The following is a 288,358-nucleotide window of genomic DNA, read 5'->3' on the forward strand; positions in this document are numbered from 1 at the left end:
CAGTGGAGACAGTGGGCATTTTGTCTTACTCCAGAGTTTAGAGGAAATACTCTCAAATTCTTTCCACTTAGTATAGTGTTGACCACAGGTTTATCGTCTATAATCTTTATTATGTTGAAGTATGTTCTGTCTATATGTGTTCGGGAGAGAAACAGGTGGGCTGGAGAGTAGCAACCAAAATTAAGTATTGTGAAAAATGTCATAAGGAAACCTGTTCCTTTGTATGCAGATCGAAAATTTAAATTAAATTAAAAAAATAATTAGCAGTCCTGGCATTTTATCATCTAGGCCATTTTCATATTTAATTAAAACGGTCTGTCCCATGGAGCCAAATTAATTTCTTTGAATAACAAAATTATAAGGGTTCTAAATCCAGGAAAGGCAGTCTTCTCTAAAGTGCAGAGGGCCCAGGGCCATCTCCAAGGTTACAAAATACATCAGAGGCAGAACGGGATGTTCTGATGAAGGAGAAGGCTAACTATTAAGTAATTCTGGAGCAGGTAAACCCAAGTTGGAGGAAGTAGAAGAGCATAGACTGCAATACTAGATCTCTGCTTCTGAGTAATACATCATTATAAACAATACATCGTTTCAAACAATTTCCATGTAACAGTCACAGTACTTACTGCAGGTTGTAAGTTTGATGTGCCATGGCTACACTTTCTGACCAGGGATCCAAGGTTGTCTGGAGGTTCTAAAGTCTTTGAAAGTGGATGGGGGAAGAGGGGAGATGCGTTATGGGTATATACCAGTGGAGTGTTCTCTGCCCCAAACCATTCAGGCTGGGGGCAGATTTCAGTGCCTTACGATTGTAGAACTGAGGTCCCTCTTCCCTCTTGATAGTCAGTCAGAACTGCTCCCAGCAACTCAAGGCCACCCACATTTCTTGGTCTATGGTCTTTTCCATCTTCAAGCCAGCCACGATGATAATGCTTCCTGGTTTAAATGGCTGACTTACTCTGTATTTGAGCTCTAGAATCAGATTAGAGGGACACCTGTGATTCAGGAAATACCTACCCATTTAATTTCCCACTCTAATGTCAATTGTCTTGAGATTTTAATTAGATACAACAAAATTCCTGCACACCACACCTTGGTTAATACTGAGTTATATGACTGGAAGAAGATGCGTGCACCTTGGGAGACCAATACCTTGGGGCCTCCTTGGAGTACCACCTATCACACCTACAGAGAGAAGCAGAATCCAGTCCACAGCACAGAGCCATCCAGCTCTCTTGAGGAAAGAACAGTACAATGGAACATTGGCTTTAACCATCTGACCCTCCTGTTTTATCTTCAGTATGATATGGAAAGCAAGTTCTAGTTCCTTCTCCGCATTTTCTGTCAGTACCTAACTCAATTATCTCAGGCTGCCCTAACAACATGAAATTGTCCCTCAGTAGCCTCAGAAATTGGTGCCAGGACCCCTGTGGATCCCAACAGCCAGAAACATTGGCATCTATTATATAAGATGGCATTTTTTTCCCATATACCCCATATGCAACTTCCTACAGAAGTTAAATAATCTCTAGATAATGGATTTAATTTAATTTAACATAAATTGTTGCTCTCTATTGTGCATGAACTGGTAGAAAGGAGTCTTTACCTGTTCAGTTGGGATACAGTGTTTTTACATGTGCTAATCCTAGTTAGTTGAATCCATGAATGGGGAGGCCACACGTGCAAATGGCTAGCTGTGACAAAGACTGCATGGATGAAATGACAGACATGTATTCCTTACTACTTCAGAGACAGCAAGGGGAGCAGTCATCATGGTCATGACTTCATCTCCCAAAGGCCTCATCTTCAAATACCATGCTACTAGAGTTAGGGCCTCAGTATAGGAAGGCACACAATTCAGTCCATAATAATTTAAAACTCCAGTAACAAAAATGCACTCTTCATCCCAAGAACAATCAGCATGCTAAGAGCAAAGATGTTACCCCAATTGGAAAAACAACCGAAGTTCCTTCTCCTCTCTTTTCCCTGCCCCCAAGCCACGCTATTGTCCATAAACAGTGCTCGCAGAGTTTTCCGATACGTGTTTCTCAATTTAATTCATAAATGAACGCTCCCAAAAGGAGGTTCCTGGTGCCTCAGTCTCAAGCATCGTCTTCTAGTTAGGATTGCCCTTAATCCAGTCCTCCAAGATGAAGTTGCCCACACTGACATCCCTCAGGTCCTGACGTGTCCAATTAGCCATAAGAGAGCTTGAAAATTACAGCACCTTTCACACCATGACTCTGTGTATTAGTTCCCTCTTGCTGCTGTAACAAATTAACACAAGCTCCGTGGCTTGAGCTGGTAGGGCTCCATTCTTTGTGAAGTCTCTGGTCCTTTCTTCCTTGCCTTCCCAGCGTGAGATGCTGTCTATCTCCATCCTTGCCTGGTGGTTCACTCTGTCTTCTGTTCCCATTACCATGTGGCTCTTTCTGACCGCCATGTTTCTCAATTAGAAGGATTCTGTGGTTTGCACCCGGCTCACCTGGTAATGTGGAATGATCCTCCCAATGAACAATCCTTTCTGTAACCTCATCTGCCTTTGAAGGTAACTATTAATGGGGGGAGGGAGGAGGGATGTGGGAGGACATTCTACTACTACTCACCCATCTTAGTTGTTTTTCAGATCACTGGGATAAAATACCTAACAGGAATAACTTAAGGAGGGAGGATTTATTTGAGCTTGAAGTATCAGAGGGATTTTAGTACATCCAGGGAAGGAGGGCATGGGGGCAGGAATAGCTCCATTTGTGGGAATGGGAGCATGCAGGGACCAGGAAATAAAGAAGGCAGGGTAAAACTAGAAGTAGTTATAATATTCACAGGCCTATGCTAGTGACCTGCTTCTGCCAACTAGGCCCTATGCCCCCAGGTTTCTACAACCTCCCAAAGGGGCACCAGCAGCAGAGGGCCAAGTATAAAAAGCCATGAATCTATGTGGGACATTTTAGACTCAAACCATAGCATTGTGCTCCTGGGCCTCAAAACCTCATGGCCATCTCATAAAGTAAAAATGAATTTGGTCTGTTTTCAAGCATCCCATAGTCCAATAGTCCCAACACTGTTCAGAGTCCTAATCCAAAGGTCTCTTCTGAAGCTCAGGGTTAAACATTTAATTGCAAACCCCTTTTTTTAAAAAAATTAAACCAAGTTGTATACTTTCAAAATATAATGAGATCAAGTAAATATCCTCATTCTAAAAGGAAGGAATCAGAGTGATTCCCTTGACAAAACAAGACCAAAACCCAGTAGAGCAAGCATAACATCCTAAAAATCATGCCCAATATCTAGGACACATGGAGTCGAATGTGAACTCCAACCATCTTGGGAAGCTCTGACCCTCCCAATTGTAGCACACATGGGACTTCTCTTGGGCCAGCTCCACTCAGTGCTTGCATTCTTGCTTATCCAACATCCCACATCCCTGGCATCTCCTAAATCCTGGGGTCCCTACTCCTTACAACTCCACGATTCAGCCTCTCAGCGCCTCCCTTCAGGAACCTGGCCCCGAGAAACATTCCCGGCGTCACCAGCTTTTTCTAAAACCCGTGTGCAAGCCTCCATGATCTTGTCACTCTTACTTCCTGAATACCTGCAAAAACAACCTCGTAGAGATGAAACCAAGTTCTGATGCCGGCTCAAGAAGTCACCAGGCTTCCTTGGACCAGCGTCTGAGAACCTGCCTGGCCAACCCTAGGAAAGCATTTCTTTGTTGCCCATTTTCAGCGAGATGTCTTGGAGGAAAGATATCTCTTTTTAGCCACTGTCTCTATCTTCAGGCTCTCTTCTATATGAATGTTTTTCTTTCCATCAAGTAATGGTTCTAGTCTCACGTTGCCAAATGAATACTCTTTGATAGCGTTAGTATTTTTTTTTTTTTTTTTTTTTTTTTGGTTTTTTGAGACAGGGTTTCTCTGTGTAGCTTTGCATCTTTCCTGGAACTCACTTGGTAGCCCAGGCTGGCCTCGAACTCACAGAGATCCGCCTGGCTCTGCCTCCCGAGTGCTGGGATTAAAGGCATGCGCCACCACCGCCCGGCCTGGCGTTAGTATTTTTTAACGATTATAGCTTCTTTGGCTGCACTTGTTTTGTCCACAACCTTAAACAAGATCGTATTTCTCTCCCCCGCCCCAAAAAAAAGCTGTACATTTTTTGTATATTTCTGCTCCCATTCCTGCTCTGCCATCACTGTAAATCTGACTAAGAAGAGCAATTAACAACCAGGTCGCCACAGCCTGCATGATACACTAGGGTGCAACTTCCCCAGCCAAATAAATTACTCCTTACTATTCTACTCAGGAACACTCAGAATTTCAGGACACAGGCTGAACATAACTAGATCTTTTACCTGGATGAGACATGACCGGTCTCTAATCCAATTCCCAACAAAGCCCCCACACCTTAGGAAACCTCATGAGCAGTTTCCATCTGCACTTCTATTGGTTTTCTGGTATTCTGAATTTCTGTCAGAGCGCCCGTTCATCCCTATTTACAGAGTAGAGTCAGCCTAAACCATAGGAGACAGCCTTCACTAGCTGGACAGTCAACAAAGATTAGTCTCTCAAACTTATAAATAACTTCAAAAGTTAAAAACAAAAAAAAGAAAGAAAATCAAGCAATCAATAGATGGGCTAATGCTCTGAACAGACAAAACAATGAAAGAAAAGTAAAGCAAAGCAAAATGGCTTTCAAATTCCGTCCCATCCCAGTCAGAATCGCTGTCACCAAGAAAACGAGCGACCACAAAGCAGCAAAGATGTAAGCAAAGAGGCACCTGGGTCATGGGCATGTAAACTGGTCCAGCCACTATGGAAACCAGTGTGGGTTCCTTCCTAAAAACACTAAAAGCAGACCTACCGCAGGCCCAGCTGTACCACTCCTGGGAACACACCCTAAGGATACTTGCACATCCATGTTTATCACTGCACCGTTCACAACAGTCAAGACATAGAGCCAGGCTAGATGTCCATCAACAGATGAATGAAGAAGATGTGGTGCATATGCACAATGGAATCTGATTCGGCTGTAACATAGAATCATAGAATCATTACATTTGAAAGAGAAATGGATGGAACCAGAGATCATCTTGTTAAGCAAAGTATGGCCGACTAGGATGAATGGTATGCCTTCTCTCATATGTAGAATTGGGGTTCAAATAACATACAAATGCATGCACAGACACAGGACAATAAAGAAGGGGGACTGGGAAAAAGGGGAGAAGGGAGGAGAAGAAGAAAACACTTGAAGTGAGCAAAGTGTCCAGCTAGAGGGACAGAGGAAGGACAGGGGAGGACTGTAAGATGAGAATGCCATGTATGTCTGAAAAGGTAGCCATGAGGCCCATTTCACCATGCGCTAGCCAAAAAGTGAATAGAAAGCTCTGCCTATAGCATTTCAGAGCCTACAGCTCCAAAGTTCTGCCACATTTCTCCCACAAACCAGCTCCAAAGGCCTGTGATTTACACGTCACTACAGGGACTCTACTTCTCCGTACCAATCTTCAGTATCGATCTGTTTTCAAAGCTCTGTGACAAAATACCGAACAGACACAACTCGAGGGAAGAAAGCCCTGTTTGGGCTCATGGATTCAGAGATTTGGTTCCTTGTGGTGAGGGGAAGGTGCTGCCTGGAGCAGCTCTACCTGTGGCAGTAGGAAGGCACAGTGGCATCTTCGTCACAGGAAGTAGAGAAAGCAAGTTAGAACCCAAATAAGGAATAGCCTTTAAAAGCCCTCGAAATGACCTATTACTACAAGCTAGGCATGACATCTCAAAGATTCTACAATCTCCCAAAATAGTACTACCAGCTGGGTACCAAGTTTAAACACGGGCCTCTAGGGGACATTTTAACTTAAATCATAGCACAATTGCTCTCTTTTATTTCTTCCATGTGTGCATGTTGTGTGCACACACTTGTCTGTGTAGATATGCACACACATGAAGGCCAGAGGTTGATGTCTGGCTTTATCTGTCTCTGAGATGCAGGGTCTCTCTCTGAACCCAGAGCTGTGCCGGAGAAGATCAAGTACAGGGACCCTCTTGTCTCTGTTCCTCCACAGAGCTGGGGTGGCAGGCACACTCCAACAACCATTCACAGCTTTTTCACTCAGTTCTGGGGATTTGAACTCAGGTTCTCATGCTTGCATGGGGAGGTCTCTTAACCAAGGGTTCATCTCCATAGACCCTTACTCCTTTTCTTCTTTTCCCATTATAATAACTTTTGTGTCTAGTTTGAGTTATCATCTGGATCAATTCCAGGTTGTGATAGTGTGTGACTATTCTGCATATATACACAGCAAGCGAAAGGAGACAGTCTCTTCCATCGCTCTCCAGTCCATCCTTCCTTGCACTCTTGCCGTGTCTCCCAAGGTACCATCATATCCAGACACAATTTCCCCTAAAGAGAACTGTGCATATTTTTACTTGTAAATTCATTTTGAGTTCAGGATAACTGTGAACCTCCAAGTGGTTGACTATTGCTAAGAAAAATAAAACCCAATTGCCATCCATTATGTTACATCTTGTGTGCACATTTTATCTGAGTGCTTCACAATTATTGTTTATTAACCATTTAATCTTGCTCGCATTATCCCATTGATATATTTTGCTCAGGAAATTGAGTGCCTCAGGTGAAGACAAAATCCATTATGATTAAACAGAAATTTTCTCTCCCGTCACAAGCTTTTCCCCTTAGTGCTGAGGTTTTCAGAAAAGAGTTCAAGTTGACAGCAGACAGTTAGGTGTGTTTGCTTTGGGAACTAAGGAGTCCATTCGAGTGGTTCACCCAGAACAAAAGAACCATAGTCTTCAGAAAGGAGTTCTGACACTCCGTTGAGCTAGATGACTGCTGGCACTTTTTAAATGATAGGTTTTCCAACTCTGCCCATCAAGGCTTCAAAAATCCTAGGGTTGAATTTCAACCAAAGCACCCTGTAGTAGGCATAAAATAGGTGTGTGGAGTTTGATTTTGATTAAGCCTCTGTCCTCATTGTCACCTGTGAATAAGCCCTCTCCTGGGTGGCCAGATGAATGGCCAGAAAGCAAAGGCCAGTTTTCAGGTGCTGCATTCTAGCAAAAGCAATCTACCCCCAAAGCTTCCAGAAGGCTGTTATTGGGAAAGCAAAATTGCACTGTGAGAGGTCAGGGGCTCCTATTCACCTCTCTGTGGCCACATGAAGAGACTTTCTCTTTGGTGGGACCATAATATAGTATAGAGCAGCGGGATCACACTTTTGGTACCACCAGTTGAAATCAATTTTAGAAAATAAATCGCCAGTTCACTCTGCCCATTTTAAGAGTCCCGCAAATACTTTTAGGAAATGTCAGGCTGAAATGTTTAACTAACCCCACTAATTGCCTCTACCATCCCTAAACCAACTAGAACTGATTTGTCACCCATAATATATATATATAACCCTCACTCACCTCTCCAGACTTTCAGAGAATGAACTCGGTAAGATGTCGAAAATGTTACTTCACACAGACAGAATGAAGCACTAATTGGGGCATGCCATTCATGTCACTTCCCAGAGTGGACTGCTGTTCATTTTGGTCCCATCAACCTGAGAAGATAATGAAGGCTGTTGCCTAGATTTTTGGTACAAAGGTCACCTAGACCAAAAAAAGAAAGAAAAGACAGAAAGGAAGGAAGGAAGTGGATCTCAGTGCCCTATGCTTGACAACACCGTGAGGATTTGCTGGGCTGTTTCCTTGACCTCTGCAAAGACGAGTCCTTTGTTCTGGAAATCTCATATTCAAACAGGAGACAAATGACTTCAGATTTCACTCACAACTGCCTGCCTTCTGCCTGTCAGCCCACTACAGAGAAGCAGATGGGGGGTGGGATTGTATCTCAGACTGTTAACTTCCAATGTGGTCCAAGACCCAAAAGCTAAGTGAGAAAATGATGATTGGGAAATTAGAGTTCAAGACAAACCCAGGTGTGTGTGTGTGTGTGTGTGTGTGTGTGTGTGTGTGTGCGCGCACACACACGCACGTGCTTGTATGCACACTTTCACATGTGTGAGTTCATGTGGGTTTTAAGAATCATTCTTACAGGGCTGGAGAGATGGTGCAGTGGTTAAAAGCACTGACTGCTTTTCCCGAGGACCCAGTTCCAAGCCCCAACACCCACATAGTGGGTCACATCCTGCTGCTGCCATGATCACAGGGGACCCAAGGCCTTCTTCTGGGCTCCAATGGCACAGCGTGCACATGGTGCACATGCAGGCAAAACACCCTTACACATAAAAAATAAATTAGAATTTTTTGAAAGAACCATTCCTGCTACATATGACAAAAAACAAACAAACACATCTCTAAGACTGGGAAAGCTGTTCAATAGTTTAAACACTTGCCATGCAAACATGAGGTCCAGAGTTCAGATCCCCCAAACTTCCATAGATGTTGGGAGAGTGTGGTGGCCCACCTGTAATTCCAGTACTGAAGAAATAGAGACAGGAGACTCGTAAAGTTTGCTTCAAATTCAATTGAGAACTCCTGCCTCAGTGAATAAAGGTGGAAAGCAATTGAATAGATTCCTGAGTTTAACATTAGATCTATACACACACACACACACACACACACACACACACACACACACACACGCACATGCACCCCACACATGTGCATCAACCCACATCAAACACACATACAAATGCACATACCTCACACATACATAAGGGGAGGAATATTAAAATTTCACACTTATCAATCCAAGTCTCCAACTGCTATGGGCAGCCTTGCACACAGCCTCTCTCTAAGTAGCTGATCTGAAAATCCTCCCGCACTGGTGCTGCATGCTGCTGTCCTTGTTTTTTTTCCCCATGGTATCTATTTCCTGTTATTTGGGTCTGGGGATTTTTACAGGGGTCTGCTTGGCTGCATTTTAGTGCACAGTGCTTTCAGAATGCTTACTGAGGGGCACTTTTGTCTTCAAACACATGTCTTCTATTAGCAAATACCACTTGAGCTTATAGCCCAGCAAACACACCCAGAATGGTGATGTTTATTTCCAGTCTCACTTATATAAAAGTAACACAGGAATGCAGTAAGAAAAACAGCCAAGAGTATGAAGAATACAATGGAAAGGAGTTTCTTACTTGCTTACCATCAATGCCTTGCCTAAGAAATGCCTTAACTGCTTCCAGTTTTAATCCGTATGCTTGTTACTTTTAAAATATTAAATAATAAAGCATAGGAGATTTCCGAATGTATCAAATTTATATTTAGCCTATTGTCTCCCAGAAATGAAAGATGAGGATTTAATTAACTTATTCAGCCATTCTCTCCTCTCCACCTCCTCTTCCTTTTATTTGATGTATTATCATTTTTATTTCTTTGCTTGTTTATCTTTAATTACTTTAAATAATATACTTATGCCTCACTGTCTTATTGTAGCAGGTTCAATTTTCTTGAGCCATGTTCTTGGAAGTAAAAAGGATTAACTTCCTTTATTTTCTGTAACGAAAAGACCACATTTCATTCGCTGGCAGAAACCTTAATCATCACCAATCCCGGGCAAACTGGATCATTTTACGTCTGAACTCTGCAAAGTCATACTTAATTCCCCTTTCCCCTCTCACTTTCCCTGGGCAGGCAGGCTGTCTTGGAGACTCACAAGAGTTGAAGCGCTGGAGTGGACAGGCTCTTAGGACATGCCTGACCTTTGTCCTAGATAGCATCTTCCAGGGTCATCAGCATTTCTGTTGATGCCCACAGTGCTAATACGGCGCTGTCATGAACGCTGCCTGTCCATCCATTTGTGCAGTGACATTTATGTTGTGTCCTGGTAAGAGCCCCCCCCCTTTAGGAGCTGGAGAAATGGCTTCATTGGCAAAGTGCTTGTGGCACAAGCGTCAGCACCTGAGTTCAGATCCCCAGTGCCCAAGTAAGACACCAGATGTGGCAGCCCACTCTCGTAATCCCAGTGCTAGGAGGTCCCTGGCACTCACTGGCTTGCCAGTGCATCTAACTGGTGAACTGTAGGTTCAAGCAGAGACACTGTCTCAAAAAAATTAAGGTGGGAAAACATAAAGAAAAACACGTGGCCTCAACCTCTGCCTCCACATGTTCACACGCAGGCAAGTGAACCCTCAAAAACTGGTAACACACACACACATACACAAGATCCCCTTTAAATTTACTAGACCTTCAATGACCCTATTCTAATGCATGAACCATGTTTTGATTCCTTTCCTGTGGCTACAGAGACAAAAACGTGAGCAGAACTGTTTCAGGCCCTCTGCCTTGGGGGGCCACAATTCCCATTTGCCACCCACGGCACCATTTTGTTGGGAGGTGAGGACCTATCTGTGAGGCTGCCTTCCAGAAAGGAGCACGCTGCCTCTTAGTACACTTCCCTTTTTCAAACCTACCCCTTCCACTTCAGGATTGGGGTGGAACCAGGGCAGAGTTCAGGGAGATTCCCAAGCACTTACTGTGCCTCTCATGCCCCAACTTTCTGACCTCTCTCTTCACTTTGGACAAATCCTACCTTTGTGCACTGATTTTTTTTTTTCTCCATGACACTTTTTTTCTTTTGCAAAATCGAAAGGCTATATGAGTTTTAAGACAATAAGTTTCAGGAGCACATTCAGAAATTCAAAAGCCAAGAATGTTACTGATGCATGTAGTTATATCTGCCCTCCTCTATAGAGTAAACCCAGAATGCCTTAACCTAACATTCTGTGTTTAAGAGAACACACGCTTAAGATTGTAAAACAAATGCTCAGGTAGGTAGGGAGTTCCAAGCTATTACCATAGGCAGATGCTAATAACAGACATCAGTACCTCTTATCCTACTCTACCAAGCCAGGCTATTAAGGATCGCTTGCAATCCTTCCTCCCTTAAATTATTAATTGTTATGGGAATTCTGACGCCCAGCCCGCTGGCCAATTGTAAGAAGCAGCTTGGCCCAATGAGAGGGGTGTTCTCTGCAGAGATGTGACCCCATAAGAAACCGGGGCGAGGCGTGGGAAGGCAAGGCGCTCTCTCTTGGATGATGAGGAGCTGGCAACAATGTGGAGAATGTGTGGCTTGGAGCTTCCTCATCCTCTTGGGAATGAAGAGATAGGGGCAGCTGGACCCATGGCGGTGTGGCAGCTTCATTCTGTATCGTGAGTATAGTGCACTGATTCTGCCTTTTAATAAACTCTGACTTGATCCGCGGATTTCCTTCTATAATCAATCAGTTACCATTCAGCCTTAAAATGATGCCCTAACCAAATATAAATTTAATACTTAAATACTAGTAAGTCCAGAAACAGACGATCCTGAACTAATACAGTGGATAATAACATGACTGAAAAGCCTACATCCTATCTCCACCCCACGACATCATCCTCAGCATGTGGGCTTGTGATCCCGTGTTTGTTAGATGGCTGTGATTTCAGGGATGCATCTGTTGAGAAGAGCAGGAAGGGCGGGCGCCAGCTGTTTGTTTCCTTCACCAACAGTGCAAGTATCTTCATATAGGGGCTCTCTGTCACACATTTCTGTCCGCCTCTCACTGGTCGGAACTGTGACAGACAGCTGCCGTTGGCTGTGTAAGCAACTGGTTACTGTTCACTTTTATCACCTCTGTGGTAAAGTCGGGTAACGGAGAACCAGGTTGACAGGTCTGAGTGAAGGAGGTTGGACACATGCATTGAGTAAGCAAGTTAAGTGTGTCTACCAAAAGTCCTCACTGTTCGCGTGCACTAGAGCAACTTGCTTCGCTGCTCCACCAGCGAGAGAGACAACACGCGATCTCATTCAGCTGCTGTACTAAGCTTCAAGTCCACGCTCTCTAAGGAGTGGTCCAGTCTCTCTGCCAGGGATGCATGGTGCTTCTTGGGGTTAGAGAAGATCATCTATGGCCAAGGAAAAAACACATCTGTCTTGGTTACGGTTACTATTGCTGTGATGAAACACCATGACCAAAAGCAAGTTGGGGAGAAAGAGGTTTATTTGGCTTTTATTTCCACATTGTAGTCCATCATGAAGGAAGCTGGGGCAGGAACCTGGAGGCAGGAGCTGATGCAGAGGCCTCATGGAGGGGTGCTGCTTACTGGCTGCCTCACCATGACGGCTTTCTTTTGGAACCCAGACCACCAGCCCATAGATGACACCACCCACAGTAGGCTAGGCCCTCCCCACATTGATCACAAGTTAAGAAAATGCCTTACTGCTGGAGCTTATGGAGACATTTTCTCAATGGAGGTTCTCTGCTTTCAGGTAACTCTAGCTTGTGTCAAATTGAGATAAGACTAGCCAGGACAGCATCTAACACACAGTGGAGAAGAAACAGAATAACCTGAAAAATAAAACTTGTAAAAGGCAAGCCAAAGCAAGAAAGATACCTATTCATTTGAGAGGTGACAGAAGGCAACGACCAGAGAGGCCGCTGTTCCATGTATGTATTAAATCACAAAGTCACACCGTAGCAAGGAAGGCTGTCGGCTCCTCTGTCTGCACGGAGCTCTTAAGAGCTCATGCTTCTGACTTTTTTTTTTTTTTTTTGCTAGGAAACTTGCTCTAGATCATTGCCTCCAGTAGCCCATTTCAGACTGGTCATGGGTTACCCCTCCAGAATAAGTAACACCATGGATGGAGAATTACTGCTGAGAGGTGGTTCTCAAAGAGGAGCTATGTTTCCCTAGCCCATCCACTGGGGGACATGTGATAATGTCTAGACACAGTTTTTGGTGGTTACAACAAGGTAGATTGTAGTGGGTAGCCATTCCAGCTTTGTTCTGGAAGTTCCAACCCCCATTGAGACTTCGGCAACTGTCACGCCTACAAGGCGGGGCCAAGAGAGGCGCCTGGGGACCCGAGATCCGGATCGGCGAACACTCTCTTGGTTCCAGGACCCTGGATGGTTGAGGTGGACAAAGCAGAGCTCCAGAGAACACCGCTGGACTGTGATACACCTTCCCCAGACCCCGCGACCTACCTATCCCTTAATTTGTAAGTTATGCCATTAAATAAATCTCCTTTTAACTACGTGGAGTAGCCTAAATAAGTTCATCAATATCTGGCGCTCACATGGGGCAAATCCCAAAAGCCTGGGTGGCTCCTGCCCTCAGCCCCCTCCCTGGCTAGCGGGCACCTAAACCCGCCTGCAAAGTTCCATATAACCAGGGAACACCCACACGGTTCCATTCCCGAAAAAGGGAGCAGCTAGTCCGGTCTCAGCTCCCTAGCTTAGCCCCGAGACCAGCGAAAGAGGCACCCCCCAGCTTCCTGAGTGCACGCACGCCAGCTGCGGCTCGGCTCCGCCATCTTGACTCCAGCGAGCTGCAGTCAGCCAAGATCACCAGCAGGACCTGCTTTGGAGCTGTACCATCGCCACCTGCTGGCTGAAAAGTGCTACTACACCCCCCCAAACCACAAAAGGTAAGTAAAAGTACCTGATAATTTTACACCTTAAAATTGACTGACAAATTTTGAGTAATTCTTGTAATATGGCTGACAACATTACCTCACAAGAATTTGAAAACCTTTTTGCCTGTATGATGAATAACATCTTCCTGGAAATATACGACCTTCCTAAGGCATATCTGGCCTGTACCATTTTGGCATTCATCGTAATAATTCACACAGTGTTCAAACACTGGTTTAAAAACAAGAACAAAGATGAGTCATTATTGGGACTGATACAGGCTTTAAGAGAGAGCAATGCAGGCTTACAGAAAAAGATTCTCTCTCTGGAATCTGCTAACCAGGATTTACAGGTTTTCAAAAATAACAATGAAGGCTTACAGAAAAAGATTCTCTCTCTGGAATCTGCTTTAATGGATAGCAATGAGACCTTAGAGAAAAAGATTCTCTCTCTGGAATCTGCTAACCAGGATTTACAGGCTTTCAAAGATAGCAATGAAGACTTACAGAAAAAGATTCTATCTCTGGAATCTGTTTTAATGGATAGCAATGAGACCTTAGAGAAAAAGATTCTCTCTCTGGAATCTGCTAACCAGGATTTACAGGCTTTCAAAACTAACAATGAAGGCTTCCAGAAAAAGATTCTTTCTCTGGAATCTGCTAACCAGGATTTACAGGCTTTCAAAACTAACAATGAAGGCTTCCAGAAAAAGATTCTTTCTCTGGAATCTGCTAACCAGGATTTACAGGCTTTCAAAACTAACAATGAAGGCTTACAGAAAAAGATTCTATCTCTGGAATCTGCTTTAATGGATAGCAATGAGACCTTAGAGAAAAAGATTCTTTCTCTGGAATCTGCTAATCAGGATTTACCAAACAGGCTTGTACCAAAAATTGATCTTATTGATAATAAATGTGAATATTTAATGGACAGAACACTAACTCTCCAGACACTATATAAGGAAGAAAGATTATCATTAATTGATAAGATAAGGTCCATGGAATCATGTGTTTCTGAGGAACATAAAAACTTCTATGATTCCATGAGAAATCTAGAGTCCCTTGCCAGAGAGGAGGTTCACTCCCTAGAACAGACCCTAGGTGCTCGTTTGCAGGCCTTAGAAGAAACTCTCAGTAAACATGACAAGGGACCTAATAAGCAGAAGGGCAAGACCATAGAGGTTGTAACATCTCCAAATGGCTCTCACACAATGGCTTATCCTGTTATCATCCATGAGAAGCCAGCGGATGACACACACCCCGAGCCATATAATACATACACATTACAACCAATTTCAACAAGGGACTTTAAAAATATAAAGGAAGCAGTAGTTACGTATGGGATACACTCCACATACGTAAAACAATTGTTAAATTTGTGGTCTACCTCACATAGAATCATCCCAGATGACTGGCATCAGTTAATTTCAGCTGTTCTAGAATATAGTCAGCAGCTACAGTGGAAAAGCTGGTTGAGAGAAGAGGCAAAAAATTTAAAACAACAAGGTAAACTCAGAGGTTTTGTGATCTCCCAAGATCAAATACTTGGTGAGGGATGTTTTGCTGACAGGAATGTACAAGCCATTTATGATGAACATACAATATCTCTATGCCGTACAGCAGCTCTAAATGCTTGGGAAAAAATTCCAGAACCTGGAAAACCAACTGAGGTATACACAAAGATATTTCAGGGACCGCATGAACCCTTCACTGATTTTTTACAAAGACTGAACACAGCTATAACAAGAGCTGTATCAGATAAAGAATTAAGAAAAGTATTAATTGAGTCCTTGGCGTTCGACAATGCTAATGCAGAATGCAGAAGAATACTTACACCATTAAAGATCAGATCAGCTCCTTTGGAAGAATGGATTCAGTATACTAATGGTGTTGAGTCTCGTAACTACAGTAATGAAGCTTGGATAGGAGAGACAAATCCCAGAGGTGAAAGAAGGCCCCGTGTTACCAAATGTTTTAAATGTGGTACACCAGGTCATATAAGTAAAAACTGTACGTGGGGTACTCCTAGGAGTAATACTCCTTTTAGGAATAGCCTAAACAGGAGACCCCAACCACCTCCCGGATTATGTAGAAGGTGTGGCAAAGGCCGACATTGGACCAGTGAGTGCAGATCAAAAATAGATATACAAGGTAACCCTTTACTGGCGGGAAACGCCTCAGGGGGCCTCTTGCAGGCCCCCAAATCAAATGTAGTACGAACATTCCCAGCCACTGTGGAAGAAATTCCTCTCCAGGACAACTGAATAAACCACTGCCTAATGTAAAAACCGATACTGCAATGGATGATAAAACAGCTCTGATGGATGGATCACAGTTTACAAAGAACACTATAAAACAAATATTTTGGCAGACTTCCATAAATGATCAAAGACCAAAGCTTAGAATTCGAATTAATGGCCTGGTTATGGAGGGACTGGTAGACACAGGTGCAGATGTGACTATAATTACACCAAAATCACGGCGTCCGAATTGGCCTCTTCAAGAGGTAGATGTCCAACTTTTAGGGATTGGCACCCTATCTCAGATAAAACAGAGTTCGAGATGGGTTGAATGCATAGGGCCAGAAGGACAGAGAGGAAGACTGAAGCCATATGTAGCAAATGTAGCAGTAAATCTTTGGGGCCGAGATCTGTTACAACAGTGGAATACCCAGATTAAAATTCCTACACTTTCAGAAAAAGAATACAGACCAATGCATGTTTCTAGGAATAATATCATCGCATGCTATAAAAATCAGGCACCAACCATTCAGGCTGTTCACAAACAGAGCACAACTGCTGTTGAACTCTCAGAAGTACCAACTGCCTTACCTTTAAAATGGCTAACTAATAAACCTGTCTGGGTTGGACAATGGCCTTTGACAAAAGAGAAGCTACAAGCTTTAGAACAGCTGGTTCAAGAGCAGTTAAATGCTCAACACATTGAAGAATCTACCAGCCCTTGGAATTCTCCTGTATTTGTTATTAAAAAAAAGTCTGGTAATTGGAGAATGCTGACAGATCTGAGAGCTATTAATAAAGTAATTCAGCCAATGGGCTCCCTACAGACTGGGATGCCCTTGCCCTCTCTGCTACCTAAAGAATGGCCTATAATAGTTATTGACTTAAAAGACTGTTTCTTTACCATACCCTTACAAGAAAATGATAGAGAAAAATTTGCCTTCACAGTACCTAATTATAACGATTCTCAGCCAGTCAAGAGATATCAATGGAAGGTCCTCCCACAGGGAATGTTAAACAGCCCTACTTTGTGCCAATACTTTGTGCAGAAACCATTGGAGATAATTCGTGTAAAGTTTCCACAATCCATAATTTATCACTATATGGATGATATCCTATTAGCTGATCCAAAGTTAGATACATTAGAAAGCATGTTTGAAGAAGTAAAAAAAGTTTTGCCTCACTGGGGACTGCAAATTGCTCCTGAAAAAATACAAAGAGGAGATTCTATTAACTACTTAGGATATAAGATAGAGCTACAAAAAATTAGACCCCAAAAGGTACAGCTAAGGAGAGATCGATTGAAGACTCTTAATGATTTTCAAAAGTTATTAGGAAGCATTTCCAACTTACTGGGTATCACGGGAATACCCAAAGATGGACTACAAAATTTGGCTAATACTCTAGAAGGGGACAAAGAATTAAATAGTCCAAGAGAATTATCAGCCGAAGCTGAGAAGGAATTGGCTCTAGTAGAAAAGACAATTCGAGAAGCACATGTGGATCGTGTGGATCCAGAACTTAAATGCATTCTTGTCATATTCCCCTCCAGACATTCCCCAACAGGTATTTTGATGCAGAGGGAAGATATTATATTGGAATGGATATTCCTACCACGTAAACCAAATAAGAAATTAAAGACTTATATAGAAAAGATCTCTGATTTGATTCAAAAAGGTAAACTAAGACTTCGCCAGTTGACAGGAATGGACCCAGCAGAAATTGTAGTACCTTTAACTAATGAAGAAATTTCATCACTATGGAAAGATAATGAATACTGGCAGAGAGCCTGCAGTAACTTTTTGGGAGAGATTAACAACCACTATCCCAAAAGCAAGAGAATAGAATTTATAAAGAAAACCGAATGGGTCCTTCCTCACATTGTACGACAAAAGCCAATTTCTGGAGTCCTCACATTCTATACTGATGCAAATAAATCAGGGAAAGCAGGATATAAATCAGGAGACTTAAGTAAAGTGGTACAAAGTCCATACAGCTCTGTACAAAAGGCAGAACTGTATGCCATTCTTATGGTACTGATGGACTTCACAGAACCCCTCAATATAGTCACTGACTCTCAATATGCAGAGAGAGTTGTTTTACATATTGAAACTGCTGAATTTATTCCTGATAATACAGAATTAACTTCATTATTCATACAATTGCAGGAAATCATCAGAAAAAGGGAACATCCTATATATATATAAAACACATATCAGATCCCATACAGGTCTGCCAGGACCTCTAGCACAAGGTAATGATGAGATTGATCAGTTACTAATAGGTAATGTGCTAGAAGCTTCAGAATTTCATAAGAAATACCATGCAAATAGCAAAGGTTTGAAGAAGGATTTCTCCATCACTTGGCAACAGGCTAAGGATATTGTGAAAAAATGTCCTACTTGTTCCATCTATAACCAACTTCCATTACCTGCAGGGAGCAATCCAAAAGGTATACAAAGAAATGAAATTTGGCAGATGGATGTGTTTCATTTTGCAGAATTTGGAAGATTAAAGTATGTACATCATACCATTGACACCTATTCAGGATTTCAATGGGCAACTCCTATGAGTTCTGAAAAGGCTGATTCTGTGATTACACACCTATTAGAAGTTATGGCCATCATGGGGATACCTGTACAAATTAAGACAGACAATGCTCCAGCATATGTCTCCAATAAAATGAGACAATTCTTTGCTTATTACAATATAAAGCATGTTACAGGTATACCACACAATCCCACAGGCCAAGCAGTCATAGAAAGATCCAATCGAACTTTAAAGGATATGCTAAATAAACAGCAACAGGTAACAGTGACTCCTAGAAATAGATTGCATAGTGCTTTATTAACCTTGAATTTTCTCAATGCTGATGAGAAAGGAACAACAGCTGCAGAGAGACATTGGACGACAGACAAAACTCCCGAGCTAAACCAACCGGTTTATTTCAAGGATGTGCTGACCTCAGAATGGAAACCTGGATGTGTTCTACGTTGGGGAAGGGGTTTTGCCTTTGTTTCTGCAGGAGAAGAAAAGCTATGGATGCCAACAAAATTAATAAAAATTCGATTTGAATAGGAAAAACCCCTTGATGAGGTGAAGTAAAAGATCATCCACCAATGTGACATCTCTACAAGTTGTAAGAAAAATGTAACAATCAAGGTTGGGGTAGGGTTCTGTTTTTGTCCTTCCAGGATAATGGAAATACCCATCTTCCAAAAATCATAAGGCCTTGGATATCCGGATGTTTACAGCAGAAAGAAAGAATCTATTGGTACCAATCTACACACGGTAAAATCTCACTGTCTAACATCTATCTCTCTATCAATATAGAAAAGTTGTGGTTCCAATTCAATTATAAGCCAAGCTGGCTTTGGAGATGGAATTGGCTCACTCCTTCTCTAAACCCAAGCACATTGCTAAAAGAAAAGTTTGAGAGATTCTTCAGTACCATATCAGAAGAGCCCTCTGGTGTGGGACAGAAGGAAACCAATAAAAAGGGACCATTGTCTTCTAGATTCTAATTCTCTCCATGCTTACTCTTGATTTCTCAGAATCCTTTCTTACATGCTATGTCCTCTTTAAATCCAAATCTTCCATTTTGATAACAAATAAGTTTTTCTAATAGCAATCTCAGAAGTCTCCAGAAGGAAGATGGGGCCCCAACAACAACTCTACCCAATCCAGAATGATGCCATGGTAATCATCATCATACTACACTTCTTACCAGAATTTCAGACAATCTTATCCATTACTCTAAGACTTGCTGCAGAACCTACAGTTAGTCTAACTGAAATTTAACTATCTGCGCTTTCTCACAGTACCCAACAGAGATAACATTACCCCCTAAACAGCAGGAAGCAATTCTAAGAAAACGACGCCCCTTCTCCCTTAGGTTTCATAATTCTCAGGGTTATGGATGATGGTTATAGGGTTAGGGGTGGAAGGAAATATTAAACTCAGTACTCTTAAAAAAAAAGGAAAAGAAGAAATGGAATGGATAGGTATAAGACATTATGGTAGATTATTGTGTATACTAGTAAACAAATTTAGTAAAATAGCAGCCTTAAATAATTTGCACTGTAATTTGCACTGTTATGGATTCTTATATGTTGATACAAATGTAAACTATTTTTATATTCCTGTTTAAGATAATTTGTATATTGATACAAATACAGAACTATACTTGGTATAATGTACATATATTTCTACTCTTATTTGAAATATTTGTATATTGATACAAATGTAAATTTATATCTGTCATACTTTATGTATGTTCTACTTCTGTTTAGGATATTCGGTATATTGATATATATTTAAGATTATTGTCATATTGCATATCCCACTACATACTCCTACCTCTGTTATAAATATTGATATATATTTAAGATTATTGTCATATTGTATATCACACTATACACTCCTACCTCTGTTATAACATCGTGTGTATTGTCACAATTTTGAAGTCATCGTTCTTTACCATACACTTGCTTATAGACTGTCTACCTTGTTTACGTGAAGCCTTAGTCCTTAGGTTATTTCGGTAGATAAGACTTGTAGATTTATAGTCACCTATGCTTGTCATCTCTATAGTTACGTTAGTCAGGTTATACAGATTTACAGATACATAGGTCAGATGGACAGGTAATCTTCAAACACTTCATAGACCTAGAGAATATGGCATTTAAATAACTTAGAATTCTGTTGATGTGAGACACAATTGCTCCTGGCTGCACCAATTTGATCCCGAGAGAATGTTGGGCTTCTAGACATTTCCATTTGGAAGTTTGTCTTCTTGGCACAAAATGGCCTACTGGGCAAAGAACTGCCCTTGCCTCGACAGCTGACAGTACAAATGCAATGCTATCCTTTCTGGACAAGCGGGACACAAGGAAAGCGACCACTGTACTCTGCCAAGACAGGGTAAGATGGTCTTTCAGAATTCCTGCTTCGGAAAATGGTCTGTCAGATACTTTAGGCCTGTAGCCAATTTGAATGCACCAACAATGCTGAGAAACATTAGGTGATTGTCCAGGCTGCCAGCTGTCTCGGTCTACTCTCGCAAGATTCCCGAAAGTTGCTTGCATCCATCTACCATTTCTCAGGTACCATTATATTCCTTCTCAGGTCTTTGATGGGATTGAAGACTAGCAGTTATAGTTACAACTTAGTAGATAGAACATATTAAGTATTAGATTCAGGTTCTTTAGGATAGGACACCTTTTGGAATGATCTTTGTAACATGCCATTTACCTATGCTCTATACTTCTCTGGATTTTAATATGTGTTTCTTGCTTGATATTGTTTGCATTGGTTGTAGTTCCATCTTATCTAGGTCATTATCCCTCATTATTCCTGGATAATATTTGATAACCATTCCTTTGTATATAGTCTTGTATTAGGTTAGAACTTTCTTATTTAGACAAAAAGGGGGAGATGTAGTGGGTAGCCATTCCAGCTTTGTTCTGGAAGTTCCAACCCCCATTGAGACTAGGCAACTGTCACGCCTACAAGGCGGGGCCAAGAGAGGCGCCTGGGGACCCGAGATCTGGATCGGCGAACACTCTCTTGGTTCCAGGACCCTGGATGGTTGAGGTGGACAAAGCAGAGCTCCAGAGAACACCGCTGGACTGTGATACACCTTCCCCAGACCCCGCGACCTACCTATCCCTTAATTTGTAAGTTACGCCATTAAATAAATCTCCTTTTAACTACGTGGAGTGGCCTAAATAAGTTCACCAGTGGTACCTAGTGGGCAGAAGCCAGAGATGCTACTGTAATCAAGAGATAATTCCCTCAAAACGGAGAAGTACCTGGTCCAATATGTCAATCATAAAAAGAGGCTGAGCAACCCTGCCTTAAGTTAATCATAATAATCTCATGCCCCTATGTTTATATATTACATGTGTAATACATATGCATGCTATATATGTGTACAGTACTCCCCTGGTGTACTTCTGTTTCTATTTGAAATCTGAGGGGGAAAAAACACCACTAATGTGGTAAGGATAGTGGACCAGAAAGATGAAAGCCGGAAGTCTTCCCATGTAAGAACTCTCCTATCCCCAGATGTTTCCTCCTATGAGAAAACAAATGTCCAACTTGCTCAAGTCCATGTTATTTTTGTTTTGTTTGTTTGTTTTCAAAACAGGGTTTCTCTGTGTAGTTTTGGTGCCTGTCCTGGAGCTTGCTCTGTAGACCAGGCTGGCCTCGAACTCAGAGATCCATCTGGCTCTGCCTCCCAAGTGCTGGGATCAAAGGCATGCGCCACCATCACCACCCAGCCAAGTCCATGTTATTGATATTCTCTGTTCCTTGCAGCTGAGTGTATCTTAGTTGATACGGCTGACCCTATTCCCACTTTTCCATGTGACTGACGTCTGCCCTTTGAGGAGAGTCCTTCCTATTTTATCTCATGACTGACGATGTTCTTTCGTATTTAACAGCAAAACCCAGGGTGATAAGTAAGGCTCCCCTCTACTGTTGTGTAGGTACCCAAAAAAGGTCCTCCTGAGAGAATTCTGGATGGGAATGTCAACACAGTTTTGCTTTATAATGTTTCCTTTAGAAGACTTTAGAGCAGTGATTCTCAACCTTCCTAAGACTGTGACCTTTTAATACAGTTTCTCATGGTGTGGTGACCCCCCCCCCCTGTAGCTAGAGTTTTCCTGCCTGACCCACAGTCAGGGCAAATCTCTCTCACCTGCCAGTCCCACAGCCTCTCAGACCCGACCAAGTAAACACAGAGACTTATATTGGTTACAAACTGTATGGCCGTGGCAGGCTTCTTGCTAACTGTTCTTATAGCTTAAATTAATCCATTTCCTTTAATCTATACCTTGCCACATGGCTCGTGGCTTACCAGCATCTTCACATGCTGTTTGTCATCGTGGCGGCTGGCAGTGTCTCTCCGACTCAGCCTTCCACTTCCTAGCTTTATTCTCCTCCTTGTCCCGCCTACACTTCCTGCCTAGCCAATGGCCAATCAGTGTTTTATTTATTGACTAATTAGCAACACATTTGCCATACAGAACATTCCACAGCACCCCCCCAGCATAAAATTATTTTCATTACTACTCCATAACTATAATTTTGCTACTGTTATGAATCATAATGTAAATATCTGATATGAAGGATATCTGATATGCGACCTTTATGAAAGGGCCATTCAACTCCAAGGGGGCCGAAACCCATAGGTCAAGAACCGCTGCTTTAGCAGGAAGTACCTATGCAGCTACAGGTCTAACATGAACACTAACTCACAGCTGGAAGCTTTACTATTTCTTTTCTGGGCTTACATTTGTTTTGGAAAACAGCCCTCTGTTTTTATAAAGTGGTTAAACAGTTGTGGCTCCCTTGCTTTGGCTTATGGGTAAGACCAAACTTCTTGTTCTGCATACAGAGCTGTTGGTCCCACCCAAGTAGCTTCTCCTTTTGTTTATCTTGAGTTAGTGGCCCTTGTCATAAAACCACTAGTGCCATTATGAAGGTCCCACCTTCTTGACTTTATCCAATCCTAACTACTTTTCAGGGTCTCACCCTCAAATACCATTAACTTGAACTTGAGAATTGGGTTTCTAACCCTTGAACTTTGGGGGCAGCACAGTCCAACCACAGCACCTTTGGATCTCCGGTGGGTTTGAAGGGTTATTAAAAAGCAAATGTATGCTCAAACTGCCATTTTCAAATTAAAATATGTTTGTTTGTTTGTTTGTTTGTTTGTTTTGAGTTCAGGTCTCACTATGCAGACCAGCTGGCCCCAAACTCATAGAAATCCACCTGCCTCTGCCACCCCAATACTAGGATTAAAGACTTGTGGCACCACACTCATCTCAAAGCATGTGCTTTTGAGGGCTTATTCTATTAGACTCTGTAAGCCATTTCTCTGAGAAGACACCACATATTAACTAGTAATATTCAATTTAAGGAGAGGGATGCAAAATCAAAATCAAAGATTCAACTTAACAGTGTTCTAGATGTTTGACAGTATGGATTGGGGGCATTTGGTGACATCTGTCTTATTTCATGGCTTTGGAAAGAATTTGGAAATGGTTTTGCCAGGAAAGCTCAGATAAACTCAAGAAGGAAAACCCAAGCCATATAACAAGAATGATCATAATATTTTAAATTAATCTCAAAAGGCTAATCCCTCGATGTGGTATCTTTTTAGCTTTTAATCCAGTAATAGACTTTCCTGTTTGCCTATAAAATAGCACTTGAACGTGCAGAGGAGGGATGGAATTAAAGATGTCTATGGAATTTACAAATCCAGCCCTTCTGGTTGGAGCAGAGTTTGACAAGTGGATCCTCTGAAAGCTTTCCCCTTCATTAGCAATGTTACTAAAGCAGCCCGAACAGCAAGACTGATTTTAGAGAAAACTAATCTCTAAATTTGAATTCTCATGATACTTAGAGAGAAGAGATGTAAGAACTTTCTGAATAATTACATTTGTTCCCAGAACTGTAATCTGTGTAGTACCCCAGCCTCCAATCTTCTCTTCACAAACGTAGCTAGGAAGGAGATTGGGAGTTGGATGAAGATCCTGGGGCACAGCAGTCAGAGAATGTCACAGGCTCTGCAGCAAAACTCCATAAGACACTTCAGCAGACAAGCAGGGCAGTGCCTGGAACTGTGTGAGTTGCTTTGCTGCTTGATCTAGTGAGGTACTTGAGACCCAAACAAGGACTTGCAAGGTCCAGCAGATGCTTGCCTCAATCTCATCCTAACTGTATAGTGAGGCTTGGAGTCATCCTCTGCTGATCCAGCCTCTGGGTGGGGACTTAAGGTCCCTACTTCTTTCAATAGGAGCCTAAGAAGTAACTTATCCCAGCAGCCTTGGCCATGACTGTTCTACAATCCATGGCAGCTGCCTTCTGCAGAAACCCAACATTTCTGCTCACTGCTATGTTTCAAACCTTGCATCAAACCTGCCCAACATAGGGCCATTTCATGTTCACTTTCTGACTTCCGTAAATGCCTCCATTCATAGCAAGTAGAGTTTTAACAAAACTCCTGTGAGGATTGGGGAAATGCAATGCTAAGTAAAGATTTTATTTTTATATATAACCAGCTTCTTAGAGTGTTTCCAATGTGAACTATTTTAAAGCTCTCCAGGCAAGAGAGCAACTGCTCATTTGCAAGGTTGTGCCGGGCACTTATTTCCCTATAGTCACTTGATGGTACATATTTATCTTATTACTCCTTAATGGATAATAAGACATATCTAAAGAGAACAGACCACATAGCGGGAAATCCTGCATGCGGTTGTCACAGAGCAACCTGGGTGGAAAATAACTGGCTATTAGTGAAATGCTAAACTGGAAAATAAGCACCTAAACACCACGCTTGTCCTGTAACAGAGAACAACACTAACCCTTTTCAGACTAATCCATCTAAAACCACAAAGGTATTCAGAACAAGGACGGTGACCGCTAGAGTTTGTAAGATTGTCTGCCTTTAGCTAGGTGAAGAGATTTCCACAAAGGCTGCCATTTCTTGGGTTGTTTTGTTTTGTTTGTTTGTTGGGGTTTTTTTCTTTTTGTTTATCTGTTGGATGGTTGGAAGATCAACACTGTGAGTTAACTTTTTTACAACCAAGATTGTTTTTCAAAAATACTGGGTGTTTCTGTGTGTATGTATACCTGTGTATGTGGCTCTGTCGCCTTTTACATCTGAGTTTCTTTATCTGCCTCTCTGTCTTTCTCTGTATGTGGGGTATGTGTGTGAGTGTGCCTGTACTCTCTGCCAAGGAAAGAGCTGGCTGAAGTTCACGACCCTGCTTACGCATGGTCAAGACGGCAATAGCACATTCCTGGAAGGTCTTTGCTAACGATTGCTTTGGTTGCCTTTTCACACCCGTGATTCAAACTGTGCAGTCAGCTAAAATGGATAACAAGTGACCTGGTGCAAATTACAGGAATTTGCAGGACAAGCTCCAGAAAGCACTCAGCCAAATGTCCGTGTACTTCTATTAGACAAGCCGCGGAATTCTTCTGGGAACAGGCCAGAGGCCCCTCTGACAGTGAGCATCTCTGATTCAGGGCATCTTTAAGCATCGTGAAGGAAAGTGAGAGCATTACTTGAGAAGTGAGTCACTTCCAGGGCTGAAGAGTGGTTGTTTTTAATTTATCTATCGACCTTCAGTCATGATGAGTAATAATCCTACGGAAGAACCAGTTCTCCACTAGAATGTCAATAACCGAAGCAGAGTGAGTGGTTTGTGGGTTTCCTCACAGGACTCGAGAACACCAGATTGCAAATGGCAAACTAAAACTGCCCACAGCACTTTCACAATCCTGATGGTACAGGCTTTGTGTAATGCTCTGCTTTTCTCTGGTAAGCACACTGAAATACAGCTCGCAGACATGTTGTTGATTTGTAAGACAAGGAAGACTGACTGTCTCTGACTGCATTCCATCTTCCATAATTGAATGTCTGCTTCTGTTAAACACAGCAAAGGGCAGGAGGAAACTGGAGTTTCCTGAACATTCAGCTGTGCCCCCATCTGATGGCCAAGCCTTTACGAATTTTATCACGTTTAATTCCTATGCCACACTGGGAGATAGTTAGTATTACTACTTCAATTTTATGAAAAACATTAAAAAAGTTTTCCAAAGTCACAATACTAATAGATTTTGTATAATCTACCCAGCTCCAAAGACCACACTCCTTCCATGACCTTACTTTCCTGAACCAATTCATAGTATTATCTAAACCATGAGACATGGCGACTTTTCTTCTATACCCTCCTTCAAGATGAAGCCTCCCCTGATTGTTCGTTTGCAGACTACTGTGTGTTACATCAAGCCACGAACAATAAAAAAGAAAGAAAGAAAAACCCAAGCCATTGTCTTGCTTCTTTGGTATTGTAGATTGAATTTAAGATGAGTTCCCACTCTACTTCTGAGATAACCTGAAGTAATTTACAAGCTGAAGCACCATGTAAAAACATGACATTTACATCAGAAATAGAACTGTGCCCATCAAAAGGACCTAATCCATTCCCTCAGTCATCAGCAAATAGGTATTAGTCAGGCCCTTCTCTAGGAGTCATCACAGGACCAAGATGAACTCAATATTACACATAAATAAATTCTAAGTAATTCACAGGCAATTAGGGAAAAGCCGAAACGTGTTCTATTATAAAATTTGAATTTTATAATAAGTTAAAGCCATAAATTTCACATGAAAAATGGAAGATTTATTCAACAAAAAAAAATCAACTAGATTAGTCATGTGGATCTTTCTAGAAAGGGCACTGAGTAAACCCTGCAGAGAAAATCAAAACTGCCATTTTGAAAAGTACAAGGCTCGCTGTTCAAATGGGCGATTCTCCTATCGATCTTCCATATACTTAAGCTTTATAGGAATTAAAGTCTTGGTCATCAAACATCATGGATCAATATCTGGCACACAAAAGCATTTCAGAACCATCTGACAGTACTACAAGTTTCCAGTCTCTACGCTACACTGGAAAAATACCTTTACACAGGAAACTTGTTTCTCAAAAATGAACTCAATGGAAGATGGTACCAGTCATGTGCTTCCTTAAAACGCTACAGCCTGCTTGCAAAAGTCAGACACAGATTAGGTTTAAAATATTCAACATGAAACACATGTGCTAGATTTTGTTTGGTAATTACCCAGTGCCTCAGATAAGAGGGGTCCTGCTACTTCCTCCCAGCACCATACACTGGAGCCTGATTGGAACTGAGAAGGGACGGGACGTAAGGAGCAGTTCCTCGCCAAAGTGCAAGGAAATACTGCACTCTAACAGTAATGCCGTGGTAAGATGTGCTCTGTGGCCCTACCCGGAAATGTCCGTCTCATGATTCTTCTTAAAATACAGTCATCACACTGAAAGCCTCTTCCACTTGATATTCTGCACGCATGTGACATTTTTGACAGCCCCACTATTCCTTCGATGTTGTCGTCCCTGCTTTTAGGGTATGAGTGCTCCTCCGGTGATTACCCACTTTCCTCCTGGGCCACTCCTCTCTCTCTCTCTCTCTCTCTCTCTCTCTCTCTCTCTCTCTCTCTCTCTCTCCCCGCCCCCCCCCCCGGCTTCTCTCAGCAATGTACCTGGGCTTTTAACACACCAGGGCCCCCACCGAAAGGACACATTTGACCCTGTGCTCGGCTCCATCTGCACTCTTCTGAGGAAACAATCATTCCCACTGTCTCCACTGTCACCGAAATTTCCCTATGAACACTCTTTCACAGACCCAGGGCTCAAGCCTGTCACCTGAGCTTTCCAGTGGCTTGATAGATTTTTACCATCTCTCTCATCAACGTCTCAAATACGCCCTGACAGAAACAAAATCCCTTTTTCTTGCCCTGTGCCTCACCTTACACACGGTGGCCCCCAAAGCAGCACCACTATTTTCCTTCCTGTGCAGATAAATGATTTGATTGCCACATGCTGTTAGCTTTAAGTCACAGCTTCCAGGGAGGTATTTTAACCCTACTTCAGCGGAGAACCTTTTTTTTTTTTTTTTTTATGATGCGTTATTCCGAAATTTAAGTTTTTCAGTTAATTGGAAAGTGAGGCAGGCACATTTGTTTCTCATATTTACATGGCTGCTAGTCAAATAAAAAGTGAAAGTAAACCAAAAGTTTGAAATCAGATGAAATGAATGATTAGGGAAGAGATATCATGTGTCAAAATGGGGAAGGCAGGGGTCTTAGTTAGGGTTTCTATGGCTGTGAAGAGACACATGATCACAGCAACTCATATAGGAAAACATTTAATTGTGGTGGCTTACAGTTCAGAGGTTTAGTCGTTCTCATCATGGTGGGAAGCAAGGCAGCATGCAGGCAGACATGGTGCTGGATAAGCAGCTGAGAGTTCTTACATCTTGACTCACAGGCAACAGGAAATGGTCTCACTGGGTGTGGCTTGAGCATATATGAGCTCTCAAAGCCTGCCTCCACATTTCCCTTAACAAGATCATACCTACTCCAACAAGACCACACCTCCTAATAGTATCACTCCCTTTGGGAGCCATTTTCTTTCAAATCACCACAGAAGGGGAAAGAGGCAAAGATTTGGAATGATACTAAGAAGGTGTGTGTATATTGGTTAAAAAAAAAATAAGGAAGACTTTAAATGCATTAATGTTTCTTCTGTTTATGAACTGCCATGGTTTAGCAAATGTCAATGACAAGAAAAGCCCGTGTGTTGTAGATGGGGGAGTCTTTATTCCAGAAGATAGTGTGAGTGTTTCTGTGCAGAACCATGCTTCTCCTTTGGAAATATGTGCTCAGCCAGGGCTACACTCCTAGCCTTTCAGCCACCATGCAACACCATGCAGACTCCTGGCATATAGGGAAAAGTATGTGCCCACCAGAGAGGAGCCTGGGAAAGAAACTAACACAAGAAACTAACACAAGAAGGGGGTAAGGAGGGCAGAGGCACACAGAAGGAGGGCAAAACTGACATGGTATTGTCTTTGAGTGAATATCTAAGAACTAACGGTGTGGCTGTGTAACACACTACTCTATCAACACCACTGAGCCCTAAAGCCCTCTTTTGAATTCATTCCCCCTCCCCCAGTCACTGTTGTAAGTAGAGGGAGAAACTGTTTCCCCAATGACTACTGCCAGATGGCTTTCATATCAAGTGTCTGTTTCCCTTGGTTCCAATTAGTTCAAATGCAAATTATTTAAAGTTTATGATTGGAGGTTAGACTTTGAAGCATCACAAATGAGTGTGACATCGAATGACACTGGGTTGAGAAACTCTAGTATAAATATCATCTATCAAATTCCCATTGTTTCTCACCAGGATAAAAATGGGTGGTAGTGGTGGTGATGTTGGAGTAGTGAAGGGTCGTTCTAGAAAGAAGTGAGTGAAAGAGCAGAACCAGTCTCAGGCAGCCAACTGGGAAAGTTGAAGGTATGTGACCCTATGACCTCTTAGTCGGTGACCAGAATGGCCATCTGCTAACGCATCTTGGCTAATGAAATGGGAACTAAGCGTAGTGACTGGCGTAGGGAGCACGGCGTTCACAGTAACAACAGATGAGGAAAAGCTGGTTTCTGTTGAGTTTGAGGCTACACAAGTTCCAGACCTCCAGAAAAAAAGTTCCCATGCACAATGGAGATGTCAAGAGTTGCCAAGACGTGGTGTGTTCTTGCTGCTGGGACTGACGGGGTATGGCTTGCTGTCTATGGCTGTACCGGGTCATGGTTATCCTTCCAATATTCTTAGCCAAACAGCTCAATGTCTCTCACCTTCCAAAGTAGAAATACCTCTCCTTTCCACATATTTTTTAGGGGGTCAGGGTCTTACTATGTATCCCAGGCTGTCCTGAAACTTACTATGTAGACCAGGCTGGCCTTGAACTCACAGAGATCCACCTGCCTGTGCCTCCCAAGCACTGGGATTAAAGGTGTGTGCCATGACGCCCAGCCCCTCTCCACATTGTCTAAGGCAAGTTTTAATGACTGTACCTGCTCATTAAGCTGTGTGACCTCAATTTCTGATTTCTAAATCTTTATCAGAACTTGATGTTGAGGCACTGGACAAAACACAGTTTATGATCATCTCATTTAACTGCATCTGCTGTGAGGATTCTGTCTGATGTGTCTCTTAGATAGGCTGAAAATCTGTTTAGCAGGTATGTTGGTTTGAATGAGAATTGCCACCCTAGGCTCATATTTCCTTCCGTACTTGGTCCGTGGTTGACCTGTTTGGAAAGAATTAGGAGGCGTAGCTTTGTTGGAGGAGGTATGTCACTTGGGTCAAGATTTGAGGTTTCAAAATCCTGTGCCATTCCCAGTTAGCTCTCTCTGCCTGAGTTCCCAGCAAACTCTCCTATCAGCTGCCTTGTATCTCTTCATAGCAATAGAAAGGTCAGTAAGACAGAAGTTGGTGTCTGAGAGTGGGATATTGCCGTGATGGGACTGATCATGCTGGGTTTTTGTTGTTGTTGTTTGTCTGTTTTTTAAGTAATGTGGAAGACTTTAGAACTCTGGATTGGGAAAATGGCTAAATGTTGTTAAGTGGGGCGTAGTGAGCTCTTCCAGTAGGAGCTTGGAAGACAATAGTGCTAGGAGCAGTGGAGGCCCAGCTCAAGAGTTTTCAGAGGGGAAAATATCAGCTGCTGGGCTAGAGACCGTTCTTGCGACAATTTGGCAAAGAATGCGGCTGCTTTCTGCCTTTGTCCTAAGAATCTGCTTAAGGCAAAACTGAAAAGTTTTAGACTAATTCCATTGACAGAGGCGATTTCAGGACAGTCCAGTAGTGACTCTGCCATGTTGTTATCAGTAATCACTCTTATGCAGGTCCACAACGAAAAAGAACAAGCAGGACAGAAACCACAAACAACGATCAGTGTGAGGATAAGAAGAGCACCAGGGGACATACTGTCGGAGACGCGCTTGTGCTGAAAGAGCCAAGGGGAGGGAGGCCTGGCGTCCTTGTCATGCCTCAGCAGGATGGTACTCCTTCCCACTGTCGTTAGCACTGAAGACTTTCTTAAAACCCTGAATAAAATCCAGGGGATTTTGTTGGGGCTGGAGAGGTGGCTGGCCCAGTGGTTGAAAGCACTTGCTGCTCTTGCAAAGGGCACAGGTTCTATTCCCAGCACCCACACGGTGGCTCACAACCATCCATAACTCCAGCTCCAGGGGATCCAATGTTCTCTCTGGACCCCTGTGAGTAGCAGGCACCAGGCACCATGTAGTGCACATACATACAAACATATATACATACATACATGGGGGCAAAATATTCATATACATAAAATAGATATCAATATTTTTAAAAAAAAATTCAAGCTGTCTTGGAAATACCTTTTACTAGCTTCTCCACTGGCATTATCTAGTGAACATTCATTCACATAAACAATGATTGCCAACATTTAAAAACTTTTATATATATAATATATATATATTGCCAACATATAAAAATTTATATATATATATAAACTTGTGGTTGTTGGAATAAGAATGGCCCCCATAGGCTCATATAGTTGAATGTTTAGTCACCAGGGAGTAGAACTCTGATAGGATTAGACCTTGTTGGAGGAAATGTGTCACTTGGGGTGGGCTTTGAAGTTTCAAAAGCCCGAGCCAGGGCCAATGTCACCCTCCCTCTCTCTGACTGTGGATCAGAATGTAGCTCTCAGCTATTGTTCAAATGTCTGCCTGCATACTTCGATGCTCCCTGCCGTGATGATAATGAACTAAACCTTGGAAACTGTAAGCAAGCCCCCAATGCTTTCTTTTCTAGAGTTGACGTGGGTACGTTGTCTCTTCACAGCCATAGAACACTGACTAAGACAATACCCATGCTCCAAGTTTGCTTGCAACGTTACTCTCTTCAAACTCATACGGACTAGAAAAGCATGTCCATGATCTGGTAATAAGCCACTCCTAAACAAAACAGGCCCACTTTGTGAAGTTTAGCGATACTATATCATCAGCCCACACAGTGATGCCACACTTGCCCACAGTCTCCTGGGTTATCCGGGTAGAACACACACTGACTGAATTCCCCAACTGCAGGAAGGCTCCCTCCTCACTGTGTCTTTCTGGAAAGGAATGACAATCCCATTATCCCAGATGATGTCAGTGTTGTTCTTGACATTTGGGAACAGAGGTGCAGGTTTGCCCAGCCCTGGCCCACTCCAAGAGAAAGAACAAATCACAGAGGACTGGCTGGGGTGAAGGGTGCCTGTGTCTTCCCCCTTACTGCCTCACCTTCTCACACAGACCCTGCCTGTGAAGGTCTTTGAAAATCTAAATAAAGGCATGTGTCCTTGCGGTAGGCATGAGCCTTTCAGATCTCCCAGCTGTATGCTTGGAAATAGAGCTGCTGCGTTTGCACAGAGCCTGTGCTCCTAACAGCCTGCTCCCAATAACTGCTACAGGGAGCAGGCATCAGCACAGGCGCTCCTAAGAGACCGGGGGTGCGACGATGGGTATTCTGGCTGAAGACTGTCGTGTGAATGTCTCCTCCCAAACTCATGGTGAGATGTAACCACCACTGTGTTAAGAGGAAGACTCTTTGAGAGATGACGAAGTCATGAGAATTGATGCCTCCATTGCAGTGTTCATAGAGGTGGGGCACTGATATGAGAGATGACTTTGACCCAAGTTTCCTCTTCATCTTGCAAATGCTTCTTGCCTTTCTAAAACATTGTGTCACAACCCAAATGCCCTTGCCTGCTGAGGTCAAGTTCCTGGACTTTGCAAGTCTTTAGAACCAGACCAGATAAAACTTTATTGTTCGTGAATTATCCAGTCTGTGGTGTTCTGTTATTATAGCGGAAGATGTACTAAGACACTAGAAGACTCTGTAATGGCTTTACTGAACGTCTCTTACGTGGACAGCACTCTAAAAGGGACCCACCAGAACCACCTTCCACCCTGCCTTCATTTCTTCCCTTCCATTCTCCCTCCCTCCATTCCTTTCCTCTTTCCTTCCCTCTCTTAGAGGGCACTTTTAGTTGTCTTCTCATTATCTCTTTCAGGTGGTTCCTGTAAGAAATTTCTTGAGCCAGGCTGGGGAGATGGCTCAGCGGTTAAGACCACTGGCTGTTCTTCAAGAGGTCCTGAGTTCAATTCCCAGCAACCATTTAGTGGCTCACACTCATCCTCAGTAATGAGATCTGGTGCCCTCTTCTGGCCTGCAGGCAGACATACAGGCAGACATACAAGCAGAGCACTGTATGCATAATAAATAAATAGATAGATAGATAGATAGATAGATAGATAGATAGATAGATAGATAGATAGACAGATAAATAAATCTTTACAAAAAGAAATTTCTTGAATTTTAATCCATTTTCTTACTGATGTAGGTTGTTATTGTTTGAATATAAAAGGCTCCCCATAAATGTAGGGTTTTTTTATATTTGATTTCCAGTTGGCATTGCTGTGTTTGGAGGTCACAAACATTAAGAACCAGGGCCCATCTAGAAGTAGGTCACTGGAAGTAGACAGTATTCTTGACTGCTTCCTGCCTGCCATGATAGGAACAGCTGTCTTCTGCCACATTCTCTCATTGCTATGCTTTTCTGCTAAGGTATCCAGATCCAAGCAACCATGGATTGACTCCTCTGAGGCCATGAGCCCAAAGGAATCTTTCCTTCCTTGTTTCTGTCAGGCATTTTGGTCACCATGATGCTAAATTGCCTAGTTCACTGGCTGAATCTGATCCTCAGGTAAACTTACACTAGTTGTCCCCAACATTGGACAAACTGTCTTCAAGACTTACACAACTTGGCTGGGCAGTGGTGGCACACGCCTTTCATCCCAGCACTTGGGAGGCAGAGCCAGGTGGATCTCTGTGAGTTCGAGGACAGCCTGGTCTACAGAGCGAGATCCAGGACAGGCACCAAAACTACACAGAGATACCCTGTCTCAAAAGAACAAAAAAAAAAAAAAAAGACTTAACACACATCACAGTCCATCTACAGGCCTTGTGGTGATTGCTGGCATCATGGTGAGAAGCCTGCCCTACAATCTGGCCCTCATTGCCCACCGCCACCATCATCTTGCTTCTCTGTAGGCTTTGCCTCATCTTTCACTTGGGACTCAATGCTCCTCTTATCTATCTTTCTCCCTGCAAAGGTCTACTATCCAATCTAGTCCTTATATAGCTTCCAGAAATAGGCATCACCACCCTGTTCACACCACCAACTATTTGCCATCGTGTAAAGGTCGGCCTATTGCTCAAGGATGCTTCAGGGATGCCCAGACATTTTTCTTCCCAAACTCATTCCCTTCCTCAGCCACAGGGGCTGTCTTGACATACTGCATGTTGCCCCCCCCATCTTAATAAAAACCAATTCTGCTAGCTAACAGCCATCTCCCTTTGGTGGCAGGGTGTTTTTGTTTGTTTGTTTGTTTGTTTGTTTGTTTGTTTAGCATGTACAAGGCCCTAGGTTTGATCCCTAGTGCTACTTTTTTTAAAATGGGCATAACCTAGAGTGGGTTGTCAGCTTTAGAAATCAAAAGTAAATTTTACCATTAGCTAAGTTCATGAATATGACTTTAAAAAAATGATTGTTTACTACTCTATGAAAAGAGATTCTTGTAATAAGGACAAGACTACATGGAGCACCTATAATCAGTATTTCAGAAAATCCCAAAGGAATGTTAGTTTAAAACCAAAAGAATATTTGGTGGGTATAGAAAGAAAATAATTAGATTAATTGAATCTCTAATAACATCATTTATTAATTCACTTACTCATCTAATTGGGTGTCTCTCCAGGTTCTCTGATGCAGGCCTCTGCCCAAGCCATGTCTTTGGCCAGGGAAAGCAGATTATTAATGAGCTGTATAAAACCCCCTCTTCTTTGATTAAGCTTGATAGAGACAGCACAATCCCATTTGTTAAGAATGTAAGATTAACTAACCTTGCTTTTCCCGATTATTTTCTTTACATGTTATATGTTTATATATTCCATCTCATTAGAGTACGGTCTCCTGGGCCAGAGGTCTAGCTCATTAATTAATATGCTCTTGCATGTCTATTCCTGACCGGTGATATATTGGCATCCATACAAGAACTGCCCTTCCTTTCAGCTCTTCCCAGACTAGAAATTGTGGCTTCCTCACTATCCTCCTTCTTCCACTTGCCCCCTTGTAGAGAGAGAGGTCCGATCCTAACAATCCCGCTATACTTGAACCAAGAAGGCATCCTACTCAACTTGGCACAGTGTACCTAATGCCCACACATCTGCTTCTCCGAAGTTGCCCCATACGTCAAGACTCAAATAAGACCCGAGTTCCTCCATGTCGTCATTTCCAGTCCCCCCACCCACCTGAGAATCCTTCCTGTGTAGAACTCCCATCCGGAGTGCCATGAAGCTGTCTCTTTGCCGGCGCTGTCTGCGCATCTATTTAACCTTATAGTCAGGTGAATATTGAGTCTCATCAGCACTTTTTAAAGCAAGGGTTTTTGCATTAAACATTAACAGTAGAGATTAGCTTTATATACTTGGTACCTTCCCCAGTAGCCCCTTGACAGGGCCATCTGTCATCATAATCTTCGCTCCTGTTAGAAGAGCCCTCCCGTGGTTCTCACTCACTGTGGGCCTTTCTGCCAGAGTCCAGCAGTAAATCCTGTTGGTTCTCGAACCCCCTGCCTCCTGTCTGACACTTGTATTGCTCACATCCTCTGGTAGTCCTTGACTTCTTGGCAGCTCTACGGACCTGTATAACCATATAATCACCATGGAGCTCCTTGACCTCCAACCTAGCAACTTTAACCCTAGCCTTACCATCTTCTCTCTAGCAATATCTCTACTCAAAATAAAACTCACATTATCTCCTCAGTCTCAGCTGGAAAAGTGTTATCTTGGAGATCCCAGAAGCATAATGATATTGCCTATTGAATATGAAGTCACTGGGTCCTCCTCCAATCAGACAAATTATCCCGACACCCTGTCCCACTCGCCTTTACTCTCTCTGTCTCATGTATCTTAGACTGACTTCAAACTTGCAAAGTAATTAAGAATGATGACTTGAACTTTTGATTCTCCTTCCTGTATCTCCCAAGTTCTAGGATTACAGGCAAGTGGCACCTGTTTTTGTACAATGCTGGGGATGAAACCCAAGGCTTCCTATATTCCAGGCAAACACTCTGCCAACTGAGGTACATCTCCAGCCCTCAGCTCCATTTTCTTACAGAAGTGGGATCTGTGGAAAGACTTCTGAATTCTGGCTCCCAGCACCTGAGGATCATGTCAGTACTGTGACAGCAAGAATCTTCTAAGGTCAAGTCCATGGAGTTCAGATCAAGGATGTCCTGGTCACAGGTCCAGACTATAATAAGATGCAAACAGAATCATGGCATTTTCAAGGAATGAGTGCTCTGCCATTCAGGACTAGGAGAGACTCCTATGGCCCTGACTGCCACATATCCATCCTCTGAAAGAGGCTGAAACCTGCATTATTGGGTTTGGAAGTCCATGTCACTTACCTCCTGCTTCTATCAACTCTAGCAGCCACATATGAGGTCCTGGGTGTTGTGGTGTGGATATGGTTTGTCCCCTAGAGACTCACATAGTGGAAGCTTGATCTTCATGTGCCTTGTAGTATGTCGATGAGACGTTTTTAAGAGGTGGGTGCTGTGGGATGGTCTGTATGTCAAATGTGTTGTTGATTGGTCAATAAATAAATCACTGATTGGTCAGTGGCCAGGCAGGAAGTATAGGCGGGACTAACAGAGAGGAGAATTGAGAGAACAGGAAGCTGGGTGAAGGGACACTGCCAGCCGCCATCAGGACAAGGAAGATGTAAAGTACCAGTAAGCCACAAGCCACGTGGCAAGGTATAGATGAATAGAAATGGATTAATTTAAGCTGTAAGAACAGTTAGCAAGAAGCCTGCCATGGCCATACAGTTTGTAACTAATATAAATCTCTGTGTTTACTTGATTGGGTCTGAATGGCTGTGGGACTGGCAGGTGAGAGAGATTTGCCCTGACCGTGGGCCAGGCAGGAAAACTCTAGCTACAGGTGGGGCTTAGTAGAAGGTAATTAGGCCATTGGGAGATGCCACGCTCCCAAACAGATTAGTACTGTCTCCACGGAGTGAATCATGCCTGGTAGGAATGAATTGGTATTTGTGAGAGTAAGTTGCTGCAAAAGAGTAAGCCTGGTACCTCCCTGGTTCATGCTTCCTCGATCACATACATGTTCCTCTGCATTCTGCTGAGCTGGCCGCTTCTGCTTCTCCACCGTGTCGTGACTACAGCAAGAGGTTTGTCAGGCCACCAGTGCCATGCTGATGGCACCTTGTCGCTTCCATAATCATAAACTAAATAATCCTCTTTTCTTGATATATTATTCTGCATCAGCCTTTTGTGTTATAACAACACTAAACTGACTAATACAATGGGCAAGCAGAAGATAAATGAACTCAAAGATGGAGGCAGAAAGGGATGAGAACGCTGTGTAAATCCTGTTGTGAATGAAGAGGAATACAATGGGAGCTTGTTCACTAGAGCCTCACATAGCTCAGAGAACACTGTCAATCAATCAAGTCGGCCCTCTACACAGTTCTTTCTGAACCCGCTGTCATTGACTCAACAGAAATAGGCCCTGGTTGAGGTGCAGCTGTGGGTCAATCTCCCAGAATGCATCTCTCCTCTTTGCTAAGACCAGCTGAAACTCAAAGATGAAGCTTTCAATACGGTAGTCTGCAAAGATGTTCTTGCCTTTTGCATGGGTCTCTGCTACAGCAGATTTGCTTTCTCAGCCCTTATAAATTCTAGTAGGCAGGGTATGACCCCCTGCTATGGGATTTACCAGCTACTCTTTCTCTCCACTAGTCAGATGAGCCTTGGGGGAGAATTTGACATTCATCAAGCACAAAAATCTTAGGATCATAGACGTGAATAGGTGAATAGATGATATGGTCACCTGTGATGCCACTGAAATGGTATCCTGCTATCCCTGACAATCCTTGACAACAGAATTCATGGTTTTGAAAGTCTGCTATTTCACTTGAAGCATGACAAAGTGTTAAAAACCAAAACAACAACAACAAACAAACAAACAAACAAACAAAACTTTCCTGGAGTCTCAGAGCAGTAAGAGACAAAGTTGATGCTTACCTTGGTTATTAGGTATATGACCCCTCTGCAATATCACCGCCATAAAGGCCAATAACCTTTTTGTTGTTGTTATTTTAAGTCAATTTTAATAAAACCTTCCAGACAGAGCATCCATTTCCACATATCTTGAAATAAAGAACAGGAAAACTTATCAACACACCTTCACTCCTATTCTTTAGTCACTGAACAAAAACAGTGGTTCTCTTCCAGCCGTGGCTGTCATGCTTTTACCCCGATTTAATTCACACATCTTCATAACTGAACTCCTGTCCTCCAGGCCTTCACAAGGAGTGAAGGCAAAGAGGAGACAGAGAAACCTTAGTCTGCCTGTATTGTTTCTTCTGTTGTTGCAGTCGGTGTGTATTTGGGACAAGATTGCCCTGCGTAGCCCAGGCAGGCCTCGAACTCCTGAGGGCTGGGATCCCAGGCACACACTGCCAACATTCCCTGCACCGATTCCTTTTCACTGACTTGTTTCCCCAGAAATATATGCAAATGCATAAAGCTGGGCTTGCAGATTGCCATAGAATCTCTGGTTTCCAGCCATTATCCATGGTGCTCTGACTTCTGGGTTTGCTGTTTCAAGGCTGTTCTTGCATGAAAACATGAATGTGGATCCTGACATTCCTTGGTTCTTTCCTGCTATCCTCCTTGATGGAAATCCTAGTGCCAGTGCTTCATACCAGTCATGTGTGCAAGCCAGTCTCTCTCTCTCTCTCTCTCTCTCTCTCTCTCTCTCTCTCTCTCTCTCTCTCTCTCTCTCTCTCTCCCTCCCTCCCTCTTTCCCTCCCTCCCTCCCTATTTTCAGTCTGCCTTAAATACAAACCTGTTTTTCTTCAAATGGCAACATCAACTTCCCCTGCTAAAATATTATTTGATTTTGAGCTTACAAATACATTCTGTGATCAAATTTAAAATGTACCATGTGTGCCCTGGAAAACAGTATTTAGTCAGTTCTTGATTCAGAATTGTTATCATGAACGTACAACATTTGAGTTTTATGAAACAATACAGTTCCAAGTCTAGAATTTGAATAACTCCAGACGCCTGGCTCCAAACAAAATGTCTCCAGCTATCTTGAGACATTCTCTTTATTTATTTGTTTTAGCCCGTGCTTGCCATCCAAAGAGCAGGAGAAACTTGACTCCAACGCTTGTAGAAAGGCCTGGTCAAGAAGAGTCAGCAAGTCTGCTACCGGAGCTAAGGGCTATTTCTGTGGCGGCCTTTCTCGAGTGGAGTCGTTACCACTTAACTTCTGTGTCAGGGCTACATTTTGCAGAATGGAAGATACCAAATGGGGTAAGTGGGAAGCTATACTCTTTAGTAAGCCTACAACATCTCCAGGGACAAAAAGAGCTTTCCTTTACTGACAACAGCCATGACTCCTAAAAGCCACCATCTCCTTGAGACCTTTCTTTTGAAGGACACTCACATTTCCAGTGATCTAGTGATTGATACCTTGGCAGAACAAAAATAACACAAATGAAAAGGACAAGGACACCACGTACAGCCATGACTACTTCACTCTGAAGGAGATTTCTGCCAGCGGATTGGAAACGGCTTCTGTAGCCCAGCGTCTCTGTGTATGTGTGCAGCACCGTATAGTCTGGGTCTGTGACGCTAGGTCTGGGAAATTCCCCTTACACTTCTTTTTGCTTTTGCTTATTTTCCTGCTTTGTGTTCATCACTGTCCCTGTCCTCCAATGTTTTCCATTCCAATTAGAGGCCAGGATTCCACTTAGGGCTCCCTAGTGATCTCTGTGGCTTCATGTGTAAAATACTAGGACTAAAGTTAACTGTCCTCATAGCCAGCCATTTGAGGCCCAAATTCCTCCAAATCAAACCTTCCTGATGCACAGACCCTCAGTTAATTGATTACAAGACCAAACTAAAATCATTTTTGGCAGATGTTGTCCAAAATGCAATTAATTAGTACCCAATTATCTCATTTAAACAGATAAATTTATTTAGAGACCAGAGTATATCTTTCAATTAATTCACACAGTCAATATCAAATGACTCTGATAAAAACTGTGCTATTCGTGAGAATATTACTCAGGCTTTATATGGTCATTGAGCAGAACTACTAACAAGTGCTCTCATAGTTTACAGGCCAGAGCTTCTCATGCTCTATGATGTAAAAGCTTCAAGGCTCAATCAATCATTTCTTCAAGTACTAGACAAACCGCAGAATTATTTCCTAAGGATGAGCCCAGCTTTCTGTACCTTGGCCCATGCAGTGGTCAAATGACTATCATTCCAAGTAGGCAGCTACTCACATTGTATTAAATAGAATTCAGTTGCCATCAGTCTGGGTTTGTCCCCCCGCAAAGAACAAAGTTCCATCGTCAATTGACACATTCTCTCTTAAATATAAGACTCTGTCTGAAAACCGTTAACATCAAACTGTCAACCGGCCAATGCTTGTCAAAATCTCAGGTTAAAAAAAAAAAAGGGTGATGTTGATGGATAGCTACTTAAAAATATATGTAATGTTTTTACATGTGCTCCGGTGGTGCGTAAAGCCTACTGCTTGTTCAAACTCAACATCAGATACACAGAGCTGGACCAATTGCGGTTTCCCTCCCCATCCCCCCCCCCCACACACACATTACACTGCAGGGGTAAGGCCTAGACTTTGATCAAGAGACACTAGAAGAAAAGCCCGGGACATCAGATGGCACATTTACTTTTGGAATGTGGCCTGAAGGCATTGCTTCCTTGGTCACTCAATGTGTCCCCAACAACCCGACTGGACGATGCACTTTGGAACCCATGCAAACATAACCTATAGCCATCCAGAGAGACACGATGGTGCCACTTACTGTGGGCTGCAATAATGGGCAAGTTCCTCCAGTCCAGCAGCCATATGATGATCCCTGGTGGAGCTCCTTAACGCAGTACTTAATGGAACTATTAAAAAGACCAGGGGGGAACAATATACTTTATACCAGGCGGTAAACACAAATGTCACTTCGTTATGATGACTTGTAACTCTGGACAACAGAGTTGTGGGGTCCGTTACCAGATCCAAATCACAGGCTGGTGGAACTCTGGGGAGAGGTTGTTTTCGTCCCCTCTTGCCTTGTTCCACTCCCGCTAACAAGTGTGTTCCACACTGTCCTTACCCCACTCGTGTCCGACTTGGGATGTTTTGGTAAAGAGCACTACCCCGAAGATTCGGCTGCGCCCTTGTTCAAGTTCACTGCACAGGCAGCCTTCAGCCACGCTGCACCCCTGCATGCAGACATCATCACAAGTTGGAGGGCAAAGGCTGCCTCTCTTCGCTCAGTGGCTCCAAGCCACGCCTGCCATGAAGGCTGACTCTGCTTATTCATATCAGAGATACCGGCAGACTTGAATTCCGCTCCTTTTGCACTGAAAACCAACACACCTCTCAGCACTGAGGCAGTCCCGGGCTCACTCAACAGTGAACAGCTCAGCAAGGCCCCAGCAAAACAGCTCTCCTCAAGGCTTTGGCTCGGAACCCCTGACCTTGTCTCAGACCACTGTGTGATCTCAGGCGAGGAAGGTAACTTGGCTGTGTTCTGACATCTAGAAAGAACACTAACGGTGGTAAAGCTGTAGGAAAGACTCCGAAAGTCTGTTTGTAGGAAGCGGGAGGGGAGGACGGGGAGAAGAGGTGGAAAGGCAGATATGCATTCTTTCAATAAAGAATGAAAAGCCACACCTTTCTTTTTTTTTTTTTTCCTTTGCCTCTCAGCACACTTGGAGACACATTTGCTATTCGGTTTGAATGGGAAAGTAGACACAATCTTCTTGCCAATAATTTGGAATGTTTGTTTCTCCGGCATCTTTTGTGCCTACTTTCACCTCTTCTTGTATCCTCATTTTTACATTGTATTTATAGTTCATTATCCTGTGTGGACTTTTTCTTATGTGGGTTTTGGGCTTTGCCTGAGGTTTGAAGAATGTCTCAAATCTTTTATGGAATGAGATGTGGTAGGTACAAATGTGTGCAATTGGAGATGCTGTCCTGAGCCTTTTTATGATACACTATAACAATATAATCTTATAACGTTATCTTGTCTTCCTTAATACTCCCAGTGACCCTGTGAGACAGACATTATGAACTCCATTCCTAAGATAAGACAACCCAGCTTCGTGAACAGCCTTCCCCCATGGCCAGAATTTGATATGCACGTCCTCTCTTGAATCCCAATCCAAAGCTTTTCCTTCTCTAACTGACTTGGCCTCTCCAGAGTCATTAGCCATGCAGGCTTGCTACTGGCCTGACAAATAACACCAGTGACAAGAGCCTATCTGTACCATTCACCTGCTACGTGGCAGGCATTTTATATGTACTGTCTTATTTAGTGCTCCCCATAAGCCAATGATGTGGTGACTACATTACCCTTTATAAGCCATCCGCTATACAGAGGCAAGTGCCCCACAGGCACACGTAAGAGAGAACTAGGGATTTGAACCCAGATTAGTGCAACTCCCAAGTTCTTGCTCTCCGCCGGCACCCAGCAAGGGCATCGGCTCTGTCATCAAGTGACACTTCCTGAGGGTAGTGTTCAAAAACCTTTGGGTTTGTGTGATGTCACTGTGTGGCCTCGATTGAAGCAGACAGTAGCAGCAGGCTGTCCCCACTTCCCTGACCTCTTCCCAGAAGGAAAGCTACCCCAAGCGGGCAGCGGGATCGCCTTCGCCACTAACCCGCTGTGGTTCATTAAAGCCTCAGGCCTTTATGATCCCCTTCGGGTCTGTGCGAAAGGGTCACAATCCCAGGCTTTGTGTCCCAATTCATGTTTCCCTTTATGTTCAACCTGAGCTCTGTGATTTTCTTAACATTCTCTTTGCTGCCTGCTTTAAGATTTGGACATAGGTGAGACTACCAAAACTCACATAGCAGTGCCGGCCATTTAAAAGCATCCAAAGACTGCTTGGGGGAAGTCTAATTATTGCCTTGAAGTCTATTCTTTTTATCTTTGAGATTTATTCGGCTTTTAGACCCTTTTACCTTAAGATATGCTTTTAGGTTACAACAAACAAGGCTGTCTATTTCTGAAAATATTCAAACAAGGACTTCCATTTCTTTTTCATCTTTGTATGCGCACCAATTCTTTTCATGTTAACGGGACCGCAGGATTGCTGCTTTCTGGGTTGGCCATCGACTTTGTTGGTCAAGACTCAGAGTCTCTTTGTTACTTTCCCTAGCTCCTGACAGCCTGCGTTCCCTCCCGGTGACTGACCTCAGGCAGTAACACCATGACTTCTCGAAGCCTTGGTTTTGTTTGTGTTCTCTTTATTCATAAAAATGAAGAAAAACATTATTCTATCTCTCGGGTTGTTCTGAAGATTCAATGAGGCAACGTGTGTTAAATGCTTTGAAAACCATACACTGTCATGAAAACTCAGACTTGCCCCCCCATCCCCCGTGGTCCCTGGTGCCAACTTCAGATAAAGGGCATGGGTTTAAGGAACGTGCCGTGTAAATTACAAAGGCGTCTGGGCCTGCAGCCTCATTATCTGGAAGAAAAGCAGACAGTTCTGTAAGTCCGTCCTGTTGTCTGCCCATCAGGGATCATGGACTGATCCTGCATCTGAGGCTTTGATGACCGGCATTTTTATCCAGTCATAGCACGTCTGCAGAGGTGAGAAAGAACCGCAGTACGCTTTGAATGCGGCTTGCTTCCTGGTGGTATTTTTCAATCTCAAAGCAGAGGTCAGGAAGCTATGGCCCATGGACGGAATCTAGCCTTATCATCTGCTTGTTATCATCCCAAGCCAAGAATGTTTGCTACCTTCTAAGAGTTGAAAAGCAATCAAAATAATACTTTTAATATGTGAAAGTTATATAGAATTCTAATGCCAATGTCTATAAAATTTTTATCATGGCCTATCTGGGCTTTCAAAGTCAGCTGAGTCCTGTCTTCAAGCAGTCATTCAGCACCTGCATATAAAGCCTTCTAAGTCCTCAATGTGAGGCTGCCATGCTGCCTAAGGAGTTTAATCGGTGTTGAGAACTTAACAGAGAGATGATGATCTAAACACAAAGAAGGCTTCGGCTTGGGGAATGGATAGAGCAGAGGGGTCCATTTTGGGGGTTCCATCAGGATGGGAATGGGCAAAAGGGGAAAAGTGATAGGGATGGGAAATACAAAATGTCGGGGGTGGAAGAATATAATTTCTCTGGGCACCGTGACCCAGATACAACTAGACCTGTGCAGTGGCCATTCTCTTTAGGGCCATTCTGGTCATTGATGTCAACACTTACCTTTATTCTTGCTGTTTGTATGATTGAGCAATCAATAGTTTTCTGATGCGATCTCCAGAGAGTCAGGAGGGATACAGCGCTGTGTGTGGGGGGGGGATGCACTTTATGATCCTTAACCTTCGATTAGGCTTTGCTCCACCCCACACTTGTGCTTCATGGTGCTCATGCTCCAGTGCTCCCAGCTCTGAGAACCAGCAGGCTCTGGCAGCCTCCGGCTCTCACACCTTCCCTCTAGGTTTTTTTGGTTTCTCTCCCTTTTGCATGATTTTGTTTTGCGTGGGCCAAATTCACACCCCCACCATTACTACCTAACTATGCCTTGCAATTGGCCTCCTAGGAGAGAGGGGTCATAAATAATATATGAGGTTTCCCGGACCCTGCAAACATTGGGGAGTGAACTGGTGCTTTGAAAGCCTTTGTTAGTGGTTTGGGAGTATTGGCAAGTCCTTCTGTCTGTTGATGGATTTCTTACCTATAAGAATGAAAGCGAGGCCGAGAAAAATAGATTCCTATGAGAAATCAAAGTCAAAGAATAATTTCCTTGGCAACTGCCAGGACCCAGGTACAAGGAGTTGACTCAGAAGTAAATGACTGTACCAGCCCAGAAAACAAAAACGAAACCCAAAACAACCCCCACGAGTGCTGTGGCTGTGGTTTGCACGTCAAGGTTGTCCAGTCATTGTTGGGGTTTAACCTCGTCTGCAGTTTACATTTGCTGTTGGTTATACTGTATTTAGGCATCTATTCAGTTTCTCAATGTGGCCAAGCCCAGCGATGACCCAAAAGACTAAAGTAGAAGGGTCGACAGATCAGCACTCTCTCGGCAGCTGATGGCCAGGATGAGTTCCAAGGAGCAACTTTTGGATTAGGGCAGACCCATTCTCGCGGATCCTAGGAGAGCCAGTCAGAGGAAGTGGCCAACAATCACAGGTGGAGAGATCCAAGGACACAATACCACTGAGGGCTTTCTAACAAGTGCCCTTTCTGGGGAATGTTCCATTTTTAAGCAAATGAAAGCTTATTTTTGCCACCAAGTCCTTTAAGCAGAACTGACTTCTCAGTGGGTAAAATAACACTGATTAGCACAGCACTCCAGAGAGGCCTCCAGGGTCGGATTTCACATCCCCTTTGGACTTTGTCTGCAGGCAGTTAAGCATTCAGGAGAAAATCCCTTCTCTTTATGTAGCTTCTTTAACTGCATCATTTGTGAGACAATTTTTAAGAGTCAAATACAACAGACTGCCACGCTGGTATTCCTCTTATCGGAGACTCTAGAAGTTCCCAGCTGATCTTTTCATATGGCTGATTTTTCCACACCCCCGAGTCACTACCATTCAATTAAAAAATAAACAAAAAAAAAAAAAAAAAAAAAGAGGGAGAAGGGGGGAAAAGGTCCCTTGTGTTACTCAGCAAGACTTAGGTGATTTGTAAGTTTCTAAAAATCCTTCCAGCCCTGCTTATTTTGACAAAACTACTTAACACTTCAAGCAATGAACTACAGGGCATAAAAGTATAATCTGCAGAGAAAACCTTAATCCTCTGTAGTAACCCATTAGAATCTCCTCAAGCACATTTCCATGTGGAGGCCTGGAGAATTAAGTCAATTGTTTGATCTCAGAAGAAAGGCAATTAGGGCTCGCTCTTGATCTTTCCAGCTGAATTCCAGTCAGGGGCAGCCACTGTTCTGCACAGCTGCACGAGACCCCTATTATTGCAATAACAGAGGTGAGCACTGGACCCGCCACCATTACGTCTCCCTGCATTTTCATTAGGACGTGTTTTATCGGAGAGTTTCAAATCATGACGGGCTAATATGCAGCATACAAATGATTAGCTAGCCAGATTTAAAAAAAAAAAAAAAAAAAAACAACAAAACACTTCATTTAAAACTTTCTCCTAATATGAAGTGAAAGAACTTTCATGGAGTCATGGCACAGTTGGCTCCACTTACCATGGGATTACTGGCACAAATGGGGGGGGGTTCTCTTCAAAGGGATGTCTCTGAGCCCCAGATTTGTGAGTCAGCAGTAAGAATCTATCCGGGGTGGCAGCAAGGGAAAACGGTCTGGGGTTTGATTTAGAATTAAACTCAGAACAGTTCCCAAAGTACTAAACAGCAACAGTTTGGTGACAATTTAGTTAGAAATAAAAGCAAGATGTGTTATACAAGATGATGTAAGATTAAATAAAGGTGGAGCATATTGGAGAGGGAGCTGAGGCTGAAGATAACGGGCGTTGGTGGGAAAAGCCTGTCCCAAGCCTCCAGTTCCCGCTGTCGCCAAACACTAAGCTTCCATTACTGGTTTCTGAGGCCCTTACTGTCTTAGAGCTCCCAGAGCTGACATCTGATTTGTCCACTTCCTGGGAGCTTCTGCCTTGGAAAAGAAGACAAGCCAAGGCAGGCAAAAGGCACTCTCCCTCTGCCTGGATTCCACGGGAGCTCCTGGGGTTCAGTCTGAAAATCTAGTTCCTGCTGGATCCAAGTTCAGGAGATCCTGAGAGGGCAGGCCCAGTCCAGTGGACTCCAGTGGGTCATTCGCCTCACCTCAGTCTCAAGAGGTCCTTCAGGAAGATGGTGTAAAGGAAGCTGCATTATTGCTGGAGGTAGCTGAGGCTCGTGGGAGAACAGCCAAGAGGAGCCCAGCTGAGTTTATTCATTGAACAGTGATGAGAGCCCACAAGGAGCAGAGTGGAGTGCTAGAAGCCATTGCTTCCAAGGTAGATTCATGGTGGTCCTGCTCATCAGGAGCTGTGGACCAGTGAGGGAAGGTGGGTAAGCCAAGGGATAATGACAATAAAGATTTGGGCCATCCCTTTAATCCTGGCACCTGGCAGAGGCAGTTGGATCTCTTAAGTTCCAGGACATCCAGGGCATCCAGTAAGATGGGGGTGGGGGAGAGAAGAGAGGGAGGGAGACACACACACATGCGCACACACACACACACACAGAATGAGTAGGGATGAGAATAGAATGGACCAGGAAGAGCCTAATGGACACTTCATTTGAGGCCCAGGAAATGGCTGACTGGAGTTAGTAGCCGAGCTGAGGCCAAAGGTAAGAAACGATTAGTAAAGAGATGACCTTCTTAGGGCAGTCAAGGCCCTGGAGGGAAGAGAAGAGATAATGCTGTAGGTTGGACACTCTGTAGGTAGGATTGTGTAAAAGGCTGACGCCCCTTGCTCACATCCAATTCCCATGCCACTGTAAGAAACTTTTATTCTAGAGGCCATAAGGGAGCCCATGAGATATCAAATTACCACAAACTTTGCATCTTAAAACACCGGTAGCTTTCCTATCTGACATAAAATTAACCATCCCAATCATCTATAGCCAAAAAGAATTGAATAAATGGCACTACTGAAGTAATAATTGGGGAAGGAGTGTCTTTAAAATACACATTTGTCAAACATTTCCAACCACCCTCTAAAACCAAGGCTTCAGACCCAACCTAGAGTACACAGGGAAGAAGCGACTGATGTTGCAGGAAACCAACGTGTTACGACCCAGATATGGAACACCGTGTGTTGACGTGGTTTCTTCAGCTGGTCAGGAAAAAAAGGGGATAGAGGACTCCTCTAGGTCAAAAGTCCCTTAAGAGTCAAATGTACACACGTCATGAGCCTTATCTAAATCATTCCTTGAACCAGCCAACTGCACACGTGCAGATAGACTGGTTATTACATGTTTTTAAAAACGTGTTGGCAATTTTACGGTGTCATAATACTATTTTGGTTAAATAAAATGTTTGACTTGAAAAAAGTCTTTTTGTCCAGCAGATAAGAGTCCACGTAGTGGGACAGGCCATCCCTCCTGATCTGACTGAACCCCAACCTTCTGAAAGGAACAGGTCATTCTCGCCTGGTCCTGTGTGGCCCCCGACACACACTGGCATTTCCTCTCCTAAACAGTGAGCCCCCTCAGGACAAGGGCTTGCCCTCTAACCTTCATGCCCGGGATGTGGTATATGCTACAAATGCTAGTAAACCTTCAATGCAGTGTGCTCTGAAAAGCCCTAGTTTGTAAGTAGGACTGCTTCACGGCTGTCAATCTTAACATCTCTTAATCTGTACACAGGGGAAGTTCTGAGTCCTAAGTAAGCGTCAGTGCGAGAAGCCTGTGAGCGAACAAGTTCTTTCCATACGGCTGGGCTGATGAACACTTAATTGCATCTAAGTGCTGATGCATTACTCAAGGCAACATTAGGTGCAGGAGTGGACAAGTCCCAAGTTTCAGCTGTGGTACACAGACAAATGTTTCTCACATAGTCCGCACATTCGGCATCTCCTGCTCACTACCCCAGACTTATAAACCCAACTGCAAACTCCAGGCTGGGCTGCATTCCCTCCATCCCCTCCCAGTCTCTCGGAGTTGAGTCCCTTCATATCTATACACAGCATCATTTAATCGTCCTCTCAACCACACCCAAGCTTCATCTCTATACACAGCATCATTTAATCATCCTCTCAACCACCCCCAAGCAACCTTCCGATTCAGTGACCAACAAGACTTACATTCAGTTGAGTTCCGGCACGAACTTAGCCCTCAGCAGAACTGGAAGCATGACACTGGGTTGGGTTGGAGAGAAGGCAGGGCTGGAGTCTGTGGTCACGGTAGCCAGTCTGCTCTGATGTGCCCACAAGCCCCCATGACAAGAGCTATGCTGGAATTTTAGACCTCACTTCTCCCATATTCAAGACCCTTCACTTTAGGAAGCAGAAAAGGGCCAGAGGACAAGTCCCAATAGAGATTTTTGACTCACACACTGAATTTGGCATTATTTTGGAACATTGAAGATTCATGAAAATGCTTATTTAAAATTTAAAAAATAAATAAATAAAAGGACCGGCTGCAGGACGACCAAGGTCCATCCCTGGAGCCATGTGGTGGAGAGCTGTCTTAACCCAAACATGTGTCATAGGCCACCACTGCCACCACCGTCACGGCCACCCAGGAGTCCCGCATTCCTCACTTCCTGTCCTGCTGTCCACTGAATATGTAACTTAAACACAATGCTCAGGCGTGACTGCACCAGTGGCCTGGGAGACGTGCTGTAACAACTAGCTCAAGGTGAGCTCCTCTCCCTCCCCAGTGCTGGCCTGCCATCCTGTCCTCAGCCTCTCTGGTAGGGGAGACACCAGGACGACCTTTCCTGCAGGCACAAGCCCGAGGGAGGCCACCCCTCCGCTCTGGAGGGCACAAAGCAAGAACATGTGATAGACTTTTTACAACCTACACATCTTCCAGTGTCTCAGCTAAAGATGATACATCCACTCAGCCATCAACAACAACATGTGTTCAATACCCCAAGCCAGATCGTTTCAAACAGGCAATGGAAACCAACTACACAGCATCCCATGGACTAAATGCTTGAGTGAGCTGTACCCGTGAACATTCACAGGTCTGACAGGATAGACAAATTCTGTGCGTGATGGAACCATGAGGGGTTTACTTTCTTGCTTGTGCTTTCTAATATTTTTCAAAGGAACAATTCTTTCTACTGCTAAAATACATTTGAGAACGTTCAGTAAGGTATCATTGTATAGCTGGGAAACATTTCCAGGTCCCCCAACAGTTCTCTTCTGTCCTTGTCTTAGTTCAATGATATCCTTAAACCAGCCTCCCTGCTTTACTTGTCCCTTGTATACTGGGGTGTCCTTGTGTTAGCACACAAACTCCCTGAGGTGGCGGTGTGGTCTGTTTCATTCACTGTTGTATCCTCAGAGCCTGGAACAGTACCTGATACATAGTAAGCATTTGCTCTATGATATCTGTTGAAATAATGAATAAAACACATTTGTGTTACAAGAAAGTTTTTCTTTTATTAATAAGAAACCCTTGATGTTCAGTGTAAAATAACTGTTTAAAAAAAAATGTTGTCTTTTTACTAGGGGACCATTAGAGAAGCTGATAAAAGCTATGGAAACTTCTCTTCGTGACTCTTAGCCCTTCTTACCCCCACTCCACACACATAAAATTAAATGCAGCTTCAGGAGACTCTGAGACTATAAACTTCGGCAGGGACTACAAACCCCGGGGCGAGAGCAGCTGTTTAAAAGATGTTCTGACATAGCACGAGTTCTTCCCTCCTCGGATGACTCAGAGAATGTGTGTGGCTCACTGGAGCCCTTCTTTCTGCAGCTCCATTAACTGGTTAGACGTTGAACGGGTTTCTTCCACACCACACTCACTGCCTGCGATGGGTTAGCTTCTTATCTGCTCCTGAGTACTAGAGACACATCCAGAGGAAAGCTGAAAAATTGGATCAACAATGCAGATTGCAAAAAAGGAGATTTGTCACCACAGTCAGTAGTGACAAATACCAAAACTCTCTGGTAAAGTGAGCTTGCTCCTCGTCAGCCGATAGTCTGAAGTCACAATCTGAAACAGAAAACAACAACTAGTCCATAGAACATGGTTTCCTGAATTTTAATCTTTTAAAAGCAAAATAAAGGGACTAATGCAACCCACTAAATAGAAATCAAATACTCTGTAATAAAGACCATCCAGCTGGAAACAGAACATCTAATCAATGAAACAACAATCGCAGTTTGACTTGGAGTTTTATTTCAATGGGCACACTTCATTCATTGAAGGGAAACTAGGCTAGGTCTCGATGGGCAGCAGTCACAGTCATTAGGCAAGTAAATGCACCAGCACTCCCGTGCTCTCCTTTACTTCTTTGTGTCTTCAGCCTCATCTGGCTCTCTCTCTTGATGCTCTCTTTCCCATCTCATTTCTTTTAACTCTTGTCTGTATTTCCGTTCAATGAAGCGCTTCTGATGGGCCATCTGGGGGAAGTTATCTGACACAAGGAGATATGTTTAGTACTTAATAAAGGATATCCACGAGTGCAAAGGATGGCGGCAGACACACACGCACACAGACAAACACACGCTCACCACACATACAACATTGTGTTTTCTAAAATACAGGCTAAGAGTGATCTTTTTTACTCTTCTGTTATTCATAAATACACTGGAAGTCTGGATTGACATCTCTGCCTCTAATTTCAATATCGGATATAAAACCGAGTAAAGGCACCAAAGCACACAGCAAGTTAAAATAGAGACTTAAGATTCTGGAGTGTTTCCAAATAGGCAGGAGCTCTAAGCAGCATTCTCTATGAGTGACTTCAGGGAGACAGGAAGAGTGAAGGAATGTAGGGTCTTATAGTTTGGACAGGCTCAAACTAAAAGTTCCCTGCAAGCAATGCTATCATACCCTTATTTACCAAGAAGGAAAGTTTCTCGGAAGAGCAAACCCACGTGAGAGGGACAAAAGGAGGCCACATTCCGTCACTGTGTCCGGGGAGCAAGTCTATCTTTAGAGGACCATCAAAGGCCGGAGCTGTACTCGCAAAGGTAACGCATGTGGAGAACTCTGATTTGATAAAAGGAGAACTGTCACTCAGTGGTACAGTCGAGCTATATTTAGTCTGAGATCTGACCTCACGCAACAGCAAAGACACAATGAAAATTTGGATGAAGATTTAGCAATTCCACAATTCTCTTGCTCCATGATGCACACACAGTGTTGTGCACCAACGAGGTGAGAAATCAAGCACAGAGTGAGAAACCGTCATGGCGTGTACCTGACCAGTGACACACACTCAGACAAAGGTCACAAAGGACACATGCTGGCGGGCAACACATGGAAAAAGAACACAGCTCTGTCTGTTTTTCACACACAAGGAGTTGGAGGTGAGGGGATGTGGCTTGCCCAGGAAAGCAAGTCTGTTTACTTGTTTGCTGGAGGGCGGAGCATAATGAAGTGTGTCTGTCTATATGCAACATGCTCCTAAATTCTTTTTTATCTCTTTTCTACACCGTGTCCCATCTTCACTACAGGTTGGAGAAGGCAGGGGCAGGGTAGAAAAGCACTTGGAAGACAAACAGCGAATCATAAAGTCCTCGTGTATCTGAGAGCGAGTGATTAACAAGACCAGGACACCATCACTTGAGAACTAAGACAGGAATACTGTCCCATTCTATCAGGAATACTGAGCCCTTACACACTGAATACATTTTGACTTCCAATACTGTAAGTAGTTAAAAAAATAAATGGTTTTCAAACTCTGAAAAGTTTCTGCTAAATAAGCCCTGTTTCTTCAGTAGACTCTACTGTGAAAATGAGTTTGGACCAAAGTCTTACTGTTCATATCTAACCATGAACAAGCAAGCTTTCAGAATGTATCCCCAGCGCTTTGTTTAGAATAGCTTTACTACATGTATGTAGTAACATATATGTTTTGTACGTGTGTGTACACATACACGACATAAACAGTGACAATCTTTCCACGCTCCATCCCTACACTGGTATGTGTCTATGGATACATATTTTCCTTTGTATCTCTGTTATCAGTCTTCAACAGCATTATTTCAATAGCTACAAAAATATCACACTTGGATATTTAGGAATCGGTAAACTGTTGCCAACAGGCCAAACACAGCTCTCAATCAGTTTCTGTAACTAAAACAGACACAGACGTCTGATACCACCAGTACCTGTGTATCACCATGTCAGAATTTAGTAACTGAGACAGATTATGACCTGTGAAACCTAAATACATGCAGCTGGTCCTTTACAGAAAATGTTTGCCAACCCTTAAGAGATACCATTTATTGATAAGCTTGCTTACTGTTTAATGTGCAGTTTCATTTTATTTAAATGGTTTGCTATTATAAATCAAGTTGTCACAATTGCCGTGGTATGTGAGCTATAGTTCAGAATCTAAGTATTTCCTTAGGTTGGATTCCTAGAAACAGAATCAGAACCAAAATGTGAGAACTTCTTTAAGGACCTGACATAATGCCAAATTACCTTCCAGTATTTAAGTAATCCACTCCTATAGTACTTTTGGGGATTAGTAATTTTTCCAGTACCATCTTATAGCTGAATATAAGCATCAGAAGCTGGGAGTGGAGGGGTGCGGGGGACTCTGTTGTTTTAACTAGAAAATAGAATCCCACTCTACTTCAATAAACGATGGTGCATTTATACAAACAATCAATGAAAACAGTCTCAAGAAAAAAAAAAGTCAATGTAAAACTCTCAGTGCGGATTCCACCAATGCTAGACCCTGGCAGCCCTGGCTTCTGACCCTCAACAGTAAGCCGTTGTCTGCTGATTTCCTCCAACCTTTCCCAGAACCTCACTCAAGCCTGAGAACCCTGGGCCACTTCACTTGGAGCTCGAGTGCTCACTCTCTCCCACTCCTATAGCTGGTTCTGGAGGCACGGGCATGCTGTGCCCACGGGCCCTTCTGTGCGGCACAGTAGGCCTCAGAGGACAGTGTCCCGACTCATGCCTTCAATTTACAAGACTAGGCAGCTCTCTCTATGGTCTGTTAGGCAACTGGAGTTTCTTCAAAACGGGCATTCCACTCTGGAGACAATCTATATCCCCAGAACTAAATACACTACAATATAGACATTTATTGTAGACACTGAACACACACACAAAGTAGCCACCAATCATGAGAAAAATCATCAATAAAATATAGCACACCCACAGCAGAAAATAGTCTGCAACTATTAAGAAAGACTGAATTGGCGCCACGCTATATTTTATGACTCACAGGGCTGCCCATGATATACTGGACAAAAGTGAGATATCTTATTATATACATACATTAGCATGTAAATGTATGCAGAAGTATGTAGTTACCATCCAATTCAAATAAGACAATGGTTAAAAAACTAAACAGAAAAAAAAAATCTCCCCGTGTATATGTTTATGTCTACATAAGATTTTTTTTTTTTTTGGGGGGGGGTTCCCAGACAAGGCTTCTCTGTGTAGACAAGACTAGCCTTGAACTCAGAGATTCACAGGCCTCTGCCTACTGAGTACTGGGATTAAAGGCGTGCACCACCAAGCCCACTTACATACTATTGTTTTATTTCATTTGTTTTGTTTTGCTTTGAAGCAAGGTCTCATGTGGCCCAGCCTCACCTTGACCACACAATATAGCTTCAGGTCACCTCAAACTCGTGATCTCCTGAATCTACCTCCCAAGAGCTGGAAAGACAGGCCGTGTGTCGCCATGCCTGGCTTATATGACTATAAAGTATGGGGAAATATGGTCAGAAACAACATGCCACTCACAGAGGTTCCTATGCTGAGAGTAGAGCTCTATTAAAGAAGGAAAATGAAAACTAAACCCACTTAGGAATGCCTTTGAAACATTACGTGTGCTTTACACATAGCACACCTTCTACTGTACTCTGTACGGAGGATAATTATGAACAAAATAAGATCACAGTTGATCAGAACTTAACCATTCCTCTACTTCCTCATTTTCCTTCCACAAAACACTCATTACATTATGAAGGTATAATTATAGAAAAGAGATAGGCTTACATTTCTCAAGTGCGTCCATTGCTGCTCCCATTTCTGCCTGCTGAATACTGTTGAATAAAATGGTGAGGTAGACTTTAAAGGTTTGCTTCTCTAAAAACACAAATTACAGCTACGAATTATTAACACTGATTTTCGTATCTCGTGCATAAAATGCCACGTGATTACTTCCATCACACATGGAATTGCATGCCTGGGAATATACACAAGAGCACGCAGGAAAGCCTTTGATTGCACAAGTCTCTTTAAGGTATTTGTTCCACACTTCTAACACTGCAGCGGAATATCTCCCATTTATATTAGGTCTGAAGTATTTCTTAAGTCTGAAAACACCCCGTGTAAAGTTTAAACATGAAAGGATCAAATGTGTACAGAGAGAAACAGGCAAGGCACAGATTAGAGGGTTCAAAGAAAGGAGATAATAAATATAATTCTTTTTCCTAAAAAATGGTAAGAATGTCCACAAAGCTCAAGTGATAGGAAATGAAATGTCTAACTGCTGTGCCATGCACACCATGACACACCTTATATATCTGAACTCTGCAGAGGCTGCCACTGGGCAGAACTGACCAGTGTAGCAACTGACAGAGTTTCCTCCCCACGGCCAAGGCCCTTTGTGTAAGGGCATGCAGGGCCCAAGGCTGATTACCAGGCTTCACAGCTGGCTTAGAGGAGACATTAGTCCTCGGGATTCATGTCGCTCTAACTGCAGACACTCCACATTCTAATTCTGCAATACAGACTACAGAGCTCTGAAATACCAGGTAGGGACTTCCCTGACCACAGACACACACTCAATGAAACGAACACCTCCCTCTCATACCTTGGGCCTTTCCCACAGCCTATCCTTTCTCCTTTGAAGTAAACAGCCACAGTGTAGGTTCTAGCATGGGATGGCCCCACTGTCTGCAGAGTCCTGAAAGGAAAGAACATCAATTATGACAAAACGCTCAATTATTTGATATTATATAACTGACAAAATAACAAAACAAATAAAAAACCTTATTCTGGTTGCAGAGAGGGGGGAACATAAAAATAACAAGAAATATGGAAAAAGGAAGTGGTTCAATCTTTGATTTGCTATATAGAGAGTTTTGAAATAGAAAATCTGAAAAAAATATCTGCATTGCCGTTTATTTTTCTCAAATAGGAATAGTATCTGAGGGCTCATAGTCAAGTAATGTAATATGTAATACTTTAAAACAACTTCTAAGTGTGGATATTTGAGTATAACATAATTAACAAACTTTTACATGAAGAATTGAGGGCTTTAGTTATTTTACAATGTTTATCACAGCTAAAAGCAATAAATGGGTAATAACGCCTCAAGTCACACCTCAATGGTTTCATACCCTTTATGGATTCTTTCTAATGTCTAGTGTTTTATCAAAGAGATCAGAAAACATATTTAATTTCTGAAACATCTGCGATCATTTCAGAGATATGCTATAATGGCAAGTATATAACACAATCACTAAAAAACAAAGCTCCAGGTACTCCTGATTTAATGACAAGGTGCAGATTTCAAATGTAAAAAAACTGATAACTCATGGAAAAAGGAAATTAAAAGTAGCCAAGAATGATAATGGAATGAACACAGTAATCATGTAACTATGTAAAACAAGCCCATCATCTTGATAACAAGAACAAAGTCATCATCTTGTGGGAAGACGTATATGGGCAGAGAGCACAGCAATTTCCTTTGTGTTTACACATTCAAGGGGTGTGCATTGTGGCTTCTTAAAGGCAGTTTTAGTTTATTGGTTTTTTGTTTTTTTTTTTTTAAGATTTATTTATTTTACTTTATGTGTATGAGTATTTTGCCTGCATGCACATATATGTGCACCACATGCATACCTGGTGCCATGGATCCCCTGGAACTGGAGTTACAGACAGTTGTGAGCTGCCATGTGAATTGAACCCTGGGAATTGAACCCGGGTCCTCTGGAAGAGCAGCCAGTGCTCCGAACCACTGAGCCATCTTTCCAGTCTCCATTAAAGGTAGTTCTGACTAAAGCAATCATGCCTGTGCTGTAAGACAGGCACCATCTTTATCACTGACCCTCAGTTATCACTTCGATGGAGAGAGTCTTTGAGACACTCATATCACATAGGGTATTCATTATGCTTATCAGACAGATTAATAAGCTACTTCTAAATATTTACGGGTTTTCCCCAACAACAACAACAACAACAAACTGTTTCATACTGACAGCCACTTGAACAATTTAGAGTAGCTGGCCACAGGGTGACTAGTCTTCTGGCCTCTGTTTTACTGGCTGCACAAAAGCTCAGAAACTGTTGTGACTATTGTTTTAATGGTGTGAAGTCTGAAAAGTCCAAAAGGAGGGGCTCTCAGAAGGAACACACTTGTGTACACATGGGTATGCTTAGAACCTTGTGTTCCCAAAGGCATGGAGCAAACAGTACTGAAACTAGATTATTTTTAATTAATAAAGAATGTGTGTGTGTGTGTGTGTGTGTGTGTGTGTGTGTGTGTGTGAACACAGTTTAAAAATGAGGTCACGTAAGAATTCTGAATGTTTGTGAGAAAACTCCAAGAAAACAAGACAAGGGTCTTTGTGACCTCGGTTTCTACAAAGCACAGAAATGTTCTTGGAGTGTTTATGTGTTCCTCCCAAGTGTAGTGCATGGGCCTGAGTTCACTTCAGCTGTCACTCATGTGCCTCTATGGAAAAACATGTTTCTGTCATGTGCATGTGTGGCTTGTCCTTGAGACTGAGCACCTTACTCATGTGATTCTTCATATCTATCCCTCAGAGTATAAACTGCCTGATGCTCTGAATAAAGCTGGCTACTGCATGAGATGTTAGTCGGCTCACTTTAGCCCCTCACTCTCCAGGTTCAAACCGCCAACTAGAGCAGTAAGCATATGCAGGTCCCCACCAAGGCCAGAGGAGCATCTGATCCCGGGAGCTGGGTTACAGATGGTTGTGAGCCCTCCCAATGTGGGTCCTGGGAACTGAACTCAGGTCCCTCTGCAAGAGCAGCAAGTGTTCTTAACTGCCGAGGATTCCTCAGCCCAATGAAACTAGACTTTAAAGCATCCCTAAATCACGTATCAACATACCCTGGGAGACAGCCATGTACGCTAATGATTCCTTTCTTTGCAATTCCCATCTAAAGCCCTTCTCAATCCACATGTGAACATCACAAGATACGAGTCGAATCCGTTCTCATCAGTACTGGTGTTATGTGATATAGTGAACCGTTACTCACGCACGTTGCTTCTGAATGTCTTCTGGCTACATTCAAAAGTGGAAGGCAACTTTTGACTCGGATTCCAGGAAGACCAAGCACTTGAGTAACAAAGTAGCAGCAGCAGTAAACACTTGTTCCCTTTCTGCCCGGCAGGGGAGACACGACAGAGGCCAACAGAGACTCAAGGGAGACAGTCTTAAATAAGAGACGGAGGCCAACGGCTTCCCTGGTACTCAGGGAGAGCACAAAGCCGCACTCAAATATTGCTACAAACAATACACAGCTCCCCACCCCTACAAGAAATCAGACACATAAAAAACTGTACAAAAAACTACTTCACCTGGGGGCTTGACAGGTAAGCTCAGGGGTTAAGAGTACTTGTTGCTCCTGAAGAGGGTCCAAGTTCAATTCCCAGCACCCAAATGCAGCTCATTAGCATCTGTAACTCTAGTTCCTTTCTGACCTCCACAGCACCAACCACTCATCATGTGGTGCACATACATATATGCAGGCAAAGCATACATACACATACAAAAAAATACACTTAAAAAATCAACAAGTACTGCATCTGAATTGCAGTACCTTGATCTCATAGCCTTAGTAGATCTTCCTGCCAGGCAGGCAGGAGGTCAGAGAGATTTGTACCTGGGAGAAAGCAGGGACAATCAAGATGCACCCACTTATAGCTACGACAGAGCACTTCAGGGCTTAGCCAGTGTCTCCTGAAGTCTCTCGTCCCCACCATCCACGCGTTTTCCATCTAAGCCCACGAACGAACGAGCCACTGAGAACACCCACTGAGAACACTGCGGCCAGTGGCCGGCAGCCGGCGTGCAGGAAGCACTTACTTGTACAAGGGAATGTCCGGCTCCTTCCCCTCGGTCCTCAGCGTCAGGCAACACTGCTGCAGCTGTGATTTGGGGTCATTCCAGTCCTGGTTCAAAATGAACTCCTGTGGGATCAGACAGAGCGCTGAGTGCTGTGCTTCAGACCACCGGAAACAGCGCGCACAGCGACGACAGCGCCGGAGCTCACCTTCAGCCGCGGAAAGAAGCAGACGTTCATGAAAGTATGGACGTATTCCAAGTCCTTGTCAATGTACAGAGCTGCAATAAATGCTGAAAAACAGAACGCGGAGTAAGCAGTGCCCTGCTATTCGCCAGAAACAGCAGAGCTGAACTTCCTTCATTTTTGTTAATCTTAGTATTTAATTACATGTATATGTGTGTCAACATGGGCGAATGGAACAGAACTCAGGTCCTCCACAAGGGCCGTATATGCTCATTGAGACATCTCCCGGCCCTTAGGGCTGAGCAGTATTTTCACAAGGTTTTTGACTTCTAGACACTTTTTTTAAAAGCATAATTATTCCTTTTTTCTTCAAATAAAACTGTACCCTTTATCACTAATACCAGAAGCACCAACGTAGATGCGTGGTTAGGATGCAAAATCACAGAACACAGAGACTGGATTGCAGTTAGCTAGGGACTAAGTGAACAGTCTAAACCCTCCTACTGCTGCGACCCTTAATACAGTAGTTTCTCATGTTGAGGTGACCCCATACCATAAAAATATTTTCACTGCTACTGTTACAAATTGTAATATAAATATCTGTGTTTTCCAAGAGTCTTATGTGACGCCTGTGAAAGGGTTGTTTCCCCCCAAAGGGTCATGACCCACAGGTTGAGAACCACTAAGGCTATACCAAATGCTACAGTGCAGACTAGGACTGGTATCTGGGAAAATAACCAAGTTAACACCAAAGAATCAAAACTCGAGCTGCAGATCAGATGATGCCGGAATAAGCACATCTTTGGACCCGCCGCGCCCAACAGCAATCTTGAGACCACTGGTGTACCAGTTCCAGGTTAAAGTTCATAAACAGGAAAAGAAATGAGAAATTTAAAGATTTTACCTGTCCAAATTAAGAACAACTCAATGACAACACAATAATCTATGTAACTGAATTAATAAGGGACAATTCCAAAGATGAGTTCATTTAAAAGAATTTTAACTAAGTAGACAAATGGTGCATTTATTTACGAGACTGAAAGTATCTTTCATTGAGCTAAAATAAAAACTCCAGTGCCACTGATCACTCAGCTGAGTCTCACTTCTCTTTAGTGTCTTGATTAGATAGTCTGTGCTTCGTACACCAGCTGGTTTGCACAGCAGACTTTAGGATTTACATATAATTCCAATTCTGAAAATACTATAATATAAAGAGCTCTAAGGTCCAGAGAATAGTCTAGTTCTTTTGAAGTAATATTAGAAATAATAAAATTATGTGTATAATCCCTTAATTAGCTATAATGGAATTAATTATAATGCTTCTAGACCATATCAGAAAACACAAAAGATGGGGTCTGTTCAGAGTTTTGTACTCACTCAAAAGATATAGTTGGTAATTTCAGTATTTAGTGAATAAGTTATCCTATCACCTGTGTCCCTTTATGAAGGATGCTGGGTAGCAAAAACAAACAAACAAAAGAAAACCACTACTGTGATTCACAGTAACAAATCTTCACATCGTATTACTGCTTCTCACAAAGGGATTTGATGACTGAGAGTTAAGATGGTGGGAGGAACAGCCACCTCTGAATATAAGTTGAACAAAAAAATACATTATTCACGTCTTAGTGAAAAGCAAAAATAAATAAAAAGTGAAAACAAAAGAGGTTTCTTAGACAGATGTGGTCACCCATGCCTATAATACCAGCACTTGGGAGGTAGAGGCAGGAGCACCCAAGAGGTCAAGTCTACCTTTGACTACACAGGAATTTCTAGGCTAACCTAGAATATACAGAACTTGGTTGAAAAGAACTAGAAAAAGAGAGAAAAGAGGTTCTTTAGCCAGAACATCATCATCATGATCATGAGAATAAGCTCTAGTCAGTTCAACTTGAACCTTGAACGTGCTGGTTAAAAGCTTTACACTGTAGGGAGCACTCACATTCCAAAAGGTCTGCCAGTGTCTTGGTTCTCAGGGCCACGGGTCTCTTGGTTTTGTCATTGGTGATGGCATACTCTTGCATCCCCAGCTCCTCTGCCACCTTGGCTTGAGTTCTGTTATTCACTAAAGAACTTCGCAACAACTGGTCAAAAGGAATTGGGGCACAGTTAGACACCACTGCAGTCTGGTCTCTCCTTTGTTCCTGTGTTGAACCCAACCACCTGGACAGCATGTCATGAAGGGATATCAGATAAGTTAAGATCTAGGTCCTCTATCCTCGGGTGACTACAACATACTCCAAATGCTTCTACTGTCTCCTCAGTAACTCACCCTGCTCTACCACTTCGACTTAAGCCAACAGTCACATACTCAATCACTTAATTAATAGCAGTGAGAAGACTTTGGGAGAGAGGTACACAGCAGTATGACTAAAATACGACTACTAACAAGTTCAAAGCTACCAAACTGGGAAGCATTGAAACTTTAAAAAATCATGTTAATTAAATATAATTTACATCCAATAAAATATACCCCTTTGTGTACAGTTACATTAATTTTAAAAACCTTACCCACTTTTACCATCCCAAACAAATTTCCCATACCCTGAAATAATCAGTCATAGCCAAAAATTATAGGGGCACATCCACCAAACAAACCTGTTTTTAAAGTTGTTTTAAATCTAAAAGAAGCATCATATTTCATGACACAGATCCTAATTTTGATACTACATGACTTAAGGAAGAGATGTTTCAATATTATTGAATCACCTATTTATATCATTATTATTTTAAAGATCTATATTATGTACCCTGTTATCTCAGTCTTTTCATACTCACTTTATCTTTAACCAAATTTAAATACCATTTTTAAGATTTATTTTTAAGATTTATTTACTGTGTATTTTCATGTGTGCATACATGTGCACTACAAGTGCACAGATGCCTGTGGAGACCATAGGATGCTGGAATTGCTGGAGGGGGCAGCTGTATGCCTCCCCACATGGTTATTAGTAACAGAACTCAGATCCTCTACAAGAGCAGCGAGCTCTTTAAACCACTGAGCCATCACTCTAGCCCCAATTTCAAAATTATTTATGTATTTTAACCTCAGGAATTCAAAACAGAAATGTCTCCTAGGAATTCAAGATTACTAAGAGGCCTCCAAGGATTATTTGAGACACTGCCTGAAAATTACACAACTGATCCATTCCAAGTGTCCATAACAAGCCCAATTTAAGCATTTAACATGCATAGGAGAGAGATGGGAAGGGAGACTGGGGGAGCAGGCAGATGACAAGATGGGAACTCACCAAACTTGAAAGAATTGACATAAGTATCCCCAGTTCCGAAGACTCGGGGGAACACTGCACCTAAATCTCTAACTTTCCTTACCAGAAGCACTCACAAACTGTTGGTTCCTGAACACAGGGTCAGGAGGAAGCAGCCATGAGTCACGCGAGCATCACACCCGCCACTGGTCCATAGTGCACTGTGTTTATCAGATGCAAGTTTTATGTTCTATGGCTCCACGGTGTCAACAAAGCTTATGAAAATCAAGATTTATTCTCAGTGCTTGATATTGAATCCTTGACAATAGATAAATAAGGAACAATATGTTCTTAATTTGTCTGGCAATGATTCATGAAGCAGAAATACAACTTGATCTTCATAAGCCATGGCCGTTATTGAATTTGAGACTTAACTCTTCGCCTGTCTCTGCTCCACTTCCTTCCTATTCCTCCTCAACTACACTGTTTCTTTGGAACACTAGTTCTTTAAAACTAATTATATATACGTTGTGCTGTACAATTAATGTATACTAATAAAAAGACAAAAATTAAAACCCACAAAAGAGCTTAAAATTGAAAAGGCCAAATCCAATCCAACTTACAGAGTACCTGAGCTGAAAGTGCTACCTCTTTCGAGCTGAAGCAGATGATACAGGGATAGGAAACTTATTCGGGGAATAGGGTTATGTTGAGCAAGTTGAACCCACGCTTTGGGTAAGAAGGGAAATTCCACAGGCTGTGTATATGGCCTGTTCATGCCCCAGGATCAATGCCCCCATGTGAACAAGAACACATACAAGTGATGACACATGGCTGGCTGTGGTGGTCTGAATAGGAATAGCCCCCACAGACTCATGTGTTTGAGCGCTTGGCCAATTGGGAGTGGCACATTAGGAGGTGTGGTCTTGTTGGAGTAGGTATGGCCTTGTTGGAAGAAGTGTGTCACTGTGGAGGTAGGCTTTGAAGACTCATATGCTCAAGCCAGACCTAGTGACACAGTCTTCTGCTGCTGCCTGCAGATCAAGATGTAGAACTCTCAGCTCCTTCTCCAGCACCATATCTGCCTGCATGCCACCATGCTTCTCACCATCATGGTAATGGACTAAACTTCTCAAACTGTAAGCCGCTCTAATGAAATGTTTTCCTTTCTAAGAGTTGCCGTGGTTATGGTGTCTCTTCACAGCAATAGAAACTCTGACTAACACATTAGCTATCAGGCCCCAGCTGCCACTTCCAGGGTCACTGACCCTCCTTCGGTACTATGGAGTAACGCTGTCTGACAGAGAAAGAAAGCAGTGGGGATGAAAACAGGGAATGCTTTCAGCTTTACTTTACGACAAGCCCTGGTAGGGCTTAAAGCAGCAAGGTAGCTAACAGTAACTGAGATCTGTGAAGTTCATGTTAAAAATTCAGAGTATGAACTAATAATCAATGAGGAAAGGGGGACCAGTAATTAACCTTATTTTTGTAGTCCATTTACATTTGGAACATGAAGTAAAATGAGGTAAGACTTTGATCTCGAAGCATGAAAGCCCAAATGGAGGAGCATTAAAGTGACAATTTCTGTCTTTGTCCTCCAGTGACTTCAACTTCAGAATAAATCTGCTTTGCCAAATCATGGGTAGAGTGAGGATGGACAACAGAAGCAAAACCTGTGACCATGTGAGGTCAGCATGGCAGCAGTGGAGGCTGAGGATGCAGCAGGATCAACAGCATCCTTCTCAAGTGCTTCCGCATGGACCTACTCCTAAGAAAGCCACACACAGGTCAGCCACAACAGTCACCACCATGCTTCCAGAGACCCGAACACAGACTCAGGAGCACACAGCTGCTCCTCTCGACCAAGCTTTCCAGAGAAGCTGACCTGGGTAACTCCTCTCAAGAGCCTTCTACCCAACTGAGGGTAGATTGAGGTCTAAGATGCTTCTCAGGTATTGGTACCCACATTTCTCCCAAACACCAAGGAATCAGAATTTTGAACTCTGAGCTTGGCATGCTTGCCCTCTGGGAAAAAAAAAGTTCATATAGATTCTGATGAACATAGAACTAAAAAAGAGTGAGGTAGTTAATGGGAAAATGGCTGGGAGGGTTTTCTATGAAAATGAACCACAGCGGCAAAAGTAGAAACCATGACACAGCAAGGTGACCATCGAGGGAGCTAGAAGAAAAATCAGAGCCAAGTGAGGGAGAGCTGGTACAGGCAAGGCCACAGGAGATGGAAGAAAGTCCAAATGTCCCTGCAGAGGATAAGGAGCACCTAAAGGGGCTAGCTAGCGCAAGGCAAGATGCTGATACTGTAATTACTGTTTTCTACAGAGGCATGATCTACTTTTTAGTTTTAGGAGAAATCTAGGTGCTATCCACAGCAGCATCAGTATTAGGTAAGGTTTGCTCACTCTTCAGTAATAGGGAAATGATTCTAGAAAGTTCTAGAGTCCCTGTAGATTTATTTTAATACAAAACCTTCTGGATACCCACTTCCTTAAAGCCTTCAAGATCCTCCCTTCTACCAAATACTTACCTATCCCTACCAACTTTTTCTTTTACACTAGCCCTCCTCAAAGTTTAATTTTAAACCAAAAACAACAAATAAAAGTACAGTTAATGCCTTTGAAAACCTGACGAAGGTACTGCTGATCCCTTAATGCCAGCCAAGGGCCAATAAATATTCTAAACCTCAGATTCTGGTTTTGAGAATTCAGGGTGTTCCTACAATCTCAGCATAGACGTCTCCCACACTTACTTTAAACTTAAACTTCCATAAGGACAAGATTTATTGGTTTCCTTCAACTTCCCTAGTCAATGGGTTCTAGGAGGAAACCACAGCCTAGGACATAGGCAACCCAAGAGGGCCACCTAGTGTAAGGCAAGTAGACTGGGATCTATTATTTTAAGGGCTTTAACAGTGGACTGAAAGCAAAGTCTACAATTAAAATTGACAGTTACCTGCCACACAGGTCTTTTCTACCAAGAGGGGTAGCTAGACGGCCTCCCTTTCCCATGGTAATTAAAGAAAAGGTACACAAACGACAGCCGGCAGAATGCAGGTCAGACGTGAGGAGCCAAACGATGTCAGTGATAGAGAAATCCTCTGTCAGGAGGATGAAATCCATCTTTTCGGAGCTCTGTTGGCTGGGGTACCTGCCTGCCTGGATGATTTATACTCTGCTATCAGGAGGCAGCAGGGCAGGATGAGATCACCACTTCTCAAGCTTTTTGTTTGCAATCCCTGCTCTCTCTCCTATTACCTGCATCACGCCTCTAAAATCAAGCAAAACACTTGCACAAGTTCATCTTGCTAGTGCAGTCACCATCGGACACAGTGCCTGGCACACGGCAGCCATGGAATGAGCAGCCCTTGTTAGCTCCACAGCGGAACACCGTGCTAAGTAGGAAGGGCGCACGTTTGCAAGTGTGTGGGACAGGCATTCGGGCCCGAGTAAGGTTTTCCTTCTGGTGCTCTCTAGTCACGCTGCCCCTACCAGGTAGGCTTACCCTAGAGAACAAAAACCTGAGTGTCTAGATAGAAGATCTCCCCTAGACGTCCCAATTCAAACTCCATTAAGCTAAGGCTTACTGTGTATTAACTGTATATGATCTACATTCCTTCCCGAGCGGACTCTTTAAGTACTCACTCACAGGGCAAGACAACCTGCAAAACTTGGAAAATATAATTACATTTGTCCTGTTGTCTTTATTCTTTGTAAAACAAGTGTGTACCCAACTGGCTCCACGGTCAGACTTTCCAATGCGATTTATTGCCACTCAGTGCCTTTAATCACAAGAAGGAACAACTGCTACCCTTCCAATGCAATTCCAGTAACCTGCACACACATTTAAAAGTCAGTTTCCAGTTCATCCTTTGAACGTAAAGTAACATGCATTTCTCTACAAAACCACTCCCTCTGCCTGTGTGTGACTCACCCTTCTGCAAACTGTCCCTCTTTGACTTCTTTACCAAGTCTGTATTGAGAACCTAACCTATCTTAGGTACCGCAGGGCTAGAGAGGAAATCAAGCATCTCTTATGGAACTTCTAGTCTAGTGGAGTAGGCAAGCTGAAATAAACACTAGAATAGAAAGAAACGCAGACTTTAGACGGGTGCAGTGGGGGGTCAGGGAAGCTTCTCCTACACTCAGAAGTCAGGTCAGAACTGCCAAGTGAGGGGATACTAGACGATACTAGGCAGAATAAAGGACCAATGCAGAACAGTTTCCAGCCAGAGAAGCAGCATGTGCTAAGGCAATGGCAGAAGAGGCCTGGACCAAGCAGGCTGGCGCAGAGTGGAGGAGCACGTGACAGTCTGAAGAGGTGTAGGCAAGACCACTAAAGGTCTGGCTTGTTCTCTAGTCACTGTCCAAACAAGACTTAAAGATGGTTACTCTGGGCTGTGAAGAGCATTCATTCAAAGCCTACTTTTCTGAGTACCTATATAATAGGAATTTCCCAATGAACCAAAATTCAGAATAGAAAAGACACAATGTTCTCAGTGTATACTCTGATGGGAGAAGACTAGAATAACACATACCTAGTCCCACGGAGAAAATGGGGATGAAGCTCCAATCAAAGGGAGTGAAGCTAGGGACCAGAGGAAGGGACTGTCTGTTTAAGCAGAGTAGGCTAACTAACTAAACAGAGCTAAAGAGGATGAGGAATTTGGCTACGGGGATTACCTAGAGAGGACTATCATAGCGCAGGCGAAGTCCCCACTCTTGTAGGCCCATGTCAAGAGGCTGGGAGGAGACTAAACAGCATTTTCTTTTACCCTGAAGGTGGAAAGAATGCAAGGTCTGATGTAAAGGAGACTTGTTACCTGGTTGCCCTTTCAAAATGGTCTGTCTAGGGGTGCAGCTCGGCGCTAAGAGTGCCTGCCTCACATGGACAAACCTTGGGGTTCAGTATCCAACATGGAGGAAAAGAATCCCTCTACATACTGCACGGAAGACAGACTGGAGAGGAAAGGGCCAGGTAGACGGAACAGCCTGGCTGTGGCCAGACAGCGTCAGCAGTGGGGCTGCTGTCAGACTCGGAACTGACTGAGAAGTTCAAGTCCACAGGTACCTGAAGTTGGGGAGGTCTAAGACCAGGCAAAGACAAGGCTGACCCTAAGGCCTCTGGCAACTGAACTAATGGAATCATCTATATTAGCATGAAGAACACTGAGCGAGAAAGAAGCAGGACTGAGGCGCAAACTGTTTTCTTTAGACACGAAAGTCTGAGGTGCCTGTTAGAAATCCAGTTAAAGGCTTGCATGTTTATATATCTGGATATCTGAGTATCACTATATCCCACAGCTATGAGTCCAGTGTGAGGAGGAAAGAAAGGCTTTGGACATAAATCAGGAAGTAGCATACGGATGTTTTCAAAATCACAAGACAGACAGGATGAGGTCATGTATGGGGCAGAAGTCGAAGGAAGCGGGGAGGTCTGACAACTGAGAACAGGGACAATTTTGATGCTAGCAAATTGAGGATAAATGGCTGGTTGGTGTGGTCACAGGAGAGCTGTCGTAAAAGGAGTCTTCTGGATGACACACATAAAATGGATTGCATCGGGGTACAAAGTGATAGAAGACAAATGACTTGAAGCCATCCTGAGATCAGGGCCTCTGAAAGATTCAGCTTGAAACTGTCCATCTCTTAGGCAGAGTACAAAAGTGCCCTCAAAAATACCAGGCAAGCTTTTCAAGAGTAGCAGGTAGTTCAGAAGAAATGTGGGGACTTGGGGAGCCCACTCCTCTTGCAGAAGGATGCTCTACTACCCTGCACTTTGTATGACCAGAACCATAAGCCTCCCATCCTTTATAATTTTATAAAAGTTATTGCTTCTAATTGGATCCCCTGACAATCACATTCTTCCTGTAACATTTTGATAGCTATGAAGAACACATTTTAGTGATCCAGGTGATCAGGACTGGGAGGGTAGCTATGGGGATGGAGATTAGGACACATTCCAGAAATACAGAATAACACTGTTAGAACTTGGGAGGAGGGGAAGAGAAAGGGAGGAGACAAAGATGACTTCCAGGTTTCTGACACACAGAACCAGATAGCTGATGTTGTCATTAACCCATTACTCAGGAAGCTTCAAGAAGACTGAGGTGGAAGAATATTACATTTCATTTTAGCACCTGGAACTAGAGCTTTGGACAGAAGGGAGCCTGAAGAGATCAGTTGCGAGCTTCCTGCCAATAAGATGAAACTGCTGATACACACGGAATAGACTGTCTGAGAGACAATATATTAGAAGAAGACATGCTCTAGTAGTGACCTCTTAGATGCTGACATATTTGCTAGCTATAAAGAAAAGCTGAACATGCAAAGGAGTCAAAGACACAGTAGCTAAGAAAAGAGGTACAGGAAGGTCCAGAATACAGAGTGATAGAAGCCAATGGAGATGCCGTTTCAAGGAAGGGAAAAATCACGTCAGTGTTTAATTGTGCTTATGACAGATCATCTTTGTCTTGCCAACAGATCTGCTGGTGCTATTCATTCTTCCAAACCATTCTGTAAACAATACAGTATAAAACCATTGTACCATAGTTTTATCATTTGCTAACACCAGTCTAATAAAAACTCAATTTGAAGACAGCAAGGCTGAGAAACTCATCTTGTATAAAGCTGCTTCTGGAGCAAGGTGTGCTAGACCACACCCATGATACCAACATTTGGGAGACTCAGGCAAGAAAACTGCCATGAGTTTGAAACCAGCCTGGACTACAGAACAAAACATCTCAAATAACAAACCAAAATCAATTATACTCTGTGATGGTTTAAAAGAAATGGTCCCCAAAGGGAGTGGCACTAATGGGACATGTGGTCTTGTTGAAGTGAGCATGGCCTTGTTGGAGGAAGTATGTCACTGTGGGGGTGGGCTTTGAGGTCTCCTATGCTCAAGATACCACTCAGCGTCTCAGTTCATTTCTGTTGCGTGCACAAGATGTTCAGCTACCTCTCCAGCACCATGTCTGCCTGCATGCCACCATGATGATAATGGACTGAACCTCTGCACTGTAAGCCACCCAGTGAAATGTTTTCCTTTATAAGAGTTGCTGTGGTCATGGTGTCTCTTCGCAGCAACAGAAACCCTAACAAAGACCCACTCCTAGCATTGAAGGGATTGTGGGAAAGCAGCCAGGCCCTGAAATCTCCAGCACTGCCCTGGGTTTGCTCACAGGCAGGACCAGGTCTCCCTGCGCTTTAGTTCATTGCTGCCTAGTGCTGGAGTTAGTGAGCGGCAGCGCATCTGAGGAAAGGCCCCATCCCCATAAGGTCTTAGAATCCATAGTTAATTCTGGAAGAACACCAGGGGAAGGAGGAGGCCCACTTGAACCACATATTCTCCTCAGAGTCCTTAAGACAGTTACTTCAAGCTATTTGGTATGGTTTGACTACTTCTCAGATAAACAAGATACTTCTGACATCTATGAGTTTCTTCTCTAAAGGAGAAAAAGGAACATGCAATATACTGTTTTCATAAGCAATATGTGAGACACTAGCTCTCAAAAAGATTCATATTTTCTAAGAATTCAATTATCAACTCAACAAAGAAACTCCTGTCTTTCTCAAGGCAGTTAATTTTAAATGGCAATCAAGCTGTTCACTGTAAAGTGAGAGGTACTATTGATTCCTGAGCACTTAGCCCAGCACATGCAGCACATGGTGTAAGACAGAAGCACAGCACTCAGTGAGTGAGTGAAGACTGAGCTGAGAAATGCCGCTGCAATTCCCATCTAAACCCCATGTTCTCTCTACATCCAATACTTAGGTCTCACACAGACTACTGATAGGTCTCACAGTTGCGGAACTAAGATTTGATTCTATCCAAAGAAAACCACACATAGCAATCTAAAAAGTATGAACGAACTGCCATTAGCTTCAACACAATAGAAATTACACTGAAGAACAGCTAGTGCAGCACTATTTTCCTCCTGACAGAGCCCCAGCCTTCCCGACGCCCAGTTCTCAAGGGGCTTCTCGGGGCTTATTCTGAGTCCTCCGACATCAGTGACTGTGGACCGGCTTTTTCACCTGTATATTACTGGGAGGTGTCACAGCAACAACTGTATGCAGCAAATGAAAGTTCATAAACTTTGGCTAAGGGAAACAAGTGGAAGGAACAGTGACCGTTTTACTCTGGGTCTGAATCTAACCTCGTCTCTGTACTTCCCTTCTCATGCTGCCACAGGGCCACACGAGTCCCTGCTGCCTCAGTCCAGGTTTTTCATGCATGCCCTTGTTTCTCTGGACTCAGTGTGAAGGAAGCCACTGCAGAGAAATCAACTCTTACCAAATTCACAATGGCTAAATCCTACCCATCTTTGAAGGTCCAACATCACCATGCCCACGAAGCCTTCCCTGCACTTTGTAATGAGAAGAATCTTTTCCTGACCGTATAAGTCCAGCAACTGGCCTGTGTCTCTATAATACCTGACACATTCAACCTTGCAATGAGTTATACTCACTCACATTTTATAATGTGAGCATGTGTGTGCATGTGTGTATATATATAAACATACATATGTATACACACACACACACACACACACACATACACATACACACACACACACACACACACACACACACACACACACACACACGCCCGTGCGTAATTTATACGGCGGAGTATTTTTTGTAATTACTTTATTCCCCTGTCTGTCTTTTATTCCCCTCAGGATGAAAGAAAAATGACTATCACAGTCACCGAGAACTAAGTCACAGGTTAAACAAGTGTGTATTGCACCTCCCATTTCTTGCTCTCCATTATCCTGCAAAGTCATGAGAGGGGAAACTGAAGACAGACTCACTGTTAAGTGTCCTTCATGATGATCGGGGAAGTGAATGAACAAGTACTCGGTGGCTACCAGCTGCATTATGGAGTCACCTAGAAATTCCATCCTCTGATTGTGGCCTCTGGAAAAGGACACATCACTGTAAGCTAACCAATAAGCATTTGTTGATTTTAAAACAATAATTTTTAAGATTACAACTTAAAAATTAAAATTGGTTCATTTTGTTTTAAAGCATAAAACTAAATATAATACCCTGATACACTCAACTGAGGAAAATTAATTTTTAAAAAATATTTTTATTTTAATTGCGTATGTGTGGTGTTTGTGTTTGTGATAGGTATGTGCACGTAAGACCAGAAGAAGGTGTTAGAGCACCTGGAGCTGTAGCCGTCAATGATTATAAGCACCTGACATGGGTACAGGAACCAAACTCAGGTCTCTGAAAGAGCAGTACACACTTTAACTCCTTCACTAATCTGCCCAGCTCGACAGTGAATACTTGAAGGATTAAATGACTACTAAATTAAGATTAGTCCTATCAACTGAAAAGTACAGTAAAATATGGAAAAAACTCTCATAAGAAAGAAAAGAGCCTCTAATTTTTTTCTAAAGCTATTAAATATGTAAGTTATTTATTCAACTCTGGAATTTAATTTACAAATGTTTATAAAAGCTATTAGAGTCTTTAATTTTATAGTCTAAAGAGAGTTGGGAATTTTTCACTCAAGAGAAGGGAAAAAAAACATTGTATTATATAACGCTGCATATATACTCACACCTACAATCTTGCTACTTACTTTTTTTTCTGTGCTGAGGACTGAACTCAGGATTTTAATCTCTAGCAAAGTTTTTCTTATTTTTAATTTCAATAGTCTCAACAAATCAATTATCTAAAGTAGGAGTTGGAAAGTCAGATCCAGTGACAGCAGCTTTTACTAGAGAGCAGTCACATTTATTTTTCTTAATCTATGGTTGGTTCTAAGGTATTATGGCAAGTGACAAATAAACCACATGGTCTACAAAGCTGATAATATTTAATACATATTTCTGTATGGGCAAAGGTTTGAACTCCCTCAGATCTCATAAACTTCGTGAAGACAGCAAGATGCTTGTGAACAGACCCGAAGGCATGGGAAGAGAGAACAACCCCCGTCCACTGTCTAGACGCTGTCTGTCTAGCCCCGTGACTCTCCTCTGAAGGGCAGGAGGGTTTGGAACTCCCTCCTCTAAATGGTCAAGTAGGGCTCCATGGGTCCTCTGAACTCACAGGGTCAGGTGGTTAAATCCCACAGTTCTCAACGTGAATGCCCTTGCCAGGAGTCGGACATGAGTAAAAATGACTCCAATTGCTTCTTCAAACTCTGTAAGTTTCTGTAGAACTGGAGAAGTTTCAATAAGCTGTCGATCCGTATTTGGCTCTTGTAGCTATAGGAAAATAGAAATAAAATAAAAATCACATGTAGGTTTTGTTACAAGAGTAATTATCAATTGCAGGACACTGCTCTGTAAAATTCCATCTCCCGTGGGCAGAAATTTCTGAAATGCCAAATAAAAAGTGAAAGCCTCTTCCTCACTCTTAGAATAGCAAACAAACCTAATATTTAAAGAAGGCTCAAATAATATTTTCCAATCTTCATTCAAATTTCAAGGCCAAGTTCTGTACACAGATAGTTCAAAATCCCTGGTATTAGACTAACTCTCTAAGGAAGATGCAAGCTGAAGAACAGCTGCCGTGTGTGTGTGTGTGTGTGTGTGTGTGTGTGTGTGTGTGTGTGTGTGTGTGTAGGAAGTATGTGCCAGGGAGCAGTGACTCTTACTCCACTCGATCTAGCCAAAAGGTCAAGAAGCAACAGTTCTCTACCCTCACGAAGCCCCTGCAGGACTTGGTAAAGGCAGATGGCTGGGCCCTGCCCATAGCGTAGAAACATTCCAGGGTTTTCCACATCTAGAGTGGATGCTAGGAATTTGCCCTTCTGACAAGTTTCTAGGTGATGGAATGCTGCTGTCTGGGAACTGCCCTTTAAGAGTCTGATTTTAGAGTAAATGGACTACTGTGCATCTACTAGAGACCAAACTGTTTGGGCAAATGAGCATCACTAAAACTGAATTCAGATTCCAGCAGATATTATTATTCCACTAGACAGGTGTTACTCCATGTAACAAAGAGCCTTTAACACCTGGCAAGGAGAAAATATAAGAAGTATAAATAAAATTAACATTTTCAACAACATTGGGCAACCTTATTTTTTAATAGAATATTTTTAAAGCACTCTGAGTTGCCATCTACTATTATAAAACCTCCCATGAACATCTGATTACTAGTAATTATTATTTATGTTAAATACATATTCACATATAAGATGTGTGACTAGGTGAAATACATATACACATACCCTAAACTAAAGCAGCAAGAAAAACAAAGAACAGAAACTTTGAAAGTGAACCGAGGAAAAGCATGCACCTTGTTTCAGATCCTTTAAATTTCTAAATCAGTGTGCAGTAAATTGTATGCAATCTGAATCAATATCTAAGGCCCAAATTAGGTTATAACTTAGCAATATTAATTGAGTATGTGTTCTACTTTTTAACTATGCCTAAGATCACCTCTAACATCATTTTCCCTACACTAGCAGGCGCGAGGGTATGTAAGAGTTAACCTAGCACATTTGCATCTGTTGGGACAGGGCTATACCCCCACAGCAGCTCTTTCTGTCTTGTGAGGAACATGACTCCCATGACTTCCAGATCACATGAGCACACACAACACCTGGGTACATTTACTATTTATTTCCAACATTTCCTATACTGGCACCCAACATAAAGTCTTAATTCCAGGGAAGAGAATCAAAGGATAAAGGTGTGTATGTGGCTGGGGGGGTTGGGGGGGGGGGGAAGTGTGCACAGGACAAAAGTAAGAGAAAGCCATGGAGTTTCTAAGGCTCACTGCAGACAAGAAGGCCATACTCACTTGGAGTGGGTGGAGAGGATAATGGAGCCAGACTTCTCGAAGATCCTGGAAAATGAAATGATGCCTTTAGTGCTCAAGGGAGTCATTTAACACACTCCAGAGTACTAAATAAAATGTCATTATTTGAAATACTGAACTATTTCAGATGCTGACTCCACTTACTGCAAATTCAATAGTGCTAGCAAACTAATTTTTTAAAAGTGTATTCACCACTCAAACTGACTGTAGTGACTCTCATTAGCCTATTAAGCTGGGGAGGAAGAGAGCCTTTTAAAACTAACTTCCACATTTGCTGAACCTACTACGCTGGATCAAACTACTCTTGTATTTATACTTTGCATCTGCATGCCCCAGACCTGGGTATCCGTTACAGCTTGTGTGAAACTCCCCTCACATCTCTCTTATTTCACTTCAGGGTCGTGAGCTCATTTCAGAGGATGCAGAAACACCCCGCGTCTAGTTCCTAAGTCCCCACAACTATGAGACCATGCTTTAACATGGCTCACACAAATGTTTGTTTGAAATATGATAATAAATAAACTTTATGGAACATCCTGTTAAATTATCTCATTGGCTGAGTGAAATCCAGGAGCAGTTCTAAATTCCAATTTCCTTGGGATTAAAGGGTTTTTCCTCCAGGTTCAGGGAGCCTCAACCTAGATCTACTCTCAGGCCTTGGCATTAGACTTTTTTAAAAAAGTGAGAAAAATAACCTGAAGAGAAATATTTTTCCAAAGTTTGTCTTTTGGCCGGGTATAGGAAAATTAGGATCCTTTGTGACACATAAGGTCATAAAACGAAATGAATCCCATGTTTCTGAACAACTTACTTCTTAACAACACACAGAGGTTCTCAGACAATGTTTAAAGACAGGGTTTAAATATCAAACTCATTTCTAAAGGCACATGAAAGGACTACTGTTAGCCAAATCAACCACCAATCCCTTTTATTCCCCAGAGTGAATTATACTGAATGCCATCCCTCCTCACACTTCCTGGTGTTCTCTCCATGTCTGGTTCTTTCTCCTCCCACAACAAAAAGAATGCTTCCAAATCGGCTCCTGTCTCCTGTGGAGTATGTCGTCATTTTTACAGATCCTCATTCCTGTTTCAGTTTGGATTATTTTATTCCGCTACAATGACCTCTCATCTAAGTCACAATTTCGAATGCCTTATGGCATTGACCTCATATGCACTCAGACAGTAACTCTTCACGTTTCACATTAAGCTAGGGAGTGTGGTGTCAGGAAGAGCTGCAGTCTGGTGGGGCACCTAGGTTTCATTCTGATCCCACACTGGAATTTACTTATTCTCTCCAAACCTAGAGGTATAAGCCTCAGGTATAAGCCAAAGAGAATCCTAGTCCCTGTGTCAAAGTGTTCCCTGATATCTCAATGAGTAATGCAGTGAAGGGGCGAAGCCCGGTGTGGGTCAAAGCAAACAGAAGCCCGGTGTGGGTCAAAGCAAACAGCAACACCAATAACAATGGACCAACAGCATTCACAAAGCAGCCCTCTCCTCCAACCGTGCCCAAGTTCTCCAGAACCCAAGAGTCACACAGACATTCGAATTCGTTTTCCTCCTTGCTGCTTCATGGTTTTCTCTTATAAAAAAAAAAAAAAAAGGTATGATTTCTCCTTGGATGGTCATGGCCACCCACTTGGTGTAAATACATGCCACCTTACAACCAGACATTTCATTCACATCCATCTCCTTTTACTTATCCTAGTGCAGTGTCAGAGAAAATACACTAGGAAGATCTAGACCAGGGTCCTAGCAATACCGTTAATTAGCTCCAGGACTATGACATGCTTCTAGAAAAGACTCAAGATTGACTGGGTCATTACCACAGCATATTGATATTAAAAACCTATTATGTATTAGGTTACTAAGATAAATAGGATACAACTCTGTCCTCAAAGGGGCCTAATGAGGAAGAACGAAAGTAAATAAACAGAGCTTAGGTACCTGCAGTAGGTCCCTTAACAGAGAAAAATCATTCTCAGCTACGCCACAGCTGCCTCTTTCTCAGATGAAATCTCATATGGAAAGAAATGGCTGTAGTTGAGATAGACTCACGGACGGACGGCAGACTCTTACACCAGGATGGGAGGGAGTGGGCACCAGAGGGAAAGCCACGTCGCTCTGCCTGGGGCTGTTAGGAAACTCTTCAAAGAAGACTGGAAGAACATGAAAAATCTAGGAAACAGCAGAGGGTGAGAACCGAAAGCCAGCCATATACAAGCACAAAAGGGAAACGTCTAAGGAATGGCGTACAGCGTGGGCGAGAGGAGACTAAAACAGGTCGAACAGGTGAGGACAACATCAGATCTCTGTGCCCATCGTTAATCCCAGCACTCAGGAGACAGAGTAAGTGGATCTGAGTTCGAGGACACCTGGCCTACAGAGTGAGCTTCCAGGGCTATACAGTGAGGTCGTGTCTAAACAACACCAAAACCTACCCAGACCTTCTATGCTCTGTTGTATAGACTAGTAATCAAGTATCTTAAACTAGAAAGGCCCGTCGTCACTCACTCACACAACAACTCTTGGCATAACGAAAGACTGACGCAGTGAGGGACAGCAGACGGCTAAACAAGGGAGGGATTCGAGGCCTTAAGAATGCAGGCCAGTTTCAAGAGAAGCAATCCAAGACTCACTTGAGTCAACCAACAGGGATGAAAATTTAAAACTGAACGGATACATGGAGAAAAAAAGCTTCGAAACAGGAAAGATTCTAAGGTTTCTGATTTAAAGATAGAGACTAAAGGCGATGGGGCCAAACTAAACATGTTAAAATGGCAAGTCTGTGGGAGACCCCACACCAGGCCACTCAGAAGCAATTTAAAGAGACACAGTTTCAATTTCCAGAGGGCAGGAGAAAGGCCTGGGTCAGAGATGCTGGGGACAGATATACAAAGAGAAAAGACGGGTGAAGGTAGGGAAGGTTATGTAACACCTCTCCACTGTTTTAAGAGGGCCAGTGGGGTGATGAAACCCAAGCTTTCCACGCAGGAAAACTCACTGGGTAAGCCTGCATGGCTATACAAACAAATACTGTTGCAGAAAGTGAAAAATCAGTTGAGGGAGAGAAGACAGCCAGCCCTGCTGTTGAGAGGGCTGCAGGGGGAGCACAGACGACGTCAACAGGGACTCTGACAGAAAGCAAGGCTTCCTTCTCAGCCAGCAGCAGGAGAAACCCGAAAGGACCCTCTGCGGAGAACCTTCCTCCTTCTGGACAACACTGCGCTTTCGCCTGCTCCATGGTGCCCGGTCCCCTGAATAACTATTGGGGACACAGTCAGTTGCTAAACCTCACCAGAGCACCCCATTTCAAACCAAACCGTTCTCTTAATTTGGTCTCATGCCCGGCAGCCAACCAAGAACCTCAGTATTCAGCACCAGCCCTGGCCTTAAATGACGCCTCTCTCCTAGCTGTGTGGGCACTCTTGAGTCACAGAGTTCATCAACCTGCGTTAGCTGTCTGCAGTTCTTTCCTGGCTGTTCGTCTGACTACATTTTCATAACATTACACACACACACCACACACCACACACACACACACACACACACAGGTTTGTCAACGTTTCACTCATTTAATAACTAGCAGATTCAAGCCAATGTGGAAACACCACTCAAGTTAAAAGGCCCAAGCTTGTTTACACGAAAATTCTGAAGCAGAAAGTTGTGTATTACTGGGCCTTGCTCAGTTTTACAAGAGACACCAAAATGAATTCTGAGCCTCAGCCCTTCCATTTGTAAGATAATGTTTGGGCTCTGTTTTTCCATTTACACACTTCTTCATTTCACCCGTTTAGCAAATATTAAATGCTGGGCAGGTCAGCATTGCACTAGGTGCTGGAAACACAAGATAAGCTTACTAAGTAGACAAATGGGACAGAGCAGTTGAAAGGGGAAAAACGTCTAAACACAAGCGGATCCAATTAAGAACACAAGACGCAAACATGCCGGGAAGGAGCGCAGGAGCAGGAGCAGGAGCAGGAGCAGGTTCAGCCAGGCCAGCGGAGCAGGGGATGAGCAGAGGGAAGGGAGACACTGGAGGAGGAAGGCGGGAAAAGCTGGCTGAAACTGCCAACAAAAGAAAAAGGCCAGAACTATGATATTTTAAAATCTGAGGAAAAAGTCCTAAAATACATGCCATCTGCTACAGACGTAAATCAAGACACACAGTTGTTTGTGCATGTAGGACAAAATGGGGGACTATGGACCATCTGCAGATAATTCTTCTAATACAAGCAAATACACAAATAGAGAAATCATCACACATCTAGGAAAATAAACTTAATTCTTGGACATAACAGTGAGGTCACATTTTTAAAAGCACTGACTTTTGACGACACCAAGTAATGCAGTCATGACACCTGACAGGCATGTAAGATGAGGTCTCACGAGGACTTACAACACTGGCATCCTGTGTTCCCCATCCTCCACAAGAGCTATTTCAATTATGATGACATTTCAATTCGGAATATCGAGCTGCCTTTCTCTCTTAACGTTAAATTGACTTGTTTTGGTAGAGAAAGCATTTAGGATGCTCTAGACATGCAAGAGTAAAAGGGTATCCCTGACAATATTAATAGCTTAAAACATTAGTAACAGAAACTATTTTAGAATTAAAAAAACAAACACTACAATTTGCTTTAAAAAGTTCTCCTAGATGATTTATTCATAGACCCATCAGAAACTCCTGTCTAAAAAAACATTCATTTTTCTAGTCTACATAATTTAGGAGAAAAAAAATCCAACAAAGCAAAAACAAACCATGAACAGACTAGTATCTTGAACTAAGCCTCCATGAGGCCAGTACCCATTTGTTAAAAAGTGTAAAATCATAATTAACTTAGAGAAATGACACAACACAACCACCCCTACTGTATGTGTAATGCATACGTAATCTAGAAGTGACCACAAAGAAAAGAGATCAGGTGAAAGAGAAATCCCTGGGAAAAAATACCACCAAACTCTCACATCTGCCAGAGTTGAATAGGATGATATTAATGTACTCAACATCTGTGGCCTACGAGGGCTGGCATGTAGCTTCTTTCTCCTACAGTCTTTTAAAGAACAAAGCTTCTGCTCTGATAGACGGCTGAGGGAAGAAGATGACTGAGCATAAATACCGGGTCATTAAAGAGTAAGCGTCCAAATAACTGTCTGGCTTCCTCCAGGCTGCCCTCCAAGTAAACAGCTCCTAGATGGAAGGAAGCAAATGCCAAAAGGAAGGCCGTGTTAATATTCAGAGAAAATTACACAGCTCTAAAAAGTCAACAGGCAAGTCAAAACCAGCCCAGGAATAAGGAGAGATCGTTTTAAAGGGAACACTTCCCTGCTCTGAGCTATGCATCTGTGCTAAAATTCAGACTGAAATATAGTTAACTCGCTAAAATTTGTAAGCAAAAGAGGCGAGACATGAATTCTCATGGAGATGCAGCATATACCCTATGAAGGGGACAATACCTAACTATACTAAAGAAAACACTTCAATTCAGTTTCTGTTTATATAGTGCATGTTTTAAAACAAACATATGCACGACTCTAAGAAAAAAATAGATAAAGCCAGAGTCTAGACCAACGAAAATAAAAATCAGGATATGCTATACTTTTAATTTGAAATAATTAAGCACTGTAAATGCACTTAGCATTAATCATAAGCTGTTAGTGCTATACTAACATTTTAACTTGGTAGCAAAATATACGAGTAGAAAAGTCGTATTTTCTTACAATCAAAATTTTATATCTGTCTTCAGAATGGCCACATTTCCACATACAATGTTAAAGTGCTAAGATGTTTTTGATCAGTATTACTAACTGTATCAATAGCTGTAGCAAAATGGACAGCACAACAGCTACAGTATAGGGCCTAGCAGGCACCAGGCTAGCTACTCCACATTCCTCTTTGTCCCTTCATGGGGCAGCTCAGGAAAGTGTCAGAAGGTTCGTGTGGTTCAGGCTCTTCGCTGACTGGTGGGAAGGCTCAGCTATGTGGAACTCAACTCTGGACCGGGGGCTGGCAGGCCTGGAATGATTCCTTCAAGAACTCCTTGAGGAAGTGACACTGTCACCATCTCTGACAGGGAAAATGAAGATCAGAGATTGGATTGTCTACCAAAGACACATATCGGACAACTGAGGGAATAAGGAACCGAATCATGTCTGCTCAACCCCGACGCCAAACCGCCACACTGTAGATAGTATGTGGAAAAGGCCCAATAATTCCACGTGGTAAACTCCCTGGAAATGGACCTATTTATGAAAAACAGACACTGCTGGGAAAGAGTGGATAACTATGAACATTCTCTTTCCACTATCACCAATGTGAAACTGTAATAGAAACTTCTGTGTTCATTTTCAAAGGAAGAGGGCAAAAAGAAACGCAAAGGATTTTGAGAAATAAAATGTACTTAATTGTTTACTTAAAAATTAAGAAACTGTCCATCAACTATAACATTTTATTGTAAAGTATATTTCAATTACCAGCTAATTAATTCTCCACTAATTTTCCAACTAATTTACCAACAGATAACCATATGCTGCAGTTATAAAGCCTGGGTAAGAAGTGCCTGTATCAGTCTTGCTTTGCAAAAACCAACAACAGTTACATAGATTCAAGACCTAAGAATTAAAAAGGTTTTGTTTTCAAGATACTGAAATCAGAAAATTTTGTAAATAATTTAAAATACATTCAAAAACCACACTGGGATCTTACTAGAAATTTAGTTCCTGTCTCCTCGCGTGTGTACGTATGTCGAAGCTAGAAAGCAAGCCTTGTCCATATTAATTCAGTTCAATTCCGGAAACACTAAGCATGACATCAGAGACGAAGCATGCAGTAACTAGAAAGTATGATTGATTCGTGGAGACACTACAATAACTACAGCACAGTGTGGTGGGTATTCACGTGCGTTAGGAACAAGTCACTCTACTGTAAGCTTCTCCACTGAACTTCATGCACTCTCCAACAAGCTCAACACATGCAAGGAGCAGATTTTCAACAGAAATTACCTATCAATGCTTCAAAACAATTGGCCATCGCATGCCGGAGGTCCGATTCTCTACACAGGTCAGGCCCATGGGCATACAGCATAAATCGATCCAGTTCAAGTTTCTGCAAAATCCAAAATGATAAAAAGTCAGACAATTTTGCCAAAATAACTCTGCATCTCACGGGGAAAGGAGCAACGGTAAATGCACTGTTCATGCAAGTTTATCAAGTGATTCATTAGAAATCCACACAGTTCAGTCCTGACCAGCTGAAGCATTCCCCAGATTCCAAGAGTCAGAGTTGGGGTCAGAAATCACTGAGATCTGACTTTTCAAATCCAAGTGCAAACCAAGTATGAGACTACACTAAAAAAGATTCTGCTACAAGAACATGGACGTCTGGGTTCACCTAGAAGATGCAAACCTAACCCAAAGGTCTAACCAAGAGTCTTGACTCTCTAGATTCCAGAAATACGTGACACAGATATGTCTGTACCACACAGAACAGGTGAGGATTTCAAAAATACTTTCAGCTCTAAATATTTAACTGGGTGAGGCTTCAAAGAGCTCTGTGTTTTGCATGTATGTCTCCTTTCAAAGGCTCCCACGCCCATCTCTCTTGGGCCCACTGAGACTTGCCATGTAACCACAGGATTAATCTTAAAATTAAGGATTAATTTGAGAATATCATCTGTACTTAATAGTATTTTATTTTTTGGATGTGGCCTTAGAAAATGTGTGGCCCAGTACTAGGAATAGCACTTATTAATCCACTAGTGTCTACTTCCTTTACATTTGGTGACAATTTATGCCCTTATGTGATTTCTCTTCTTAGAGGGGTGTTTAACGTTTTTTAGAGACTGAGTCTCACTGTATGGCTAGGCTGGCTTAGTTCTCTTCACCTTCCAATTCAGACTCTGGCTTCTACCACCAAGTCTAGCTCCTTTACATGGTTTTCCACATCTACTCACTTCATATCCTAATACACAATATAAGACCTTTTTAAGCTAGACCCAAATGAATGAAAACTTCCTTAAAAATTCCTGAGACTGAAGTAATTATTTTTCATAAAAGGAAAAAGATACAAATTGTGGTGATTTGAATAAAAATGGCCCCCAGAGGTCCATAGGGAGAGGCACTATTAGGAGATGTGGTCTTGTTGAAGTAGGTGTGGCCTTGTTAGAGGAAGCTTGTCACTGGGGGTGGTGTGCTGCAGGCCGCAGGAATATATCATAAGAATTCAGCTGGTTATGGCAAAGTCACTACCTGGAGGAATCAGGGAATTCCTCCAGAGGAAGCCAAATCCCAAGGAGTTTTTGGTGTTACTTGGCTTGTTATATATCAGCTGTATTCTGTTATAAAAATCATGTGTGCCTTCATAGTTTTCCCAATTGATTTTTCCCTAAGAAGAGCTAACAATGTGCACTGATCACTCTCTAGACATACACATTCCAGGCATTTGGAGAACAGCCTCAGGAAAGGCTTTCTCTGGAATCAGATATCTCCCCTAGCCATTTTCAAGGACTAAAGGAGACACCACCCAGGTGGTCACCCAACTTCCGAGGACTAACAGTGATAACCACCCACAGGCGAGTCTCCTGACTTAAGGTAAATTCCACAAGGAGACACCGCCCAGGTGGTCGCCCAATTTCTGAGAACTAACAGTGATAACAGCCGACATACAAGTCTCCCGACTTAAGGTAAATTCCACAAGGAGACACCGCCTAGGAGAGGTGGACGTTAAGTAATAGCTTTACACAGTTTAGCTCGGACCCTCCCTTTTATATACCGGGACTTCCAGGGCAGAGGGGGGGAGAAGAAAAAAGAAAATGGAAGAACTAGACGGGTAAGAACTTGAGAGGAACAAACTGAGATGGGGAAGAACTAGATTGAAGGGCTAGAAGAGAGTACTAGAGGAATGAGATGGAAGATGAGGAAGAGCCAGATGGGGAAGAACAAGATGAGGAAGAACGAGATGAGGAGAGAGGAGGAGATGGGAGAAAAGATGATATGGGAAGGAACAAGATGGATGAGAACCTAGAAGGGGCAGAACAAGATGAAGGAATTAAGATAGAACCCAGAGGGGACTGCAGACAAGTGTAGAGAAAAATCAGGCAAAAAAAGGCCTAAATACGAGAGCAGAATATAAGCTTGTAACTGACTCAGAAGAATAAAGTGTATGGACTAAGGAGTTTCGTGTACATAGATTCATTTCTTTTCATCAAAGATTAATTATCAGCTGGTTGTAGATTCTTCCCGGACCCTGGGAGGGGACTATCAAGGGGCTGGACCCCCATAGTCCCTGATAGTGGTGGGCTTTGAGGTCTCAGATGCTCAAGCCATGCCCAGTGTGGCTTTTTCTTCCTGCAGAACCAGATGTAGAACTCTCAGCTCCTTCTCCAGCACCATGTCTGTCTGTACGCCACCATGTCCCACCATGACAAAGATGGGCTTAACCTCTGAAATTGTAAGCCAACCCCAATTAAATGTTTTCCTTTATAAGAGTTACTATGGTCATGGTGTCTCATCACAGCAAGAGAATCCCTAAGACATAAATATTACATAAACATATAATAAATCTGTTTCCATTTCCATAAAATTAAATTTAAAAATACTTACTAAACAAAAGTATGAAACATAATATGGAATAAGATACAAGCTACTGAACAACCTAACACAGTTGGACTCTCATCAGTTTTTGGATTAAAGACATTCGGATTGTATGTCTCACTCTCTATGTCAAACATCCATATACATTTATATTGGAAACACTGCTAAGAATCTAGTATAAAATATAGTCAAATGAGTTTCAACTACCACAAATATAACAGCAGAAAGTTCCTTTAAAAAACAACACACACAAAAAAAGCCTTGATCCCAAAGTGCCAGAGTTTATACCAGAAAATGTAAACTTCATCTGTTTCACAGCCTCACTGGGAAAATACAATTGCTTGCTATGTCTGGAGTCCTGCTTGAGAGCAGACTGCAAACTGCATATTTATGTTATAAACAATTATTCTGGAGTGCTGAGAATTTCCAACTCCTCATACCCCCCACTCTCTTACCCTTATTTTTCTATGTAGGTGTTGGCAGAACTCTTAAAGGAGAGTGAGTGCAGGAATCCAAGCATCTGATTCACAGCCCTGTCGGTAGTTCTCTAGCTCCTTATTGCCCAAGAGTTTCAGGGCCACTGCTTTAGGAAAGGTTGGGACCTCATGGCCTTCTGCTGGAAATGAATGCTACAGGGAAGCTAGGTGATGGGGGACCAGTCATCTAATTTCAGTCTGAGGAACTTTGTAAGAAAATATTCATTTAACATGTCTGCTTCTACAAAGATTTATATTTAATTATATATTAGCATAAGAAATAAGTAACTTCAGATATCAAAGCAAGGAGCCAGGCTTGGCTATAGACACCATATTTCCAGTACTTGGAATCCTAGTGAGAGAACTGTGCTAGGGTGGGTTTGGTGAAATAAAAGGCCATATAGAAATCCCCAGTGGGAGACACTGGCCAGCCGGTCATCTCTCGTGGACGGATAGGATCTCTGTATCGGATCCAATGTGTTAATAATGCCTGCTCTCAGGCTATGGCAATTTCCTACACCCGGTAAATGTCCTCCCCACTGTCATCCCTCTAAGTTTCTGAAGGACAGTTGGGCAATTTCACTATGCCCCAAACCGAAAAGAAAACAAGGACAGATGATGTACTTCCAATCACATGAATATAAACTACCAGGAAGCAGCTGACAAACCAACTAACCACCGAAGCAGTTTTATACGGCACTTGGATATCACTCACTGGAAGGCGCTGAAATCGTGGTTGTTTACCTGGTTGCTTATAGCTTTTCATTAGGCATTCTTCTCATTTGCATTCTCAAATGCCTCCCACCGTAAACTACGACGATGGAACTACACAAAGTAAAATAATGCTTTCTTGCCAACACAAAAACCAGAGGCTAAAGTTTGCTACATTTTTAATATTAGCATCCCGACAAGATCAAATCAACAAGCCAGTCACAAAACTAGTCTTTTTTCCAACTCTTACATCGAAATGAAAGGGTAGGGGAAGAAACTACTGGAGGCAAAACAAAGGAAAGCTTTTCCCGGAGACACTGCCGTCTAGGGACTCAAGAGCCTCCGTTCTTTCTGCTGTTTCGTAAACACAAAGGCTATAAAATGTGAGAATTTATCATAAGAACGAGGATGAACAACACTCAAAGTAACTAGCTGCCACAAATTTATGACACGTCTGTGTGATTTCTATGAACAAGGATCATGAAACCCACTTTAAATAGACTCATGAAAACTCATGACCTCATTTAGTTCTCATGACCAGCATGTGTGGTGGGAGCTAATGTGGTTCCCACCTTAGAAATGAGAGAGCTGAGGTTCGGCAGAGAGAACTACTCATCTATTGCCACCCAGTACGGAAGAAAAGGGATGGACAGAACCCTAAGGGGCCAGCCCAAAGTGTCCATGTTCCTATCTGTTATGTGCTACTGTAAAACATCACATGGAAAGAGAAACACCAGACCAGACCAGGGGAATAAAGTCCTAGCCCGAGTCTGAATTAAGTAGAGGTCCCGGTAGCCACTGAGCTAGGTCAGTGAGGCCAGCACACAGCCTAAATCTTAAATATTACTAGCGGGATTTAGGATTTGGAGATTCCCAAAGGCCTAACAAGTATCCTGTAAGATGTGAACTGCCTGAAGTATTCTGTTCAGAGCTATAATTCCGCCTGCTAACACAAATTAATAACAAATGTAATACAGGAACGGTACACAAATACATACACTAGTTCATCTCTTTTGCAAAGCTCTCATGTTACTTTCTCCCAAATGTTTAGCCTGTTCTCGTACATCTGTCAATTTCTTCCTCATCTGTTTCCAAGTGACCTCACTGTGGAGTTCATTAGCTGCTGGTGAAAACCACCAAGGTAACAGACCAAAACAAACAAATAACCCCCCACCATGGTCTGGTCCATAAAACATGATTCCCCAATACACTCTCAAGCATTACTCATTCAGCTGCAGAATTGTGTGGACTTGGGAAGAGAATGTCCGACTCCACACAACAGCTTCGGGTGTCTCCCATACCTTTGCAAGCATGGCCAGATGCTGGTTCTGAACGATGGCAGTCCGGTAGGTCGCCAAGCCTCCTTCTTCCAGACTAGGAAACAAGTAGTACAGGTGGACACTGTGGGGGGCAGGGAGGAGAGAACACAAGAGAGCATATAAACATGCATCACAACACTGTCTGCGGCCCTGCAACACAGAGACAGAGGTGGCACCAGGTCTGCAACAGATGCCAGCTGCACTGACCAACCTAAAGGGGAAATTATGTACGAACGCACTAAAGTCCAAAGAGCAACACGTACTCATATGTCCATATATACTTCTGCTAAAAGATTTCTCTGGAGGCAGACATATGACACACATCTGTAATACTAGCATGCCAGAGACGCAGACAAGAGAATCACCACAAGTTCAAAGCCAGCCTGGTATATATGGCGAATTCTAGGCCAGTCAGGGATAGCCAGTAGTAATACCATGGCTCAAAAAGCAAAAAAACAAAACAAAAAAAGATTTCTCTGAAATCTGATAACAATACAATCTGTCACACTGTTTGTGACTAACAGAAGCACACACCTGAAAGTCCAAACTTAGGACGTTAACCAACGCTTTACACTGGGTAGGATTATGGGTGGCCCCTGAAGACAACTCTGGAAAACCCCAGTAGCAATGTTGTGATATAGTGCCCCAAATCCCAGCAGCCAGGAACAGAGCAGCGACAGTGACAGGTCCTATGCAATGATGAGTGAAGGGAACTCGTGGGCACAAAGTGACAAGGTAGAGGGTCACAGAATCGATATGGATCACAGTGCTCTGCTCTGTTCTGTGGCACCCCACTTCATCAGAGCTGCTGTCCACCGGGACAGCTAAGCTCATTAGTCTTGGAGCATTAGGAAATGGCCCCCTCTCTTTGTGTCTTTCTTTTGGAAAGCACTGACCTAAAGAGAATAAAATAGTTCAAGACAGTTCCAAGGGAGGCTTGTGTCATCTCCCTAAGGGAGAGATTGTGAGCATGGAAAGACAAAATGCACTTCCTCCAATCAAAGATCTTAGAAGAACCTTGGAACATTTTTGGACAGGACACACAGTCAGTCTCTCTCTCTCTCTCTCTCTCTCTCTCTCTCTCTCTCTCTCTCTCTCTCACTCACTCACTCACTCACACACACCTAGTCACTAAAATTACTTGTAAGCTTTACTTCCCTCAAGATTAGAAAGACAGAACAGGATCAAAGGCAAATCCTGGAAGATGAAATGACGTTTTAAAATATCATCCCTTCCCTTTCAAATGGAATATAAGCTCTGGAACACTAGTCTAGGACCGGCTGAAATCCTGTGGCTGTAAGCAACTTTAACACATGCTTGACAGGCCAGAGACACCGGCCTTTCATCTTGTAATCTCACTCATTACAGCAGCAGCAAGAGCTGTTGTCAGAGCAGGAGCCACAGACATGTGGCTTTGAAGCCTTTCAGAAGAGAAAAGACACAGTTGTCCAATGCCTTGCTTGGCTAATTACAAAGGAGGTAACATAATAAGCATGCAACTTATCAAATATAATTACTGGTGGGGGGCTGCATGGGGGAAGACCTCCTTACCTGGTCAGAAACTCAACAACCGCATCTCCCAGGAACTCCAGCCTTTCATTGTGATTAATCCTGCAATGAAAATGTAAAAGAGCATTTAAATAGCACATTTAGGGCTAGCAAAACGGTGCAACAGGTAAAGAAAGACATTGTCAGGACGCCTGATCACCGGAGTATGAATCCCAGGGCCTACATGATAGACAGAGAGAATGACTCCAACAAACTGTCCACTGATCTCCATACATGTGCCACGGGCAGGTGGGTGTGCACCACATGAGAAATGTAATTTTTAAAAGCTTTTATTTAAAAAAGAAAAAAGAGCACATTTACTTCCCCATCTCTTCAAAAAAGGAAACAGTAGAGTCAGTTCACTGAGTAGTCCAACCTTTATAGCCGTGTCTCTCACACTCCAGGGCAATGGCTATCCTATCTTATCCTGAAGGCATCCAGGCCCCACCTAGGAGGAAGGTATGGTGGTCTGAGTGAGAATGGCCCACATAGGCTCCGATAGTTGAATGCTTAGTCACCAGGGAGTGGCACTGTTTGAAAGGATTGTAAGGATTAGGAGGTGCTGCCTTGTTGAAGTAGTGTGTGTCTAGGGGTGGGCTCTGAGCTTTCAAAAGCCAATGCCAGGCACAGTCTCTCTCTGCTGACAGATCAGGATGTAGTGCTTAGCTCTTGTTCCAGCACCTGCCTGCATGCCCCTATGCTCCCAACCATGATGACAATGAACTAAACCTCTGAAACTGTAAGGAAGCCCCCAATTAAATGCTTTCTTTTCTGAGAGTTGCCTTGGTCGTGGTGTCTCTTGACAGCAACAGAACCGTCACCAAGAGAGAAGTGGAGAATGGGTTTCATCTCATTATACTATATGGCTCCAACTTTCAGGCCCAAAGCTTCCCCTGGACATAAGACTTCAAAGCTTCCCAATAAGCCAGGTGCTCTCACACTGACTATGGTGTCTCCACTCTGCTCTCAGGTGAGCCAAAGAAAGAGGAATGTGTTCTAGAAGAGCCCCCGAGACAGCATCTCACCACCTCACCTCCAAACTCACCTTCCCATCTAGTCCTTGAAGACAGGCCTAACCTATCTCCCACCTCATTAACTGCTGCTACCCTCTCACCTGTGTGCTGGCCTCCTGTTCCAAACCACTAAATATTCTCAGAAAGGGCACTTCCCAGAACACAGAACAGGCAGTTACTGCCCCTCTTTCAGCCAGGCTTTCTCCCTCCCAAGAACTTTCTACTCTCTGCTCCTCTACACTCAGATACACTGAAAAACCACTTTCTCCCTCAAGGTTCAGGAAAAGCTCTAGGAAATCCTGTCTGATGATGCCCCTCATCAATGTAAATACTCTCCTCCCCAGTATATAGGTATGGTGATATTTTATTTGTATTAAAATGTTATTTGTATGTTAATAAATAAAGTTGTCCGGGGGTCAGAGCTATCAGCAAGCCATAGGAAAGCAGGGCAGTGGTGGCGTACGCTTGTAATCCCAGCACTTGGTAGGCAGAGCTGGGTAAGTCTCTGTGTGTTCAGGGATACAGCCAGTATTGGATACACATGCCTTTAATTTCAATACCAATCACAGAAAACCTGGACGTCTATACAGACAGGCTGTGACGAGGCGGTCATGTGGTTGGGTTTACAACCAATGAGAAGGCAGAACAGGAACTCTATATAAAGACTTTAACACAGGGGTAGCTCTGGTTCGGAGAGGTAGGACCATGGCAGGAGGAAGGGTAAGGTTTTAGCTCTTAGCTCTGACCTCTTGGCTTTCTTCTTTGCATTGGTTCTGTGTTACTTATTTAATAAGACGGTTGGTTACATCTACATATAGGCCATACTTTATTGATATGATGAAGCAACATCTATAAAGAAGTCACCCTGAAACCTGATCTCAATTGATGGCTCATATTTGCATGAAAAGGCTATTCAGTTGGGGTTGTAGCTCAGTGGTGGAGCACCTGCCTCGCATGTGAGGCCCTCAGTTCAATCCTCAGTAGTAGTTCTCCAAAAGAAAACTCCTTCAGGAGTTAGCAGCCAATAGTGGGGATAAAGAAAGTGCCGAGGCTGAGGAACTCTTGATCCCGCTGATTGCTTCACGTGTACACACATACACATATTACACGTACATACACATATAAAGCAGTCGGCCCCATTTCTGATTCTTACAGTTTTAAATATCTTACAGACCACTTTGGGTTGGGTTGCTGTCGTTTTTACTACTCTATTAGCTAAGAGTGACTAGGAAGGGTGTATGTTTCTAATTGAGCCAAGCATGGTGGTACAAGTCTGTAATCCCAGCACTCAGGAGGCTGAGGCAGAAGGGCTCTGAGTTCAAGGCCAACCTGGACACTTAGTTTAGGGCAGACTCTGTCTGAAAAAATACAAACAACAAACAAAAACTACTGACTTCCAAAAGTGCCTGCCATTTCTCTTAGAGAAAACATCAAGGAATAAAGACATTATTTAAAGGTAGGATGAAACAGCCCTGAAATCCTTGTGTGTGTGTGTGTGTGTGTGTGTGTGTGTGTGTTTTAAACTAGTCAGCTGTTGTTCTAAGAAACAGAACTGCCAGGTATAAAGGCTCACCCCTGTAATCCCAGCACTCAGAAAGTGGAGGCAGGCAGAATGCCATGAAGTTCAAGGCCATCCTGAGCCGGAGAACAACACCTTGTCTGTTTCTATCTGCCCCTGCATTTGCCTCTCTCTTCCCACACACACTCAAATTAAAAAAGGAATGGAAAGGTTTTTTAAAAGAAAAAGAAATTACACTAGTCTGTTTTGTGAGCCATGAAAATAAAATTCCATTTTCTTAGACAGAGATTCTTTTCCCCCTAACAATTAAAAGTATTACACAGTGAAAACTATTTACTGTGAAAACACGGAACCCTGTTAGGAGTTTGGGGGAAGGGGTAAAAAGACAAACTATATCTGAACTGTAGCTTTATTAGAGAATAATAAGACACCTAGTCAAAGAACAGGAACTGCTAAGTCATATGTGACTTTAAATGACATCTTACTGGCATAAATTTTACCTTAATTTCTTTTATAATCTTTAATAGAGACAATGACTATGTCTAGTATTTTAATTACCAGAAATTAGACTGGTTAAAATTCAAGATCAACAATTCTAAAAAGGGTTGTTCAATATTGAATTTACCATTCATTAAAAAAAATTGCCCATATCTGGCTTTGGTTTTCTATTTCCACATTATGACTCAACTTTGACAATAAACCATAAACCAAAATTGTGACTATTATGCTGGTCAGTTCCTAACCCAACAGTTTCTCTAGAAAGTGGACAGACAGAGTGTGGTAGTTTGAATGAGAATGGCCCCACAGACTCATAGATTTGAACAACTGGTCCCCAGCTGGGGGAACTATCTGGACAGTATGAGGAGGTGTGGCCTTGTTGGAAGACATGTGTCACTGAGGGTAGGCTTTGGGCTTTCAAAAGCCCACACCATTTCAGTGAGGCCTCTCTGCTTCCTACCTGTGGAAATGATGCAAGCTCTCAGCTCCTACTCTAGCACCACCCTGGCTTCCACGCTCCTACCAAACCACCAGAGATTGACCTTCTAGAACCATGAGCCTCAAGTCAAATGCTTTCTTTCCTAAGTTGCCTTGGTCATGGTGTTTTGACACAGTGGTAGAACAGTAACTAAAAAAACAGATAAGCCACCAGAGCTCACAGCAATGGCAAATGTTCTGACCCTCCCAATGTTCATGCCTCACTCATCTTTACCAATAAAGCGAGACCCAGGGTGAGGGGTCTGCTGAGTAGTAAACATTGTCTGATTTTGAGAACTGAATTAACAGAGCTATCATGAAATTAATTGTCACATTTATACCTCAAATTTCATCTAATTCAATGCACCTTATAAAAGACATAATCTCTCTCTACCAGTGAAGAGTCTAAGGTGCCATTTATTCCATGCAAAGCCATCCCAGGGTAAACACACAACTTTTCTCACGTGTATGTTTCATGTCTCAAGCAGTGACTGGTAGGGCAGATCTATAGGGTTCTTGAAGGTCAGGGGAAACTCCTACCCGACTCAGGGACGTCTCTCACTGTATGTAGCTGGACTTGAGGGAAGGAGAAGAGAGGCCACAGCCTCATCAGATCTCAGGCCCAGCATGCATCATGTGAACAATGCTGGGCAGAGAGTAATGAAGAAGACACTGACCTTTGGCCTAGACAGACAGACACACACACACACACACACACACACACACACACACACACACACATGCACACGGGAATGCGCATCTGCACACACATGTAAACACACCGATGCACATATACCACACACAACAACAGTAATTACTGTCAACAGTAATTCTTTGTTTGAATGCTTATTTACTGAAGTGTCTTCTCTGTGAAAGGAAAAGGAGAGAAAAGAGCAGGATCACAGACCTTCAAACCCCTCACTGTCTAATAAAGAAAATTAGCACTGCCGCATGATCATAATACGCGAAAGAAAAGGACACGCGTTGTGGAAAATACACCAGCAGGATTTCACAAGGCCAGCTGGGCATTCCAGAAGCAAATGTAAAATGACAACTGGCTTGTAAGGAAGGAAGCAGGAATGCTTCACAACTCAGAAAGCCTGTGGCTCTCCACATGAAGAAGTCATGCCTGTCAACACAGTCCAGGGCCAGGTCACGTGGGCTGGGACTGCCCGGCGGTGGCTCAGCCTTTGCTTAGTTGGTGGAAGCTTTGCAGCAGACAACAGCTAAGATCTCAAACCGAGGCATCGGAGGTAGTAAGATGTCTAGTGCAACAGCAGCTCCAGGAAAACAGGCAGAAAGTGGCTGGCCACTCATAATGGTACTGCAGGTGGGTGCTGAGGGTTCAGGGCACCCCAAGGAAAGCTTTGTCAGCAACCTGGTGGACCAAAGTTCCGGCTTGGGTGCCTCCCTTCTTCTCCCCTTGATCAGTATTAGAGACATCTCTACAGAGTCCCTTGCTTGAGACCCAACCACCAATGTGCAGACTCCTGGGAAGTACGCTTCAAAGATAAGCAAATGCTCCCGAGAAGCCGAGGTGACTGCATCCCATTTACAACAGCAACAAGAAACAAACACGGGAGAGGGCAAACAGTTGAAAGTCAACTCAATTATTCAAGTGCACAGTACAAAACTGACCTATAATCCCGAAACAACGGCCTCATCCATCCCGAGCCCCTTGGCAGTTGCTGTGTTTCCCTTTTGATCTGCACGAAAGCACTTAACGGAGTCGCTCCTACATAATTCAGGTTTCCAGCAGTCTCATCCTACCCCAGGCAATCGTGCCTCCCTAAGAGTGGGGGTTTTGTGGTACTTGATTTCGGATCCCCTAAAATACCTGCAAACTGCCTCAAACTAAAAGACTCTGGATAAATGTCCGCTGATTTCAATGTGTGTGAAGTTCTTAAGTCGGGCTTCGGCAGCTTGCACAGCTGCAGACGCACACAGAGTCACACGGCTGAGGCCAGGAGGCCCTTGCAGATCAGACACGTGAGGTCAACTCTACATCTACAAAAACCACATAGTCTCGGCAAAAGGAAAAGAGTATGTTAGCATTCTGCCAGCTTCCTCCGGGTTCCTGCTGCAATCAGCCACCTAACTACGTTTGCTACCTCGGTTTTAGATCTCAGCTGCTGTCTGCTCTGAAGCTTCAAAACAGTAAATTCAGAAAGGACGTGATTCTGAGGTGTCACTCTTTTTGCCGCGGTTCAAATTCTCCCCACTCCCACTCCCACCCCCACCCCTGGTCAACCCTTCCCTCCCTCCACTCTAGTTCACATCCGCACACAAACTCCCACTCCTAGACTCTCTGGAAATGGAATCCAGTGTTAGGAATGCTGGGCATGAACTCCCAGACAGCTACATCCCCACAAAATCCATCTCTTTTAATAGAAGAGGAGGAGGAAGAGGATGACAAAGTCCTCTTGAGATTTGACCAATGAGCGCCATCAAAAGATGTAGTTTACATACCAACAACTGTGGTGGGAGTGATGTGCTTTGTTAGGGAATTGTGTAGGGGTCCTTGTTGTGGAATATTAGCTTAAGATGTGTTACATTCGTTTATGGTGGGGAATATTTGTTTAATGATGCAAAGATGTTTTGCATTCTTTTGTGTTGCATTTGTTTAACTCTGTGAAGCTGTGTTACTTTGCCTATCTAAAACACCTGATTGGTCTGGTAAAGAGCTGAATGGCCAATAGCTAGGCAGGAGAAAGGACAGGAGGGGCTGGCAGGCAGAGAGAATAAATAGGAGAAGAGAAGGGAGGAGCAAGAAAAGGAGGAGAAGGAGAGACTCAGCAAGTAAAGGTACTGGCTGCCAAGCTTCATGATCTGAGCTGGATCCCTGGAGCCACATGGTGGAAGGAAAAGCAGCCGCCCCCTGTTAGTTCTCTCACCTCCAGACACACCACAGTATGTGTGCCCTGCCCCCCAAACGAAAATGTGATAAAACTATGAAAGAACTGGTCATGTGGATTCCATGATATAAGGTAAAATGGAACCAAGCATTGTTCTGCCGTGGTTTTTACTTCAAGTTCCTGCCAGATCCCCACCCCGACTTCCTTCGATGATGGACTGTAACTTGTAAGCTGAAACAAATCCTTTGTTCCCCAATTGCTTTTGGTCAGACTATCATCATCATCATCATCATCATCATCATCACAGCAAAAGAGATGAAACTGAAACACAAGATTTTCAAGCAATCATATTAATGTTTTTAAAAATCTTTGGATCCCGGAACATTTAGACTTGGGAATAGAGCTACTCAAAGTGATCAAGTCAATGCGATAGTCTAAAATGTTAGACGATTCAAACTCTGCAGTGTTCCTAAATACCTGTGGTCCCAAGCATTTCAGAGAAGAACCATCGAGCTGTAGGAAGGACAGAAAGGGAGCTGTGGAGGAAGGCGGCTCAGAAGCTACTGCCTTAGCCTCGTCCCCCTCCTCCACTTGAACCTAGACAGCGGGAGTGACAGCCAGCACCGTTCCCACTCCCCACTTGGAAAGGAAGCTTCCCTCAAGCAATCTCCACAACTGGCTTTCAGAATACAGTCTGCTCTACTTCACACACAAAATAATCCTCCTGCTAACCCTTGGCACATCAGCCAACCGGACGGGATTCTGTTCCGTTTTTGAGGGGTGCGCAGCACACACCTGTGAGAGGCAATCTGAGGGAAGGAGGGTTTACTGTGAACAGACACAGGGCATCATAGTGTAGAAGGCACACCATCAGGAGTGCAGTCTGCCACATTGTGTCTGCCACCAGCTGGGGACCAAGTGTTCACACACACGAACCTATGGGGGACACTTCACATTTAAGATGTAACATGATGTGGAGCTAATACAGACCCAGCCCACTTCCCAAATTCTTCAAGGACTCAAAGCCAAACGAAAATGAAGCCAAACCTTTTGTGAAATCAAGAAATAAGGAAAATCAAACTGTGGCCAATATTACCATAATACACCAAATAAAAAAAATCATAGAAAAAAAAATAAACTATACAGCAGTATCTCCAAACTTCCTCCAAAGCTACCAATCAAAACAGCGTGGTGCTGCCACAAGGGCAGACCCAGATCCACAGAGTAAAAGGTGAGTCCCAGTACAAGCCCTCACATTTTCATCAGGGCATTGGGAGACTCTTCAACAAATGGTGTTGAACAACTAGATACTACAGAAAAATACAGTGGGGTGGCCTCTACATCACACCACATCCCAAGTCAACTCAGAGTGGACTTAAAAACCTACACAAATGAGATAAAGCTACAAAGATCTTTGTTATTTTACACTTGGGAATGGCTTTCTAGGCATAATCCCCAAATCACAATGGAAACAACAAAGGATAAACTGGACTTCACTAAGATTTCTTTGTCTCCAAGGACTCAGAATAAAAGGCAATCGTTAGAATGAGAAAAGACTGTAAATCATGGATCTGATAAGAGACTCATCCAGAATGTAGAAAATTTGTATTAATTAATAAAAAATAACTCGACAAGATATGAGAGAGATCAACAGATATGAGAGAGATATGAACAGATATCTTTCCAAATGGCCAATAAGCACATGAACAGATACTAAACATCATGACACATGAGGGAAATAAGATATTTCATACCAACTAGGATGGCTAGGATCAGAAAGATGAGTAAGTAGACAACTACTTAAAAATAGGGACAGGGCTGGGGCTCAGTGGAAAGATAGCTTGCTGTGAAAACACAAAGACCCGAGTTCAAATCCCCAGCACCCATGTAAAAAGGTGGGCACAGCTGCATATACTTAACTCCAGTACTGATGGAGACAAGAAGGTTCTGGAGCTTGCCGGTAGGTCAGCTTAGTGACAATGGCAATCTTCTGATTCAGCTGGAGATCCTGTCTTAATGCAGCACGGCAGAAAGCAGTAGGGGAGATACTCACGTCCTCTACTGGCCTTTTGTGCACACAAGAGTATGTGTGCACTATACCACACATACAGCAGTATTTTTAAATTAAATGTTTCTTAAGAGGTATAGAACACTTATGCACTGCTGTTATAAATATAAAATGGTGTAATCACTTGGAAAAAAAATACCAGTTCCCTGAAAGATAAAATAGTTACTACATGACGTCAAAATTCCATTCTTGGATAAATATCAAGAAAAGTCAAAGCATATGTCCACAAGCCCATCAACTGAGTGAATAAGCGAAATGTGTTAGATTCACACAATGGGCTATTGTTTAGCAATGAGCCGAAATAAGGAGCGTTTGCTATAGACAAACCATGTCAAGAGAAGTAAGCCACAGAAGACGAAGTAAAAGCCACAGACGAGAAGCTGCTCACACGAACTGTTCAGAAAGGCGTTAACTACAAGTAGTAAGGGCAGGTGGCGGGTGTTTAGGGTCGGGTAGGCTGAGGGATACCGGAACTACTCACGGGCACAGGTATTTGTTTTGATATGGTGTAAATGTCTTGAAACTAGACAGCCGCAGTTGAAGAATTTTATGAATAGACTCTCCAAACCATTTGTAGTGTACACGTGAAGTGAGTAAATTACAGAATATGCACATTATTTCTCATAAATCTGCTTTTTAAAAATTTACCTTGAAGGAGTTGGATCATCTTGGCCGAGGCGTGACATAATATTTATTAGGGTGTTAATTCCTATTGAAAAACCACAAAGATACAAATAAATAAGAAGTATTTTATGACACATAGAAAAGAATTTTTCTCACCCCAATTTGACTATAAAAAGTTTAACATCTACATGCAAGTATTTAAAATATTTGATAGAAGAATACATTTTTTCTAAAATAGTCATCCATCTTTATTAGAATGTTCTACCCAGAGTGAATGCTAGTTAGTATGTGTGAGAAGCTCTAGAGAGGGAGGGGACTAAGGAGCCACCAGGGAACTGGACCACGGATGGGGACGGGATTCGAGTTTTAGGAAGAAGCACAGACTAAACAAAGGGAGAGCAGCGTCTTGGTTCATCCAAACAAACCTTTTTTCCGCATGTGCATGTGGTGAACTTTTCTGTCTCCGTATTTGGGCTGTCGAATTCCACAGTTAGACAAAGAATTCCTGGCGTGATCGGGATTCATTCCGAAGTTTAAATGGTGACTCGGATGAGTCATGGCCAGCTATGGTTTGAATGAAATAAGCTTGAAACACTCAGCACACAGGCACCACCTTTATAATGCTCCCACAACACATTTAAGGGACCCCAGCTCCTTCAGAATCAAATTTCAGAACTGTGCTGCAAGCTCTTTTGAAAACAACCCCAAATCCCACCCTTTTCAGGGGAGGATTAGAGTCCTGGAACCTAGAAAGAAGAGCCATAAACAAGGGAACGCTGAAAGAGGTACTGACTGCTGACAGATAAAGATGGTAGATTGGTCTACTTTTGTAGAAAGGCCTCAAAAAACTGAGAGAGAAAGGGTGCAAGATGAACTCTTCCAACCTGACTGTGGGAGTCTGCAGATCTGTAGTGGCAATTCTTACCTGTAGCAGACAACGGTCTTGGAAAGTGTATCCTATCAACTTGTCCAAGTGCATTAAGCATTGATGGTATCGGATGTGATGGGTCAGAACAGGCAGCATCATTGCATGCTGGGAAAAAAAAATATTTCAATATATTTAACTCTATAGAAACATTTTGTTTATTCTACAATAAATAAGAACTATCTCCTCACTCCAAATTCTATCTCATAAAGTCCTGAAGCAGTTTACTGGCTAGGTGGCAGCGTGGAGAACTATCTACCGGGAGCAGTAAGTATATTATAGTTTCTAAGTCTCTGGAATCAGAATGCCTGGATCTGGTTCTACCACTCACTCACTGTGTGACCTGGGGCTATTTTAGTCTGCCTGTCTCCCTACCTGTAAAATGAGGATATTAAATGTAGCTAACCTCAAGGACAGTTAAATGGATAAAAAGTAAGTGTAAAACTCTCTTGTTTTCTCTCCCTTTCTCCGTGTGTGCGTGCATGCGTGCGTGCAATGTGAAGGCACAAGATCAATTCGGGTGTCTTCCTCTATCGCTCTCCTCATTTTCAGACGGGTCTCTCACTGAATAGAGTTCACTTTTTGGCTAGATCACCCAGCCAACAAGTCTCAGGGATCTGCCTGTCCCCACCATCCCCTGAGGTTACAGGAATATGCCACCCCACCCAGCTTTTACTGATGGGTGCTGGGAAACTGAACTCAGGACCTTCTGCTTGTACACTATTTTACACCCTGGGCCATCTCTCCAGCCTGCATTTATTTATTTATTTTTCAAATCCAAGGCTTTGCTATAGAGCTTAGGCTAACTTGGACGTCGCTATGTAGGATGGCCTTGAATTCACAATCCTCCTGCCTCAAGCTTCTAATGCTAGGATTATGGGCATCTTATAAGAAATAGCTCTGGGTCTATGAGTATTCAGCAGAACAGCCTCAAGTAAGCCTTTCTATGCCTCCTTGTCTCTAATTTCAGGGGAATACATGAAGACACATTTGTACATTTTCAGGTCAAGACATTTTGGAGCCTCAAAAAAAAAAAGGAATTTTCTCCAGAAAAATTTCCATATGCAAAATCCATACGCTATTTTTAATGTGTTCACAAATCCCTAAACCTCACCATTATCTTTTAAGAATATCTTAGCACAAGATCTACCACAGCCACACTAGATCTAACATTCACTGATCACACACCCCAAGACAGCCTTCATGAAAGCGCTATACAGTCAAGGCACCTGAGGACTCAGAACTTAAAGCTTTGCTTCAATCACTCTTTATCTGGCTAAAGATTCCTTATTGGGAGATGATTTCATGAAAGGCGTATCTTTTTCTTTTCTTGAATAATGTTTCTGGAATCATTTTTATTCACCAGAAGCTGGAGAGGGGTACAGCCCATAGAATGATTGACATATGCTTTTCATTCTGCTCTCTGAAGTATTTTAAGCTGGCATTATTAAAAATACACATAAAAACGGGTCTACGTGAAGCTACAGACATCAGTCTTATGTTATTCACTTAAAAAGAAACACTAGTTCTGCCAATAGGATCTAAGCTACAGAAAGTCTTGCTTGCCAGTGCAATTGAGTAAAGCATCTACCAAGTACCTATGTGTGCACGGCCTCCCTGTGCTGTGGAAAATAAAAAAGATGAACACCAAGGTTTTCAACAAGGGCACAAGAAACATGCCATTATGATATACATTATTGGCACTTTGTCAATTTTGTTTTTATAATTCCAGTATTTAAAAATACGATAATTTGAACACAAAGCATGCAGTCAATATAACACCATTTCCAGCCACTTAAACTGCAGGAAGCTCAAGAGAGCTTGTGTGGACAGCTCAGTGTTAAATTACAATCACCAGGTATCTTCACTTTCCTCTTAATCCATGGTAAGTGTGTGTGTGTGTGTGTGTGTGTGTGTGTGTGTGTGTGTGTGTGTGTGAGAGAGAGAGAGAGAGAGAGAGGAAGAAAGAGAGAGAGAGAGAGAGAGAAGAAGAAGAAGAAGAAGAAGAAGAAGAAGAAGAAGAAGAAGAAGAAGAAGAAAGCCCCTTTGAAATATTGTGAGAAAACAGCAATGTATACTTTTCAAATTCTAACTGACCTGCGGGTCAGGCTCCTGATGCCCCCTACACCTAGGTGAAGAGCTAATGGAGTTAATGGATGCTGGAGGAAGGTCATATTTCCTTGGGGGAGGGGAGCCTAAGCCAGTGGTGAGGGCCTCGTGTCCTAGATGACCCCACACACGTGTGTGCTAGCTGGACTTAATTCACTATCTAAAAAGAAAAAGGAAAGGAAGAGGCATAAAAAAGCTGGAAAGGAGACGGGAAAGAGACTGGGGGGTGGGGCTAGAGGGAGGGGATGGGGGGTGGACATAACCATGAACCATTGTATAGATGTATAAAATTTTTTAAAGATTAAAACACAAAGGTTAAAAAAACAGACTACTGCCGGGCGGTGGTGGCGCACGCCTTTAATCCCAGCACTCGGGAGGCAGAGCCAGGCGGATCTCTGTGAGTTCAAGGCCAGCCTGGGCTACCAAGTGAGTTCCAGGAAAGGCGCAAAGCTACACAGAGAAACCCTGTCTCAAAAAAAAAAAAAAAAACAAAAAAACAGACTACTAAAATCAAAGATCCCCGACCAAGAGCAGTGCGCACAGATTAAGAACTATAGTGGTGTCAGTATCTAAGGGAGAGAAAAGGAGAGTGGCTATGTTTTGACAGCCCAAAGACTGAGTGTGTGTTCACTGGCAAATATGAGCAAAACAGGGCGGGCTATGCAAACTTAGTTCTTGGCCAGGACAAGGACAGATGAATGGTGCTGGAGCAACCGGGCCCTGCACTCTCCAACCTGGCCCAGAAGCTCCTTACATAACAAGAGACATGTGGGAAGCGGGGGTGGGGGGTGGGGGTGGGGGGTGGGGGGGTAGGGGTGGTGGTGGTGGGGGTGGTGTTTAGACAACACAGGGTCACGTGATAAGGCCTAATGAACACGTGGCAGGGAGCAGAGAAGGTAGACCCAGCATGGGGTGGGGACAGTCTGCAAAAACAGATGTTTAAGAACCATAACAATCTATACTGGTTTCTACTTCCATCCAGAATGTACAGGGAAATATTTACTTATTTTGCTTAATTTAACCCATTTAAAAAACTTACAGAGCTACAGAGAACAATCATCATAAAGTCTCATATAAAGCCAGGCGGTGGTGACACACACCTTTAATCCCAGCACTCGGGAGGCAGAGGCAGGTGGATCTGAGTTCAAGGCCAGCCTGGTCTACAGAGCGAGTTCCAGGACAGTTGGGGCTACACTGAGAAACCTTGTCTCAAAAAACATACAGACAGACAAACAAAGCAAGAACGAACATGAGCTAAGGGCACCATGTCAATCAGATTCAGGAAGAACAAGCAGTGGCTATTTCCAATGATAACTTTATTTTTAAGGAGGGGCTCAATGCTTTAAAGAGTGTTTATAAACCAAGTAAGCATGAGCCCTCACCATCCATCAGCCATCTGGATCTCGTCACAAATGGGCTCTCCATAAGTTTCGTTTGAAAACATACTTTGAAGTGAACCAAAAAATGTAAGTTTAAAAACCACTGGTCATGGGGCTAGAGAGATCTCAGCAGTCAGGAGGACCTGCTGTTCTGACAGGGCCTGAGCTTAGCTCCCAGCACGCATATGGGGGCTCACAACCATCCCTCTGCAACTCCAATTCCAGGGAATCCGACACTCTTTTCTGACCTCCATGGACACCAGGTGTGCACGTAGCGCACACGCATACGGGCAGGCAGAGCACTCATACACATAAGATAAAATACATTTTAAAAGGAAAGGAAGAAGAGAAAAGCCACTCAAACTGAAAGTCTCAAAGGTCTCTTCCGGCCCCAGTTCTCAAGGTATCACATTCTCAGGATTTCCCCGTGGTGCTGGAGATCAAACCTAGGGTCTCAGGAATGCTACACAAGCACGCTGCCACTACGTTCAACACTCAAACCCAAGCGGTTCCTGATTCTCAGTCAACTGAGAGCGGTCACTGAGGTCGACTGTTTTTTAGTGGCCGGCTCACCAGTCTGCTCATAGTCAATGACGTCCTCTCACAACACTGTGTTTGGTTCTGGAGAATGACTACCAACCACAAAAATTAGTGATCAGATGACGTCACACAGTTGAGGGAGAATGAAAGCAAGACAGATAACTGCACCTCAAAGGGTGCAGAAATGTGGTCATGCCGGGCAGAGGTGCACTGCACGTAATCCAGAACAGGAAATACGGTCAGCAGCTAAAAGCTGACTGTCCTCCAACTACTTCCAACTGTCTACTACATCAATAATTCATAATTAAGTTCATCTTAATGCAAAATTAGTTTCAGTCGGGCATGGTGGCGCACACCTTTGGTGGATCTCTGTGAGTTCAAGGCCAGCCTGATCTACAGAGCTAGTTCTAGGACAGCTCGGGCTATGCAGAGAAACCCTGTCTCAAAAAAAACCAAAAACCAAAAAACAAAAACAATCAAAAAAATTACTTAATTTTGACTATCACTCAGAATATTAATCATTTAATAACACTTTTAACAATTCCACTGTTCAATAGAATTAAATGGCAAGATGAACTTTTTAATTCATTACAGTGAAATGAATACCTACAAGTATATACCTGAACTTATTAAAATACAGCTACCATTAGACAGATGTGGAAGCAAGAAGTATTTCCTGTAAAGGGCTGAATGAAGCAAACGGTACTGCCTGCCCCCATCTGGGTACCCTTCTCTTCTCACACTCTAACCAATACCACCCACGACACAAGAATCAAGGGAAAAGCCAGAGCATTCCGCTTTGGTAGGACATCAAAGCTGGTGTAAATTTCGACTACAAAATAGATAATGCTAGCTGGGTGGTGGCGGCGCACACTTTTAATCCCAGCACTTGGGAGGCAGAGACAGGCGGATCTCTGTGAGTTCGAGGCTAGCCTGGTCTACAGAGTGAGTTCCAGGACAGCCAAGGCTACACAGAGAAATCCTGTCTCAAAAAAACAAAAAAAAAAAAAAAAAAAAAAAACAAAAGAAAGAAAAGAAAAAAGAATGATTACTAATGAGTCATTGATAAAAGCAGAAGACATGTTTTCTATTAAGTTCACCTCAAGGAAAAAGTACAGTCGTTGCCAAATATAAAAAAGTCTTCAGCTCTCTATGCAAAATCTGAGTCACGGGTCCAGAAACCTGGCAAAGTTCTGATGACTATCTGTACGGCTGCTGGACTTTTGCACAAGTATCTAGACATGTGCTGCAGCGGAGAGATACATCTGGAAGTGGACTGCTCTCCACCCGAAGAGACGCCTGTGTTCCTCCCTACTGCACCTCCACAACACACACAGAAGGTAAGAACAAACCCGAACAGCTGGAAAGAAGCCTGTGTTTGGTGTTCCACTTCCCGTCAGGGCATAATCCATAGCAACTTCTCAATTAGAAAAAAGCTCGCGCCGACGCCTGTAAGGAAGAGATGTGCAGGCATACGTGATTTCAGAGCAGCGCCCTCACCTGGCAGACGTCAGAACGGATGCCAGTCTTCCAGAAGCCTTGGCTACTCAGCTCCACAGTCACTTCTCGTCGCATTGTGTTCTTCTGTCGGATTTTCTGGAGTGCTTCCTAGAAAAGAGCTCATCCTGAGTAACCCAGCAGTACCGACGCCACACAAAGTCACGTGTCAAGCATTAGAAAACAAAGAGTCACTCAATGTTTTCCTTACACTCAGACACTACACCTTCCTTATGCAAAAGGAGAATATTGTGTTTGAGGTGAAGGCCAAGTGGGGAGGTGTTCTGGGTACACAGCAATCCTTCCTATTAACCACATGACAAAAATCCTAAACCAAATCTTTTTTTTTTTTTTTTTTTTTTTTTTTTTTTTGGTTTTTCGAGACAGGGTTTCTCTGTGTAGCTTTGCGCCTTTCCTGGAAGTCACTCTGTAGACCAGGCTGGCCTCGAACTCACAGAGATCTGCCTGCCTCTGCCTCCCGAGTGCTGGAATTAAAGGCGTGCGCCACCACCTCCCGGCCCTGAACTAAATCTTACTAACCTAGCGTGTTTGAACAAAATATGCTTTTACAAATGAGAAGCAATACATAGCTTGGGATCTGAAATCATCATGTAAAAAGTATATTTATATCACGCCTCACATTAAGCATTTCCATTTAAGAAAGATAATCAATCTGATACCTACGTGATTCTGAAAGTTGCCGAGTCTGCACAACCCTTACACTCTTGATGCAGAGGGACATGTTAGAAGGGGCGGGGCAAGTGAAAACGGATAGCACAATGGCGCACACCAGTAACTCTAGAACTCACAAGGCTGTCAGCATGATAACTGCAAATGTGAGTACAATCCAGGCTATAAAATGAGACTCCATTGGAAGAATAAAGGGGGAAAGGAAAGACAATGGCCTCAAACCTCACCCATGAGACACAATCAGAGCCTAAGTCTTCCTTTTCACTACCCTTCATGTACAAAAAATTGTATTTGGAAACATGCAATTTCATAAAAATCCCAGGAATTGGATATAAAGAAAACAGTAACTACCACCACCTCCATCATTAAGTTCCTACTATAGGCCACATACCAGGAGAGGGGTTATCAGTGACACAGTTCAGAAGTCCACACAAGCACCTTTTGCCTTAGGTATATAGTAGGGCCTGCAGCCAGCCCTCAGCCTTAGTGCCTTGAGTACACAGTAGGCATGCAGCCAGCCCTCAGCCTTAGTGCCTTGGGTACACAGTAGGGCGTACAGCCAGCCCTCAGCCTTAGGGCCTTGAGTACACAGTAGGCATGCAGCCAGCCCTCAGCCTTAGCGCCTTGGGTACACAGGAGGGCGTACAGCCAGCCCTTAGGACCTTTCTTTATAAAGACTCTGACTGACTCAAGTCACAGGAAGCGACAAAGCCAGAATTCACATCTTTTCCAAGCTTCTAAGCCTTGTACTACTTACAGCAGAATAAAACCTCACTTAGAAGTTTCTGTTCATTCTAAATGCATTTGTAACATGTAAACTTAAAACAGAATTCTGGAATGTAGAGGATATTACTACTCATTAGTAAACAACATGGGATGTGAGATATCAAACTTTACAGAATTATGGGAGGATGATCTTTTACAACCAAAACACCCCCAAATCTAAGATCCAATGTTATGCAATATCAAATTAGGGACAAAGGTTGATTTACAAACTTTAAACTTTTTCTATTTCTTCAGAAGGCGTATTTATAGGCTGAGGTGTAGCTCAGTAGTAGGGTGCTCACCTTGCATGAAAGTGCCCAAGTCCCTGGTTCAGTCACCAATACCGAAACAAACAACGGACATGTGATTCAAGACAGTGATCTACTAGGAAACTGGCCTTCTTAAGGGTAAAAATGTGATCCAATGGACGGCCTACACCCATGCACGTACCAGCAACACCAACCAGGCCCAGTACTTTCAAAACAAGGGTATGTGGAGTTACAAAGGAGAGCTGGAGAGAAGGATCTAGGAGCAGCTACAGTGGAGGGACTAAGGTGGACTGGATGAAAACATTGTATGTGTGTATGAAATTCTCAAGTTAAAAAAATGCCTCTTTAAATACTGAAGGGTTTTAAAAAAGTAATCAATATACCAGAATAGGGAGAGAAGTAACTCTAGTTGTTTAAAATCTATTTTGTCATCTTATCTGGAACTAAAGTGTAATTAATACACCAATCTGGAAAAAAATCCAGCATGCACCACGGTTGGTCGTGTGTCAAGGTCAGTCATCAAGGGGCGGGTTCAATACCTACCTCCCTCTGCGCCAGCTTCTGCTTGTCGGTTTGTTTGACTTTGGGACTATTTGCCAGGAGGTGGCGAAGTTTCACATAACTTTTCCATAATTTTTGGTACCTAGGAAAAGGACAGATGGTCATCTTAGACAAAGAGAAGGCAAGTCTACAGCGAAAATAAAACCAGCTACTCTAATAAGCCTGCTCATTCACACGTACATTCCTTTACATACTCTGGTGGCAGAAAACGCTCATCCTAAAGAAACACGTGGTTTGAGAGTTCAGGGACTGGGTGACCAGGTGCCACCTGGAGCCTGTGGTTACGTGACTTGACGGCTCGTTTAGATTAAATGGAGGAGTCTCCGGAATCAACTCCACAGAAGACACACAAAACCACTTCAGGCAACGGAATCCGGTTCCATTTCTCAGTGTTACTCTTTATACGGGAAGTGTTTATTTACATTTAAAATGTATCTTTCATGAGAAAAAAAAAATCCCTTTCTTAAAATAGGGATGGTCAGTTCAAGAGCACTAGAATGGAGAACCCATTAGTGCTGATGCTCAAGCCACACAAGTGATTCAATTTTTCAGCGGGAGGGGGCGGGGAGAGACAAAGGGTATGCACACTTTGTATTTACCATACTAAAAATCAGCATATCTGCTGCACCCAAGTTCACGGTAAGCTGGGCTCAGTCTAACAGATACTGGTAAAGTGGTCAGGGAATGCAGACTATGTAGCCCTGTATCAGTTCACAGTCCTGCCGTGAGAGTTGACAGAGCCTAATCACATTCTACTAACATTTTTCTGACAAGAAGGGATTTATTTGCCAAAGATTTCCTGCCCTGCTGATCCTGCTCCTTGCCTGGCCTGCGCTGGGCCTCTCTCCTTTTTCAACAGTTTTTAGAGAATGGAGGAAAGAAAGAAGTACTTACACAGGGCCTGGTTCACTGCTTCATACTTTTATCCAAAGAGGGAAAAAAAAGAACAAAACCCTTTAGCCTCTTCTAATATACGTCAGCCAGAACTGCAGTTACGAACTGAAAATCTCCCATGCCCTTTCTCCCATTACGAGTTCTTTTTTTTTTTTTTTAATTAAGTCAGGAAATTGTTTATTTGTCTAAAAGGTAGGAAATCCAAACACACCTGAAAAATATAATGGTCCTATCTATCTCCATTCCCACATATCCTCTCATCTTCTCCCAGAAAAATATTAATGTGCCAGTTGGAAAAGCCCACATCTGCAAAGCAATATGAATTCTAAGAGTAGGAATATACAATTCCTACATCCCACACAACCCTGACTCTGTCTGGAATCTTACAAATATCCCCATGGTAGGAACCAATATAGTGCTACTTTCCATAAGGGCACCGAGCAAATTAAAAATGAAGCCCAACAAAAATGAGTAAATATCATAATGATAAATAAAGGAGAAGCTCCCTAGAGTTGAAATCCATGCAGGACTCTTGGTGACAAGACTGTCAGGGATAATCTACTGAGTAATTTACTGCAATCAAATGTGTAAAGAAACTCATTCTTCACAAGCTACCAGAACTTAATTTGTAAATTTGGAAACATGGTTCGTTTCAAGTCTTAACTTTTAAAAAGGAAGATGTCCACTAAAGGTACTCCTCTGCTAATTCAGTTGTTAGTAGAAGGTGAAATTGGCCAAGACAAACACTGAGAAATATCTTACTGTGGGTCTCCTGCATAACTCAACTGTGCAGGGCGTATCCCAAAGTGGACGATAATTGGAAAAGTAATGACATCGGGGTTGAATTGCTCACGATCCAGTTGATCGATGCGGACAGAGCTTGGTTTCTGGGGAGAAAAGAATATCAAGATCATTTATTCCCATAGGAAGTCTTGAAACACTGACTTTAACCCAAGTAGGAAAGGGATTAATCGGATTGTTTTTCTAGGAAACCTTCATCTCCAAACAGAAGACGGCACAGCAACTACACCATGTAAAAACTCTACTACGTAAATACTAGAATGTCATCCCTGCAAGTCTTGGCCATTTGGCATAATGAGCAGTGATTTTATCTTTTGTTTTGTTTTGTAATCTACACAGAAACCTTAAAGAATTAAACTTTTAAAAGGACGCCTGGGCAGACAGAACTTTTGCTTAACTTCTTCCAGGCATAGGGAAAGCGTTCGGCATCACAGGAAAGATGTTCAGGCTTAGTCTGTTGTAATATCATAGTCAAATGACTAACACACTGCTATTCAGGACAGATGCCTCTATTTAAATTCTCCACTAGCTTTCAGTGTACATTTATACTCCTTAAGTCCATACAACAGACAGCTGGCTTTCTCTCTCTAAGATTGATTTATTTTATATATATGAGTGCTTCATACATATGCATGTATGTGTACCATGTGCATGCCTGGTACCCTGAGGTCAGAAGGTCCTGGATTCCCCTGGAAGTGGAGGTTGGACAAGGTGCTTCCTACCTGTAGGTTCCCAGCCTGCCCAGCCAGCTGCAGATTTGTAGAAATTCATTCGCATTGTTAAAAAATAATGTCAAATTTCAAAAAAAATGTACGTCACTTAAAAATAAAAATCTCACTACGAGCTTGAGAAAATGGTCTTTGTTCTCAAACATCCAAAATGAGATGATTTTGACCACAGGTAACCTAAACATAAAATTACATGAATGCACATTAACAGTAGAAACATGCCATGTTTTGTTTGGGCATAAAATGCCATGTTGTGCTTTTACAAAAACTGTACAAAGAATGCTCATGAGTTATTTATGTATCATACTACTACTACATAGTATCACTACAGAGGTAGTGTGTTCCTACACTTGCAGCTACTCAAGTGGCTGAGGTAGGAAGATAACTTGAGCCTAATCATTCAAGACTAACCTGAGCAACATAACACGATATCATTTAAAACAAACAAACAAACAAAAAACCTAAAGTATCCTCAGAAGTCATGTATGATACAGAGGCATAGAACCCCAGCACTGGGAAGTGGAAACAGGAAGAATCAGAAGTCTAAGGCCAGTCTGGGCTCATAAAACCTTGGCTCAAACTACCAAAAAATAGTTTTTAAAAATTAAAAATCACTTCTAAATTATGAGGCTAGTGCACTGGAGAAGGAAGTAAATTCAAGACTTTGGCTATAGCCTACAAATCTATCATCCCATTTCTCTGTAAGAATTTAAAGCATTTTCACTAATGACCAAAGTGTTCTCAGGCAGAGGCAAAACTGTCAGGGAGGAACATTAATTATTTTAAGTCTGCAGCAAGAAAGTATTTAATGTGACCATAATGGCTTGAAAAACTTAATCAATTCCCCAATGTCCTTGTCACCAGGCAATCTTTCAAAACGGGTACTGTCCAGGATGAAATGCAGTGTCGCGCCTCCTTTGTCCTGTGAGTAACACGCATCCTTCTGGAGAGTACGTAATGAAAAGCTGCTTCTATGACAATAAACTATCTTTGCATAAATAGTGAGAAATAACTGAGTTATTCACCATCATGTCCCTAAGCCAAACAGCTACATTTCCTTTCCTACTCTGTTGCTGATTATTTTCCAATATAAGCCTTTTACTTGACTAGTCTGGTTTCCTTCACTAGCTACAAAGACAAGCCTTTCACCATCTCAAGGATATATATTAATCACACCAATGATAACACAACCTCTTCATTCCTGTGAGTTTTCACGGTAGCATTTGTAGCACACTGATCTCTGCTAAATCCAAAGGTTTCTGTGCATGGGCTGCTAACCAAACATTCAATACGGGCTGCTTGCCTCACAGACAAGCTTCGCCAGCTGTGGCTCTCACAGTGGTTCACTGATAAACCAGCTGCATGAAGGCTGGGTGACAGGTAAGTGACCTACACCCATACATCAAAACAAACCAGGAAAAACCAGAAGCACCAGAGACTTTTTTAAACTGTGGCTTCCTGGGCCCACTGTCTACAACACAGGCAATGATCAGTCAGAGCATTCTTAATTTTTTTCAAAGGCTTCCAACTGATAGGCGGGTTTCCAGGAAGCTGAACCATCCCACGAAAGAAGCCCAGGGTGGCGTGCTTCCAGAGACCACTACAGAACAGGGCACACTCCGCATCCTACCATCGCCCACTCTGAGTCAGCTCTAAAATGGTCAGGAGAAATGAAAATATAGGCACCTGTTTAAAGAAAAGGAAGATTCATCGTCATACACAGTGCTATTTTTTTTCCTTTTTAAAGATACTTTATTAATTCTGTGGATTTTACAATGTAGCAGCAAACATTTGTTTTACTTTTCTAGTTTTAAATACATTTTTGGATAAATACATTTTGACTAAACAATTTTACTTGGAATTTTATTATCTGAAATATTTGTTCAGGTACTACTACCATGCTATATAAAAAGTATATAAAAATTTATCAATCAAGACAATTAAACAAAACAACAAAAAAGCTTTGTCTAAACAATTCACTGTCTCTTTATCTGAGTTTTTGTATTTTGTTTACTGAAACAAGGTGTCAGGATGCAGCCTTGGGTGGCCATAAACTTAATACTTAGCCCAGGCTAGTTTGAAACTCACAATCTACCTCCCGCAATCTCCCAGTTGAGACTACGTACATCATCATACCTGGTAAAATGGATGCATGTGCGTGTGTGTGCGCGCGCGCACACACACTCATATACACACATATATACACAATCACACACACTCTCTCTCTCACGCGCGCGCACACACACACACACACACACACACACACTTTACTGGCTGAGCCATCTCCTCAGCTCCTACATGGATATATTTTAATTCTCCATTTCTGCCAAAATTGATCCTGATAAAATGCCAACATATAATTATTTTAGGAAACAAAGAAAAAAATCATTTGATGTAATACAAAACAATGCCATGTTTTATATAAGAGCTATTTATTTTCTAATTTTTATTTATAAATTAATATTGGAAGCCTGGTGTGGTAGTTCAAACCTTTGTCTAGCACTCAGGAGGCTGAAGCAGGACTGAGCTCAGCACTCAGGAGGCTGAAGCAGGACTGAGCTCAGCACTCAGGAGGCTGTAGCAGCAGGAAAAAGGCTGCAGGAGCTATGCAGTGCATTGTTCCAGGGCAGCCTAAGCCGCAATGAGGCACTGACTGAAAAAAGTACTATCTTTACCACAAATGATCAATAACGAAAGGGTAAGTACCAGAAAATAAAAATCAAATAATGGGTATTAACAGGGAATTTATTTGTAAAAACATGAATTGACAAAAAGCATTTAAAATATGAATTTTCACTAGAAACTAAAATAAATATAAAACTAGGCAAAAAACTGAATATCCTCCACTATCAAACTGGCAAGGGTTTTTGTTTTGAAGCTAGTATGAGCAGTACGAAGGAATGAGTATTCTCATATAATTCTCCTGGGGGGAAATTTGAAATGTACACAGAAGGCCTTGAAAGTACACATCTTCAGGCAGAATAGACATACTAGTCAGATGAACTCACTAAATACGCCCAAATTCTAGTATTTTTCTTATTTACTAAACACTTAGGGAAAAATTACCCAGAGGACAAGAAACCACGGTACTCAGAACAGTTCCACACTCTTACTGTCTGTGTGGAGCATCCAAAGAAGGATGCTGCGTAAGCACCAGGACTTACCGTGCCAGGGTTGGTGACAATCATGCCTTTGCACTCTTCGGCGTACTTCTGCCACTCAAGCTCCTCCCACTGGAGCATGTTAGCAATCTCCTCCTCCGGTACCAGAGCTTTGCTACACCGCAGCAGGTACAGAAGAATCTGGTGCATGGACAGCACTTCTTTGCCTCCGTCTTGGGTGAGAACACAGGGGGCAGGACAGGGACAAAGCTGCTCAGTTAACAGCAAATCATCAACTCACCAAGGTAAAACAAGACAACGGCTGCAGAAGAGCACATATACAACAGGACTTCAAAATTTACAGGGTTCAGCCAGGTGCCCAATCATACGAACACCATTTGTCTCACTGATGAACAGTGCTCATAAACCATCTCATTTACTAAAATGGGAACAACAACATTATAAATGATAAAGGCTTTATTGGTGAAGTATGAATACCAAAAAAGGTGTTTGCCTAAATAAATTTAAAGTAACCTAGCATAAGAAACCACACTTTGTAATAAACAGAATCATGTTATGTCTAAATATTTTATCATTCTTTGTAGGGTAACAGATGAAAGCTTTTCAGAAGCGATGTTACTGTCTTAGGGAAATTCTAAGCTTTATGAGATATTTATAGATGTTTTCAATAAGATATTGTTGCATTATGATCTAATTTGAGGGTGCTAATGTGCTGCACCTGCCATGATGAATGGAGCTGAAGAGCCTGTACTAATATTATAGAAGACCATTATGGAGTTAGTGCGAGGATAAAATACCAACTGTCGGAGGTTTACAAGTACAAAAGACGTCATTAAAGTAGCTGGGGAAAGAGCAATCTGTACTTTATAAATGAAAGACATGCGGCTTGTGTGGGCCCCAAGATGGGGGCTGAGGTTTCTGCCTCCTCTTTGGATTTAGCTTCATAACCGACATGGGTTGCACATCTTGTACTACTATTCTTTGCCTACCCCCACCCAAAAGGACAAAAGCCTTCCTGGGAACTTGGAAGATTGTTCCTGAGAGGACAATTACTACCCTCCCCTCAAACACGAGCTGTGTTATAAGCAAGGATCAAGCCAAACACCAAGTGGCCAAAAGGAGCAAGAAAACCCTGCTTGGGTCAGAGGAATTCCTGGCACCTAGGCATCTGGTGGGTAGAAAACCCAAGGGGATAAAGACTGCACAGCTGGGGGTGGCTAAGACCCTTGATGGGCCAACACACTCGAAAGAATCAAGATCAAATCTCTACCTCAGGTGTTGCTCTGAACTGAACACTGCCACCACTGACTAAGTTGACATCCATTCCTTCTCATAAATACCCACACAGTTGGCATTTCCTGAACACTTGTCGCTGGCAGACACCGTTCTAGAGATCCTGGGAACATCATCAGTGATCCAAACAGCTAAGTCCTGTACCTCCCCCTAAAGCTTACAGCCCAGTGGAAAGGAACAGACATTTAAAAGCAGCTATATAATAGGTCAGGACAAGATGAGCTACTGAAGGAGAATCTGCCTGCGAAAGGGAAGAGAGGATCATCAAGGAGACGGGCACGAAAGCACATGCCTGTAATCTCAGCACTCAGGAGGCTAAGGCAAGAAGATTGTAAATTTAAGGCCAGCCTGTGCTACACAACAACACATGGTAACACACACACACACACACACACACACATACACACACCACACACACTCTAGGATAGTCTAGTCAGAGAAGGCATCCTTGAAGAGATATACAAAATAAACGGACTGAAGATACGCTCAGTGGTAGAGCTCTTCCCGGGCATGGGTAAGGCTCTAGGTTTACCCTCAGCACTGAAACAAATACAAAAACAAAAACTTTAAAGAAGAGCCCACCCACCATACAGCTACCACCCATCATGCGGCTACACAGCATCCTAATGTCCTTCCCTGTTGCTGTGGTAAAATAAATACCCTGACAAGAGCAACTTAGGGGAGAAGGGGGTGCCTTTAGCTCACAGCTCTGCAGGTTACAGTTCATTCTGGGCAAGTCACAGCTGCAGGAACTCAGAACAGCTAATCACACCAGAGCCACAGTCAAGAACCGCGGGAGAACCAACAGCATACATGCTTGTGCTCAGCTTCCTCCTTTCTACACGGTCCAGGACTCAGGAACGGCGCCGCCAACTCTTAGGTCAGGTTTTTCCACACGAATTAACATCAACAAGACAATCACACACAGACGTGCCCACAGGCTAACCTAATGTACGCAATCCCTCATGGAGTCACTTTGCCCAGGTAATTAGACTGTGTAAAGTTGACAATTAAAACTGACCATCACAAGGGGCAGAGTATCTGAGAAGAAGAATCAGCAAAAGTCCAAGATGGAGTGAGATGGGTACTTGCAGCTCCAGGAACTGCAAGGCCAGTATGGAGGACACAGTAATCAGGCAGGAGAGGGGCAGAGGGGCAGCAGGACGGCAATGACCGAAGAGCGTTACAGCACTCACTATGAGCTTGGTGTTTTATTTTACAACTCGAGGATGTTTTCTAGTATTACGTGCCAGACTCTGTGAGTGGTCCCATGTTACAATTATGCCCACTCCAAACAAAATCTACAAGCCTTAGGCTCTCAAGAAGTACCTAAGTTAATAATGACTAATCACTAAAGTCCTAAAAGAAATAACATTCTGAAAACAAATTATCTTCATCAAAGACCATGAGCCTCTTAAAAACATATCTAAATACAAAGAAACGACCCAAAGGTGTACTCTATCTGACCCAAGATTACTGTTCACAGCAGTGGTAGTTTTATACCTTATTAGAAGACTTCTACCTTAAAGCCAATATTCACTTTTGACTAGCAAACTCCCATGGTGTTACAGATGGAAAGGTGTGTCCCTCAAAATTAGTATGCTGACGTCTGTCCTGGTTTCATGTCTATTGTGATGAAATACACCAATAAAAAAAACAACCTGGGGGGACCAACAACATGGCTCGGTGGATAAAGGTACCTGCACTAAGCCTGACAACGAGAGTTTGACTCCTGAGACCCATTTGGGGGTAGGAAGGGAGCAGATCCAATAAGGTGCCTCTGACCTCTACATGCATGCCATGACACGCCTGTGTATGTGTTTGTGTCCTCGTGTGTGCCTGGACATAAAACACACACAAATACATAAATAATATTTAAAAGAAAAAAAGGCAATTTTTTTTTTTTAAAGGGGAGTATGGGTTTATTTTAGCTTACAGTTCTGGGATACGGCACTTTATTTGGGGTAAGTCAAAGCTGTAGGAAGTTGAAACAGCTAGTCATATCACATCAACAGTCAAGAGTAGGCAGAAATGGGGACTGGAGAGAGAACTCTGGCTAACAGCACTAGCAGCTCTTCCAGAGGTCCTGAGTTCAATTCCCAGCAACCACTTGGTGGCTCACAACCATCTATAATAAGATCTGATGCCCTCTTCTGGCGGGTGTACATACAGATACAGCACTCATATACATAAAATAAGTAAATCTAAAAAAAATATATTAAAAAAGAAGTTTCCTCTCAATAAATAAATCTATGCAATTAAAAACAAAGTGTAGGCAGAAGTGAATGCAAGCATGCCTGTGTGTATGTCCTCAGCTCACTTTCTCTTTTATACAGTCCAGGACCCAAACCTACCAACTGGCAGAGCCCAGTTTTAGGCTGGGACTTACCACATCAACTAACGCGATCAAGATAATCCACCACAGACATGTCCATAGGCAACCTACTCTAGACAGTTCCTCATTAAGACTTCTTCCCAGGTGACTTCCAGACCGTGCCAAGTTAACAATGTAAACAAAATCTTCATCCCCAACAGGAAAAAGGTATTAAGAGATGGGTCCGCCAGGTGGTGGTGGTGGTGGTGGTGGTGGTGGTGGTGGTGGTGGTGGTGGTGGTGGCGGCGGCGGCGGCGGCGGCGGCGGCGGCGGCGGCGGCGGCGGCGGCGCACGCCTATAATCCCAGCACTCGAGAGGCAGAGAGAGGTGGATCTCTGTGAGTTCGAGGCCAACCTGGTCTACAGAGTGAGTTCGAGGACAGGCTCCAAAGCTACAGAGAAACCCTGTCTTAAAAATCCAAAAAAAAAAAAAAAAGAAAGAAAGAAAAAAAAAAAAAAAGATGGGTCCATAATGAGGTGATTCAGTCAAACAGGTGAATAAGGACCTCAGACTTGGGGATTCTGTTTTGGGGTGGGCATGATCACACCCCAAGCTCCTGTAGAAGACAGATCTGCCTCCCCTGCCACTTCTCTCGTCCTCTGCATCTCACCCTCAGGAATGCCGTCGTCTTTGAACTCTTGAACTCGTAAAAAGTGATGAGAAAGCAAAGTCTACGTTTGTAGACAAAGTAGACAAAAATGCTACATTTCTGTCATCCAGTTCTTCAGAGGCAGAGGCAGGAAGATCACTGCAAATTTGAGGCCAGCCTGAGCTACTCTGTTAAGTTCTACCCTGGGCTACAGAGCAAGACCCCGTCTCACAGAGAGTGACAGAGAAGGAAGACGCTTCTGTCTTCCTTTTTAGTTTTGATTGCATAAGGAAACAATGATGACGTGTTAAGCTCTCATCTTCCGAGGAGTCTGAGGGGAACAGGCAGACAAGGGACACTGTAAAGCGAATATGTGACTACACTCTGTAAGAAGCGGAATGTTGTCCGACTTAGATCTGGAAAAGTCTCCATATTGTTGCGGGAGAGGAAGGCGCATGGGGAAGGAGCAAACGTCAACAGATAAGCTAAAAACAGCAACAGGGGCTCTCTGGGTGCAGTTCTGCCTGGCTGACTCCACACACTTCACATGCAGTGAACTGGATGAAAGGTATCTCATTTAAAGAGAAAAGCTAAAGAGCTTAAGTCTACTGACCGACTGTCGCTTAAAGTCTCAGATTCTACTGAACACGTGGTGTGGGTACTGCCCAGTTTAGGACAGGAATATCTGCAAGCTGAAAAGCAAGGCCAATAAATGCTTACGAAGACGCCAACCACCCAGTCTCCGGTTTGGGTTGGGAGCAAGCCTGCTTTTCCAGCAGCACAGAAACTGGACATAATTAAACATGCAAATACTTCTCAGGTGCAAAGCTGCTGCTGCTACTGCTAGAAGAAAAAATAAATCCATGCCCAAAATCTACGGAATAATTCACATGGCAGCTTCAAAAAGATAGTCATTTACAACTGTGGGAAAACGCAGAAACTCAGGACAGACGGGCTGAGGTGAAAGGTTCATCCAGGAAGGGGACTGAGACTCCGAATGCAATCTGCATGGAAATATCAGAAGAGTTAGACAAGGCCTAAGAGTCCTGTACCAGCCCACGGAGTACAGGCTGTACCCCTCACACCCCGCCTAGCAGAGAGACACCATAATAAATATTTGTGGAATACTTTCTGAAGCAGATTAATCATATGGCCACTTGCTCTCACGCTGCCATGAATTTGCCCATGCTAATGAATTGGCTCTTTGGGTTTGTCTGGTTTGCTACATGTTTATGTTGGGGATTTATGGAATTATGTCACTGAAGGCAACAAAGTAATTTTTATCTCGTTGGCTAGGATAAATAGGACATGATACAAATGAGAAATTAGAGCGGGTAAGCGAAGGTTAGCAGGAATTCTGCCAGCTCTGGGGCTGGAACCGTGACAACGGCTCATTATTCGGGAAGAACCGGAGTTTGTGTTTCAGGGAATGAATCTGGACAGTCATTAATGAACTGACAGACTTTATAAACTGTTTCTCAGAGACCCAACTCCCTCCGTTTATATCGCTTGGTTATTTGGAAGAGGGGAACAATTTGTTAGGGAATCTGTGTTAAATATATGGCTGCTTGACCAAGTATTTATCAATGGTATAACAAACACTCAACTCAAAGAATATAAAAATACTTGCCCCTTTCTTTACACTGAGATTAACTATATTACTTACTATGTCTTCCACATATTCCTACCAAGATGATTTGGAATGATTTTATTTTCTAAAGTTGGTATTCATAACAAGTATTTTTAATTTCAAAGTATAAAGTTATATTAGGAGCTAAAGATGGCTTAGAAGTTAAGAGCACTTGCTGCTATTACAGAGGACCTGAGTTGCGATCCCAGCACCCATATGCACAGAACTCCAAATCAGGAGGATACAGTGTACTCATTTCCAAATCAAGAGGATACAATGTACTCATCTCCAAATCAAGAGGATACAGTGTACTCATCTCCAAATCAAGAGGATACAGTGTACTCATTTCCAAATCAAGAGGATACAGTGTACTCATCTCCAAATCAAGAGGATACAGTGTACTCATCTGGCCTCCAAGGCCATCAGGCATGTATGCTGGTGCACATACGCGCAGGGAAAACACTCATACACATTAAATTTTTAAAATAAAATAGCAATAAAAAAAATTTAAAGATACTGTATCAATTGAAGTTCCCCCGAATACACACACTTCCTAGAAATGTTGAAAGACCCTCTCATCCTCCTGGCCTCCAGCCAGCCATACCTGACAACTACCGCTCCAGACAGGGCAGTTTCCAAAAATCAATTTGCTAGACAGTCGATCTGGAAAACAGACTCAGGATTTCCCTCTCACTCCCATGAAGAGGGAAGCAGTGCACAGACTATCCTCTGCAGTCACTTCCTGTTCCCCTCAGCTATGGTCAGAACAAAACCTTCACCTGTGTCTAGTTCCTCCCAGTCACTTTACCACCAGAGGGAAGAAGAGCAGGATACAAGAGGGACGAGTGGAAGAAGATTCAGAAAGTCTGAATACAGCAGCTGCTCTGACTTGGTTTCTGGCAAATTTGCATGCGCTGAACAATGTCTAGTTTACACTATCAAGCAGGGGTTTGTACATATGCGCGAGGCAACAGATAGATGTCTTCAAATCAGAAAAATGATAACACTTTAGCATTCAATTTAGTATTATAATACATTGTTATCAACAGACTGCAAGTCAGGCACCATTAATCCCTTTAATCCTTTAATTCTAACACTAGGGAAGCAGGTGGAGGTGTTGTGAGTTCAAGGCCAGCCTGGTCTACATGAGTTCCAAGCCAGCCAGAGCAACAAAGAGACCATGTCTCCATCTTTTTTTTTTAAAGTCGTAAATGAAAACATGTTTTACAAAAATATAAATAAAAGAATAAAAAGACTTGAAACATAGAAAAACTGAGCCGAGCAGTGGTAGCACACATCTTTAATTCCAGCACTTGGGGGAGGCAGAGCCAGGCGGATCTCTGTGAGTTTGAGGCCAGCCTGGTCTACAGAGCGAGATCCAGGACAGGTACCAAAACTACACAGAGAAAGCCGTCTTAAAATACCAAAAAAAAAAAAAAAAAAAAAAAAAAAGAAAAAAGAAAAAAGAAAAAAGAAAAAGAAAGAAAGAAAAGAAAAGAAAAAGAAATATAGAAAAACTATCTAGTCCTCAGAAATTTAAGAAACGTGTACACACTAACAATGGCATTATGTTTTGCATCTTGGACAAAACTGTAGAGAATAGATAGTAATATTCAGTCAGCAAATAACTTTTTCAAAAGAATACTTAATACTTCACCAAAATTCTTGGCCAGAGATAATCTGGCCACTTTTTCTTCTTTAAAGTGTGTGTGCTCTATTAACAAAGCAATCTTATTTCTAGAATTCTCTCTTTAGAAACACAGAATGCAAATGGACAAATGCATAGGACTTCTGCTGAAGTACTCTATGGGATGGGTAAACAGGGAACCCTCAAACTATCCATCACATCAACAATTGTCCTTAAAGTCACAGCCATCAGTAATACAGAATTCTCTTCTTTGTCAGTATTAAAAATGACACAAAACATTTACACAGAAAAATGTCTGAGGTGTTTTGGAGTGAAAAGGGCAAGTTATGTAGCATGCTCAACACAATCTCATTTGAAGAGCAAAGTATAACATGCTTCACACAGATTAAAACATAAGCAGAAATGTATGCTCAGCTTTCACTTTTTTTTTCTCTTGTGTTGTTTGTGAACACTAACCAAGGCATCCTGATTAAGGGCAGACGACAAAAACAGTCCAATTTGCCGGGCGGTGGTGGCGCACGCCTTTAATCCTAGCACTCGGGAGGCAGAGCCAGGCGGATCTCTGTGAGTTCGAGGCCAGCCTGGGCTACCAAGTGAGTCCCAGGAAAGGCGCAAAGCTACACAGAGAAACCCTGTCTCGAAAAACCAAAAAAAAAAAAAAACAAAAAAAAAAAAACAGTCCAATTTGTGAAGAAATGTCTTTAATAAATGATATGCAGTAATTGATATCTATATTGAAGATGAAGAGATTGGGCCTACATTTTATACCAATTATTAAAAAAAATCAAGACAGAGTATAAATTTAAAATGAAGAAGACATGGAAGAAAATCATGATGACATTAGAACAGGCAAGTCTGAACAAGATACAAAAAGCTGTAGCAATGAGAAAACCACAAATGTAAGCCAGAGCACAGCACTAAGATTAGGAGTTTCTGCTCATCACGAAGCACCATGCAGATTATAAAAAAGCAATCCATGGAGAATGTGTTGGCAAAGAGCAGCTCACATGGACAGGTAAGGTGGCCTGTGCCTGTAATCCCAGCACTCAGGAAACTGATGCAGAACTAACAGAAGTTCAAGACCAGCCTGTAGTGCAGAGTGAGTTCTGGGCCAGCCTGTGCTACAGTGAGAGGAGACTGTTTCAAAGGAGACAAAAGGGGCCTATGAGATGCTTGGCAGCCAGAGACACTTGCACAACAGCTTGAAGACCTGTTTGCTCCCAGATTCCACAAGCTGCAGGACAGAGTCAACTCCTGAGACCTCCCCTTTGACTCCATGTGTGTGCCATGCCATGCACACACACGCACACGCACGCGCATACACGCGCACACACATACACCTTAAAAAAAATGAAATTTTAAAATTAAAAGAAAATGCCATATATAGTAGATTTACAAATTCTGCAAATAAATGTGGGGAAAGGTAGACATTTAGACATTACTCAATTAAACAAGGGGCAAGATTTGAACTCCTACTTCAAAAAATAGTAAGAGGATAAAGTGATCTACATTTCATTAGTCATTGCACTAAAGCAAAAACCAAACCAAACCAACAAACAAGAACTTGGGGTCCTTCTGAACACTATCAGCAGAGCTAAACTGAAAAAGACAACATTGAAGCAGCTGGGGCCTGGCCCAGAAACACCACAGAAAGAAGAGGTCTGGGGAGGGATGGAGAGTAGGGAGTGAGTGAGGCGTCAAATGCTGTGAAGAATGTGAACTTTTACACACTACTGATGGCATGATCGTTTTTGAAAACTGAAAGAACTATAAAACTTAATATAAAACACCAATAACTTCCATTCCTATGCATAGCTCAGAAGACAAATAAGCAGAAGGCACAGGTCTTTAATGAACATATATATGCTACTTCAATATATGCTGTGGGATGGTCTGTATGTCAAATTGCTCTGATTGGTCAACAAATAAAACACTGATTGGCCAGTGGCCAGGCAGGAAGTATAGGCGGGACTAACAGAGAGGAGAATAGAGAAAATAGGAAGGCAGGGGGAGCTGCCGCCATGACAAGCAGCATGTGAAGATGCCAGTAAGCCACGAGCCACGTGGCAAGGTATAGATTTATAGAAATGGATTAATTTAAGCTGTAAGAACAGTTAGCAAGAAGCCTGCCACGGCCATACAGTTTGTAAGCGATATAAGTCTCTGTATTTACTTGGTTGGGTCTGAGCGGCTGTGGGACTGGTGGATGACAGAGATTTGCCAGGCAGGAAAACTCTAGCTACAAATACACATATACTTCACATAGCTATGAAATCTGACAATATTCAAAAGTTCATTAATCAGGTAAGTTTATTTTAATCATATCATATAAAATGGCACAACTAAGCACATGAGCCAATTACAGCAACTTACAGTAGACTTAACAAAAGAAAATATAAAATTCCAGTTTATATAGTTCAAAAGCAGGTAAACCTAGTGCACAGTGTTGCCGGCCAGAACAGGGGTCTCTATCGAGGTTCTGGACAATGAACCTTGGTCCAGAGTGGATTCTCAGACACTGGTAGTCTTGATCTGAAAACAGTCACATGTACTTCATAAAAATTCACTGAGATCTATCCTTAGTTTGTATGCACTTGTCAGTACTTTGCCACAGTTTGATTAAAGCTTTACTTTAGAAAAATGAGGTACAGTCTAAAGCCATATCACCCTAAACATACCCAAGCTGATGTGGCTTGGAAGCTAAGCAGGGTTGGGCAGTTAGAACATGGGTGGAGAAAAAGGAAAGGTAAAAACCAGGCTCAGTGATACATGCTCATAATTCTAACACTTAAGAGGCTTTGAAGCATAAAGAAAAAATGAGTTTGAGGCTAGCCTGGGCTATAAAGTGAGTTATGAGAAAATCTGGGCCACATAGTAAGAATGTCTGTTAAAAAAATTTAAAAAGAAAAAAACATGAAAGCAGGGTAGAGGCAATAACAAATGTTTGAAAAGCACCTTCATGAATAACTAAAACATCAACATTTAAGTAAGTACCGTCGGGTCAGAAAGATGGCCGAGGATTTAAGAGCACTTGCTGCTTTTGCAGAGGGTCTGAGTTCACTTCCCAGCATCCACATGATGGCTCCCAACTATCTGTAACTCCATTTCCAAGATTTAATGTCCTCTCGTGTCCTCTGTGGGCACCATGTACACACATGGCACACATACATACATGCAGGCACTCACACATATAAAATAAAAATAATGTGCTATCATGACACACTAAGATCAGCAAGCACGTATTTAAGGAGTCCCTGATAGGTGCTGAGAATCACATGATCACTGATAATGCAAAAAGCAGATGAATTGGACATGGTGGCACATACCTGCACCACCAGCATTCGGAGAGACATGGCGGCACACATCTGTACCGTCAGCACCAGGAGAGACATGGAGGCACACACCTGCACCGTAGCACCGGGAGAGACATGGTGGGCACACACCTGCACCACCAGCACCGGGAGAGACATGGCGGCATGTAGCTAGAGTTTTCCTGCCTGGCCCACAGTCAGGACAAGTCTCTCTCACCTGCTAGTCCCACAGCCACTCAGACCCGACCAAGTAAACACAGAGACTTATGTTGCTTTCAAACTGTATGGCCGTGGCAGGCTTCTTGCTAACTGTTCTTACAGCTTAAATTAATCCATTTCCATTAAGCTATACCTTGCCACATGGCTCGTGGCTTACCGGCATCTTCACATGCTGTTTCTCATCGTGGTGGCTGGCAGTGTCTCTCTGACTCAGCCTTCCACTTCCCAGCTTTATTCTCCTCCTTGCCCCGCCTATACTTCCTGCCTAGCCAACGGCCAATCAGTGTTTTATTGATTAATTAGCAACACATTTGCCATACATCCCACAGCAGCGGCACACACCTATACCATCAGCACCGGGAGAGACATGGAGGCATACACCTGTACCACCAGCACCGGGAGAGACATGGAGGCACACACCTGCACCGTCAGCACCAGGAGAGACATGGAGACATACACCTGCACCGTCAGCACCGGAAGAGATATGGCGGCATACACCTGTACCGTCGGCACCGGGAGAGACATGGAGGCATACACCTGTACCGCCAGCACCAGGAGAGACATGGAGGCACACACCTGCACTGTCAGCACCAGGAGAGACATGGCGGCACACACCTGCACCATCAGCACTGGAAGAGATATGGCGGCACACACCTGTACCGTCGGCACCGGGAGAGACATGGCGGCACACACCTGCACCATCAGCACCGGGAGAGACATGGAGGCACACACCTGCACCGTCGGCACCGGGAGAGACATGGCGGCACACACCTGTACCACCTGCACCAGGAGAGACATGGAGGCACACACCTGCACCGTCGGCACCGGGAGAGACATGGAGGCATACACCTGTACCACCAGCACCAGGAGAGACATGGAGGCACACACCTGCACCGTCGGCACCGGGAGAGACAGGCATCAAGGTGTCTAGTTTAAGACTCTGTCAATGGAGGAGAGGGAAGGGTGGGGAGAGGGGAGAGTGTTTATTCTTGGCCTCAAAGGAGCAACTGGTTGAATGTTTTTTACAAAGGAAGGAAATGATGTGGGAAGGAAAGAGGAGAGAAGAGCCTGCCTGGGCCTGATGTTAAAGAGTAACAGCGTCTTTTTCACAGCAACAGAACTGCTCTGCTTCCTTTGATGAGAAATCTGGCACTAAAGAACAGAATCCTTAAAAAATACCCATCTGCTCAATGAATTATTTAAAAATAGGATGTAAGACTAATGTAACTATATAAGAAAAAAACTCATGCATAGAAACATATGGAAATATATATCAAATGTGGCTTTCATTCCCTTCTTAAAATGATCTTTAATGAAGTCATATTGTGAAAAACAAATCAACCATGTGCCGCCCAGTCCAAGAAGAATTTTATATAGTGGGTATTGTTCTGTAGCCTTCAAGGTTTTTAAAATCTGTATATTTTCAGGGGCAAGTCTAATACGAAAGCAAATCCTGTTTTAAAATAAAGCAATAGACCTTTTCATTTATGACAGCGTAAATGTTATCCTATAGTTATGAGAAGCATTTTGTACACTTGAAATCCCATAAAGTAAGATTTTTCTATATGACGGCTTTAAAACTGCCTCCTTTCTTATAGATTTGTTTGGTGATGAAATGCTGAGGAGAGAGGTACAGAGAGGACAGGCTTTTCCACAATGTCTCACTAATACTATTTTCTAAGACGCTTGTTGCTGAAGCTCCATTATGAAATCAAAGATCCATTCACTTGAAATGAAACCAGAAGCAACAAGGAAAAGCAGCTTCTGAATGCATTTCCTAAACGAAATCAACAATAACAATAATAGTAAAAATACAAGTGATGCTATTCTAACATAAAAATAAGCCAGTGTGACGGCCTTGAAAAAAAGAGTCTTCTTTCCTCACATTCTCCAGGGAACCAGCAGACAAATAAAAGCAACTAAGGAGGAACCAAAGAAGCCAAAATGAAGGACGGCACCAGGAGCCCAGGCTCCACCTCAGGAAGAGGGCAGAACTGCAACAGGTCCTCTGCACTGTTCTGCAGGAGGCTGGCCTTGACGTCACAGGCCACAGTGGACTGGACAGGGAGGGAGGGCAGCTGACACCCCATCAGAACTTGGGGTGAAACAGACTAAGACCACTGGAGGAAGCCGGCATCGGTCAGGTTCCAACGCATGGGGAAGGCCAGCCAAGCCACCTCAGAACGAGAGGCAGGCACAAAGCATGAGTGCGGGGCTGGATTTCCCCAAGTGACGTGGAGAACCACGCAGAAAAGCTACACTGAGACCATCTCTAGCTCAGCTGCAGACACGCGGAAGGCAGAACTGTATTTCCTCCCTCTGATTCCTGAGTGGTTCACGCATTAGCAAAGGCGGGTGGACTGGAATGATGACATGGCCAGAGGTAACAGCACAGGGACCAGAGGGACAGAAAGAGCCAACTGAGAGAACTTAGTAAAGAAGGCAAAGAAATGTGGCTGTGCACACTCGAAGGGGTGGAGTCAGCTAAAACAAGACATACTGGAATACAAAAGATGGCGCCCGAAGTGAAATACTGGAGCTCGGGTCCAGGACCAATTCCTTTCAGTGTTGGCATGGTTCAAGGTTTTACTCAAGGACTCAGTGACTGCGCTGCAGCAGTCATTGGAGTAGAAAAAGGAAAACATTACACAGCCCAGGGAAGAATGGCAGGAGACAGGAGACGGTCACTCAGCTGTAGCAAAGCTCTGCAAGACTGCTCAGCACTGAAGACAGCGGGTAAAGATAAGACCGGAGAACCAGATGGATGGCAGAAGACTCCAAGAAAAAGATGGCAAATAAGGCTCCCAAAAGATTTCATTGAAGACCCAATCATTCACGATACTAAATATTGCCATATCTTACAAGTATATTCTTGGGAAAAAAAAATCAGAAAACAAACATTACTTTACAAACTAAATTATTCATTTACTTATATATTTTAATTTAAAGGAAGAACAATTATATATTTATTTTCATTGCAAAATAATTTAAACTTATCTATCAAAATAGAAAATAATCTCCTACATCCTACCACCTTAATATAACTACTATTGCAGTCATTTTAACATAGCTATAAATACATTATAAATTAAAATTTTCACTAATAATTTTCTAATTGACCATACACAGAATTAAGCAATATGTATTTTTCTATTATTTTATCTTTCATGACATTTTACTGAGTACATTTTCAAAGTGTATAAATCAATTTACCTATTGCTCACCAAACCGAGGAGTATGATAAACTATGAAAGGTATCAATCAGCATGTAAAGTTTTACATTTCCTAGTTCAACCTGAGAAGTAGATAATTAACAGCATCCAACATGGAAAAGTTGTCCCTAAAGACTGACAGGAGAATGGCAGGCTTATTTTCAGACACACAGTCACACCAGGTCACTGACAAGCCGAAAGATTTACCTGGAAGAAACCGTACAAAACGTGGCATGAAATGAAATCTTGGGCAGCAGGGAGGACTGTCTTCAAACAAAGGACCTAAAGCAAACAAGGAGAAAGAACAGAAGAAAGAAATCAAACAGCCTTAGAGAGGCAACGCCGCAACTTAATTCCCAAGATTTATGGGGACCACAAAAAACCACCACCAGAAGCAGGGACATAAAAAGTGCCACTCCCTCCACCCTGCCTCAACAGCTCAATCCATCAGCAGCAGCTGCCACAGCGTCTATGAGGACCGCAATGAGGGGCCTACAGCAGCTCACGGGGAGAGAGCAAGCCAAGGAGCCAGAGCACATAGCAAAGCACTTCTTAAATCAAAACACACCAACGCCTTTGTTATAACTGAGCCACAGCACTATATCACATGTGCGTACATGTTAATTCCTTCAGTGTTTAATCAATACACCAGAAGAACTAAACGATGCCATTGGTTTAGGAAACCATTTATGCCATGCACTTGGTTTTAAAAGCTACTCATTCATTTCATTTAAAAACTAGCTTCAAAAAGGCTTCCTTCAATACACAACTTTAAAAATAAGCCAATTTAAACATTTTCTGGAACATGGACACCCGCAGATCTTTAATCTGCACATGCATATGTTTTAGTGAGCAATCGGTTTTCTAATTTAATAAACTGCTATCTTACAAGTTTATTACAGTAATAGTCATTATATTTAAAATATTAACTACTGAGATTTTTTTTTCTAATACACATAAATAAGGCAGTTGTACTAGTAATAACTGGTACCATCTTCTTGGCTAATAGGCACTGATAAACTACATGAAACAAAATCCATAACCACTTATTCCTGTCCGATGATTGCAAGTATTCCTATAGATGTCGTGCTTTGACTTAGGTATTTACAAAGTGAAAAAAAAAAAACTTCATTTATGCCTACACCATTTCATGTAAGCTTTTATACACACTGTGACATACATCTTAGAAGAATTGCTTTTTTTTTTTAAGCCGTATTATTTACCTTTAAGATTCCAGTCATATAATTCCAAAATATCTCTGAATAGGAACAGTGAAAACAGCTCAAGTCCTTTTACACAAAAATTCTGAAAAATAAGTCAAAATCAAATTACTATAGATCTGCAAACACATATTAACTGAAGTTTTAACTTGTCCTAGCCAAGTATCTCAAAGGGTTTGTTGAAACTACACACTAAAAGCATTCCCTACACAGCTTGGCCACTGTCCTAAAATGGCTTGCTGATTTCAAAGAGAAATGAAGTAGACAATAATGCCATTAGGATTGCTACAAAAATGTCAACTCAGCTTTTTTTCGTGTACAAATAAAATATCTGAAACTTAAAGTCTTACTTCTATCATGGCCTTCTGATCTAATTGTAAAATGTAGAAGAATCTCCTGGAGCTTTATGTGAACTCAGGCTACACACACACCTGCAAGCTAACTAGCCTGTCCTTCACTCCCATCCCATCCTACCCCACAACCCAGGATCACTGTTGACAAGTTACCAAATGTTACCAATCTTTGTACCAAAAATTTTGAAGTGTTAATAGAGGCAAATAAAAGGGCCGAGGAAAACTGCAGAAGTCTACCAAACTTCCTCCTGCAGACAAGCTACACTGCAAGTCAGTTTTGTCTCCTCCGTCTCCCACCTACTTGTTTAGCTCAGGGATCATAAATCAGCCTGCATGAGATCACGTCAGGAACCATAAAGTTTTACAACGATAAGTGAAGGCTTATGACCTTAGAACCACACAGAAGCCAAAGAGAAGCTGAAACCTCCCCACACCAACAGAGGGAGCAGCCCTTGCTCTTTAAGCCATTTAAATCCAGGTAGGATGATCCCAATGGGCCCAGAGTGAAAGAGGCGGGAATTTAGAATGCACATCAGGCCCATCAATCCCTCCCCATTGCTCCCTGCCATCCATGACAATGCTTCCCAGTTAAACAAATCCCAAGAGCCACGGGCTCCAGAAATTGACCCCAACTCCGACGCATCAAGCGCACAAGCCTGTCTGCCGTCTAGCTGTTGTTTCTCAGTGTGATTTGTTGACAACACTAAATTCCAGATCAGGCAATGAATCATTCTGAGATTCACATTAATCTTACTTTGGAATTTTAAATCTCTTGCATATATTTAGATAAATCTGCTGTTTAGCATCTGCAATGAAAAACAATTAGGAAAAAATGTAAATATATGGGAAGAAAAATGAAGCTAGCACTGATCTTGTCACTGGAGATAATGAGCAAGATTATTCCAACAGCTCTTGCATTCGGTTTCACTGTTCCAACCCTCTCTGTGAGACTGGCCAGGGCCCAAACTCTGTCCCTTAAGCAAAGCTGAGAACAGATGTACGGTGACTATCAGCAGATGCAGACGAGAAGATATGGGTTCAGAAATAGGTCAACGGTTTACATTTTTGAACCGTGGTATCAGAGCGACATTATAGCAACCCTTTCAACAGTGAACATGGTATTTCAGGGGTCTGAAGCAGCAAAAAGCTGGAGCTGACCAACTTCAATTGTGTTGATGTTTTTTTGGATTTTTGCTTGTTTTTTTAAGGGGAAAAAAGTTTATAAAAGCAGAATAAAATACATTAAGCTGTAAAGCAATCCTTTCTCTTACCTCAGGCATCATCTCCTCAATAAAATGAATTGTGTAGTCTATGTTGAATCTAATCACTTTACACAGTGGGATCTGCAAGAAGAAGAGCTATTGAGTTTCCCAGCATTTCTCAGCGGGCTCATAATGAAGAGTTTGCTCTCTGACTCAGAGGACCATGAACCAAAAGAAGTTTACCTTCACCCAACCTGGTAACAACCTTGGGCATGACTTTCAACTGCTTTCTTTGTTTTTTGAGATAGGGTCTCACTCTGTAGCGTGGCTTGTCTGGAACTCTTGTGTAGACTAGACGAGGCTGGCCTCAAACTCAGAGAAATTTGCAAGCCTCAGCCTCCTGAGCACTGGTATTAAAGGCAATGTGTCACCACACCCAGCCCCAAAATACTGCACTCTAATGGCAAGAATTAGAATCTCTCTGACCGAGCTTCTATGAGAGACAGCAATAATACTGATACTTCATTAATGTGATTAGCAAAGCACCACAAACACAACAAGAACACACTAAACTCAAACATGTCACCTCTACAAAGAAATAATAAAATCAATCACGTACTAATTTGACCTTTAATCTTCACGTGGGTCAAGAATGGCAGCACAATAATGTATCAGTTACATACACTTAGTTCATTGATCAGGGCACAATGCATGCTGCCTGTCTGGTTCTGGGGCCAGAGCAGCTGTGGTAGTAAGTAAAAAAAAAAAAAAAATAGTAGCTGGTATTTGCTAGGCCAGGCACTGACTGGTCTAACGGTTCGCCATATTTACTCAGGCAACTATCACAGGTGCCCTAAAACGTAAGTTTGACCATTATGCACTGGGAGAGAGGGAAAAACTTCGAGAACCATCAGGTAGGGGCCTTGGATAAAGGAGCAGGCTGCTGGTAAAGTGGGAATTCTTATTCTAGACCCACCTCTTACCTACCAGAGAACACACTCCTCATGCCCCATTCTAATACCCGGAGCATGGGAGAAACTGAAGGTTCAGCATGAACTAATCCACAGCTGTCTTACCTTCCCAATGCATCATCAGACACTAGCCTAGTATCTAGACATAGGAGTTTCCCATAAATAGATTTCTGAATGAATAAAAGGATGAGGAAGGCAAGGAAGGAGGTTACCGAGCTGGCTAGCTGGGCACAATAATTGAAACCAGAGGCCCTATAGATGTGTTACACACTCTTTCTGGCTTAGCAATCTGTCCATGAAACAGTGTAATCACTTTTACAAACCACAGCTGTCAGAAAGAAACAAATTTCAATTCTCCTAGCAAAAAAGGATAGTAAGAAAATAGAAAAACAGTCTTACAATGCCATCTACTGGAAATGAAGTTTAGCTCTTAGGTAGTCTTTCTTATTCTTTTTTTTTTTTTTTTTTTTAAATACAGTGGTTGCTACCTTTAACTTCTGTTATAATTTTACTATAGGATTCATTTCCAACTTCTGGACATATTATGTCCCCAGTCCTCAGCTAACCAAAACAATATGCTTAGTACACTACTATTATTACAACCTACTTTAACCCCACAGACATTTAAAATACTCGCGAGAGTTACAAATTGGCACACAACTTAGCCTTAAATACCCATTCTTTACTAACGTCTGTATAAGGTTCAAACTTTAGAATAAGCCATAGGCCCTATATTAAAAATCAAGGATCTAGAGTCCAGTAAGATGGCATAACTCCTACAGCCCTAAAGCTCCTGAGGCAGAAGCAGGAGGGTCATGAATCCCAGGCCAGCCTGGAAAGCAAAGTGAGACCCCATCTCAAAAACAAAAAAGAAAAAAGGCAAGGATTTGGAAAAGAAATGTAAACAAGTACAAAGAGGATGTGGCACATTGTAAATACAACTAAAAACAGCATGTGACAAAGCATGAGAGGTCCAGCTAACGTTTGGGTCGCTTTGTAAGACCAGCAGGAAGTCAGGCACAGCCCTCTAATACCAGTACTTGGGAGGCACAGGCAGGACAGCTGAGGACAGCCTAGTCTAGACAGTAGGTTCCAGGTCAGCCAAAGAAAGACAGCAGGATCTGCTCAAAGATAATGGAGGGGGAAAAACCCCAAGGGTACACAGACACATCCTTCCAGGTGAGGGGTGCAGGTACTGGAACACAAAGAAAAGGGACCTGGGAGGTCACTGAGCTCTTCAGAAAGCACAGTGCACACAGAGAAGCCAGATGCTGCTAGGGGGAAGGAACATGCCATCCTTATAAACCACACTAGGGCCAGGGTCTACCACAACATCCAATCTCTTTCAAGTACATCCCCAAAAGAGACTACCTCAGTTTACACTCAGATGGGCCACGACATAAACTGTGGGAATGGCTTGGAGAGAGTGCAAAGGCCAGAAGTCCAGGCTACAGTCCACAAAAGGCACGGCTGGAAATAGCGACGAGTTGTAAATACAGCTAGGGGACCTTACCGACCATTCTGTCATGAGGGGAAAGAACTGAGAACAAGTACTGGATCCCTGGGCTTGTGTCACCAGGGCGATCACAACGGCACCAATGCCAATGCAGAAATCCATAAAGTTGTCCCCCGAAGAAACTCATGGCTCCACAAGCCATGAGGAGCAAGCCAGTAAGTAGGGAACCTCTGTGGCCTCTGTATCAGTTCTTGCCTTGAGTGTCTGCTCTTTCTGACTTCTCTGGATGATGGACTACAAACTGTTAAGTAAAACAGACCCTTCCCTGCTCAACTTGCTTTTGGTCATGGTGTTTCAGAACAGCAACAGAAACCCTACCTGAGGCAATACCCAAGGGGCCATCGAAGAGCACATGCCGACAGACAGGACAGTCTAGAGAGAGAGCAGGGCAAAGCTACCAATGACAACCGTTAAACCTCCTGAGAGCGGAACGAAGACCACGGGCGGTGTTAGAACATCCAGGAAGAGAGGACACAGGAGGGAAAAATACACAGAAGGCAGGCAGAGCAAGAGCAGAAGTGAGACCTGTCCTCTTTCCTAGCCTGTGAGGAAGGACTGCAGAAAGATGCAAACAGAACGGTCCTCACCTCCTCGCAGTAGAACTCACTTCCGGGACACTCCTCAGGGCACGCTCGGGACTTGCATCCACACCACCAGAGGCCTCCTGAGAGGCACTCAGCTGGAAAGGCACCACTGCTTTCCAGCTCACAGCCTCATGTCTTTCTAAGACTCGGAGAACTTGTCCTCTCTCTATCCACTGCTATTCGAAGGTCACCAGAGCAGCTTCCATCAACCCACAAACTAACACAAATGCCTAGCGCTTCCCAAAACAGGTTTGATTACTCAAAAGTGCACAGTGCTGCATGCTGACATTAAACCCTAACCCATAATGGCAAAATTAATTCATTAGTATCCCCCCAATCTATACAATCAATCAATACGTTTTCTAGTGAGTGATGAAATGAATCATCAGTGATCAGAAAAATGGAAAACCAACAAGATCTTTTTTTTTTTTTTAAAGATTTATTTATTTATTACGTATACAGCATTCTGTGAGCATGTATGCCTGCACACCAGAAGAGGGCACCAGATCTCATTACAGATGGTTGTGAGCCACCATGTGGTTTCTGGGAATTGAACTCAGGACCTCTGGAGGAGCAGCCAGTGGTCTTAGCCTCTGAGCTATCTCTCCAGGCCCCCAACCAAGTTTTTGATCACAGAATGATCATGGGGTTTTCTTGGGCATATGAGAATGTTATGTGACACTGTGCAATTAATGCACCTTTTACAGTGTCAAAGGCCCAAACAACATCAGGTATTACAAAGAACCACAAGTGTCCTACATGACAAGATACAATCCATCCAGAATGTGCTACACACTTAGCCAGCAAAGTTTTCAATCCACTTCAATTCAAGACCTTCGGATTACCTGTCAGAGTCAGCTCTGGTCAAGAGTCCACACAACCGTCACCTCTAGACCCTTCCTGCTGATGGGCTCGTTCTAAGAAATGGATCAGGTCAGTAATGCAGTCTAAAAACCTTATGGGAGTCTATTTCAAATTCAAGAGATCTTTGATGGCTCTAGCTCTGTGAACTTTAGAATCCTCAACTCAAAATTCAATTGCTATTCTCAACATCACTCACAAAAATGACAAGGTTCCTTGTTATGACTAAAGTCCTCAAGTTTTTAAAAGACATTCAGCATTTATATGAAACACATGCTGAGGTCAGGAATTTTGGAGTTTTGTTTCTGGTTTCATCTCTTTTAACAAAGAAAAACTGACTCATTTGGTATAACTGCCTCTCAGTGCCAAACTTTCTCATGCCATGTGCTGGGAAACTATTAAAAAATTATCTTTACAAAAATATCATTTTCTACTCACTTTTGCTGTGAAACTGAAACTGCTCTAGAAAAGCAAATGTATATTTCAAGGCCAATCTGGATCATATAGTAAGATCTGTCTCACAAAAATAAATGGATAGATAGATGATAGACAGATAGATAGATAGATAAAATTCTCTTTTTAAATATGCTGAGTCAGTGGCTCAGCAGTTAATAGCACTTGCTGCTCCCAACGAAGACCTGAGATCGATTCCTAACACCCACATCGGGCAGCTCACAACCTCTTTTAACTCCATCTCCAGGTGATCTGATACCTGTAGCCTCCATGGGCACCTGCACTCCCACACACATACCCACACACATACCCACACACAGACACAAAATAAATATTAAAAAATAAATCTTTCTTTTGGAAAAAAAAAAAAAAGGTCTGACTAACTAAAACCTAAACATAGCTATCATTAATAAAGCCCAAAGAATTACCAGTCCAACATAAAATAAAAAGCAAAAAAGAATGAAAATGTTCAAAGTCATCTATCTGATATCTTTGCCAAAATGAGGTGCCAATATTTATTATGCATCAATTACCATGATAAATATTTGCCATGTGCCAGTGCATTTATCCTTCACCTAACGTAACTAATACCCCTATCCACAGACAATGAAACCAAAGTGTACAGTTTAGTGTCAGACCACAGAGTCAGCAAATGGAGTTCACTACAGGCCCCAAATTGGTATCTACAAAGCCACAGTTTGTCTTCTCTGGTTCAGGTGACCTGAAAGTCAAAGTGAGAGCTATATGACATCTAGGGAATTAAGAGGTAAGGTGACAGATAAGCTTAAGTGTTTCCATGCCAACAAAATTGGCATAAAAAGTGGAGGTTAGTAGACTACAGAACTTCTAAAGGCCATCAAGACTTAAGATTGGAATTTGGTAAACAAAGAATTTGATTGTCTGAGACACATAAACACAGCAAAGAAACTAGTGAAATTCTAAAAATGTCTAGTATCTCATGTGACGTGAAAGTAAAAGGGGAGATGAGGGGGAAGAGTATAAAAGGGAAAGCATTGATAAGTAAGGGAAATGGGGAGATGAAATACTGCATGTTTTCTGATATTAAAAATCTGGGTTCTGGCCAGGCGGTGGTGGTGCACGCCTTTAATCCCAGCACTCGGGAGGCAGAGCCAGGCGGATCTCTGTGAGTTCGAGGCCAGCCTGGACTACCAAGTGAGTTCCAGGAAAGGCGCAAAGCTACACAGAGAAACCTTGTCTCGAAAAACCGCAAAAAAAAAAAAAAAAAATCTGGGTTCTGGCCAGGCGGTGGTGGTGCACGCCTTTAATCCCAGCACTCGGGAGGCAGAGCCAGGGGGATCTCTGTAAGTTCAAGGCCAGCCTGGGCTACAGAGTGAGTTCCAGGAAAGGCAGAAAGCTACACAGAGAGACCCTGTCTTGAAAAACAAAACAAACAGAAATCTGGGTGCATAGACAGACAGACAGACATAGAGATGGAGATGTGCATGTGTGGAATGAAGGCAGAAGGAGACTATTTGGGGAGAGAGAAAGGAACTAAGTGGGAGAGGAGAGAGAGGGGAGGGCAGTGAGGGACAGATATGGGAGTGCTACAACTATATATATATATATATATATATATATATGTTTTTGTATATTTATAGTATAATCTTCTAAAAGAAAACTCTCCAAAATAAAACCAGGTATGGTTGCATACGCCTGCACTCTGGAACAGACTAAGGCAGGAGGATCCTGAGTTCAAAGACTCTGACCTACACAAGCTCCAGGCCAGCTTGGGCTACCTAGTGAGACTTTGTCTCAAAAATCCAAAAAGTTAGAAAATTTCCGTAGGGTTATGATATATCATAGAATAAGGAAAATAAGAAAACACTGTTTTAAGTCAGTACCACTACCTAGAGTCATATCTACTTAATAAAGTGAAAGGATGGATAGAAGCATGGTAAGATCAAGACTTGAGTCTCAGCCTCTAGGGAAAACTCCGGGTTCCGAGTAGACAGCACTAAGATGGCTTCTGACTGCAGGCAAGCTGCACACCGAACTCCAGCTCACTAGGCCCCACAGGACCCTCGGCCCGGGTAAAGAACTGCTGCACTCTTCCCAGCACTGCTCCAGCCGTCCACTGTCCAAACTGAAGACCAGACCAGCAGGGCAATGCCCAAGGCGGCCAACTTCAAAACAGGACAATTCTGAAGCCCAGACACAGAGCATCCATTTGGACTGATGCCCAGAAAAGCATCTCTAATACCCACACAAATATCACCACATCTCTGAACACAGGTACAGTCCCGGGATTCAAAAGCAGAAACCCTTTTTTCTATGAGGTTACCTCAGGCTTAGTGTCCTGAACAAGTCCTGTTCTTTTCTTTTGCTCAGAGACACACACACACACACACACATATATATATATATCTCCTTAAAACTTCCAACTTTCCTTTAAGGACAATCAACCCAAAAATAGCTTATCACATCACTCCACAGTTTATCCTCCTCTTTCAATTTTTCACACTCTCTAAATGTTATTCTAACACATTTACTTACACCATTTAATGTAGCCCAAACCTGTGACTCATTAGCAGACTCACAGTCCCACCTGACACACTGCGGCAGCCATCCCACAGCTCACACAGGTGGGATGGAGAGTAACTGATGAACACATAAAGGGGTCTATCTTGATTTGGGGGAAGGACAGATAAAGCTAAGGCAGGGGAGGCAAGAAGGAGAGAGGAGCCAACTGGCACATACTTACATTGGTCAGAGGGGCATGTGCAAACATAGAAAATCCTTCAAAGATATACTCATGATCATCGTACTCTATAACTGTCGGCCTGTCGGTCTAAAAGGAAACAAGAACACGAGACAGGATTTAAATTATCGATATCATTTGAATGTGCAGGAAGCCACCCAGACCCAAAGTAACTCACGGCAGAAACAAAAGCAACTTTGTAGACTCAATGTTTTTCCAAGTATCAGGAAACATACACTAAAGATTAATTTTAAAGGGAATGCTCTGGCTTGATGAAATTCTCTGACTTCAGATGTTATGCAGCATACTATATATTTAAATAACCAATGATGCTTATTATGGACACCATAAAGAAGATTACAGGCTATAATACAGCTTCATTTTCTAGAAATTCATTTTCTTTAATCCCATAACTGAACAAATAGACTGACACCACAATAGGGAAGAGTCTGAGGGCCTCGAAGTGCCGGAAGCTCAAGCCCACAGCTGCATCCCCATCCTCCCCAGGAGAAGACAGCCCACCAAACACTGCAGCAGGGCAGGGACCACACAATGCCAAAGACTTCAGTGACCTAAAAACAAAACCTGTAATTCCATGACAGACATGTCAATCTCACCATGAGAAACTCTCTTCCTTGTATGACATTCTTAATAGCCAATCCTTTTGATATTAAATGTCAAATGTGGAGCAAATTATAAAGATTGGTAGCCTAAAAGACACTTCTTACCTAGGTACTAAACATCATTATTTCACAAATTATAAATAAGAACCGGGAAGAACTAAAGATTATCCATATACACATCATTTCTTTTGTCAATAAAGCTGTCCCTTTCTATTTGAGTGACTCAAGAAGACTAATATAGTCATAAAAATACTTTTATTAAAATGTAATAAAAATATAATTATATACTTCCCCCTTCTCCGTCATCCATCCCCCAATCCCTCGCATATCCAATTTTATTTCATGCTCATGTCTGTATACCATTTGCAGACTTGGTGCCCACAGCAGCTAGAAAAGGGAATCAGATCCTCGGGAACTGGAGTTACAGATGGTTGTGAGCAGCCATGTGGGTGCTGCCAAAAGAGGATCTTCGGGAAGAGCAGCAAGTTCCCAAACTGCTGAGCCATGTCCTTAGTCCCACACAGATACTACTATCAGCATTATTCACAATAGCGGACAATGGAAACAACCCAAAGTCCATCAATGTAATAAATGAACAAATGAAACATGCTGTAGCTATACAACGCACGCACGCACGCACGCACAGACACACACTCCGTAAGGGAATAGTACTTGGCCATAAAAAGAAACTATAAAGGATGTAGGTTGCAGAGCTCTGTGGCAGAGTGCTTGCCTAGTATACAAGGGACCCTGAACTGAATAAAAGAACATAAATGAGAAAGGGGAGTGAAGTACTGATACGTGCCACAACACGGACAAATCTTCAAAAAAAAAATACTCTAAGTAAAAGAGCAGAGACATAGAAAAAGCAGTTACCATATGATCTCTATGAAAAGTCTAGGCTAGCCAAGTCCACAGACACATACCACCTAAAGGATATAAAGTTTCTCTTAGGATAAGAAAGTTCTAAAGTTAGATTGTGGTGATGGTTTTACAAGTCTGTAATTATGCTAAACATCCTGAATTACACAATTTATATGGGTAAAGCTTTTAATGACACAAGAAGTATAGCTAAATAAAGTTATTAAAATATGTAATTATGAATAATTTTGAAATCAAGACTTCTCGATGTATTTACCAGAATTAACCAACTTCATAATGTGAAAGGCAATGCAGCACAGCGTAGCATATAGACATGTACACTGGAGCAGACTCCTGGCTTCTGAAAACCACCAAGCTACTTAGTACCTGAGCAAATTACTCAGGCTCATCTACAAAATAGGAACTAATGATCCAAGTCGGTAGTGTGGATAATATATACACAGTTACGATCGTGAAAATTAAATTAACTGTGCTAACCACTTGGAATGGTACCTAGAACATAGTACATGTGCATAAGTATACCATATTACCATATTGTCATATTATACACTGAATTTTCTGATTTAGACACAAGACAATAATCTGCCCACTGACTTTTAAAACATGGAAATGCCCTACTTTATGCTTCCCACCCTACTGCTCCAATAGCAGCTTCACAATTACTGGCTATTATAAACTTGGTTATTGCGTGGTACCATTACAAATAAAGACATAATAAAATGTGGGGGAAGAAAGCTGAAATAAACATCATGATAAAGCCAAATTTTATCAACATAATGATTTTAAAAGTAAAAACCATGTAAGAACTGAATTAGAGGCTCATGCCAATATTCCCAGCACTTTGGAAATGAGGCAGGAGAAATGCCATAAGTTCCAGGCCAGCCTGGGCTACATAGCTAAGTTCCAGGCCATCCTGGGCTAGAATGGGAGTTCATCAGTAACTTACTAAAAAGTTGGTAGGAGGGGAGACGGTAATCCGATAGTGGAAAAGTCGTCCAGCGTTGTTGGTCATGGGACGACAGGGCTTGATTGCCTGGGGGAACAAAATGAGAATGTTTTACAAATGAAGTAGAAAATAACTGTCTTTTCAAAGGAACTATATCATCAGTATCGCATCTGACAACGGCTTTTCTGTGTGTTCCTCCACAGACAATTCACTTTACTATGCATTAACTAAATGAACAAAAAGATGTGGCTAGTCACGGGTTCTCAACCTTCCCCATACGCACTAGTGAAGTGGGGACCGAACGGACCTGTGATCTGGTGTTCAGTGAGACCAGTAGTGTCTGCAATGTCCCCCACCAAATACATGGTCTCAATGAATGGGTATCTGTCATCAGCTGAGTACTTGGGGGTGACGGCTAGACCCCCAGTACCCATAGCAGGAATCATTATTGGTATAATCTGGTTCTATTCAGTACAAGTAGATATGTAAGTGACGTCAGCATCCAGGAGGCTTTGGAAGGACTCACGGCTTGCCAACCAGGAGCCTATTTGGGAGCCCTATCTGGCATACAACCTGTAGAAACTGCTCTACTCACTCTGCAGGCAGCTGCCCGGGGTCTCTTTAGAAGGCGGATGAGCCTGCAAAGGCCCGAAAGTAGCACAAAGTAGATGGACTAGTGTTGTCATGAGTTCCTTCCCCTTTCCAGGGCAAAGACGCCGAGGAGCCTACTTAACTCTTAGCAGCTACGCCATCAGCTCCACAGGCTCTTTAGCCAGTGCTAGGGTCCCAAACTGTAAAACATCTGATCCCAAGGTGCTCTTCTCCTGTGGAGATAGCACTTGCAAACATCCTTTGGGACATGCCTGACTGTCTTCCTAGTCCCCTTCCTTCCCCACTTTAAGACCTTAAAATGTGAGGAGGCTTGTACTAGGGTGTAGTATGTAGCAGGCCATGAACAGCTCCTGCAGCAGAGTATAGGAACATGTCTGCATGCCCTGCCAGGGTAAGCCTTGTTTTACAGTAACATCCTTACCACTTTAGTAGTCGGCTATCAGCTGTTGTATTTCTTGGGCCGTGAACTGCAGACTACATCTGTGAATTGCACCCATACCAGGGGCATACCTCTATGTGGACTCAGTGGTGTCTGGGTGAATGCTTTTGCATCTGAGCCAATTATGTATGTGGCAGATGGCTCCTTAACCATATCCTAAGCGGTGAATAACAACATCTCACTCAGCATAAACACTCTACAGATCACAGGGCTCCTGATCAGTCAAGCAGAGTAATACAACTCTGAGAAGTGCCTGGGAGACTTGAGCACACTGTTTCCTTATGTTTGTACCGAAAGGATGCAGTCTGCAATTTATGCTGCAAGGGAATACATACGTTAGACCTGTGCTCAGCTGTAATAGCTGTTTGTGGCATGGGGACACGGCACCAACAGCCGCTGGCAGGCATCACAGGGGTTGGCACTCACCATATTGAAGGCCATGCTCTCCGCAGAAGAGAGTAAGGGTGAGGTTCAGTGATTCCGTGGGCTCTGCTGGGCCCATCAGCAGATACTCATCCAGATTCCCCCACTGACAAACAACACTTGTACTCTCTGCAGATAAGCTTTTCCTTGGGCCTCTTGTCAGCGGCATCATGATGCCAAGACTTTCGGAACCGGCCACACTCCTAAATAGCAGCAACTAGAGACACACCATCTGGCAGTCAGCTCTGAAAACCAGGAGCACACTTCCTACCCACAGCATCCAGACCATCCTCCTGTCAATCATCCCCCAAAGAGGGGGCCCAGAGTGCTCTTAAGAATCATTCTGCCATACTGTGCCTGGTAGCAGTTTCCACAGCAGAGACAAGAAGTTCATACAGAAAGCTGAAGCAGGTCAAAAAAACAGAACAAAGCGACCAAGCCAACTGTGGAGCATTCCTGGTTTCCCAGTGGGATCCAGTCACTATTCACTCTCCGGATCCTCCCACAAAAAGGAGAGTGATGACTCACTTGCTTAGAGGAATCCGACCTTAATATCCAGCCATCATGCTCGGGACTCTTGGGTAGTCCCAGTTAATCAGCCCCTAGGGCTCTTCTTTCCCCGTCAGTTCAATCCACATCGCAAATAGTCTTAGGTACTGCCCAATGCTCAGGCAGTTTATCCTGGCAACACCATCACAAAACACATAGCCAAAGCGGGTCAGACACATGGGACAGATGACTGACCAGAGGAATCCCTACGTGAAACTGCCCTTGGAATTTGGGGCATCCGTCCTGCTTTCTTGCGCCAGTGTTCAGCTTGAGGCAGTTACCAGGTGTTCCTTCAGTAAGGGAGCTTCAGCGCTTTGAAATGATAGAGCAAAGGGTTCAGAAAGCTGCATTTGTGCTGAGGGAGTGAGGCTCTTGGAAATCCAGACCTGAGTTGTATCACACCAACCTTGCATCTGAGACACCTTAGCTCTGCTTCTAGAGAACCTAAGATGTAGCAGATGGTATTAGGAACAAATAAGCTAAGGAAGTAAGAACAAAGATGGTGTTTTAGAAACACTATCCACCACCTAACAAAGAGTCCCTATCACTGGTGGTAAACACAGTACAAATGACCCTGGCATCAGACTTTGAGAAATGGGAGGCTGCACCATTGGAAGAGCTGGACACGACACCAAGTATTCAGGACTATAGAGGAAATGGTGTCTACAAGAGAAAGGGTCATGGATTTTAGAAATGGATGGCAAATGTTAAATACCATATTCTCTACCTTGGCCTCAGTCCTTGGTCTGCCATGAAATCACCTGGAGGGCTTATTAAATCACAGCATACTTTCCCCCTGGCAGCTGGTGGGTGGACAGTGTACATTTCCAATAAGCTCCAGATTAAGCTGATACTAATTTGAAGACTTCACTGTGAGAACTACTGCTCTAAGGAAATGTAATGGCAGAGGAAGAGAGATGTGAATGCCGAAGGGCTTCTTGAAGATCCAAAAAGAAGTTCCCATCACTTGCAATGAGACCTCAGAAAAAACTAGGAGCAAACCAGAGCTTACCTGTGAAAGAGCCATAATTCTAGGACAACTGACAGCCAACCAAGGTAGGTCTGCTATGGCAAGGTCAGGGCCCTGGAAACCTGGGACAGGGACATTTAGATTTTAACTCCCCAGACTCCTCGGAACCGTCTGACTCTGCAGAGATGGCACATCCCTCCCTGTTTAGATCACTCACTCACCTGCACCAGAAGGCAACGGAAGATCCTGTCGGACAGCAGTGTCCACTGTACCTCAGCCCACACACAGACCCCATCAATCAGCCTCCTTGCTAACAGACCTGTACTGTGAGTTATTTCACAGAACAACCCAGTTGTACGGAGTTTGGGAGAAAGAGCCTACGTCCCGAAGGAGCTCTAAAAAATAGTCAGCATGTCCCAGCAGGGGGTCTGCCAAGAGTCAGATGGAGAGAATGCTTCAGGTTAAGGAAGAGTTTGTGGACTTGGGAGAACTCGAGATATAAAACCAAGAGATACTGGAGTTTCCTCCGAGGGAAGGTCTAAGATGCAATGGTGCATCTAAGCGATGCTGAAAGCCCTAAAGAGCCCAACCAAATGTTGAAGAGAAGGAGTAGGCATGCTGGGATGAAGGCAGTACCTGCAACTAGGAATATGCAGATGATCCCCAAAGGACACAAAAACAAATGTGCTAGGTGATGAGGAGTGCTGCATCACCAAGATCAGTGGTGGCCTCCTCTGTCAGCCAGGACAGACCACAGGACAAGTAGTCGGAGTCTGTCAAGAACAACAGGGATGACACAATCTGGAAACTAAGCCAATAGAAGCCATGTCACATAATTATCGTTATGACCAGTAAAGTCGGAGTACCAGCCAAAGGGGTCTTCACCATGGAAACAGTTAACAGAAGATGTCACTGGGTACAAAACAATGAGCAATCAACCAGAGTAGCTCACAGTTTGTACAAGCAGAAGAACTCAGGGATAACCAAGAGGCTAAAGGCGAGTACTCCACTCAACAGTCACACTATCTATCCCCTGACCAGTTCCAGTTCCAAATTCATCAAGATTTTTAGACTGAAATCCATTGGCTGGAAAAGTAACCAGATTCCAGAAGAAAAAATCCTGCACATTGTAATGACTACAACTGGTGATGAATACCCTATCCTTCCTCAACGGTCCAATGACTTTTTCCTTGAGACTCTGTACAAAGTGGAAAAGGGATATCCAGGCAGTTCACTGAGTACTGAACACAGTAACCAAAAATCATTGATACCATAGGGATGGGATATGTTATCCTTGCACCCAGTAAGAGTGGGTGATGGTGTAGTATGGTGGAATGTTGGCCACGTCTGGTTTAGTAAATCTACCTCAGATCTACCCAGCAGTCATTTCCCTGGCTGCTGACTGCTCATTGGAACTGACATAACTTGGCATATGAAACTATTCCTCACACGGGGTCCTAATGTGGAAGAAGAGCAACCATAATAGCACGACCAGGCAAAAGCTGCTTAAATTACCACCACCATTCCTCCAACCCAAGAAGTACCAACAATCCTGCACTACAACACAATGGAGATCCCCGCCATCCTTGAGGCCCCCGAGGTGCTGGTACTGTTGAACTCACCAGTGTGGTCCCTAAAGGGTCCTAGAGGGTCGCGGTAGGCTACCAGGGCCTCTCCCAAGCAGCTGCTCTGCTGGCAGCTGCTGTGCCAAGTACTGTGGCTCAAAGAGTCATTAACCAAACTCCACGGCAACCCATTCAGTCAACGTGTTTGTCTCCATCCCAATCAGAAATGAGGACTGGAATTTCTCACAATACCTCTCTGCATTACCTCTTCATCCCAATATTCATATAGGTCCCAACTGTCCAGACAGGCTACACATCAAACTGTTCCACTATCTCTGTGGAATTATGTTACTCTCGCTAGAAACCTTACTAAAGACATATGTACGACAGAGAATCAGAGAAAAACCCCACAAAGGTTCAAGGCCCTACCACAGCCAACACTATTATAAAGTTCAGTTATCGATAGACCACCACGACACCATCTGCAGAGTAAAAGACACATTATCCTACCATCTACTTCTTTCTACAATGAAGAAAGAAGCGTAACATCTGGACGTTCTTACAGGTTCATAGGATACCCAAAACCCACACCCAACAAGAGTACTCTGGCCAATTACATGGTGGTGCAAAAGGCTGGAGTATCAAGTGGGGCCCCAGGAAGATACCTTAGCAAGTCTAGGCACACACACACTCCTACTGCTATGACCAACAATTCACAACGGCAAGGTCGGGAAAAGGTGCCAAAAGAACTTCACAGCAGACCACACTGGAGAATCACAATGCTGGTCTCTGGACCTAGGCCAGGTCATCTGAAGTAAAGAATTACATGCCTTGGGGGGACACGGGCAGTGGTGGTGTAAGCGTAGTGTACCTGATTAGTATGGAAGGCCTGGCTTTAGGACGACACCAAATCAATGTGTGTCCAGACCTGCCTGTCATAAACTGGATACTGTCGATCGCAATAAGCAATTAGGCTGAGTGGCACAGGCAACAATCCATCCTAAAAGGAAGGTGGCACATTCAGAATCAAACCCACAACAGGAACAAGGGACAGACAAGCTGACTGGCAGATGGCCCAGATCCCTACTGGCTTCCACACTGTGGCATCACCGTCCCTCTCTCCTCAGCTGATGACTAAGGATATAACGATGTAGGTGGAGGAAAAAGCGTAGGCCTGGTTCACAAACAAGCTAATTTAGGATGCAGATGCAAACAAAAACTGACTGTACTGCAGTCTTGCTCTGAGATGACTTTGAAAGACACCAACGAGGGGGAAATCTCTCCAGTGAACAGTTCCAGCAATGCCCCTGATCAGGTACTTTCTTTCCTTTTTCCACAAGGAAAAAGACCAAATGATCAAGAAGGAAAAGGTCTTGGGAGAGACTTGGAACTGGGCTAGCGGGAGGGACTTCACGACTTCTCATCAGTATGGCGACCATCAGAGAGCAGCTAGCATGCCACCAAACAGACAGAATGACCAGGGCAATCATGTCTGTCCCCACACCATCCCCAGGGGTGACAGGGTAGGCCCATGAGTGTAGTGACCACAGTAACAAGAACCCAAGAGCACAGGCCCCACTTAAGAAATAAGCGAGCTAAGCTAACCTTATGCTAGTGAACGTCTATACAAACGGCTAGTTAGCACTGGCACCACCCCTTGAGAACAAGCTACCATCAGTAGCAAGCTGACTACCCAGGCCTCTTCTATCTGTACAGGAGCAAACAAGTAGAACACAGCCCACAGGCATACAGCTGATACTGTGGCCCACTCAGGCTCCCATCCTGGAAAAGCCTACTACCTCGCTAGAGGGAACAGAGTTGGCATGCAGGCTGCAGCTGTTGGTCCACAGGACAGCTCCTGTGAGGTCACCCCCAGCTACAGAGCCCCCTCTCCCAAGGTCACCTGCTTCCTGAAAAGGGCTGCTATAGAGATCAGGGGATGCGAAGGTATAAAGGCCATTCCAGCCAACAACAGGAAATTCTGTCAAGCTGGCTTGATCAGGCCCACAGAGCAGCTGAACCGCCCCCCACACTCTTGACCCCACTCTTCTTCTCAGACACTGATCCCCAACAACAGGTCAGACCACCCCACCTGAGGCCCAGGAACAGATGCCCACAGGTGAAACTTGGTCAAAACTCCTCACTGCACTCGCTGGGCTCCAAAGATAACTAACTCGTTGAAATTATCAAGCAGTCTCATAGCTTTATTAGAGCCTCAAACAAGTTTTAAATAGATATTAAGAACTTATATATTCTGTGTGTAGGTATAATGCGTTGAATCATAAAATGGTAATTCTGGGATTAATAGAAATAATTGACAAACCAGATAGTCATTCATAAATCAGGAAAAAAAATCATAGGAAACTAATCAAAAGACAGTAGTTACAAAAGGCTACAGTGTAAAGGTCTTCTATCCCTTCAGCCAAGCTTAAAGCGTCCCTGAGAAGCCAAGGCTGGGGTATAGAGTCAAGGGGAATTCAACAACGGTAGAGATAAAGATTCTGACCAGTTCCACAGTGAAACTGAAGTTCTACCTGCAAGTAGAAACAGGGTAGGTCCCCAGGGGACGAGAACATCAACCTCATAGCTAGAGTTAGAACATTTCCCTGGGGCAATCCACAACCACTGATGAAAACAGGACACTAACGCTAGTGTATCCAGTTTGAGAACACTTAAGAATAATGCATACAACATACATGAACCTTCCAAACTCTTTTTAGTTTCCTTGACAGCATTCTGGAGTCTACTCAAAGCCCAAATATTTTCCTTCTGTAACTGTCAGTAACACATGCTATAACAGGGAACACGAATAGATCATTTTGACGACATTATCTCATTTCATGGGAAAAGAATAACAATGGCATTCGTCTCCTTGGGACTCCTTGGTGCTTACACAAATCATAACCCAAGCTAGTTACCTCTTCTCCGGGGTAGATGCTGTGCCGAATTCCCGTGCGTCTTGCTTTTGCACTGCATTTGCAAAGTGGTCCATCATTCATCTGTCAGAAACAGAATGCAATTCTGTTTTATTGGGGGGAAATCCACACGAGGCACGAAGATGCCTCCGAAACTGTGAGGTTTAATGTCATGAGTGCTGGGGCCTTGAAGAGGCTGTCACGGTTAGAAGATTAAACGGATGTTCCAAAACCAATAAACTGGAAACTGTCTATAATAGATGATAAGAGGAAACCGTCCGATAACACTGGAATCCCAAGTTATTTGTGCAGCCAAGCAGGAAATATCAATGTCGGCACACTGTTCACCCTCACTGTCTCCTGCCTCTCTACAGCGCTTTCCTTTTTCTTACTTCAGAGAAAATGACTTTACACACAGAGAGACAAATGTACTTCATATCCTAAAGGCATGCACAGACTGCTTTGAAGATGACCTGCACATGCAATGTTTTAAGAACTGAAGTATGCCTCGTGGTAGTGGTGCACGCCTTTAATCTCAGCACTTGGGAGGCAGAGGCAGGTGAATCTCTGTGAGTTCGAGACTAACCTGGTCTACAAAATGACTTCCAGGACAGCCAGGACTGTTACACAGAGAAAGCCTGTCTCGAAAAATTTTAAGAAAGAAAGAAAGAAAGAAGGGAGGGAGGGAGGGAGGGAGGGAGGGAGGGAGGGAGGGAGGGAGGAAGGAAGGAAGGAAGAAAGAAAGAAAGAAAGAAAGAAAGAAAGAAAGAAAGAAAGAAAGAAAGAAAGAAAGAGAAAGAAAGAGAACTGAAGTATGTATGACACGCAGGGGCAGGGGCATCCAGTAGAATAAAATAAAAAACTTTTAACGCTAGACAGCTTAAAATCGACCCTCTTCCACCTTGTTTCGCTGTACTCTGGAAGTGAACAATGTTGAACGCCGCTCAGGACAGTAAGTACCAAGCAGCGGAGGATAAATAATAGCACAGAATCTATGAACTCAAGTAACGTTTATTCTAGAAAGGAGAGCAGACACTGTTTGGATTTTGAAAAAAGAAACGCCATCTAAATGGACCTGGCCCTGGAGCTGCTGGGGTTGGTGAGGCAAGGCTTAAAGAGAAGAAAATGAAGTCCTCGTCAGCACAGAAGAGCAAGATGGTTACTCCCCACACACCACCACCAGCATGCATGAGACAAAGAGGAAGCCTGTGTGATACTCGGGGACATGAAACCCCATTAAACAGAATGGGTCGTGTATGTGTGAAGACCACACGTGAGCTGAAATCAAACTGTAAAGCGCCGTAACAGCCAGGGCCCAGGCTGAGGACACGGCTCAGTTGTTAATGCACGTGCCCCGCACGGTAAAGACTAGAGTTCAGAGCCCCTGAACCCACACAAAAAGCCAAGCAAGGGGGCACATGCCCGGAACTCTAGCAATGGCGAGACCCTTGGAAGCTCACAAACCAGCTAGCCAGGCCAGAGAAGCAAAGTTCCAGGCCAACGAGAAACTGCTTCAAACAGAAGACAGAAGGTCCCTGAGGATCACACCTGTGCTTGTGTTCTAACCTCCATGCACACACACAGACACACACTTATGTGCAGATATGCTGAGGATCACACCTGTGCTTGTGTTCTAACCTCCATGCACACACGCAGGCACACACTTATGTGCAGATATGCTGAGGATCACACCTGTGCTTGTGTTCTAACCTCCATGCACACACGCAGACACACACTTATTTGCAGGCAGGCTGAGGATCACACCTGTATTGTGTTCTAACCTCCATGCACACACACAGGCACACACTTAAGTGCAGGCAGGCTGAGGATCATACCTGTGCTTGTGTTCTAACCTCCATGCACACACGCAGGCACACACTTACATGCAGGCAGGCTAGTTCCAGGAGTGGACTAAGTGGACTAAGAATGGATAGTTTTTTTTTTCATTCCCTAAGTAATACAGTGTAACAACTACTGACACAGTGTCTATATTGTAAGGTATTATTAGTAATCTAGAGATTTAAAGCATAAAAGAGGTGTGTGTCACCTACATGTAAATACTACACTGTATTCATAAAAGACTCTGCATCTGTGGATTTTGGTATCTGTGTAGACCCAGGAGCCAAAAGCTCCTTAGATTCTGAGGGGTGACTATATATTGATAGTTTTTGTTGTTGTTTTTAAGTTCTAGGGATTTATAATCCATCGTACCCAATTAAAATATAAGTGAGGGTGGTGGTGGCACACACCTTTAATCCTAGCATGCGGGAGTCAGAGGCAGGCGGATCTCTGTGAGTTCGAGACCAGCCTGGGCTACAGAGTGAGTTCCAGGGGGGAATAAAATAAAAATAAAAATAAAAATAAAAATAAAAATAAAAATAAATTTAAAAAAACCCAAAAAACAAAAAACAAATAAAATATAAATGAAAATATCTCAATAGACTTTGGCAAGAAATAGTAAAGTTAAACTCTCTAGCCTTTTGGGAAATCTAACGCTCCTGGAGGTGCAGCAGAAAAACAGCATTACTATCTAAAGACAGCGCTAGGACATTACCTGAAGGAAGAGCTGGCAAACAAGAGGCTGTCTAACGTTCCGGCAACAATCACAGCACACCCCCAGTGCCGGTGCTAGCTCCCGGACAGCAGACAGACAAACAGCCTCCACGCTTGCCTTCCCGGGGTCGATGCTCCCACATGGACCCCTTCACAAGGCTCCAGTGTGGAGGCCAGGAGACCAAGTACTGCACACAGAACAGTGAAACAAGACTGGAGCCCTACGGCCGGACAGGACAGTAACGTAGAGAGCAAGGCTGATACTTCTTGACTGAGAACAACCTGGTGAAAAAGACCAGCTATGGAGAAAACTTTCCTCTGTCTGAATAGTGAGCACCTGTTAGGAATGGCAGCACTCAAGAGGCTGAGGCAGCAGAGTCACAAGTTCAAGACCAACCTGGACTATCCATACAACTATGGTGTAAAATGCACTGAAATTTTTGCAAATGTTTCTACTCAATTCCAGGGCATCACAAAGTACATTGTTCTCAGTCATTTCAATTATATTAATCCTTTTCAAAAATCAAAACCTGAAAGGTGGCTCCACGGTTAAGAACACCGGCTGCTCTCCCAGAGGACCCGGGTCCCATCCCCAGCATCTATATGGTGGCCCACAACCATATGGACCTCCAGTTGCAGAAGATCCAATGCCCTTTCCTGGCCTCCATGAGCACAAGGAATGCACGTGGTACACAGGCAGACATGCATGCAAAATACCCATACACTCAACATAAGACAAAATAATGATAAAATTTTTAAAAAGCTTTTAAAATAGCTGTTATCTAACAAGAATCAGAAGAGAATTCCAATTAATACTGAATAGTAGGAACTTATTCACAACTATTACTGGTAAATTATCACAAAGAACAAGGAGGGACGGGTCTTACTATGTGCAACAAATTCACATTCATAGAAGACACATTTTTGTACGGACTGTGTATCTGTAAGCACAAATCTGTTATAAAGATATCATTGTTAGAGCCAAGTCTGTGGTACAGGCCTGTAACCCAGCACTCAAGAGGCAAACATAATGAGATCCTGTCTCAACAACAAATACATATTTATACATTGTTGTTTTTTAATCAAATATTACTTCAAAACAAAATAATAATCAAAAAGTTTTAAGTGTTCTAGCTGTCATGTCATTAGCTCACACGCTTAACCAAGAAGAGAATTTACAAAAACTCGAGACCGCTAGCAAGTAAAACAAATGATACTGTAGAGAATGATTTGGTTCACTATTTAGCAGCAAGATGCCTTCCAGGTGAACTGCTTTACAAAGACCCCACACGCTCCCCCCCCACCTCTTCTCCTACTGCAGGTTTATTAACAGCACTACTATCCTGCTCCCAACAAGGAACTTACAAGCGCCATCAATGTGATTCAAGGAACAGCTGTTCTGCACTCACACGTGGCGGCTGAACTCCGAAGCTGAAAGAAGTAACTCTGAAAAATGGCACACAAGCCCTGGGAGAAAAAGTCCCATTTCTATACCAGCCAACATGCATCTTCCCAGCCCTGAGTCGTAAATGTGATGTGTGGGTTTGCAACCTTCGGAGCGAAAGCATAAAAAGCTCGCACCTGGCCCGGGTCGTTGTACCAGAGCTCATCATGCAGCCGGTCAGGGTGAGCCTTCTTGCGTTTAATCTCCGCAATGACGTCAAACACCTCCGAGTCGGAGCTGCTGGAGCAGGTGCTCTCCTCGTCGGACTCACACTCAGATTCACTGGAACTCTCTAGTAGAAGGCAGGAGAGAACACAGTAGAAGCTCGTGAAGTTAACAGAAGGTTCTGCAAAGACTTTCAAATGCCCTAAACCTTTAAAGGTAAGGGGCAGCTGGGATCACTGTTCGCTGCTCTAGTAAATTTTTGAGAGGTTACTCGACACCAAACACTGCTAAGCAATGCCATGAAAACCGGTTCGTAATGCTAAGGCATAATCTAGCTGGGGAAACAAAGAAAATACAGACTTTTATCAAGAAAATGGGAATCATGACGAATATCAAAGAAAAATAACACAGTCATAGTGATTTCACACTTTAAAAGTAGTATTAACTCAATAAAGAGCTAGTCCACTGTGAGCCAGAAAGGTCAGTGGCAATTTCACAGAGGGGCACTTGTGACTCGGACACTGGGCAGAAGAAGAGATCGATGGAAGGATGAGCAGGAATGAGGAGGGGGCAGGTAGTCAGGAATGGAGACAGGACTGGGGTGGACACTGAGTGCGGCAGAACGGTATTGGGAGGGAAGCACCCCACATGTGAGACTCCAGGGTATACATGACAGCAACACTGAAGATTTTTTTACTTTTTTCTCTTGATAGTAGCAATTAAAGACATAGTCCTTTCTGAGCGTGGCGGTTCACACTTGTATCCCCAGTACTCCTTAAGTAGAGGCAGGAGGGTCAAGAGTTCAAGGCCTGGCAGAGGCAGGTAGATCTCTGTGAGTTCGAGGCCAGCCTGGTCTACAGAGCGAGATCCAGGACAGGCACCAAAACTACACAGAGAAACCCTGTCTTGACAAAAAAAAGAAGAAGAAGAAGAAGAAAAGAAATTACTATTTGGGGGCTAGAGAGATGGCTCAGAGGTTAAGAGCACTGGCTGCTCTTCCAGAGGTCCTGAGTTCAATTTCCAGCAACCACATGGTGGCTCACAACCACCTATAATGACATCTGGTGCCATCTTCTAGCATGCAGGTATACATGCAAGCAGAACACTGTATACATAATAAATAAATAAACAAACAAACAAAAAAAGAGTTCAAGGCCACCTCAACTACACAGTGAATTTCAAACCATGTTACTGAGACTGTCTCAAAGAACAGAGAGAGAAAGACAGAGACAAGATTTTAGTCCCTGAAAGTAACTGCATGAAAGCAGAGAGAGAATTATGATGTGTGAAATAAGCCGCAAAAGAAAGACAAATACTACATGATTCCACTTAGGTGAGGGATTTGAAGTCATCAAGCTCAGAGACAGAATGTGCTGGTAGTTGGGGGTGGGAGACTGTGTTGTTGCTTAATGTCGACGTTTCAGTTTTACAGGATGAAGAGTTCTTCAAACTGGTTGCTGGCAATACACATGTACTTAATAACACCAAACTAGATGATTCCAATGGTTAAGATGGTAAACTTCGTGTTGTATTTTATTACAGCTTGGAAAAAGAAAGTAGCAGCAGAATAACAAAATCCAGCATCATGAAGTTATCTCCCATGGACAAGGCTGTCAGTCCCATTTTACTACGGGAAGACTGAGACACAGAGACTTGTGTCTGAAGTCTTCTGCCAAAATCACTTCGCTGTTGTAACCCACCTAGGTTTCCAGGTGGCTTTATCCAGCAGGTCTGCATAAAGAGGATGCCTGGGCCACGGGCCAGAGTGCAGGTGTTTGGAAGGGTCTACACTTGGCTGTATCTCACAGGGGGGAGGTCTTTTCTCCTCCCCCTGGCATTGTGATAAAAAGCCCTTTGGAATAAAGTTCAGGGCTGGTGGGTTTGGACCCAGGCCCTCCCGAGGCTATCCCGTGTTTTCTGTCTGTCTCTCTCCTCTATACTTCTATCTACAAATTCCTAATTTCTCTCTGCTCAAAAGTACCCTGAAGGAATAAGAGGAAGCTGGTCTCCCTCACTTCGTAAGTAAGGAGCACAAGGATTCTGAGCCAGGCCACTTGGCTCCTGAGTCTATGATTTTGCCACTACTGTATGACTCGAGACAAAATGAATCTGGGCGAGTGAGAGCCAGACAGAAAAGGTAACAGCATATGGAATGTCTCGTGATCACTTCTCCACCTTCTGGCTATGATAAAGTGTAGTAACATCTGTGCATGGCATTCTGTTAGGGGCTAAGGACACAAAGTGGCAAAAAGCATTTCTATCCTCAAAGATAATACCATCAACACACCCTGGAGCCTGTAATTCTAGCACTTTGGAAGCTGAAGCAGGAGGACCACCATGAGTTCAAGTCTGGCTTGAGCAGGAGATTAAATTTAGGGCTACCAGGACTACAGAATGAGAGCCTGTCTCAAAAAGCTAGAGCGAGTGGAGAATTTCACCATCTACTTCGAAACTCAGAACTTACACTTAAAAAACAGACATCTCTGAAAAGCCTTCACACAGGTTTAATGCTTCCACATCAAACAAAGAGCACTTAGCAACGGAGAGAGCCAGGAAGTGCCCCCTCCCCATTTTAAGGGTTCAGGCACAGACTCCTGCTTTTAGAGGGGTGCTGGAATACAATACTTTCTGATTCTAAGGCTAGACAACTCTGTAAGAGGTAGACTTGTTAGCCCGCCCTATAGAATGAGACCTTACATATTCTGGAGCATAACTGAGAAAATAAGACCACGTATTTGCTGACTATAGCTAAGAAAGATAGGACAAAAGGAAAGTATTTCAGGTTGGGGGTCTGAAGGCCATTCCCCAAAAGGCCAGCAGTGAGGAGTAACAACGGCGTAGGCTTGGACCCTCCACTCACCTAAATCTTCATCTAGCTTCGTCTTCGGAGGCTCCCACGGAGGCCGGGCAGCTTTGGCCTTCTGCTGCCGGTTCCCCAGCTCTTCCTCAAATTTGTCATACAAGTCCCGGAGCCTGCTTGTTCCAACGACAGTAGAATCTCCCTGAATAAGGAAAGGAGCAATGGGAGAAGCCATATTAGTAATCGCCATACTAAGAACCTTTAACTACAAAACGTCATTTTTAAAGCCCCAGTGCAATAATCAGTATTTGAAAAGAAAAATGCCACACACCAGTGGTGAGCCTCTGGGCCAAACACACAGTGCTTGCCTGGCAGTTCAGGTAAATGGCCTTCACCAACACAGAGCAGCACGGGAACTATTTGCCAATGCCCATTGGATGTGACATTAAAAAATACCATGGCCCTTGGAGCAAAAAGAAAGTCCCCTCCCGCCCTTCCTGCCTCAAGCACACCCAACGAGCACAGGGCTTCTAAAACACAGTCCAAGAGGAAGTCCTCTGCAGCTACCCACTCTCCTTCCAGAACGAAAATCCCTCTAAACGCCCAGACCCTTTGACCTAATAACCTCAAAATGTAAAAAGCAGACCTCTCATATATAAAAATAAAACTAAGGCAAATCAATTATCTGCCCCTCAGAAGGGGAAGTGACTGCTTCTCCTCAGCCCCTCCTCAACAGCTGTGGCGTTCTTACCACCTTCTCTGTGTGCTTTGTCTCTAACTGGTGCCTTGGAGGGCAGGGGAGGACGACGGAGTCAGAGACAGTTGTGAACTGCCACATGAGTGCTGGGATTGGACCTGGAGCCTCTGTATGAGCACCCGGGGCTTTCAACCACTAGGCCATCTCTCCTGCCCGCTCCCTTTCTTACACTGTTAAACGGAGATTACTAGAAGGGAAGCTGCTCAGACACCTGCCGTCTGGCATTTGCCATTCAATCTTATTGTCTCTGGCGGAGAAGGTGGTAAGAATGTCAGAGCCGCCATGGCAGCGTCCTCAAAATGAGGAGAAATACAAACGGCTACCAAGAGTGAGGAACCCACAGGAACCACATAAAGCAATGAAACCAGAACCTCTGCTCAATAGCCACAAAGAACAAAACAATTTAATGAATGAGAAAAGATTTTCTCTAGTGCTCCAGAAAGAACATATTACCCTTCTGACACCTTGATTTAGCCAATGAGATCCAAGCCCTGGAGCTACGAAATGATAAACACTTGCTTTTGAAGCCACCCAGCTTATAAAGCTTTGTTATGGCAGAAACGGAAAACATAATCCACGGAGACAAGTGGCACAGTTCTGGCAGAGAGGTGAAAGGAGAACCTGGGCAAGGCACATGCTCTGTGTGTCCTATATGCAGACATAGGTAAGAACACAACGCCTACCCAGTACAATTCCCGAACTGTGGAGGATTAAGATAACCTCAGAGTGCTATCCCTGAGCCCTCTATACACCTTCTTGTAAGAAAACTAAACCCAACTCACTCAAGTAGCAGTATTTCTTACGGCAGCCAGCCTCGCTAACCGAACACCGACTTCCTGCCACAGATATTGTACAACTAATTAGGACATTGGAGATACGGACTAAAATGTCAGCACCATGAAAGTGCTCAGCACACACACTTTCCCTTTGCTACGTAACAGGAACTAGCTGACTTAAAACCTGCTCCAGTTTATCAAGTATCATACCACTATCATGGAGTCCTCAAACCCTTCTCTTCCAAAAACAAGGAAATCTTTCAAGTTCCCCAGAGAAGGGTCCCAACAGGAGGAACTGACCGTCCAAAAGCAATGCATATTCAGTAGAAGCTGTATTTCAGGGCCAGCAAGTTGGCTTGGCAGGTAAAGGCGCTTGCTGCCGAGCCTGACAACCTGAGTTCAATCCCTTAACCTGACATATCCCATATCCTGGTGGATAAAGGGAACCAACTCCCCCAAGCTGTCCTGTGATCACACACACATGCTCGCGCGCACACACACACACACACACACACACACACACACACACACACACACGCACACACGCACACACACACAAAATAAATAAATGTTTAAAAAACTCTATTTCAGAGTTGGGGTTTTAATCTTTTCCTGTATGGTCCCCTCTTGAGATGCTGGGCAGTGACTGTGAGATGTTACTTTCAGGCAGCCACACCATTATGACAAGGTACAACCCATATTCTATTTCACAATATGCTGCCAGGATTTCTTGGACATACGTTTCAAAACTTTCCATGAGCTACTCAACACTTTATCAGACGACAGAAGATGATTTTTGTCCAATGAGAGAGTAGAACCTAAGTGCTCCGGGCACCCTTACGGCAGAGTAGGGTTACTATGACATTTGGTAGGTGTATTAAATATATCTTGGACTTAAGACATTTTCAACTTATCATGGTGTGACTGAGATGTAGCCCTGTCCTAAGTCAAGGAGCATCTGTTTTCATAGGACCCCAAACAGCAGAACCCCATCTATACCTAACCTCATGCACTAAATCTCACATGAACTTCTTGCGCCCTAAATCTGTAGGACTCATTCATTTCACTAATGAACCTTGTATCAAGTATTTGATATGAACTTAATTTATAATTAATGGGCTTGGCACAATCCTTACAGGGAAGAAAAAGAAACGAGAAAGAGGATAAAAGAAAACACAGTGAAGATGAAGGAAAATGAAGAGGAGGAGTAAGTGTGTGGAGGGCTGAGTCCACCACAGCAACGGCAGTGCCCACGGCTGAGACCTACAGGAGCGCATCCCAAGGACTATGTACATGGAGTCCCCTCTATGGCACAGGAAAGGGGACAGAATGGCTTCCCCGTCCCCAAATCAACCAAGATGTGCTGGAAACTTCCTATGGCTAGTGATCTTTCGGTCAAGGATATATATACCTCAAAATGAAACCCAAATCCTTTACCTCCCATTTGGGGAAATACACACACACACACACACACACACACACACACACACACACACACTCACTCACCCATACATGCCACCATAGACTAGTTGTAGGTTAGAGGTCACAAAAATACCAGTATTAAGATCATTAGCATCACAGAATGTAGAATCCTGTAGGTACTAACTAGACTCTTAGCCTTTGGTGTCTTTAAAACACCATTTCTCTACAATAGTGATTCTCACCTTGGGGTGATTCCCCGCAGGGAACGCTGTGGTTTGAATGAGAGATGCACCCCCATAGGCTCAGGTAGAAACACTTGGTCCTCAAACAGTGCTGCTGTTTGGGGAAGTTACAGAGCCTTTAAGAGGTACAGACTAGCTGGAGAAGTATACCTCGGGGGTAGGCGTTGAGTGTTTTCACACTCACACTGCCTCCAGCTCTTGCTCTTCACTTCCTACATGCCCCAAGATGTGATCTCTTTCTACACCACACCATCCTGAGGCACCCAATCTTGTCTGGTCTCAGCAGACAGGCAGGCAGGGACCTGGTTAGTACTGACTGCCTGTCCTCAGCTTCTTGCTGCAGCCAGCTGCTGCCATGCCAGGTGGGTCCCTGCAATGTTGGACTCTAACCCTCTGGAAGCACAAGCCAAATACCTCTCTCCTTTAAGCTGTTTCTGGTCGTGATATTTTACCACGGCATCAGAAAACTGACACCGGGAACAGGTGGCACATTTGAAGACAGCTTTGGTTCTCACCACTGGGGAAGGGTGCTACCAGGACCAAACAGGACCTACAGATGCTGCTTACACAATACAATAGAGAGGCAACAACATACTACACAGGCAACGCCCACAAAGAACTCTCTGCAAAGGCCACCAGGGCTGGGCTGGGGAAACCCGAGTGGGCACAGTCTCGGCCTCAGACCTACCACCTGATCCATGGGGTCGCTGGAGTAATAGCTTTCTGAATGTGTACAGCGGATCCACACAGGTTTGAGCAGCTCCTCCTCCTCCTCCTCCTCCCCGTTCCTGTCAGGGGGCGCCTCCTCCGCCTCTTTTTCTTTGATGGAAGTGTAGTTCTTCTCTCTGCCAGAGCTCTGGCTCTCACTCCATCTGTCTTTCTCCTCCTCCCAGCGAGCTCTCTTCTTCTCCCTGCTTGGAGAACGACTTCAAAAGGGGGAGGGGGGGTGAAGAGCTAGTTATTAGAAATAATGCGGCATCATCTCAGCTAGCTGGTGCATTTTCCACCTACATGCCAACGCCATGCCAATGCCATGCCAACACACCACACCAACTTTCACTAAATCAGTGATTCCCAAATGCCAGCCTGCTAGCATCAGAATCGCCTGGTTTGTTTAAAAATACAAATTCCCAGGCCCTACCCCAGATTTACTTACTGATTCGCAATCTCCGGGGGTGGGGCCCAAGAATCTGTATTTTTAATACTCTCCCCAGGTGATTCTGGTGCGCATCCGGCGGGTTCAGGGGTAACTGGTAAACCATAGCTCCTAGAAAAAAAAGATACTTAGAAAATATCTGGAAATTGTTGGGAGCCATGCAGCCTAGTCTCGGATCAGCACAGGACTACCTGTCCAACTGGTTTCCTCAGGGCAAGGCACTTGTGGAAACAGACTCTCACTTGCAAAACCTAGCAGTCCACAGGACAGAGTAGGAATTTGCAAAATTCGTGCCACTTGCAGGCTCTTTTCTCTCTCATTATATTGGTGATTCTCTGGGCAGTTTTTAGTATTGCTTCATCAGTCACATAGACAACAGCTGTAATTTTCCCTGGAAATTCTGTTCCTTTTCAAATATTTTCCCCTAAGATTCAGTAAGCGGCTAATACTTCTTAAATCTCTTATCTGTGATTACTAACTACAACTCCCAATCCTGGACACTTTTCTGACTCAACAGAGATAGTTAGGTACATATGAGAAAACAACACTTGTGACATTAACCATGTCTCACAGTTCTGGAGAGGAGAGTAAGGCATGCATACACAGAATAGGGAAAAAGCCTCAGGAATACACATAGTGCCAACTGTTGAGAGTAAGTTCCCTGGACACTAAGCATAGAGTCATGGTAGGATCTGGTATGCTCCAAGAGAATAAAAATGTGGGATGGATAGATCCATCTTTACCATACATAGGAGCTTATATTGGTGGGAGAAGTGAGTTAGGAAAAGAGTGCTTTGTCAAAGTCTGCCTTTTACAGACTTTGACACGGGACCCTCTTGTAGAAAAAGGAACTATATAAAAATATATCTTGCAGACATGAAAGAACTGTCTGGGTTTGAATATTGTCCTTAAAGCAGTGTGCCCATGTCTATTACTTTTTAACTTTGTAACTATAAGTAGCTGCCAGCTGACATATGGGCTACGAGAGCAGAATGTGTCTGGCTCGGTATTTAGTGAAGCTGCAAAAACGCTGAACTCTGTCTAGAATAATATGGAGGGGTGGGAAGGTGTGTTGGGGAAGTATAAAGGGGAACAATGGGGGCTTTCATAATGATCACAATGTGTTCCTTAAACTGTGATGTATTTCTTTTTTTTTAAAGGAGAGGGTCCCCTTTTTTTGTTTTTAATTAATATGTATTGGTGTCCCATATGCATATATCTATGTGTGGAATGTCATATCCCTTGGAAATGGGAGTTACAGACAGGTCCAGGGGAGCTGGCATTGGCAGACAGTTGTGAGCTACCATGTGGGTACTGAGAATTGAACCTGGGTCCTCTTTAGGAGTAGCCAGTGTTCTTAAGCTCTGAGCTACCTCTCCAGCCCCATGATGTATTTCTTAAAGTCAAAAATAGAAGCCAATAATACAGCTGTTCATGTAACCCTGGTTAAAAAAAAAAAAAAAACAACTCAGTTTAAGTATAAATAAAGATGGCCTGAGCTATTGGGGCCACGTGGGTGCAATCCACTGGGTGGTCAGCCGATGCCCCTTCCCCACCTCAGAACCTGAACCCAAGCCAAGGCTGGACCCCGGCAGGAAATCTCTACTTATGTACAATTTCATCAATGAAGATTCTAATTTTGAATCTTTGAATACTGTTTTGCCAAAAAAAAAAATAAATAAATAAATAAATAAATAAGCTTCCTAAAAATGAATGCAGGCAGCCTGACAAGTAATCTGCGCAAAGCAACACTCCTACCCTCATAAAGACAGACGAGTATTGCTACTCAATCAAAACTGTGCCTAATTTTGACCCTCAAAATATTCATATCAACTTAGCTAATAAAGAAGGTAAGAAATCTACTATCCTTGAATTCTTGGGGCTTAAAATGCATGAAGATTAATCTTATGGATGTACTTGGAGGCAAAAAATCTGGAGTAGATTCTAACTTAAGCCTATTAAATTTAGACAGAACCTAAAAAATCTTTCAAAAAAAACAGCTAATAAAAATAGCCACATTATTAAACCAGTGGTCACCCCACTGTCCACTAATAAAGTTACTACTACCCAAGAAAGCTGAGACCGGCATGGTGGCTCATGGCTGTAATCTCAGCACTTGGGAGGCAAAGATGGGAAGACTGCTGTAAATTCTAGACCTCCCTGACACACAGTGAGCTCCATGCCAGCCTGCGAACAGATCTGAGACCCTGCCTCAAAAATTTCTGTAACTTCTAAACACACCTATTACAGCATGCATCATTAGTTTTTTTACCAAAAACCAAAAAGCTCTAGTCAAAATAAAACAAATGGGATCATGAGATTGTTGTGGATTATCTTAACCATGTAAAGCTGTTACATTCGCTTATGTTGCAGAGTATTATTTTAACAGTGTAAAGGTGTGTTATATTTGTTTCTGCAGGCTTCGTAAATGATATAAAGATGCATTACATTTCTTTATGCTGCATTTTGTTTAATGATGGAAAGATGTGTTGCTGTTTCACCCTGCCTGCCTAAGGCACCTGATTGGTCTAATAAAAAGCTGAACGGTCAATAGCTAGACAGAGGAGGGATAGGCGGGGCTGGCGGGCAGAGAGAGTAAGTAGGAGGAGGAATTTAGGCTGGAAAGAAGAGGAGAAGAGAGGAGAGAACAAGGGGCTGGGGAGACGGCTCAGCAGTCAGGAGCACTTGCTGCTCCTGCAGAGGATCTGGGTTCAGTTCCCAGCAGCCACATGATGGTTTACAACCATCCCTAACTCCAGTTCCAGGAGATCTGTTCCCCTTCTGACTCTGCAGACACTATGCACACATAGGGTGCACATACATACATGGATGCAAAACATTCACATGAAATAAAATAAATATATCTAATAATTTTTAAAAAAAGAAGAGAGAACGAGGGAGAAAGAGAGGACGATGCTGGGGGCTAGCCAGGCAGTCGCCAGGCAGCAGACGCAGAATAGAACACACAGAAAAAGGTAAAAAGCCCCGAGGAAAAACACAGATGAAGAGAAACAGGATAATTTAAGCTAAAGGAAATCAGCCTAAGCTAAGGCCAAGCACTCGTCTCTGTGCCATGGCTGGGAGCTGGCTGGTGGCCCGGAAGAAAAGCCTGGTACATGAGAGGGTGCAACAACTAAAGACGCTGATTGTCGGACAAGTAGAATCCCAGATCCTACAGGATGAAAGGAGAGGAGCCCTTCCAAACACTGTCTCCTGACCTCTCCACACGCACGGGCACACTCACACACGAGCGCGCGCGCACACACACACTAGTAAATAAATAAACTGTGGGTTCACTATAGACGAAGAAGGCATAGCCTGGGTTATTGGTATATGCCTAAAACCCAGCACTCGGAAGCAGAGGGGGGAATGTTGCTGAAAGTTTGAGCCAGACTCATCTCCACAGCAAGTTTTAGGCCAGACAGAGCTACATGATGAGACCCTGCCTACATAACAACAAAGATAAATAAAAAAGAAAAAGCAAAAGCAAAGAAAGTATAAACACATAACAAAAAAATATCCAAACCCTCACAGATAACAATCATAGTCCATGAATGTTTGTAAATATTCCTAATCAGGAATATGTTCTATTTTAACACACCTATATCTGAGTCATTTTTCACAGGTTCCATTCCGGTTTTGCTCTTTATTCTTTAGAGGCTGGGTCTCATGTAGCCCAGGCTGGCCCCAGACTTACTTTGTAGCTGAGGTTAGCTTTGAGTTCCTGATCTGCCTGCTTCCACCTCAGAAGTGCTGGGATTACAGGGTGACCCAGCATTGGTTTTTAATCTCTCACGTAGAGACCATCATTTAACAACTCCAACACTAGTCATGTGGGTTAACATTTCCCTGGTGAGAACACCAACGTGTTTTCTTTACTTGTTTGTCACATTGATCACCACCGTGTAGGTGCTGGTTTTCAGTCTTGTCTCCATAACCTAGCACCAATTTAAGCTATCATCAAAAGCACTTACAAGTTCCCATCTCTGTACATCTCATCAAAACAGTTCTTTTGAAATCTCTGCCATTCTGATGAAGTAAATTAATTCACAATTTCTTACTAACTAAATCTTATCTGGTAAATGCATACATGTATATGATGCATTCTGATTACCTCCGACCCTCTCTTATAAAAACTATGGAGTGCTCCATGAATTTACATGTCCTTCTTGCACAGGGGCTATAATCTCTGTAACATTCCAATTCTTTTGGCATCTGAGCTGCTGAAGCAAGCAGACTTGGTATCACCGATGACATGACAACAGTTCATGTCACTTCTTTTGAGAACATTCTGGTCATAACGTTATTGCCCCGGACTGAACTCATTTTCTTATCTTTCTTCATGTCTCCCCCACTCACAATAAGGAAATTGGAGATAGAGGTTTGCCACAGGATGAGAACCACTGATCTAGACCATCAGACTCACTTCTGCTGAAGATTAGTAGAGAAGCCTTCACAGCTGATTTCCTGACATCCCTGGCTGACTTTCTAAGAGCATTTCTCTACACTAAGTCCCTCGTACACACTCTTCTCGCTTCCCCTACAGTCCTGGTTACCTACTCTACTTCAGACATCGGTAAGATTTCTCTGCGTCTACTCCATACTAGATCTTTCACTGCTGGGTTCCTCAAGGTTGACTCCTCCTGTGTCAGCCTCCCAAATGCTGGGACAATGAATTGTGAGCCACCACACTCAGCTTCTGAAATCCTATTCTCTGCTCTTCTTATTTACTGTCTGTGGTAGTTTGAATGTAATCCCTATAATCTCACAGGGATGGCACTATTAGGAGGTGTGTCTTTGGAGTGGATATGGCCTTGTTGGGGGAAGTGTGTCCCTGTGGGGGCAGGCTCTGAGGATTCTTATGCTCAGGATACCACCCAGTGTCTCAGTCAACTTCCTGTTACCTTCTGGTCAAGATGTATCCAGCACCATGAGTGCCTGTACATCGCCAGACTCCCTGCCATGATGATCATGGACTGAACCTCTGAACTGTAAACCACCACTTCAATGAACTGTGTTCCTTTATAAGAGCTGCCATAATCATGGTGTCTCTTCATAGCAATAGAAACCCTAACTAAAACACTACCTATTTCTAAAGTCAAGTGCTCACATAATCATATATAGTTACCATTCATTTGGTACTTACTTCAGGGTTGGGTCTAAGTGTTTAATGTGTATTATTTCCCTGATGCTTCACCAGTCAATAAGGAAAAAAGAACTACTCTTATTTTATGTAAAGGAATTATGGCTTAGAAAGGTTGGATAACTTCACAAGTAATAAGCTAAGGGAACTAATACCCAACCTCGAACCTGTCCGACTCCCGGACCACTCTTACTCACCATGATCTAAGACCACAGATTTAAACACAGAAATGATGCTTTAAACTGTAGCAATCACAATCGTGGTGTCTGTTTGCTAAAGGGGGTATAACTGAACACTTTGCTCTTTTTTTTCTGAAACAGGTAAATTTAAGAACATATTTTTTTTTTAATCTAGACTTATTAGTTCATAGTTTTATTGCACTGTGGATAGATGTATACATACATACACACTTTCTAATTTGGGGACACTTAATCAAGATCTTCATCAAATTCCGTATTAATATTGGGCTTCTGATTTTCCAGGCCACCCTGGCCAGAGCTGAAATGAAGACTTGGCAGGCAGCGGCACATACACAGAAATCGGAACTCTGAGAGAGACTCCGACACCTGCTTACCTTCCAGACCTCTTATACTCCTTTTTGTAGGACCTTTCCGGAGATGGCGACCTGCGGTTGTCCCGATGCCTGTGTCTCTCTCGTTCCCGCTCTCTTAGAAGAAATAACACACAGAGCTGTTTTCAGCAAAGACTCACAACACCATCTCTGCACTGAACTTTCCTCTGAAGAAGTGGCCTGTGGCTAAGAAAATTCTAGGTGCTATTCCTACTACACCTCCTCATTTTACTAGAGGGACAGGCAGTCTCTACGCAGGCTGTTTTCCAAGTCATCACTAACACTAAGTGCTAAACGGAAGTCTACCTAAATCTTCTTAAGACCTAACCCTACAGCAAAAGCATTAAAGGACTCCCTTACCCACTGATTTCTAGAAAACTCTATTTACTTAACAAATAAATGCAGACTAAAACTCATATAGCCAAGATTAGAACAAGTGATTTTGTTTCGTAGACCAGGCTGGCCTCGAACGCCGACATTCATGTGCCTCTGCCTCCTGAGTGCTGGGATTAAGAGTGTACCACCACCACCCAACATACATTCTGTTTTCTTTACAATTAATTTACTTCTTCTGTCTCTCTTCTAAAATGTCTAAATCATGGTTGTTTTTTGTTTTTTTTTAACAAATCAACGTACATGCCAAGTGACGGTGGCAGTGGTGGCACATGCATTTAAATTTAATCCCAGCACTCTGTAGGCAAAAGCAGATAAATCTCCAAATTCGAGGCCAGCCTGGTCTACTGAACAAGTTCCAGGACAGCCAGGGCTACACAAAGAAACCCTGTCTCAAAGAACCAAAAAAACAAAAGTTCACAAGTTTTTGTGGGTCTGCAGGCAGATAGAAACTGGCCGTGCCTGTGCCCCTGTGTCTTTACTAAAGGACCCCCATGCGGGTGTACCTGCTCCTATCAGATAGAAACTGGCCGTGCCTGTGCCCCTGTGTCTTTACTAAAGGACCCCCATGCGGGTGTACCTGCTCCTATCAGATAGAAACTGGCCGTGCCTGTGCCCCTGTGGCTTTACTAAAGGACTCCCCATGCGGGTGTACCTGCTCCTATCAGATAGAAACTGGCCGTGCCTGTGCCCCTGTGGCTTTACTAAAGGACTCCCATGCGGGTGTACCTGCTCCTATCAGATAGAAACTGGCCGTGCCTGTGCCCCTGTGGCTTTACTAAAGGACTCCCATGCGGGTGTACCTGCTCCTATCAGATAGAAACTGGCCGTGCCTGTGCCCCTGTGGCTTTACTAAAGGACTCCCATGCGGGTGTACCTGCTCCTATCAGATAGAAACTGGGCGTGCCTGTGCCTCTGTGGCTTTACTAAAGGACTCCCATGCGGGTGTACCTGCTCCTATCAGATAGAAACTGGCCGTGCCTGTGCCCCTGTGGCTTTACTAAAGGACTCCCATGCGGGTGTACCTGCTCCTATCAGATAGAAACTGGCCGTGCCTGTGCCCCTGTGGCTTTACTAAAGGACTCCCATGCGGGTGTACCTGCTCCTATCATAGCTGTGGTGGCGGGACGGCGATCTCCCCCGCTCATACTCTGACCGGTAGCGGCTATCCGGTCTTCTCCTCTCAGGGCTGCGGCCTCGCTCCCGGCGCTCCAGGGACCGATGCCTCTCACCGCGCCCATGACTGTGATCCCGGTGCCGGTGGTCATCATAGTGCTTAGGCCTTTCTGGGGACCGCCTCTCGCTCTGAGCCTTTGGGAGTGGGTACGGAGGGAGGTGTCTAAAATGAGGGCTACTGCTGTTATTAGCGCTGGGTGGAAAAGAACTGGAGTTGTTCTGGAAACTGTTGAAATTGGGAGGTGGGAAACTGTGCGAGTATCCAGGAGGGTACTGGTAATTAACCTGCTGGGGCATGACTGGAGGGGGCGGGGGGTGAGGCATGGAAGGCGGGGGGACCATGTAGGGGTAAGTGCCTTGTCCGGACGGTGTTCCAGAGACTGGTGGGTTATTAGGGCAAGGCATTGGAGGGGGCATGGGTGGAAAACAGGGCGGAGCTGGGAAAGGGTGTCTCATCTGGTGGTTGGGGTAAGGGGGCCTAACTGGGCAGGGTGGGACGGGGCCTTGGGCTGACGGCGGCATGGGTGGAGGGTAGGGTACAAAGTCTGGTCGCGGAGGCATATAGTTGGGAGCTTGAGAGTTCGAGTACGTGGTGGAAGGGGCACTCGGAGGTTCATATTGATATTGCGCAGGAGGCTGCTGAGGATGAAGAAGTCTCAGATTTTGGGGCCTGAAAGCTGGTGCTGAGGGTCTGGCTCCATGTCCTCCTCGTCCTCGGGGACACCCTCGTCCTGGGTGGAACGACATTCTGTGACTTTTTAGAGAAAAAGAAAAGAGAAATCAAAACATGGGCCTCACCAAGATCCACATCGTGGAAAGAGAGAAACGACTCCTGCAAGTTGTCCTGTGACCTGCACACCCGCGCACACACAAAACAAACGGAATTTTAAAGTAATTTTGTTAAAAACCCTCATGGAAAGCAGGCAGTGGTGGAGCACACCTTTATTCCCAGCGCTCAGGAGGGAGAGGCAGGAGGATCTCTAAGTTCATGCCAGCCTGGTCTACAAGAATGAGTTCCAGGACAGTTAGGGCTACACAGAGAAGCCCTGTCTTAAAAAAAAAAAAAAAAAAAAAAAAGAAGAAGAAAAAAAAAAAAGCCTCATGGAATAGGGAGAATATGAGGACCTGAGTTCGAGCCCCAGAACAAATAAAAAAGCCAAACATGGTGAATGTGCTTGTAATCCCAGAGCTGGGGAGGCAGAGACAGGTGGATTCCTGAGGGCCCCTGGCCAGTTATACAGTGAGAGAACCTATCTCAAAAAATAAAGTGGGTGGCATTCGAGGAAAAAAACGACACCCAAGGTTTGTCCTCTGCATGCATCTGTGTGGACCACACACGTCACTATGTAAACAGGGTTCCCAAATATGAGACTGTCCTGATGAGCGCTGTGGGGGTCTCAATGAAAATGGCCCCCACAGACTCATAGGTAGTGGCATTATTGGAAGTGTGGCCTTGTTGGAGAAAGTGTGTCACAGAGGGTGGGGCTTTGAGGGTTCAGAACAGATGCTATATCAACTTACGAAACTCGTCTGCATCCAATCCCATCCCCGATTTCCTGCTCCTAGCAAAGCTTATCTTACTACAAGCACCTGGAGCCCCATCCTCCAAAAACTAGGGGACCGCTACTCTCCAGCCACCATTTCCCATCTTTCCCGACCACCAGACCCCGGACACCAGCACTTGAGTGTCCAGCCTACTCAACATAAAACACTTGCCTTGGCCTCCACTTCTCCCTCAACTATGCATTTTCTCCTCTTCTTCACATTTACACTTCCTGAAAATGCTACTATAGATTAAACATTTTTGCTTCCTCAAAATTCTTATATTCATTCCTATGTGGTGATACATGGAGGAAGGGCCTCGAGGAAGTAACCAGGATTAAAGTAAGTCACAGGTATTTACTAAAGTAAGTCATAAGTGTGGTGGTTTGAATGAAAATGTCCCCCATATGTTCATATATTTGAATGCTTAGTCCCCAATTAGCGGAACTGATTGGGAAGGGTTAGGAGGTGTGGCCTTGTTAAAGGAGCAGTATCATTGAGGGTGGGCTTTGAGGTTTCAAAAGCCCACACCAGGCCCAGAGTCAGTCTCTCTGTCTCTCTCTCTCTCTCCCCTTGCCCCGCTGCTTGTGGTTCAGCCTGCCTGTCAGCGACCACACTTCCTGCCATGATGATCATGGACTAACCCTCTGAAACTCTAAGCAAGCTCCCAATCAAATGCTTTCTCTAACAAGAATTGTCTTATTTATGGTGTCTCTTCACAGCTGGGTATTCTAATAATGGGATTAGTACTCTTATGAAAAAGGAAGAGAGAGAACCTTGTCTCTACCTGGTGAGAAATGATATAGCAAGAAAGCCACCTGAACACCAGACAGTAATCTTCACCATGAAAACAAACCTGAAACCTGACCATGCTGGCACCTGACAAATGCATACAGTCCTCCTTTAGTACCCAAGCAGGATTAGTGCCAGGACCTTTATCTCTAGTTGCTGAAAAACAAAATGCTCAACTCCCTTCCCAACAAATACTATTTGTTGGGCATCAATGCATATACAAGGGAATCATCCTGAAAACTTTCTCTCCCTTACCCCATTTAACTAAAACTTATTTTTAAAACTGACATCATGTGTGTGTGTGTCACTACACCTTAATAAATAAGGTTTTGTTTTGTTTTGCTTTGTTGACATATGGTCTCATTCTGCAATCCTGGCTTGCTTGAAACTCAACACAGAGCAGGTTGGATTGGAAGTCACAGAGATCAGCCCACCTCTGCCTCCCAAGTGCTGGGATTAAAGGCGTGTACCAACAATATTTTTTAAAAAATAAAATTCCTATCTCTTTTTTTTTTTTGTAAATACTCCCTGAGTACTTCCTTACTTAACTACAATTATATTCTTGCTGAACTTTCAACAGCCTTATCACCACACATAAGTCTTCTGTGATGCCTATTCTTGGTTGTCAACTTGACTACATCTGGAACTAAAACTCAAAAATGGACGCCATGCTTGTGAGGGATTTTTGCTTAATTTGACGTAAGAAGAACCACTTCTGATCCAGATCTTTGAGGTAGGAAGACACATCTTTAATCCAGATCTGTACTCCAGCTATAATATGGGTCACACCTTCTGCTAGAAGTCTACATAAGGACATGGAAGAAGGAAGCTTTTACTCTTGGCCTGCTTGTCCTCGCCTTGCTATCAAGCCCATTCCTCCACTAGCATTAGAGCCTACTTCTTCGGGATTCCAGGATAGACTGAAGACCAGCTGAGACATCCAGCCTTGTGGACTGAGCAACTACTGGATTCTTGGACTTTTCATTCATAGCCAGCCAGTGTTGGATTACCTGGGCATCAGTCTGTAAGTCATTCTAATAAATCTCTTTCTGTATATACCAATTCATTCTGTAAATTCTTTAACTCTAGAGAACACCGGCTAACACGTTATCCTTAGATTTCTTGCTCTTACAATATTCGATGCTGCTTCTTAGCAGGTCTTACAAGCATCACCAACTAATTTTATAATTCTACCTTCAATGCCTACTTGCAGTCAAGAACTGCAAGCTCACTCAGGGGACGGCTCTAGGATGTTTCACTCACGCTCCTGGTCTGGCTCTTAGCCCTGCACACAAACCTCTAATGTGCTATGACCATAGATTAAAGAATGAACACAGTCCCTGCCCTTCCCCTCTATCTGGAACCTTCCCACCCTCTGGCCCACTACCTACCCTCTCTTCTTCACGCTTCCCGAACTGCCATTTCCAGCATACCACTTACCATGTATTGCCTTGCATGGTGATGTATCCTCTAGATACGCTACATCTTCCACTCAGAATGTCCGCTCTACAAGACAGAAAGAATATTTAAACATGTTTTCAAAACTGCCAGTGCTATAAAGTAGAGTTTTGTTTTTTTTTTTTTGCTTGTTTGTTTACAATTATCTTAACAATAATTTTAAACCCTCAGCCAGTGGTGGTGGCACACGCCTTTAATTCCAACACTCGGGAAGCAGAGCCAGGCGGATCTCTGTGAGTTCAAGGCCAGCCTGGTCTACAGAGGTCCAGGACAGGCACCAAAACTACAGGAAAAACCCTGTCTAGGAAAAAAAAAAAAATTTAAACCCTGGAAAATGCTTAGCCTATTAACAAAATCAGGAACATACTATCTTCAAGTTTCCAAGCAAATCTCAAGCTGTCCTCGTTAGCTGTACTAACTCAAAACTAACTATTGCTAAACTGACCAAAAGCACAGTCACCTCCCATCTCTGGTTTAGTAAAAGATTGAAGGAAGCTGGGCGGTGGTGGCACACGCCTTTAATCCCAGCACTTGGGAGGCAGAGGCAGGTGGAGGCAGGCGGATCTCTGTGAGTTCGAGGCCAGTCTGGTCTACAAAGCGAGTTCCAGGAAAGGCGCAAAGCTACACAGAGAAACCCTGTCTGGAGAAAAAAAAAAAAAGATTAAAGGAAAGACTTTCTCTGTCCCTCACAAACAAACACATTTCCCTCCACTGTAATATAAAGTAGGCATAAATCCAACCCAAAAATCACAGTGAAACCTGCACTCAAATTCAAATATACCCACAACCTTACTAACACAAGTTACATTATTTACTTTCATTCTCCGCTCTTCCCACAGAAGAACACTGTCAAATAAATGACTTTTGAAATATTTAAACTTTGGCAAAAAGCTTTAAAACACACACACAAATACTAAATGCCAAAGCTTTAATGTAGAAACATCTTTCTAGGGGCCGAGAATAGCCCAGGAGTTAAGAGAACCTGCTGCCCTTGGAGAGTTGAGTTCCCAGCACCAATGTTGGGTGGCTCACAATCACCAGGAGATAGATACCACGCCCTCTTCTGGCCTCTGGAAGCACCTGCACACTTGTATACATACAAACATGTAGACCACTGAAATCGAGACAATAAAGAAGACACAAACTGAGGGAATGCTGGAAATAGAAATTCTGACTAAACGAACAGGAACTACAGACACAAGCATAACCAACCGAATGCAAGAGATGGAACAGAGAATCTCTGACGTTGAAGAAACAATAGAGAAAATAGATTCATCAGTCAAAGAAAACACTCATGCCAAAAAAATCCTAACACAAAATGTCCAAGAAATTTGGGACACCAAGAAAAGACCAAACCTAAGAATAATAGGGATAGAAGAATACCAACTCAAAGGCAAAGAAAATATATTCAACAAAGTCATAGAAGAAAACTTTCCTAACATAAAGAAAAAAATACCTATGAAGATTCAAGAAGGTTACAGAACACCAAATACGCTGGATCCAAAAAAAAAAAAAAAGGCCCCTGGCCAAATGTAGACCAGTGGTTCTCAGCCTTCATAATGTAGACCTTTAATGCAGTTCCTCATGTTATGGTGACCCTCAACCATAATATTATTTTGTTGACCCAAAGGGGTCACAACCCATAGATTGAGAACCACTGATGTAGACACACTGTGATGGTTATTCTTGGTTGTCAACATAACTATTCCGGGTGCACATCTGTGAGGGATTTATGCTTAATTTGAAGTGGGGGTGGGGGAGTGGGGGGGTGGGATCTACTTCTAATCCAGATCTTTGAAGTAAGAAGACTTACCTTTATTTTTTTTATTTATTTATTTATTTTTTTTTTTTTTTTTGGTTTTTCGAGACAGGGTTTCTCTGTGTAGCTTTGCGCCTCTCCTGGAACTCACTTGGTAGCCCAGGCTGGCCTTGAACTCAGAGATCCGCCTGCCTCTGCCTCGCAGGGATTAAAAGGCATACGCCACCACCACCTGGCATAAATGCCCTTTCTATAGATGTAGTTCTCTAACTCTAGAGAACTCTTAATACACACACACACACACACATATATATATATATAGGAACATATAGATACACATTTACAAAAATAAAATTTTTTAAAAATGCTTAAGTCTTTATCAAACTGACAAAGTAAAAAAGAAAAATTACAAATAACTTGAGCTCTATCAATTACTGTTTAATAAACATAGCTACGAAATAATATGATTAATGATTATTCCTCATTCCAACACTCTCATGATTAAACTTGGGACCCAAAGAGCTACTACTGGCATCACAGGCTCCTCAGAGCCAAGAGAATTGAGTACAAACTCCATGCTCAGCATTTGAAGCTCTAAAGGACCGAAACCCAACCTCTCCCAGGCTTATCACCCTATTTCCTTCTCCACAAAGCCCCTCCCAGCCCATCCTTTCCCCGCCCGTTAACAAACGGAGCACTATCACGAAACTTCTTAGCTCCCACTGTCCCTTACTTGTCCACTGAATTCCTACCCATCCACCAACCTCTTACTGAACCTATTCTGAGAAGCATTCCTGGTTTCCTTGGGGAACATAATCTCATCCCTTCTAGATTCCTACTGCCTAGTCTATACGCACTTCTTTTACAGAACTTACCAGCAACTGCCTGTGGCAGTCAGGGGTGCCCATGTTGAGCTCCTTCAGTGTCACCAGATCCCTGAAACCATGGGTTCATTCGGTCATTTCTGCATCTGTCACAGCTTCTGCACACAATACACGGCAGGCAGGTTTTACTTTGTGTCTCTGTGTCACTACGTTTTCATTTCCCTTCTTCTCCCCACAAATGTGCATTATTGAAACCACCCAGGAAGCAGACATTTTCACTGATTCATGCATCATTTACTGAGTTAATCAATACATGTGAGGCACTGTCCCAAACTCTGTAGACTCAAAGATAAACATGGCACACACAAGCCTTGAGGGCTCAAAGATCTCAAAACCCACATACAAATGTTTTAATAATAATAATAATAATAATAATAATAATAATAAAACCAGCCGGGTGGTGGTGGCGCATGCCTTTAATCCCAGCACTCAGAAGGCAGAGCCAGGCCGATCTCTGTGAGTTCGAAGCCAGCCTGGACTACCAAGTGAGTTCCAGGAAAGGCTCCAAAGCTACACAGAGAAACCCTGTCTGGAAAAAACCAAATAAATAAATAAACAAATAAAATAAAAAATAAAACCAGACACCACAAAAAGAAAAATACAACGTGATTAAAAACAAGAAAATAAGGATGTAAAGACTCCAAGATAACAAAAAGGAATATAATGAAGCTAGACAACAGTCAGTCAGGGTAATTAACACCTCTGGATAGTGTAAAAATGGAGTGGAACACTCACTACCAGACCAGCCTGGACGTTTCTACAGTTAGAAAAGCTAAAACATACTGAACCAATGTATTGTGGATGCAAAATTTAACTCAATGAACTCAATGTAAATGAAAAATGCCTATTCCTGGGCTGTCATTTGAAAGCAGGAAAACCCAGGGAGCTATTATGAACAGGTGACTAGTCCAGGAAAGTCAAACGAACACATAGAGTTGCAAGGTGTGACTACAAGTCACTGAGACTCCGCACTTTGCCACGGTTGAACCCTGAAGCCCGGCCTCCGCCTGGTGGCTGCTCAATTGCACGTTCTCTGGTTTGCATCTCCCGCCAGCCTGAGAGGTAAGCGCGGGACTCCGGGACTCGCCTCCCCGGCGGCCCTGGGCCTGGACCATGGCTTGTGCTCCACAAATCGATGAAAGGCACCCCATCCCGCTCCTGCATATCTGCGGGATCTGCACCTAGGGTCGCTCTCTCGCCCTCGGCGGCAGATCTGCACCGAAGCGGCCAGACCCAACTCCCAGGATCATTTCGCTCCGCCCTGGACTCCATTGAAATCCCGACCCTCGACACTCGCTCTCCAAACACCCGCCAAGCGCCCCCAGTTACCTACAGGGAGTCCCCGGGTCGCCGCCGGAACCAAGCCTGGTTACTACAACAGCCTCCACGGCAAAGGCGCCGCCCGCGCCTCCGGAACAGGAAACCCCGGGAATTAAAAAGCAAACCTGAAAAAAGCTGAGCCTAGGGAGGGAAAACTCTCCGGAGAGCGTCGCAGCACCTTTGCGCCCTGATTGGCGGGCCAGCGAGAGTGACGGACATCTGGACCAATCAACACTACCTATCGTTCTCACACCCGCCCCTCCACCTTGACGTCCTCCAATCCGGAAGCGCAACCGGGTGAGCGCGCGTTTCCGCCGCGAAAGGGCAGTGGGGGGGGGGCGCGGGGCTTGGAGATGCCGGGCGCCTCTCCGGGTCCCTCGGCGTCGCGGCCCCCGGAGTCGCGCGGAGACATGAGTGACACCGGAGGCGACCGCACGCGCCTCAGGCGCTACCCTAGGCTTCCGGTGTGGGTGGTGGAGGATCACCAGGAGGTGAGCGGGCAGCAGAAGCCCCCCCCCCCCAAGCCCTGACAGGAGGGATTCGAACCCGCGGCAGCCTGCAGAGACCAGCCTCTGACGCTGGCTGCCACCTGTCTCCTGACTACTGTTTGTGCTGTTGGATGAGAGGGTTGGACAAGAACCTGAACCCTCAGCTGTGAAGTGGGGACCATAATCGTAGATCCTATTAGAGGGCTGTTACTGAGGACATTAAGTCATCGGCGTTGGTTAACGTTTTATGGCACTGCTGTTGTAGCGTGGGTACCTTATGCAGACTTCTGGTAGACGGCCAGCAAGAGGTCCGTGGGTCTAGGAGCTTTGTTTACAGAACCCATGGAGGGTCTCTGGACATAAAACAAGATGGGTCAAGAGTGAAGCTCAGTGGTACAGTGTTTGCCACAGACCTTGGGTTCAACCCCTCCCTCCAGAAAAAAAACGTGGGGGAAGGGGACTTACTGATGGAAAAAGATGAAGGCGGTAAAGAAAGTTGATTTCTGAGACAGGGTCAACTTTGGGTTGGTCAGTGCTTTCAAAGTTAGGAGGAAACCTGGGCATACAGCGTATAAGAGGAGAACATGAGTCATCCAGCCTAGCTCCATCCTAAAAGGACAGAAAATGCCCTAAAAACTAGAGTACTTGGAACACTGATAATGCTAGAGTGAGTGGTTCTGAGCAGTTGGGTGATAAAGACGGAGATTTTCATCAGCACCACCTAGAGTAAAGAAATTTTGTATTTTTCCACTTTTTATCAACTTGATGCGCTTCAAGTTTGTGCAGTGATTGATTGATTGATTTTGAGTCCGCAACTTGACAGTGTGCAATTCTCAATGTGTATGTGTCTCTGTTACAGGTTCTGCCCTTCATATACCGGGCCATAGGTTCGAAGCATCTTCCTGCTAGTAATATCAGCTTTTTACATTTTGACTCACATCCAGACCTCCTTATTCCTGTGAACATGCCAGCAGACACTGTGTTTGATAAGGAAGCACTCTTTGGGTAACATGCCTTTTTTTTTTTTATCATTTTATGTATTTGAAACATAACATGTAGCAGATGATAAACAATAGACTTTTGCTACACTCGTGTGTTTGGGGTTTTTTATTTGTTTGTTTGCCTTTTTATTTCGGCTTTGTTCTTTGTTTGTTTGTTTGTTTTGGTTTTTAGTTTTGTTTTGTTTTTCAAGACAGGGTTTCACTGTGTAGCTTTGGAGCCTGTCCTGGAACTCGCTCTGTTGACCAGGCTGGCCTCGAACTCACAGAGATCCGCCTGGCTCTGCCTCTGCTGGGATTAAAGACATGCAGTCACGACTGCCCGTCACCTTTTTTATTTTGTTTAAGAACAAGTTTTTGACAAACTGAAAGAGCCAAAAGAGGGACGAGGCATGGTGGCTGATACCTGTGATCCCAGCCCGTCGAGCACTGAGGCAGGAGAATTACCGTGGGAGGACAGCCAGCGCTACATTGAATCCTCTTTATGGTTAAGTGTCAGCTGTCAACTTGGCAGAATCTAGAATTATCGGAGAAGTGGGCACCAGGGCTTGCCTGTGGGGGGTTGTCTTGATTGGATTACTAGAGGGGGGTAGACCCACCCACTGTGAGTAGTGCCCTTCCTGGCTGGGGTCCTGGTCTGTATAAATGGAGAGAGGGAAGTGAACAGCATTTCCCTGGTCCCTGGTCCCTGGTTCCTGCCTCAGGTTCCTGATTATGGATGTGACGTGTTCAGCTGCTTCAAAGTGTTGCTGCCTTGACCTCCTTGCCAAAACCTGCTTTTGTCAAAGTATTTTATCATAGCGACAGGAAAAGAAACTAAGACGCTGGTGGGGGGGGGGGGGTGTAAATTTAGGTTTCCTGGCACTGTATCCATATCCAACTACTTGTGCCTGCCTTTGTGACATGAAAGCGATCATGGATGTTCTGCAAACAAATGGCAAGAGGTTGTTCCAATAAAACTTTACAAAAAAATTATAAAAAATATCTAAGCCAGTATTTGATGGCCTCTAATTTAGAATTTGGAATGCTAGAAGAGACTTGTGAAGTAATCTGAATATGTTCTCCTCCTTCTCCCCTTTTAAAGCCTGGTAGTGGGGTCCAGAAAATAGGACTTTTCTGAAAACAGTCCCATAATCATGCAGTGCTACATCTTCAGTTTGCCTGTCCTCTCTATGATTGTGTCCTTCCTACTTCGCAGTGACTTTATTTTCAGGTCACAAATCCTGTTGATTTTCAGTTTTATAAAATCGTAGAGATGGGGCTGGAGAGATGGCTCGGCAGGTAAGAGCACTTACGCTTGCAGAGTACCCGAGTGTGGTTTCCAGCACCTGCACTGAGTGGCTCACAACCACTTTGTGACTGCTCTGAAGGACCCGGCACCACCTTCTGGCCTCTGCAGGCACCTGCACTCCTGTGCACATTCTGTACACACACGTAATTAAAAGTAAAAGAAATCTTAAAAAGTAGAGTCAGAGGAATAGAAGTAAAGTTGATAATTCACATTCCATCCTTCAGTAAGGATTCTATATCTTCAAATAATAACTCCCTGAAATCCTGTCATCATCTCATGTATAAAGCATATTATGTTCAGTCTACTATAGACCTTCTAGTTGACTTTTTCCAAAACTCCAAATCAAGGCACTAATTCCTAAAACAATGTGGTAGTTCCACCATTCCCTCACTGTCTTTCATAGTTTAGAAATTGAAAGAAAGTGCTAAGCATGTAGTCAGACCACACATTAGTTATAACAGTTCTTAAACTTTTTAGTATCCTGTTTCTTTTTTCTAGTTTTGTGGGTTGTTGTTGTTGTTGTTGTTGTTGTTGTTGTTTTGAGATTGGGTTTCATGTCGACCAAGCTGACTTTCAGCTTGTTTTATAGCCAAGGCCAGCCTTGAACCCCGATCCTCTTGTCTCTACCTCTTCAATGCAGGGACTGCATGTACATGCCACCATGCCCAAGTTTCTGCATTCCTTTATACTCTTAAAAAATTAAGCCTTGAAAACAATGTGAATTATAGTAGTGTGTATTTATGTTACAACTAAAAATAAAATTTTCAGATATTCATTGTAAAATATTACATCATTATGTCTGCATATAAAAATACATTTATAAAACTATCAATGGAATTATTTAAATATTTTTAAGATCTAATTTTTGCCCCTGTAAATGACACCTGGATTCTCTATCTGCTTCTTCATTCAGTCTGTTGCTGTGTGTTGTTTTGGTTGAAGTATGTCATGAAAATTCATGTTCTCATAGATGTGATTGGAAAATGGAATAGTATTTCTATCACTTAATCAGATAAGTAGTGTTGTGATGTTCTTTGATCCTCCACCAAAACTCCACAAGCTTTTGAAAGCTTAGCTAGAATGCAAAATCCAACAATCCAGCCTTGTGTCTGAATAATCTCAGTTAATTGACCTTTCAAAGAAGAAATTAACTCAAGTCACAACTCAGCCCCAGGTGTTTCTCCTCGAAGCCACCATTGTGCTTCACATCTAAAGCATAAGGAGTTCTGCTGTTTTCCTTTTTTTGCAACACAGAATTATTTTAAAATATCTAGTTGGGAGCAAGAATTAATAAAACCATGACCATTCTTCAGCAAAACTAGCTTTTGGACAGGGTAATTGCTAGTAATGTTATAATGACTGCTAATGGACCTTGCGTGGCACTTAAGTTACCAATCCACTGTCATGTTGTGTATCATCATGCTGTGCACCATCATGCTTGTGCAAATGTTTGTTCAGTAAAAGGTAGTAGTATTTCCGTGAAAACCGTTTAACCTAATAGTCTCAGGAACCTTATCTGGGGCCGTACTTGAGACCTGTTGTCTTCAAATGTTGGGGAAAAATCATTCATTAATAATTGTAATGTTTCTGTTTTTTTTTCCCAGAGAATTAAGTATTGAAAATTGGATAATGCCTGCAGTTTATGCTGGCCATTTTTCTCATATAATATGGCTTCATCCCACATGGGCTCAGCAAATCACAGAGGGCAAACACCACTTCTTAGTAGGCAAAGACATTTCTACCACCACAATCAGGTAATTTCTTCATTTTTGGTAAGTGTGAAAGGACTGAATTATACTTTGAATTCTTGTAATAACTTCCTAAATGCCTCCGTACAGAGTCACATTAAGCCCCAGCTCCCCCAAAGAGTTCTTGAATCACCAGAAACAGATTTTTAATCCTCTTAATCTCTTTCATGTACTCTTTATATCTCTTAGTAGCGAAACTGTTTTGTTTTATGACATTTTGTGGAATTTAGATTCATCTTTAATTCTCTTGATCTCTTTCATGTAATCTTTATATCTATTACTAGCGAAATTGTTTTGTGTTATGACATTTTCTGGAACTTAGATTCTGTTGCTGGCTAACTCTATCAAGTCTTATAGATTTATATAACCAATGGTGCCTTTTTTTCCCTGATCCTTCTGATATAAATATAGTGTGTTGAGTTGAACTTTTAGAAATGAGCCAGGCAAGGTGAGTGGCACATATCTATAATCACAGCCCTTGAGAGGCTGAGGTAAAAGGAAGCTTAAAGTTTGAAGTCAGCCTGAACTGTGGAATGAGACCCTGTTTCAAAATGCGAAAATAAGGACTGGAGGTATAGCTCGGTAGCAGAGCACTTGCCCAACGTGCCTACAGCCCTGAGTTCAATTCCCAGCACTGAAAAAACATAAAACTTACCTGAGAGTTGTGGCACATACCTATAATCCCAGCCCTCTGGAGGTAGAGGCAGAAAAGTCTAGGGTTCAAGGTCATCCTCAGTCACATAGTGAGTTTGAGGCCAGCTGAGGCTACATGAGACCCTGTCTCAAGCAAACAAATAAATCACTGTTTTTGTTTTTATTTTTAATAAATCGGTGTCTGGGTAAGTAGATTTTAGGTTTTAAATTTATTGTTGTGATTTTTGGTATTTAATCTAAGTTGAATTACTATGCCCTCTGATTTGAGCAATATGTACATCAGGTTTTTTTGTATGTGCTACTTAACCAATATCCTCTGTGTTGTCTTGCAACAGTGTCTGTCTTTGGAAGTAGCAGTCTGGTTCTAAATTCTCCTGGAATAGGAAGAACGTTTTAATCAATGTACACATAGCTTTCTAGGCCCTCAGTGACAATGAAAACTGTGCCCTGTAATTCTGTTTCCGTTTTGATGACAGTGTTACCTTTGGTGTTATATGTTTTTGTCATTTATATGAGTGACGTCATCTTGATTTATGAAAATTGTACTTACTATGTAATTTTTAAAAAGTAATTAGACCTCAACATATAGCAAATATTGTACATAATATTGATTTGTATAAACAAGTGAGCTCAGTGTGTTGAGTGGACCTAATAGAAGCTGTAAAAACAACTGATTTTTGTTGTTACTCAGCAGACTCACAACAGCCCTTCTTTGACCTCCCAAATGCGGGGGTTAAAGGTGTGAACCATTGTGCCAGCTTGATATGGATATGTATGTGTGAGAGAGTTTTTCTGTTTTGTATTTTGAGATATTCTCACTTTATGTTGACTTGGATAGCCTAACTCTCTAGAGACCAGGCTGGCCTTGAACTCACAGAGATGTGTCTTCCTAGTACTGGGATTAAAGGGGTGCACCACCACACCAGGCATGGTTTTGGTTTTCTGAGACAGGGTCTTACTCTGACACAGAACATCACAGATATTTTTGGAAACTCAAAATTTAATAACAGCTTGGGGAATATTGTGCTTCCCTCATGATTTAGTTAGTCTAACAAGTAAACATGTTTGAACAGTCTATTGCATGTAGGCATGTATCTGAGTTTATTTATTTGCAGGAATAGAAGCAAAGTAAAATTTGCTTAAGAAGAATATGAGGCTTTGGAGAGAGATGAGTTGATAAGGTTCTTACAGTATAAGCATGAGGACCTGTGTTTAATCTCAGAGCCTGCATGAAAAGGCTGGGCATGGTAGCACATACTTCTCATGCCAGTCCTGAGGAGGCAGAGCCAGGCAGATCTGTATGGCTCATAGGCCAGCCAACATAGACTACTAGTGAGCTCCAGACCGACCAGCAAAAGCCTCAAGGGATGCCACCCAGGTTGAGTAGCTTCCACATATACACACTGGCATGCATACCACACACAGACTATAAATTCAGGTTAGGGTTACAGTCTTGGTCTTCATCAGGACATTACAGTTTTTAACAAGCTTGCACTTTTACTTTTATGTCAATGATCTGCTTTGAAAACTATCTTCTTTTTAATTTATAGCTGTAGGGACTAAGAGTGGAGCCTCATTTGGTAGGGTGTGTGGTTAGTGTGCTTGACCCCAGACTCAATCCCCAGCACATATACCTGGTATGTTGGCACATGCCCATAATGCCAGCACTCGGGAGGAGGAGACAGGAGAATCAGTAGTTTAGGGACAGTCTAGGCTGTGTGAGACCCTGTCTCAGGTCAATTTAAAGCTATATAAAGTATGACAATTGTGGGATAAACTGTATTATTTTCATTTAGTAGAGTATGCCTCTGAAACATGTATTTGAATTTAATGTTCTAAGTACTCAACAAGACATAGTCAAAAAGCTGTGTGCATGCTGTTTTTGTTGTTGTTTTTTTTCCATTAACAAGAGTTTTATCAAGGCAAAGAGAAAGGGATAGATGTGATCAGGCCTGTGGAAGGACATGTACGAGAGAGAGCTATAAATAATTTTTTTTTGTTTTTTGTTTCCTTTTTGATTTTTCAAGACAGGGTTTTTCTGTGTAGCTTTGGAGCCTGTCCTGGAACTCACTCTGTAGACCAGGCTGACCTCAAAATCACAGAGATCTGCCTGCCTCTGCCTCCCGAGTGCTGGGATTAAAGGCGTGTTCCATCACCACCTGGCTACATGCTGAATTTTTAGAATCAGAAATCTTACCTACATATTCCTATTGTCCCAGATTCTTGGAAGCAAGGTAACTTGAGCCCTAGAATTGGATGCCACAATGAGCACCTTAGTCACACTCTGTCTCTTTATAAAGAAAAGGAAAAACTAAAATGTCAGGGCTTCAGAGATGGCTCAGCAGTAAGAGCACTTAGAGCTTTATCCAATGACTGGAGTTGGATCTCAGCACCCACATCAAGACCCTCTCAAACACCTGTGTCTCCAGCTCCCTGGGAGCCAGTGCCCCCTTCTGACCTCCATGGGCACCTGCACACTTACGTACACATACACACACACACACACACACACACACACACACACACACACAGAAAAGTTGGTGGGGGAGACTCAATAAAATAAATCTTTAAAACAGAAATCTAGAGCTCATAAACTGAATTTTATATGTGGATCTTTTGAAATTGCTTTTCATGTTAAAAAAAATACTGTGATTATATACTTTAACTAAAGCTATGAAATAGAACTGTATTTAGAGAAAATATTTCTTATAATTTTTTTCTTAGAGTTTTTTATTTACATTTTTGAAGATTTGTGTGTGTGTGTGTGTGTGTGTGTGTGTGTGTGTGTGTGTGTGTGTCTCCATTTGCCAAAGCATGCTAGAAAGGGGTTGGATACCTTGGAGCTAGGGTTGCAGGCCATTGTAAGCTGTCTCTTATAGGTGATAAGAAATGAACTCTCGTCCCCTAGAAGGGCAGCAAGTGCTCTTAACCTACCCGCTCTCCACTCTCTCTCCAGTCCATTCTTTGTTTTCTTATTTGATTAACAATTTCTTTTAGAAAAACCTAGTTCCTCTCTCTCTCTCTCTCTCTCTCTCTCTCTCTCTCTTTCTCCCCCCCCCCCCCCCCCCCCCCCCCGTGCGTGCGTGCGTGCGTGCGTGCGTGCGTGTGTATGTGTGTAGACCAGGTCCTACTTTGTAGTCCAGGCTGGCCTCATCCTTGCACCAGCCTTGCTTTACCTTCCCAAGCTCTGAAATTACAGACATGAGTCACCACACCTGGCTCCTTCTATCTTCATGTTCCACGATCTCTGGAGTCCTCATGGGCCAATGTGACTTCCCACCTTCATGCTCTGCTCCACACCTATCACAGTCACTGACCAGAACTTATGAGGTGGCCACAGCTAGCTGCAGGGTGGACTACAAAACAATGCGTAGTCTTTACTTTGGGCAGTGGTGTGCCGGCTCAGAATGTGGAGAAGCTGTTTCTACTGAAGACAAAGTGCAAGCGTTAAAGTCCCTAGTTTTTGTCAGACGTGTCTTTCTTCTGCAGTGTCGTAGTGTAACGCTGGCTAATGTGCTCTTTCCTTACAATAGTTTTCCCTTTGATCCAGGGTTACCAGTACCGACTATTACTTCCTAAGTGACGGTCTGTTTGTACCTGAAGACCAGCTGGAGAACCAGAAACCCTTACAGTTGGACGTGGTCGTGGTAGAACCTCACAGACTCTGTAACCATCAAGAGGACAGTGACTCCGTGTCTTCTGCCAAGAAGCCTAAGCTGGCACTGGGCGGTCGAGAGAGCGCGGCCGCCGCTAACGGGGACCCCTGCTCAGAAGGACCACAAGGGGATACAGTGACCCCACCGAGTGACCGTGCTTGCCCGGAGCCATCAGGCCCCTGTTCCTCTGGAGGCCAGCAGTGCCAGAGCACAGCCAGCACTGGAGAGATCCTGGAAGTGCTGAAGAATGGAGATGCATTTGTTCTAGACATTGACTTGGATTTTTTTTCTGTCAAAAATCCCTTCAAAGAAATGTTCACGCAGGTAAATGTGGTAGTTTGGAAGCATAGACCCTGAGAATTGCACGGCATTTCTCTGGATGACAGAGAATAACCTTTCCACAAACATCCAGATGAGAATTATCTTCGGTTTAAAGGCCATGTTTCCTGCCACATAGTCTTCTGTTCTTTTCCAGTCTTTTAAAATTACATACAAACTTATCATTCCTAATTAAAAATTCCAAAATCTAAAACACTCAAAAACCCAAAACTTCCTACACACCATGAAGAAGTGCACCCCTAAAGTCCCCAGATTTTCCAAAATTTGGAAAACTCCTGGAACTTGATAGAACTTGTGCTTCCAAGCATCTCAGATAAAGATATCCAAACTACATTGTACTTTCTAATTTACTAGCGATATTTTTATTGGTCATCACATGAATGTATTAACTTCGAGAGGGTGGCGGAGGCTCATGCCACTTCGCACATGTGGAAGTCAGGACAACTTTCCAGAGTCAGTTTCAAGATCATCAGGGTTGGTGGCAGGCACCTATACCCTCTGAGCCGTTTCACTGGCCTAGCTCTATTTTAAAATAAACAAAGATAACAGGGCAAAGCGTAATGGCACATGCTTGTAATACCAGCACTTGGAAAGAAGATATAGGGATCATGAGTTCAAATCCAGCCTGGGCTACATGAAACCTTGTCTCGGAAAGCTTACTAACTGTGCCATCCTGGGAAAGGTACTTGCAATGAAGCAGTCATCCCCAGCCTGCTAAGGGTGAACCTCAGCAGTAGAGCACTAGCTTGCTCAGGGTTGTGGGTTCAATCCTCAGTGCTGCAGAGTAGGTACTTAAATAATGAGTAAGCCCCAGCTCATAGTGTTGTCATGGTCGGTGAAACACTATACATTTTAACTCTTACCTAGCACTGGGCCCCATGCAGCCACTTAGAAATGGAGCTGTCCAGTTATGTTTTTAAGAAGGAGTTTACTCGTTTTACCTCACTTACAAAATCTAGATATGTTAGACATCTTTCCCTTAACTCAGGTTCTGGGTCTGCCACTCTGCAGGCCAGCATTGCTTCCGTACTCCAAAGGTCTCTGTTGCTAGAGAAGTAGCTGCATGGTACCCATGGGGAATCTTCCGTCATCGCCATGGAAGACGTGTATGCCTCCCATGAACAGCTAACATCTGTTTAGATCTTGGGATGTGTCCATTCACATAATGGTATGTGCTTATATTAGAAAGACTTTGGGGGCTGGAGAGATGTCTCAGTGGTTAAGAGCACTGACTGTTCTTCCAGAGGTCCTGAGTTCAATTCCCAGCAACCACATGGTGGCTCACAACCACCTGTAATTAGATCTGGTGCCCTCTACTGGCCTGCAAGAACACATGCAGGCAGAGCACTGTATACATAATAAATAAATAAATCGGCCGGCGCACATCTTTAATCCCAGCACTCGGGAGGCAGAGGCAGGCAGATCTCTGAGTTCGAGGCCAGCCTGGTCTACAGAGGGAGTTCCAGGAAAGTTGCAAAGCTACACAGAGAAACCCTGTCTCAAAAAACAAAAAAATAAAATAAAGTAAATAAATAAATAAATAAATCTTAAAAAAGAAAAAGAAAAATACTTTGATGATCTATTAGCCTATTAGCTAATTTTTATACTATATTCTGCCCAGCTAGATAAACGTGTCCTGAAAAATTAGATCTGTTTTAGAAATTTAAAGTATACAGTGTGCCTGATTCTCCCAGACAAACGTTTGGATATTGTTAGAAATAGGCATATTGTTGGAAACTCCTAACCTTGGGGTTTTTGTTTTGTCTTACAGGATGAGTACAAAATTCTACAGGAGCTTTACCAGTTTAAAAAGCCCAATAGTAACCTTACTGAGGTAAGCCTGCACTTTACCTACCACTAAGTACTTGCTTTCATTATTAGGATGATTATTTTAAGAGTTTGTGTAGCTCTAGCCTGCCTCAAATTCAGCCTCCTTAGTGCGGGGATTGTAAGTGTAAGCCACCTTGCCTAGCTCTAAGAATATCTTGTAGCTTATTTAAATGTTCTCAGCTATCCAGATTCTTCTTCGTGTGCATATAGATATTCACACGTACATGTGTATTCTTTCGGGGAATGCTTCGGTTAGTACAGAGAAAATATTTTTAGCTAACTGAACTGGTATTTTCATCATAATAGTCTTTTACTTGTTTTTTAAAGGAATAACCGTAACCTCAGTTTTTTCATGTTTTTGAAGGAAGATTTGGTAGATATTGTTGATACTCGGACTCGTCAACTGGAAGATTTAGAAGCAATTTTTGCTGATTTATGTGACGGTGATGGTGAAGAAACTGTACAGAGATGGGCCTCAAACCCCGGGTAAGACCCCTGACCGCTTTCTTTTCCAAATCATGAGCTGTCCATTCTAGACACATTTCAAAGTTTGTTTGACAAGTTGCTCCTTAAATTCGAATCAAGGGCTAGGGAGACGGCTTACTCAGTAAAGTGCTTGCCACATCGCCATGAGCCCCGAGTTCAGATCCTGCACATCTATTTAAAGAGCTAGACTTGGTTGTAATAGGGAGACAGAGACAAGAGTATCCCTGTAGCTCACTGGCCAGCCAGCCTAGCTGAATTGATGGGCATTAGAGTCAGTGAAGATCCTATCTCAAAAAATAACTAAGAAGACACCCGGTACTGACCACTGCCTTTGTCGAGTATTATTTATGCACTCTCTGTAAAAGGGTTTAGAGATAGAGAAGCTGCATATTGAGTTACAAGCTAACTTGGGCTTTGTGAAATAGTTACTTTTCTAAAATAACAGTAAGAATAGTAATAATAATAAATTTAGTTAAAAAGATAGCCAGGCGAGTGGTATACACCTTTAATCCCAGCCCTCAGTAGGTAGAGGCAAGAGGATCTTGAGTTCCAGGCCAGCCAGAGCTACATAGTGAGACCCTGTTTCAAATTAATGTAAAGAAGATGGTATTGAACAACTCTGTCTTTCATTTCTTAACCATCCATCATTTGAAGCATGTATCCATGGTAGAGCTCTATTTTTTAATCATTATTATTTTCTGTATACTGCTGTGGGTTGGACCCTGAGCCTTGTACATGCTTGCTAGGCAAGCACTGAACTATGTGCTCCTGTCTTAGTCAGGGTTACTGTTGCTGTGATGAAACACCATGACCAAAGCAGCTTGTGGGGGAAAGGGTTTCTTCAGCTTATGCTTCTACAACACAGTTCATCATCAAAGGAAGTCAGGACAGGAACTCAAGCAGGGCAGGAGCCTGGAGGCAGGGGCTGATGCAGAGGCCAGGGAAGGGTGTGGCTTACTGGCTTGCTCCTCATGGCTTTCTCACTCTACTTTCTTATAGAATCCAGAACCACCAGCCCAAGGATGGAACCACCCACAATGGGCTAGGTCCTTCCTCACTGATCACTGATTAAGAAAATTCTCTACAGGCTTGCCTACAGCCTGATCTTATGGAGGCATTTTCTCTATTGAGGTTCCTTCCTCTGAGATGACTTTAGCTTGTGTCAAGTTAACATAAAACTGTCTAGCACAACTCCTAACCCCAATCCATGATTTAAACAAACAACAAAAAAAAAAAATCTAGTATGCCATTTGTTGCCAATGCTAGTCAAGGTTGTTGTGGTGTTTAATGACTGGGGTGGCTTTTTTCCAGAATGGAATCACTAATTCCACTTGTACAGAGTTTGAAAAAACGGATGGAAGTACCAGACTATGAAATGGTAAATATTTTATATCATTGTAAAATTGATGCTTTATACAGGTAATTTTCTGGGTGAAATTTTTCTTAAATTGGCTCATTTTGTTTATATTACTTATTTAAAAATTAAAGAGTGATAAAATACATACTTTTCACAAAAGATTTTTAAAAAATATTTTCCAGAGGACTGGAGAGATGGCTCAGTGGTCAAGAGCACTGACTGCTTTTCCAGAGGACCTGGGTTCAATTCCCAGCACTCGCATGGCAGCTCACAACTGTCTGTGACTCCAGTTCCAGGGGACCCAACACCCATGTCAAAACACCAATGCACATAAAATAAAAATGAATAAAATTAAATGTATTTTTTCCCAGGAGAAAGATTTTTTTTTTTTTTTTTTTTTTTTTTTTTTGGTTTTTCCGAGACAGGGTTTCTCTGTGTAGCTTTGCGCCTTTCCTGGGACTCACTTGGTAGCCCAGGCTGGCCTCAAACTCACAGAGATCCACCTGGCTCTGCCTCCTGAGTGCTGGGATTAAAGGTGTGCGCCACCACTGCCCAGATTCTTATTTTATTTATCTAAGAAGCCAAGGTACTCTGAATCTTTTACTATTTTTACTATGATTTGAGACAGGGTCTCACGAAGCCCCCTGGCCTATAACTCGGGATCCTCTGGCTTCCACTCACAGTTCTGGTGTTTCAGGCGTGCACCACCAGACCCAACTGTTACTACTTCGTTTTTTCTGGGCTTGTTGATAGTCCAGTCTCACCCCACCATCCATAATTTAGTCTGTGGTTTCTAATTTCATCATCTACTTATTGATGTTTTTTCTATTTTCAAACAAGGTTTCACTGCGTATCCCTGGCCAACCTGGAACTTGCTGAGTAGACCAGGCTGGCCTCAAACTCCCTGTGAATAAATGCTGGGAATAAAGGGGTATGCCACCACGCCTGGCCATTAGTTCTTAGGCTCTTTTTTTTTTTTTTTTTTTCTTTCTCTGAAAATTTACCTGATCATAAAAACCAAAAGAGAAAAAAAGAAAAAAACTGTGTCTGGTGCATTTTAAATGTTAGTTCTTTGCCACTTGTCAGTAGTGACCTGAGTAGTGAGGCAAAGACCTGTGATCTTAATTTCTAACTCCTAGCACCTTAGAGTCCTTGAAGCAGATATTTTCCTTTTTGACCCAATATTTGAGAAGACGTAAAGCTTTAAAAGTTCAAGTGAAGCCAGGAAAGGCTTCACTATAGTCCACACACTCTGGGAGTGGAGACTACAGTAGCAGGTTCTGGGCTAGCCTGGACTACATGCTTCCTTCAAAGCCAGTCTGGCTACATAGCAATGCAGTTCAGGTGCATTCCTCAGAGTGTTAAGATGCCACAGCTGAGACTCCAAGTCCTCTGCCTCTGAGTCTGCTGCTTCTGTGTCATTAATAAGAGGTGGTTTTGGTTTTCTTTGGTTGTGGAATGCTGTCATGCCACTTTATTGGAGCTGGTGTTTACTAACGTAATCTTCACTTATGAAAAATAAATAAATAAATAAATAAATAAATAAATAAATAAATAAATAAATAGCAGCATGGTTAATGCTTGCTCTAAGCCAAGGCTTACTCTTCTCTGAAAATGGCATTTGTTAAAAATAGCACATGTTGGGGCTGGAGAGATGACTCAGTGGTTAACAGCACAGGCTGCTCTTTCAGAGGACCCAGGTTCAGTTGCCAGCACCCACATGACCACTCACAACCATCTGCAACTCCCATTCCAGGGGATCTGATGTCCTCTGGCCTCTGCAGGTACTGCCCACATGTGGTGCACATACATGCATGCAGGTAAAACACCTTTACACATAACCTAAAAAAGAAAAAGGATGGTAGGTGCATGATACCCAGGGCTTGAAAACGTTGATGCAGTCAAATGCCTGAAGCATTCCTTGATTTCTCTCTCTCCCTCCCTCTCTCTCTCTCATCACAATGCACATGTAGCGGTCAGACTGTAGAACTGGTTCTCCTCCTGCTTTTACATGGGTTCTTGAGATTGAACTGAGGTCCAGGCTTTTCGTGGCAAGTGCTTCCGTCGGCTGAGCCCACTGTCTCCGTCAGCCTTTGTTTTGGAGACGAGGTCTCACTGAATGTGAAGCTCCTCGTTCAGCTCGGCTCACTGACCAGTGAGCTTTCAGGCTCTACCTGACTCCTCCCTGCCCACTCTCCCAAGAGTCTTCTAAAGTCACTGAAGTCTTCCAGTGCCATTTAGAGTCGTTGTGAGCAGTGGGTCTGGAGCCCGTGTTGTGCACGCTAGGCATACACTCTACCGTCGAGACGCATACCCGGCTCACGGTGTCATTTTTTCCTCATCTTCAGGTTCACCAGGCTGGGCTAACCTGCGATTATTCCGAACTCCCTCATCACATCAGCACAGAAGAAGAAATTGAGTGTCTTATTCAGTCTGTGTATTCTTTACTGAAAAGTCTTCCAAAGCCTACTCTTGTGACAATTGCAAGGTAAGTGTGATTGGCTGAATGACAGCCCGTCACAGACGTCCGTGTCCTACTCTCTGGAACCTCTGCACAGCAGTAGGGACTCTGCAGTGTGAAGAATGCAAGGGTTTTGAAAGGAGTTCTCCTCAGTGTTGTCACAGGACTCCTCCTCAGAGGGGGTCTGAACTACTGACTCAGGAGAGGAGGTTTGGAAGGTGTCGTACTACCAGCTTGGAAGATGGAGAGTAGGTCTCCTGTTCTCAACAAGGAATGCAGGCAGCATCTAGATGCTAGTAAAGGTGAGAGAACAGAACTCTCCTAAAGCTGTGGGTTGTAAAACTCCACCCCTGCCCCACACGTACACACAGAAGAGATCACTAAGCAGGTGAGAGCATTTGCAGCTCTATCGGAGGATCTGAGTTCTGTTCTCAGCACCCAACATCAGGTCACTCACAACCACAACTCCAATTCTAGGGTATCCAATGCCCTATTCTAGACTCTGTGGACGCCCATACACATGGGCACATACTCACACATAAAAGTAAATTTTAAGGAAAAGAATTCCCTTACCCTGAAACAACACTTTGTCACCTGCATGGGGCTGGTGAGCTTTAAAAAGCATGTCGGGCATGATCTGGGGAGATGGCATGCCATGCAAGTATGAGGGCCTGAGTTCAGCCATGGTAGCATATGCTTGGCACACACACTTGAGAGGCAAAGGCGGGAAAGTTACAGGGAGCCTGAGACCAGCCTGGTCTACATAACCAGTTCAAGACCATCCAGGTCTGCATTGCAACATGCTGTCTCAAAACAAAACTACAGAAAGTTGGTAATTGTACCTGTCCTACAGAATAGCTATTTAAAAATAATGATAAAGAACAGTTCTTGTAAAGCACCTAAAGTAGGTAAACATCTACTAGCTCTCAGTCACCCGCATGTCTCTTCACTGACAGTAGCACACGCAGGCTGTTCCTCCACACAGAATGACTTTATCATGCTCACGTAGCCTTCCTCTTTTTCTCTTGGTTCCAGGTCAAGTCTGGATGACTACTGTCCTCCTGAACAAGTTGACACCATTCAGGAAAAGGTCCTCAGTGTGCTGCACTCACTCTATGGGACCCTGGACACTCACCTGGTGTATTCAGAAGAGTCTCCGTCATGTTGAGACACACAGAGCACTAGGTGCCTATGCATTTTGTTACAGTCACAGGGCCTTTGTTTGTGAGTCTTCCAGAGTACACTTTTATATTTTGGCTTTTCGAGACAGGGTTTCTTTGAGTAGCCTTGGCTGTCATGGAACTAGTTCTGTAGACCTGGCTAGCCTCAAACTCACAGAGATCCTCCTGCCTCTGCCTCCCAAGTGCTGGGATTAAAGGCATGTGCCACCACCACCCAGCCAGAGTACACCTTTTATGTTAACTTTCAGTTGAAATCAGTCAGATATTCTGAATCTCAAGCAAATACCAGTTGTTGAAAATGGCAATTGGGGTAGAGGTAAGGGATGTCTGTTTGATTTTGGTTTTATTGTTTTTACATCAAATCTGTTAACCTCAGTTGATGGGGACTATTGGCTATCTTTCTTGTTTTCCATATTGTCTTTGATATTGTGAGAGATTTTTTTCTTTTCCTCAAACAGAACTTTGGATTATATGAGATTTATTTATTTATTCATTCATCTGATGTTTATTTAGCATGTCACTGTACCAGACACTGCCCTCCTGTGGGAGACACATGAGAAGCAAATAATGGACTGTGAACAGTTTCAGGAAAAAAGAGAGAACCACAAATGTGTCTTGGGCATGCAGTTAGTTCTCAGGTATCCTGGCCTTGTAGGAAAGTAACATTCTCAAAAGTGATGCAAAAACATCCTTGCCAGTTCATGAAAGTGTTACAGCAAAGCTGCCTGTCTAAGGATGTTGGAATTGTGCCCACGTTTGACTAAGTGTTCTCTAGCATTGATTTTTGTGTAAGAGGTCTGCTTGAGTAAACCTGACCAAACAGAATTTCCCTTTTTATTGTTGCTTGTAGGTTTTTTGTTTTGTTCTTGTTTTTTTGGTTGGTTGGTTTTTTGAGGCAGAGTTTCTCTGTGTAGCCTTGGCTGTCCTGGAACTCACTCAGTAGACTAGGCTAGCCTCTAATTCAGAGAACTACCTGCCTCTATCTCCTGAGGCATGCACCACCGCTGCCTGGCTGCCTGTAGTTTTGGGTGATTGGAAAGGCTTTGGGAGTTACTGCCTTCAGGTGGTCATTGTGGGCTTTAGTTAGCATTTCGTCACTAAGTGTCACTCTATTGGCAATTGGGGTCAAGGGGCTATAAAGTTGCTAAGTAGTTAAGAGCACTTGCTGCTCTTGCAGAGGACTACAATTCAGTTCCCAGCACCCATATGGCAGCTCACAACCTCTTGTGACCCCAGACCTAGAAGCTAACACTCTCTTATGGCACCACACACATGGGTACATACCCACACATACACACATGAATAAAAATAAATCTTCTAAAAATCAAGGTCAACCATTTTTTCTGATAAACCAACTATTTAAGCAGAAAGTAGGAAAGTTACATCTTTGTGACCTGACATAACTACCTAGGGACATAGCAGCCTTCCACCAGCCTCCTCCTAATGTGACTGAACACAGTGGGTCCTCCCTTAGTGATTGTAAGGACAAGACTAGTGATAAAAGTGAAGAACCGTTTATCGTTTGAACAGTGAGGAGAGCACTGGGGATTGTCCCTGATAGTGTCTCTCCCCAAATAAAGAGAGGGGAATTGTATTGGGGAGACTCGTGCAAGTTTTTCCTGGAAAGACCCATCACTGCATATAGAAGAGAATGTTTTTCTGCTGTATGCATTTGGAGATCATGCTTTACATATTTAAAAAGTTTGCCCTTAGCGACCCAGAAGAGTGGCTAGGCTGTTTGGGCTGTACTAAATTTGTGGGGAGGGGAAATGTGCTTTAAGGGATGTAGCATCATCATCATCATCATATCCACCCCCCCACCCTCCCACCCCACCCCAGCCCCCCCGCAGACACCAGAGACACCAGTGTCTAACTCTGAGTTCCCACCTCGCCAACCACGAATGAGACACTCTTGATCACGGAAGTTATTTTTTCGGTTTGCCTTTTTTCCACACTTTGCTTCACTTTTGTTCTGTAGTTACTTTTAACTGCTTAATTTCTTCTCCTTTAAAAGGTAAGATGGTGTGTAAAGAAAAAAGCTCAACCTCCGTCATTCCTGCTCAGCATAGCAGTTTTTCATTTATGCAGATCAGTTTCAGCCCTCATCAGCACGTGTTCCTCTAGAGTGTGTAGACAGAATCAGAGTTACTTGGATGCAGCTAGTACTCCAGGACACATGACCATTGTCATTCGGAACATGGAAGCATATTCGGTTTTTATAGTAGCCATATTGTCTTTTGGTGGATTCTCTTGACACTATGAAAGCTTGTTTGTATTGTGTAAGCAGAGCTAACTGATTTAGCCTTCCATTTTGATACATTATGTACCCAAAAGGTTTATGTTCATACAAATTTAGAATTGTAAAATTGTGCTAGTTGTTTTTAAATTTTGAAAACTTTCTGTTAGAGTTCTGTAAATAGGCATTACTTTAATGAATAAATTATTCTGTGTGCTAAATGAAATTAAATGATATGTTTGGAAGTTTTAAGGCTTTTATGTTAAGCTGTAGCACTAATTATTCTTGAGTCAATCTGTTGACTTCATTGGTTTTTAGCTATGTTTTGTTTTGAATTTTTGTTGTTGTTGGGAAGGTTGTTATTATTTATTATGATTCCAACAAACACTGATGTAATTCGTCATTTTTAACCTGGGTTGGATAAAAGTGGTGGTACACACCTGTAATCTCAATACCCAAGCTAATGCAGGACGATTCCTGTGAGTTCAAAGCCAGCCTAGGCTACATAGACTTATCTCAAAAAGAGAACAAAACAATCCATTTCCTTTATAGAAATGCTGGTGTTTGAGGTGTTCCCCTAGCAGGCCTGCAGCCCTGTGTTCTATCCTACTTGTAGACTAAAGCCCAGTTAGTAAAGTATGAATCTGCACAATCCAGACAGGAAGATATTTAACATCCTTCATTTGTGTTCCAAATGCCAGGAGGGAATATATACACAAATAGCCATCTCTCCAGCCCCTGAATCCTGAGTTTTGAAGCAATATTGAATCCTCACAGAACTTCTACTGATTCTCAATACTAGAGCTCTTTATTCAAAAAAGGCGGTATTTTCCCATAAGGAAAGAAGTTACTAATAGTTATCCATAATTTAAAACTTTTCTATTATAATCAGTGTAAGCGTCTATTGACTGATATTTAAAAAAATTATTACTTCAGTGTTTTATATGTATTTATGTTTTGCCTGTATGTATGGGGACCAGAAGAGTGTGTTGAATACCCTGGAACTGAAGTAACAGGCAGTTGTGAGCCTCCATGTAGGTTCTGGGAATCAAACTCAGGTCTTGTGTAAGAGTAACCAGTGCTCTTAACTACCGAGCCATCTTTTCAACACCCTAATATTTTAATTTCTATTAAAAAAATTTTTTCAGGGTTGGGGATTTAGCTCAGTGGTAGAGCACTTGCCTAGCAAGCACAAGGCCCTGGGTTCGGTCCTCAGCTCCGAGAAAAAAAAAATTTTTTTTTCATACAATGTAGTTTGTATATAACTTCTCCCAGATCTTCTCTCCCTACCCACTCCGTGTTCTTTCTCTCAGAGGAAAAAAAAAAAAAAAACCATGGAGTCCATTTTGTGTAGGCTAACTGCTCCTGGAATGAGACTTGCCCTAGAGTGGTTGACATACCCAGTTACACACCACTGGAGAAAATATCAGTTGTAAATAGTTTCTTGGTTACAAGTAGGACTTTGTGTCCACTTCTCAGTACTGGGATTTTGTCTGATTTTAACCTTTGCAGGTCTTGTGCATGGTGTCACAGCCTCTGTAATTCATATATGTATCAGTCCTCTTATTTCTGGAAGATGCTATTGCCTTGGAGTCATCCACCACCTCTGGCTCTTACAATCTTTCCACCTCTTCTTCCACATAGATCTCTAAATCTTGGGAGGGATTTGATGAAGACATTCCATTTAGGACTGAGTGCTCCAAAGTCTTTAACTCTCTGCACATTGCCCAGTTGTGGGTTTCTGTGTTAATCACCATCTACTGCAAGAAGCAGCTTCTCTGATGAGGGTTGAGCGATGCTCTGATCTATGGGTGTAGGAATGTGTCATTAGGAGTCATTTTCTTGCTGTGTTCCTGTAGGAGAACAACAGTAGTAGGTTTCCTCCTAGGCCTGTGACCCGTTTAACCCCAGGTATGTTGCCCTTTCAGCAGCGTCAGATATGTCTTCCAGCTCATGGAGTGAGTCTTAAATCCAGTCAAAAGTGGTTGCCTAGCCGGGCGGTGGTGGCGCACGCCTTTAATCCCAGCACTCGGGAGGCAGAGCCAGGTGGATCTCTGTGAGTTCAAGGCCAGCCTGGACTACCAAGTGAGTTCCAGGAAAGGCACAAAGCTACACAGAGAAACCCTGTCTCGAAAAACCAAAAAAAAAAAAAAAAAAAAAAGTGGTTGCTTACTCCCATAACATCTGCGCCACTATTACATCAGTATATCTTGCAAGCCGGCCTTTGTTGTAGCTTGCAGCGTTTGTAGCTGGTTGATGCTGATGATGACTTTTCTCCTCCAGCATGCAAAGTACCTTCTAGCACTATGAACACTAGTCATTGGGGATGAAGCTTCTAGTTAGGCACCAGCCTGACTTCTCAGTGTTTGATGACGTAAGAAGTTGTGTCTTCAGCAACAGGGCCTTACCATTCAGTTCTGGACAGTAGCCGATAGCCTTGGCAATAGCCTGTGATGTTTAGGGAAATGTCTATGTAACTCAGCCCGCTAACATTTTTACCTTACACTTAGGTAGTCATAGATGGTTGGGGTGGTTTGTGAGCTGTCCTCTTACGAATAAGACCTGATGAGAACTGTGTTCCAAATGCTGGGTAAGCATCACCTACAAATATGCACAGCTTGGATTGTTGCCTACAATTTTACAATCTAACATTTGACGTGATTTCCCAAGAACTGTGTGTATGAATTTAGAGTCCTAAAAATATCCTGCTTTGGGCAAGCTTTGCTGACGATTGAAGGATTGACGTCTCCCCCACTTGTGGTTATTTCTTCCACTTTGAAGTACAGCTGGTCTTGCTCTTCCCCTCTACTCCTTCCCGGGCCAAAAAGTGAACGAAGGAGATCAGGATCCTTTCTTATGGAAGGATTTGTTCTGCTCTCCCCATCCACTGTTGCTAGTTTTTGAAGGTAGACCACAGGAAAGTGGTGCACAGTGGGACCGCTGGATGACCAAGTCAACCTTGAGGAGGCTGTTGTTCAGAGATGGAATCCTGCGCCTTGCTAGTCGTTGTATTGGTGATGGTGCTACAGTTATTTAGAAAATCAGGAGAGAAAGGTGATGTCTTTGGGGCTTCTTCAAATCCCAATATAACATCTGCTTATAACATAGTTTATTAAAATTTTTCTGCTTTATAAAATTGCTTGGAAAGTTTATAAATTCAGCAGCCTTTTGAAATTCTGATAAAAAAGGAGGAGATTATCTAAATTAGGTCTTTTTAGTTGCTACATGGCATAGAGCTTTTTAAGCTCTTCCTGGTTTATTCTGCTTTTGAGTATTAATAGACTAGTAATTTGACTTTTTTCTGGCATCATGCTGAGACAGGCAATGTGGCGCCTTAGGAAGATTCCCAGATAAATAGCATGTAGTCATAAAATGTCAGCATATAGGATGTTATAACCCAAAGCAAGGTACCCACCAATTAAACTTCATTGCAGCCTACCCAAATAGAATTTTACAAGCCTATTAAATAACATAAATGAAAATATGACTATAGAAAGATACATTATACTAATATAAAAAATTCAGGTAGCCACACATCGGCACATGTCTGTAACCCCAACAGCTGAAAAGTAGAGGCAGACAAAACACCATGTTTTTAAGGTTAGCCTGGTCTTTATATAACCGACAGCCAGAACTACATAACAAGACTCTATCAAAACTAAAAAGGTAACTGATACGGAGGGTCAAAGACAAAAGTTGCAAACCACTGGGGCTCTATTCACGGCTTCAGTTCTGGCCTTCTGTTTCAGGGATCTCAGGCAGGTGTCTGCTTCCCTGCTGAGGAGGTCAGCGGCCTCCTCTACACAGCCCACACCAGTTCCCCACTACAAGTGGCCAGAAAGGAGTTCAAGACCAGTGTTGCCTCCCAGACAGCCACCAGTTTTGCTAGATCAGAGGCTAATAATTGGGAATGGTGGTTGCCTTGCCAGAAACCCTTTTTTCAAGTAGCAGTTCCCCTGTGCCATTCTGTGTTTGTGCTATCCAAGCCTGACAACTTGAGTTCAATCCTGAGAAAAAGAGAACAATACCACAAGTATCACCATATCTGTTTCTAACTTCTACTACTGAGCCGTAGTAACAAATGCAGTATAGTACTGGCACAAAGCAACACATAGATCGGTGGACTAGGACAGAGGATCCAGATATAGACCAACACAGCTACAGCCACCCAATTTTTGACAGATACCAGAAATATGAAGACAAGACATCTTCTTCAACAAATGGTGCTGGCAAAACTGGTTATCCACATGTAGAATGAAACTAGATTACCTTGCCAAAAAAAAAAAAAATCAGCTCCAAATGGATCAAAGGTCTTAACAGAATACATGAAACTATTAGAAGATTAACTATAGAAATACTTCAAGATATTGACATAGGCAAGGGCTTAGTGAATGGTCTCCAGTCAGCCAGGAACTAATGCTAAACAATTGACAAATGGCGTTTCATGAAACCAGAAAGCTAAACAGCAAAAGAAACAGCTGAGTGTAGAGTTGTCTTACAGAATGGGAGGGCAGCTGTGCTAGCTATATGTCTAAGAGGATTTATAGCTAGAATATACAAGGACTCAAAAAACTAACAAGAAACCCAATAACCCAATCAATAAATGGGGTCATGAACAAATGGTCTTTGAAAGATAAGTTCAAATGGCCAATTAACGCATGAAAAACATGTTCAATGTCACCAGACATCAGAAAATGAAAGTTACACTACACTTTTTTTTAATTCTCTAGTAAGGTATAAATCACAAAATATCGTGTTCTCAGTTCAAGGGCATGAATGCAGAAAACCACAGAATGTTACAGCTGAAAGAAATCTTAGAAATTATCGCTTCAACTCCCTTTTTTCAGATGAAGAAATTGAGATCCAAGATTAGGATTTGCTCAAGGTCATAGTCACTCAATAACAAGTCAAAGGTCAAATGTCATTCTGACACTAACACCAGGGTCTCCAGAAACCCTCTCCAGAGTTCTATTGTGTTGTTTGGCCTGTTTAAAAGAAATTTCCCAGCCATGCATGGTGGCACATGCCTTTAATCCCAGTACTTGAGAGGCAGAAGCTGGTAGCTCTCTGAGTTCAAGACCAGTCTGGTCTACAGAGCAAGTTCTAGGACAGTCAAGCCCTACACAGAGAAACCTTGTCTTGGAAAAAAAGAAGGAAGGAAGGAAGGGAGGGAGGGAGGGAGGGAGGGAGGGAGAGAGAGAGAGAGAGAGAGAGAGAGAGAGAAAGGAAGGAAGGAAGGAAGGAAGGAAGGAAGGAAGAAAGAAAGGAAGAAAGAAAGAAAGAAAGAAGGAAATGTAGCTTGAGTTTTCCTGCCTGGCCCACAGTCAGGACAAATCTCTATCACCCGCCAGTCCCACAGCCACTCAGACCTGACCAAATAAACACAGAGACTTATATTGGTTACAAACTGTATGGCTGTGGCAAGCTTCTTGCTAACTGTTCTTACAGCTTAAATTAATCCATTTCCATTAATCTATACCTTGCCACATGGCTCGTGGCTTACCGGCATCTTCACATGCTGTATCTCATCGTGGCGGCTGGCAGTCTCTCTGACTCAGCCTTCCACCTCCCAGCTTTATTCTCCTCCTTGTCCCGCCTACACTTCCTGCCTAGCCAATGGCCAATCAGTGATTTATTTATTGACTAATTAGCAACACATTTGCCATACAGAACATCCCACAGCAAGAAAGAAAGAAAGAAAGAAAGAAAGAAAGAAAGAAAGAAAGAAAGAAAGAAAGAAAGAAAGAAAGAAAGAAAGAAAGAAAGAAAGAAAGAAAGGAAAATATCCTAAGCTGAGTATGGTGGTGCCTGCCTATAACTTCAGTGCTGAGGTGGTTAAGGAAGAGCCATGATGAGTTTGAGGTTTCCTGAGCTACACAGCAAGACCCTTTCTAATAGAGAAGAGAGAAAAGGAGAGAGGGACATGCAAGGAGAAGACCCTTTCTTCTGCTAACGACACTGTGTCTCACAAACTCAGGAACAAAGAGAAGAGAGTTACATTACATCAACAGTCCATCTGAGCACAGTCAGAACGTCAGTCTTTAAGAAGACAAGTGTTAGCAGGGCGGTGGTGGCACACGCCTTTAATCTCAGCCCTTGGGAGGCAGACGCAGGTGGATCTCTATGAGTTCAAGGCCAGCCTGGCCTACAGAGCGAATTCCAGGACTGTTAGACAGAAAACCCTGTCTCAAAAAACCAAAAGACGGAAAAAGAAGAGAAGACAAGTGCTGTGGCACATGGCTGTAATCCCGGCACTTGGGAGGTGAAAGCAGGGAGATTCGAGAGTTCATGACCAGCCTCAACTACAATAGCAGGTTTGAATCCACCTTCAGCTACGTGAGATTCTGTCTACATAGTAAATGTTGCCAAATGGGGATGAAAAAAACTTTATGCACTCTTGGTGATAATGTAAACTAGGCCATAAATATAAACAGAGCCGGATTAGAAGTATGAAAACTAGAAACTGGGAGAAATATACAAGGAAACTTTTTTTAGCTAGATAGAAAAAGAGCTCTTGGCCAGGTGAGCATGGAAGGTGGCATGTCTAGAGAGCATGGAAGCTGAGTATTACTCTTCCTGTACTTCACCCTGGGTACCTTTTCATTTGTATGCTAAACCAGTAAACGTGCCATAGAATTTGGAATATTATCTTCCATGGAGTATGCAACAACCTCCAAATCATCTCTAAATTTGTTTAAATTTGATTATTCTCTGTGTGTGACATGCTTGTGTGAGTGTAGATATGCACATGCCACGGCATTTATGTGGAGGTAAGAGGACAGACAGATTTAGGGAGTTGCTTCCACATTGGGATTCGGGGATCAAACTTGGGCTTTTCAGGCTTTCCTAGAAAACCCTTTCCCAGTGAGCCATCTTACTGGCCCTCTATTGCCTTATACCAAAGGGAAAGGGAGTATCAGATGTCAACCAGATGGGTGAGAAAAAGAATACAAGCCTAATTCTGACAGTAGCAGTACAAGAAGATAAAACAAGAAGATAAAGGCCTCCACGCCATCACGTCAACATCACATACACTGTCAAATCAAAGAGGAAACCTTAGACTGGCAAGGAGCCCATTCGCTGCAAATGTGGTGTCATTCCAGCCCCCAGCCTCCATGTTCATAGGAGGTGCCAAGCACAGACCCAGGTTATGGCATTCCTTGTAGGTAACTTTAAACGATGGAAGTGATAGCACAGAGCTGAGGACCAATGCCTATACTATCACTTGGAAGGTGGACACAGGAAGATCGGCGAGCTCGTCGGTAAAGTGCTTGCCTTGTAGACATGAGGACCTGTGTTCAATCCCAAGAACCCATGTGGAAATACAGGTGTGGTGACAGTTTGTAATCCCTGTGCTGGATGGAGAGTTACAGACAAATAGCTTAAAGCCTACTTGGCAAGGTCCAGACCAGTGAAAAGTGAATAGCACCTGAGGAATAACGCCTGAAGTCTTCTGGCTTACAGACACACGTACACACACACACACACACACACACACACACACACACACACACGTATACACACACACACACACACACACACACAGGAGGATATAACTCAGTGATAGAGCACTTAACCTAGCACATGCAAAGTACAGGGTGCAATCCCCAGTAATGCAAATTACATGCATGCATACATACATACATACATACATACATACATACATACCTACGGCTGGGGAGATGATTTGGAGCTCCATAATGCACATAAATAACAGATGAGTGTAGCAGCCCACCTGCCATTCCAAACCACAGGAAGTGGGGGTGTGGAACCCCCAGAAGTTGGCTAGCCAGACTAGCCTACATGGCAGGCTCTGAGTTCCAAGAGAGATCCTGTCCTGTAGTTGCATGTCTGATATAAAGGGTTTAGATGGCACTGCCTTTCCAGCTTTGCTGCCCACAACACAATTCTCTCTCAGCCTGGTTCCATGCCTTGTGTGCAGATATCCCACAGCTCTGGCACCTCTAACATCTTGGGGGCCCTAATGCAATCCAGGCTTCCCTTTCACAGCTTCACACAATGGCCTCTCAAGACCCCCATGCAGGCATTCCCCTGCCACATACCTGGCCTCAGAGGTCCTTAACCTCATATAAAGATTCTTAACCCCTTTACTTATGTGTCCTTCATGACTCTAAAGCCAGAACCACGTGGACACATTGACAAATTTGACTACCTGCCTAGGATTACCTTCTGGAATGGTAATGTTTAGTCTATACTATTGTGTGTTAGAAGTATATGATTTGCCTTTTGATTTTACAAGGGGATTACAATTAAGTTTCAAAAGAGACTTTTAAATTGTGTTGAGACTGTGAAAGACTATGGGGACTTTCGAAGTCGAACTAAATGCCTTTTACATTATGATATGGTTATGAGCCTATGGGGGCCAGGGAGTAAACTGCCATGGTTTGAATGAGGGTGGCCCCCATTGGTTTACATATGTGAATGCTTGGCCCCCAGTTGGTGGAACTGTTGGGGAAGGATTTGGAGGTGTGTACAGTCTTGGAGGAGGTGTGTCACTGGGATTGGATGTTGAGGTTTCAAAGACTGGCAATTCCCAGTGCTTGCACACTCCACCCCACCCCATCCCACCCCTCACACACACACTCGTGGTTGTGAATCAAGATGTGAGTTCTCAGCTATTCCTTCACTCTGCCATCATGGACTCTACCCCTCTGAAACCATTAGCCAAAATATATGCTTTCTTTTATAAGTTGCCTTGGTGATGGTGTTTTATCACAGCAATCGAAAAGTAACTAAGATATCTGCCTTACTATATAAAGTAGAGAATGAGGAAGACACCTAGGCAGCCTCTAACTTCATACATACATACATACATACATACATACATACATACACACACACCATATACTCGAATACATGTCAACTAACTTACATACACACACACACACACACACACACACACACACATCAAAAATAATAATAAATAACCACAACACAACAACACTAGGATCCAAGGTATAATCCAAGGACTATTATTTGTTCAACTGTGTTGTAAAGTGCTTCTCTTGGAGGCATTTCAGAGCCGTGGTTCAGCAGACAGCAGCAGGTGCCGTTCAACCTGCTGGTTCTGCTGGCTACAATACCAGGAGTCCTTTTCAGGACCCCCACTCGGAAGAAGCCAGGGTTCCCGATTTATACCACAGAATATCGTTTCAGAACAAGTCAATGCACAGCAAAGTTCAATAGCCAAAGGCACTCGGCCTCTCCCTCTCTTGACACTGTCTCATAGAGCGCGAACTGTCCCTGCAACCCCGCCTCTATCTGCTGAGTAGTGGGATGAGGACTACACAGACCCACCACACTCAGCTCTAAGAAAAGGTTTTCGGGGCCAAGTTCCGTAATCCCAGCACTCAGAGAACAGATGCCAGAGGATTGCCCACAGTGGTGAAGGCCATGGTGAACTCCATAGCAAGTACCAGGCCAGACTGGGTTACAAAGTAAGACCCTGTCTTATAAGAACAGGAAGAAAAGAAGAGAGAGGGGAAGGAAGGAAAGAGATGGTTTAGATTGAAGCAGGGCATTAAGAAAGTGGAAGAGAAACATAAGGGAAGGACAGTAGTACACACCTGTATTAGCTAGAGGTCTCTAAAGTCACAGAACTTATGGAATGAATATATATATATATATATATATATATATATATATATATATATATGAATGAGAATTTATTGGAATGACTTCCAGACTGTGGAAAGTTCAAGAATCTAGTAGCTGCTCAGTCCCACGAGGCTGGGTGTCTCAGCGGGTCTTCGGGACGTGCTGGCAAGGTGAGGACAAGCAAGTGAAGAAGGACAAACCCTTTCTTCTTCCGTTGTCCTTACACAGGCTTCCAGCAGAGAGGGGGGGGGGCACAGAGACTCCATGGTGAGGCCTTATTCCATCTTGACTCAGGGTCAGAGGGTCGGGTTTGCTTTGCCCTGCAAGGCTGCATAATAGGATGTTTGGGCCAAAGGCGTGGTTACCAGGTATCCTATACTTCAAGGCCTAATTACAAGATGCTTTGCCATAAGGCATGGTTACCAGGTGTTTTGAAAATTAAAGAAGGGTCTACACTTGTTTGTACTTTGTACCTTGACCTTGAAAGGGGGAGGTCTTTTGCCTCTCCCCTTGCTGGTGTATAAAAATCCCATTAGGAATAAACTCAAGATGACTGTGGTATTGACCCAGCACCCTCCCGAAGCTATCCTGTGTCTCTGTCTTTTTCTTTGTCTACTTCTATATTTTTCATATCTATTATTTCTCAATCCTCACTCCTCTTATCAAGGACTATTCCACAGGTCGTGCTAGTCCCCAGCAGGTGTGGCACAGATTAAAGGTGTGCCTTCCAGCCTCAATGTCTGAATTAAAAGCATGTGTTTTCTCTCCTCAAGGTCTGGATTAAAGGCTTGTTATTTCCCTGCCTCAAGTTCTGGATCACAAATGTGCCCTTCATGTCTAGATTATAGTTCATTCCAGATATAGTCCAGTTGACAACCACAACACCCTAACGCGGGCTTTGGTTTCTCAAGGGAACATAGTATTCTTAAGGATAGCTATATATACAATTTTTGGTGATTATCCAAGTTACATTGTTCACAGTGTTTAAAAGATTAAGTAAGAACATTTTGTTATATTTGTTTGCATCTAAGGAACTTTTCTTTAGTGAGTCATGAGATCATGATGGTTCTTAGGTACTTGGTTCAGGATAACAGTCTGAAACCATAAAATAGGAGACTATATTTGTAATGTTCCAGAAGAGCAGGGAAGCACTCAAGAAAACCCAAGAACTTTATCCTCTTGGTTTTCCTTGGACGTTTATTTGCATATACTGCTGACATTCAGAGAAAAAAGGAGGACCCTGTTTATCATCCACAATATAAAGGCCACTCAGGAGATATGGACAGGGAATATGACTAAATGATAAAGCGATGCTTGCCTGGCATGCATGAGACCCAGATTTGATCTCCAGCACCAATAAGGTAATAAATGTCTAGTGCGTGTCATGTGGTCACCTTGTCCTACCTGGCCAATCACCACCCATGACTGACCCTGCAGTGGGTCTCCATCTGCCACTACTAAAGAACTGACGCTCACCTCTTTTATTCCTCTCTTCCTGTAGCCCTTTAGGACTTACTTTTTTTTTTTTTTAATTCCTGTAAGCTTAATTCTGGCTAGTTTGTAAATGAAACCAGCACACAGGACCCTCTACTCAACTTGAGAGAGAGAGGCAGAAGAATCAGGAGTTCAAGGCCATGTGCCTAAGCCACACCAAACCCTATCTTGGAAAAGAAAAAAAAAACCTTATATAATTTATATATTATCAAGCAGTATTTGGACTTATATGCCTGCTCTTGTCAATGAGAACTATTTTAAGAGTTATTTAGCATTATTTTTATATTTACTGAGTTTTCCAGCTAAGGTCAATAATGCTTCGTGGGGTGAGGCGGGATTTGAGGAATTCTAAACACTTAGTAAACATTTTTAGACACTGACAGAAACGTTTCTTTTTCTGTTCATCAGTTCCGAGTTACAAAAAAACAGCAGAGAAAGTCTGATTTAATGACTACCATTTGACTAAAATATAAGTAGCATATCTGCCCCCAGGGGGGAAAAAAATTAACTCTATGGTAGGCAGAATAAGGTGGTTTGCCCCCAAGAGTAGTAAGTTAGTATATCAAACCTATAAATAGGCTGTGTTATACGGTAAGGGAGAATTAAGGTTGCAGTGAGGAGAGTGGACATTGGAGATTATCCTGGCTCACCGTGGTGGGCCCAGTATGATCAGAGGGTCTTTGGACATGGACAAGGACACAGTGTCAGGGTGATGTACCCCGAGGAAGAATCACCACCCATGACTGACCCTGCAGACACGAGAGGACCACCAGACCATACAGTCGACCTCTGCGGGTGCAAAATTCAAAGCAACGTTTTCTGGGGCCCTGAAAAGGAACGCAGGCCCCGCTGGTCCCTTCATTTTAGCCCACTGAGATCTGATTCAAATGAAGGGCTATAAACCCGCCTGTGTTGTTTTTAAGCCACCAAGCGTGTGATAATTTATTGCAGCGGTGTAGAGGCTCAGAAAATGATACCGCACGGCACGGCATTTTGGCATTTCGGCATTTCGGCGTGCTGAGCACTTTGAACTAAGGGAAATTGGAAGGCCTAGGAAGCCATCAAGGTCCCTTGGATGTTGTTTCCTGCCCCCGTGGTGCAGGGAGAAGCTTTTCTCTGCAGTTCCCTTATCTACCTACACGCAGGATCCAAAACATAAAAAATAAATTAAAAGAAGCACACAATTCCCTTCAATCCTCTTACTGAAATTTCATTAACCAAAGAAGATTAAATTCATCAGAGGGAGAGACTGAGAATCAAACGCCACATGTGGAGCCCAGTGAACTTTGACCCCAGCCATTGTGTGTTTTGTGGGCCCTTCAACTCTCCCTGAAAAGTGTACCACCCACTCTGGATTGTCTAGCCCCCTCTCCACCATCCCTCAGTTTCCCTCTCCCCTGTAAAGCCAGATACATAAATACACGACTCTTATTGAGTTGCTGGGGACTCACCTTCCTCTAAAGCCCCCCTGTACACATAAGTACACACCCTTTTCTCTAACCGGCTGCCCCTTTTTCAGCCAACTGGAAAGACTCAAACCCTAGCGAAGTGGGAGGGCTTCCCTCTGCCCTTTAGCAGCAATAGTAAACTCATACAGCATCTGTGTGGTTACTCATCATGTAATTGAGGAGTTTGGACACGAGATGGCAGTAGACTACCAGATTAGTTTGCACTTCGGCTCTCTTCAGTGTTGGTCACTCGAACTTAGTCTTGATGCATTTTCTTTCCTTTTTTTTTTCCTTTGCTTAGTTTTCTTTCTTATATTTAAAATTTTTTATCTAAGTTTTAGACATCTTTTTTAATTTATTTTTTAATTACACTCATGATATTCATTAATTACATTCATGATATTAATTACATTTGTGGTATTCATTGATTACATTTGCAGTATTCATTCAATAATTATATTTATGATATTCGTTAATTACATTAATTGTATTGATTTATTACTTTCATGATATTATGTCCTGATACTACTGTCCATTGGTGGGTTTTTTTCCATCACACAAAACAGAGATTCTGTACTTAGGAAATCGTTGCTCTATATTCCTTTCTTCTCTGTCTTGAGATAATGAATTTTCTTATTTTTTAAGAAAACAGCCTCTGCAGAGCTAATGGATTGAACCTAGGGCTTTACACACACTAGAAAAGGGCTCTATTGGGGTTGGGGATTTAGCTCAGTGGTAGAGTGCTTGCCTAGTAAATGCAAGGCCCTGGGTTCAGTCCTCAGCTCAGAATTAAAAAAAAAAAAAAAAAAAAAAAATCTATTGCTGAGCTACATCTCTAACACTTACCTTTTGAGGCAGGGTCCCCGTGTAACCCGCTCTGCTGTTGACCTCTGTGACTATAGCCCAGGATTGTCATCCTTCAGTCTCAGCTTCCCTAATAGATGGGGCTACAGACCTGAACACCAAGTCCAGCTTGAATTCACTATGAAACTCCGGCTGCCGCCAGCATTACAGCCTCCTGAGACCTGGGACTATAGGCTTGCACCGCCACATGTGACTAATCCTGGAGCACTTTGAAACCGATTTTTGGCAATACTGTTTTATATCCAGATGAACTGTGGACGAATAAAATCACAAGAATACGTGTCACAAGAGTAGAACATTCTGTCTTGAGTGCCTTGAACGCTAGTGACAGCCCTAACAGATGCCCAATAAATAATTGAATAAAAGAACATCTTGTGCCCAATTTGCATATATAAATTGTTGGTTGGGTCTTTTTTTCCCCCTGCATTAACCTGGATAATCTGGAACTTGAATCAGAATCCTTTTCCCAGGATTTTCAAAAGTAGCACTGTTCGTGGAGCACTTGTTTATTCAAATGTGCTTGCGAAGCGTTCTCTGTGCTAGAGAGGAAACAGCCATTTATTTCTTGTTCTGTAGACCCCGCTGTGCCCTCCACCCAGGTGTGTCCAATTTTAACCCAACGTCTCCCCCACCCCCGCTTCCTATTCACCTCTCCTCACGAGTGAGTGATTTGGAGAGAGAGCGTGTGGTCAGCCCAACAATGAGCCAGTCAAACACCTGGGGACATAAGGGACCTTTCGGTATTCTGCGTCTGTCACTGTCACCTGTGTGTACTTTGGATGCTCTGTGCTAGCTGCTTCCTGCGGGGTGAGAGGTGAGGGTGTGAGGCCCTCTCCTATTGCCTGGCAAGTCCACCATGTCAAAGGGAGAGTGTCCTCTTGGGAGATTCTTGCCAATGGTAGCAGTGAAAACAGTTTTTTTCCCCCTTTATCTTTCATAGTTCTGAACTGGAACTCCCTATAATGAAAGAGAGAGGAACAAGAGAAAAGCAGACATGTTTGTTAACATAAATTCCTCAGACCTCCTGTACGTGTGGAAGAAAACAAAGAAATCTCCAGAGTAGATCTTTAAAAAAAAAAAAAAAAAAAAAGGGCAAATATTTAAACATCAGGCTTAAATACTATCAGGCTTTGAAGCAAAGCTGAGGATAAAGGCCTGGAAAAGCATCCTGTAACAGAAGCAAAGTTGTTAGGTGAATTTAGGTCCTTGTTTTCTTCACTCTTTGTTCAGGGATCAAGCCCTGGCCTTGCATATACTGGGGAAGCCCTCTCCTGTGAGCTGCATACATGCTCACCCAACCCCACACCCCGACCCCACCCCACCCTTTCTTCCTGGTGCAGAGAAGACACCTTACAAGTAGGATTTCTTTTAGAAATGTCATTTCTCTTACAAATGGGTCAGTCTTCGTGTTACTGAGAGCAAACCTAAGTAACCCTCTCCCCTCTCAACCCTCTCGCTGACTTCAGAATCCTCCAGTCTGAAGCTCAGCAGGGCAACCCTTCACTCTTTCCCGCTGACTTTATTGTGGGCACCACCTCTGGAGTGTGGGCAAAGCTAGCAGCTGCCCAGATTGGATTTCTGGGACTTGATGCCATTGTTGCCAAGACCCCTGACTTCTCTTGGGTCTGCAGATTCTGTTTTTGTTTGTTTGTTTGGTTGGTTGGTTTTCGAGACAGGGTTTCTCTGTGTAGCTTTGGAGCCTGTCCTGGATCTTGCTCTGTAGACTAGGCTGGACTTGAACTCACAGAGATCCACCTGGCTCTGCCTCCGGAGTGCTGGATTAAAGATGTGCGCCACCGCCGCCCAGGACAAGGGAGGTCTTGGTATCTCTGCCTTCATTTGTGACTGTCACCTTTGCTGCCTTGGTCTTCCCGTGGGGATCTCCAGTTCTACATATAGAGGTGGATGATTTGATAAATGCTTTGTTTGGAACTAAATGCATAATCAGCATAGACTTGCCTTGTCTCTCCCTCACCAGATTTCCTTAAAGGCTTAAGAAACCTATTAGCCACCTTCTCCATAAACACCAAACCATAAAAAGAGGTGGCATTCAAATTCCTGGAAGATATGGGCCTATTCCCAAAAAAGGCATGGATATATTAGGTTCTCTCCTTCGTTATTCCTGTCCTGCCTCTGACTCCTCAAACCCCTAGAACCAAGGAACTGATAATGTGAGCAGAACTGCCTCTTCATCTTTTACCACTGAGTAAAGCTTCTCCCTAATGCTTGTGTCTCCTGGACATTGGCTTTCTGTGGAATAACCTTCTAGACCTGGGTTTGGCAACAGTCAGCGCTATTCTTACATCTGCAGTTTCTCAAAATAGCCAGCTCAAAACAATCAATATGCCAAAGAGGCATATTTTAAGGATGGCATATTCTGGCCTTGTACTGGCTGGTTTTGTGTGTCAACTTGACACAAGCTAGAGTCATTAGAGGAAGGAGCCTCAGCTGAGGAAATGCTTTCTTGAGATCCAGCTGTAAGGCATTTTCTCATTTTGTGATCAATGGGGGAGGGCCCAGTTCACGGCAGCTGGTGCCAGCCCTGCTTTGCAGCTGGTCTTGGGTTCTAGAAGAAGGTGGGCTGAGCAAGCCATGGGAAGCAAGCCAGTAAGCAGCTCCCCTCCATGGCCTCTGCATCAGCTCCTGCTTCCTGGATCCTGTCCTGTTTGAGTTCCTGTCCTGATGATGAACAGCAATGCTGAATTGTGAGCTAAATAAACTATTTTATTTCCCCAACTTGCTCTTTGGTCATGGTGTTTCATCACAGCAATAGAAACCGCAAGAGAGGTCCCCTAGAGTCTACAGTATATCCTGAGTCTCCAGATACCCTATAAACTCTGATGCCTTTGCCTTCTCCCTTTTCATGTTGTTTCATAGCTAGTTGTGTAAAGTGGCGCAGGATTAGAACTCCCGACAACTGTGGTGCTGCATGCCTGAAATCCCAACACTTGGGAGAGGGAGGCAGGAAGCCTAGGAAGGAGCTCAAGGCCAGCCTGGGACACAGGAGAACCGGTCCCGAGAAACTGAAAAAAATAACCATTTCCCATAGAGAAGGGGTGTGTTGTCCTTTTATATATTTGCAAGACCCAGCCTATCATGGGAACGATGTGAACACTCCTGGGAAGAGGGAAAGAAAGAAGGGCTGGGGGTTCAGACTGGTACCAGAGCATGCCACTCTGGCATGCTGGTCACCTCAAACCGAAGACAGCCAGGGAAAGGCTTTCTCTGAAGTTCCCTTCACTAAGCGATGTTCTTCCAGAAGGGATGCCCTTGTCCTGAGCAAACCTCCCCCTGCCCCCCATAATGTCATCAGCTAAAGAAAACTGACTCACAGGAAGGGGCCTAAATGTTTGTACTCATAGTCTTGATTTTGCTTTGTTGCTGTTGTTGTTTGGGGGATAAGGTCTCGTGTAGCCCCGGTTGGTCTCAAATTTGCCACATAGTCAAAGGCTAGTCTCAGATTTGGAGCAGTTCTGCTTTGGCTTCCCGGTTGCTAGGGTTACAGGTGTGCATCACACCATGCTCGGGTGGCCCATCGGTTCTGAGAAGCTCTGCAGCATGGTCTGGCAGCCTCTGCTCAGTGGACATACTTCAGTGCATGGGTCTTTGTTTCGCTGGAAGTCCCGGACCCCTGTTCCTGGCTGTTACCACTTCCTCTGAGAAACCCCTACTTTTTACCTGCAGCTCAAAGCACTATTCAACTGCCTGGCCCTTGGAGTGTGTATGATATTCTGTGTGACTCCCGTATGCAAGCACATGAACGCATTTGCATGCCTGTTTATACTCACAGACAACTGTCAAAGCTTTAGAGAGCAAAGGGAAAGTTTTATCATTCCCACAGAAGGGTGGGACTGTTTCATCATTGGTCTCATACCTCAGATTGGGAAAAGAACTATTGCTGACACCTAAATACCTATGTTTGTTTATGCAAAAATATACAAATGCACCGGGCGGTAGTGGCAGACGCCTTTAATCCCAGCACTCGGGAGGCAGGGCCAAGTGGATCTCTGTGAGTTTGAGGCCAGCCTGGGCTACAGAGTGAGTTCCAGAATAGGCACCAAAACTACACAGAGAAACCCTGTCTTGGAAAAAAAAAAATACAAATGCATGTTTGTATATCTTTAACTGGGAGGAGGGGGAAGAAACAAGATTATGTCTATTTCCATAAAATTTCTGTCTGCAAGCCCTTAGAATAAAAAATATGATGAGATCCAAAACCAATGTGTTTTTCACTTTTTAAAAGATAAGGAAGGGATTTGAAGGCAACTTATAATTTTTTTCCTTCAAAAGAGAGTGATTTGCCATTCTTTAATTTGATAAAATTCTTTATGCTTCAAACACAGACTCGGGCTTTAAATATTAATACACTTCAGAAAGTGGGAATGAAACCGTCAAGCTTTTATGAATTAATTATCACAGTTTTAAAACTCTAATTTTACAAAGTATATCACAAAGTGAAAAATGACTTTTCCAAATCTTCTCTTCCTTTTGCTATTAACTCATGATTAAATAATTTTTTATTTATATTAAGTTGTGTGGCCATGTATATTTTGAAGGTTCCTATTTCTTGGTATTATATAATTACAGCTATACATTTTTTGCATTCACTACCGTAATTATAATAATTAGCAGGCTATCATTGTAACTGGTTGGTAGAGCACTTGCTCAGCATTCACAAACCCTAGGTTGCAAGAACAACAATAATAAACAACTTTTTAATTTTTATTAAAGTGGTATGTTTAAACATTATGAAAGATCAAAGGATGATAAGTACGTTTTGGAAACAGCCCTTTTTTGTACCCCCTTGCCCCTCTAATTTACCAAGAAAAACAATTTCTTTCTTCCTTTTTTTAAAGCTGTTTTCACTGATTGTTCTCTCTCTCTCTCTCTCTCTCTCTCTCTCTCTCTCTCTCTCTCTCTCTCTCTCTCTCTCTCTCCCTCCCTCCCTCTCTCTCTTTGTTTTTTTGAGACAAGGTTTCTCCATGTAGCTTTTGGAGCCTGTTCTGGAACTCACTTAGTAGACCAGGCTGGACTCAAACTCAAGAGATTCTCCTGCCTTTGTCGTGAGAGTGCTGGGATTAAAGGCATGCTCCACCACCGCCCAACCTTATTTTCTATTCCTCTTTGGAATTTTTGTTTTGCTCTCATTTTATACTTTGGTTTTCTTGAAACAGAGTCTCCCTCTGTAGCCCAGGTTAGCTTGGAACTCACTGGTCTAGCCTGGTTTCAGATGGAGGCAGTCTCCTGCCTCAGCCTCCCAAGTGCTAGTATTTAAGGCATGCATCTTCATGCTTGGCATCAGCCCTCTTATTTGAAGGAGAAAGGGGCTGCATGTGGAATTCTTGACTGAAAACTCTTCTCATGGAAATGTGTAAGTATAGCTCCATTATTTTTTACCTTCCATTTGAGAAAGTTGATGTTACTGGGATTTATTTGGTTGGTTCTTATTGCTTAATTGCCTATAAGTGAATGCCACGTGTCTGTAAGTGCCTGAGGAGACAAGAAGAGGGTGTCAGATCCCCTAAAGCTGGAGTTACAGGTACTTGTGAGCCACCCTATGTGGGTGCTGGCAATTGAACTCGGGTCTTCTGAAGAGCAGCAAATGCTCTTAACTGCTGAGCCATGTCTCCAGCCGTTGACTATTCATTATAAAACTACCGTCTTGTTTTGTTTCATGGGTACAATATTCTCCCCCACTTCTCTGAAAATAGCAATGGCTATCTTTTTTCTGATTCTCTTCTCTGTCATTTGAGTTTTCTGTGGGCTCTTTTCTTCAAAAGAAACAAACAGCCACAAACCTGGTTTGGTCTGGCTCAGCAGGTAAAGGTGCCTAAGCTTGAAGACCCAAGCTTGATCTCTGGGCCCCACATGGTAGAAAGAAAGAACCAATTCCTTCAAGTAGTTCTCTGTCCTCCATAGGCATACACACACACACACACACACACACACACACACACACACACACACACACACGTAAATGTAAAAGAAAAAATGATGCACTTACTGGAGTATAGTTTATATGTGATGAAATGTATACCCACTTAAATTTTTCGTCCTTTCTCTGAAACAGATCTAAATTTCTCAAGAAGACTCCTGCTCTGTTCTCCCAGTGGACCATCCTAGCTTCTGGTGTTCTTAACTGGGAAGCTAAGATGTTCTGTGGTGCAGTGCATAGACTCACTCACCTCCTTGGCTTTCTGTAGGCGTTCACTCCTCTCCTCAGTGGCTCAGCAGAGGCGATGCTCTAACAGCCTTATGCAAACCCATGGCCTCGAAAGCCTCGGGGTACTATTTTGAGATAGCAAAGAACTGAGAGGACTCAGTGGGGACTGGACAGCTTTTATTACTCATCCAAGCCTCTACCTAAGCCAAGCCAAGGGCCCACGTGGTGCCTATAAGCAGCTGAAGTATTTATACAAATGCTGAACAAAGAGAAACAGACTCCTAGAGCTCAAGGCTGCACCAACTACTTTTTTTTGTTTGTTTGTGGGTTTGGTTTTCTTTTCTTTTTTTTTTTTTTTTTGGTTTTTTTTGAGACACGGTTTCTCCGTATAGTTTTGGTGCCTGTCCCTGATCTTGTCCTGTAGACCAGGCTGGCCTCGAACTCACAGAGATCCGCCTGGCTCTGCCTCCCGAGTACTGGGATTAAAGGTGTGCACCACCACCGCCCGGCACTAACTTCTAATGGGTGCATTCGTTTGTCTACTCCGCCTTAACTTCCATCACTATCTTCAAAGGAAGAAAACGGCCAGCGGCCCTCCTCCTACATCAGACTTAAAATCCACAGACCACCTGCCACGGCAAGTTCATGGTGGCCGCCTCAGACACCTGCATGGACAAGTTGGTGGTGGCCTCAGACACTGACACTGAAATGTTTCTCACACAGACACATACACCCATTTTTCTTTCTCCTTTCTTCCTTTCCCTCTTTCTCTTCCTCCTTCATCATAATCTCTCATGTAGGCAAAGCTGCCCTGGAACTCCAGATGCATCAGCCTCCCGAGGGCCAGCCGGGTTACAGGAGTGGGCTACCACATCAAGCGTATTAGCAGACTGCTAAGAAATTGCTGTCTTTTCAGCCCAATTTCTGAGTCTTTGGAGCTCTGCAGTGCAAAGTGGGCTGGCCACCTCTCTGCTCTGCTCACTGCCAATTTGGAATTTGTTTCCTTGGGCCCGCTAACTCATTTGCCACTTTTCATCTGCTTCCCAGTGTCTTGTTCTTGTTACTGCTATTGTTTTTCTACCCGTTCTCTTTTGTTTTTGTTTTTTTAAGACAGAATCTTTCTCTGCAGCCTAGGCTGACTTGAAACTTGCAGCAATCCTTCTGCCTCCACCTTCAAGAGGTGGTATTACAGGCATGAGTCATTAGACTGGACTCCCAGTTCGTTCTCTCTCTCTCTCTCTCTCTCTCTCTCTCTCTCTCTCTCTCTCTCTCTCTCTCTCTCTCTCTCTCTCTCTCTCTTTCTCTCTCTCTTTGGATTTTCCAAGACAGGGTTTCTCTATGTAGCTTTGGAGCCTCTCCTGGAACTCTCTGTAGACCAGGCTGGCCTTGAACTCACAGAGATCCTCCTGGCTCTGCCTGCCAAGTACTGGGATTAAAGGTGTGAGCCACCAACACCTGACAACTCCCAGTTTTGGGGTTTTTTTTGGGGGGGGGGATTTTCGAGACAGGGTTTCTCTGTGTAGTTTTAGTGCCTGTCCTGGATCTTGCTCTGTAGACTAGGCTGGCCTCGAACTCACAGAGATCCGCCTGGCTCTGCCTCCTGAGTGCTGGGATTAAAGGCATTCACCACCACTGCCTAGCAACTCCCAGTTCTTATCATGGGTTTCTGCTTTCCCAAGATGTTTATTCTGGGTCAGAGCTATAGCTCAGTGGTCGATGCAAGCTTCTGCATTCCAACCCAAGCTTGGCAAAAATAATAACATTTATTATTAGTTCACTAATTATTAGTTCACAAAAGTATTATACTGAGGGAGATACTCAGTGAGGGGCATATGGGTGCTCTCCACTCTCTACAGCCTTTCTAAAAAATATTAAATCATGATTTGGAAATATTTTAAAAGAGAAAACTGTAGCTTGAGTTTTCCTGCCTGGCCTACAGTCAAGGCAAATCTCTCTCACCTGCCAGTCCCACAGCCACTCAGACCCGACCAAGTAAACACAGAGACTTATATTGGTTACAAACTGATTGCCGTGGCAGGCTTCTTGCTAACTGTTCTTACAGTTTAAATTAATTCATTTCCATAAATCTATCCCTTGCCACATGGCTCGTGGCTTACCAGGATCTTCACATGCAGCTTGTCATGGTGGAGGCTGGCAGTGTCTCTCAGACTCAGCCTTCCACTTCCCAGCTTTATTCTCCTCCTTGCCCCGCCTATACTTCCTGCCTAGCCAACGGCCAATCAGTGTTTTATTGATTAATCAGCAACACATTTGCCATACATCCCACAGCAGAAAACCTTTGTTATTTATCCCTTATTTAATATCATTTATTGTAATTTTATGCAATAATAACTTTATAATCTTGGCATCTGTAAGGACTGATCCTTGCATACTGTTCTTCCTCAAAATAGTGTTGGTGAGTTTGAACCCTTTGGAGTTCTGTATGAATTCTGTGAAACATCTTTTCACATGGCCTAAATTACTCTGTTGAGATTTTGGTTGACTTTGGCTTTCTAGATTTATTTGAAGGAGTTGAAATCTTTATGATATTGAACCTTCTGCCTAGGATACAGCATAACTTTATGAAGTGGGTTTGGTATGACTACAGTTTCTTTACAACTCTATTAAGGAGTCTAGACAGGTGGGTGGCAAATCCTATATGTCTAGCACTCTGGAGGCCAGTGCAGGAAGATTGGGAATTCAAGAATAGACTGAGCTATAGCCTGAGACCCTTTTTACATAGAAATGAAAACCAAGAGGCAGAGCCTGTTCGCGATGTTGGCTCTGGGCTGGCTTTGCTATTTGCTTTATTTAACAGAGTATGACAAAAGTGAATTTTGCAAGTCCCAGAGCGAGAAGTGACATTATTTCTGTTGTCTTTCTCTTGGAATGCTGCTGCCTGCCTTGAGAATGTCATACCATGCCAAAGTCCAGTATACAAACCCATATGAAAAACAGAAGCCCAGCCCATGCTGGCAGCCCCAGTGACTTCAGCACAGCTGAATGCATCTACATCAATGAAACCAAGCAAAAGGCAGGGGGCTGCTTGGGCTGCACATGGAGTTATAAAAAATGATAAACTGTTGTTGACTTAAGCTACTACCTTCCATGGTATCTGCCCTAGAGAACTGGCATCTGATAGAAGGATGCTGCTACATTGAAACTCAGCACATGAAGCTCTGGCTTTGGGTCTGGGTAGTGGACAGTAAAGGACAGAAGGAGACTTGGGGGAAGCTAGAAAAGCACGAAGGAAAATACTATAGTATTCTAGAAAATTAACAACCCATGTCTTATGAGTGAAAATCAGCAAAACCATTGCTTGGGATGACTAGGAAGACAATGTGGTAACTCTTACTTGAATAGCCCTGTTGGGAGAAAAGATTTCTCCCCTAGCACTAAGGATCATGGTTAAGAGTCCTGTGACCAACGGAATGCACACTAGTATGCTTTGATGTATGTCTCCTCCCAAGTTCATGTTGAAACTTAAAATTGTCACTGTAACAGTATTAAAGGGGCCATGCGGCGGGACAGTGCAGTGGTTTGGTGCACATAGAGTTCTATATACAGCACCAAAAGAAAAAGGGGAAACCTTTAAGAGGATTAGGCCTGAAGACCTTGCCTTCATGAAATAAGCGATGTCATCATTGAGTCAGTAAGTCTATTATAACAGGGAGAGTTCAGTTCCTTCTCTCGCTCCTGTGCCCTCTGCTGTCTTCTGCCGTGTTATGATGCTGCATGTGGTGCATATGTGATGGTGCCGCCAGAAGGCCTGTGGCAGACAGATGCTGGCACTGAGCTTGGGCTTCCCAACCTGCAGACTGTGAAAAACCGTCTTCTATTCAATGTAAACCATCCCATCTCCAGTCCCTGCTAATGGAGCACAAAATGGTCTGAGACAAAAACAAATCTACTCAATACAAAGCTTATGTGATAATGAAGAAACAAAGTCCCATCAGAAATGAGGTCCCTACTGGGTGTGGTGACCCATGCCTTTAATCTCTGAAGAGGGAGGCAGAGGCAGGTGGATCTCTGTGAATTCAAGGCCAGGCTGAAGTGAGTTCTAGAACAGCCAGGGCTGTTACACAAAGAGGGGGGGATGAAGGCCCCAGGAAACTGGAAAATTGGTGCAAATTTAAAGACATTTGTAGGCTGGAGAAATGGCTCAGAGGTTAAGAGCACTGGCTGCTCTTCCAGAGGACCAGGGTTCAATTCTCAGCACCCACATGGCAGCTCACAACTGTCTGTAACTCCAGTTCCAGGGCAGCTGACATTCTCACACCAATGCACATAAGGTTAAATAAATTATTCAAAAAAAATAAATAAAGACTTTGAGCTGAAACGGTGATGAAGGACAATAGGGTAGATCTATGGTAGCATCTGGTGGTAATTTAGCAAGACTTGAATGTTCTGGATTCTTGGTGTCTCCGTCTCCGTTCCTTCCCTCTGGAGTTAGGGTACATGAACAGAAGAGCAGCTGGACTTAAGGGGAGAGTGGCAGAAGGAGCTCAAAGAGACTTCTGCTGTCTTCTCAAATGCCACAGTGCTTTTGAACTCATGTGCCCTAAGTCCCCAATTAATGTGTGAGTCAGCACCCCACTCAACTCTCTTCCCAGGCCCACACTTTCACCTGGTTCTTTCTGGCTTTGACTCTAGCAGACAGGACACAAGCAAAGGCTGGACATATCCTTGGATTTTTCCTTTGGGGTGCTTCTGGGAGCCAAGCCATCATGCTTTGAGGAAGTCAGTAGTAGTGCAAAGAGGTCTACACAGAAAAGAAGAGCCAGTGGCCACACCCACTCCCAATTCGAACCTCCCAGACACCCTAATATCACACCTGTGATGGCTAATCTTCATGGTCAGCTTGACTGGATTTAGAGTCACCATGGAAACATACCTCTGGGTGCATCTATGAGCGTTTCTGCAGAAAGGTTTGACTGGGATGGGGGAACCTATCTTGTGTGTGGATGGCTCTAGCCCAAGACTGAATAAAAAGGAGAAAATAAGCAAACAGGCAGTCATCTCTCCCTGTCTCCTGATGATGGATGCACTGTGACCAGCTGCCTCAAGCTCCATCGACCATGGCCTTCCCACCATGATGGACTGTGTACCTTTCAACTGTGGGCCCAAAGTAAACCTTTCCTTTCTTTTTTTTTTTTATTTATTTATTATGTACACAGAAGAGGGTGCCAGATCTCATTACAGATGGTTGTGAGCCACCATGTGGGTGCTGGGAATTGAACTCAGGACCTCTGGAAGAGCAGTCGGTGCTCTTAACCTCTGAGCCATCTCTCCAGCCCCTAAACCTTTCCTTTCTTAAGTTGCTTTTGCCAGGCATTATATCACAGCAGTGAGAACAATAACTCTTTCAAGCAATACCACACACAGGAAAAAAAAAAACAAAAAACAAAAAACAAAACATGGCCAGCCCATAGATTGCTGGGAAGTGATACATGCTGGTTGCCCTGAGACAGTAGACTCAGAGGGACTTTCCTATAGTAGCAGAGAGTTGGAACACTAATGAAAATTTAACTCTGTTACAGATAAACTGTATCCCTTCTGAATTCATTTGTTGCAGCCTCAACCTCCAGTTTTACTGTATCCAGAGACTAAGGTTCCTGGAAAGGTAGTGTTGAAGAAATCACCAGGGTAGAACCTTTGTCTGATAGGATTGATACCCTTTGAAGGAGACATCAGCAGTCTGTCTGTGGGTGTCTGTCCTTCTCTGCACCCACACGTGTGAAAGAAGCATGGGGACAATTCTTCACAACCTTGTTTGGGCTTGATCAAAATACTTTTTTAAACAAGAAAAAAATGGGGTTGTGCTATGCAGCTGAGACTGGCCTAGAGCTTTCTATGTATTTCAGGCCAGAATCAAATGACCTACACATGTTCTGCTGTCTGCTACTGAGATCTATGTAGCTATTTGCTTTACAACAACATCTAACTGATGGAGATGCTGATTTAAAGATCAATCAGGAGCCCGGCTGGTGCCACACACCTTTAATCCCAGCTGGGAGGGAGGGCGTGCAGAGGCAGGCAGATCTCTGTGAGTTCGGGGCCAGCCTGGTCTACAGAGCAAGATCCAGGACAGGCACCAAAAACTACACAGAGAAACCCTATCTTGAAAAACAAAACAAAGCAAAAGGATCAATCAGAAGCCACCAGAGAGGCCGACGTCTGAGTACATGGGCTGCAACCGTACAAAGAACAGGGTCCCAACTGACAGAAGAAGAAATTGCAGAGGCCGATGTCACAGGAGCCCTAAGGTCACTATGAAAGGATTATGGGATTTGAATGCAATATTGTGAGCGTTTGTGGCTGGGATGGTTTCAATTAGAGAAAAGATAACAGCTGACATTTTAAAGATCTTGACTGTGGTGGGAACTATCAGAAGAGAAGGAAGAGCCATCAAGAGGGCACAGGAGCCATTCAGGTGAGCAAAGACTTTGATGAAGGCAGTAGCCAGGCCAATGCTGGAAAGAGCATTGGGCAGAGGCATGCTGTGAATATGTCTTGCTCTGATTGGTTGATAAATAAAGCTGTTTGGCCAATGGCGAGGCAGAATAAGATTAGGCGGGACATTCGAACTAAAGAGAGAGAAGAAGAAAGGAGAGTCGGAGAGATGCCAGCCTGCCACTCAAGGAGCAACAAGATGCCTGCAGACAGGTAATGCCATGGACACGTGGCAACATGTAGATTAATAGAAATGGGTTAAGTGATAAGAGAGGGGAGATCTGTGGTTGGTATGTAAAATGAATAGAAAATTTCTTAATAATAATATAAAAAGCATGGGGACACAGTGAAAAGAGAGCCATTAACAAATAAGGAAGAGCCCTTTGCCAACACCAACTGTACTTTGATTCTGGACTTCTCCACATCAGAACTTTCGCAGAATATGTCTTTGTTGCTTAAGCCGCTCAGTCTATGGGCACATTTTAAAGTGGCGGCAGTCCAAAGAAGGTAACATGCTATTATTTCTAGGAAGACTATCAAACAGGGTCAGTATTTTAAGTACACACAGTGAAATATAGAAAGATTGGGCTAAATAAGCAGCAGTTGGCAAGCAGAATTCCAAGAAAACTGAAGCACTCCAGAACCTATTGGGTTAGAAATTTAAGCTGTTTTAAATTTCCAATCTTCCAAACTGGCAAAAGGTCCTCAGAATTACGATACATGGCCTGTGGTGTGTGACTGTAAGACCCCTTTGGAAGCCCTCAGGGACACCTAAGTAGAACCTTATAGAGCTGCAGAAAAGTCCTTCTAAGAATCCTAACAGCATGGTCCCATCACTTCACACATGCCTCAAAGGAGCAAGAGACTTTCCTTGGGGGTGGGTGATGTGGCTGGGCATGGTGGCACCCTTGTAATCCAAGCACTCAGGAGACTGAGGCAGGAGGATTAAAAGTTGGAGGTCAAGTTGAGAGTCGTGGTTCACATCTATATTCCCAGCATGAGAGCTGAAGCAGGAATGTGGCCAGTCTGTGCTACAGTATGGAACCCTATCTCAATAGAACGGAAAGTGAGTTGGAGACCAGCCTGGGCTCCATAGGCTGCTAGTAAGACCCTGACTCAAAAACACAGAATAAGAAAATAAATCTTCTATTTAGGGTAAGAACAGACCCCATTCATATTCATAGGATGCTCATAAGATCTTAATGTTCTCTGGTTTGGTTTGGTTTGCTCATAAAGGTGCTGTCATGTTGGCTAAAACAGAACAGATGTGGTTTGAAGAGGTCTCTGGAGCTTCCTATAGCTGGAGTACAGGCTGAGAAAGCTGCTCAACCACAAAAACAGTAAAATGTAAAACTGTATTAGAGGCTGGGCAGTGGTGGCCCACGCCTTTAATCCCAGCACTTAGAAGGCAGAAGCAGGCGGATCTGAGTTCAAGGCTAGTCTGGTCTACAAAGCGAGTTCTAGGACAGCCAGGGCTACAGAGAGAAGCCCTGTCTCTGAAAACAAAAAAGTTGTATTTTGATTCATGGTTTGAAACCACAGCGCATCCTGGTCAAGGAGGCATGGCAGCAGAAACATCTCAACCCATGTTCCTGTGAGTGACTTCGTACCTGTGTTCTTATAAACGATCCCAAGAAGCTACTGGTTCACTAAGCTAGAGTTGGGTGGTTTTTTTTCTTCTGTCTGTTGTCAAGGTCCTCTTTGGGGTGAGCAGACGGTTGTGTGCATCTTCCCAGGAAAAAGTCACACAACATCTTTGCATCCCTGCCTCCTCACATCCTCCAAGGCTGTAGTAGCTAGTATTCTATTCTCTACTTAGAGGTCCATGCTTTAGCTTCCACAACTACAGTATATGTCGTTCTTGTTTTACTTAACCCAATGTCTTGTTCAGGTCCACCCATGTCACTTTTGTATATTTTGTTTGTGCTCTGACAAGGAAAGCTTGCCTGAAGATCAGAGTGCAGAGCTAGCCAATAGTTAACCATAAACAGGCAGTGGTGGCACACGCCTTTAATCCCAGCACTTGGGAGGAGGAAGGAAGAAGATCAGGAGTTCAAGGCCACCCTGGGTTACACAAGGTTGAAAGTCTAAAAGAGAAATAGAGCCAGGTGGTGGTGGCACATGCCTTTAATCTCCAGCACTTGGGAGGTGAAGACAGGCTCTGGCCTGACCCATTTAGTCTGAGGATTTATAGAAACAGGATCACATCCCCCACCATTTGGTCTGAGATTTCATGGCGGTAAGAAGTCTCTGGTAGCTGGCTTCTCTGATCTTTCAGCTTTCACCCTCAGTATCTGACTCTGGGTTTTTATTGAAAGACTAATTAAGATCATGCTTCATGTTGCTACAAATTTCATTTTTTTTCTGCCTTGCCTCTGTTATGCCCAGATCTCGGGGACCCCCAAAAAGACCACCACAGGGACTGAATCCCACATATAAAAGCAAAGAGGCTTTATTTCAAGCTCTGGAGCTTGGTCCCTCTGTCTGTCTGACACAGCGGTGAGAGCAGACAGCCCTGAGCTCAGGTGGGGCAGACTCTTTATCATAGCAGAGGTTGGGGTGAGGGGATTTCCAGGGTCCAGGACCCTCACTGGCTGACAATTGTCTAGGGGTATCTGTAAAACAAAAAATAGGTATGTGCTAGACTCAGGGACATCTGGCCACCTTATCTAATGGTTAGAATGTTTGAGGTGTCAGGTACTTTCTCACCCCTGGGTGGATCCCTGGCTGGTATCAGCTTAAGGCTTTCCTGGATCTGGGTGTCGCCTGCCAGTAGGCTGTCACAGAAGCTGTGTCTAGGCTCCTAAGCCTGTCATGGCTGCTGTGTGGTCCAACTATTTTGGGGCGCTTTCACACCTCCTCCCACCAAACTACTGAATAAGGTCCTCATGCATGCAGAGCAAGTGATATACTGCTAAGATATAATGTCAGTCTTCATGGCCTTTTAAAAAATATTTATTAGTGTGTGTGTGTGTTTGTAGGGTGGTGTTTCTGTGTCCTTGCCAGAGTGCACATGGAGCTAGGACGGCGCTGAGGTTGTCAGCCTTGTACAAGTGCTTTTGTTCACAGAGCCATCCCTCCAGCCCCGTTTTCTGGTCTGAGTACTTTTGGATTTCCATGTCACCTCTCCCGTGGTTTGTTAGCCTCTGTTTTACTGTTCCTAGTGATGCTCTAGGGTTTGCGGTACTCAGTCTCTAAGTGCATCACAGCCTACCTTCACCTGACACTTCCGCCTGAAGTGTAATTACCCTCTCACTTCCTCCCTTTTGTTCTTTATGCCTTTGTTGTCAAAGCTCCACCGTCACCCACATTAGACATTCTAGGATATGTTATTACTTTTTGCTTCACATAATCAAATAGTCTCTACGCAAAATTAAAAGCAAAAGGAAAGTCTTACATTTGCATACTTAAAAAAAATCATTCCATTTTTCATTTCTTTGTGAGATTCCAGGTTAACCCCTATTATCAAACTGGACTTTTTGTTAGATTGCTCTGAGGTTTTTTTGGTTTTTTTTTTTGTTTGTTTGGTTTTTTTTTTTTGGTTTTTGAGACAGGGTTTCTTTGTGTTGCCCTGGCTATCCTGGTTTCTCTGTGTAGCTTTGTACCTTTCCTGGAACTCACTCTGTAGACCAGGCTGGCCTTGAACTCACAGAGATCTGCCAGCCTCTGCCTCCCAAGTGCTGGGATTAAAGGAGTGCACCACCACCTCCCAGCCTAATTCATGTGTTTTAAAAGTAGGTTTACAGTAGTGGGTGTGGACTCCCTATTATAAAGGAAGCCCCAAATTCAATTAGTGAGTAGCTAGTTACCCACACAACAGTCAGGACGTGGTTATACCAACAGCCACATCTTGCCTGGCAGGTTGGCATTATAGTACATAGAGCTCACAGCTAAGTGAGACTGTTAAAACCTTTATCCCATAGCAGCCTGCACAGCACCATGCAGCACTGTGTGAGCCAGCTAGCCAAGAAGAATCTTCCAGGTCCGTTCCAGACTAATTTCTCGACAGCTTATAGCCAAGGAGTGTTTTGTCTGCAGTCTTGGGATCATACCTACTTCCTAGCTCTGGTAAGTAACCAAGAAGAATGGTAAGATCCTCCATTGTTTTTTGAGGGGGCTTTGTGGCTCTTTTAACCAACAGTTCCTACAGAGGTGTCCTGCAATTGTCACTGGGGCTTATGTTTAATGCGTCATTGTTTCTGGGACCTGAATTGTCTAATTTTGCAGGGTATAGTACCTCATAGGTTAAATGAGAGTGAGGAAGGGGTATATTGCAGGTAGGAGTGTTCCAACACCAATGACCTCCTTGCTTATTTTTGTTTATCTTGAGGCATTTCTTTTTCGGTTTTTTTGAGACAGGGTTTCTCTGTGTAGATTTAGAGCCTGCCCTGGATCTCGCTCTGTAGACCAGGCTGGCTTCAAACTTACAGAGATCTGCCTGGCTCTGCCTCGCAAGCACTGGGATTAAAGGCGTTCGCCGCCGCCGCCACCACCTGGTGAGGTGTTTCTGCAGTGATGATATTTTAAATGTAATCCAAATGACTATATGAAAGGCAGAAAGACCAAGCCTTCATCTGGTTCTTACGTTCTTTCTGCCCCTTCTTTTCCTAGTTCCTGAGCCTTGGAGGGTGTAACATTGAAGGCTGACTGTGGTCTAACTCTAGTGGGAGGGGAACTTTCTGTCTTTTTATTGATCCCTCTGTTTTCAAGCGTAGCTGGTGGCAAGTCTTGGTGGGGTCTTTCCCTATAAAATACAGCTGAGGGGAAGGCCGGAAATGAGAAGCATAAATGATCAAATTATCCAATGGAGACTGACAGCAGCAACAGCCTGTGGTCATAAATACAAGCTTGGGGAAGCACCTTTAGCATGGGCATCGTACTTCCTTACCAGCAGTGGCTTTTCCACGGGACGCTATGACCTCCCTGGCCACAGGGTTTTCTAAGTTCTCGGTACCTGGTGTGAGCTTCCCAATGTGGAGTGGATCTCAAGTCCAACCAGAAAGTTGGTGGCAAAGCATAACTACTTCTGCTATTTTTGCGCCATCTGACACACCTTGTCTGGTACTTCTATCATGAAGAACGAGGAATCCACAGTGGAGTAGGACTCTGGCCCATAATTCTCCCCCAGAAACCTTAATAGTGCCTTCCAGCATTATAGGAGCTAGCCGACGGGGAGGGGACATGTCTAGCTCAGTCCTAGCCTTATTTGTTTAAGTCCTGTAATTGAAGCATGTGACATCTTGGGCAGTAGGGTCTTACCATATAGTTCTGGAACGTAACCAACATCAACGCCAGGGTGGCCTCAAACTCACAGAGATCCACCTGGCTCTGCCTCCTGAGTGCTGGGATTAAAGGTGTACACCACCACCGCCTGGCATCCGTTCCTCCATTCCTTCCCAGATTTCTCCTTCTATGTAACCTCTCTGCCTGTCAACCCCACCTATCCTTTCTCCTCCTTCGCTATTGGCTGTTCGGCTCTTTAGTAGACCATCAGGTGTTTTAGAGAGGCACAGTAACACAGCTTCACAGAGTTAAACAAATACAACACAAAAGAATACAACACAGCTTTGCATCATTAAGCAAATGTTCTACAGCATAAACACATGTAACACACCTTAAAATAATAGTCTACAACACCATGGGGAGCAAGTCAGTAGGCAACACCCCTCTGTGGCCTCTACAGCAGCTCCTGCCTCCAGGTTCCTGGCCGGGCTTCCTTCAGTGATGGTCTGTAATGTGGAAGTGTAAGCCAAATAAACCCTTTCTTCCCCAGCTTACTTTTGATCATGGTATTTCACCACAGCAATAGTAACTCTGAGACACAGGCTATGTCTGCACCTGCCTCCTGGGCTGGATTAACAATCTCTACACCTAGTAGAGAAATATACATGGTTTACTCAGGGGACACAGCTGCCTACCCCATAATCAAACTTATTCCCTTAATCAATATTGATTTATATCTATGTTTACTGACTTTGATATTCCTGGGAGTCACCAGGAACCAAAGCACACCTGCAATGCCTAATATTTTTAATATTAATAGAAATAATTAAGTCTATAATTTAGCAGGGGACTTTCTGCATGGTCCCTACTGGAAAGTGCCTCTGGCCATTCCTTTAGGGAAGTGGCTTGGGAGGTTCCCATCCCTGGAGACCTCCTTCCTCCACAGTGGAGGGTGCTGAAGAAATCATCTGTACCTCTCTGCTTTTGTTTTTACCCCTTAGGCTCACCAGCAACAAATTGGGTCTTCAGTCAGTTTTTCCGCTAGGGACTCTGGCTTGATACAAATTTACCTACATTTGCCTCCGGGTGACTCTGGGTCCCTTTGTTTGGCTTTCTCTCTTTTTGTTTTTTCGTATTTCAACCCTGTGTGGACCCAGTTCACATGCTTTTTCTAAGCCAGTGATGCCCTCCAATGTCTTTCTTATACCACAATGACCATGTCCTATCATGGGGCTCACCAGAGTCACCAAAGCTCCATCCCAGTCCCAAGGCTGATGATAAACTTATTCTTTTTTTTTTTTAGTTAAGAAATTTTCTATTCACTTTACATATCAACCACAGATCCCCCCTCTTCCCTCATCCCACCCCCAGCCTTCCCCCACAACTCATCCCCTATCCCCACATTTTCCAAATCAAGGTCTCCCATGGGGAGTCAGCAGAGCCTGGCACACTCAGCTGAGGCAGGTAGAGGCCCCTCCCCCCTGCACCAAGGCTGTGCAAGGTGTCACACCCTAGGCACTTGGCTCCAAAAAGCCTGCCCATGCACCAGAGACGGATCCTGATCCCCTGACTGGGGCTCCCCCAAACAGTTTGAGCTAAACAACTGTCCCCGGAAAAAGAGGGCCTAGTCTAGCCCTATGGTGGCTCCATAGCTATTAGTCCACAGTTCATGGGTTTCCACTAGTGTGGCTGGTTATCTCTGCACGTTTTCCCATCATGATCTTGACGTCGCTTGCCTGCAGAATCCCTCCTTTCTCTCACTGATTGGATTCCCACAGCTCAGCCTGGCGCCCGGCCATGGATCTCTGCATCTGCTTCCATCAATCACTGGATGAAGGCTCTATGATGACAGTTAAGGTAGACCAGTCACCAGAGTAGACCAGTCCAGGCACCCTTTCGACCATTGCTAGTAGTCCAAGGTGGGGTCATCCTTGTTGATTCCTGAGAGCTTCCCTGGCACCCTGCCTCTTCCTGTTCCCATGATGTCTTCAATTTATCATGGTATCTCTTTCCTTGCTCTCCCACTTTGTCCCTGTTCCAGCTCGACCCTCCCATTTCCTTATGTTCTCATCCCCCATTCTTTGCGCTCCATTACCCCCCACACACACTTGCAGTGGATGGAACTAGAAAATAATCATCCTGAGTGAGGTAACCCAGACTCAGAAGGAGAAACATAGTATGTACTCACTCATAGGTGGATACTAGTTGTAAGGCAAAGGATAATCAGACTGCAACCCACAGCTCCAGAGAAGCTAGCTAACAAGGAGGACCCTAAGAGAGACACATAGATAGCCCAGCGAAGGAGAAATAGATGAGATCTACATGATAAACTTATTCTTTTTCTTAACTCTTGAATGACAGAGTCTTGTCTGTTGAATGGAAGAGCAAATATCACTTTTTAAAACATTTAGTTCTCTTAGTATTCTTTTTATCTTATTTTTCTCTGTTTTACTATCTGTCTTTCTCTGTCCTCGGGTTCCAAGGTTTTGGATCCCAGGATAGGCTCTTTTTATCCTTGTATCTTCTTAGTTAGGGTTGCTACTGCCGTGAGGAGATATCATGACCATGGCAACTCTGTTTTTTCAGGATGATGAGGCCAAAGCATTTATTAAGGAAATGTATAGATGAGTGAGTTGGGTTATGGTATTTATAGGAGGCTTGAAAAATTGTGGCCTCACCAAAAAAAAAAAAAAAAAAAAAAAAAAAAAAGAAAGAAAAGAAAAAAAAAAGGTTGGAGCTAGCTGCTATATTTCAAACTGATGTGTGTTTAGGTTTTTTTTTCTTTTTACTTTTTATTTATTTGTTTTCATTTTATATACCAATCCCAGTTACCCTTCCCTCCTCTTCTCCTCCCCCATCTCCCCTCATCACACCCCGACCCCATCCACTCCTCAGAGAAGGTAAGTCTGGCATACTAAGTTGAGGCAGGACCAAGTCCCTCCCCCTGTGTCAAGGCTGAACAAGGGATCCCACCCTAGGGAATGTGCTCCAAAAAGCCAGTTCATGCACCCAGGATAAGTCCTAGTCCCATTGCCAGGGGCTCCCCAAACAGATCAAACCACCCCACTGTCACCCACATTCACAGGGCCTAGTTCGGTCCCATGCGTGTTCCCCAGCTGACAGGCCAGAGTCCATGAGCTCCCACCAGTTTGGGTCAGCTGCCTCTGTGGTTTTTCCCATCACGATCTTGACCTCCCTTGCTCCTGTGATCCCTCCTCCCTCTCTTTAATTAAGGTCTAGAAACTCAGCCCAGTGCTTGGCTGTGGATCACTGTATCTGTTTCCATCAGTTACTGGATGTAGGTTCTTTGATGACAATTAGGGTAGTCATTAGTCTGATTATAAGGGAAGGTAAGTTCAGGCACTCTCTCCATTATTGCTAGGAGTCTTAGCTGGTGTCATCCTTGGACCACAGCAACTTTTATAAGGGAAAACATTTCACTGTAGCTGGCTTACAGTTCAGAGGTTTAGTCCATTATGGATGGTGGGAAGCATGGTGACAATGTAGGCAGACGTGGTGCTGGGGAGGTAGCTGAGAGTTCTACATCTGGATCAGCAGACCGCAGGGAAAGAGTGAGACACTGGACATGGCTTGGGCATCTGAAACCTTAAAGCCTGCCCCTGGTGACACACTTTCTCCAACAAGGCCACACCTACTCCAAAAAGGCCACACCTCCTAATAGTGCCACTCCCTATGGGTCTATGGGGGCCGTTTCCATTCAAACCACCACATTTGCTAACTGTAAGAAACAGCATGATATTGTCTCTACTTCATCCTCTCTTACATAAGCATGTTCCCACTGAGTAGCTATTTCAGCCTTAGACACATTTTATTCATACTTAGCTGGGGCTACACTACCTCTGTGACACCTGTTTACACTTCTTTCTCTTATATGTTACACTTGTGGACTGCAATTTTTTGTTTTAAACTTTTTAGGGGCATTTTTATACTTATGGGCTGGGTGCAATTAATTAAGTGGACATACCACCATATACCAGAGACAGACAACCTCCCCTGGCTTTCTCCTGTAGACGACTCTCTACCCAGACTTTTCTTCTCTAGACAGAGGTCTCAGCCTTGGTTGCATGTCTTAGCAGCCACGATGGAGGTCACACCACCATTGACATATCAAGAAGACCCATGATCCCATATCACACAGGAGAAGACAGCCAATCTGGGCTGTCCAGGTGGATGCTCTACCCACAGGCTGCTCAGCCCCATTTACATGCCTCGATATCCAGGACCTTGCAGAGCCAGGACCGTGTAATTATTCCTCCCCAAATTCATCTTTGGTTCTGTCTGCCCCTGTTCGGGCACCAGTTATATTATGTGATACTATTCCTGGGGAGCCGTGAACAAATGGCAGACCAAGGTACTGATACTAGCAAAGTCCAGCTTGGTGAGCCAAGAAGTTTTATTGGTGTTATTTCACAGGAGTATGAGGCTACTCAGAAGGGGCAAAAAGGACTCAGAGACAGCTGCATTATCAAAAACTTACAACAGCATGGGTGACAGCTTGTGAGAGCTAAAAACCCTGGAGCTCACTGTACAGCCCACGCAGCTCAGGCAGGACACTGTCCTTTCCTGGGTAGTTCTATTGGCCTGAGAGTCTTCTAGGTACATTCTCTGGTCTCTGCATCTTTTGGGTAGCTTGGCTGACCTAAGAATGTCTCTCAGCAGTCCTTACTGCTTACATATGCTTAGAGAGGAAAGGGCCTAGAGTATCTAGTCCAGTTCAGGGACTTTATGAAGCCTTTGAGTTTTTACTTCCAGAGTTGAAAAGTTTTCCCTGCAGGATAAAATGTTTTACCCCACCCTTAGAACATCCTGTGTCACTAGTCATGGTGGCAACCACCTTTGATCCCAGTACTGAGGAGGTAGAGGTAGGTGGATCTCTGAGTTCCAGGACAGCCTGGTCTACACAGAGAAATCTTGTCTTGATGAAAAAGACAGAGACGGAGATGGAGACGGAGATGGAGACGGAGATGGAGACGGAGATGGAGACGGAGTCGGAGTCGGAGTCGGAGTCGGAGTCGGAGTCGGAGACGGAGTCGGAGACGGAGTCGGTGTCGGAGTCGGTGTCGGAGGAGTCGGAGGAGTCAGAGGAGTCGGAGGAGTCAGAGGAGTCGGAGGAGTCGGAGGAGTCGGAGGAGTCAGAGGTGTCAGAGGTGTCAGAGGAGACGGAGACTTCGGAGGAGATGGAGACGGAGATGGAGGAAACAGAAGAGTTAGAGGTGTCAGAGGAGTTGGAGGTGTTGGACACTGAGACGGAGGACACTGAGATGGAGGAGTTGGAGGAGACATATGAGTCGGAGGAGATGGAGGAGATGACAAAGATGGAGGAGATAGGGACAGAGACTACAGAGATGGAGACAGAAGGCACGAAGACAGAGGAGACAGAGATGGAGGAGACTGAGACAGAGATGGAGGAGAAGGAGACAGAGGAAATGGAGGAGTCAGAGGAGATGGAGAGAGGGAGGATACTGAGGAGGAGAAGATGGAGGAGATGGAGAAGACAAAGGAGATGGAGGATATGGGGGAGACAGGAGATAGAGAAGACAGAGAAGATGGAAGAGATAGAGGAGATGGAGGAGATAGAGGAGACAGATGGAGGAGATGTAGGAGTTAGGTGAGTCAGAGATGGGGATGGAGGAGATGGAAGAATCAGAGAAGACAGAGACGGGGATGGAGGAGTCAGAGGAGACTGAGATGGAGATAGAGGAGATGGAGGAGTCAGAGGATACAGAGATGTAGAGACACACACACCTACGCACCTTTACCACACAAAAAAGTATACATGCCTTTACGTACACATATGCCCCCTCTACAAACACACAAAAAAAACATAGAATACAATACATAACAAAAATGCTTTCCTGAAAGTATTAATGGGTGGCCTTATGATGTTTCAGGTGAGAGTTTGGAGTCGGTCTACATGTTTATAGATAATTATTTTGTGGTGTGGCAAAGATTTATATACATGGGGTAAGGCAAAGGTCTCAAAAGCAAATGCCTACTGGGGGCCAGGGGTCATAGAAATAGGGACGTAGTATTAAATAAAGGAAAGTTCTCTGTGTCTGAAGGGGGCAGCCTTTACTCAACTCCACTTTTTAGATTAAGAAACATTACAATTTGTAGAAGTTGGCAACTAATTAAAAACATTTTAAAACAGTGTGTGGGATGAACATATGTTTTGAGGGTGTATTTGGCCCAAGGGCTGTTGGTTTGGGTCTCTCTGTAAAGGAGTCGTTCCCAAGCCTGGCTGCAGATCAGAATCATCTGTGGAGCTGAGGAAACACAGATGCCCAGTCCTCTCCAGACGTGCTGAGCAGAGTCTCCCAGGGGATGCAGATACACAGCGAGGGTTGGAGACTCGGGAGAGCAAGGACTAGCTGGTGACCAGCAGCCACCATCTGATAACTTTGGAACTGACAGCGGGGGAGAGGATATTAAAGGAAGATGACCACCATCCCGACTTCTGGAAGTGCCTTAAACCAACTCTCCATCTCGCGCCCCACCCCATCCCCCCATCTTTTGTCTGCTCATTTTGCTTTTTGAGTTAAGGTCTCATGGTCTATCCCAGTCTTAACCTTGAACTCAGGATCCTCTTGCCTTCACTTTCCAAGGGCTGGGATTCTCCCACGTACACACATCACCATTTTTGAATTCTTTTTCCCCTTCTATGCTTTCTAAAATGGTGACTATTAGCCACGTGAGGCTACTTAAGTTTAGATAGAAGCCTGGCGATGTGTCTCTGTGCTGCAGGACTTGCTTAGTATGTATGAAGTCCTGGGTTTAATTCCTAGCATTAAAGAACCGTTAGTTTCTTAGCTGCGGTAGCCATATTTCAAGTGCGGATCACCGAGTGTGACTAGAAGCTACTGAATTGTACAGCATGGGTAAAAAGCTTCAAACACTAAAGCCAGACTTAATGGACATTCCAGGTATAGAGAATATGTATGAAGGTCAAGAGCACTTTGAAGACCTTTTAAGCCATTCATGTGGGACTCTGCTATTTACAGGGTATAGCAATAATTAATACAGGATATAACATTTCAAAATTGGCCACATGAGCTTATGCCTACTAAGAGAGATGCTTACAAAATGTAAATTAATTAGTAGGTAGAAAGACTTTTAAGTGAAAAGGTATTTGTGCAGTCATTGGACCAATGTTGATCTAGTACTTTCTAAATGCCAAGCACTTACTCTTTGGGTTCTAAATTATTCAAGTGAGGTTAAAAAGTCAACTTGGGCAGTTTCCAAGGGTTATCTTCCCACATATGTTGAAATGATTTAGTTTCCAAGTCTACATTTCTCTTTCAGTTACATGGAGCTTTACTTAACTACAATAGCCACCACCAGGTTATGACGTGTCATTTAGTGTCTGTGATGTCACTCAATCATTAAAAAGGAAGGGAAGAGAAGCTACAGCAGTTAATAGCCGAGTTTCATCTCTTCCCAAAGTGTAGCTTATCTGGTGAGTCTTGGTACAACCATGTCCAGATCTGGAACCTGACTCTACCTAGCACAGACCATATGACACCATCCAACTCGAGCAGCATTCTACTTGGCATTCTCTGCCTCAGTCCATACATACATCTTCCTCTTACCTGATGGCTTTCATTGGGTCAAAGTCTCTAAAAAGACAGAACTCCAGCACCAAGGGCTGTGGGACGTGTGGTCAAGGGTAAACCTTTGTAGAGATTCAAATCTTGAATTCATTCCCTTGGTTAGGGTTAGTCCAGCTGCCTCATTCTTCTGTATTCGAATGCTCTTTTCCCACATCCACCTCCTTTGTGGTCATTTGTTCTGTCTTATTCTGTTTAAGTCAAGGTGTTGTGTGAAGATGGATTGCTGTGATTGGTATAATAAAAACTGAGTGGCCAATAGCTAGGCAGGAGAGGATAGACAGGATTTCTGGGGAGAGAGAGGAAAAAGAGAAGGAATCTAGGTGCACGGGAGATGCCAGGAAGACACTGAAGAGGTCAGACATACAGTATAGAGTAGAGGTAACCAAGCAACGCAGCAAAACGTAGATAAAAAATATGGGTTGGCCGGGCAGCGGTGGCGCACGCCTTTAATCCCAGCACTCGGGAGGCAGAGCCAGGTGGATCTCTGAGTTCAAGGTCAGCCTGGTCTACAGAGTGAGATCCAGGACAAGCACCAAAACAACACAGAGACATCCTGTCTCGAAAAAACAAACAAATATATATATATATATATGGGTTAATTAAGTTGTAAGAGCTAGTGGGACAAGCCTAAGCTAATGGCCAAGGTTTCATAATTAATAAGTCTCTGTGTCATTATTTGGGGGCTGGCAATCCCAACAATAATGCTTGCTACATCAAGGTCTTATGTATCCCTGGCTGGCCAAGAACTCAGGATGCTAGCCTCATTTTGAAATAATTTCCCCCATCCTTTTAAATTTCAACACTCAATTTAATACTAAAACCAATTCTATGTTTGGTGATTCTGTGTGTCCTTGATAGTAAACCCAATGTTATGTTTGTTTGTTTAGTGTGTGTGTGTGTGTGTGTGTGTGTGTGTGTGTGTGTCTATGTGTGCTTATTATGTGTTTTTTTTTCAGAATTTTAAAAACCACAGCAGAGAGAGATGTCTCCCTTCCAATATCAACCCTGAATTCCCTTAGGCTCCCTTTAGGAGCTGGTTTTCCAGCAATTGAACTTAAATAACTATATAGAAATAATCTGAAGCATCAGCTAACACTCTCTTTCTCCTGTGTCAAATATCTGGTGAAGACAACCATGTATAGCAAAAGGATCAGAAGTGTGCTCCTTTAGTGTCTGCACCCAGACTCAGGCATTTTCTAGGTAAAAGGCATAAAAAGAAAAGTATGACAAGCTAGTGGGTTTGGACAACAGAAATGTAGAAATACTGGCTTTTCCACCTTACAGCCTTGAGCTCATGGTGTTTATGTGCCCTGGAGCAAGTTCCTTAACTTTTGTGAGCCTCAAGTACTTGGTCTTTAAAATAGGAGTAATATCTAAGGACTAGCTGCAGACCTCTCGTCGGTGCTTAGTAAAAAGTGGCAGGTTCCATTGAAAACTCATTCCTCCTCAGAACTGAAGCCAGCAGGAGGAAGCAAGCATCATCCCACTAGGATCCTGGGTTGATAGTTTTCTGTTGTTTAAAAAGAAATTTAATTTTAAAACTTATTCTTGGAGACACTCATAGATATATCCAACATGTTATGATCATACCCACCCATCCCCTGACTCTAAGGCCTGTGGACTCTACCCAACACATCTTCCTCCCAATTTTTACTTCATCTATTTGGGATATGTGTGGGTACCCAGGCTGGGGAGAAACCACCCCTGGGTGAGAAGCTATTGGCAGTTGCTGGTGGCTGGGGAGAAGGAGAATCATATTCCTTTAGGATGGTAGCCACTGGTGAGGTTACTCATGCTTCACTGGCTGGCCCTACACTTATGCACATACAAGCCACACTATTTGGATGCAGTAGGATACTGAAAAAACAAAAAAGCAAAAATTGTTCTGTGTTTCTAAGTGATCCAAATAGTTTGCCTCCCTTGTCCTAAGCATCACAATGGAGTGGGGAAAGGATGATGTGGTTGGCAAGCATGCAAAATGCTCACAAAAGACCTTGGTGGCTTGCCTTTGCCAGCTACCAGAGGGTGCCTGAGAGTAGTACCCAGGCATAGGATTACTGCACCAGGCTCCACACGAGCATCTAAATTGTTTATTTTTATTCTTTGAGATTTTCATACACACATGAAATATATTTTGATAATACATCCCTCTTCCCTCCAACTTTTCCCAGACCCATGCCCACCCCCACCTTCCAACTGCATATTCTTTTTCTTTTTCTTTCCTTATAATCCACTGTGCTCAAATAGGGTTGCCCATGGCACTCTAATAGTGTAGCGCTATCTTCTGGAGCATGGCCATCTACCAAAGGCCACACCCCTGGAGAAAACTGACTCTTCCTGACCCCAGAAGACCCCAAAGGTCAATGGCTCTCAGCTAGAGGAAGAGCCTCATGAAACGCTCCTCTGTCCAATCTGGACTGTTGCTCGGCTTGATCTTGTGTAGACACCACTGCTTCTGTGAGCTAAGATGTGCGACAGCCTTGTCGTTTACAGAAGACACTATTATGTGACAGTCCTCCCTAACATCTGGCTCTTACAATCTTCCTGGTCCCCCTTTTGTGGCGTTCCTAGCCTTGGGAGGAAAAGGATGACAGAGATCCCCATTTGAGTCTGAGCATCCCACAGTGTCTTATTTTCTGTACTTTGACTAGTGGGTCTCTGTAGTAACTGTAGCTATTGAGATAAGAAGCTGCTGTGTCGGATGAGGGGTAAGAACTGTGCTCTTCCATGGATAGAAGGGTATTTAGAAGGCAGCCTGGTGCTGTGTGCACTTAGCAAATTATCACTAGCAAGTTCTCTTCTAGGACATGTGACCTCCTCAACCTCTTGGCCAGGTCCTTGATCATGTTTCCAGTGCCATGTATGAGTTCCCTGCCTTAAAGCAGACCTTCATTTGAATCAGAAAATGGTAGGATATCCCCATAGCACGCATGCCCCAGCTGTACAAAGAGGCATATCCTGCGAAGCTAATTATTATTGCAGTCTTCAGCATTCACAGCTGCAGAAGACTCTTGATGGCTCTTCTTCCCCCAGTAACCTGCAGAGCACCTTCTATTACCATGAAAGCTGGCCAGCAGGGAGGAAACTTCCAGGCCAGTCCCAGATTAATTTCTCCATGTCCTAGGACCAACATGTGTGGTGTCTCCAACCATCGGGCCTTACCATCAAGTTCTAGTAGGTGACCAAGAACAATGGCAGTGGCCTGCGTTGGGGAGGTCTCCTCTGGGACTCCCCTGACGAACAATGGAAAGGCAGATATTCTGTACCTGGCAGTGGGGTTTCTGTTTGATAACCCATGCAATCTGGTAAGAGCATCCTCCAGTCCCTCCCAACACCCAGTGTAAGGGAACTTCAATGAAATTCCTTTTAAAAATTTTTTTAGGGAAATGTATAAAACAATAGGTTTCCATCTGACTAACATCCTTGGTGTTAGTTGGCCCTCCCCGACCCCTCCTATGCCACATCATTAGATGCCCCATCAGTCCTCTTTCCTTCTCATGTGACCTGGGGAACAGCAGGACAGTGGTAAACTTTGGAGAAACATCTAGACTCTTGAGAAGCAGAGGATCTAAATTTAAAAAGCAGAGTTTTAGGTTTGAAAAATCATACACTAGTTCAGGGGAAGACGTTGTTAGATGGTGTTAAGAGATGGGTAACATGAAGGTGGCGAACCTGCTAAGGGTAGGCAGCTGTGGGGTGAGACGGGAAGCTGGTGAGGCAAGATGGGAGCTTTGGTGTCTTTCTCTTCTCTCTAGTCATAAGCCGGTAGTAAACTTCTTGAGGACATGAGGATTAAACTTGAAAAGGGCCTAACTAGCTAACAGTTTTGTCTGTGGTATGTATCTAATTGGGGATTAGGTAGTGTCAGTGTGGCTATGAGGATACTAAGAAAGGTGGGGGCTGCTATGGGAAAGATGGAGTGAGCAAATACTCTAGTTCCTTATCTTGGTAGTGATTTATGTGTCTGGTTGTATTAAGGAGTTCTACATAGGGACTTCCTTCCAGGAATTTTGCTGATAGTCTCCTTTTATTTTAGAAATCTTGGTTATCTTAGTCTTATCTCACGGCAGGAACGACCTCCTTTATGGAAATGTCAGCCAGATCTGTTGACTCATTATCATCAATGAATGTCTTGCACGAAAAAAGGGACTAGAGTAACTTACAAAAGAGGATGTCTCTCTTACGTACACTCATGCACACCCATACATACATAAATACACACACACACACACACACACACACACACACACACACACGAGAGAGAGAGAGCGACAGAGAGAGACAGAGACAGAGAGACAGAGACAGACAGAGAGAGAGAGAGAGAGAACACAAAAACTCGGACTTGTGGCCAGTGAGATGGTGCAGTGCACAAAACACCTGGTGCCTAGCCTGAAGATCTGAGTTCAATTCCTGGGTCCCATCTGGTGAAAGGAGAGAACTGATTTCTGTGAGTTCTCTGCCCTCCACATGCATGCTGTAGTACACACGCTCACTCATACACACAGAGAGAGACAAATAAAATAACAAATAGATAGATACAAATAAAATACTGAAAAATACAAATCCTGTTCTTGCAGAGATCATATTTCCGAGGGGAAGTATGAGGACATAGAAAACTGAGGGAATAATGTGGACACAGACAGGTTGAGTCTGCGGGAAGCCACTCCCCTTTCGTTACAAAACAGACAAAGAGCAATGAGAATGGAGAGCACCCAGGCTGCGCACAACGGTGCTCACCTATAATCCTGGCCCTGCACCGGCAAAGGTAGAAGGATCAGGAGTTCAAGGCCAGCCTTAGAGAGTTCGAGGCCAGACACCCTGTCTCCAGTCCAGTTGAAACAAAACAAAACATGGGGTATTTGGGTGTGCTGTTGAATCCAAGGCAGCCTCACTATGGTTTCATCTTGGTCACCGTTCCTGTGTTGAAATGGCCCCTAATCCTCCTACCACCAGACTGAACCCAGCTGGAGGAAGAACCTCAATTGAAGACAGAAAGGAACTAAGTAGTTGTCTTGGGGTTACTGTTGCTGTGATGAAACTCCACGACCAAAGCAACTTGGGGAGGAAAGGGTTTATTTGGCTTACACTTCCACATCACTGATCATCATCAAGTCAGGACAGGAACTCAAGCAGGGCAGGAACCTGGAGGTAAGAGCTGATTTGGAGGCTGTAGAGGGGTGCTGTGTAATGACTTGCTCCCCATGGCGTGCTCAGCCTGCTTTTTTTCTTTCTTTCTTTCTTTCTTTTTTTTTATTATGTATACAGTGTTCTGCCTGCATATATGCCTGCAGGCCAGAAGAGGGCATTAGATCTCATTATGGATGGTTGTGAGCCACCATGTGGTTGCTGGAAATTGAACTCAGGACCTCTGGAAGACCAGTCAGTACTTTTAACCTCTGAGCCATCTCTCCAGCCCCTCAGCCTGCTTTCTTATAGAACCCAGGACCCCCAGCCCAGGGATGGCACCACCCCCAAAGGGCTGGGCCCTCCCCTCATTGATCACTAATTAAGAAAATGCCTTACAACTGCATCTTATGGAGGCATTTTCTCCACTGAGGGTCCGTCCTTTCAGACGACTCTAGCTTGTGTCAAATTGATGTAAGACTACCCAGCACAGTAGTTCATAAAAGAAGAGATTCTCATAACCTGGAGTATGGGATCTAAACACTATATAAATGAGTCTATTCTTTTGGGTGAGGAGAAGGTCAGTGATCCTGGGCAATTTGGAAAAGCACAGAGCCAAGAACCTCAGGCCAATGTCTGGAACTTTCCAGTAGACTTGTCTGTCTGTCACGACAGCACGCAGGGTGATATTTGGCTAATGGTGAGGAGCAGTCGTGCAGAACAGCACCAGATGCAATGGCATTCACTGGAGTCCATACAAATGGAATTAAAGAAATACAAGCAAAACCATACATTTTGGACAAATCGCTTTATGACATTATTTATGAGGGGTGGGCCTGGCCATGGGTAACCAGTTATCTTTTTATTGATGATATGAAAAACAGTGACATCAAATGCAGTTGTAAAATATTATTATGGGGAGGATACATGAATCTGTAATAGCTGCAGAATATCCTAAACCCTCTGGCTGCTTTTCTTATACAAAAAGCAAGAACTGAAAACCATTTGTTCCCCCAAGGGATCCAGTCTGCACCCCCCAGCTCTTTTTATCAAGTTGTCTAAGATTAAGAGTTCTCCCTTGATCTCTAAGTATGGCGGTGCGTAGCTATCATCTCAACACTCAGGGAGCTGAGGTGGAGGTTTGAGGCTAACCTCAGCTACACAGCAAGACCAAGGCCAGCTTGAGCTACATGTGAGACAATGTCTCATAAAACCAATGGCTGAGGATGTTGCTCAGTAGGACAGTGCTGGCCTAGGATGCACAAGACCTGGATTTGATTGCCCAATACCCACCCTCAGAAAGTTCTCAAGAGTCAAACCTGCCCTGGGTGTTGTACACAGCCTTTAATACCCTAAGCTGTTCAAGGCATATGGATCTTTTATCTGTCATATACATATATATATATATATATATATATATATATATATATATATATTTTATCTGCCCTGTACTCAGTCCTGACACATTTAGGCTGGATGAGTTCTGGCTGACAGCTAGTACTACCTACACCCTAAGTAGTGACTATTTTGAATGAACCCAGTTGTATTAAGAACGAGTATCCATATGCGGGGCAGACAAAATAGAGCCAATGGTTTTAACACAGTCAAATTTGTACTTTTAAGCCAACAAACTTTAAAATAGTTTTCTTGGATCAGTCCTCATCAGTACATTTTAAAAGAAAAACAACCTTAAGATTTTTTTTCCTTTAGCTATTTCTGGAAGGAAGAGATTCATTTGGATGTATAAGTTATGGCCTGATAAGAAATTACTATTTATAATAAAGAGGAATGTGCAGGATAAATTTTGGGTTATTTAACTCAGGGAAGATTGTATCAGAAATGCAACCACCTTCTTAAATCATATTAGTTTATTGAGACATAACTGTTTGTATCTTCAAACTGTAGAGTCTTAGCAATTACTAGTGGCCGGCAGTCACTTAACATTGTGATACTATTAAGGTGCATCTAAATATAAGCACTAAGTTATGACAAAATAAAAACCCTAGAAGAGCTGAAAACATGTAATTTTCTATCTTGGCGCTAGGGTAGACACATTAATAGCTGATTAAAAAAATGTAAGAAGTGCTCTCGCTTGTCCTGGGTGTCCACTGTCTTCTAGGTCGGTGAACTGTAGCATAAGTGCACGCACTTACCTCGAGTTCGGGGTTAGCTGTCTCGGACCCCATTAATAGATGAGCAAGGAGAGATATTTAAAACTCTAGAAATGAGGCTATCTAACCTGTCCTTGATATTTGTCTTTGTGGAAAATGCCCCCAAATATGCATGTCCGGGGAGCAGCCATGGATTGAATGAGAAGCTCTGTGTGAGTGATGGATTTAGAGCTATTCAAAGCTTTAGTTGTATCACACTTACAGGTTTGCTTTCCAAACTCTTCACATACGATCTTGGTATGCGTCCCAGGATATCTCTAGCCTCTTTTTATAGACAGAGAGCCTGCAGGAGAAGGTTTAATGATTTTACTCATCTTCACAGGCTCAGTGTGGAACCGAGGACAGACCTGCTTCCCTCAGCTCTTGACTTCTGCCTCGTTTTACAATAGCAAAGGTTTCAAGAACAGAGAAGTCGCCGGGGCACTGGTGGTGCACGCCTTTAATCCCAGCACTCGGGAGGCAGAGGCAGTCAGATCTCTGTGAGTTGGAGGCCAGCCTGGTCTACAGAATGAGATCCAAGCCGGGCAGTGGTGGCGCATGCCTTTAATCCCAGCACTCGGGAGGCAGAGCCAGGCGGATCTCCGTGAGTTCGAGGCCAGCCCGGGCTACCAAGTGAGTTCCAGGAAAGGCACAAAGCTACACAGAGAAACCCTGTCTCGAAAAACCAAAAAAAAAAAAAAAAAAAAAAAAAAAGAATGAGATCCAGGAAAGGCGCAAGGCTACAAATGGAGCACCACCCATGGGTGTGGGAGGGTCCCACTTGTGCCCATGGGCACCTGCCTACCCTCTTGCACACTTAGGGCATCCCCAAGTGTGTGGCACAGTACCTGGCCCCTGCCCAGAACCCTATGGATATTTGAACAGAGACACAAAAAGGCCTCCAGAGTATAAAAGAGAGAGTGAGCTGGCCCACAAGCTGGACTCCCCACAACTGCAGGCCTTAGCTGTTAACACTCCATGGGAGACCTACCTTTTTTCATCTCCAGAGGTCTCCCTGACTGGGGAAGGAAGGGGTTGTTTTTCTAATTAGCCAGATGAAAGTTATTTTGATTGGTCTGCTCACGAGCCAAGTCCTGGCAGCCACGTGAGAAAGGAAGGCCAGCCATGAAGTTTTCATTCACTTGAAATTTGGCTTTGTTTAGTCAGTCCCAAGGGTCCTACTGTGAAGTTGAGATGAGACAGCAAGGCCCTCCAGGAAGTTACTTGATTTGTAGCAGACTGCCTCTGTGTTTAAGGTTAGGCCTGGGAGTCTGCCCTCATCAGCTGTCTTGGGGGAGAGCCCACCCTGGAGGCTTCTGCACTGGGCTCCACAAATACCACTCAGCAAAGGATGATTGTCTCATTCAAGGAACGAGCTCACAGTCCGGTGGAGAATTCTGCATCACACTCCACAAGCTTCCTGCTTCCCCACACTACTACCTAACTGCAGGGCTGCCATCCAACTCTCTCAATCAAATATGGCTGCCCCGCTCACCCCCGCTCCAGCCAGCCTTACCTTCCATAGGTGGAGAGAAATCCTGGAAGAAAGGATGATATGTGGATAATTCCCAAGATGCAAACAGGACTTTGACCGTCTTCCTCTGCTTCCAAGAAAGCATTCTCACACCTTTTATGAAGCACTGATGACTCTTTAGAAATCATGGTAGCTATCGAGGCATTATTATTTGTGTCTTCAAACGGAAGGTTCTCGGGGATTTCTAGTACGGGCAAGGACTGATTAATCATTGCAGCAGAAGAGCGCACTCCTCTGCCCCAGCCCTTACTGGGACTCCTCTGAATTCCGCGGGTCCAAAAAGCATTGTGGAGGAGAGTGAGAAAACAAACAGGTGAGGACAAGGGAGAAATTGTGCTTTCTCCCCTCTCCTCTCGTTTCTCAGAGCAGTCCTCTTCATTTCTAGGTCAGTAGGTGTCCTTCGGGGAGCTCTGAGGTTTTTTGTTTGTTTGGTTGTTTTGTTTTTTGATTTTTCGAGACAGGGATTCTCTGTGTAGTTTTGGTGCCTGTCCTGGAACTCACTCTGTAGACCAGGCTGGCCTCGAACTCACAAAGATCTGCCTGGCTCTGCCTCCCGAGTGCTGGGATGAAAGGCGTGTGCCACCACCGCCCGGCAAGCTTGGAGGTTTTAATTACTAGAAAGAGAAGTTAAAGTATGAGGAAGTGCACCATGTAAAGTCCCTGTGGCCCAAGCACGAGGACATGAGTTCAGATCCCCAACACCGGTGTAAAAGCCTGGAGCAGTGGCATGCGTCTGTAACCCCAGTGCTGGGGATGTGGAGAGAGGTGGGTCTTGGGGCTCACTGGCCAGCCAGCCTAGTCACTTGGTGAGCTCTCCGTTCAGTAAAAGAGCCTGTCTCAAAAAAATAAGGTGGAGAGCAATGGAAGAAAACACCTCATTTTTTTTTTAAAGATTTATTATGTATACAGTGTTCTGCCTGCACACATCCCTGCAGGCCAGAAGAGGGCACCAGATCTCATTACAGATGGTTGTGAGTCACCATGTGGTTGCTGGGAATTGAACTCAGGACCTCTGGAAGAACAGTCAGTACTCTTAACCTCTGAGCCATCTCTCCAGCCCGAAAACACCTAATTTTGACTTCTGGCCTCCACAGTATACACATACATGTACACACACACACACACACACACACACACACACCACACCACACATAAACACACACATAAGAAAAAAGAGAAAAAATATTGTCTTAGCTGATGCTCTTAGTGCATATAGGGTCCATTCTGGAAAGATTCTATGAAAATCAGTGTTGTGTAAACATCACCAGGCATCTGGCTACAGAAGTAGCAAGACCTAGTGCATTGTGAAGGTCAGCCTCCCTCCCCGGTGGTGTGGCCAGGCCAGGACGAGTAACATGACTTCAGTACAGGCCTTGGCTCAGGAAGGCCACTAAACGCTTGTTTTTTTTTTTTTTTTTTTTGAGAGACCAAGAAAGTTGTGGGGTGTGTGTGTGTGTGTGTGTGTGTGTGTGTGTGTGTGTGTGTGACTGGATGAAACTTTGTCCTTAGTCTTGGCAGGGCATTGTGAGGAGGACTCCCATGAGATATGACAGCGTGCTGTTCACAGGCATGTGACTGGCCAGAAAGCTGCACTTGCCCTCGTGATTCTCTCAGGAAGAATTCTCAACCTCTGATTCCAGCGAGGACTACGAGCTAGTCTCCTGGTTTGAGCAATGACAGCCAGGGTACTGTGCAAACCTGTCTGTAGCCCTGTCGCTCAGGTACCATGGGAAGTTGGCACTGTGCCATGTCTGCTTATAATAAGATTTTTTTTTTTTTTAACTAAGTTGGGAAAGTCTTTGTTTTTAGGGTGCCTCCGAGGAGTTTCTATCTAGCAGAATTCCTAAGTGAGAGAGAAGGAAAAAGACTTCTCGGCACAAGACTGTGGCTTTGGATGACTGAACCTCCTGACCTACTTGGTAACTCATCTCACTCCTACAATCTAGCTCATCTCCCAAGGGCCGTCCACCTTTCCCTGCCTCTTGGCTCAATGGCCGACCTTCCCTTCCCTTTTTGCTCAGTGATTTCCCTGCCTTCCTCTCCGCCCACTAGCTTACTTACCTCATCAGCACCCCAACTCAGTGCCTGCCCTGCCGTCCCTCCCCTACGCTCAGTGACCGCCCTGGTTTCTACTGTGCTGCCTCTCTGGGTAGCAGCAACTGTTTGCTCTCCTTATGCAGATGGATGATGTGGTTCTGTGTCTTTTGGCTTGCTGTCCCGACAGAACTCTGCTGCCAGGTGGATGGCGGAGCATCTTGACTAACACCACACCATGGGAGCTGCCATAGACCATGGTCTCCAAACACTGAAGCCAGGGTGCTCCGTCTTCTGCGGGAGTGTATCGCCCTTGCGTAGTTCTTCCCAGCCCCCACTTGGCTCTGTCAGGCCCTTTGAGAAGCTGCTAGTGGAGGGTGCACTGATCTGGTGACTGAGCCCTTGTGACTCTCTCCGGAAGAATTCTCAGGGGACCCTTGGCTCCATGGAGAGAAGGATATGTTTTCCTGGGAATTGCAGACCACAATGATGAGGAATCCAGAGCCAGTGCCCTGGAAAGTAAAGGCAGAGAGGGAACACCAAGAGCGTCAAGACAAAGAGGGCCGTCTACAAAAATGGAGAAGTGGGTTGTCTTGTACGTTGAGTCCCCCAAGGAGCAGATTCTCCGCGAATGTGGCAAATGCCTGTCATCCAGGTTCTCAAGAGGCTGCTGGGGCAGGAGGATTGCCATGAGTTTGAGGTCAGTACGGGCTACACAGCAAGACCCAATCAATCTCAATGAGGGCTGGAGGGGAGGAGTGGAAAAGGAAGAAGAGGAGGAGACCCTGCATGAAGATCTGCATGCCCAGAGCTGCTCAGTAAATACTGTTAATATCAGCCCCTGCGGAGGCAGACGGGGGAAGCGGACCTGGGCAGAAAGAAGAGCTGCTGTGTGATGTCATTTCAACAGAGGCCCCAGCGAACCTGGGGAAGCTGTGTTAACTCCAGAGTTGCCCCGAATCAGAGCAAGGGCTCTGGATCTTTATTCTGCTTCAGAAGGCACGTGTGCCCTTGGGCCAGGCAGCTCTTTTCAGCCGAGACAGTTCCCAGAGTGCCGATTGCTGACTGATACCCTTGAAGGCACATTTCAGCAAACGTGCAACCTAGCGTTCAGTGGACCACAGAATGTGAGATATCACAGCCAGGGTGCTGAGGGGAAGGAACACTCCACCAGGGCTGGGAGGCATTAGAGGAGGGCTATGAGGACTGTTGGAACCAGGCCAGGAAAAAGGTCCCCGCGTCCTGGCATAGCCTCTGTTTCCATTGGTAATTGCGGCAGTAGTGATGTGGTTGACTGGAGAGGGATCCTCCCAGGATTTTCGCCTCCCTGGGATCAGCTTGTCTTACAACTTTCAGGAAAAAAGTGTGACTTGACCACAAAGAAGTTTAGATTTTACAATAAGCTAATAAGGGGCTACTCCCTACTACCCAGTTTCCCGGGGTGGACTTGGCCCCAGGATACCAGCTCTCAAACTAGCGGCACCACAGCTTTCTAGAAGACCGGATGCTGTCCAGTTATTTGAGGGTCATTTTGGGATAAAGATGAACCTGAACGAACCCTGGTGTAACCCAGCTTTCCTGTGCCTGGGTGCGATTGTAGGGAAACTAGCCACGCCCTGTTCTGTTTCCCTTTCCCTTCAAAGGCGTGCCAGGGCTAGACTGGTAACTTATTGTAATGCATTTTAACCATCAAACCCATTGACATATTCTGTGTGGTCTAGTTTTTTTTTTTCTCTCTCTCTCTCTCTGTGTGTGTGTGTGTGTGTGTGTGTGTATGTGTGTGTGTTGTTTTTCTTTTTGTCAACACAAACTAGAGTTATCTGAGAAGAGGGAACCACAACCGAGAAAATGCCTCAGTGAGTCCGGCCTGTAGCAAGCCTGTGGGAGTATTTTCTTAATTAGTGATTGCTGTTGGGGGGCCCCGTCCATTGTAAGTGGTACCAGCCCTGGGCAGGTAGTCCTGGGATGTAAAATGAAGTAGGCTGAGCAAGCTGTGAAGACTAAGCCAGCAAGCCTTACTCCTCCACGGCCTCTGCATCAGTTCCTGTCCCTAGTTTCCCGCCCTGACTTCCCAAATGACGGACTATAAGCTGGAATGTGAAATAAACCCTTTCCTCCCCAAATTGCTTTTAGTTATGGTGTTTCATCACAGTGACAGACACGCTAAGACAGCATCTAAATTTCAGTTGGCTCTGTGTATGCATGAGCTCATGAATATCACTGTAAAGCAATGCTTGTTTCTCGATATAAGGGACCTATGTTCTTTCACCTCATACCTCCACATTTCTTCCATTGTTCTGCATTTCCATCCTCCTAAGTTATGTTTTCTATCCATACCATTTGCTGATGGTTTCAAATGTAAGACGCTTCTTTCTTATCCAGGCACGGTGCCAAATGCATGTAATTCTATAGCTTCAGAAGTGGGAGGTGGAGGCAAGAGAATCAGAAGTAAAGGTCATCCTCAGATACACAGCGAGTTCAAGGCTGGCCGCCAGCACATGAGATCCAAAACAAAAAGAATAAGAAAAAGAAGGATAACAATAATAATAACTCATGAATTCACAGCAGCCTGTGGTTGCCTGCATAAGACCTGTACAAGATCAAGCCAGTCAGCACAGAAGGGGAAGAGGATCATGAGCCCCCACACCTAACTGATGAACTATGAACAGCTGATGGCTTCTCAGGGAGGGAGAGTCAGTTTTTGTTTTTGTTTTTTAAGGGATCGCCCTGGTAGGTTGACTATACGCCAGTCAATGGCCCCACATCAGGAGTATGAATTCTATTCAATGGGTTTTTTAAAAAAAGAAGAAAACACAAAATTGGGGGTAGGGTAAGGAGGTAAGGGTGGGTGTGGGAGCAGTAGGGAGTGAATAGAATCAAAATACATTGTATGACATTCTCAACAATTGTATATATATATATACATATATATGTATATATATGTATGTATGTATGTATATTTGTTTTCCAAGACAGGGTTTCTCTGTGCAGTCTTGGCTGTCCTAGAACTTGCTCTGTAGACCAGGCTGGCCTCAAACTCACATAGCTCTTCCTGCCTCTGCCTCCCAATTACTGGGATTAAAGGTATGTGCCACCACCACCTGGCAATAAAAATATTTTTAAAGCTAGTTCAAACGTAAGGAGGAGAAGCATTTTTCTGATGGTGCATATGTTTATATTTTCTTTCCTTTCTTCAGTCTTCCTTGCTGTTTTGAAATATCACAGCTCGCTCACTTTCTCTGTAGAATGGCCACAATTCTGGGGACCCTGTACATATACTCTGAAAACTGGAGGTGTTCAAGACTTTCATCACTGCACAATACAGGAGGGCCCAAGTCTGCATGCTCTCCAAACCACCTCACTTCCACTTTTGCCAGACTAACTGCATCCTTGAATTTCTCTGCAACTTTTATGCAGGCAAGGCTCCAGCATTTGTGGGTGACAATGGATTTTTCCATGTTTGAGAGTCTGATGGGATAATCTAGAAAGATCTGGGAAGAGAGTCTCAAGGAGGGATTATCTAGATCAGAATGACCCTCTGGGCACATCTTGAGAAATTTTCTTGAGTGATTCAAGTGGGAACATCCATCCTGCATGTGGGTGGCACCGTTACATTGACTGGTACTTGGCCTGAATGAAAAGGAGAAAGCTGAGCACCAGCGTGCATACATTAATTCATTGCTTTCTACACTTGATGGTGGCGGTAAGGGGACCGGCTGCTTTGAATTCCTGCTGCATTTGCTTCCCTGAAATGATGGATTGCAACTTGAAGTTATGAGCCAAATAAACCCATTTCCCCTTAAGTTGTTTTTGTCTGGGCATTTTTGTCACAGTAATGGAAAATGACATCTGTGCAAAGAGCAATGCCATCTCCTATTTTGTGAGCACTGAGAAGCCACATGGAAGTCCTCTAGGAGCAGCAGATCAGCTGGTGCCATGAGTGAGTGTTGCTGATAGTGGGATAGCTCCGCCAGCCAGCACCCGGTAGTTCTGCCCTTGGGCATCATGTACAACAAACAAGCCATTGAAAAACATAAAGGAGGAGAGGAAGCAAATTCTAGCTGCTGCTGAACACTCACTGGAAGATGAGGCCATTTATAGTGGATGAGTTGGCTGACACCACCACTACCTGTGCCTTCTTATGGCTCTATAGGCAGACCTTAGAGTCTTCTTTATGCCAGGCCTTCCTCAGTACCAACTGCTGGTTCCTTGTCTGCATGGGAACATCTTCAGGAAGGTGAAACTATGTGAGAAGATGTCCCAGTTTGATGCTAAGAAGTGTGCAGAGAGCTCTACGAAGGAAAAGCCTCCACAGGAAGAGAAGTAGACGCCCAAGGCCAAGTGGAAAGGGAGAAAAAGCTTCTGCCAAAGCTCCAGAAGAAAACATGAACAAAGTAGGCACTAGCTGCCGAGCTCAAGACCAAGGACCCTTTGCCCCAGTGTCTAAGAGTATCTTTGGACCAGGTGGCGGTGGCACATGCCTTTAATCCCAGCTCTCTGGAGGCAGAGGCAGGCCGATCTCCTTGAGTTCGAGGCCAGCTTGGTTTACAAAGTGAGTTCCAGGAGAGCCACAGTGGTTACACAGAGAAATCCCATCTCAAGAAACTAAAAAGCAAAAAAGAAGAAGACAGAGTACCTCCAGTTAGATCAATGAAGACACAAGTATTCCAATGGAGACAGCCTTATTGGCACTGCCATATTTGGGGGAGCACTTTGGTAGAGGTGGATGGCTCCTGTGGTGTGGTGAGTACTGCCTCCTGAAGAGTTCACTGAGACCCTCCTGAGTTACAACCTTACCACTGACGTCTTCCAGCGATTAGACAAGCTGAAGAATCACATCTTTGCCAGTATCATCCTCTTTGAACCCAACAATGGCAGTGCCGTTTCTGAAGCTTGAGTGTTCAGATACCAGGTATCCAGATTGGCAGAGAGACTATGAGTCATATATATATAGTGCCAAATGACTCCTGGCAGCACGAAGCCCCAGACCCTGGTTATAGAGTGCTTTTCCTGGGAGGGGGGTATTCAAGCACGTGGGCAAATCCTTCAGCTAAGGCAAGACCTTCAAGTGAACATCTCTTGCTGTTGTCTAGCTGCCTGTACCCACCCTGTAAGGAGATGGGAGTCATTAAAGGAAGCTGAATATTGAAAAAAAGTCACAGGTCATCGTTTGAACACATTGGATATTTTTTTAATTATTTCATTGGCTTTAGGTTTGGTTTCTGAGCTAGAATGCAATGGATGTATTTAAGAGTGAATGCCATCTGCAGTTTCAGTGAGCCCTGGAGGGCCAGACAAAGGGTAGATATTTCATACCTGCCATACAAGCGTGACTGATGTGGGTCCTATGCACGGTCACTTCCTTTCTTCCTGTCTTCCATTGCTTTACAGGGTTGCCCGTCACCAACAAAGTTATGAGGACCTGAGTTCAGAGCCCTAGAGCCCACATAAAAGCCTGATGCTTAAGCAGAAACAGGTAGACTCCCGGAGCTTGCTGGCCAGAAAATCCGGTAAAATCAGTGAGCAAGAGGTTCAGTGAGAGACCCTTTCTCAAAACATAAGAGAAACAGCAGTAGAGGAAGACAGTTGACATCAGCCTCTGGTCTCTACAAACGTACAAATGTTCACACCCGCCCATGTGTACCAGTAGGCAAACACACACAGGAACACATACATCACACACACACAATGCACACAATATATCCTTATTGTCATAAAGGATATGAATTGTGTTTAGGATGATTGGATGACATTTGATCAAGTAATGGAAACAAAAAAAAGCCCCCATGTTGAGACACCCACACAAGGCAGTGGTAAAGAGCTTGCCCTAGACGGTCAGATTACTTGCATTTGAGTCCTGGCTCTTCCTGTCACTGAGGATAGAACAGATTAATTACACTCAAGCCACTTAAGATAGATTAACATTTCAGTAAAGGTTAAATTTAATGTAAACTGAAGTTATAAATTATAAAAATTTATTTCATCCAATAGAACATAGGTTATAATTCAAACTACATGCTCATTCTTGGAATGAAAAAGAATAAATCTCATGGATTTTTTTCTGGCATAATCTTTAAACTAAAATTCAGTGGTATTGCAGGATACAGTAGTCTTCACTTTGTGTGTAGTTTTGACAAACATATTAGAAAGTGGCATTCATTTTCCCAGGGCTTTCTTATAATTCATTGGCATTAAGTCATCACTTATTCTTACCATCCTTACCATTCTTACCATCAAATGTTAACTGTTTTTAACTCAATGTGGCAGTTTGAAAGAAAATGGCCTCCAAAGGGAGTGGCATTATTAAGAGGTGTGGCTTTGTTGGCGTGGGTGTGATCTTGTGGGAGGAAGTGTGTTACTATGGAGGCAGGCTTTGAGATCCTGTATATGATCAAGACACACCCAGCAAGACAGACCACTTCCTCTTGCCTGCAAGTCAGGATGTAGGACACTTGGCTACTTCTCCAGCACCATGTCTGCCTGCCACCATCATGTTGCACCATGATAATGGACAAAACCTCTGAAAATGTAAGCCACTCCAGTTAAATGATTTTCCTTTATAAGAGTTGCCTTGGTCACGGTGTCTCTTCATAGCAATAGAAACCTGAACTAAGACACCCAGTTTGTGATGGTTGCTCATATGCATCCAGTAATGTCTCATTACCTTCACCAACTTCATTGACTCCATCCTTTGAAATAATTTGAAAGGTACTTTGCTGTCATGTTGCAGAATATTATTTTAAGGTGTGTTACATTTGTTTATGCTCTGGAACATTTGTTTAATGATGTAAAGATGTGTTGCATTCCTTTATGTTGCATTTGTTTAACTCTGTGAAGCTGTGCTTCTTTGCCTGTCTAAAACACCTGATGGACTAATAAAGAACTGAACAGCCAATAGCGAGGCAGGAGAATGGATAGGCAGGGTTGGTAGGCAGAGGAAATAAATAGAAGGAGAAATCTGGGAGGAGAGGAAGAAAGAGCAAGAAAACAAGGAGAGGAGGACACTAGGGGCCAGCCATCCAGCCACCCAGCCAGCCATCGAGTAAGAGTGAAAGTAAGATATACAGAAGATAAAGGTAAAAGCCGAGAGGCAAAAGGTAGGTGAGATAATTTAAGAAAGACTGGCAAGAAACAAGCCAAGCTAAGGTCAGGAATTTATAATTAAGAATAAGCCTCCATGTGTGATTTATTTGGGAGCTGGGTGGCAGGCCCCTAAAAGAGTAAAGAGTAAAAAGCCAACAACAACAACAACAAAACCATCAATTTCCTTCCTTCCTTCCTTCCTTCCTTCCTTCCTTCCTTCCTTCCTTTCTTTCTTTTTTTGTGGTTATGATCCTTTAATGGCCGAGCCATTTCTCCGACCTTCATTTTTCTTTATTTAATTCTTCCTTTCTTTTTAAGAAAGATCCATTTTTGGTTCTGTGTGTTCATCTGTCTGAATGTGGATATGTGTGTGTGAGTACAGGTGTCTGAGAAGGCAGAAGAAGGTGTTAGATTCCCTCCAGCTGGAATTACTGGTAGTTATGAGCTGCCTGACATGGGTGTTGGGAACTGAACTCAGGTCTTTTAAACCCTCTAAACCACGGGGCCACATAACACCCTCCCCCCACCTCCCACAGACACTATACTCATAATTTAAATGATAAGGATAAATCGTATTTTAAAAAACAAAAGCAAAACAGATGTGGTGAGATGGCACAGTGAATAAGGCACTTGCCACCAAGCCTGACAACCTGAGTTTAATCTTCAGGCGCGCGCGCGCGCGCGCGCACACACACACACACACACATACAAATACCATTTTAAGAAAACATTCAGAGCACCCTAATATCCTTCACCAAGATACTCCAAGTGTTAAAAACTTACGTATCAGGAGAACAATGTTCAAAATCAGAAAATCAATACTGGAGCATAATTTAAAATAAATTGATTAGTTAATTAATTTTGTAGTGCCAAGGACTACATTCCTAGGGTATCCTTTCCCTGATGATAATGAAGGCATAAGCCACATTCCCTTCATCTAACAACTGGGTTAGCAGAGTTTCTTAGGATCTGTTATTTCACCCTAGAAGTTATTTTAGCTACAGAAAAAAAATTAACAATGATAATTGTCAACACACCGTGAATGATCAACATTCTAAATATGTCTGTCTCTCTAAACACACATGGGTAATTATTGAACTGATCATTTTACTCAAATCTTTACCACATACTAGGCATCATTCAAGGTGATTTCCTCAGTACGACTCACATAATTTCTATGCAAACCCTATGAGGTAGTGTCTTAAGGTTTCTATGGCCATAATGAAACACCATGACCAAAGCAACTTGGAGAGGAAAAGGTTTATTTGGCTTACACTTCCACATCATTGTTCATCACTGAAGGAAGTCAGAACAGGAACTCAGACAGGGCAGGAACCTGGAGACAGGAGCTGATGCAGAGGCCATGGAGGGGTGATACTTACTGGCTTGCTCAGCCTGCTTTCTTATAGAACCCCAGACCACCATCCCAGGAATGGCACCATGTACAATGAACTGGTCCTTCCCCCATCCATCACTAATTAAGAAAATGCCCTGTAGACTTGCCTACAGCTTGATCTTATGAAGGTATTGTCTCATTTGAGGGTCAGTCTTCTCAGATGACTACAGTTTGGGTCAAGTTGACCTGAAACTAGCAAGCACAGGTAGACTCTATTATCATCCCATTTTACAGTGGAAGAAACAAAAGTACATATGCACTTAAGTTCATGTCCCCAGATGTCCTAACTATGTTGTAGCAGAGCTGGAATTCAGGATGGGCAGTCTGACTCTGCAACCTGTCCTGTCTCTGTGGAAGACGCCTCCTACCTTATGCCACCATTAGTTTTGCATTTGAGCTAAATTAAGACTTACAGAGAGGTGGTTTTTTTTTTTTTTTGCTTACTTTATTGTATTTGTGTATATGACACGTGTGCCTGGGGCGGTGCACATCAGAGGATGTTCTCTTCTTCCATGAGGGCTCAGGCATCAAGCTCAGGTTCTCAGGATTGCACAACAGGTGCTCTTATCCACTAAGTAATCTCTGAGCACTTTTTTTTATTTTTTATTTTTATTTATTTTTTTTTGGGGGGGGTGGCTGCTTCTCTTTTTACCAATGGGTAGAACTTTATTTTTCTGAGGGAAAAGTTGGGACATAAAATGGAATGTTGGAACATCTCTAATTGGCAAGACACCTCGGGGAGTTATTGTTAAGGGCAATAGATTCATTAAGAGACTAGGACCTTGCACCTGGCTCTAAAGAGGGAATTATTTCAGCTGGTCCTTTGGCCACATGTGTTTGGCCTCTTGTCATTTGCTAAAGATATGACAACGTGTTCTTTGCTTGGGTTTGCAGCTAGGAGACGTGTGTGTGTGTTTTCCCACCTACCTCGGGAATGCAGCCAGAAAAAGCAGTGGCATCCAGGAGCCATCTGGGAATGCTTCCTGAACCTGCTCTAAATTGGGCACAGAGCCAGCTGCACACTCACAAGCTTCAGAGTTCACCTGGATTAGACTCATTGCAGAGGATTTACCACCAAAAGAGATTTATCTGGGATGCCAGCTGTCTGGGAAGCAGCTGAGGGGCAGCTATCAGTTTAGCAGGTGAGGTGTGGAGCTGAGGGGCTCCTTGACCCTGCCACTGCCAACCTCTAGAAGTCTGGGTACATCCCTCACTTTGATTGCTTCCAGATGTTGGTTGCCTACTGGAGAAATGGGGATAATGGGTACCTATGCTCAGGAGACATCAACCCAACCTTCTGTCTTGCTTAGAAGAAGCATAAAGACATGTGAGAACCACTTCATGCTATTTATTTAGGCAATGGAATTGGACTAGCCGGGGTTCTATCAGAGGTCAAAAGCATAGTCAAGGGAGAATAACTAACTAAAGAGAGTGTAATTGACAGGAAAGTTAAGGGAAAGCAAGGGGGGTGAAGTATGCCAGAGGTAGCAAGAGCAGGGAACCATGGCTACCCTGAGTGGGAATAAACATGAGGTTACCCTGAGTTGGCATAAACATGAGGAAGGACTATTTACAAAGACAGCGTCTGTGAGTAGCCAGGGGGCTGATGCATGCCTGTAATCCTCACACTCCACATGAGGAGGAGGAGGGTGGAAAGTTTGGATCCAGCCTAGGCTACATTGCCAGACCCTACCTCAAAATACAAAAGAATAGTAACAAGAGAGGGTGCATGAAACAGCAGATTAGAAAGGTTCCTGATAAGAACTGTGACCTTAGGGAGAAAAGCAGATCACATGATCAACCTATAACCCAGAGGAGAAGTTGGGGTAGGGTGGGGTCAGATGCCTTCTCCTTGCTTTCTCGCCTCCAATCTTTGGCCAGTGCTCAAACCCAGAGAAAAAGCAGAAGGCAAAGGAGCAGAACACGAGGCCCATTGGTACGTAGTCCAGGGGCCTGGAGCTGGGGAGAAAATGTTGGGCATCAGTGGAGGGCAAACAGGGATAGTCCAGCCCAGGAGCCACACATTAGCATGATTTTAGGTGGCTTGGTTTTGACACATTGGCTTTTTAAAGGTCTCACCTTATGAGCAACTAAATAGGCTTGCTACAGACTGCCAAGCAGGAGAAATCAACCAAAGAACAAATCATGTCACATATGACAAGGACAAAATGCTGTTAAGATAGATGTCTTTTCCCCCCACAAATCAAGGAGCCTAGAACTAATTAAAAAACAGAGCACAATACTTAATTTTAAAATGTTATCTAACTTTTACAAGTACCATACGATTAACTAACTGGTATGTGTACTTTTCCTCCTATTATCCTGGCCACAGCTCTATGAGATTATTATTAATCACCAATTTCTTCAACAAATATTTTCTGTGCCAGTCACTTCTCTAAACCAGATAAATATACTATTTCCTGTCATGAAGCTTGCTCTCTGTCTGAGAAAAAGTAAATATTAAGTGGATAGTTTCACCAAGAGTTAAGAGCAGCTGAAATAAGAGTTGTAATATAAAAGCACTGTCACAGAATAGTGTGTCTAGCCTAACCTGGGGAAAACCGTTTTCCTGAAGGAAGTGAGAGCTAGTCAGAGTCCTGGAGAAGAAGAAGGAACTTGAGGAATGGCAAGGTGAGAGAGGAAAACACCACTCATGGCAAAGGAAACAAAAGGCCCAAGTTCTGTGGGATAAAACAGCATCGTGGTCCATTGGAAGGACAGAAAGGCAAAGAACACTTCTGACGTTGGGAAGTCAGTGCCTCTAGCATTTAGAACAGAGTGGTCAAGACTATAAGTACTCAAGGAAGAACTGAGGGGACATAGTTTTGAGAATTGAGAGGCAAAAGTCTTTGAGAGTTTTGGTTTAGACAGCGGGGGATAGCTGTGTTTTATTTCCTGGGGTGGCCCATAATAGAGCAGTTTTCAGAGAAAAAATCATGAATTTGGCTTGTAGTTAAGGAGGCAGAGGAACCTGAGGGGTTTGTAAGTAAAGAGATGTCTCCTTCATGAGGAAGAGGGAGATTGGTCTGATTCAGGGAAGTCCTATCAATCTGGAGAATTAAGAAGGAAGGTTATTTTTAGAAAAGACAATGAAGTCCAGAAATTTGACCTTAGTAGAGAAGATAATAAATAAATAGTAGAGTGGGTAGGCCATAGAAACAAATATTGGACATTGTCACAAGCCACTTAAGATGGGCAACTGAAAAGTCACCATCTACCAAGGTTTCTATATCCTTCCTATGAGCATTTCAACAGACAGTACCAACTCAGGGCAGGACAGCTTTCGTGCTGGATTGGAGTCCCCTTCCCCCCCCCCCCCCGCCCCCGCCCCCGCCCCGGTAGTTGCCACCCAGGGACAAGAGTGTTTAGATAACAAAGTGGGGGAAGTGACAGGACATTGAGTTCCTCACACTACTCCTGACCGTGAGCTATGAGGTTACACGTGTTGTGATCAAATAAACAGACTCCACTAGAGACAGCTGCTGGGGAGGCTGGGATGTTGGTGGAAGTCTGGAGTGCAAAGGAATGTTAAGAGCGGCTGAGGACACGGGGACACTTGTTGGCTGTGGGGGCAGGAGTGCTGGTTGCCACAATGGTTTGGGAACATACAAGAGGAAACCACCTCAGGGTCTAGACAGGGGCATTTCAGTGACAAGTCCATGGTAAAGGGGGATAACCAAAGGCTTACAGGGGGGCACGGACCCATCGAAAAGCGAAGGTGTGAGCACTTAAGTTTCCCATGCCTCCCGCAGGCTGCTGAGCGCTCAGGCAACAGCACTCAGTTGATGTGCAGAAAATAGAAAGCATGGATATGATGGTGCCAGAGCAGCCTCCGGCGACTGTCTGCCAAGTGTTGACAATTGCGCTCTCAGGATGTGTGTGGTCATCCAGCCGGGAATGAGGGAGGGTGTGGGCAAGGCAGAGCGCCGAAGGGTTGCATCACCGAGTTGCATCTGGAACCAGCTTTCCCAAGGTCAACCCCACAGTCATTGACAAATCCTAAACTTGTCTCCAATTTGTGCCATTAATTACGACCACTGAACTTCTGGCTGCTTGGTATCCAAGCCTTTCATCCTTCTGAGTTCAGGCGTCTGCATTCTATGGTTCTGTAGGAGAACCAGAATCAAAATTGGGGTGAAGAAAAAGACTGTGGAACAGTCTGAGCATTCCGGCTGTTTTCAGCGCTGTGCCCCGTCCAGACAGCTGCTGGCTCTCCAGCATCCGATCGCGTCACCCTAGTTCCCACCACGTTCGGATATGCTTCCTTTGGGACCCTTTGCTTTGGATTTGAATCAGGATTTGCCAATTGGCTGGCCAGCGATGGTGCACACTTTTAATCCCAGCCTCAGGAGGCAGAGGCAGGAGGATCTCTGTGAATTCGGGGCCAGCCTGCTCTACAGAGAAAGTTCCAGGACAGGCACCAAAACTATACAGAGAAACCCTGTCTCTAAAAACCAAAAACCAACAACCAAAAATGAAAAAAAGAAAGAAAGGAGGAAAGAAAGGAAGAAATAAAGGAAGAACAAGATTTTCCAATTAACAATTCCATGAAAAAATAGGTTTGCTTTTATAATAGATTGTTAGCCTTTGCTAGGAAAAACAAACAAACAAACAAACAAACAAACAAACAAAAAAAAACATGCTCACCTCCAGTAAAGCAAGTTGAGAGACTTTATTCTGTGACCCAGGCAGTCACATCTGTTAAACTGTTTGATCTCTAAAAGCACTTTTTTTTTTGCAGTTTCATGCTGGAGATACAATATTGATAAGCTGAGTGACATTTTGACTGATAGCAGAGATTTCAAAAGAGTGTAATAAGAAAAATAACATTCTTTGAGGAGCATTTGGAATTTATCAGAAGGAATTAATTTATAAGTGGGCTGCCCTCATTGGAGATTAATCATCTCCTCTGGGCCACAGAACAGAGGTATGCATCTACCCATCTGTGGGAGGGAGAGTGAATGGCCTTAATTCTTGAAGCCGGCCCACAGTGTGGGATGTAGGAGTCCTGAGTGAATGTGTGCTGTTGATGTGAGCATGACCACGTCAAGGACCCCAATGCCTCAAACCAATGGTAATGGCAAAGCCTTCCCCAGGCCAGGCTCAGGGAAAGGACAAAGCCTGTGCATGGGTGTTGACAGGGTATTCAGAAGTGTGGACTGCAGCTTTCTCCTCCAGGATGTTTACAGCCTGAGACTGCTCGCTCCCCTCTAAGAGGTAGACTCTGTACCTCTTACTGAGATTAGCTAAACCAGCCGCCTCCTCATGTAGCTATATACAAGAAACCCACCCCCTCTACCTGCAGTGTGTATTAAACCTGATGATCTATTAAACCAGCTGCTGCTGTATCTCCACAGAGCACACGGCCCACCTGATACACGTTTTCTGTGCTTGTGGCTGTCCTTTCTTCATTGCCCCAGTCAGGTTTCCAAGGCCCAGTCACACAGGTCACAGCAACTTGGTAGTACTTAGCATTCCAGTGCTCCGGAGGCTGAGGCTGGAAGACTGAGAATTTGAGGCCAGTCAGGGTTACCTATCAAGTTCGAGGCCATCCATCCTGGATAGGAGAGAGGGGGATGGAGGGACTTCTTCCTAGGTAATTAACAAACCACACTGAAGAGGTCTCCCTCTGGAAGACTGGAGAGGTGGTTCAGGAGTTCAAGTGGTCTTCTTAGAGGATCTGGGTTCAGTTCCAAGCATCACCATTAGGTGATTCACAATGGTCCATAATTCCAATTCCAAGGGATCCAATTCCCTTTTCTGGAGTTGAAGAGCACCAGATACACACATGGTACACATACATATGTATAAGCATTCACATGCATGCATAAAATAAAAATAAATAAATCTTTAAAAATAAAGGGGGCCTCCTTTGGGCTCTAAAATTCTGGGATCTTTTTGCTCGTTAACACCTGTTTGACTTTCATTTTTTAAAAGTATGTTTAGAAATTTCATACAATATATTTTGATCATATTTATTCCCTCACTATTTTGTGTAACTCCTCCTAGTTTCCCATTTCTCTACCCCCAACTTCATGTCCTCCTTTTTTTTTTTTTTAAATCAATAGATTCCAATTTGAACTGCTCATAAACTCCTGGATGTGTGGGACCACCAGCTGGGGTGTGGTCAATTCACTAAGAGCCACGCTCTTAAAACGGTCTTTCCCTCACCCCCAAACCATCAACTGTCCATTGCTCTTCAGTAGGTATGGGGGCTCACAAACCTCTCCCCACTCCATGCTAGAATGTTGGCTGGCCTGATCTTGTGCACTGTCCTTCATGAGTGCAGAAGTTCTGTCATGTCCAGATGACACTCTTTGCTCTGCTCCTTCCCAATCTCTGGCTCCTACGATCTTTCCATCCCATTTTTTTTTTTTTGAAATGGTCCCTGAACTTTAGGGGTGTGTGTGTGTGTGTGTGTGTGTGTGTGTGTGTGTGTGTGTGTGTGATGTCTCATTTGGGGTTGAGTACTACAGTGACACGTTCTCTGTATTTTCACCAATTGTGAGTTTCTACATTAACCACCATCCACTGCAAACAAACTTCTCTGATGAGAGCTGTACTAATCTGTATGAGCTGAGAGATAAAAATTATACTATATCCACTTAGCAGAATGATAATAATAGGTTTACCCCTGGAGCCTGTGAACTCTCCCCAACCATGGGAGATATTTCAACCAGATTTTCAGTGTCATGCATTTGCTTCCTCTTGTGGAGTGGGCCTTCAATCCAAGCAGAAAGTGGTTGGTTACTTCCATAACGGTTGTGCCACTGTTGTGCCCATACGCCTATCTTGCCATGCCTTTCCTTATGGCACATCACATGGTTCACAGCTGACTCCCCCAGCCATCCAGACAGCAACTTCCAGTATTATGAAAGCCATGAGCGTTCAGTCTTTGGCTTCTTCCCACTTTATCTCCATGTGATCTAATCATTCAAACCACAACAGCAAGCTACTTATTTAAAGACAGTCTAAACCCTATGGGGTGACACACACTTGTAATCTCACCACTAGGGACACAGAGATGGACAAATCACCACAAATTTGAGGTCTGTGATGATTAATCTTCATCAGTTTGACAGGATTTAGAATCACTATGGAAACACACACCTGGGTCTGTCTACAAAGGTGTTTCTAGAAAGATTTTAGAAGGCAAGACCCATCCTGAATGTATGTGATACCATTTCCTAGGCTGGGGTCCCCAGCTGAATAGAAAGGAGAAAGAGCTGAGCAACAGCCCTCACCTGTCTCCTGCTTGCAAACACAACGTGGCCGCCTTCCCCATGCTCTTACTGCCATGCTTCCTGTGCCATGCTGGACTGGAACCTTCACCTAGGAGCTGAAATAAATGCTCCCTTCTGGAAGTTTCTGTTCTCAGACATTCTGCCACAGCAACAAAACAGTAACTAGGGGCTGGAGAGATGGCTCAGAGGTTAAGAACACTGGCTGTTCTTCCAGAGGTCCTGAGTTCATTTCCCAGCACCCATATGGTGGCTCACAACCATCCGTAATGAGATCTGGCACCCTCTTCTGGCCTGCAGGGATACATGCAAACAGAACACTGTATACATAATAAGTAATAAATCTTTAAAAAAACAAAAAACAGTAACTAATACAAGGTCAATAGTTTACACAGGAAGTCTTAGGCCAGAGCTAGCTAGTGAGATTTTTGTCTCAGAAAAGCAAAAAAATAAAATAAAAATAAAGGTAGTTTAAATTATTGGCTTTATTGATAAGCACATCATAATAAGGAGAAGGAAAAGATTGATTTTCCCTGAAGACATGAAAATTTTAACATTAAAGAATCCATATGTTCTCCTATTAGCCAGAATGAGATGAACGCCTTAAGTAAAATCCAGCCAAGACCGTGATCATCTGGGCTCCACCAAGGCAGCTGAGTAGAAGACCACTCGGATGGGCAACTGGTGTTTGTTTTTCACTGCATGTAACCTTTCAAGTTCACCTTAGCATCTCACCCAAGGTTCTAATATCTGTGGATTTCATTGACTGATGACGCCCTTGCAGCCAGCAAAGATGCAAAATGCATTTTGACTACCTCACTAACTGACACGCCATGTGGAGAGGACCCACATAATGACGTATCAAGTGTTCCTGGTGATGTCCTTCGCTACGGAGGCAACATGTAAGGCACCTTAGCTGTGCACACTTGGTGACAAGCAGAAACTGGCAGTCGCGTGGCCGTTGTTCACACACGCTTCTCATTGGAAGAGGAATTGAATTTCTTTGGAAGTGCTACCGTATCCATGTTCTCTTTAGGGACCCAAGAGCCTAATGAGACCTTTAGTGGCAAGCAACATTATCGTCACTTTAGAGAACCTCACCCCAGGTCATGCCCGCGCTTCCTTGTGTTGTGATTGGTCTCAGAACACAGTGCTCGCTCTCCGTTGTCTTCCCAGATGAATTGTCATTTCTGTCTCCACGTTCCAAGCACCAGTAAAGACAGATGCTAAGATTGGCAAAAGAGATAAGGAGTGAAGAAATACATTTAGAAGAAAGGAAACAGCACACATGAGTGATAGATTTCTTTCTATAATTACCTTTTTTTTAGATGATTTAGTGAAGCTACTTAGAAGTAAAAATAGTGCATGACTGACTTGAAAGTGACGCCTTCTCCCTCGGCTGCGTAGAACAGAACAAGGATGATCAGCAGGGGAGCCGGGATGGGATTGATGATGTGGTGTGCACAAAATCAAAGACGTAGCAAGCGGCTTACCTATGGAGTCACGTGTCTGGATACGCAGTGATTTGATTAAATTGTCCCAAGTCTTGGAAAGTACAACTGTTCTATGCAGCAGAAGCCTCAAGCCCAGAAAAGATTCACTGCTAAGCCCCATCTCTGGTTTACAAAATGAAGACAAATTATAAGAAAACAAAACAACCCCCACTTCCAAAAATAACCCCTCTGTGCCTATGTGACTACTGCAGTTGCTTCTCTTAGAGATTCTGATGGCTAGAGACAGGTTATGCTAGCCAAAACTAAACTTCTTCTCTATTCTCTCTTCCAAGTTTTAGTAGATCAGTGTTGCTGGCACCCTAATTCTGAGGAGCAAGTAAGCTCAGAAATGAACCAAATGTCCTCGTCACCCACAGGAACCTGTTGGACTGGGCTGGGGGAGTGACTCAGATAGTAAAATGCTTTCCTCACATGAGTGAGGCCTTGGATCTGAACTCTAGAACTCTCTGGAACTGGCTGTGTGGTACACACCTGTAATCCCAGTACTCAAGAGGTGGAGGCAAGAAGATGAGGAATTTGAGGTTGGCCTTGCTACATGACATTTTTGTTTTGAAAAACAAAACAGGGTCTATTGGATCCACACTACATTCTGGAACCCTTTTACAAAAAGCTTTGAGTCATCTATATATATAATATGTATATATATTATATATATACATATATGTTGTGAACATAATAAATAATATGTGAACTGTACTTGCTAGTATAGAACTGACTTTTCCTGCCAAAATGTATGAAAAAAATTAGTGCAGTAATCAATGTTTTCTTATTATAAGTGGAGAGCTGAGAATCAAAGTAATAAAATAATGGATTAGCTTGGCTGTCTTAATCAACCAGAGTGTGATTTTTGTAATGGTGAGCCCACTCAGGAGAAAGTCAAAACATCTGCATATGTGGAAATACTAGACAGCTCTGAAAAGACAAAGCACATTTACCCAGGTTCCAACATCATGCTGATGCCTCTCACGGAACATCATTCCCGTTATGTGTAAGAGAGAAAGAACTTAAATCTTTCCCTGGACATATCTTTTAAAGAGCATCCATCAACTGTAGGTTCATTTTCTATACTGGCTCATAAAAGATTTGGCCTGAGACCAATACATATTAGAAAATTTTCATCAGGGTTTAAACTGAAATCTATCACTGCTATGATCAGGTATAGGAGTGTGAGCCTGAGCTGCTTCTTGTCTGGTAGCTACTCACCTACAGAGTTTCTCTAAGGCTGCATTGTGCTTCACCCAAATAGCAGGCACTGAGCTTTGGGTAAAGAATGAAAGATGCAAACTCCACCTGCCCCAACAGCAGCTTCCCCATACCCAGAGCATGATGAGCTCAGGGGTGAGGGCCCAAGGACAGAATTGTCCTATCTCTTTGGAATCCTTAAACATAATTTGTTTGGGGATCCAGCTGTTACTTTTCTCTTTAAGCCCTTCCTTGGCCAGGGGATGCCGTATTCCAGTTTGAAGTCATGAAGTGGAGGTTTTAGGGGACCACAATGTGCAGAAGAAAGAGAGGAGGCAATTAATGAGCTAAGTAAAGAGGGAACTAGAGTCTAGCTTGGGGATAAAATGAACCCACAGAGCCTGAGAGCAGAGAGGAAACCCAGCAAGCAGGTGACTGAGGTTCCTTTTCCTCCCTGGAAATGAACTTGGAGGAGGAGCGACAGGAAAAGATTGACACTTTCCATGTCTCTTCCAGAAATATATGAAGAGGCGATCTGGTGGGTAGATTCTGCTTCACGAGAAGCAAGCTCAGAGGTAAACCAAATCCTCAGTGCAGTCTGGGGATTGCACCTAAAGGACGTGGCATTCTTTAATCTCTCACTGAGAGATTGAACTGAGATAATAATAAATGAGATAATATATTTCTTTCTTGTCTTCAATTTTACCTTCTGTCTTAGTTAAGGTTACTATAGCTGTGATGAAACATCATGTCCAAAAGCAACTTGGGGGAGGAAAGGGTTTATTTGGCTTACACTTCTACATTGTAGTCCATCACTGAAGGAAGTCAGGACAGGAACTCGAAACAGGGCAGGATCCTGGAGGCAGGAGCTGATGCAGAGGCCATGGAAGGGTGCTGCTTACTGGCTTGCTCCTCATGGCTTGCTCAGCCTGTTTTCTTATAGAACCCAGGACCACAAGCCCAGGGATGGCACCGCCCACAATGGACTGGGCCCTCCCCCATCAATCATTATTTTAAAAATGCCCACAGCCAGATCTTATGGAGGCATTTTTTCAACTGAGGTTCCCTTCTTTCCAATAACTCCAGCTTATGTCAAGTTGACATGAAACTAGCCAGCACACCTTTCCTTCCTCTCAAGTCTTAGTTTTCCTACATTTCCTCCTTCCCACCATGCATGTTTTCAACAATAAATTAAAGCGGCAACTTGGACAGATGTACTAATCTGTGACTAAATATTTGATAAGAGGGCAGAAAGGATCTACATTTTGATCTTCAAACACCGGAAATGAGATGACTTCAGCTGCCAGCTTTCAAATCAACGAGACTGCAAGGGCAAAAGAAAATTTCCACGCACTTGATGGCCCTCTTGTGAGTTAAGCTGTTATCAACGAGCAAGAACTCATGAAAACATCTGTGGGAAATAGCAGATGAAAACTGATTGGAACCAGAAGCGTTTTAAAAGCAGGTCAGCCGGACCATGTCTGAGTGAGGCAGATAATAAAAGCATGCAATTGCATATATTTATGTGTAGTAGAACTCACACACAACACATGCGTATATTTAATAATAACTCAGTTATCTCTGTGCATTTGTGTGTGTGTGTGTGTGTGTGTGTGTGTGTGTGTGTGTGTGTGAATGTGCCATTGCATGCCTGTGTAGGCCAGAAGACAATCTAGGATGTTAGTTTTCACCTTCCACCTCGTCTACAACCTGTCTCTCCTTGATTGTTGTTGCTGTTTACTGTTCTGTATGCCAAGATGGGGGCTCCTCAGGACGCCCCCAGCTCTGCTTCTCATCTCCTCAAAGGAGCATTGGGATTAACGATGCACTGGACTACCATGTCTGGCTTTTCTATTTGGGTTCTGGAGATTCAAACTCAGATCCTCATGATTTCAGGGTATGCTCTTTACCCACTGAGTTATCTCCCCAGCACCCTAAGAACTCATTTTACTTTGGGAAATACTTCTTGAGAGGTTGGCTATCAGGTTGGACACCATACTGCACTGCATTTTAGAAACACCATAAGTTCTGTTTTGTTTTGTTTTCTGTTTTCTAATTTCGAGGAGCTCACAAGCTAGGAGTATGTCAGGCATAAGCTACCAGCTCCATGATTTAGCACACCCAAGAAGGGTTTTAGTCTCAGTATGGACCAGATGATACCTTTTCTGCAATTGACAAGGAAGAGGGCACCTGACGCTGGTGCTGAGGATGAGAAGCCCTCCCAGAAGTCCTAGTCAACTCTGGGATCTCAGCACACCCCAGTGAGTGAGAATGCCATTCTGGAAAACAAAAACAAAAACAACCCCAGGATGTCCAGGTTAGAGCACAGGGCTGGGCTGAAAGGATTGGAACCAGCTGGGTAAGAAAGAACAGTGAGACCATTTGGAGCCATGGCCATTTGCAATTTCAGTGGAGCGCTGAGGGTAGCAGGGTTGTGCCAGGTGCTGGGTACAGAGGCCGAGAAGACACAGGTGGCCTTTTCATGGCTCCTGAGATGGGGGGTGGTGGAGGTGGGGGGGTGGCAGATAAGCCTGGGATCCCTGAACAAGCAGATAGCACTGCATAATTGTGGAAGGATCTTTAGTGGCATCCTAATGGCACCATTCTAGACAACGGTGCCTGTTTCCTTGAACACCTCCTAAGGGCTACAAAGAACAACTTAACTGCTGCTCCTTACTCCGTTCTGCATGGTAAGTGTTTTCTCTATTTATAGACAGGAAAAGACGCTCCGGGTGCCGGAGACTGTGCAGTTTGTAATACACGAGGCCTGGATCTGTACAAGCATTGATCTCTGTGGCTTGGGAACTATAAAAGCCGAGGAAAAGCTAAATCCAAGAATGTCTTCACCCCAACCCTGGCTGAAAGAAAATACTATCTAGAAATGCCTTGGGGCTACTCTAGTCTCTGATGCTGAGGGACAGTTCTGTGGGGTCTGCAGGTGATGTATGCCTATCTGCTCTTCCAAGAGACCAGAGCTTAATGCCTTGCTGGGCAATTCTAGAGCCCAGGCATACTCTACCCTACCGCCCCGCCCCCCCCCCCCGACCTCCCTCAAAGCAAAGATTTCCAATTACTGCTCTGCAGAAAATGTCAAAAGCATTATTCAACAACTCATGATCCCGAGGTTTGTAATTTTTCGTATGTTTTTACCCTTATCTGCCAGCACTTGAAAAAGACCAGCTTTTTCCTCTCAAGAGAGCTTAATTTGCAGAGCTGTGCAGTCTCCCTATTATGCGCTTATCGTCTTCTCCCTGTGGTAGGCAGAATGACAAGAACGACAAAAAAAGAGAACCAAAAATATTTGAAGGCTTCCTGAAAATCTATGGGAGGAAGCATCCTAAAAGCCGAGGCTTCCGTTCCCCCAGTGACCTGGAACAAGGCGAAGGGCAGCTGGCGTTAGCTCTTGAGGTCCCCTCAGCAGGAGCCCCTGACTAGCGCTCTCAAGGTCCAGATCCTCCATCCCGGGGGCCCATGGAATTTCCTCTAGCGGCTTAATTGAAGGATTAACAGCTTGGAGGTTCTAAAAGCGCAAAGAGGTTCTCTCTCTTGGTATGAGGAATGCTCATACCAATGCCATATTAAGTTTTGGTATCGTAAGGACCAGAGGCCAGGGCAGCTTGGGATGGATGGTTGGCTCTTCTGCGGTCTCCCTTGGCCTCCCCACCCATTCTCCGATAAGGCAATTGACATTTTTCTCGGCGCTACGTGAAGTGCTATGCAAAAGCAAGTTCAAGTCTCCTAGCTCTCATTCTTCCACCTAGATGGCGCCCCAAACCCTGCTTGCATGGCAATTCTGAGCCGCAGTCTCCCTGGATCGGTTCCTCCCAGGATCCCCAGGAAGCGGGAGCACCAGGACTGCTGGTTCCCCGGGAGAGCCGCCCTGCCCGCCCAGGGGCTCGCTCGGGGGGGGGGGGGGGGGGGGAATCCCCGCCCACCTTGTCATTCCTGCAGGGGAATCCCCGCCCCTGGGCCTGTCACTCCGGGAAGGTAGTTCCCGCCCCTCGAATCCAGCAGTGGGAAGGAATCCCCGCCCATCCCGGAGGCTCGGAGCATCCCCTGCGCCGCGCAGCGAGGAGCTCACTCCCAGTGCCAGTGCGTGCTGGCGGCGGGCGGCGGGCGGCGGGCAGCGGGACGCGGCGAGGCGGCTGCTGCGGGCGCCCTCCAAGCGCCGGGCCGATCGGAAGACGCTCGGGATCGCGCCTCCCGCCGCAACCGGCGAACCCCTGCGGCGAGGCAGCTCCCGGCAGGCGCGGCGGCGGCGGCGGCCGCGGCACCGGTGTGGCAGGGGCGGCGGTAGCTGCGCTGGCACCGCCGGGCGGCGCCTGGGTCTGGACGCGCCAGGAGCGGCTCGAGCCTCCGCCGATCCACGAGCAGGTGAAGCGACCGGGGGGGCGCTGCGGCCGCGACCGGGTGGGGTGGTGGGGAGGCTTCGGGTGGGCTCGCGGGGGAGCGGAGCTAGGTAGCCCCAAGACGGTGTGCGCCGGAGAAAGTTCAGTGCCGATCGGGTGCGGGAATCCTAGTCCCAGCGCAGGGGTGAGTGAGGGCACCCAAGTGGGTCCCCCACGTTAGGTGGCGCAAACTCCTCTTCCATCTGGCGGGAGGTAAGCGGGGCACAGTGAAGGAGAGGGTTGGGCCGAGAGGGACGGAGGCAGCGGGATTACCAGAGGCGCACTGCTTGGGACGCCTAAAACGGGCCAAGAGCCCTTACCCCAGTGTTGGCTGGTCTCTATACCTTAAATCAATTACTGTCTTAAAGGCCATCCTCCCGCGCTTCATCTCTTGCTAACCCCCGGCCCACTAAGTGGCGCGAGAAAGAGTAGGCATAAAAAGCAGGGACATCTTTGGGGTGTTAATGGCATCTGCCAGAGAGAGGAGGGGTGTTCCAGTAGGGAAAGTATTTCCCCTTGAAGTCTCCCCCCCGCGGTGAAACACACGAGTGAATTGGGTGGTGGGGGAAGGATCCAGGACCGCGGACAGAAGTTTGCCAGGCGCCCTCAGCAGCCCTGCTCTGTGCACAGTTCTTGATAAGGAACACTGGAGTCACACCAGGTCTGGCATGTGCTGGTGGCAGACACTGGAAAGACAGACACCCAGGCATCGGGGCATCCCAGAGGTTGGGCATTGTCGGAGGCCTGAGCTGGGTCTTGCCCCTTCCTTGTGTTTTGCTTGACAAGTCATGAAGCTCCCGGATAGGTAAGTGGTTGCCGGAGCGGCCAAAGAAAGTGAGCTTCTCAAGGAGACACACCCCTGGATCTTCAGGGCACCCCCTGGGGAGGGGGTGCCCTGCCACACTCCTCTCTGCTCCTGGCTTGGGCTTTAGGTCCTCACTATTTCTACTGGGTCAGCCTTTTCTGGCCTGTGACTTCTGGGTGGGAGCCAGGTAGGTACAGGCTGGCAGGTGCGGTGTGGGAGGGCCTCTTGTGAAGGCGGAATAAAATATCTCAGAGCACACCCCTGGCTGTGGGTGGTTGTTCTGGCTACGTGAATTTCTTCTTCCATTAGGATGGGCCAGGAATTGCTGCTACTATAAAAGCCACACCATGGTGTGAGCTTGGGTGGCGTGTTACGGGGTAGGAGGAGTAGGTAGGGGTGGTAGGTGTTGGGAGAAGAATCAGAACCATGCGAAGTGTATAAATGCACCCCCTTGATATAGTTAATAAGCGCCTGGAAAAATATTGAGTCACACTTTCAATCTATCATTGAAATTGATTTTGGATGCACTCATGGCAGTTTACTATTTAAGGAAACGTAGGATAATTCCTCTATTCATTTCAATCATTTTGGTGCACCTGTGGTTTGCTGAGCCTAGAGCTTCCAGGGGACATGTGGAGGGGAGAGAGACTCTGTCCCTGCTGGGAATCATTTCAGTGTAGCAGTGATGGACAGTGATGACGCAAGCTAGTGCCCTTCTGGTCTACAGTGAGTTCCCTATGTTTAGTGGGTGATGGGTTGGAGGGATAATTAAATGAACAATTCAAGTGTGTTCCAAATGAAACATCTTGGGGGAGTGGAGGAGAAAAAGGCCCCTTTTCACGGTGGAGCTCTGAAAGCTTTATGAAGGACCCCCTAGGCAAGGAGGTGTGTGCCGAAAGGTCAATCCCATCTTCAGATTCATCCATGGCAGAAGAGGCTGAGCTCTGACCCACAGGATTCTAATTTTCCAGACAGTTGGGAAATGTTTGGGATTTCTGAGCAGGGTTTATTGTGATCAGGTACGTGCTTTGGGGCAATCTCTTGCAGAAAGACTTGAGATGGGGAGAGAGGAGAGGCGGCAAGTCTGTTGGAAAGATTCTCGCAGTGCGATGGTTGGGGAGGCGGTGAGGTCCTGAGCTGGTGGATGGAAGCTTGTGAGGAAGAGAAGAGTCATCAGCTGTGGGGTTGAAGAGGGGGCACAGGTGGGATCTAGCAAGCAGAAACAGAAGCCACCTGCAGGCTCTAAGCGCACGTAGGTGAGCTCAATTAGGGAGTTTGGGTTTTTACCAGTCGACAAAACAGCAATCTTCTAGACTTTGTGTACGTGTGTACGTGTGTGTGTGTGTGTGTGTGTGTGTGTGTGTGTGTGTGTGTAGGCGTGTGTGGGTGAGATTCTGTGAGTGTGTGACATGGTTCGTGTGTGGAAGTAAGAAGGCAGTTTTGTGGAGACCGTTCTCTCCTTTCACCGTGGGTCCCAGGGTCTGAACTCAGGTGGAAGCGCCTTTACCAACTGAACCACCCGGTCAGCCCCCAGCCTTCTTTTTCTCACTGTTTGTTGTAAAACTTGTCAAGGCTTTGGGGACCTATGAGGCAAATAGTTCAAAACTTAACTGTCTGCCTAAATGTCCCTCTTGCCACATTACCCAGCACACACGCCACACACACACACACACACATACACACACACACACACACACACACCAGACAGACAGACACACATATGAGTCAAGGAATAGTCTTCCTTAACTGCTATTGTCTCTGCCTTGCAAAACCATTTTCCCTGGTGGTGGATTCTGGAATATCCTTTCTTCTCTGGCGGTCCTGACAAAGCTCTTCATCAAGATCCAGTTCCTGGGCCTTCTCCATGACTGTGCCACCATTCTTCCAGGAGACCTCAGGGTGCGTTCTTCATTACCCACCCTCTGCAGAGCCTGAGGATCTGCTCATCAGGCTGTCCTGTTTCTCTAGGACAGCGGTTCTCAACCTGTGGGTTGCAACCCCCACAGGAGTTGAATATCAGATATCCTGCATCAGACATTTGCATTACAATTCATAAGAGTAGCAAAATTGCAGTTATGAAGTAGCAATGAAATAACTTTATAGTTGGGGGTCACCGCAACATGACGGAATATATTAAAAGCTCCCGGCATTAGGAAGATTGAGAACCCCTGCTCTAGGACCTTACTATATACTTATGCACACATGAGACCTGGAAGAGTGGCCTCAGGCTAGACAAAGAGTCAAGGGGGAACTGCCCCAGGCTGATTGCACTCTGGGGTCTCTAAAACCCCAAGAGGGAGCGCTCCCTTGACCTAGATCACACATGAACATGAACCATACTTTGGAGGAGGAAGCTTCCTCATCTAAAGGTAGCTCCAGGCCTGGGTACATCAACCACAAAGGGAAAAACTATCCCAAAGAGGAGGAGTCCACCAAAGGTCACAGCCAAACCCAAGAAGAGGCTGAACCTCTGGGAAACTTTCTTCTGTCTTCAGGAATGTCCCCAGAGTGCCAAGTAGGAGGCTGAGCACAGCATGTGCTTGACATAGAAAGAGCTAGGTAGGACCTAAGGGGGTGGAGGGAGAGGGGAGAGGCAGTGAAGCTGATGCCCAGAGGGATGAAAAGGAATGGCCACTGGCAGAGACTGAGAACAGGCCCACCAAGTGCCAGTCGCACTGTGGAGTGTTCGGAGAAGGCAGTGGGACTTGAATGGAGGTATGTTCAGGAGCGAGTCCCAGTTTCTCCTCCCCAAGCCTCAGAAAAGTGGGAGAAAATGAAGAAGCCAAAACCGGGGTGTTTGAGAGGGATGAGGTTGGAGATGATCAAGAACAGGTACAGGGAAAGAAAAAGGCTGCCATCCGCCATCCGGGGAGAAGGAAGGCAGAGGTTGGGAGAGCCCTGGAGAGAGGAGGCTACAGGGCCACAGCCCCACAGCCAGGAGGATCATGGACTCAAGTCTTCTTGGTAATCCAGGAGCCATCTGCTGAGAACTGGTATGACATCTACTTAGGTTAGGGGTTTGGAAGGAAGAGGCTGGGGTGCCTCTGCCAGCCCTGGGAGGTGAACCCAGTTCTTTCTGAGATAGCTAAGGGGGAGAAGGATTCCTGAACTGGAGGAGACTTGGCTGGAATTTAGGCAATGCAGAGAACTTCTTGATGGCCAGGTCATTGGAATTTCAGAGTAGCTACTTCACAGCTGTTTTTTCAGAAGTATACAGAGGTGCCGAGGTGAGCAAGTGCCCAGATGACTGCCTCGGGTATGCAGTGGGCCCTTTGGAACAGCTTGATGAGAAGAGAATACATCTCTCACCAAAGTCCTTCCCATTCCCACTGAATGGAGTTGGGGGAATGTGAGAGAATGCACGGCCAGCCAGGCTCTCCTTCAGGGTTGGAGGAAGAGCTTTGGGCTGTTCTGCTCTGCCTGTGCTGGTCTCACCTCAGGGAATCCTTTGGGTTTTATCTGTTGGCTTACAGCAGTGGCTCCCCCTTCTGATGTCCCTCTTAAGCAAAGGTCCAGTGTCTGGGCTCATCAGGACGATCTGCCCCCGTCCCCTGTGATCTGGAGAGGGACCACACATCATCGTCCCCAGTTCCTGTCTTTGAGAAAGCTGAGGTCCAGGAAAGGAAGAGCAGTGACTCCATCCCCCAGCTGGAACTAGAATTGCAACATACCCTTGCATTATCAGAGAACTCTTGTCAAGTTCAAAGCGATGGAGCCTGATGAGGTGGGTGAAGAAGTAAGCATCGTACCACCTTGGTTTTATTAATGAGCCTTTGTTTGCACACAGAAAGGTGAAATAAATATTCTTAGTTATTAGTGAAGAAGGGGAGAAATAGGGCACTTAACTTTCTCTACTAAATACTGAGTAGATGTATGCCAACCTAAATTAACTTGGGTAGAAATGTGAAGAGTGCTTCTTAAGGAAATAGAAGTCTAGAATTTTTTCTCTGATTCTTCAATCTCCATGAGGATTGTTCATGCCTGGGTCATGTGGTCCTTTGGGCTTATGCATTGGTTGCATGTAAAAAAGATAGATATGACTTTAAAACTTGAAAATCCTTCATATTGGCAAAATGGGGTGTGGAGTTTGATCTGGGTAGATAATTTGAAGCCAGGCAGGTCATGTAATTCAGTCTGCCTGTGAATTGAAGGGTTCTATATACTGTTGACAAATTTGTTTGAGAGAACACCATGTGTGTTATAGCCTGACCCTACTCAATGGTTGCAGAGGCCCCTTGTACTGTGACAAGTTCAAGGAACTAGCTTGCTAAGGTGCAGGTGTGTGGACAAGACATATTTGTCTGCTCAGTCTCTGTCTCACTGGGAAGAGACCAACCTGGGGGCCATAGCTTTCAGAGATGTCAGATGACACTCTCTCCACCTGACTCGGCCCCTGTCACATCTGGTACTGGATGTCCCATGCTTTTACTACCTACTTGAATACAGTATGAATAAGTAACTGGTTAGAAACTTACAAATAATAATAAAACCTTAAGATTCTTAACTCTTTTTGTCACAGTCTAGTGAAACCAGACAGCAGTGAACATCTGGCCCATGAAATCTTCCTCAGGTTATTTGTTTTTAGGTGATTTTCTTTTCCTGTTACTCAGAGGTACTCTCAAAACATGGAGGTTTGGGGAAGCAGGGATGGGGAGCCACAATGTGCAATGTGGATTTATTTTGCACATAGGATTATTTTAAATTTTGGATAAAATAATAGGAAGAAAGTGGACAGATTTCTCAGAAGCAGCTGGAAATGACTAGGTCCCTCCAGGAGGATAAAAAGGAATCGGAAACTCGGCAAATCCTTGATCAGGATAATCTGCTCCCTTGCCTTCAGGTTGAAGTAAATTGAGGCCTTCCCAGATAGCATCTGTACTGGTTTAACAGCTTTCTGGGCAGAGGCCTCTGTGGCCTGTTTGTCCTTTGCAGAATGATGCCTCAGACAGGGTCCTCTGAGGGGTTCTGCAGGAGTGGAAATGGATGTGAGCAGATTCGTTCCTGGGCTCATTCTTATCAGCACTCGGGCACCTCTAGTACTTGACTTTGTAAGAACTAGTTTCGCTCTGTTACCTCAACCGAACCATCCAAACTACAACACGTGGCCCCTGTTGTTCTGACCTCAGAGGAGTGACCATCCTACTTTGCTAAAAATAAAGATGGTATTCAGATCATGCCAAAGGGGAGTCCTACTGTGAGTGGGGGCATAGTTGGTGCTGCGTAAATCCAAAGTCAGTTCCTGGCTGCCACCTGCGCACTAAGGCAGTGGGAGTTGAGCAGGGAGGAGGGTGGGCAAGAGGGCAATTTTGGATGCTGGTGTTCTCAGTAGGGGAAGGAAGTCAGGGAGCTGGGCTTCTTTGCAGGGGTGGTTTCTGGGCACCAGGAGGAAGCTGGTGGGAGGGGACAGGGAGCCTGGGAGCTTTGACTTCCTGAGGGCCTGCCTGGCTACAGTTGCCCCAGGAGATGTAGGAATTCCTCAGCAGGAAGACAGAATAAACGGCGACCCTCAACTCTTCACCAAAGGCCAGCCTGGTTCATCCAGTTTAAATATGCTGGGCTATTACTGTAATTCTGATATTCTATACCGTGCCCTTCCTGGACACGGTTACAAGTGCCTTTTGAGTTAACTGTAATATCTTGGACTGACATAAAACATGTTTGAACACCCAATAATGTTTGAACACCTTGAAGAGTTCCAGTGATGTGGCCACCAGAAGTGTCTTCACAACCTGACCCCTCTGTATAGTGAGCGGTAGGTAGGTCATCATATGACTATGGTTTGCACATGGGTAAACACAGGCAATCTCAAACTCTTCCCAAGTGTTCCAGCATTGCTCTTTCTGCACCCAAGAAGCTGAAAATGGAGCCAAGGTTAATGAAACAAGATGGCAATAAACTCTGTGTGTGTGTTGGCCAATAGACACTTATAAAAAGTCTGATTTCAGCTGCGTTTCAGTCCATTCCCGACACCCTGTCCCCTGCCCCCTTTGGCACAGTGTATTTTATAGAGATTTGGGTAAAACTAGATTGTGCTGTATGGGTCTCCTGGTGAGGAAATTAACTTCCAAGGCTAAAGCAGCCATGCAGATATTATTACAAATCACCCAGCATACCAAATGGGTGTGGCTTCCTCCCACAGTTGCCCCGACCCACTCTCCACTCCTTCGCTGCCCTGGTCATTGTCGTTTCCAGTATCATTAGGCTAAAAGAAGAGAGCTGTGCCCAGAAAATGTGCTCTGAATATCCTCATCAGCATGGGTTCTCATGAGAGCAGGCCGTGAGATGGCGTGAAGAGAGGAACGTACCAGAAAGGATTGCATTCACCCTCTCTCTGGACCTGGTGCTGATCTTGGAAACCCTGAGCAGATGTATTGCTTGATTGATTGCTTGATTGGTGACTGCCATGGGGGCAGCAGTCAGCCATGTTGGGCACCAGGGAGATACGCCTGGTACCTGAAACACTCGTCTGCCGTCTGGTCCCTCACCTGCCCAGTTTCCTGGGCACTATCATTACCTTAAGCATGACATATCTTAAGATGAGCTGTCGTTCCCCCTGCTCTTCTGGATCCGGCACAATGCTGAGTGCATGGTAAAAATTAAGATGCTTCTAACGTTCACTATTTGGCAAGCACTATTCTAGACTTTCTACATTTCAAACTCATTCAATTCCTAATAATCCAGTGAGGTGTATCCTTTTGTTGCTCTTAGGGCTGCCAAAACAAATTAACACAAGTGTGGTGGCTTAAAACAACAGAGATGCATTCTCTCGTGGTTCTGGAAGTCAGAAGTCTGAGATCGAGCTCTTTGGCAGGGCCGTGTTCCCTCCAAAGGCTTCAGGGGAAAAAAAAAAATGCCTCACCTTTTCCAGCTTCTGGCAACTGTTGACATTCCTTAAGACTGTGTCACCCATTCTCTGCCACTGTCCTCACATGGCAACCTCCGTGTGTGTGTGTGTGTGTGTGTGTGTGTGTGTGTGTGTGTGTGTGTCCTCTCATGATTGCATGATTCCACTTTGTGTCTTTTCTAAGGGCATTGGAGATTAAATTTGGTGACAACCAGATTGTCTTAGGATTCTTTAGAGAAACAGAACTGATAGAATGAAAATATATTAAAAGGGTCTTTATTCGGCTTATACAACACCACAGCCTAGTAGTCCAGCAATGGAGTCTTCACGTTGAAGAGGTTGAGAACTAGTGAGAACCAGTGGCTACTCAGCCCGTAAAGCAGGCTTCCTCAGCAGTCCCAACCTGGTGTGGACAGTCTGGAGGATTCTTGGAGAGCCACTGGCCTTTAGTCCATGTTGGAAACTTGAAAGGGCTGGATCAGATATCAGCAAAGGAATCTTAGCATGGACTTCTCTATGAGTCTCACACTCATGCTCAGTGCCTGCATCTCCATATGGGTGAGTTTCAGATGTTACAAATCAAACCCAAGAGGGTATTTCTTCTTCCAGGGAGTTCTCTCCTCCTCCTATGGTGATGCAACCATTTGCTAACAGCTCAGTCTCCGGAGTCTAGAAGCTACTCTTGGCCTTCTTGTCCTTTAAGCAACCCTACATCCAAACCATAAGGCAGCTTTTCCTCTAGTGTCTACCTTCAGAGAAGCCACACAAAGCCACTGCTGCTTAGCTCCTGGGTTCCCATTGTATTTGTCCAACTGGGATATGTTCTTGAAAACATTCTTGAACCCTTGTCCTTTCTCCTCGGAGCACGTAGAGGGCTTGTTTTATTTGAAGAGTTTGGTTTTTTGCTAGTATAATTTTAGATGTACAGTCAAAATAAGAGGAAAGTACACGTTTCCTCGTGGTGCATGATCTCCCCCATTCTCAACATCCTCCACTAGAACGTTGTATTTGTTACATCGAACTAAGAAACATTGTTATCACCTATAATCTCTCTTCTCCATTAGTGTTCTCTTGGTATCATCATTCGCCAAATGTGTAAAGACATGAATGCACCATTATGGTAGCACAGGAATGTATTATCACTGCCTTGAAAATCCCGTGTTCCCCCTGTTCATCCTTTCCTCCCTCTAACCTACTCAGATATTTTAAACTTTTTAAATTTATATTTTTTGTTTTATTGATTTTTTTTTTTTTTTTGATACAAGTTCCCACTATGTAGCTCTGGCTGGACTGAAATCACTCTGTAGACCAGGCTGGCCTCTAGCTCCCAGAGATCCACCTACCTCTGCCTCCCAAGTGCTAACATTAAAGGTGTACCCCACCACCATGCCTGTCTCCCTTCAGGTCATTAAAAAGCACAATTCAAGATTTGAAGAGGTAGCTCAGCAGTTAAGAACACTTGCTTCTCTTCCAGAGGACCTGGGTTCCGTTCTCAGCACCCACATAGCAGCTCATAACCATCTGTAACTCCAGTTCCTAGTGATTGGATGCCATCTTCTGGCCTCTCATGGTGTCGGTCATGCACACGGTACACAAAAGACTCAAATACATAAAATAATAAAATTTTAAAAGATAGTTTTTAAAACCCAGTTCAAATCATGTCACTTCCTAGCTTGAGACTGGGGATTATTCACTGTGGTTTCTACATTTTGTGTGTCCCTTGGGCAGAACTATATCTCCTGTGACTGTTACCACCCATTCTCTCCCCTTCCTCTGTGCCTAACGCACTGTCCTTTCAGTTCTGGAACCTACCATGTCCCATCACACATTGGGGCTCTTCCACTTTTCTAAGCTTTTACCCTAAGATCGTCACAAGCTGTCCTATAAAATGGAACCTCCTGGGGCTCTATAACATGATTTTGTTTGAAATATAGCCTTGATTTGTTTGCTTATTTTCAATATCACCTCTTAGAATACAAACTTCATTAAAGCAAAGATCTTGCTTTGTTTCTGTATCTTAAGTACCTATAACTGTCCTGTCATAGAGTAGTTCATGTTAGTCAGAGCTGGCTTCCCACCCCTAGCACATTGTCAACTGTTGAACATGCTGAACACCTCACTATTCTCAGTGATCCCCATTCCTCAGATCAGGGACACAGTCTCAGAAAGGTTAAGTGACATGAGGCCACATACCCTCTTCATTGAATCTTCATCTCTGTGTCTCCTAAGCCAGAGCCGTCAGCCATATTCTGCATGGAGTCTCTGAGAAGCAGGAGTGGCCCAGGATCCTGGCAGTCCCTACAGACTTCTGGGCTTTCTACAAGTTCATTTCCTGCTCACAGATGGCTAATACATAGGGAAGAAATCTCAGTCTCAGATTCTCAATTTCTCTGAGAAGTTGGCCTAGGACTTCAGCCTGAGAAGCCAAGAAGTTAATTTTGCTTTCTCTTCCCTTTGGGCTCAAGACTTTCTGTGATCCATCTTGAGACTTGTTGGGTTAAACTGTCTTCCTTGAATCCTCACAGGGAAAGTAGAGATGACCAGGTCGAGTCCTTATAGCCAACGGTGTTGAGCATCAGTGTCCTGAGTTTATGAGTAGGAAAGGAACTAGAAATCTCAGAATCTGTGGGGAGCATTAGGATCTGGGCTATTCCTGTTTCTCAGAGATTCTGTGTAGAACATGGCTGAGAACCTGGGCTTGGAAGATGGAACTGATTTAGAAGAGTCCCAGAGGTCTCCGTTAGTCTGGCTTTCCTTACACATGAGCACTTTTCTGTCCTTTTTGGTTTTTGTGGCCCCTGCATGTCTTTCCAGATGATGGAGCCCTTGGGTGAGTACATAGACTTCGCCTGCAGGTTGGTAGACAACTTACTCCCTTGAGTCTTGCTAAAAGGCTATTCCTCTGTTGTCGGCTTTGGGCTAGTCATGGGAGAAGCCAAGAACAAGTTCTTGCCAGATAAAAAAGCAGCTACCTTCACCACCTTGTTGTTCACTCAATCTTAGTTTCTTTGTTTGTTTTCTTTCCTCCCTTCCTCTCCCTCCCTCCCTCCCACCCCTCTCTCTTTCTCAGAGTCTTGCCATATTGGCCAAGGTGGTCTTGAACACTTAGGCTCAAGTGGTCATTGCCTCAGCTAGGATTGCAGGCCTGACCCTCTGTGCTCAGCTTAGACATCCTTTTAAACATAAAGCCCATCTTGACAATTACACCAGCATGCCAGTAAGTAAACATCCAGATTTTGCGGGGGGGGGGACCCCACTCTTTCAGGCCAATAGTAATTGTAACTGAGAATGTCCAAGACCCTCAAGTGTTGGTTGGGCTTCCCTCATGGAGAGGGCTACAGCAGCTGATCAGTACTGCTGGCAGACATAGCTGCTTTCCTGTGGGAAGGCAGAACCCTGGCTATTTGATACATCATGCACCCCACCTCTGCTGTCGTAAGTGGGGTTTGCTATGGTAACCAGAACTTGCCTGAGGGTTGTGCATGTAAAGTGCCACTCATTGGTAGTACCCTTTATTTTTAGCATCTACCAAAGAGTCGCTGCTCATTGTTCCTGGTAACAGGCAGGTGGGTAGTCACAATGGAGCCAGGATGAATTTTATGTGCTGTTCTCATGTGGAATGTTACCACCCACCACAGTTCTCACTTGTTGGATCATGGTGTGCTTCTGGAATCCCATTGGTTCAGATCCTCGCTGGAACCTGCACGCTAAGATAGTTGGACTTACTATTTTTTAATAACATGTTCTCCACTGCTGTTCCCGATCTTCGTCTAGGCACAGCATGCCAAATTTATAACAGTGGTGGTCCTGCAGCTAGGAGGTGGGTAGCTGCCCATAAAAAAATCACTGAAAGCTGGAGAGCACAGCAAACGTTGGGAGGAGGAGGTATTTTTCCTCTCAACATGATTCTCAGTTTTCTCTTAGGGCTTACACTCTGTCCTTGATGCTCTCAAACTTTTCCTCCTCTTTTCACTCAGCTGATATTTATTTAACACATGCCACATAAAGAAGTGTTGCATATGCCTCCCATTCTGTACATGGGGCAAAATAAATGAAATCCCGATTTCTTTGCCTTATCAAATCTATCAAAGTGCTCAAGAATCTCGGAAGGTTGACTGGAGAGATGGTGGCTGCCTGTCAGGCCCTTCCCTTTCAGCCTGTTCTCACCCCATGGACCATCACTTCATCTGATCCTTTACTAGAACCATCAGCTTCCTGTCTTTTCCTGCCCTCATCCCCCACAATTTTCTGTACCAAGTAAGTTCAACCACCTGTGTGTTTCTGCCCTTGCATCCTACCTGGTCTAGGGGGAGAAAATTTGAGAAAACATCACATTAAGAACATAGTAGGGCTGTGTGCTTATATTCCCAGCACTTGGGTGGAGGAGACAGGAAAATGAGGAGTTCAAGGTTACCCTCAGCTACTGAGTTTGAGGCTGACCTACATTGTATGAGACATTTTCTGAAACAAAACTAAAGACTACAGTGCTCCCCCCAAACACCATTTTTTCTGGGGACTTGAAGCTGGCTAGGATCCTTCTGGGTAGGGGCTGTGAAGATGGCTCAGTGGGTAAAGCACTTGCTATGCAACTATGAGGACCTAAGTTCGAACTCTCCGTGCCCACATAAAGGCCAAGTGTAACCATGAGTGCCACAACTCCAACACTAGATGGGCAGAGACAGGAGGGTCCCTGGGGCTTACTGGCCATCCAGTTCAGCTAAAACGATGGTTTCCAGATTCAGTGAGAGAGCTTCTCTCAAAAAATAAGGTTCAGATTGATAAGAAAGGATTCTCAATGTCTACCCCCACCCCACACGCAGATCCTCCTTGGCATTCTGTGGTACGTATCTAGAGCTCAGCAGATCTACGTGGTTTGCCTGGGGTAAAAACTGTAGTCTAAAGTGGAGTCAGTTTTGGTGTCAGCGTCGGTCAAAAGAGTAGAGTGGAAGGCTGATCAAAACATTGACCACAGGGCCAGTGAGATGGCTCAGCAGTAAAGGCACTAGCCACCAAGCCTCACAGCTTGAGTTCGGTTCCCAGAACCCACATGGTGAAAAGAAAGAACTGACTCCCACAGACCATCCTCTAGTTTCCACAGGTGTGCCATGGCACATTGATGGCTACACATTCACACACATGTGCATGCATGCATGCACACTCTAAATGTCATTAAGAAGAAAAAACAACCCCTAGACTATTTGCATGGTGTTGCTGAGACTCAAGCGCTCATCAATACTGAGCTGCAATGCATTCTTCAGGAAGCTTCTTTTTAAATGAATGAAATTAGTGTTGGCTGTCATGTCTAGGGTGGCAGAGAAGAAACGGGACAATGCTCACACCTGAGCCATGAAGATGCTATAGTCATCAGATATTCCAGTTCGGCTGATGAACCATCTGATGAAAGTACCTGAAGGGTTACGCTGTCACCAACCGTCACTTTTCAAGAGGGAAGACTCCCATTTAGCATGCTAACTATTTTAGATGATTTCATGAATGCCCTATGTGATGTGACACATGCACAGTTCTGCTTATTTAGTCAATAAACCAAGTATCTGAGGCCTACTATGTGTGAGCCCCTTCGATTACAGTAAGAAAGACAAACATCCCATAAGCTGAGTCCAGATGAGTATGTTTTCTCCCGTTGATCCACACTTCCAGCTGCTTATAATCTGCTCTTCTGAAGGTCGCTAACTCTAAAGATAACAACTTCTGACCCTGTCCTTGATCCCCCCCCCCCTGCCAAACATACGACGTTATCAGTCTCTCCTCGGCTGCCTTGAGGTACTCCTTGGTTCTGAATGGCACATTTTGTAGGCATTCCTCTTTGCTACCCAGCCAGCATTCTTTTCATTTTCAAGGCTGCCTCCTTACTCCACCCCATCCCTCTTGTAATGGTGGGGAGCCCAAGGCTGAGCATTCGGATTTTCTGTCTTTCTGTGATGTCTCTCATGCTATGGCTCCAGATGCCACCCAGAAGTCAAGAGTGCTCACCAGTATACCTCCATCTCGTACTGCTTCCATATGGAACTACTTATTTGATCCGTATGGTTCACCCTCTTCTCCCTCCCAGCCCCCCTTCTCTTCCTGCGTCTTTGCTCCCCTTCCCTTCTCCTTCCCTCTCTTTCTGTCTTTCTCAGTCTCGTGTGACCTTGGCTGGCCTGATTTTGAACTCCAGATCCTCCTACCTTCACTCCCCCACCAGGACTAGGATGACAGGTGTGTACCACCATGTCTGGGTATGTAGTGTTAGGGACCAAACACAGAGTTTTGTGTATCCTAAGAAGTCTACCAACTGAACTGTATTCTCAGCCCTCTTTTTTCCCTTCCTTTCTTCTTTCCTTCCTCCTTTCCCTTCTCTTCTCTTCCCTTCTCTTCTCTTCCCTCCCCTCCCCTTCCCTCCACGCTCCTTCCTTCTTTCTTTCTTGACACATAGCCCAGGCTGGCCTCAAATTCATGACTCTCCTGCCTCAGACTGGAATTACAGACACATGCCACTATGTTCAACTCAGATGATACTTCTCCACTTGGTTCTTTAAAATGTATCTGGAACCTGACTATTTCCCAGCACTTTTCTCCTCCAAGCTATCCCCATCTCTCAACTGGGCTATTTTAGGAGACTCCCAATTGCTGCTTTCCCCCTTTCCCTCTCATAGTTTATTCTCAGTGGAGCATCCAGAATGATGCTAGTAAAATAGAAATCCTTTCATTGTCACTCTCTACCCAGATCTTCCCAGTGACTTTTTTTCGAACTCAGAGTGAAAGTCTGTTCATTGCATAGCCACCGGGTCCTTGCTGGTGCTCCCCTGCCCCGGCCCTCCTCTCTGACTTCATCTGATAACTCCCCTGCTGGCTCTAGCCACACTTGGAGGATTCTGCCTTAGGACTATGATGCCATTCCCTCTAGAACGTTCTTCCATCTTACTTCCTCCAGGTCTCGATTCAAATGACCCCGTTGGTGAAGACTTTTGTGCCACCCTATTCCATCCTGAAGTTTCCTGGTTCCCACTTCTCATCTTTATTTTCTTTCAGTATTTACATATGTGTGTGTGTATGTGTCTGTATATGCATACAGACATGTATATGTATTGCATACACATATACATACATGTACACACACATATCTTACTGACTTAATTTCCTTTTCTGCCTGCTGATTGCAATGTAAGACTGATGATGTTATATATTTGGAGGGGGGGAATTCTATTTGGCTTACTGCTACCTTCAGAAAAAAAATGCTTGGCTAGTAGCAGGCACTCAGGAAATATTAGTTGAGAGAATGAATTAGAATCAGTGGTATTTTTAATTTAAATATGCGTGCTCCAGGGACTGTGACTTAATTGGCACAAGGTACAACCCAAGCGCTGATATTTCTTGAAGGCTCCCCAGGTGATTCTAATGTGGAGCTGGGGTTGCCAACCACTGCTTTGTGATCTGAACTCTGTGGGTTTTTTTTTTTTTTCTTTTTGCTTTCTTGGAGTTTTACGTCTGTGGCATATGCTGTTATATTCTTAGAAAATCCATTTATCTCAAAACATAAATTGCAGTGAGTGGTTCTAATAAAACCGGTGCTGTGTAGGGTAGCATATTAGGGTTTTAATTGGAGCATCCTATGAGAGTGAGTGTTCTGGACATCCATCTCTGTATAACCTTGGCTGAACTTGGGAGGAACAGGTCCCATATTGCAGAGTTCTCTGTGAGAGTCCCAGGTTAACCTTAGACTTTTAAATAAAAGAGGGGGGATTTGACTGTGGCTCCTTCTAAACTCCATTTGTCTGTGTGAGCTATGCACATTTTCAGCCCCTACCCCAGCCTGCCTGGCCACTGTCTAAATTCTGTCCATCTCTTGAGACTCAGGTGATGACTGTCTTTTCTCCCCTGCCTGGCAGCTCCTTCCAGGATGCTTGGCACAGTCACTTGGCATCCAGCCCGTGCTGTGGAGCAGGTGAGCCCGCTGCTGAGGACATCTTGGTTTCATTGTAACTTTCTTTTTTCCCTCTCAGACTAGACTAGACTTTTTCTCGGAACACTGGGCTATGAGTCCCCAGAAGTAGGTGGTAAGTAGATGCTGATGGAAGGCTTAAACTATTTCTGTTTACTGTATGGACAGCATTAACTGAGAAAGGTTGCCCAGGGGAACGATGCCACATCCTTCATAATAAGGGATTATCTCTTTCATAAACACCCTGGCATTTTTCACTCTGGTTTATCATTGATCTACATCATTCTCATTTTATGATTTTTTTTAAAAAAGTAACTGAATATACATCTTATGAGATTTAAAACCCCAGGATTTCAGTACCCTGTTTGAAAGTGTACTCAAGAAAGCCCAGACATCATGACATTTGGCCTTATTTTCAAAGTCAGATGCAAAGGGATAGAATTGTAATTGCATCCTAGGCCTACTAAGAAGACTTGGCCAAACAGGTCAGTGAGGGCATTTTAGGTCCCTCTGTCTATTCCAAGGAGTTGCTTTTCTTCTTCTTTTTTTTTTTTAATTGTGTATGTTTTGCTTTTTTAAGATTTATTTATTTATTTAATGTATACAGGTGTTTTGTTTGCATGTATGTCTGCACACCAGAAGAGTGGACTGGATCTCATGGAACTATAGTTGTAGGTGGTTGTGAGCCACCATGTGGGTGCTGGGAATTGAACCCAGGCCCTCTGAAAAAGCAGCCGGTGCTCTTAACCATAGAACCATCTCTCCAGCCTCTAGAGTTCCTTTTCAACTAGACTCACATTATCTCAATGACATTCTTCATTTCAGCAGCCTTGGAGAGTAGGTAACCTGATATACTAGAGTTGGAGAAAGGCCTGAAACTAAGCCCTTAACACCTTTATGTCCTTTTGAAGCCCTTGGCTTAGGGGAAAATGATACCATGGTGAGACTTTGGGAAATGTCACAAAGCTATAAAATGCCGTAAAGCGATCTTCATCTGGTTGGAGGTGAATAAGAAACCACAAAGAAAGGTGTATTGTATTCTGACATGAAGGGGTAAGGTTACCAGAGCAGCTCACCAGAGGGGTACTGTTGATCTAGACCTTTCAGCTAGGGGTTTGGAAGGTGGATACCTCTGTCTTTTCATTGTTTTGTCTAAGACAGGGTCTTGCTGTGTAACCTAGATAAGTCTCCAACTTGCCTTCCTCCTCCCTTTCCTAGTGGAGTGCTCGGATCACAGGCATGTATCAGTGCACCCAGCCTTTGTGATATCTTCACAAAGATATGCCCTGGCCAGCAGTGGCCACAGCTTCAGGGGGAGATCTTCAGGTGACCAGCTGTCTGTCCAAAGAGGTAGATGGATTGGTGCCCATCACCCAGAGAGTGGGTTCCAGGGAGCGAGAGTCAGGCACAGCTCTGCCACTGGCATTATCCTGTTCTAACGTTTTTCACCAACAACCTGAACAAAGGAGTGGGTGACATGTTTTTCCCATTTGCTCATGACCCAGATCTGGGAAGCATAGTGACCTCATTTCACTCCAGGAACCAGAATGGGAATGGAGGCCACGCCTCACAGAAGTCAGCCAAGGGGCTCAAGTGAAGAGCCTGCGCTCGGGTCTGAAAAAGCCAACTGCATTTATTATGGGATGGCCAGGAGCCTGTCTGAACAGCTGCCTTCGTGGAAAGGACTTAGTGCTTGAGTGTGGTGTGCCTCTTAAATAAGGTCAGCCCCAGGTCTGTGGGACCAGAAGCACCGCATCGAGTTCTGCCCTGGAGCCCCACATCTAGCCTGCTCTGCTTGGCGAAACATGAGGTGTAAGGTGCCCTATCCAGAAGAAGGGACCAAAGCAGGGAGTCAGCGGGAGAGAATTCCAGGAAAGAGACTCGCTGTCTTCCAGGGCCTTCCCCTTTCCAGCCTGTACCCCTGTGGACCATCACTTGACCAGGTCTTGACTGCTGTCGCAAGCTTCCTGCCCCCTTCCCAGGCCCTCCAAAGTTTCCACACCAAGTTCATCCACCTGCATTTCCCGCCTTTATGGTCTGACTGCTGAGCATTTCTATAGAAAAACAAACAAAAACCACCTAAGATGGGTGTTGGGGTGTATGCCCCAAATCCTCACACTTGGGAGGCAGAGGCAGGGGCCTCCCAGCAAGTTCTGGGCCAGCCTGGTCTCCTCCAGACACCAAAAATCCTAACTACAGCTAGATCCATCCAGCAACATGTGGTGGTGTAACTGCTGTAGAGTGAATCTCTAGAGCCAACAGATAAATGCACAGGCTAGTGCTGTAACTGGTCAGTCTGGCCCTGGGCCACACCAGTTACCATCCTAGCATCTATCTTAACTCTTGCCCTCCCCCTCGGCTCCCACCACTGCCTTCTCCTCTCCTCTTAGGAAAGAACCGGAGTTGGTGTTCAGAGAGAGAAGCAGCAGGAATTCTCCCACCCACTGTGTTCCCTCTCTTTACAGACTACCCATTTCCATGCCCAGCCCGCAAGCCTCCCTTCCCATCTCCTCTCACCAGATAGTTTATGGCTCTGGGGGACTGTCTCCTCTGGCTTTACTCCGAATCACACCTGACGAAGAGTCTCTCTTTAGCCTCTCTGTGTCTATGAGAGTTTCCTCACCACTCTCTAATTAAGACTGCTTTGCCCTGTATCCATAATCACAAGTCACTTGAAAAATTGGTCCCTCTTGGCTGTTCCCGTCCTGAGCCTCCCCTTAATTCCTCAGCATGCTATGAGATCTGATTTCCAGCACACACTCTAAGTCAAGTGCCCTTGCACTGAATCGTCCCCTCTGTCTACTGTGTCTAGACCACTTTACCGTAAGGGATTGCTAGAGGCGAGTGCTTTTTCTAAGGCGATCCAGCTGTGTAGATAGACTTCCATAAGAGACCTGCTATTCCCCAGGCCCACTCCACTTAGGACACTACTGTCTTCTGTTTGGTAGTAGAGATAAACGTCTGTTCAATTGAATACAGCCAATTGGTACAATTGGTACAATTAAACCTTTGAGGACAATAGAAAGAAGCAATTCTGTGATTTGAAGCTTAAATTTGGAGCCTAAGTTCTCGTTAAAGGGGTCTCTATACTTCCTCCATTTCTACAACACTCAGTGCGGTTTTCTGTAGAGGCCACCACATCTCTTTTCCAGAGGCCTTGGAGAAACGTGGAGAAGGGTTGGTTAACTCTTTCCTTTACTTAGAAAGGGTTTTAATTAATCACAGGCCCTAGTCTCAGAGGATCCTGGCTGTGGCTAAGCAGTTTGTGGTGATTTTGATGAGGTTCATCCTGGGTCTTCCTTTATAAGCTGGCAGAAAAAAGAAAATGGGAAAGACTTCAAGTATGGAAAGGAAACTATGTATATAATATATATAATTACAAATCATATGTATATATATATATATATATATATATATACACACAAATATTTACCTCCTTTTAATTTTTTTGGCCTCTAGACATTCTTTGCCAGACACTGTACTGGTAGGACCCAGAAGCCTGATTTAAACAGCATGTAAGCAGCAACCTTGGAGACAGCATAGGACGTTAACCAGGAGAAAGGACAAGGGGGTCAGTTGAGTCCAGATCTGCCATTGAGGCTGTCAAGGCTGGACTCCAGGGTCGGCGGCGGCGAGCGGCTATTTTGATAGCACTCATTACTGGCCGCTCTCAACACTCAAGGAGAGCTCATCCTTCCACAGACTCGGAGTGTGCAACGGCTCTCCCCTTCCTTCATCTGATCCTAACATTATTGTTGCACGACACCGAGAGCTCGCTCAGCCTGTGGGCCTGAGGGACCGCCGCGGCCCAAGTAATTAAAGTTTGCAATAATTCCTTACCCTAAAGATAGATAGAAATAACCAGCTCCTCCATCCCTCCTTTTCTCAGAAGCCCAGGTGAAAAGTGTCAAGTGGAGTGTGGAGGGGGGTGGGTGGGCAGAGGGGGTGGGCGGGGGAAGAGGGTGGGAACGGGAACAAAAATCTGGAGTGGATCAGCAAAAGCTCTGTTCTCTCATCTAGACACATTCTCTCTCTCTCTCTCTCTCTCTCTCTCTCTCTCTCTCTCTCTCTCTCTCTCTCTCTCTCTCTCTTCCCCCCCCCCATACTTTCCTTGCTCTCCGAGGGAGGCGATGATCATTAGTAATTCCCAAAGCCTTTTTTATCAATTAAAAAAAAAAAAAAAAGGACAACAGCTGGGTGTGGTGGCACACTTAGGCATGAGAACCAAGAATTCAAGGTTCTCTTTGGCTACAAAGTGAGTTTGAGGCCAGCCTGGGTTACGTGAGCTTTTGCTGGCAAAACTAAAATAAGAGAACATGTCTGTGCCAGGAGTGATGTCGTACCTATACCTGTAATTCCGGCATGTGAGACGCTCAGGCAGGAGTTCAAGGCCTGCCTGGGCTACAGAGTGAGACCCTGTGTCCAAACAACAACAAAACCAAAATAAGCCGGGCGTGGTGGCACATGCCTGTCATCTCAGCGCTGGAGAGGAGGCCGAGGGATCAGACATTCAAGACCAGCTTCAGTTACATAAGGAGTGTGTGGTGAGTCTGGGTTGCCCTGTTTCAAACAAGGACAAAAGAAAACATCCTAACATGGAGGGTTCCCCCGCCCCCAATCTCCACACCTCCTGCTTTAGTCCTTTTTGCTTCTCTGTAAACAGACTATAAATGATGTGGCTTGTAAACAACACAAATATATATCTCTTGCTGTTCTGGTGCCTGAGAAGTCCAAATCAAGTTGCCATGAGACTGGGGTGGTCACGCTGGTTCATGGATGGAGGTGTTCTTTTGCTTGTCCTTGAGAGCTACAAGGGGTTGAGCTGCTCCCTGGGTCTTTCTGAGCAGATCTGAGCGGTCAGCAGTTAGAACCCAGTCACCTCCAAAAAAGCCCGTTCCATCAGCACCATGGGGCTGGATCCCCAGGAGGACTTAGGGAGAGCCACAGGCATTGAGACCTTAGCACTGGCCATTGAGAGTGTCCACACCTTCCTGTCTCATGACTAAAGACACAGTCACATGGGTAGTGGCTTGGACTTCACCCGGCCCGGATGAATAAATTCCTCTAAACTACTCATGAAAATACCCCATTTCTGTCAGGAATAATTTCTATGGACAGTAAAAGATTCACAAGGTGTAAAAGAAAAAAATAAATTAATTCCTTTCCACTAAAGCTTTCTTCCTCAGATCTTGGAGATCATCTCTTCTACTTTTACTTTTTGTTTGTTTGTTTGTTTGTTTTGTTTTTTGAGACGGGGTTTCTCTGTGTAGCTTTGGTGCCTGTCCTGGATCTCACTCTGTAGACCAGGCTGGCCTTGAACTCACAGAGATTTGCCTGGCTCTGCCTCCCGAGTGCTGGGATCAAAGGTGTGCGCCACCACCGCCCAGCCTACTTTTACATTTTGTAAGTGAACAAATCCAGAAAGGCGAGGCAGCTCTCTTAGGGTCACACAGCAAAGACTCCGGCAAGATGTTTCCTCACTGCCCCAAATGGCAAGATACTCGGCACTCGGCATTTACAAGAAAATTATAGTTTCATTTCCAAGAGGGCTATTTTTAAACAAGAGATTCATTCACCTTGGATTTTTTTTTTTTTAAGGAGAAAAAAAATAAACAAGTGCTCTAGATTTGTCCTTTTAAGCCAATTTAAAAAGTGTGCCTTCTCTGCTGTTGAAGCTGGCAGGCTGGCATCTTGCAGACAAACTGTTCTGGTCGGCTCTGTTAGTTGTTATCCCAAACGCCAATCTGACTCATGGGTGAGATCATGAGAAATCTGGACCATTTTTCTCGGTGACTTTTTCTTTCCTATCCCAGTTTTCTTTTTTGGTATTTGGCTGTGTGAGATATCCATGCTGGGCAGCAGGCAGCAGAGCCTTGAAGATTGTCCCTGGGAGGGTCTCTGCTGTCATAGGAACTATAGATAGCCAGAGTAGGCGTGGCTACTTGACCGTATGTAGTCTTGGTGCAGGAACTTAAGGGTGTATGCCTGCGTGTGCGCGTGCGTGAGTGAGTGTGTGTGTGTGTGTGTGTGTGTGTGTGTGTGTGTGTGGTGATGAATTTCTGTGAACTTTCGTTTCCTGGGATTTGAGTCCTCCGAATAGAATAGACTACTCTCATTTAGCAAATGCTTATTTAAGGGCTGGTGAGCTACCTCTGTGTGTAAAGTTCTTCCTGTGCAAGCATGAGGACCTGAGCTGCTATCCCAGGATTATTAAAAAGCTCAGTGGAGCAGTGCACACCTATAATTCCAGTCCTGCGAGCGGAGACAGGGGTATACCAAGGGCCTGCTGGCCAGCCAGCCTAGCTGCACCAGGTTCAGTGAGAAACCTGGTTTCAAACACGAAGGTGAGAATGAGTGAAGAAAACACCCAATGTCATCCTGGCCTCCACATGCATGCAAACACGTGTATACATTACAGACATGTACATATATACCCCCACCCCAGCGCTTATTAAATAGATGGACGCCTCAGTGTTGAAACATCTTGGGAACTCCCACCAAAATGAATCAGTAGACAGTACCTACTCTGTTGTTTTAGGATGATGATAGGTATGGTGACCATTCAGCCATCAAGGTTTAGTGTCGTTTATGTTCATTTAACATAACGAAAATTATTTCTCAGCCGGGCATGAGTGATGCACGCCTTTAATCCCAGCACTTGACAGGCAGAGGCAGGAGGATCTCTGAGTCCAAGGATAGCCAGGATTGTTACTTAGAGAAACTGTCTCAGAAAAAAAAAATATTTCTCTTTCACATAATAACCTCATGCGGGAGCTCTTGTCAGTGGGTGTCTTTTCCTTCATGGAAATTCAAAAACAAGGGTCTTTTTTCTGTCTTCCACAGTTTCTCAAGGTTGCCGATATTTTGTCTCTAGCTGGTAGAAGAGATGAGATATGGTGGGGGAAAGTCATGCCTATCTCTGAGCTGCATTGGCTTGGAGACCATACCCAGTACATGGCCCTGCTCAGACCCAAGTGGGATAGGAAATGCTGCCTGTGATGGGTCTGTCTGTGCAGTCTAAAAGGAAACATCTGGGACTTCAGAAACATGTAGAATTTGGGCTGCTGGTTCTGCTATTGGGTCCTTGGAATATACTCGGGACACTACCCACTCATGGAGAGAGGAACCCAACATGGATCTGCAGTGGAGTTATCACTTGGCCCTTCGTGAACTTGACTTCAGTTCTCCATGCTGCCTCTCTGTATCTCTCTCACTGTTGCATCCACCCACTCTGGTCTTTGACCTTCCTCCCATCCCATCTTGTCCACCCTCTGCAAACCCAGCTGTTGTATGATATCTTGTTTGTGTTCTGACACATAAAGATTGCCTGGAGATCAGAGGGCAGAGCTGGCCACTAGTTAACCATAGAGGCCAGGTGGTACACACCTTTAATCCCAGCGCTTGGGAGGAGGAAGCAGGAAGATCAGGCGTTCAAGGCCACGCTGGGCTACATGAGATTGAACCAGTCTAAAAGAGAGACAGAGCAGGGCCGTGGAGGATCACACCTTTAATCCCAGCACATGGGAGGATCATGCCTTTGGTTCTACCCGTGGGAGTCTCACGCCTTTAATCCCAGCATCGGGAGGTGGAAACAGGAATATAAGGCAGGTGGAGACAGGATCTCAGTGCCCATTCAGTCTGAGGATTCATAGAGACAGGATCTGAGATTTCATAGAGGTAAGAAGTGACTGTGGCTGCTGCTCTGCTTCTCTGATCTCTAGCAAACTTTGTCAGGACACAAAATATCACACAACACCCAGTTTTCATTCTATTGGAAAGAAAAGCGGGATGCATTTCCCCCAGAATCCTTTCTTAGACCCACAAATCCAGTTCACAGACAGGTGTGTGTTCTGACTGACTCTGAAGACAAATTATAATTTCTTGGGATCCGAAGGCCCTCGGGTACTTGTGCTTATTGGGCAGAAATTTTATGTGTCATAAACTTCAGTACTCTGAAGAGAGAGGCAAGAAAGCTTTGAAATCACGGGGAAGAACAGGTCTTGTACCTTCCAGCCAGTGGAAGGGGAGCTCTGCAACTCTCTGAGGTAGAGAGGCTAGAGAGGACAGGTTATTTGCATTCATGAGCTGAGCCTTCTGGTCCTGGGTTTCATTAGTCAGTTGAGAAGGCTCACTTCTTTTTTTTTTTTTTTAAGATTTATTTATTATGTATACAGTGTTTTGCCTCCATGTATGCAGAGGACACCAGATCTCATTACAGATGGTTGTGAGCCACTGTGTGGTTGTTGGGAATTGAACTCAGGACCTCTGGAACAGCAGCCAGTGCTCTTAACCAGAAGAGCAGTCAAGTGCTCCTAACCACTGAGCTAACTCTCCAGCCCCGAGAAGGTTCCTCACTTCTAGAGAGTAACTCTGTAGCCTGCTTTCTTGGACTGCCAGCCCCCAAATCATGACACGGAGACTCATTATTAATTGTGAGTGCTCAGCCTTAGCTTAGGCTTGTTTCTAGCTGGCTTTTTTTTTTTTAACTTAAATTAACCCATTCCTATTAAGCTATGTGCTACCCTGAGGCTCGTTTACCTCATCTACATACTGTCCATTCCTGCTTTCCTGCTTTCTCTATGTCTGGCTGGCTAGGCCTCAAGTGCCTTCCACTCTCCCCATCCCCTTTTCTCCCTGCCCACCAACCCCACCTATTCCTTCTCTGCCTAGCTATTGGCCATTCAGCTTTTTATTAGACCAATCAGTGCCTTAGGCAGGCAAGGTAAACAAATGCAACACACCATTATATAGTTGAACAAATGCAGCATAAAAAAAAGCAACATCTTTACATAGTTAAACAATTATTCTATTCCACAACATAACTGGGGAGATTTTGTGCATGGTCACTAAGGAATACAGTATTTCCCTGGGGCAGAGGTGCTGTTCTGGTAGTGTCTGCTCAGCCTAGGGGCCAGAAGGAATTATTTACCCAGCCAGCCTCAGTCTGGCACTGAAGCTTAAGGGCAAAGTGCAGAATCCTCCTGAGCCGAGATGATCTTGGAATGTATCTTCATGTCCCAGTGGTCCTTGATCTTACAAAAGGACCTTACAAAGGTTTTAATGCGGGGTATAAGAAATGAGCATGATTCTGTAGCCAAACTTATCCCCTTGCTCAAAAACTATTTTCTTCTAATTATTTTTAATGATCTCCAGGAAAAGTGCTCTTTTGCAGTTATGTTGACAAGTTCATACATGCAAGTGCCTGCTGACCCTGCATTTACAAGGTGATGGCTGCTTTTACTGGTTAGGTTACCACTCGTGTTACCTAAAAATAGACCAGTGAACACTTGGCAGCATCCATTAGGAATGGGGACAGGATAATACCATTGGCTCTCTGAAGCCACTGCCTGGTTGTCCCAGGAGAGATCAGTCTTGCTGTGAGGACAACTGCAGATGCCACCAAGGGCAAAGTATCACAGATATGAGGTACATTTTTAAGGTTGGGCACATCGAGCCCTTCTTGGTTAGCACTATTTGCAGACCCTCAGTCTCTTGGCCACCCAGACAGTGCATGCTCAGACTTTCTTCATGCACTAAATATTGACAGAGCTGCTGCTGTGTGTCTAGGGAGTCAGGCTGCAAGCTTCTGGGCCCTTGTGGCCGCCACAAAGCCAATGAAAGCATAGTCAGTAAAATGAGAGAGGCTAAAGACTTCATAAAGAAAATCAAAGCAGGTTAGGGACTATGTAGCATGGAGGGGCTGCCGTGAGGGATGACCGCTGGAAGAATAGGGCATTGGCTGGGACAATGAGCAGCTAGGCACTGGTCATAGGGAAGGGAGAGCCAAAGAGAAAGGACAAAAAGGACTCAAGGACTAGGGCTGGGGGAAGAGGAGAATATGCCTTCACACAAACTACAGTCGTCTTGTCCATCCTCCCATTCATAGCAGCAGACCTCTTTATCGCCATAGCAGTCCTCCCCATTGCCACAGCAGTTCTCCCCAAAACTTCATCCCTTTTCCTAGTTACTGCAGAAGTCCATGCCGCCATTACATCCCTCCTCCCCATCACTACAGCAGTCCTCCCCCAAACTCCATCCTTTTTCCTAGTTACTGCAGAAGTCCATGC

The 288,358-nt window shown here is 43.9% G+C and overlaps 2 protein-coding genes across 5 annotated transcripts; one reads left to right on the forward strand and one right to left on the reverse strand.

The window, feature by feature from the left end:
- Positions 1–50,969: 50,969 nt before the first annotated feature.
- Positions 50,970–171,606, reverse strand: Drosha (drosha ribonuclease III). The gene is made up of 35 exons (XM_059276203.1): positions 171,452–171,606; positions 170,110–170,216; positions 167,458–167,523; positions 163,607–164,437; positions 162,118–162,210; positions 156,401–156,511; positions 155,933–156,170; positions 152,108–152,249; positions 149,220–149,374; positions 145,089–145,169; positions 137,613–137,699; positions 135,165–135,251; positions 128,127–128,198; positions 126,506–126,587; positions 125,490–125,564; positions 111,049–111,218; positions 107,118–107,242; positions 105,444–105,543; positions 103,180–103,287; positions 97,652–97,759; positions 97,152–97,290; positions 96,751–96,811; positions 87,676–87,735; positions 86,107–86,206; positions 81,030–81,132; positions 79,148–79,218; positions 74,008–74,052; positions 72,307–72,464; positions 71,055–71,160; positions 60,958–61,099; positions 59,040–59,122; positions 58,853–58,956; positions 55,606–55,698; positions 54,786–54,832; positions 50,970–51,228 (listed from the first exon to the last, which is right to left on the reverse strand). The coding sequence occupies exons 3-35, from the start codon at positions 167,472–167,474 to the stop codon at positions 51,098–51,100; spliced, it is 4,125 nt and encodes a 1,374-aa protein (XP_059132186.1). The 5' UTR covers positions 167,475–167,523; positions 170,110–170,216; positions 171,452–171,606; the 3' UTR covers positions 50,970–51,097.
- Positions 171,607–171,758: 152 nt separating this feature from the next.
- Positions 171,759–190,429, forward strand: C11H5orf22 (chromosome 11 C5orf22 homolog). 4 transcript variants are annotated; one of them, XM_059276486.1, is made up of 10 exons: positions 171,759–171,929; positions 172,786–172,931; positions 175,820–175,969; positions 180,168–180,597; positions 182,384–182,446; positions 182,807–182,928; positions 184,240–184,306; positions 186,634–186,773; positions 187,782–187,931; positions 189,942–190,429. In XM_059276486.1, the coding sequence occupies exons 1-9, from the start codon at positions 171,792–171,794 to the stop codon at positions 187,912–187,914; spliced, it is 1,389 nt and encodes a 462-aa protein (XP_059132469.1). In that variant the 5' UTR covers positions 171,759–171,791; the 3' UTR covers positions 187,915–187,931; positions 189,942–190,429. The 4 variants fall into 4 exon arrangements, with proteins under 4 accessions (XP_059132469.1, XP_059132472.1, XP_059132470.1 ...); XM_059276487.1 differs by lacking the exon at positions 171,759–171,929 and adding an exon at positions 171,981–172,234; XM_059276488.1 differs by lacking the exon at positions 171,759–171,929 and adding an exon at positions 171,981–172,192.
- The last annotated feature ends 97,929 nt before the right edge of the window (positions 190,430–288,358 follow it).

Source organism: Peromyscus eremicus, chromosome 11, assembly GCF_949786415.1.
Source record: "Peromyscus eremicus chromosome 11, PerEre_H2_v1, whole genome shotgun sequence".
NCBI lineage: Eukaryota > Metazoa > Chordata > Mammalia > Rodentia > Cricetidae > Peromyscus > Peromyscus eremicus.

Coding starts and splice junctions, on each gene's coding strand:
- C11H5orf22 (XM_059276486.1), top strand. CDS start 171,792: ATGCCGGGCGCCTCTCCGGGTCCCTCGGCGTCGCGGCCCCCGGAGTCG. Junction 171,930..172,785: donor TGGTGGAGGATCACCAGGAG/GTGAGCGGGCAG, acceptor TCTCTGTTACAG/GTTCTGCCCTTCATATACCG. Junction 182,929..184,239: donor AGATGGGCCTCAAACCCCGG/GTAAGACCCCTG, acceptor GCTTTTTTCCAG/AATGGAATCACTAATTCCAC.
- Drosha (XM_059276203.1), bottom strand. Junction 71,161..72,306: donor GGATTTAACCACCTGACCCT/GTGAGTTCAGAG, acceptor GTCCTTTTCCAG/AGGCCACAATCAGAGGATGG. Junction 58,957..59,039: donor GCTTCTTTCCGCGGCTGAAG/GTGAGCTCCGGC, acceptor CTGATCCCACAG/GAGTTCATTTTGAACCAGGA.